At 43.1% G+C, this 288,358-nt stretch overlaps 1 protein-coding gene across 4 annotated transcripts; it reads left to right on the top strand.

The window, feature by feature from the left end:
* Positions 1 to 93,877: 93,877 nt before the first annotated feature.
* Positions 93,878 to 239,012, top strand: LOC129864059 (leucine-rich repeat transmembrane neuronal protein 4-like). 4 transcript variants are annotated; one of them, XM_055936614.1, is made up of 4 exons: positions 93,883 to 94,785; positions 99,077 to 99,200; positions 106,442 to 108,003; positions 238,595 to 239,012. In XM_055936614.1, the coding sequence occupies exons 3-4, from the start codon at positions 106,450 to 106,452 to the stop codon at positions 238,895 to 238,897; spliced, it is 1,857 nt and encodes a 618-aa protein (XP_055792589.1). In that variant the 5' UTR covers positions 93,883 to 94,785; positions 99,077 to 99,200; positions 106,442 to 106,449; the 3' UTR covers positions 238,898 to 239,012. The 4 variants fall into 4 exon arrangements, 3 of the variants coding, with proteins under 3 accessions (XP_055792590.1, XP_055792589.1, XP_055792588.1); XM_055936615.1 differs by lacking the exons at positions 99,077 to 99,200; positions 238,595 to 239,012 and adding an exon at positions 186,650 to 193,904 and having other exon boundaries at positions 93,878 to 94,785; XR_008761046.1 differs by lacking the exon at positions 99,077 to 99,200 and having other exon boundaries at positions 93,879 to 94,785; positions 106,442 to 108,066; positions 238,595 to 238,680.
* Positions 239,013 to 288,358: the final 49,346 nt, after the last annotated feature.

Here is a 288,358-nt window from a genome sequence, read left to right as displayed (position 1 = left end):
GGCTAGATTGGGCATTGAGCCAGGTGTCATGAGGCCGGCTCAACGCGTCTGGTCTCCAGTGCGTCTCCTCGGGCCGGCATACATGGCACCTGCCTTACGCATGGTTTCCCCGGTTCGCCTACATAGCCCGGTGCGGGTTATTCCACCTCCCCGCACTGGTCAGGCGACCGGGAGCATTCAACCAGGTAAGGTTGGGCAGGCTCAATGCTCAAGAGAGCCAGTACGCCTGCACGGTCCGGTATTTCCGGCGCCACCTCCCCGCCCCAGCCTAGTACCTACAGTGCCTACACTACGCACTAGGCTACCAGTGCGTTTCCAGAGCCCTGTTTCTCCTCCACGTACTCTCCCTGTAGTGCGTGTATCCAGTTTGGTGCCTCCAGTTCCGGCACCACGCACTAAGCCTCCTGTGCGTCTCCAGAGCCCTGTACACACTGTTTCTTCTCCCCCTACTAATCCTGATGTGCTTGCCCTCAGCCCGGTGCCACCAGTGCCGGTACCACGCACCAGGTATAGAGTAGGCTTTGAGAGTCCAGTGTGCCCTGTCCCTGCTCCCCGCACTAGCATGAAGGTGCGTGTCCTTAGCCCGGTGCCTCCAGTTCCGGCACCACGCACCAGGTCTACAGTGCGCCTTATCCGGCCAGAGCCATCCGTCTCCCCAGCGCCATCTGAGCCATCCGTCTCCCCAGCGCCATCTGAGCCATCCGTCTCCCCAGCGCCATCTGAGCCATCCGTCTCCCCAGCGCCGTCTGAGCCATCCGTCTGCAATGAGCCTGCAAAGCCGCCCGTCTGCCATGAGCCTGCAAAGCCGCCCGTCTGCCATGAGCCTACAGAGCCGTCCGCCAGACAGGAGCCGCTAGAGCCGCCCGCCAGACAGGAGCCGCTAGAGCCGCCCGCCAGACAGGAGCCGCTAGAGCCGCACGCCAGACAGGATCTGCCAGAGCCGCCAACCAGACAGGATCTGCCAGAGCCGCCAACCAGACAGGATCTGCCAGAGCCGCCAGCCAGACAGGATCTGCCAGAGCCGCCAGCCAGACAGGATCTGCCAGAGCCGCCAGCGAGCCATGAGCAGCCAGAGCCGTCAGAGAGCCATGAGCGTCGAGAGGCGTCAGCCTGCCATGAGCGTCGAGAGGCGTCAGCCTGCCATGAGCGTCGAGAGCCGTCAGCCTGCCATGAGCGTCGAGAGCCGTCAGCCAGCCATGAGCGTCGAGAGCCGTCAGCCTGCCATGAGCGTCGAGAGCCGCCAGCCTGCCATGAGCGTCGAGAGCCGTCAGCCAGCCATGAGCGTCGAGAGCCGTCAGCCAGCCATGAGCTTCGAGAGCCGTCAGTGAGCCATGAGCGTCCAGAGCCTTCAGCCAGCCATGAGCGTCGAGAGCCTTCAGCCAGCCATGAGCGTCGAGAGCCGTCAGCCAGCCATGAGCGTCGAGAGCCGTCAGCCTGCCATGAGCGTCCAGATTCGTCAGTCAGCCATGAGCTGCCCTTCAGCCAGAAACGGCTATATACCCAGAACTGCCCCTCAGTCCAGAGCTGTCTCTCTGTCCGGAGCTGCCTTTCAGTCCGGAGTTGCCCCTCTATCCTGATCTCCCTCTCTATCCTGATCTACCTCTATATTCTGTCTTGTGCTATCCCTCTGTCGTGATCTATCTCTCTGTCCCGGTGCTGTCCCTGTCATTGATGTTACTAAGAGGATTTTGTGGGGGTAAAATGAGGGTGGACATTCTTAGGGGGAGATGGAGGCTAGGATTGATTATGGTGGGGTGGGGACCTCGCCCGGAGCCTGAGCCACCACCGTGGTCAGATGCCCACCCAGACCCTCCCCTAGACTTTGTGCTGGTGCGCCCGGAGTTCGCACCTTATGGGGGGGGTTATGTCACGTTCCTGACCTATTTCTGTTAGTTTGTTATATGTGTTAGTTGGTCAGGACGTGAGTTTGGGTGGGCATTCTATGTTTTCTGTTTCTATGTTGGTTTTTGGGTTGCCTGGTATGGCTCTTAATTAGAGGCAGGTGTTTGGCGTTCCTCTAATTAAGAGTCATATTTAGGTAGGCGTTGTCACAGTGTTCGTTGTGGGTGATTGTCTTCCGTGTCTGTGTCTGTACACCACACGGGACTGTTTACGGTTTGTTCGGTTTGTGTAGCCTATGTTTCCTATTCGTGCGTTCTTCTTGTTTTATGTAAGTTCGTCGTCTAGTTCTGTCTACACCGTTTGTTGTTTTTTGTTAGTTTAGTCAAGTTCGTGTTTTCGTTAATAAAATTATGTCATTTCACTACGCTGCGCCTTGGTTCTCTCAATACTCCTCCTCTTCAGATGAAGAGGAGGAGGACTGCCGTTACAATATGAGATTGAGCAAGTTGAAAGTTTTCAGTGTTTCAAGCCTCCAACAGTTTAGGGCTGGCACAATTGCTGAATAACCATGTAACTGACAATTATGGATGAGGAACGAACAGCTGATTGAAGACGCGACGGCCGGGCCATAGAAATAGAATGAATAAAACGGGTGTGCCCTTTCAAGTCAATGACGGTATCATTTTAGTGTGCCCAAAAGTCAAAGCAGGAAGTGTGCTCTACAATCTGTGTTGTGATTTGTTGAGTCAACACAACTGACATACAACAAAACATGCATTCCTTTGCGTGTCCCACATTCTACATCACCATGGCAATCCAGCATACTCCAAGTCGATATTCACTTCATAAGAAGGAATTGCCCTCGACCAGGCCCACAAATTGGTGAAAACAAACATTCTTTCCCATTGACCCCCATTTGCTATACAGAAATAACAAAACATTCCAAAATGCTGCTGTGTTGTTCAATGTACATATAACCAGTTTAAAAATCCCAATTTACAGTTCGCAATGCTCCCACATAAGGAAATAGAGCCCGCGAGAAAAGCCCTGTGGCTTCAGGCTATTCTGCGTGGGAGAGTGGGAAATGTGGGGACCCGTGTCTAAGCAGACTACATGTAGCTATGTGTGTGGAAAAAATGTAATCACAACTAAGACATGTAACTGGTTTAGTATAGTCCGTTTGTAACTCCACACACTACTTGCAGCTGTATAGTGTGTTTGTTTGTGTTGTTGGTCTTGGCTTTAATGCTCTGGTCGGTAGCTAGCTAGCACTCACTCACGTGGCTGCTTGCCCCGTCATGAAAAGGGGCTTGAGGGAAGCCCTACAATATTACAATATTACAAGTAGTTAGAACTCTCTGGAGCAGGCAATGTTGAAAAGTAATCTTTAGACATGTTATACTTTTCTTAAATCTAGTTTTGCTGTTGACTTAAACAAGCAGACAACAACTAAATTGCTTTTGAAACAGCTGAATTTATTTCTGTGAGCCAATGGGGTAACCTAGGTTGATTACAGGTTATTGTCATCACAGGCGGGGCTGCAAAGACCTGATACCAACTGGGACTATCAGTTGATAGAACATTCCAAATTACCATGGATATTTTTGCATCACCATACCAGGCAGCCATTGTCAAGGCTAGAATTTCCAAGCTTGTTCTATTCATTCTATTTCTATAGGCCAGGCATTCGTGCGGTTGAGTCCGTTTCTGCGGTAACATGGATGTGAAGGTGATGAAACTTTGTTGCTCCTTGCTGAAACAAGCAAGGTGTTGTAGCAAACAAGCTTTCAGTTGCCTAGACAACACCGCTCTCCCCGCAGCGACAGCACACATTTAAGTGATAGTGCGCGAGAAATTGGTGTTTGGAGGATATTTCTGCATGGGTGTTGTTCGCTGAGGGCCGGCTAACAGTGCCAATATATCCTCCAAACACCGTCTTCGAGGGTGTTATTACTTTTATACAACGGGTTATGGGTTACTAACATATTCAATGATAGACATATTTCCATTAACTTTATTTGTATTAATTTATTCATACTATTTCACCCTTCCACGAGATATAGTCCTGACACAAATCTATGGTTGCTACCCAAGCCTCCTGGTTGTTCGTTCTATCGGTTCGGTTGCCAGAGGTGCGACCCAGTCATAAAGTATTTTTGTTCTGTACTGTTCTAAATGTTCTATTGCCATAGTGGCTGGCAACGTCCTTATGGCTTGCTAGCCAACTACGGCTAACTTACAGTGACATCAAACAGTGCAGCCAGAATAACAGTAAAGTAGCTGCATTTAGATTTGTTTAAGCTATTATCTGGTGACATTTATTTAGATACATTCATAAGAATGAGCTAATGATGTGCGATTTCACCTGGCATAGAACATGTGCTGTCTCGTCAGGACACTGTTGTTCAGAGGAGCTAGCCAACAACACAGCTAATATAATCACTTCAAACTGAAGCTGGAAAGACTGTCAATTAGCCGCATTTTGTTTAGTTTTACCGGTTTTCTATTGACATTTCTTTGTATATGTCCATACAATTATGCTGATTCATGATTTCTACCGGCTGAGAAAATCTGCCTGTCTTCTGTCTCGTCCTGACTCCCTACCCATACACGTTCATTACTATGGGACAGCTGGAGATCAAATTTCAATATTGAAACTTTTTTGCAAATATCAGAGAGAGACCTGTCAGGGTTGTGTGCAGCGAAGGAACAGAGTCAAATGCAGGACACAGGTGTTTGAGCGAAACATAAAACGTTTACTCAAAAGACAGCAAAAAATCCACAAAGGGAAAAAACATAACTAACAACAACCACTAACGTAATAAACAATCACCGACAAAACAGAAATGAAAGCAAGAGGGTTAAATAGGGAACATGATGGGGGAATTGAAAACAGGTGTGGATAATACAGACAAAACAAAACGAAACTGAAAAGTGGATCGATGGCGACTAGAAAGCCGGCGACGTCGACCGCCGAACACCACCGGAACAAGGAGAAGGGCCGACTTCGGCGGAAGTCGTGACAGTACCCCTCCCCTGACGCGCGGCTCCAGCAGCGCGACGACACCGGCCTCGGGGACGACCCGGAGGGCGAGGCGCAGGGCGATCCGGGTGGAGACGGTGAAACTCTTGTAACATTGATGGATCTAGGATGTCCTCCACCGGTACCCAGCATCTCTCCTCCGGACCGTACCCCTCCCACTCCACGAGGTACTGAAGGCCCCTCGCCCGACGTCTAGAATCCATGATGGCCCTTACGGTATACGCCGGGACCCCCTCGATGTCAAGAGGGGGCGGAGGGACCTCCCGCACCTCAGACTGCTGGAGCGGACCAGCCACCACCGGCCTGAGGAGAGACACATGGAACGAGGGATTAATACGATAATCAGGGGGGAGTTGTAACCTATAACAAACCTCGTTCAGTCTCCTCAGGACTTTAAATGGCCCCACAAACCGCGGACCCAGCTTCCGGCAGGGCAGGTGAAGGGGTAGGTTTCGGGTCGAGAGCCAGACCCGATCCCCCGGTGCATACACGGGGGCCTCACTGCGGTGGCGGTCGGCACTCGCCTTTTGTCTCCTGATGGCCCGTTGTAGCCGTACGTGGGCAGCGTTCCAAGTCTCTTCTGAGTGCCGAAACCATTCATCCACCGCAGGAGCGTCAATCTGGCTCTGATGCCATGGTGCCAGGACCGGCTGGTAACCTAGCACACACTGAAAAGCTGATAGGTTGGTAGAGGAGTGGCGGAGGGAATTTTGGGCCATCTCGGCCCAGGGGATGTAAGCTGCCCACTCCCCCGGCCGGTCCTGGCAATAGGACCTCAGAAACCTACCCACATCCTGGTTTACTCTTTCCACCTGCCCGTTGCTCTCGGGGTGGAAACCTGAGGTAAGGCTGACCGAGATCCCCAGGCGTTCCATAAACGCCCTCCAGACTCTAGACGTAAATTGGGGACCCCGATCAGAAACTATATCCTCAGGCACCCCGTAGTGCCGGAATACATGGGTGAACAGAGCCTCCGCAGTTTGTAGAGCCGTAGGGAGACCGGGCAAAGGAAGGAGACGGCAGGACTTAGAAAACCGATCCACAACAACCAGGATCGTGGAATTACCCCGCGACGGGGGAAGATCCGTCACAAAATCCACCGATAGGTGTGACCATGGTCGCTGTGGAACGGGAAGGGGTTGTAATTTCCCTCTGGGCAGATGTCTAGGTGCCTTACACTGTGCACATACCGAACAGGAGGAAACATAAACCCGCACGTCCTTAGCTAAAGTGGGCCACCAGTACTTCTCAGAAAGGCAGCGCACCGTCCGACCGATCCCAGGATGACCAGAGGAGGGTGACGTATGAGCCCAACAGATCAAACGATCGCGGACATCAAACGGAACGTACACACGCCCAGCTGGACAGTCAGGTGGAATGGGCTCTGAACGTGACGCCCGTTCGATGTCCGCGTCCACCTCCCATACCACCGGTGCCACCAGGCGAGAGGCTGGAATGATGGGAGTGGGATCTGAGGACCTCTCCTCTGTATCATACAGCCGGGACAGTGCGTCTGCCTTAACGTTCTGGGAACCTGGTTTGTAGGAAAGGGTGAAATCAAAACGGGTGAAAAACATGGCCCACCTTGCCTGGCGAGGGTTCATTCTCCTCGCTGCCCGTATGTACTCCAGATTGCGGTGGTCAGTCCAAATGAGAAAAGGGTGTCTAGCCCCCTCAAGCCAGTGTCTCCACGCTTTCAGAGCCATGACAACAGCCAGCAACTCCCGGTCCCCCACATCATAGTTTCGCTCCGCCGGGCTGAGCTTCTTCGAAAAGAATGCACAGGGGCGAAGCTTTAGTGGCGTACCCGAACGCTGAGACAGCACAGCCCCTATCCCCGCCTCGGACGCGTCCACCTCAACTATGAATGCTAAGGAAGGATCAGGATGAGCCAGCACGGGAGCTGAAGTAAACAGAGCCTTCAGGTGACCAAACGCCCTGTCCGCTCCAGCTGTCCACTGCAGTCTCACAGGTCCTCCCCTCAGCAGTGAGGTAATGGGAGCCGCTACCTGACCAAAACCCCGGATAAATCTCCGGGAGTAGTTGGCAAACCTTAAAAACCGCTGCACTTCCTTTACCGTGGTTGGAGTCGGCCAATTACGCACGGCTGAAATGCGGTCATTCTCCATCTCTACCCCTGACGCTGAAAAGCGGTACCCTAGGAAGGAGATGGACTGTTGGAAGAACAGACATTTCTCAGTCTTGACGTACAGGTCATGCTCCAACAGTCGACCAAGCACCTTACGCACCAGGGACACATGCTCGGCGCGTGCAGCGGAGTATATTAGAATGTCATCTATATACACCACTACACCCTGCCCGTGCAGGTCCCTGAAGATCTCATCCACAAATGATTGGAAGACTGATGGAGCATTCATTAACCCGTACGGCATGACGAGGTACTCATAATGCCCAGAAGTGGTGCTAAATGCTGTCTTCCACTCATCTCCCCCCTTAATACGCACCAGGCTGTAAGCGCTCCTGAGGTCCAATTTTGTGAAGAAGCGCGCCCCGTGTAATGACTCGGTCATACTGGCTATGAGTGGTAGCGGGTAACTGTATTCTTTCGTGATCTTATTTAATCCTCGATAATCAATACACGGGCGCAAACCTCCATCCTTCTTCTTCACAGAAAAGAAACTCGAGGAGACCGGTGAGATGGAAGGCCGAATGTATCCCTGTCCCAGAGATTCGGTGACATATGTCTCCATAGCCACCGTCTCCTCCTGTGACAGAGGATACACATGACTCCTGGGAAGTTTAGCGTCTACCAAGAGATCTATCGCACAATCCCCCGGTCGATGGGGTGGTAATTGAGTCGCCTTCTTCTTACAGAAGGCGAGTGCCAAATCGGCATATTCGGGAGGAATGTGCATGTTGGAGACCTGGTTTGGACTCTCCACCGTAGTGGCACCTAAGGAAACACCTACACATCTACCTGAACACTGACAGGACCATCCCTTGAGAGTCCTCTGTTGCCACGAAATAATCGGATCATGAGAGGCCAACCAGGGAAGACCCAACACAACAGGAAACGCAGGAGAATCGATCAAAAAGAGACTAATTCTCTCCTCGTGATCCCCCTGCGTTCTCATAGCGATGGGCGCTGTGACCTCCCCAATCAGGCCCGACCCCAAAGGACGACTATCTAAGGCATGTACAGGGAAGGGAACATCAACAGGAATAATAGGGATCCCTAATCTATGTGCTAAAGAGCGATCAATAAAGTTCCCAGCTGCGCCTGAATCTACTAGCGCCTTATGCTGAGGATGCGAGGAAAACTCAGGAAATTCTATATGTAACCACATGTGCGCAACAGAAGACTCTGGGTGAATTATGTGCCTACTCACCGGAGATGACCCATCAGTGCTCCGCCTGCTACCTCGACTTCCAGGAGAAACACCCCAGCACCGGACAGCAGTGTGTCCTCTGCGTCCACAGTTGGTGCATGGAGTGGTCCTCCCTCCTGTCCCCCTACTAGCAGCCCCTCCTGACTCCATCGGTGTAGGATCCAAGGGGCTGGGTAATGGAACGGGCGGACCCCGATCTAGACGTCCGCGGGAGGCCAACAGGTTATCCAGCCGGATAGATAAGTCCACCAGCTGGTCCATGTTAAGAGTGGTGTCCCTGCAGGCTAACTCCCTACGAACGTCCTCTCGTAGACTACACCTGTAGTGATCGATCAGGGCCCGCTCATTCCATCCCGCACCGGCGGCCAGAGTACGAAAGTCCAAGGCAAAATCTTGAGCGCTCCTCATCCCCTGTCTGAGATGGAACAAACGCTCTCCCGCCGCTCTCCCTTCAGGTGGATGATCAAAGACCGCCCGGAAGCGGCGAGAGAAGTCATCATAGTTATCCAGTGTTTGTCCCTCTCTTCCCCAGATGGCGTTGGCCCACTCCAGGGCCTTACCAGTCAGACAGGAGATGAGAGCGCCCACTTTCTCTCGTTCTGAAGGGGTCGGATGAACAGTTCCCAGGTATAATTCCAACTGTAGGAGGAACCCCTGAACCCCGGCTGCTGTACCGTCATACGCTCCTGGGAGCGAGAGCCGAATCCCACTGGGTCCTGAAGATGGAGGGATGACCGGTGGAATAAGGATAGGCGCGGGTGGTGTTGATGGGGTCTGATTTACCGGGAGACCTCCTCTCTCCCATCGGTCCATTGTCTGCAGCACGCGATCCATGGCAGTCCCTAAACTGTGTAACATGGTCGCGTGCTGTTGAACTTGCTCCTCGACTTGGAGAGAGGGGCTGGCTGTGCCTGCTGACTCCATTTGAAGTCCGGTCGGTGATTCTGTCAGGGTTGCGTGCAGCGAAGGAACAGAGTCAAATGCAGGACACAGGTGTTTGAGCGAAACATAAAACGTTTACTCAAAAGACAGCAAAAAATCCACAAAGGGAAAAAACAGAACTAACAACAACCACTAACGTAATAAACAATCACCGACAAAACAGAAATGAAAGCAAGAGGGTTAAATAGGGAACATGATGGGGGAATTGAAAACAGGTGTGGATAATACAGACAAAACAAAACGAAACTGAAAAGTGGATCGATGGCGACTAGAAAGCCGGCGACGTCGACCGCCGAACACCACCGGAACAAGGAGAAGGGCCGACTTCGGCGGAAGTCGTGACAAGACCTCAAGTTTTATACAAGTCTCTGCTATTGAAAACCAATTGGGAGATTATGTCTAGATGCTTTTTATAGTGGAGATCAAGTTTATAAATAGCCTGGTTGGGCTGATGAGACAGTGGATTGCGCAGTCAGATGGAACAGAGTAAATAGGCATTTTAACGTCATAGATTTAGCCAGTGGTAACTTGTGGAATTGACAGTGGCTGGAATACGGTTTTAACCAATCGGCATCCAGGACTAGACCCATCCAATGTATAAAGAAATATAATGAATAGAACAAGCTTGGCAATTTGACTGGTAAACTCATGGGTACACTCGCAAGCCCAAAGCCATAAGACTCCCGAACATCTAATCAGATTGCTTCCTAGACTATTTGCTTTCCCCCCCCCTCCTCTTTTACACTGCTGCTACTCTCTGTTATTATCTATGCGTTGTCACTTTAATAACTCTACCTACATGTACATATTACCTAAATTACCTCGACTAACCGGTGCCCCCGCACATTGACTCGGTACCGGTACCCCCTGTATATAGCTTCGCTATTGTTATTTTACCGCTGCTCTTTAATTATAAGTTACTTTTATTTCTTATTCTTATTTTTTTTGTATTTTTGGGGGGGGGGGGGGGGGGTTTATTTTGTAAGTAAGCATTTCACTGTTGTATTCGGCGCATGTGACAAATAACATTTGATTTGATTTGAATTGCTTCCTGGTATTGTGACACAATCATTTGCATGGTGTTGTAGAATGTTCCTTCAAATTATGTTAACTGATCGGGCTCATGCAATGGAATGTATTTTTTGTACTGTCAGTTGAGTTGAATCAACAAATCACAGCACATTTTGATGGGTACACTTTTACTTAGTGCTTTGCTCCTCTAAATGGCTGCCAGTCCACCCATTATGGGCTCCCGAGTGACACGATGGTCTAAGACACCGCATCTCTGCATCTCAATGCAAGAGGCTTTGGTTCAAATCCAGGCTGCATCACATCTGGCTGTGATTGGGAGTCCCATAGGGCGGTGCACAATTCGCCCAGTGTCGTCTGGGTTTGGCTGGGGTAGGCCGTCATTGTAATTAGGAATTTGTTCTTAACTGACTTAATAAAAAATTATGCCATCATTGACTTGAATGGGGACTCCGATTCCATACATTCTATTTCTATGGCAGCACATGCATCCAGGAGCATGTGTCTTAAAAAAGATACACTGTCCAATTTGAGTTGTTGTGGAGACAGTGACAGGATAAAGACATATACTGTAAGTACTAATATGTGGCCAATGTTGTATTGACTGGGTATTTTTTGCTATAGAGCGGGTATTATGGTGACCACGGTCATTTGGCTGGTCAATTACCGTCATCCAAAATTCTATGACATGTCTTTGGACCTCATAGAACATTCTGAATAAGACCATTAGGCTCATTTCAGTGTAGAATACATATATACATTTTATTAATTCTATTTTGATGTCAGAAGAAACAGTCTTTTCCATTTGATCCATTAGCATCTACATAATTGACATATGCATTTTGTTGTGTCAGTAAGGCAGGTTAATTTGATTTACCCCGCTGAGTGCAAATCAAGTTCACTTACAGTGCCATTTTACGGTTAGATGGCAACAATGTGGATAATGAGTACAGCACACATCCATTAGGGGGTTTCCGTAGTGGCTAAAGTTAAAAGCATGAGTTACTAGTGAGAGTTCTTTCATTTGAATTGCTTTCAACATTATTTATTAATATATTAATAACCTTTCAAATTCTTCAAGTGAAAGACATTTCACCCTGAGAACCATTATCAACTTCAGAGGACTTGTCCATGAAATGGGACATACCATTGAGGATTCTTCTAAAAGCTAAATATATGCAAAAGTTGGACATGAAGTACGTTTGCTGCTGCAGTTTTTAAACACATATATTGTATAGGCACAGTGAATTATGAGCAGAGGCATTCTCTTCACCGATTGAAGTGAGAGAGGGTTGCTGTGGCAATTCATTGTGTGGCATTTTCTCTAGCTTTCTAATTTTGCTAAATTACTTATTTCATTTTGTAATGACTATGCCCGACTTGCTTTTGTCTGCATACATTTTGCGGTAATAGACCGCTGTAAAAGTAATCCAATCTCTAAATTCCAGTCGAGTTTGTCATTAAGTCATTTGTAAAGTCTGGGGTTTCTTTTGGTGGGGAGAGCCTCTCTCTCTCAAACACACACACACGCACACAAACACATACACACATTTAATCTGCCTCCTTTAGTTGGCTATTTGTCTAGGTGTACTTAGATGACAGATAGTATGGATTGTCTTCCTTTCCTGACAGAATAAGTTTACCACAGATGCATCTCTGTAGTGATAGACTGCCCTCTAAGAACAAATGCACAATGTGACCATTTTCCTTTGTATATCATATTATATCAGAGGAAAAAGAGGATGCAGTGCATTCCAGTCTTTGCGTGTGTGTGTGTGTGTGTGTGTGTGTGTGTGTGTGTGTGTGTGTGTGTGTGTGTGTGTGTGTGTGTGTGTGTGTGTGTGTGTGTGTGTGTGTGTGTGTGTGTGTGTGTGTGTGTGTGTGTGTGTGTGTGTGTTCCTTCACAGAAATACAATTGATTTTATGAAAGAGAATAAGGTTTGATGCTACGGAGGAGAAAACCTTGCATAACTGTCTGTGTAACCACTGTCTGCTGAACAAGATGTTAATAATGTAACACAGAGTTTGAGCACATACAGAAAAGTCGAGGGCATTGAACTCTCTCTGCCTCAGACAGCACTGAAAACCACTACTGCAACTTCCACTCTGCTTTACCAAGTTGCACACATATGAAATACAAAATGTGTGAACTACAAATTGACCTAGAAAAAATCCCATAGTCTCACTGAATATCCCCTCACCCTCTCACTGTACATGATATTCTCAGTCAGAATCTATCAGGAGTCTACAGTTAAAGAACAAGCATCCCATTTTAAGCTCCTTGTGTCTTCTGTGGATTGAAATATGATAATGAGAAGAGGTTTGATTTATCATATTACTCTGTCTTGACCGAGGATACATTACCATACTCCAGCAGGCTATAGGATTTATGATCTTATTCTCAGTCTCTTCAATACAGTTCCCTGTGGTGAAACACATTGGGCCATTGAACAAGATGAGGTGAAGCACTGGATGTATTTTCCCCCTTAAGACTTGAGGATAAGCCTTACTCTGTTCATGATTCATATGGCTCTTTGTGGCTACAACATTGCAGCTCCTTCAATTCTAAACCTATTTTACTATTGATTTTGAAAGCTATTTTTCTCTCGTGGGGCAGACTTTACTAGAGCTCAACGCATAACTGTTGTTTTTCTCAAATCTCCTTTATGCACAAGATGTATGTAGAATATTTGTGACTGTGGATGGAATCTCCATAAAGAAAACATTATTTCACATTTTCCATCCTCTTATCTCATTTTGTAAAAAACAACACAGCGATAAACAGACACTAAACCGGTTTCATTTGCGAGCAATCACACATCTAAGGCTACGTTTAGACAGGCATTCCAATTCGGATCTTTTTTTTTGCACAATCAGATCTTTTCACATCAGATATTTTCAGAGCTGTTGTGATTGGTCAAAATACTAAATAGTGGAAATATCAGAATTGGGCTCCCCATCTAAACCAAATTAGGTATCTACTATAACTGTTGATTGTTGTGGAATAGTGGTTGTTTTATTTAATCATCTTCCTGAGGGGATCCTACGACATAGCTGCAGGAAGTAGGGGCGCTGAGTGAGGGTGCTACAGCACCACCTAAAATATATATATATAATAATAATAATAATACAAATAAAATAAAAAGTAGTGCACTTGGCCTTTACTATCCCTGTATTAGTAGACCGATACAGCTGTCTGTAGCATGGGCAGCAAAAGATAATCCAAGCCACGAGTTGATGACCAATGAAAACAGATTCCCTCCCTTTTGAAAAGATTGCATCAACATCCACCTTCATTTGAGAAAGACGACTGGTTAAATATTTGATTATTAATCAAATGTTTTTTTGTGTAATTTATTATTATTATTTTATATATTGCATTACACATTTAGTAATGACAGAATGCATTTTAAACTCCACACACAATAACACTTGTGTGACATAATAAAATAATTGTATTGCTAGGAGTGCGAAAAAAGATGCTTGTGGTTGTGCAATGATAAGCACACCAAAGCACACCAATGTCGGCATTAACGATAAGTAATGAAATAAAGATGGCACTTCCAAAAAGGCAATTTCACACCTTACACTGCTGAATTTGCAAGATAACTTTGCTTTCTTTTTGATTTCAGTAGAAATGAAAATGTGGCATGACTCGCCCATGGATTGATGCTTCACATTCAGCTGGAATGTGAAGCTAACTGAAGCTGGTTAGCTTTAGAAAACCCTAAGTAGATCTAGCTTCCTTTGTAGGCTACCCCTCAGATCTACCCTGCAGTATTGTCTGCTATCTATTGTTAGATTTGATTGTATTTCATTTGTTCTACTTTAGTCTATATAGTATTTAAAATAAGTTATACTTGCCCGATAAAAGTTCAAATTCTATCTGGTCAGATGCAAGGCCCTCACAAACATACTTTGTTATTTACTTCTATTGTACTATTAAATGTTTTAACTATTGTGCCTTCTCTCACAATCACTGTAGTTGTCAAAGTTTAAGGGATCTTCGAGGGAGTGTAAAGTAATTTTTAACAGTGCTGCTGGCACCTCGTGGGCTTAATGAAGATGTCCTTCCCCTTTTAAATCCCTCTTCCAGGGGTTCATTCTCCCCTCTGTCTCATAATTAAGTCAGTATATGAGCCGTAAAGACTGAAATCTCCAGAAATAAACCCTGAGAATTCAACACCATCTGCTCCAGTCTTCTTCCCCACTGCATCCTCCCACAAACACAACTATCTTTCTTTCCTGTTTACACACACACGCACGCACGCACGCACGCACGCACGCACGCACGCACGCACGCACGCACGCACGCACACACACACACACACACACACACACACACACACACACACACACACACACACACACACACACACACACACACACACACACACACACACACACACACACACACACACACACACACACACACACACACACGTGTGCACATACTGGTCCAGAATAAACTGCTGCATGTATAATGTAAAGCGTTGGTCCCATGTTTCATGAGCTGAAATAAAAGATCCTAGAAATGTTCGATCACTCTCCCTTCTTCCTACTGGCTGGCTCTTTCTCTTCAGTTTAGTCTCTTACCACCTCTCTCTGCAGACAGCCTGGCAGCTGAAATGGACCAGAAAGGAAAAGCAAGGTGTGAATGAATGAGCTGTCTCATGCGTAATTGGGAGCATTAACTGATTAATTATTTTGTGCATGCAAGTGTTAGAATTAGTGGTACTCGCTGAGGGGAAGGAGTCTGTATAATCAGTCGAATTCTCCCTCTGTCATTTTACTAAAGGGATGCTGTTGTCAGGATGCAGGGAACTCACATTGTTAAATGTGATATGATCATTTCAACCAGAACACATTCAACTATAAATGAGACCCCTTGGTCTCCATCTAAGATGAACGTGCACTTTTTTCCTTGTAGTTTGTAGCTGGACTAGCTACCCTGATCCTAGAGGTCATGGTGGATTTTTTACAAAAGAGTCTCTAGACTATGTAAAATAGGATGGCATAGCAATAGTCTGCCAGTTAGCATGTCCGCTTCAGAGGGATGACCGCTCTCTGTGTTGACCATTCCAGTCATGTGGAAACTGATGAGAGTAGCTGATTGTCACTATTGATGTTCATAGTAGGGCGGCATCAGCTGTCCTCTGGAGGGCAGTGGGTATGCTCTGCACCTAACCAACAATCCACAACTTTGCCATTAACGTTGACTGACCAGTGTCTACAGTAAAACAATTACCTTGTTAAGTGGGATCCATACTCTTACAGCTATAGTGTCCTCTGTATAAATCAGTCACACAAATAGTGGACTGATCCATAGCTTCCGTCTGATATAAACAAGAGGGGACATGTCCTGCCTAACTATTGATTGCATCGGACCTGAATGACTGGGAGGAAATGGTAAAGGAGCTGATACACTTCCCCTTTAGTTTGACTTACTGACTCAGGGGTCATTAGAAGGGACCAGTGGATGCTTCAGAAGAACCCCAGACAGTTGAGGTCAGTGTGGTGTGAGACAGTGTCCCAGAGCCACACAATGAGGATATGTCCTGCTGTGCTCCTCCCCTGACTCTGGATGGTTCCTGCTCTCAGGGAAACAGCTCACGTCGGCCATGCCCAAGTGAAATCTGTCAATATATGTAGGCTAACGGTCGTGTAAGCCTGTTCGATCGCTCAGCATCTCTAATCCAATCCCTCACCTTTATTCCTCTCCCCTGCCTTCATCTTCTCCTGGCTGAGTAGTACCATTAATTACCCTGTAGCTGGGCAAAAACAACAGTAACAACAAGCAGCTCCATCCTCAGATAAAACACTAATGGAAACGGATGACAACTGGCTGGCGTCTCTTGCTTTACTGGGAGCTACTAGCTTGGCCTGTCATGATTTCTGTGCTTTCTCATACGTCTGAGATGATGATCCCTAAGCCTAAATGTGCTGCTCGGCCTATCACTGTGTCTTGTGTCAAGATGAAAGTCCATTGTTAATTGGTGATTTAGTGAACAATGCACTGGGGTATAGGGAGATAATGGTAAGCATAAACAACAAAGCCTATATCTCTCCCTAGATGAATCTCGGTCTGAGGCCAGATCTTGATCCCTGCTGCTGCAAATACTATTATACCCACATCGTAAAGAGACTTGATTTAGTCCCCTGAGCAATGTACATCTATGGCAAATATGTAGAAAATGAGATGGGGAAAGTGTCTTAAAACCCAGACTTAGTGACTCAGTTTTCTGGGCCTGAAGCAAGTTGTGTACTTTTCCTGGGTATCTCTGCATGCCATCCATTATGTGGATAGCCCTGGGGGGTCCAGCTTTGTGTGGGAATTGCTGATTTCAGATGAAGAGTGTTTTTTTCTTTGTATGTTCCCCACTACTTTACTCAAGGGATAGTATAGGGGGGTGAATAAATAAAAGAAAATGAATAATTTCCAGTCTTATTTCCATATATTATTTTGTAGGCTTCCATTGGATGAAACATATTTAGCATATGGGCCCATACTGAAAAATGTGGGCATACGGGGTATATCCTGAAAAGTGGGTGAATCTTAACTTAAGAGTAGAAACATGTCTTACCCAGTATAGGTTCCTCAGAGGAGGGGAGGACCATCCTCCTCAGTGAATTTCATAAATACATAAAAATATTTAAAAAGTTAACATTTTTTGATAAAACTACGATACAAAATACACTACATGGCCAAACGTATGTGGACATCTTATTCCAAAATCTAGATAGATAAGGCGATGACATACACTACTCTACATGACCAAAAGTATGTGGATGGACACCTACTCATCGAACATCTCATTCCAAAATCATGGGCATTAATATGGAGTTGGTCCCCCCTTTGCTGCTATAACAGCTTCCACTCTTCTGGGGAGGCTTTCCACTAGATATTGGAACATTTCTGCAGGGATTTGCTTCCATTCAGCCACAAGAGCATTAGTGAGGTTGGGCACTGATGTTGGGCGAGTAGGCCTGGCACGCAGTCGGCGTTCCAATTCATCCCAAAGGTGTTCGATAGGGTTGAGGTCAGGGCTCTGTGCAGGCCAGTCAAGTTCTTCCACACCGATCTTGACAAACCATTTCTGTATGGACCTCACTTTCTGCACGGGGGGCATTGTCATGCTGAAACAGGTAAGGGCCTTCCCCAAACTGTTGTCACAAATTTGGAAGCAAAGAATCATCTAGAATGTCATTGTATGCTGTAGCGTTACGATTTCCTTTCACTAGAACTAAGGGGCCTATCCTGAGCCATGAATAACAGCCCTAGACCATTATTCCTCCTCCACCAAACTTAACAGCTGGAACCATGCATTCGGGCTGGTTGCGTTCTCTTGGCATCCGCCAAACCCAGATTCATCCGTCAGACTGCTAGATTGTGAAGCGCGATTCATCACTCCAGAGAATGTGTTTCCGTTGCACCACAGTCCAATGGTGGTGAGCTTTACACCACTCCAGCCGAACTTTGGCAATGCACATGGTGATCTTAGGCTTGTGTGTAGCTGCTCAGCCATGGAAACCCATTTCATGTAGCTTCTGACCAACAGTTATTGTGCTGACGTTACTTCCAGAGACAGTTTGGAACTCGGTAGTGAGTGTTGCTAATGCGGATAGACGGTCCCGTTCTGTGAACTTGTGTGGCCTACCACTTCGCAGCTAAGCTCCGGGGCAGCACTAGCAGGGCAGAAATTTGACGAACTGACTTGTTGGAAAGATGGCATCCTATGACAGTATGGGCCAATGTTTGCTCGATTGTATATACCTGTCAGCAACGAGTGTGGCTGAAATAGATGAAGCCACTAATTTGAAGGGGTGTTAACATATTTTTGGCCATGTAGTGTATATTCAAGTCACCAAATAATTTATTTAAAGACACTGTTTTGTAATGAAGGTCTACAGTAGCCTCAAAAGCACTCTGTTGGGTGGCACCATTGTGTAGCCAGAGGACATCTAGTTTATGTCCTTCTCTGGGTACATTGACTTCAATACAAAACCTAGGAGGCTCATGGTTCTCACCAGTGTTGTGTTCAAGACCACCTAAAGCAAGACCAATTCAAGACCAAGACCAGAGCAAATCGAGTACCAGTCAAGACCAAGACAGAAGTGGGGGCGAGACTGTGTCAAGACCGAGACCGGGAGGGGGACAAGGAGTTCGAGACCGAGTCAAGAACATGATCAGAAAAACGGAAGTCCAATTCAAGACCATGATTGTAATTTTGTCAAATCACCACCATAATAATTCAAAATGTCCAGTATTTCTGTGTTCATATTTCAGAACAACATATGGATCCTTTAGACATTCAGAATAGTGACAAAATGCATGCTGAGGAAAAATAGAGCCACTCTACCAATTATTACTAATCCAAACACAGTGGGGAACCATGGGCCTTCTCCACATTCAGAGAAGGGCTAAGGATTATAATAATAATTAGAGATGAAATCAGAACCTCATTGAAAACAGTAGTATATTATTATCATTATTATTATATTATTATTTTCAATGATGTTCTGATTTAATCTCTTCAGTTTTTCTTGGAAAGGAAAGGGTTAACACTGAAGTGCTTGCTGTTGTTAGCCATCTCTCTTAAAATAACTTGTGTGTGTGAAACATTGTTGCATTTAAAGTGGAACTGACAGCATTTTAGTAACATTATATCTTATTAAAATCTGTTCATATACACCCACAAGAAGAATATGACACAAAAATCTGACAAGCGACTACTTAGATTTGGTCATTTCAGGTTTTCATAAATTCTTAGAATGTTTGGGAGTTACACATACGTAAGCATTTGTGAATATTCTATAGCAATATAGAGTGGGAAAGCGGCCGTGCGTTTGGACAATTAATAGACACTGCAGTAAATGAAACCGAATATAAACATTTGTCTTGTCCAGGGCCAAAGTCTGTACAGACTGGTGTGCTTTAACCAATCAGAACTACAGTAGGCCTTTGTACAAACAAGCCATTTGCCACACGGGCCTGCCATGATTGACTTTAAACTGGACTGTGTTTTTACAGGCAGTTGCAACAGCGCAACTTTAGATCATTAGAACCCATTCGCCAAAAGCGAATCTGTGAACTTTACAGTCCTATTGACCAAACAACCATGAAAAGGTAGGCTCTCTATCCCTAAGTTATGCACATCAACAACAATAAGATACATAACTAATGCTAGCCAGAGCAAGGTAAGCTAATATCTAACGAAGGAACATTAGATAAACCTTGTCAAACTTTTTTATTTAGTAGGCCATCAAAATGTCACTGATAAACAATGGGGAATTGTAGCTTCCTCATCCTTCTGCAGCTTGCCTGCTAACGCATGCTTGTCCCAACCAAGCACCCAAGCTAACTGGATAAAGTTGGCTAGCTTGCTAGCTAGCTACTTCCAGACCCAAATGAGAGAACACCTCACTCTGATAATTTTATTTGTCGCAACAGAGCTGGTTAGGCTGTTTACATGTTATCTAGAAAGTTCTTGACTGACTATGACGTTTTTTGGCTACGTTTACTGACACCGGTCATATCCAGCTGGAGTTGCGCATTTGTAAATTCATCAGTTGTTCTGCGAGGATTCCACAAGCGAAGGGAAAAGTTGAGAGGAGGATAGCACGTAGATCGAATTATATACGAGTAAAGTGATCATGCAGTTTTTGTGTGACTGCTATGAAAGTGAACTGTTTTACGTGTGATCAGGGGTGTATTCATTCCACCGATTCTGTTGAAAAAAACATTTCTGAAACAGAAGCAAACAGAATGAAACGGGGGTAAATATACGTGAATTTGTCAAATAGAAATTCCAATTTGCAATTGTTAGACTAATGATTACACCCTAGATCAGCCAGATGCAGGCAATAATGTGCCACTGTCTGTCACCTTGATAACTCAAAATTCTCTTGATATGTGCACCTACACTACCGGTCAAAAGGTTTAGAACACCTACTCATTTAAGTGTTTTTATTTATTTATTTCTACATTATAGAATAATAATAGAATAATAGTGAAGACATCAAAACTATGAAATAAAACAAATCGAATCATGTAGTAACCAAAAAACTGTTTTGATGACAGCTTTGCACACTCTAGGCATTCTTTTTCTCTTTTCTTTTGACTTTTTAGCAAGGTAGCTAAATCAGATAATGCTTTGATATCCAGGGGGCGAACTTTGCTATTAACATGTCTATCTAATGTTATTAATATTCCTCAGTATTTTTTTATGAATTAAAATCAGTCAGTCCATGATTTAGCCTAGCTGCTATAGCCTAAGTTCACTAATTTGCCATGATGCTCGATTAGCGTACTTGCTTGGATACTGACTAATTTCCCAATAACACTATGTATTCTTGTAGGCTGACTTTATTAGCCTAGTTTACATTAGGTTTGCTATGTATTGCTAATGGATCTGGTTGGGTGATACATTCATCCTGTTGGTTTCAGATGTCTAAAAAGACGCATAAGCCCCATAAGGGAGTGGATGTCCTGCTAGCAGATATTTGCCACTGTAGATGCAGTATAGGTGGTATGACCTCTTTCAGAAGGTATGTATTATGACAAGAGATAATGGCAAAACATGCATAGGCCTATGACATTTGAGCTTTGTGTTAATATAGAAAAAATACTGTATCACTAGAAATACCTGTCATTAAATGTAGGCCTTTACTACTAATGAGCAGCATAATTATTATAATATTTGGCCATCAAATTGTCAATGCATATTGTAACAAAGAGAGTATACTCAGTGTCAAAGTCGCAAGATTTGATCTCGTCTGTCACGTTCCTGACCTTATTTCCTTTGTTTTGTCTTTGTTTAGTTGGTCAGGACGTGAGCTGGGTGGGCATTCTATGTTATGTGTTTCTATGTTGGGTTCATTTTCAATTAGCCTGATATGGTTCTCAATCAGGGGCAGGTGTTTTACGTTTCCTCTGTTTGAGAACAATATTAAGGTAGACTGTTCTCACTGTTTGTTTGTGGGTGATTGTTCCTGTGTCAGTGTTTGTGCCACACGGGACTGTTATTGTTCGTTTCGTTCATTTCATTGGTGTGTTCTTTCCTGTTCGTGCGTTCATGTTATATGTTCACAAGTTCAGGCCTGTTAACGACGTTTTGTTATTTTGTCAAGTGTTCTTCGTGGTCGTCTTTCGCAAATAAATCATTATGTATTCAACCCACGCTGCATATTGGTCCGATCCTTGCTCATCCTCAGACAAGGAGGAGGACGAGCGTTACATCGTCAACCAATCACAACAGGTGACTAACTGTGGCGCTGGCAACAATTGAATTACGCTTTGTTGCCGACGTTTACTACATGTCTTAACAAAAGAATCCACACTATGCAAGTATCCATTTTAATAGAATGTCACTGCAACTGTTGATAGACATACTAGCTGGAAAATTCGCTCTGGCTATCTACTCCGATTTCAGACCAGGGGTAAAATAGTCTGTCTAGCTAGCTACATTTTCAGATATTACGTGTTTCTAATTTTGACAAAGTATTTTATTTTCAAGTTAGTGTACTGTTAGCTAGCTAGCTAACGTTAGCTGGCTGGCCCACTAGCTAACTAACATTACGGCATGCGTTGGTGTCACAGTTGTAACTTTACGTCGTCCCCTCGCCCCGACACGGGCGCGAACCAGGGAACCTCTGCACACATCAACAACGGTCGCCCACGAAGCGTCGTTACCCATCACTCCACAAAAGCCGCGGCTCTTGCAGAGCAAGGGGCAACCCTACTTAATGTCTCAGCGCAAGTGACGTAACTGATTGAAATGCTACTAGCGCGTACCCGCTAACTAGCTAGCCATTTCACATCCGTTACACTCACCCCCTTTCAACCTCCTCCTTTTCCGCAGCAGCCAGTGATCCGGGTCAACAGCATCAATGTCACAGTTGTAACTTTACGTCGTCCCCTCGCCCCGGCACGGGCGCGAACCAGGGAACCTCTGCACACATCAACAACGGTCGCCCACGAAGCGTCGTTACCCATCACTCCACAAAAGCCGCGGCTCTTGCAGAGCAAGGGGCAACCCTACTTAATGTCTCAGCGCAAGTGACGTAACTGATTGAAATGCTACTAGCGCGTACCCGCTAACTAGCTAGCCATTTCACATCCGTTACACTCACCCCCCTTTCAACCTCCTCCTTTTCCGCAGCAACCAGTGATCCGGGTCAACAGCATCAATGTCACAGTTGTAACTTTACGTCGTCCCCTCGCCCCGACACGGGCGCGAACCAGGGAACCTCTGCACACATCAACAACGGTCGCCCACGAAGCGTCGTTACCCATCACTCCACAAAAGCCGCGGCTCTTGCAGAGCAAGGGGCAACCCTACTTAATGTCTCAGCGCAAGTGACGTAACTGATTGAAATGCTACTAGCGCGTACCCGCTAACTAGCTAGCCATTTCACATCCGTTACATTGGGATTCATTGTTTAACTAGCTAGCTATCTAGCTATATTTCTTAACAAAAGACTGTCGTCTTAGTGTGCCAGAGCGTTGAATTTAACACCCATTGAATATGTCTGGCGTCAGTAAACGTCGCAACAAAGCGTAATTAAATTGTCACCAACGCTCTGGATAACATGAAAACAGCCTACCCAGCTCTGCTAGGGCAGGTAATGGTCAGTGAGCTATTCTCTCTCTCAATGTCTGGAAGTATCTGGCAAGTTAGTACAGAACTCTCGGATCAAACCTTAAAGAGTTGGGTGGGGCTGATGCTTAAGAGGGTGTGAACAATGCTGAATGGGTGTAGACAAAGAAGGGCTCTCCAATAGTAGTACCAAAACATTTGAAGACAGTTTCTCAAAAGTGAGTTTACAAGTTTATCAACTTTCAAAGCAGAATTATTTTCCCATTGTTTCCTCAAGCGCAGTGTATGATATACCATGTTTTAGCTCTGAGTCTATACTTTATCCAATGTAAAAAACAGAAATTCAAATGTTGCTGCATAAGACAGAATCCAGGTGGTGAGTCAAATATTGTTACAGAGAGAAAATTGTTCAATGCAGATCCGTGGACAACTCACTAGTTCATATAATTATTTTGACAGGTGACTTGGTTTCCTCCTCTGTTCATTGTGACTATTAGATTTTTCACTCTCTTTTGCAGTTCATTAAGCAAAGGTTTGGGGGCTCATGTGTCTGCTGCAAGACCAAACCATAACTTGGCAAGGAAGCCTGCTCAGGTAACTAAAATACAAGTTAACCTGTCAAAAGTTTGGTTCGTATTGATCTGTTTTAATAACTGTATAACCTTCAAAAATCTTAATGCAACTACCCATTTTATTTCACAGACACAAGATGTCCGTAGCCCGGCCAAGTTGTCTACAGCTTCTGTGAGTGCCCCTACCCATGCTATGGCCTCTGTGAGTGCCCCTACCCATGCTATGGCCTCTGTGAGTGCCTCAATCCTTCCTTTTTCTTTATTTCCTTTATAGTTTCAGCATTATGTGCCTATGAAGACTGTTTGAGTAAATATGATATTGTGAGTAATCAAATTAATCTATTTTTGTCTTGTTTTGCATTCTGTTGTCTTTTTCTTTTTCAGGAGAGCTAATTGGTGTGTGAACTACCTGCTCAGGCAGACTGTGAAAGCCATGCAGGACATGGACCCCGACTCGGAGGAGACTGATTCAATGAAATTATGTTGGACCAACGTGGAATAGATGTTGAATTGACGTCTGTGCCCAGTGGGCTATTATCCCTACCACGTTAGAAGTTCAAAACGGCAATAGAAAGTGTAGGCTATTGCATAATTTTCATATTATTTTGGATGGAGGGATTTAAAGCCTAACAGTCTAATCGGGAGTAACGCGGCTGCATGGGATTTGTCAGATATAAAGTCGGGTGGTTTCATTGCATCGAAGGTCAGTGTAGGAAATAAGGTAACACAAGGAGCCGCTTGTAGATTTGACAGCTCTAATGCATTTCCACCTCCGACACCTCCAAAACAACCGCTATGTGGTTGTGTTGTGCTATTCACTGAGTTGTCATACCCACTCATCCCCACTCAACCGCTGTGTGTGTGTATTGCGTTTCACATAATAAACATGTTTCTATATTTCAACCACTTCTTTGAATTAGTAGATTGTAGTGTGTGGCTCTGAGTAAATTGTCATACATCCCACTGGGCACACACAGGTTAAATCAACATTGTTTCCACGTTGAATTGCCATCTGTGCTCAGTGGGATGTGATGTATTTATTATTATATCAGGTAATATGCAGTCCACAAGAAACCACAACAGATAACTGATCATTTAAGATACTAATTGCATAAACAAGGTAACGGGGGTATAGTACAGTAATAAACCAATCTCATTAGAACAACACTTCTATATGTTATGATTATACTATCATAATCATTCCATTAACTCAGGTGATCTTAAATTCACCAATATGAAAAATAAGAACACTTTTGGAGACTATAGTGTTTGTTTAGAAATTCTATTTTGGGGAATTGATCTGGGGACCTTCGGGTCCACTCTCATCCTTCCTCAAACACAGGAAAAGGCAACATTTTCATTGTCTTTCAGCTTATCATAATAAATAATGAATAATAAACACTTATGAAGAAGAACACCACATTTTCCCCCTTTCCTTCTGTTTTCTATTTTTTCAAAAATGTTCTAATGTTTTTCCTCCCTTTTTTTCTCCCTTCCCCTTCCCCCATCTTAACATACTATTGTTCCCCAGCTTTGGCACTTGAAATGACAGCATTATGGGTTCGATTCCCGGGGCCACCCATATGTAAACTTTATGCTCGCATGACTGTAAGACTCGTCGGATAAAATAATCTGCTAAATGGGATATATTATATTCTAACTATAAGACCCCCAGTTGAATAAATGAAGGGTGTCATTCCTTCTATGCCTCACCCTTCAATTTACACACATGAGCCTTTGTAGATAACAGTTGTGAGGGGGTTTATGGTTAATTAAAGGAGCCTAGATAAGAATTAATGGGTATGTCAGTGATCAACATAATTTCTAGCTCTTTTAATTGCTCTTAAACACTCCCCCAGTAGTTTATAGGAATGAATGAATACCTGTATAGATCAGACAGCCTTTGAGGAAGTGTAGTGATTATCAGGAATATGCTGTCCTTGGCATTTGTAAAGAGAGGCTTAGACTTGTTAGCTCTCTGCTAGCCTCCCGTTGCCATACCTCCAAAATCACGTCGTTGTCATGCCTCCCTTGGAGGTCTGGAGAATTTTGTATTGCAAAAACGGATTGAATGATCCGCTGTGTCCCAACTACAACATTTTGATTGAATGTTACATTTCAATATCCCTCCCCCACACACGGGTAGAAGGGGTGCTGTGTATTATGTGCATCACTGTTTTCCGTCCGGGTAGTTGTTATGCAAGTTTTAAAATCTGTCAATTTAAACTAGAGATATCGGATTATTTTGTTTGGATGCGTCTCAATCCCCCGCTTCTGCCAATGTTGCACTTCCGCATCTGCGGTGACAGACCTAGAGAGGTGTTTGTCAGACCATGAGACTTCCTTAAAATCAGTCTTCTCATAAAATCATCTGTAGCGTCCGAACACGATGATGCTCTCTGTTTTGCTCTACAATCCCCAGAATCACCTTGGGACTCGTCTGAAGCCAGCACAGCTGATCCGCCAACTTCTATTTGTACTTCCGAACAGTTGGGCTACAAACTAAGGTGAGACATTCACGAACACATACATGTCAGTTGTTTTGCTCTAGGATTCCCACAGCCCTCACACGATTCTTCGGAAGGTCCCCCGGTAACAGTTGAAAATAACTTGTTAAAACAATTCCATATAGCTTAATAAAACCAACTAACAGGGTGGAAAGTGATATCAGGGACATAGAAAATCTTAAAGAAAATAATAATAAATACAATAATCATGAAAAATCATATTTATCGTGCAATTTGATGAATAATACCAGGGGGCATGGCAAAAAATGCCTACATCCACTGAAAAAAAGTGTTCAAAAATGATAAAATTCCCATTCATGATCCATATTTTTGTGTTTTTAAGGAAAAAGACACCTGACCTTATACTAAAGCCTTTTTGAATCCACATTTCATACTAAATGAGAAGTGATACTTCCTGGGGACAGAAAAGGCATAGCATAGTAGGAATGACCCGCCTACATTATGGGCACCTGTCATCTGAAGTAGAGAATAGCTAAACTCAAATATTTTTTACACTTTGAGCTATATGTTTTCAATTTAAAATGATACCAGTAGATAAAATGAGGCAAACCATATACCATATTTTGTAAATGCCTTTTAACTGCTGACATATACAATTGTTTAGTTCAAATCCAACGCTTGTAATTTAGAATGAAAATAAGGAGATGACAATTAGGCATTACAAGTAAAAAATTTACGAGGTTAATTTTATTTTATTTCTTTCAATTTAGCAATGTTGATTGTAAAATGATAGACAGTACATGGTTGCTCTATGTATCACTGACCCTGGATAAGCTAGCGATTGGGCTAAACATTTACGTCAATAATATGTTGTTTTCATTAACATTTTGTTATTAGTAATTGTAAATGTAATTAATTTGTAATGAAGTACCTTCAGAAAGTATTCATACCCCTTGACTTATTCCACATTTTGTTGTGTTACAGCCTGAATAAAAAAATAAAAATATCTCACCCATCTACACACCTTATTTTTTTATTTAACTAGGTAAGTCAGTTAAGAACAAATTCTTATTTACAATGACGGCCTAGGAGCAGTGGGTTAACTGCCTTGTTCAGGGGCAGAATAACATATTTTTTACCTTGTCAGCTCAGGGATTCGATCTAACAACCTTTCGGTTACTGGCCCAACCACTAGACTCCCAAGTCTGGGCTCTGGCTGGGCCACTCAAGGACATTCAGAGATTTGTTGCGAAGCCACTCCTGCGTTGTCTTGGCTGTGTGCTTAGGGTCATTGTCCTGTTAGAAGGTGAACCTTCACCCATGTCTGAGGTCCTGATCGCTCTGGAGCAGGTATTCACCAAGGATCTTTCTGTACTTTGCTCTGTTCATCTTTCCCTCGATCCTGACTAGTCTCCCAGTCCCTGCTGCTGAAAAACATACCCACAGCATGGTGCTGCCACCATCAGAGACCTGGATGGTGCCAGGTCTCCTCCAGACGTGACGCTTGGCATTCAGGCCAAAGAGTTCAATCTTGGTTTCATCAGACCAGAGAATCTTGTTTCTCATGGTCTGATAGTCCATAAGGTGCTTTTTGACAAACTCCAAGTGGGCTGTCATATGTCTTTTACTGAAGAGTGGTTTCAGTTTGGCCACTCTACAATAAAGGCCTGATTGGTGGAGTGCTGCAGAGATGGTTGTCCTGTCAGAGTGACCATCGGGTTCTTGGTCACCTCCCTGACCAAGGCCCTTCTCCCCCGATTGCCCAGTTTAGTCGGGCTGCCAGCTCTAGGAAGAGTCTTGGTGGTTGCAAACTTTTTCCATTTAAGAATGTTCTTGGGGACCTTGAATGCTGCAGACATTTTTTGGTACCCTTCCCCAGATCTGTGCCTCGACCCAATTCTGTCTCAGAGCTCTACGGACAATTCCTTTAACCTCATGGCTTGGTTTTTGCTGTACTGTCAACTGTGGGACCTTATATAGACAGGTGTGTGTCTTTCCAAATCTTGTCCAATCAATTGTATTTACCACAGGTGGACTGCAATCAAGTTGTAGAAACATCTCAAGGATGATCAATGGAAACAAGACGCACCTGAGCTCAATTTTGAGTCTCATTGCAAAGGGTCTGAGTACTTATGTAAATAAGGACATTTCTCTTTTTATTTTTAATACATTTCCAAAAATGTATATAAACCTGTTTTCGCTTTGTTATTATGGGGTATTGTGTGTAGATTGATGAGGGAAAAAAATATTGAATCAATTTTGGAATATGGCTGTAATGTAACAAAATGTCGAAAAGGGGAAGAGGTCTGAATACTTTCCGAATGCACTGTAAGTGTTCACACCCTTTACTCAATATAGTACATAATAGAATAACCTTTGGCAGCGATTACAGCTGTGAGTCGTTCTGTGTAAGTCTTTAGGGCTTTGCACACCTGGATTGTAAAATATTTGCCCATAATTCTTTTAAATTCTTCAAGCTCTGTTAAGTTGGTTGTTGATCATTGCTAGACAGTATTTTCAAGCCAATTTAAGTCAAAACTGTAACTAGACCAACTCAGGAACATCCAATATTATCTTGGTAAGCAACTCCAGTGCATATTTGGCCTTGTGTTTTATGTTATTGGCCTGCTCAAAGGTGATTTTGTCTCCCAGTGTCTGTTGGAAAGCAGACCTAGGTTTTCCTCTTGGATTTTGCCTTTGCTTAGCTCTATTCCTTTTTGTATCCTAAAAAAACTCCCTAGTCCTTGCCGATGACAATCATACCCATATTATGATGTAGCCACCACCATGCTTTAAAATATGAAGAGTGTGTAACGGCTGATTTCCTCCTCTTCGTCTGAAGAGTCTGAAGAGGTACGTGGAGGTGGCACCGGATATACCGGACCATGAAGGAGTATAGGAGCTCTTGAGCACCGAGCCTGCCCAACCTTACCTGGTTGAATGCTCCCCGTAGCCCGGCCAGTGCGGCGAGGTGGAATAGCCCGCACTGGGCTCTGCTGGCGAACCGGGGACACCATGCGTAAGGCTGGTGCCGTGTACGCTGGCCCGGGGAGACGCACTGGAGACCAGATGCGTTGAGCCGGCTTCATGGCACCTGGCTCGATGCCCAACCTAGCCCGGCCGATACGAGGAGCTGGAATGTATCGCACCGGGCTAAGCACGCGTACTGGGGACACCGTGCGCTCCACCGCATAACACGGTGCCTGACCAGTACGACGTCCTCTCTCTCCACGGTAAGCACAGGGAGTTGGCTCAGGTATCCTACCTGGCTTAGCCACACTCCCCGTGTGCCACCCACCAAGACATTTTTGGGGCTGACTCTCGGGCTTCCAACCGCGTCGCCGTGCTGCCTCCTCATACCAGCGCCTCTCTGCCTTCGCTGCCTCCAACTCTGCCCTGGGACGGCGATATTCCCCTGGCTGAGTCCAGGGTCCTTTGCCGTCCAGGATCTCCTCCCAAGTCCATGAATCCTGTGTCTTCTGCCGCTGCTGCTGCTATCCTTTACCACTCTGCTTGGTCCTTGGTAGGTGGGTGTTTCTGTAACGGCTGATTTCCTCCTCTTCGTCTGAAGAGGAGGTGTAGCAGGGATCGGACCAAAACGCAGAGTGGTAAGTGTCCATGTTTTAATATAAAAAAACTGAACTCTACACAAAACAAAATAACAAAGAGAATCTAACCGAACAACAGTCCCGTGTGGCACAAACACTGACACAGAAGACAAACACCCACAAACCAACAGTGAAAACAGGCAACCTAAATATGGTTCCCAATCAGAGACAATGCAAAACACCTGCCTCTGATTGAGAACCATATTAGGCCAAAATACAAACCTAAACATAGAAACACATAACATAGACTGCCCACCCCAACTCACGCCCTGACCATACTAACTAAAGACAAAACAAAGGAAAATAAAGGTCAGAACGTGACAGAGTGGTACTTAGTGATGTGTTGTGTTGGATTTTCCCCAAACATAATGCTTTGTATTCAGGACATACATTTCTTTGTCACATTTTTTGCAGTTTTAGTTTAGTACCTTATTGCAAACAGGATGCATGTTCTGAAATATTTTTATTGTGAACAGGCTTCCTTCTTTACACTCTCTCATTTAGGTTAGTGTTGTGGAGTAGCTACAATGTTGTTGATCCATCCTCAGTTTTCTCCCATCACAGCCATTCAACTCTGTAACTGTTTTATTAAAGTCATCAATGGCCTTACGGTGAAATCCCTGAGCGGTTTCCTTCCTCTCTAGTAAGTTATTAAGAAGGACGTCTGAATCTTTGTACTGATTGGGTGTATTGATACACCATCCAAAGTGTAATTAATAACTTTACAATGCGCAAAGGACCAATAGGTGCCCTTCTTTGCGAGGCATTGGAAAACATCCCTGGTCTTTGTGGTTTAATCTTTGTTTGAAATGAACTGTTCGACTGAGGGTTCTTACAAAGAATTGTATCTGTGGCATAGAACAATTAGGTAGTTATTATAGAATCATGTTAAACATTATTATTGCACACAGAGTGAGTCCCTGCAACTTATTATGTGACTTATTAAGCAAGTCCTGCTTCCTTTACATTTACAAAAGGACAGTGTTTGTGTCTCTGTGTGTGTGTGTTTGTGAGAATTGATGTTCTTGTATTTGCAAAGACTGTAGAAGTAAGATCGAAGGAAAACTCTTGATGATACAGTGTTCTTTTCAGAGATGTGACAGATCAATAGATTCACAGTGGCAGAACACTGCAGACTGTCTGAATGTCTCTGAGAAGATTCATTCATGTGTTGCTAAGGGGAACAGGGAAACGTCTTAGATATTATATGATCATAACTGCCTTAGATATAGTGTAATTTATTTTGCACTTATGTTCGATGATGTTTCTTATCCATTACTAATTAGCATCCATGTTTTTTATCAACTATTTCAGATTGGACCATTTTTTATCCTATTAATATCAATAATGGAGTAAGATTTGTTTTGAGAAGTTTGCTTTGATTCTCAAGCAATTTGAGATTATTTTGTTTTGTTTTGAGGTATGCAAGTATGCAAGTATGCAAGTTGTTTTGTGAAATTGTATCTGTTAGACAGCATCAATAGTTAATCAAGGTAGAAAAAGCTTAATTATAAATCATGTTCCTCAATAATAATATCAGACAACACAATACACAATACACAAAGAAGTTCCAATACAAAAACTTTATTTCACTCTCCCTTAAGACCCCATCACTATATTCCACTGAACTGTCAGGTGTCTTGTGTGCTTTCATTCGTTGCATATCATTCACATTCAGTAGTATATGCAGATCTCCAGTCAACCAGTTCAATGAAATTTAGATGCTTTCACTTACTTAGCATTCTGTCAAAGAGCTCTACCATGACGGAATTCGATTTACAGCTCGACACAGAATGCGGAAGGCAAAGAATGCTGACGGACGCCCATAAATATGGATTCGGTCCACAAACTGCAATCAAAGAATATACAAATCATAGATTTTCATTTTTTTCACTTTTAGTTCACGTGTATTTATTTGAGGGGCCTTTGGGGTGGAGTTGAGGCCTTATATAGACAGGGCTGGTTTGCTGAAGCATCCAGTTTTCGTCTCCAAATCTTACTATTCTTGAGACAGTGTGACATTGTTTGCAAACAATCTGTAATTAGGGCACAGAAGCAAATCTACCTACACTTTCCCAGTAACTTCAATAGGTCTTGGAACTAATCTAAGCTTCCCAGGAGAAAATAGTCTCAGGTCTTGTGAAAGTATCTGTGTTTACTGTAAGTGAAAATAGAATAAGGTAATGAGGGTTTATCTGGAACAGTTATTTTTCACACCATTTTCCAAACCCAAAAAAAATACCTAAAAGTCACATTATCCAAATAGTAGGGCTGTGAATTTAAGTCTCACTCTAACCTCTGTCCTGTGAGAGAAACATGCAACACGTTACACAAATTCACAGAGCTATAGATATTAGTCTTTGCTCTCCGTGAGTCTCCCAACTCTACACTTCATGCATGGGCCAGTAGCCAACAACCCGTCCTATCCACCTCCTGCCCCTGCTAATGCTGAGGGCCCAGCCAGCTTGGCAGACCACAGCAGATGGAACTGGAAGCTTCCATGGGCATGTTCCTGCTGAGCTCCTGAAAGCACCATGCATCACAAACTATAGGTCAGAGCCCAATGAAGCAGTCTGAGAAAGCAGGATTAAGACCATTGACTAGATTATGTTTTTCATTGGAAATTGCCATGTTGTGTAATGAAGGATGGAGATACAGGGATGAAAGAGAACTGGTGTCAGTCTGTAGAAGACAAAGAGGTTGTCAACCTGTGTAGGACAGGTTGCACATGGGGTATGTTGTGTAGAGGCTTTGGTGAAGACAGAGAGGGTGTCAGTCTGATGCAGACAGGTCATTTCCCATCCATGCAGGGGGCCTGGGCTGCAGACTCAGCAGTCCTGTATTGAGACGATGATGACAGCTATGGATGCACACGGCCGGCTCCTCCACAAGGCCATTCCTCCTCATCAGCCTCTCATAGAGAGAGTTCAGCTGAGTCAGCACAACACTGATAAGAATGTGGCCTCCCTCCCTCCTCTCTGCTTTGCTCCTCTATTCTTCACTGTGGAGACAGAGAGAGAGGGTCTATCCTACAGAGACCACCCCAAGCCTCTCTCTCTCCTCTGTCTCTGTCATATCCCCCCTCTCTCATGAAAATGTATAAGGACATATGTGGCTTTATCTAAGAATATCTCATAGGCTATATCATAACATTTTTACGTATATACAGTATGTGTTGAAGTCATGCCCTCCACAGGTTTGAAAATATTGTGTTTCATGTGACTTATGAATTTATGGTAGAACTGGGTATAGCCATTGAAAGCTAGTATTTAAATAGCCACACCTCTGCAAATTCATAGTTAAAGAGCTGGCTACCTTTTGAAACAATGGAGTCTTTCCAACATAGCCTAGTCTGGCTAGGTCAGCCCAACAATGCCTGAAGAAAAAAGCTAAAGAAAAATAAAAACCCCTTGAGTTTGTGTATGAAATATAAACTACAGCCAAGCCAATGGCTCAGAGCCTCTATTCTGGTTTATGTTGAATGGTCTGAACACAAAGGCTCGTGCTTAATAAAGGGACTGTGTGTATCCTTGCGTATGGAGACTAAAGTATTCAACCAAAAAACTCTCCACTCTGGGGTCACTCTGCTGTTGCCAAATGGCAAATTGGGCATTACTTGAGCGCATTGTCAGGTATTGCAGCCTTTTATGAATTGTCAGAATGATATAAAGCTGGTCCATAACACAATATTAAATGGCAGAGCAGTCCAAAGAATTCTGTCTTGATGTGATATAAATGAGAAGTTGATTAGCTGTCAGCGGCTGCAGCTCCTCTGTCCTGGATCATGGATCTGATGAACGAGAGGATATTAGCAAATCAGAGAGCATGCGCAACCGTTCATTATTCAGAGCAACTAGAGCTAATTTCACTAGAACAAGACTGAGCCCTTCACTAAGTCCATTCCAAACTAGATCAGGACTGAGCCCTTCACTGAGCAAGGTGACTACAGGAGAGGGAAAGATAGCAGGATGACTCCAGATTTGATCCAGTCTGATTGGAGGTCTGAGGTCAGTGAGCAGAGTTTCACTCATTTGAGCTGAGTGATGTTGGGCCAATATCAACTGTGTCAGTCACACAGTCTGACGACTCATGTTAAAGCACTTTTGGACTAACAAGATCTTTTAAAGCCTTGTCACTCTGAGAGAGCTTTTGCTGTCCTCTAGTCCCAGCAGAGGGTCTCTTTTTGGATGAGGACAGTCAAACCCTTATCTCTCCACACTTGACTTATTGACATGGTCCTGAAATCACAGGCCATTTTCAAAGCCCTGCTAAACGGTTGTGGATGAGGGATAACCCGAGGTTAGCTATTTGAGTCAAGTGTTAAACACAGCGCCAGCATAATGACAGCCACTTGGGGAAGGCTTCATCACTATTCGGGGAACACAAGTAGATCCAGCTAATCTCAACACTGATCTTTTCAACAGCCTTTTGAAGTCAGGAGACAAGCAACGACAAGTACCTTTATAGCATGAGAGAGGGAAGTAAGGAGAGGTATGCAAGAAAGAGTGCAGAATTAGAGTTATCAAAGCAGACAGCTTATCATTGGGCACAGGTTTGTGACCTTGTATCTCCACAGGGTGTCCAAAACAGTGTGATGTTCTTTTTGGACCTGAATCATACAATGATTCTCATATGCTTCGACTCGATTTTAAACTCACAGACAGTATGTTGGAGTTCATTTGCTCACTGAATTCAGGATAATATTGGTGGCAGCCTACATTTGTAATATCTGCAAGTGCTGAATTTATCAAAAAAGATGAATGATGTACTGTGTATCCAGATAATCCCAGCCAGTCTGTATTACACACTGTGCAAAAAAAAACATTCATTAGGTACTAAATTATGCATCCCAAGGCAAATAAGAATAGATATGCTGGTCCACAGTGCATATGATATTGTTCAAGGTGCTATTGTAAAACATTTACATTATATTTTACACAGATGGTAAGTGTTGATGCTGTGTCATGATAAAATGTCACAGAGTAGACAGATGGTAGAGGACAATGCCACATCAAGCCAAACATGATACAGAGTGCCTATTAAAGATGTTCTAAACATATGTTTTGCTCCATGGTACTAGCAATGCCCTCGTCACACACATTATCATAAGTTACCAGGCACTCTGACTCCAGCTGCCATCTTGAATTAGTGACAGGCTATTGTGCAGAAGACCTTCTTGTCTCCCTGTCATCTCCAATGGAGACAGACAAAGTGGATATCGCCCACAGCTTGTGCCTACGTTTCACATCCACTCTGCCTCATCCTACACAATCCCTATAGTAGATAGACCACGTGAGAGTCAGACTCTACATGTGAAGTGAGGCAGACTTAATAAACTTGATAAACTTTCCCAGCTCTCCCCATTAAGCTTTTAAAGGGAAAGTTCCGGATCTTGACAATGAAGCCCTTTATCTACTTCCCTGTCAGATGAACCCATTTTTATGGCTCTGCGTTGTGTCTCTGCTTTTCCCAAATCTTGGACTATCCCTTTAATGTGTTTTGCTGGACAAGTGTGTTGGAGTTGGAATCATAAAGGATGGGTGGAGCCAAACATTGAAAGGAGCCAGCACATTTACAGTCTAAACATCTCTTAAGCTGCTATCTGAAGCACAGTGCATTTAGATGAGTTAAAGGAGATCATTCATATGATTTGTTTGAGCTCCCACATTGTCCATTGAACAGGACATTACTGGACGGTGCAAGCTAGGGTGACAAATAGATGCGCATAAAATCAAATCAAGCTGTATATATGAACTGAACATTATTGCTTTCAGAACAGCACGTACAGTAGATGATGACCTTCACTAAATGTATTGTTCAGGTAATTGATTGGTTTTGTTAACAAATATACATAGGCTCTGGCAAGCAGCAAATGGCAGAGTTATTGTAAAAAGTCACAATCCCATTTTTGGTTTGACAAGCCTTTTCCCATGAGGGTTTGAAGGATGTGAGCTGAGCTGCAGTTTGTTGATTGATGGGATGGGATCAAAGTGTATTTTTGCGTTCATTCTGACTTCCCAGTCATTTATGTTCAGGGTAGCTTTTTGTACACTCACTCTTAAAGGTTCTCTCTTTTCAAAAATAGTTTTAATTTGACTGACACCTTAAGTCTGGTTTTTGTATGAAACTTCAGGGTGAAATTGTGTAATAGGTTGAAAATCGTTGAAATTCATTACTATCTCTCAAAAAATTCTACACTACCTGCAGTATGCAAACTAAAAACATATTCTGCATCGGCTATGTTACGACAATGGAGCCTTCAATACCTAGGAACCTGCTGTCTATGGTGCTGACAAAAGAGTCTTTCACCGTGCACTAAACTGATAATATAATTTATATTGCCTGTGTGCTCTGTTCAAGGTCCTTGTCACGTCCTGACCAGAGTTCTTATGTGTTGTGCTTGTTTTAGTGTTGGTCAGGACGTGAGCTGGGTGGGCATTCTATGTTGCGTGTCTAGTTTGTCTGATTCTGTGTTCAGCCTAATATGGTTCTCAATCAGAGGCAGCTGTCAATCGTTGTCCCTGATTGAGAATCATATATAGGTGGCTTGTTTTGTGTTGGGGATTGTGGGTGGTTGTCTCCTGTGTCAGTGTTTGTGCCACACGGGACTGTGACAGTTAGTACGTTTGTTGTTTTGTATTCTTGTCTAGTTTTCATGTCATTAAATTATGGAAACTTACCACGCTGCACATTGGTCCTCCGATCCTTCTCGCCTCTCCTCGTCCGATGAGGAGGACGAAATAGACTGCCGTTACAGTCCTGGAATTCAGGAAACATGTTTTTTAATGTGTTTGCCATTCAACTTCTAAAATCAGTCATCTATCTCAGCGTTGTTGCTGACATTCTTTTGGGCCAAGTACATCTTTGTCAAATTCAATCAATCAAATGTATTTTAAAAAGTCCTTTTTACATCAGCAGTTGTCACAACGTGCTTTACAGATACCGAGCCTAAAACCCCAAACAGCAAGCAATGCAGAGGCCGAAGCACAGTGGCCTGGAAAATCTCCCTAGCTGGCAGGAAACTAGGAAGAACACTAGAGAGGAATCAAGCTCCTACTGGTGATCAGTCCTCTTCTGGATGTACTGCGTAGAGACTTAAGAGTACATGTGGCAATTAAAGCTAGAATCTGCATTCGGTAAAACAGCACCACTGTTCACCCCAACACCTTTGTTTCGTTGATGAAACAGAGGACAGGAGTGTCTGGCAGCGCGGTAGAACAAAATTACGGTACACAATCGGCTGTTATAAGTGCAATGATGTCATTTTTTGAAGTAACTTTTTTGTTGGATGTAACATCCCAAACGGACGTGGCAGTTTCACCAAACATGGATTCTAGCATTAAGGCTAGATGGTTGATAACCTGTCTAGAGCTCTTCTACACAGTTCAGTGTGTTGAATACTACAGATCACCATGATGATTCATCTCTCTCTGTCTGCTTATGTCATTGAGAGACATGCATTTCTTCTCATTTAGCAGACTCTCTTATCCAAAGCAAATAACAGGAGGCACTTAATCCAATTAGGATTAAGTGCCTTGCTTAAGGGCTAGTTGGCTTGAGGATTCGAACAAGCAGCCTTCTGGTTACCGGCCCAACACTCTTAACCGCTACTCACCCTACCTCTCCACTTCATACATTTGTTTTCATTTCTAATTAACGGAGCGGTTGCCTGGCGGAATCTCAAAAGAGCAAGAGAGAAAACAACTTTGTGTTTGGGTGTGAGACGCTCAAACTCAGAGTCAAAAGACAAGCATTGAAATAATATACTGTAAAATAAATATTGCACCAGATGACCCACTGGGGTATGGATGTAAAATACAGGGGAAATTATATTTGGTCTTAGAGCTTAGTATCTAATTGAATAGAACCACACTATTTTATTTAGATAGTAGGGCCATATTGTGCCTATTTTACACAGTATGTCATGGGACAATCTCAACCTGTTGGCTAAAATGTCATGACTCCCCCTCCCTCCCCCACTGCTCTCTCTCGGGGTGCTATGTAACATTGTAATTACGACAGTGAGCCATTCCTCACTAAACTAGGTCTGGTCTGTGATTAAGTGACAAACTCTAATTGTTTCCTGATTACCCTATCTTTCCTTGGGTGATTATTTTAGCTTATTTTAAGGTTTTTTGTCACAGCTCATTATACGTCTTCTGGAATTAGCACAGTGCTAAACAATGGCCTTCACTGACTGTTGGTGACTACTGATGGAGCTGCTAGTCTCTGTAGGCCTCTGTAGGCCTAGCTGTCTGTTGGTTGTCTGAACAGTCCTTGTTATATCCACAATGATACACTGCTCTTTGCCAAGACCATATAGCACTGCATACCCTCACATACATATCTGGGAACCTAATGTTTAATTAGAAGTAAATGGCAACTTAAAATTTGCTTTTACATCATATTGGATTTCTTCAAATAAATTCTTACTATTAAACACCCAAAGCAATACTTAACATTTAATTTATGTCACGCAACATGCTGTGTAATTCCTGTCTGAAAGTTAGGCATGCTAATAGGCAAGTCATTGTTATGTGTTCATGTTGTCTCAATTGATGGTAATGAGACAGGTACAAGTGTTTAGACTTTTTTATTGTCAATAAAGTTTTGAATGAGCGATACTGCCAGATATCAAGGTGTATAACTGCAAAAATAAACACTGACATGTCATTGCTTGTGTTCTTTAACCTCTCTAGGGTATGTGGGACGGTAACGTCTCACCTCGTCAACAGCCAGTGAAACTGCAGGGCGCAAAATTCAAAACAACAGAAATCCCATAATTACAATTCCTCAAATATACAAGTGTTTTACACAATTTTAAAGATACACTTGTTGTAAATCCAGCCACAGTGTCCGATTTCAAAAGGCTTCATGACGAAAGCACACCAAACGATTATGTCACGATCGTGTGGCGGATTGACGGACCAAAACGCAGCATTTGGAAAATAAGCCATCTTCCTTTTATTTTAAAGACGACGAAAAATAAACACGAAACACTTAATACAAACTAACAAAACAACAAACGATCGTGAAGCTAATAAACGTTGTGCACACACACAGGCTACAAACGTTCTGACATAGACAACTACTCACATCGAATGAAAGCCTATGGCTACCCTAAATAAGGCTCCCAATCAGAGACAACCGAAATCAGCTGTCTCTAATTGGGAACTCATTCAGGTAACCATAGACTCTCCTAGATAACTAAACATACATAGACAACGCTAGACATCTGAACTCAACACAAACCCATATACTACACCCAATAACCCCTTTACCATAGAAACACCCAAAACCAACAAAACACAAACATTCCCCATGTCACACCCTGACCTAACTAAAATAATAAAGAAAACAAAGAATACTAAGGCCAGGGCGTGACATAACCCCCCCCTTAAGGTGCGAACTCCGGGCGCACCATAAACCAGTCTAGGGGAGGGTCTGGGTGGGCTTCCATCCACGGTGGCGGCTCCGGCTCTGGTCGTGGTCCCCACGTCACCACAGTCCCTAACCGCCTCCTTAGCTTCCTCCAAAAGACCCCCCTCCACATTAACCCCATTGCATTAAGGGGCAGTTCTGGACTAAGGGGCAGTTCTGGACTAAGGGGCAGCTCCGGACTAAGGGGCAGTACCAGGGTCAGGGGCAGTACCAGGGTAAGGGGCAGTACCAGGGTAAGGGGCAGTACCAGGGTAAGGGGCAGCACCAGGGTAAGGGGCAGCACCAGGATAAGGGGCAGCACCAGGGTAAGGGGCAGCACCAGGATAAGGGGCAGCACCAGGATAAGGGGCAGCTCCGGACTGAAGAATGGCAGCTCCGGACTGAGGGACTGCAGCTCCGGACTGAGGGACTGCAGCTCCGGACTGAGGGATGGCCCATGGCTGGCTGACGGATCTGGCTGCTCATGGCTAGCTGACGGATCTGGCTGCTCATGGCTGGCTGACGGATCTGGCTGCTCATGGCTGGCTGACGGATCTGGCTGCTCATGGCTGGCTGACGGATCTGGCTGCTCATGGCTGGCTGACGGATCTGGCTGCTCATGGCTGGCTGACGGATCTGGCTGCTCATGGCTGGCTGACGGATCTGGCTGCTCATGGCTGGCTGACGGATCTGGCTGCTCATGGCTGGCTGACGGATCTGGCTGCTCATGGCTAGCTGACGGATCTGGCTGCTCATGGCTAGCTGACGGATCTGGCTGCTCATGGCTAGCTGACGGATCTGGCTGCTCATGGCTGGCTGACGGATCTGGCTGCTCATGGCTGGCTGACGGATCTGGCTGCTCATGGCTGGCTGACGGATCTGGCTGCTCATGGCTGGCTGGCGGATCTGGCTGCTCATGGCTGGCTGGCGGCTCTGGCAGATCCTGTCTGGCTGGCGGCTCTGGCAGATCCTGTCTGGCTGGCGGCTCTGGCAGATCCTGTCTGGTTGGCGGCTCTGGCAGATCCTGTCTGGTTGGCGGCTCTGGCAGATCCTGTCTGGTTGGCGGCTCTGGCAGATCCTGTCTGGTTGGCGGCTCTGGCAGATCCTGTCTGACGGACGGCTCTAGCGGCTCCTGTCTGGCTGGCGGCTCTAGCGGCTCCTGTCTGGCGGACGGCTCTGTAGGCTCATGGCAGACGGGCGGCTTTGCAGGCTCATGGCAGACGGGCGGCTTTGCAGGCTCATTGCAGACGGATGGCTCAGATGGCGCTGGGGAGACGGATGGCTCAGATGGCGCTGGGGAGACGGATGGCTCAGATGGCGCTGGGGAGACGGATGGCTCAGATGGCGCTGGGGAGACGGGCAGTTCAGTCATCGCTGTGCAGACGGCAGACTCCTGCCGGCTGAGGCGCACTGTAGGCCTGGTGCGTGGTGCCGGGACTGGTGGCACCGGGCTGGTGACACGCATCTCAGGGCTAGTGTGGAGAGCAGCAACAGGACGCACAGGACTCTGGGGACACACAGGAGGCTTGGTGCGTGGTTTAGACACTGGTGGTAAAGGGCTGGAGACACGCACCATATAGCTAGTGCGTGGAGGAGGCACTGGTGGTACTGGGTTGGGGCGGGGAGGTGGCGCCGGAAATACCGGCCCGTGCAGGCGTACTGGCTCCCTTGAACGCCGAGCCTGCCCAACCTTACCTGGTTGTATGCTCCCCGTCGCCTGACCAGTGCGGGGAGGTGGAATAACCCGCACCGGCCTATGTAGGCGAACCGGGGACACCATGCGTAAGGCTGGTGCCATGTACGCCGGCCCGAGGAGACGCACTGGTGACCAGATGCGTTGGGCCGGCTTCATGACATACGGCTCAACGCTCAGTCTAGCCCGGCCGATACGTGGAGCTGAAATGTACCGAACCGGGCTATGCATGCGTACAGGAGACACCGTGCGCTCTACTGCGTAACACGGTGTCTGCCCGTACTCTCGCTCTCCACGGTAAGTACAGGGAGTAGGCGCAGGTTTCCTACCTGACTTCGCCACACTCCCTTTAAGGCCCCCCCCAAGAAATTTTTGGGTTGTACTCACGGGCTTCCAGCCTTGTCTCCGTGCTGCCTCCTCATATCGCCTCCTCTCGGCTTTAGCTGCCTCCAGCTCTTCACGAGGAAGGCGATATTCTCCCGGTTGTGCCCACGGCCCCTTACCATCCAGTATCTCCTCCCATGTCCACGAATCCTGTGTAGGTGGGTCCTGTTGCCGCTTTCCATGCCGCTTGGTCCTGTATTGGTGAGTAGTTCTGTCACGATCGTGTGGCGGATTGACGGACCAAAACGCAGCATTTGGAAAATAAGCCATCTTCCTTTTATTTTAAAGACGACGAAAAATAAACACGAAACACTTAATACAAACTAACAAAACAACAAACGATCGTGAAGCTAATAAACGTCATGCACACACACAGGCTACAAACGTTCTGACATAGACAACTACTCACATCGAATGAAAGCCTATGGCTACCCTAAATAAGGCTCCCAATCAGAGACAACCGAAATCAGCTGTCTCTAATTGGGAACTCATTCAGGTAACCATAGACTCTCCTAGATAACTAAACATACATAGACAACGCTAGACATCTGAACTCAACACAAACCCATATACTACACCCAATAACCCCTTTACCATAGAAACACCCAAAACCAACAAAACACAAACATTCCCCATGTCACACCCTGACCTAACTAAAATAATAAAGAAAACAAAGAATACTAAGGCCAGGGCGTGACAGATTATGTTAGGTCAGAGCCAAGTCACAGAAAAACACATTTTTCCAGCCAAAGAGAGGAGTCACAAAAAGCAGAAATAGAGATAAAATGAATCACTAACCTTTGATGATCTTTATCAGATGACACTCATAGGACTTCATGTTACACAATACATGTATGTTTTGCTCGGTAAAGTTCATATATACATCCAAAAATCAGAGTTTACATTTGCGCGTTATGTTCAGTAGTTCCAAAACATCCCAAAATTTTGCAGAGAGCCACATCAATTTACAGAAATACTCATAATAAACATTGCTAAAAGATACAACCGTTATGCATGCAATTTTAGATCCACTTCTCCTAAATGCAACCGCTGTGTCAGATTTTTAAAAAACTTTACGGGTAAGCACACCATGCACTAATCTGAGTACAGCGCTCAGAGACCAACACAACCCAAAGAGATATCCGTCATGTTGTGTAGTCAACAGATGTCAGAATAGCATTATAAATATTCACTTACCTTTGATGATCTTCATCAGAATGCACTCCCAGGAATCCCAGGTCCACAATAAATGTTTGTTTTGTTCGATGAAGTACATCATTTATGTCCAAATCCATCCTTTTTGTTCGCGCGTTTAGCCCAGTAATCCAAATTCATGACGCGCGATCACTAGGTGCGGACAAAAAGTCAAAAAGTTCCGGTACAGTCCGTAGAAACATGTCAAACGATGTATAGAATCAATATTTAGGATGTTTTCAACATAAATCTTCAATAATGTTCCAACCGGAGAATTCCTTTGTCTTCAGAAATGCAATGGAACGCAAGCTAACTCTCTCACATGAACGCGCCTGGTCAGCTCGTGGCTTGGCAGACCTCTGACTCATTCCCCTCTCATTCGCCCCCACTTCACAGTAGAAGCCTCAAACAAGGTTCTAAAGACTGTTGATATCTAGTGGAAGCCTTAGGAAGTGCATTATGACCCCATTTCCACTGTATCTGGGTAAGCAAAGAGTTGAAAACCTACAAACCTCAGATTTCCCACTTCCTGGTTGGATTTTTTCTCAGGTTTTTGCCTGCCATATGAGTTATGTTATACTCACAGACATCATTGAAACAGTTTTAGAAACGTCAGAGTGTTTTCTATCCAAATCTACTAATAATATGCATATCCTAGCATCTGGGCCTGAGTAGCCGGCAGTTTACTCAGGGCACGCTTTTCATCCGGGCGTGAAAATACTGCCCCCTACCCAGGAGAGGTTAATCTGAATTTCTTTGAAAGACGATCTACAGCCAAACAATGTGCCAAACAATGTGTTTATCAGGACATTGTCAGTGCAACTCTGTCTTGGGTTTATTTCCAGATTTGTTTAGCTTTCTGTAAATTGGCCCAGAAATTCAGGCACTTTTCTTGGCTATAACGCAAACACATTTTCTACCTTGAATATATACAACAGGCCATCTGATATCCACCGGGCAAAATCTATGAATGAACTTAACAGAATCAATGGGAGAGAGTGAGATAAATATCGAAGTGGTGTCAAGAGACTGTAGCAGGCCAGTCTCCATACTGTATACTGTATATCATGTGAAATGTAAGGTTGGAAGATTATTAAATAAAACATCTGACAGGATTGAATATATGAGGCAATGGGAGGGGGAGCCACTCTGCTGCAGGGTGTTTGGTGCACCCAAATGGATATAGGGTTAGATTAATGGTAATTATCTAACATTGACATTTGTTTGTCAATGGATCTAGTCCAAAAAATGGCAATCTACCATAGTTCACTAAAAGAAGCCGGAAGATTGCCTCACTAATAGATCACTATCGTTACACTATTTTCTTTGCATGATGAACAATAAGGTTCTATTTTATGGTAGTGAAAACTCTTTGTTTATGATCAGTTATTGTCACGCTACAGACTGACAAGATTCTTATCTCTTTCCTGTCATCTTATCTTCTGCTCCCTCTGTGAACTGTTTCCTCATCCTCTCTTTCCAAGCACAGCAGGGAGGGACTGGATGTCTTGGACTGGCCCTGATAAACACCAAACACAGGCCAGGTCACAGAGAGGCTGTGTCAGCATCACACAGCCTGGTTTGGCAAACACCAACAGTAAAACATGTGTGGATTTTGGTTTTACTATCCTTGTGCAGACCAGATGTCCTCACAAGGATTGTAAAACAAAGAAAATTGGGGGGACATTTCACCGGTCCCAACAAGGAAAATGGCTGTTTTTGGCATAGAGGTTAGGTTTAGAGTTATGGTTAGAATTAGGGTTAGGGGTTATGGGTTAAGGTTAGGAGTTAGGGTTAGGTTTAGGGGTTTGGGGTTAATAGGGTTATGGTTATGGTTACGGTTAGGGTTAGCGGTTAGGCAAAATAGGATTTTGAATGAGAATCAATTGTTTGGAGCCCACAAGGATAGTGTGTGTGTGTGTGTGTGTGTGTGTGTGTGTGTGTGTGTGTGTGTGTGTGTGTGTGTGTGTGTGTGTGTGTGTGTGTGTGTGTGTGTGTGTGTGTGTGTGTGTGTGTGTGTGTGTGTGTGTGTGTGTGTGTTTAAGAGTGCATGCATGCATGTCTGAGCGTGCATGTGTGCGTGTCTAAACGCACCTGCCTACGTGTGTGCAAGCATGCCCGTGTACCTATGAACGTGTACAAGGTGTGCGTGTGTGCGTGCAGACCTGTGTGAGGGAGGGAGAGAGAGACAGGAGGGACTGTGAGACTGTGGTTGACCAGACGTGCATGTTTGTGATTGCTTCTATAGCGGTACTGTGAAGGTCATACAAAGAGAAGGATTCATCTTAGGTTTTCCTTTCACTCCCAACCACGTTCCATTCAATATACAAACGGCAAATAGGATTGTGTGTTCAGGCACTTGAATTAAATAATTTCAGAATGCTGCCAGAAAGAAATATTAAGGTTTATTTATTAATATTCATGTGATGTTATAAATATGTCTTTATACTAAGTCAAGAGATATCTTATTGAATGCAGCCCTCTTACAGTATTGGTTGATCTGTTCATTTTGTATATAATAACTCTCTGTGGTGAGGGATGAATGTCATTCTCTGCAGCGATGTTTAGATGATAGGATGTCTATCTACTGAAACCTGTGTTTGTTCTTCAACTCTGGTCTAACTTGGGTTCTGCCACAGAGCTTTTAATTTCATGCTATAGTTATTTTGTTCAAATCCAGCGTGTTCTGTGAACAGCATGCAAAAAAGGGAGAAAAAAATACAAGAAAATATTGAATCATAGGACACAGGTTAGTTACTCTGTAAGCTATACTTTTTTCCATTGCAGTTTTCTGTGCTGTATTGCAAAGTACAGTATTGCAAAGTACAATATTGAAGTTTCGCTCTATGTCAGCTTTGGTACTGCTGGTCTCAACCAGTGTTAGCAAGGGATAATTTGAGAGAATAACAAGAGAAGCCAGGCAGGCATGCATACAGTGCCTTCAGAAAGTATTCTCACCCCTTGTCTTTTCCCACATTTTGTTGTGTTACAGCCTGAATTTTAAATTGATTAAATTGATATTTTCTATCACTTGCCTACACACAATACCCCATAAGGTCAAAGGTGAATTATGTTTTTAGAAATGTTTACAAATTGCTTCATTTAAAATTAAAAGATGAAATGTCTTGTGTCAATACGTTTTCAACCCCTAAGTTCAGAAGAAAAACATGTGCTTATCAAGTCACATAACAAATTGCATGGACTCACTCACTCTGTGTGCAATAATAGTGTTTAGCATGATTTTAAAACATTTTATCTTTATTTAAGTATGCAAGTCAGTTAAGAACAAATTCTTTTTTTCTATGACGGCCTAGGAACAGTGGGTTAAACTGCCTTGTTCAGGGGCAGAAAGACAGCTCAGGGATTTGATATTGCAACCTTCTAGTTACTAGTCCAACACTCTAACCACTAGGCTACCTGCCGCCCCTAATGACTACCTCATCTCTGTATCTCACACATACAATTATCTGAAGATCCCTTAGTCGAGCAGTGAATTTCAAACACAGATTCAACCCAAAAGACCTAACTCAGTTCCTGGAGAGGACGGAAACCACTCAGGGATTTCACCATGAGGCCAATGGTGACATTAAAACAGTTACTGAGTTTAATGTCTGTGATAGGAGAAAACAGGATGGATCAACAACATTGTAGTTACTCCACAATACTAACCTAATTGACAGACTGAAAAGAAGGAAGCCTGAATATATTACAAATATTACAAAACATGCATCCTTTGTTCAATAAGCCACTAAAGTAAAACTACAAAAAATGTGGCAAAGAAATTGACTTTATGTCCTGAATACAAGGCTTTATTGTTTGGGGCAAATCCAACACAACACATCACCGAGTACCACTTTTCATATTTTCAATCATGGTGGTGGCTGCATCATGTTATGGTTTTGCTTGTCATCAACAAGGACTAGGGAGTTTTTTGGGGGGATAAAAAGAAACGTAATAGAGCTAAGGACAGGCAAAATCCTAAAAGAAAAACTGATTCAGTCACTGGGAGACAAATTCACCTTTCAGCAGGACAATCACATAAAACAAATATACACTGGAGTTGTGCACCAAGAAGAGAGTGAATGTATCTGCTGAGTGGCTTAGTTACAGTTTTAGTCTTTCTGGGTAACTCTCTAAGAGTTTAGAGAATTACCCAGAGTCTGGGAGCTTTCCCAGAGTCTGGGAGCTTTTCTAAGAGCTTCTAAGAGCTTTTAGAGCTCAAAACTTAGAGAGTTACCCAGAAAGACTCACAGTTGTAATCACTGCCAAAGATGATTGTATTATGTTTTGACTCAGGGGTGTGAATACTTATGTAAATTAGATATTTTGTATTTCATTTTCAATACATTTGCAAACATTTATAAAAACATGTTTTCACTTTGTTATTATGGGCTATTGTGTGTAGATGGGTGAGGATTTTTTAAAATATTGAATCCATTTTAAATTCAGCCTGTAACCCAACCAAATGTGGAATAAGTCAAGGGGTATGAATACTTTCCGAAGGCAAAGTATACACACGTGCACACAAACACAATCAGAGCCCTTGACTGTCTGTCAGTAAACAGGGACACTACTGCCTTTGTGGTCACTGCTCCTCCTTTAAAGGGATTCGGTACTGCTATATGTACTGTCAATTTGTCACATGGTAAGACTAAAGCATAAAAAGAGCCCCTATGGATAATAGTATATACTGTATTTGAAATGCGCAATGGAATGATGTTATTAAATGAGTCACAGGAAAAAATATACAGTGCTCTATCTTAACCATTTGATCCATCCCATATTGAAGAAGGATGTTTATCCATGTGGGATCAAAGCATCATAGATAATGGACAGATAATGAACTGAGATAGAATTCATGTAATTGAAAGAATTGTCTTGAACAAGGATATCCATTTGAACCGTCTCATTATAACCTCTCTGTCTATTTCTCTTTGAGTCCTTCTGTCAATATAAATAGGACATGTTGTGCTTTGGTTTATATTGTGGCATGGACATTGTGTTCCTTTACATGTTATTGTGATTTTTAAAGACAGCAATGTGTGGGTGGATGCTGATGATTCAGAGATTCATCTGATGATTGTATTCCTACTGTGGAAAATAACATGAACAACCTTTAGAATATCAGTTTGTTCTTTCCCTCTTTCAACAGATGTTCATATTGCAAATGAAAAGTATTGATTGACAAAGTGTACCCTTGTCTAGGGTTATGTCTATCATCAACTACTGAGGAGAACAGAGGGGAAGGGAAAAGTGTGATGAAAGGCTCAAAATGGTTTTCTGACATGGCACGTTTTTTTGTTATGTCTATCTTTTGTGTGGACACATTTTTTTTTTTGCCTAATTAAAAATGATATGTTATGTATGTTATATACATTTCTCATTATCTCTGTTTTGAAACTTGTTGGGAAGATGGCTTCATACTGTTGGGTAAGTATGACTCATTACAGTTCTGCCAGACTGCCAGTGAAACTGACTTGTTGGATCACAGCTGCAATCAGTGTACTATAGCCTGATTGAATTGGAAAATTGATGAACAATTGTGTTGGGCTGACTATCAAGAGAAGATATTGACAAAAATGCTATTCGTCTCTGCATGATGAAACAAACAGTCAACAACTTGCTATATTTTCCATAACTTTTTGTGCATAACAGCAATTTGAGTTTGTTCACAATTTCACGCGTCAGTCAAACATGATTAGTATTTAGTTTGCTCTGGCCAGTCATGCAACTGGACATATGTTCATGTCTTGGCTCTAACAGCCCTATTGTGTGTTTGGAACTCACATGCTGTCTCTCAGAGCTGCTTACAGCCTGGCTGGTGTGCCACCTGCAGTAGTTTAGTACTTAGTGTGAAGTTTAGGCAGATTTAGCAACACCTACCGGATGCTGCTGTATATGGTCTTTCAAGGATTTGTCAGATCACAGTCAACAGATGTAAAGATGGACAGATAGATGAAAGATGGATGGATAGACAGGCTAGCAAACAGACACAGTATCACTTTCCAATCACAACTGATATACGGCCCTTCATGGCCGTATATAATTGAAACGACACTTAATAATACACAAACATGGTTGCAGGACTGAGGCCAGGCATTAGGGCAATGGATTGGCTGCATAAATCCTAGACAGGAGCTGGCCATATTTTAATAGACCAGCAAGGGACGGGAGCAGTGAGCCCATATCCACTAATTTATAGAATTTGTAGTGTGTTTGTGTGCATGTGGGTCTGTGGTGGGAGGTTTAAGAGGTTGATGACAGTGATGTTTTTAGTGGGGGGGGGGGGGGGGGATTAGTCTAGTATTTCCATTCTCTGGATTCTGCTGCCAGTCATGTGACCTCTCTGTCTGAGTGGATAGACACGGCTCATGCACAACACATCTGCTCAGAAGCACAGAGAATCCTTATAGAGGGCTAAATTAATAAATCGCCACAGAATCCACAGAAATCCACCTACTCACCCATACTACTACAGCCTACCTACTTTTACTCTCTAATCCTAGATTTCTCCTTTTCTGGACATTTAGTTCAAAGGCCCCCATCCATCCCTATAATCCAGGCGTTATCTGCGTCCATAATCTGGCAGTGACCCTGGATATCAAAGGAGGGAGTTTAGTGAACTGGCATTGCCTCCTTGCTAAACATAAAGTTCCAGAATTTGAGAGGAGGAATGGGTATCATGTGGACATCATGTACAAATCAACAGGATCAAATCAGAATAGACACAGTGCCCTCCGTAATTATTGGGACAAAGAAGCATTTCTTCATATTTTGGCTCTATACTCCAAAAGTTTGGTTTGGAATCAAACAATGACTATGAGGTTAAAGTGCCACAGATCCTTACCCTGCGGTTCCCAAACTAGGGGTCCTTGATATGAAAACGGGTCATGGGAGAGTTTCCTAAATTAAAATAAGTAAATAATAAATAAATACATAGAATTCAACCAATAAGCACCCTTAGATCATAAGAAAGGTCACTCTTGACCGTTGCACTTGAATCATTCCCAAGGAATGGCTAGTCCCGCTACACTGTGAAACCACACACTATTTCAGAGACTGATTTTACTGGCTGCAATTGATATGGTGAAAACAATGTGTGGGGAGGCAGAGGCACAGAAACGCACATCATTGCATTTGTCAGATAACACTGTTAAACAAATAATTTATGCTATTGGAAGCAATCAAGATTAAACTTTGACTGAACGACCCAAACTCCCCAGCTTGTGCTCTCCAAATGGATGTTAGCTGTGAGGGCCGAGATGCCCATGCATTGAAATTTTGCTCGCCATATATGTCGGGGGATGCTATTCACAAGGACAAACTGTAACATGATTCCCGAGCATGAAACGTCACAGGGGATGTTCAGTGTGCTGCGTGGCTATAGTGACGAAAAACAGATTCCATGGGATTGAATGTTGGGCTTTTGCACAGATAGGGCACCAGATAGGCCTCTGCACTCTAGTTATGAATGTGTCTCCCTCTGCCATATGGAGGCATTGTATGATACATCAAGAGCAACTGGCAGAATAAGAGCTGAGCACAGAACGCGGAGAAACAGTATTCTGCAGCAGGTAACTTTGTTTGCAAACTACATCAAACCACATACACTGTGCACACGCCTGTTCGCAAAACAATGTGGATACATGGGATCAGAGCATGACAATGTTCTATTTCATAACAAGGCTTGGTGGTAATCGAGGGGGAGTGATGTAAAGATTTTTTGCATTGAGAGAGGAACTGGAAATATTCACAATGAATATTTAAAAAAAACTGACTTTCTATGTAATGAAAAGAAAATGTGTGTCCTTGCCTATGTAACTGACATATTTGGGAAACTGAACAAACTGAACACAAGCATGCATGGGAAATCAGGGGATTCAGAGGAAATAATTATTATTGGAGAGAGAGTCTTTCAAAGCGAACCATGATCCCTTTCCCTCGGCTGTGCATGTTTCTAACAGAAAAAAAACATTAATAAGTGTCCCACACGATGACTGATGACTGCTCACCTCCAACGCTTGGAAGAGCACTTTGGACCTGCTTCCCAATTCGTTTGTACAGTGACCCTGGCTCAGTTGACATGCCGGTAAGTGAAATTGAACAGCTGATTGAGCTGTCATGTGACCGAATGCATTCACGGGTCAGTACGGAGGAGTTTTGGTTCCTTATTCAAAAGGAATATCCTGCCGTCTCCCTCTGAGCATTAATTGAGCATTAATGCCTTGTTCAAAACAACTGGCAACTTATAACTGGGAACTCAAATCTCTGATTTTAGTGCATTCAAGAGAACTGAGAACTCTGAAAAAACGAGCTCCGACTGTGATTTATTTTTTGAACGGTCACCCAACTCGGAATTCCAACTCGGGAACTTGGGCCTCTTTCTAGATCTCTGACTTTCTGACCTGAAGATCATTGACATTATCATTTTACCTCGTGTTTTTCAGATTTCCCAGTCTTGAAAGCACCATAAAACTCATGGTACCGTTCGCCAGCTCATATCTGTGTGAAGCTGGATTCAGTGCCCTTGTCTGCATTAAAACTAAATATCAATCCATTTTGGATGTGACACCAGAGATGAGGTGCTCACTGTCGACCATGCTCCTGTCACGTTCTGACCATAGTTCTTTTGTGTTTTCTTTGTTTTAGTGTTGGTCAGGACGTGAGCTGAGTGGGCATTCTATGTTGTGTGTCTAGTTTTCCTGTTTCTATGTTTGGCCTGATATGGTTCTCAATCAGAGGCAGGTGTTAGTCATTGTCTCTGATTGGGAACCATATTTAGGTAGCCTGTTTTGTGTTGGGTTTTGTGGGTAGTTGTCTTCATGTCTTCGTGTGTCTGCACCAGACAGAACTGTTTCGGTTTTTCACATTTTGTTGTTTTGTATTTTGTAGTGTTCACGTTTATTGGCTTTATTTAAACATGATGAACACTAACCACGCTGCGCTTTGGTCCGATCCTTCGTCCACAGAAGAAAGCCGTTACAGCTCCCTGACTTCGAGAAGCTCCGACGCGACATGCAGCAAGCACACCCATCTCCCTAGTGGTGGTGAGATGACCCATTATGTCAGACTAATTTGCAAATGACTGTCATTTCCTCACATTAAAAGTATGTGATGGTGAGTTGAGAACACAATCAGAAATACTATAAGAATGATTTTCAATTGACTGCCATAGCCCCAAATAAAAAAGTTACAATTGGCTGTTAATTACATACTTTTTTTCACATGGTTGGGGTCGTGAACATTTTCAGATATCGGAATGGGGTTTTGGGCCAAAAGAAATTCGGAAGCCCTGTTCTAACATCTCACCTTTACAATAACGGGGCAGGTTAGCATACCTTGGGGGTATGATATTTTTTAAATATTCATTCAGGATTATCTGTAATCATGGTAGCATCCACATTAATACAGAAGTGTTAAAGAACATGTTCTATTCTATGACCAAAAATTACACAATAAATTAATTACCATTCAATGGGCACAAAATAATCTGAAACCCAACCAAAACAAACAGCAAATGCATCTATCAAATTTGTAGTCGCAAGCGTGATGTAATGATCGCGTGCTATGAATATGGGACCAAATACTTCATTTATATTACTTTAATACACTTATAAGTGAATTTGACCCAATACTTTTGGTACCTTAAAATGGGGGGGCCTATGTACAAAAAGTTCTATAATTTATAAATGGTTCACCCGATATGAATGAAAATATCTTCAAATGAATGCACACAGTCTGCACTTTAACCATAGTCATTGTTTGATTTCAAATCCAAACTTTTGGAGTACAGAGACAAAATAAGAAAAAAACTATTCACCGTCACAGTACTTACAGAGGGCAGTGTAGATTTGTTGTATTTTTTATCCTTTAATTAACTAGGCAAGTCAGTTAAGAACAAATTCTTAATTACAATGAAGGCCTACCCCGGCCAAGCCCGGACGATGCTGGGCCAATTGTGCGCCACCCTATTGGACTCCCAATCACGACCGGATATGATACAGCATGGGACTGTAGTGACACCTCTTGCACTGAGATGCAGTGTTCTAGACCGCTGCGCCACTTGGGAGCCCCAGATCTATGACAGTAACCACAGGGTGCCACTCCCCTGAGAGTCAACTGTTAACTTTTTGGAACTGTGTCAGGGCACAAAAAGGTGCTCTTTCTTATCTTCCTTAATTTCTATCTACCTCCATCTTTAATTCAGACAACTTTGGCTGATTGGCTTGCCAGTGCTATCTCACAAATCCCAGGTTTCAGGACACAAAGGCATTTTGCAAGGAGAAGCAGTGATGTTGATCATGATTCAAAACAATGAAAATACACTTCTGATGTGTGAGGATCAAATACAACTCAATATCAAGCAATCACATTTATTGATGGTTCTTGATTATATATTTAACCTTGTTTGCGAGATTGATTGCCATTTCATAGGTTTGATACAGATACGTTTATAGGCTTCCAAAATATGCCTGTTATGTGTATTACTGCCCTATGCTGTTTAATGCTTCTAGGGAAATAAATAAAGTCACATACAGTATAAACAGACATCAACTAGACTGAGATGAATGCATTACAGACTGTCTGCATTTCTTCCATTGTGCCAAACTTCCTTATCACAAAGTCTATCTACAAGAGCCCTGGGAACTAACCTGCAGGACCAAGATAAAGAATGTGGCTTCATTTTTATTCCCATGTGGCCATTTCCGAAGAGAATCCATCCCAATTTCCCTGGGACCTTTGATCATGGATTACTCAGGGAGCGTGGTGAGGAGAGAGCTCTGTGTTTGGCCTGGGAAAGCTCACGGAGCTGCCTGAGGTACACTGTCAGAGCCTCTGAAGTCCACTGAGAACCATTCAGGGCCAGCACTCACGTTAGCTATAGTGAATTTAAAATACATTCCCGAAACAAGTTGAGAAAGTCTGAATGTATTTTAGCAGAAAGAAAAACATGGTGGAATAGTGTTTGCTCCTTGAGGTATTGGTTAATCTTTATTCACCTCAAACTACCTCTTGGGACAGAACATACTGTCATATTGCTGTGCGTTTGATTTACTATTACTCCCCTGACTGACTGCAGTAGGCAGTGAAACTAGGTTCAGGTGATAACTCCCACACAACATCTGTTGTCTTTTGTTTCCACCCTCTATTCGCACAGAGTGAATTTGTATTGAACAATAGAGCTTTACAACTGACATAATCTAGTCTATAAATTCCTCTGCTTTAACCTACATGTCCTTGGAGGGGCTTTAGGCTGCCTGTAGACATAGTAGATGTCACGCCCTGACCTTAGAGATCCTTTATATGTCTATTTAGTTTGGTCAGGGTGTAATTTGGGATGGGTATTCTATGTTATTTAGTTCTATTATTTGTATCTGTATGTTTTGGCCGTGTAGGGTTCTCAATCAGGGACAGCTGTCTATCGTTGTCTCTGATTGAGAACCATACTTAGATAGCCCTTTTTCCCACCTGTCTTTGTGGGAGGTTGACTTTGTTAGTGGCACTTATGTCCTATAAGCGTCACGGTCGCGTTTGTTATTTATTGTTTTGTTGGCGACAAGGCTGCACCTTGGTCTTCCTTTAACGACGGTCGTGACAGTAGATGTGAGTGTTTTATATCAAAATGATGACAACTGTATTTTGCGCTACCTGTCACGTTCCTGACCTTGTTTTCCTTTTGTATAGTTGTGTTTAGTGGGTCAGGACGTGAGCTGGGTGGGCAGTCTGTGTTGTTTGTTCTATGTTAAGTGTCAGTGTTAATTGACCTTGTATGGCTCTCAATCAGAGGCAGGTGGTTGTCGTTTTTCCTCTGATTGAGAACCATATATAGGTAGGTTGTTTCACATTGTTTGTGGTGGGTGGTTGTCTTCCGTGTCTGTGTATGTTGCACCACACGGGACTGTTTCGGTTTGTCGTTCGTGTATGTAGTCTGTTCCTGTTCGTGCGTTCTTCGTATTTGTAAGTTCTCAAGTGCAGGTCTGTCTACATCGTTTATTTGTTTTGTAGGTTGTTGAAGTGTTTTCGTGTTTCGTCTATCATTTGAATAAATTAGTATGTCAAACTATCACGCTGCGCATTGGTCCTCTGATCCTTCTCGCCTCTCCTCGTCTGAGGAGGACGACGAAGTAGACGATCGTTACACTACCTAGATTGATGTAAACAGATAAATGGAAATGAATTGACACATTGTGATGTTAGTCCTTTGAGTTGAGAATGATGACCAGGAAAGTTGATCTATATGACAAGGAAGGTTGATATGTACTCTAAGACTGTCCCTGTTCTCAGACAAACATAACTGAAAATTCCTCTTTTTTAAATTGCAGTATGAATATAGTCTTTAAACCTAATTTCCCTTCTTGCCCACAATCTACGTGCACTGCTTCAATCAGTAATGTGATCAGCTACAGTACATGGAAACTCAAGAGGTACCAGGAAGTTTAATTGAATTAATGATACAACGACATGATTATAGAGGCATAATTGATCACACTAGCCTAGCTAATGTTAGCCACAACAAATTGCAATTTGTGTAATGTACACGGATGCGTTATAAAGAAAATGAATTGTGTAATACTTTTTTCTGTGCTTGTCACAATTTCTAATAAGTAATTTGTGTCTTTTTCACAGTAAGCTGTAATAGTGTGTTGCGTGGCCATGTAGAGTTGATAATCAATCTTTTTTTTTACTATTGGTCACACTAGCCTCAGGCCTGACAGCTCACAGTACTTTAATAAGATGTCACTTCTTCTCTCAGCAGAGGCCTTTTACAAACCGTTAGGCAACAATGTTATGTATGAAGTGCAGTTTGCCTCAGGTCCTGAGGAGAAACACCTGCAAGGATATCCTACCAGTCCCAGCACAATGTTCACTTACCCTGTCAGCCAGGCAAAGCCCAAACATACCCCAGAAAGTGACACATTCAAAATATGACTCAAAAGCACTGATTTCATTATCTTTCCTTTTTGTCTTTCTTTCTACTTGCCTGTTTAGTTTTACTTAATGTTTCTCTTTCCATTTTCCTCCATCAAAAAGCTTTGACTCAATTTCATGCCCTACAAATGCTGTTTACCCTCTTGGGTGTGAAACATCTGCTGCTGGGTTCCCACCAAGCTTCTAGAGCGTTTCTCTCTCTCTTCCCTGTGTGTTGGAGTCTTCACACAGGGGCTGGCAACATCTATCAAATCCCCTGTAGAAATGGACGATTGCCTATATTTTGTAGTAAAGAATGAGTTGTGTACAATTGTATACGGTGCATTACGGAGGGGGGGTAATTTCTAGCATTACAAATCTGTGTGTCCTAAGCCACTATTGCATCTATATTGGAGTTGAACAATAGCTGCATATTATCTGTTGTCAAGCATAAGGGGCTCTTACTTGCTGGCTGTTTGCCTGGCCATAAATCTTTCACATAAGCCTCTAATGCATAATCAAAATGATGTGTTAATTAAGATTCTAAGCTTTTGTCTGATGATGGAATTGATTTGAGGTGGTGTGCTGTGTGCTGTTGTTCTGAGATGGAGATTTTGTCGAACGGTTGAAAAAGCATTAGGGACAGGCATGAAAACCTCTGTTCTATGCCATTCAGCACCATAGCAACAATGAGGCAGTGCAATCACATGTCAAATGTCAGAACAACACCCAAACTTTGAACGAGAGCTAGTCTGCTCTTTCATCGACAAGATGACTGTGATTATGTTCAAGGTATGTGCAATGCAATGAATGCAGTAAACCAAACTCAAGGTCACATTTTTATATGAAACAATCTGGTTGAAGAAATTATATATTTTTTGTCGAATTTGGGGTTATTACGTAAGATATACAAAGACATTCATTTGTGAGAGAATTTCATAACAACATGTAATTTGCGTAGAGATGTTGGAACAATCATTTTGTGTTCTGGCAACTATAGAGAAATTTTTATTTTTATTTATTTTACCGTTATTTTACCAGGTAAGTTGACTGAGAACACGTTCTCATTTGCAGCAACGACCTGGGGAATAGTTACAGGGGAGAGGAGGGGGATGAATGAGCCAATTGTAAACTGGGGATTATTAGGTGACCATGATGGTTTGAGGGCCAGATTGGGAATTTAGCCAGGACACCGGGGTTAACACCCCTACTCTTACGATAAGTGCCATGGGATCTTTAATTACCTCAGAGAGTCAGGACACCCGTTTAACGTCCCATCCGAAAGACGGCACCCTACACAGGGCAGTGTCCCCTCCTACTGGCCCTCCAACACCACTTCCAGCAGCATCTGGTCTCCCATCCAGGGACTGACCAGGACCAACCCTGCTTAGCTTCAGAAGCAAGCCAGCAGTGGTATGCAGGGTGGTATACATTAAGCTTTTCTGTAACAAAACAGGGCCAATATCAAAACAATAGATAAAAGAAACCAAATACTTTCATTATGATTATAGATAAGGAGATGCCATACACTATTCTACATGACCAAAAGTATGTGGATGGACACCTGCTCATTGAACATCTCATTCCAAAATCATGGGATTTAATATGGAGTTGGTCCCCCCTTTTGCTGCTATAACAGCCTCCACTCTTCTGGGAAGGATTTCCTTTAGATGTTGGAACATTGCTGTAGGGACTTGCTTCCATTCAGTCACAAGATCCTTAGTGAGGTCGGGCACTGATGCTGGGCGAGTAGGCCTGGCTTGCAGTTGGCGTTCCAATTTATCAGGTCAGGGCTTTGTGCAGGCCAGTCAAGTTCTTCCAAACCAATCTCAGCAAACCATTTCTGTATGGACCTCGCTTTGTGCACAGCGGAATTGTCATGCTGAAACAGGAAAGGGCCTTCATCAAACTGTTGCCACAAAGTTGGAAGCACAGAATTGTTTAGAATATCATTGCATGCTGCAGCATTAAAATTTCCCTTTACTGGAACTAGGGGGCATAGCCTGAAACATGAAAAACAACCCCAGAACATTATTCCACCTACACCAAACTTTACAGTTGGCACTATGCATTGGGGCAAGTAGCGTTCTCTTGGTATCCGCCAAACCCAGATTGATCTGTCGGATTGCCAGATGGTGAAGCGTGATTCCTCACTACAGAGAACGCGTTTCCACTGCTCCAGAGTCCAATGGCGGCAAGCTTTACACCGACGCTTGGCAGTGCGCATGGTGATCTTAGGCTTGTGTGCGGCTGCTCTGCCATGGAAATCCCCTTTCATGAAGCTGCTGATGAACAGTTCTTGTGCTGACGTTGCTTCAAGAGTGTAACGGTCGTTCTCCTCCTCTTCGTCAGAAGAGGAGGAGTAGGGATTGGACCAAAGCGCAGCGTTGTTATATGACATAATGATTTTATTAAAGTAAGACGAAACACGAAAACACTATAACAGACTACAAAACAAATAAACGATGTAGACAGACCTGACTTGAGAACTTACAAACTATGAAGAACGCACGAACAGGAACAGACTACATATACGAAACGAAAAACAAAACAGTCCCATGTGGTAGACATACAGACAAGGAAGACAACCACCCACAAACAAACAGTGTGAACAACCTACCTTAATATGGTTCTCAATCAGAGGAAACGGAAAACACCTGTCTCTGATTGAGATCCATATCAGGCTAAATGACAATGAACCTAAACATAGAAACACATAACATAGAATGCCCACCCCAACTCACGCCCTGACCAACTAAACACATACAAAAACAAGAGAAAACAGGTCAGGAACGTGACAAAGAGGCCATTTGGAACTCGGTAGTGAGTGCTGCAACCAAGGACAGGCAATTTTTACGAACAATGCGCTTCAGCACTTGATGGTCCAGTTCTGTGAGCTTGTGTGACCTACCACTTCGCGGCTGAGTCGTTATTGGTCCTAGACGTTTCCACTTCACAATAAGAGTACTTACAGTTGACCGGGGAAGTTCTAGCAGGGTAGAATTTTACAAACTGACTTGTTGGAAATGTGGCATCCTATGACGGTGCCAGGTTGAAAGTCACTGAGCTCTTCAATAAGGCCATTCTACTGCCAATGTTTGTCTATGGAGATTGCATAGTCGTGTGCTTGATTTTATACACCTGTCAGCAACTGATGTGGCTGAAATAGCCAAATCCACTCATTTGAAGGGGTCCACATACTTTTGTATAGATAGTGTAAGAACATAGTTTATTGTGCATCTAAATTTGTCAGATTAGAGTTGTTGTTTATTTTCTTCATCACAGATACATTTTAATTGTGCTACTGTAAGGCTAGGGAGCACTATTTTCACGTCCAGATGAAGTGTGCCCAAAGTAAACTGCCTGCTACTCAGGCCCAGAAGCTAGGATATGCATATAATTGGTAGATTTGGATAGGAAACACTCAAAAGTTTCTAAAACTTTTAAGATTATGTCTGTGAGTATAACAGAACTTATTTGGCAGGCGAAACACCGAGGACAAACCATCCAGGATTTTCTTTTTTGCGTTCACTCTCTTTTCAATTGGTTTTCTATGGGGAACTAGATTTCTAAGGCACTTGCTTGCAGTTCCTATCGCTTCCACTGGATGTCAACAGTCATTGGAAATTGGTTGATGTTTTTCCTTTGAGAAATGAGGAAGTAGGGCAGTTCAGAACGAGGGTCGAGTGAAGTGTACTGTTTGTTATGGGCGCACGACCTGAAAGCTCGCCCCACTTTGTTTTTATCCGCTTTATTGAACGCAGTTTATCCCGTCTTAAATTGTATTGACTATTTACGTTAAAAAATACCTAAAGTTGTATTAGGAAAGTTGTTTGAAATGTTTGGATCAAGATTACAGGAAACTTATTAGATATTTTGTAGTCATGTTGCGCGAGTTGGAACCGGTGTATTTTCAGAATCAAACGCGCCAAATAAATGGACATTTTGGGGATATAACAGAAGTAATCGAACAAAACGACCATTTGTGATGTTTAATGGAGATATTGGAGTGCCAACAGAAGAAGATCGTCAAAGGTAAGAAATGAATTATACGTTATTTCTGACTTTTGTGTTGTGCCTGGCGGGATGAATTATGATTTTCATGTGTATGTTTGATGGGGTGCTGTCCTCAGATAATAGCATGGTTTGCCTTCGCCGTAAAGCCTTTTTGAAATCTGAAAATGATTTATGAGTTATTATTATGAGTATTTCTGTTTTTGAAATTGGCGCGCTGCTATTTCACTGGGTGTTGTCAAATCAATCCCGTTAACGGGATTGGCGCGTGAAGGGATCACTATGAAGTTAAAAAGGTATAGGATAATGTTGAACATCTTCTTGGTAATGCAGATGAGCTTCATGATTTACATAAATTCACTGAAAAACTCAAACTAACACACGGTTACATTAACAGTATTGCACTTTCATGTAGCCTACTTTTGGCCAGCTAATAGCCTAACCACAGGTCAAGCAACATTATGGACAAATTTTATTTTGCTGTGACAATATAGGTCAAATTATGATCCTATATCTGTATGTGTGTAACGGCGTTCCTCTCTCTCTTCATAAGAAGAGGTGGAGTAGTGATCGAGCCAAGGCGCAGCGGGTTGTGAATACATGATGAATTTTATTTACAAGACGAAACGAAACAAACTATACTTGAGTAAACTAACAAAATAACAAAATGAAAGTAGACAGACTTAGCACGACGAACTGACATAACACACGCAGAACGAACGAACAAGTACTTACTACAAAGAACGTACGAACAAACCGAAACAATCCCGTATGGTGTAACATCGACACAGACACAGGAGACAATCACCCACAAACAAACAGTGAGAACACCCTACCTAAATATGACTCTTAATTAGAGGAGAACGCAAAACACCTGCCTCTAATTAAGAGCCATACCAGGCAACCAAAACCAACATAGAAACAGATAACATAGACTGCCCACCCAAAACACATGCCCTGACCTAAACACATACAAAAACAACATAAAACAGGTCAGGACCGTTACAATGTGTCTTATGCACCCCAGTTACTCAGTTATGCTAATGGAATGAGGAGTGCTGCCTGACAGATCTGTAGCGTTTCTGTGAGTATGGTAAATGGAACTATGAACAGCCTACATTATACTTTGGACATCGTTAATCGTTAGTGACATACTATAGAGCAGCTAGCTCATCATTTTATAATAAGGTTAGCATTTTATAGTAATGTTAAAATGCTTTGTGACATTTCAGAGCTGGGTTGGTTCCTTTTTTGTTTTCACTATAATGTGTGTGTGTATGTGTGTGTGTGTGCACGTGCATGTTTGAGGGCCAGTATAGGACAAAGGCAAAGAAACTAGCTAGTTAATGCTCTGTGTCAACGGTCATGGGCAGCTTAGTTGTTTGGAGAAGAAGGTGACAAAGGAGAAGAAAGTGTCCAGGCATAGGTGTCCTTTGAAATGTCAGAATCCTTCTTGACTGTAATGTGATTTAACAAGGTTTGTGTGAGTGTGTGTTCTGTAAGACCTCTCTCCCAGGTGGAGAAGCACCATGTTGATCAGGTCTTCCTCCTGACCTGGTAGCAAAGCTAGACTTCTTCTCTCAGTGATAAGTCTGCTATCGCTTTCTCTACTCAAATGCAGATTGGGAAATGCCATCTTTCCTCACAGAACCTGACGTTTTCTGCTCTGAGCTTTTTCTGAGTGTAGTTTTTTTTTATCAACTCCTCTGGAGATTACCAGGAGTGCTGCTATCTAAAGATACATATTTTCAGAGAGACAGTCATGAAGCATCCAAACTATAAGGCAAAATGCACTCTTTGTACAGCAATGTGTTTCTGTGTGGTTTGCAAGATTTCAGACTGGTTTAAGTAAATAATAGATAGTGCAGGACCAGATAGTCAACAATCTTGCATCACCTGTGCAAAATACACAAGCTACTGTAGCTGTTCTACTATCTGTAACCACAACATTTTACCTAAATAAGAAATAATGAGTGTATTTGTTTGCGCAAGCGCCTTGTGTGTTTTTAATCCTACAAATTAAAACACAATGGTAAATTTAGACAAATAATGCAGCACAAGATGAATGCAGTGAAAAAGCAAAGCAACCATTTTAAACGCAACAATCAAAAAAATATACTGTGTAAATGTATGAATTAAAACCAAAAGACACAATACCACTGTGACAAATGTAACTGACAACAATTGAATTGTCAACCGCTGAATTGATAAGCATTGAATTGACAATGCAAAACACTTTTTTTACCTGCACGCTGTATGAATATATAATGAGATGGTTTTTTTCGAAGGACTCTGGCTTTCTTTCAGATGGTGGGAGGGAGGGAGGGAGGGAGGGAGGCAATAACTAGACACACTCTTGCTATCTAGAGGTTTTACAGTGCATTCAGGAAGTATTCAGACCCCTTCCCTTTAAAAAAAATGTGTTACGTTACAGCCTTATTCTAAAGTTGATTAAATTCATTTTTTCCCCTCATCAATCTACACACAATACCCCATAATGACGAAGCGAAAACAAATGTATGAAAAATAAAAAACAGAAAAAACGATTCTTTGCTCTGAGACTCGAAATTGATATCAGGTGCATCCTGTTTCCATTGATGATCCTTCAGATGTTTCTACAGCTTGATTGGAGTCCACCTGTGATGAATTCAATTGATTGGACATGATTTGGAAAGAAACACACCTGTCTATATAAGGTCCCACAGTTGACTGCATGTCAGAGCAAAAACCAAGCCATGAGGTCAAAGGAATTTTACATATAGAGCTCTGAGACAGGATTGTGTCGAGGCACAGATCTGAGGAAGTGCTCCAAAAAATGTTGACAGCATTGAAGGTCCCCAAGAATACAGTGGCCTCCATCATTCTTAAATGGAAGAATTTTGGAACAACCAAGCCTCTTTCTAGAGCTGGCCACCCGGATAAACTGAGCAATCGGGGAGAAGGTCCTTGGTCAGGGAGGTGACCAAAAACCCGATGGTCATTCTGACCGAGCACCAGAGTTCCTCTTTGGAGATGGGAGAACCTTCCAGAAGGACAACCATCTCTGCAGCACTGCATCAATCAGGCATTTATGGTAGAGTGACCAGACGGAAGCCACTCCTCAGTAAAAGCACATGACAGCACACTTGGAGTTTGCCAAACGACAATGAGACAATGAGAAACAAGATTCTCTGGTCTGATGAAACCAAGATTGAACTCTTGGGCCTGAATTCCAAGCATCACGTCAGGAAAACTTGGCACCATCCTTACAGTGAAACATTGTTGTGGCAGCACCATGCTTTGGGGAGGTTTTTCATCAGCAGGGGCTGGGAGACTATTCAGGATCAAGAGAAAGATGAACGAAGCAAAGTGCAGAGAGATCCTTGATGAAAACCTGCTCCAGAGCGCTCAGGACCTCAGACTGTGGTGAAGGTTCACCTTCAAACAGGACAATGACCCTAAGCACACAGCCAGGACAACGCAGGAGTGGCTTCGGGACAAGTCTCTGAATGTCCTTGAGTGGCCCAGACAGAGCCTGGTCTTAAAAATGTGATACGCAAATGCTATATTTATTTTTTACCTGTTTTCGCTTTGTGATTATGGGGTGTTGTGTGTAGATTGATGAGGAAAATGTTTTATATAATCAATTTTAGAGTAAGGCTTTAACGTTAAATAAAGTGGAAAAAGTCAAGAGGTCTGAATGCACTGTATATCCAATGCTACTGAGACTTATTTATTCACATCATAAATAGATCATGGTATCTGTCAGATGATAACAGCCCAGTTGGGTCCAGCCCTCAGGTCCATATGCATGGTGCAATCCCAAGACCTTAAGCTTTTATTTTATCCAACATGTAATAAATGATGATTGGATTATTCCTGGAGAAGACCAAATGTACTGTGTACAGTATCATATCATATCAAATGTCATCTGTCATCCTTTCCCACCACCCATTACAGAGTAACTACTGTTGGCACATAATCTGAAGAGTTTGTTTATTAATAGGATGTCCACATAAATACCATAATCCCACAGATTCCCGGCCATACAATTCTCATAAAAAATAACCACTATAACTTAATCCAATTCATCGGATGAAAAAAAACAACACTTTCTAGCATACATTGGAAGACAACACTATTGGAGCCGTGGGACTGTCTTGAGAGCCCATGGCCATAGGTGCTTGTTATCTGACAAACTGAAGTTTCTCCCTTACTTGCACTTTACCACCAGTTACACATTTATAAAACCAATAATATTTACCAATGACCAGAATATTTCAAAATTTCTAAGGCTCGATGCTGGATGTATTGTTAATACAAAACAAGCTGTTTCTAGAATGATTATTGTTTGTGTTGTGCACGCAGTCTTGCATCGGTACATCTAAGGTGGGCTGTTTTCGTTAACCCCGTCCAGTGCCATAAACGGGTCACCACTCTGGGGAGGTGATTATCCTCTAGCCTGGGTAATGGTACTCACTGACAGCACTTAATGAAAATGAATGTTGAGCTTTAAGACTCCATACACACACAAGGAAAGGAGCAACTCTCTGTTTCCAGTGGTTTTAATAATACTGTATCTTTAGACCGCTATGAATCCCAACACAAACAGGGCTAAGGAAGAATGTAATCAACCTGAAACTATGTCATTTTGAAGGGTTACTCATGGAAAATGTTTGTACAGCCTCCAGCATCTTCTTAAAAACGTCACACAAACATGTCAATCAGGAGATACAATGTGTTAGTACAGATTCAACATAAGGCAAACTTTCTACTCTACTTTCTGACAAGCAATATCATGTCTCCAACATGACACTTAATTTCAAACCAACTTCAGGCCAGTGCAGAGATGGATGGCGTCTGCTTTCTTTGAGCAGCCCATTAACTATATTACAACCAAAGCCTCTGACCAACCTTTAACTAGCTTGGCATCTGCCAGCCTTCGCCCCTCTCCAACAGGAAGCCCCACCACATTTTGGCAATGTGATGATGGTGATGATAATGGTGATCATAGGGATCATGCTCCAGCTTGGTTCATGGGCCTATAATTCCTCTAATGAGAATGAATTAAGGCCTTTAAATCCCTGATCCACACCAGAATATGGATCAGTGCCCTCTTAACCTGACCATAGCCCAAAGAGCACTGACTTAGTTCATCCCCAAATACTTTTTTTACCTACTGACTGTCTCTCAGATCTCTATCACTATGGTGTCATTTTGGGAAGGGGCCTGACAAAGGCTTACACTGTTACCTGGACATCTTAAATGGCAAAAAAGATACAGTAATTGTGTGGTTTCATGTACTGTATTTGTATGTTTACGGTGACATATTGTAACAGAAACTGATGTAACAATGCTGTTTCCATTTGATTGACAAGGGAGCAATGGGGCGGTCACAGTTTGGATGCAACTTTTATATTCCAATGTGACATCAATCTCTCTGATGGTATTCTTCATAGTGATTCGTAGTCATGACAGGCTGGCCAGGGTTTTGAAGGTACAGTATAACAGTAGGATTATACAGTACCAAAACAGGCACAAACTGTTAAGCTGATGCAGCAAACACATTTTATCAGATCAATGTCTTCCAGACTTATGATCAACATTTGATGAGACATTTCCATATCTTCTGGCAATAAAGTGCATTTTCCACTTCATATACTTTAAGTCTTACAGTGCCATAGTGCAGGACACAGTAATCAGGGGACTTGCTGAGTCTGTTGGTTTACATGCAACTAAAATAGAACTAATCATCGATATTACACATGGATGTGGAAATCCATCCAAATATCAATTTCAAGTGAGACAGAGAGAGATGTACAGTTAGCGCCGGCATAATATGTGTATGCATGTGTGTGTAGACTTGTGTGTTACTATAGTCCTATTCCAGGGAAGGCCAAGGCATTGGCAGTCAATGCTAATGTAGCATGAGATATCTGAAACTATAGCAATTTATGGGCTTTGTTTCTGCTGATACAGCCTGGCTGTCAAAATCATCAGTGTGCACACAAACATTGGTCCTGCTGGAGGCACAGAAACACATACAGAGCAAACATGCTGAGAAAAGAAGAGAATGCAAGAGGGGGTTTTCTCTTTCTTTCTTTCTCTCTGCCATTCAGAAATTATCTTGTGTTTCCTCTACTTCCAGAGCAGCAAAGCTCCATCAATAACAAATTAGGATTTGGGGTGGAAAACTGTCACTCACTACCCCCAATGCCTGCTTACTCAGATAGTGTAAAGAATTGAAGTACAATTGCTAAGAACAATTTTTGCATATTTTGCAGCCAAAATGCACAAAAAATACTAACTTCAATGAGAAAATATTTAGTTCCCCAAATACAATGTGCCATTATTTGACAAATGTCAGTTTAGACAGTTTCTTCATGGATGCAGATGCAGAATGGCTGATGGAGTCTTTTTACACTTTAAAATAACGACTGACATATTTTTGAATTTCATTGGCACTGGTTGGCTTGTTCATACATCCTTAGGGTGCATCATTATCATTATTGTCATCGTCATCATCATTTTTCCTCGTCAATGTTTTCTGAGAAAATAGGCTTACTGAATACCTCAGTGGTGAAAATAAAATGTTTTTCCATATCTGAGTTGATCAATACATCACCGAGTTGAACAATGTCATCCACCTATGTGTCAACTTTAGATTAGTCTGCTCCCCAACTCTGATATAGTGTCTCCTTATAAAGAGTAACCATATGTGGTAATCTGCTGATGTGTCAGAACCCTACTGATGAACTGAGGAGCAGGGGAATTGAGCTAGAGTGTCATAAGTGATCTGTTGCTGATGATAAGGATGACTGTTCAGACAGATACCTCACAGTGGTTTCTCCAGTGGCAGCCACTAACATAACGGTTTGTATCAGGAGTAGTTGTCAATAGCATCAGAGTGATTGGATTTGTGCCTCTGGGCCCTGTGATAATTACACTGCTGGTGCATCAATGAGGATTTATTGGGCTTCGCTCCACGGTGCACAAAAGATCCTGTCTTTAATCATGGCGGGGTAAGAGGCTTCGACTTTTTAGCAATGGCTAAGAGGCCCGTAGTTTCTTTATCCTCCACTGATGATTATGGGAGATTAGCATGAGCAGGGATGGACCGAGCATTGGATATGTCATACAGACAGTGTGAAATACAGAGCCACAGTCATTATCTTCAGTGTAGATGGAGTGTTTATAATCACTGGTCCAGAGCGGGATGCTGGCCATCCAGGCAGAGTTACAAAGAAAAAGCCATATCTCAGACTGGCCTATAAAAAGAAAAAATGAAATGGGCAAAAGAAAACAGACACTGGACAGAGGAACTAATTGATCATTGTCTGTCCAGTGTCTGTGTTATGTTGCCCATCATAATCTTTTCTTTTTATTGATCAGTTGAGATATGGCTTTTTCTTTGCAACTCTGCCTAGAACGCCAGCATCCCGGAGTCACCTCTTCACTGTTGACGTTGAGACTGGTGTTTTGTGGGTACTATTTAATGAAGCTGCCAGGTGAGAACTTGTGAGGCGTATGTTTCTCAAACTAGACATTCTAATGTACTTGTCCTCTTGCTCAATTGTGCACTGGGGCCTCCCACTCCTCTTTCTATTCTGGTTAGAGCCAGTTTGCGCTGTTCTGTGAAGGGAGTAGTACAAAGCGTTGTACGAGTTCTTTAGTTTCTAGGCAATTTCTCGCATGGAATAGCCTTCATTTCTCAGAATGAGAATAGACTCATGAGTTTCAGAAGAATGTTCTTTGTTTCTTGCCATTTTGAGCTTGTAATCGAACCCACAAATGCTTATTCTCCAGATAATCAACTAGTCGAAAGAAGGCCAGTTTTATTGCTTCTTTAATCAGAACAACAGTTTTCAGCTGTGCTAACAGAATTGCAAATGATCAGTTAGCGTTTTAAAATGATAAACTTGGATTAACTAACACAACTTGCCATTGGAACACAGGAGTGATGGTTCCTGATAATGGTCCTCTGTACGCCTATGTAGATATTCCATAAAAAAATCTGACGTTTCCAGCTACAATAGTCGTTTACAACATTAACAATGTCTACACCGTATTTAAGATCAATTTGATGTTATTTTAATGGACCAAAAATTTGCTTCTCTTTCAGAAACAAGGACATTTCTTAGTGACACCAAACTTTTGAATGGTAGTGTAGAACAATAATAATGAAGACATCAAAACTATGAAATAACACATGTAGTAAACAAAAACAAGTGTTAAACAAATCAAAATATATTTTATATTTGAGATTCTTCAAAGTAGCCACCCTTTGCCTTGATGACAGCTTTGCACACTCTTAGAATTCTCTCAACCGGCTGCATTAGGTAATCACCTAATGTGTGATTACACACATCACTACACGTGTGCCTTGTTAAAAGTTATTATGTGGAATCACTTTCCTTCTTAATGTGTTTGAGCCAATCAGCCCTATTTGGTAAAAGACCAAGTCCATATTATGGCAAGAATAGCTCAAATAAGTAAAGAGAAATGACAGTCCATCATTACTTTAAGACATGGAGGTCAGTCAAATAGAAACATGTCAAGAACTTTGAAAGTTTCTTCAAGTGCAGTCACAAAAACCATCAAGCGCTATGATGAAACTGTATCTCATGAGGACCACCACAGGAATGGAAGACCCAGAGTTACCTCTGCTGCAGAGGATACGTGCATTAGAGTTACCAGCTTCAGAAATTGCAGCCCAAATTCATGATTCACAGAGTTCAAGTAACAGACACATTTCAACATCAACTGTTCTGAGGAGACTGCGTGAATCAGGCCTTCGTGGTCGAATTGCTGAAAGAAAGAAACCACTACTAAAGGACACCAATAAGAAGAAGAGACTTGAAGAAGAGACTTTCCTGGGCCAAGAAACACGAGCAATGGTCATTGGCAGAAATTAGTATTTTGGTCGGAAGAGTGTAATTTTGAGATTTTTGGGTTCCAAGCGCTGTGTCTTTGTGAGACGCAGAGCAGGTGAATGGATGATCTCTGCATGTGTTCTCTGCATGGTTCCTACCGTGAAGCATGGAGGGGAAGGTGTGATGGTGTGGGGGTGCTTTGCTGATGACACTGTCAGGGATTTATTTAGAATTCAAGGCACACTTAACCGGCATGGCTACCACAGCATTCTGCAGGGATACACCATCCCATCTGGTTTGTGCTTAGTGGGACTATCATTTGTTTTTCAACAGGACAATGACCCAACACACCTCCAGGCTGTGTAAAGGCTATTTGACCAAGAAGGAGAGTGATGGAGTGCTGCATCAGATGACCTGGCCTCCACAATAACCCAACTTTAACCCAATTGAGATGGTTTGGCATGAGTTGGACCGCAGAGTGAAGGAAAAGCAGCCAACAAGTGCTCAGCATATGTGGGAGCTCTTTATACACTGTTGGAAAAGCATTCCAGGTCAATCTGGTTGAGAGAATGCCAAGAGTTTGCAAAGCTGTCATCAAGGCAAAGAGTGGCTACTTTGAAGAATCTAAAATATATTTTGATTTGTTTAACCCTTTTTTGGTTACTACGTGATACTATATGTGTTATTTCACAGTTTTGATGTCTTCACTGTTATTCTACAATGTAGAAAATAGTGAAAATAAAGAAAAACCCTTGAAGGAGTAGGTGTGTCCAAACTTTTGACTGGTACTGTATGTACTGCAGATTAGGCTCCTCAGAGGAGGAACGGGAGGACCATCCTCCTCAGTGAATAAATTATTTTTAAATTGTGAAACATTAAAAAAGTTATACTTTACTAAATAACTATACTACATATATTCATGGCACCAAATAATTGATTAAAACACACTGTTTTGCAATGAAGATCTTCAGTAGATTCAACAGCACTCTGTAGGGTAGCACCGTGGTATAGACCAGGTCTGGGAAAAGGCCTGGTCTACACCACTCAGGTCGCGGGTAGTATGCAACCCGCGACCGGATTTCAATGTGGCCCACGGAATCATGCTCAGATCACATAAAGAATTTGCGATAGTAAAGTTTTGAAAAACGTTTTTGTTATTCAAATTAAAAGCCCCGCGAATACTTGCCTTTGTGCAATGATTTATCTCCCACCTCTTGTGGGACATTTATTTTGAAGGCACGTATAAATAACAGCTGCACAGACGGACAGTGACTGACAGGCTGACACAGTTACAAATAGTAGCTAGCTAGAAATTGCGCAAAAATTTGTTTTTCAAAGAAAAGGAAAGTAGACAATTAATGTATGTTTTTTTGGCCTTTAGTACATCAGATGTACAGCCTTGTCAAATCCTTCAAGGGAAAATTACTCCTCCTGACCCTCTAAGTAGAAGCCAACAATCTCACCGACATTCCGACACTACTAGTCTGATCCATATCACATGACCAGTGGGAGAAGTATACATCGCTGCTGCGTGCTTTGAACGGTGAGTAGTTTTTAGGATTTCAATGTATTGGAAAATGACATGCTGTTGGTTTCCTCTCCTTTCACCTTCAATGTGGATAACACTCTCATTGACTTGCAACTTGAGCTTATTGATCTTCAGTCAACCTATGTATGTGATGAAATATAACAAGTCAAGGCAATCTTACTAACTCTCAACTCTCAGCAATCCTGCGAATAGCAATGTCAGAAACTATACCTGACTTCACTGCTCTAGTCAATGCCCATCAGAGACTTAACTCCTCACGCTGATTGAGTAGTTTAAATGTAATGTTGAGCTCTCTCTTGTTCTTGTGTTTTTATGCATACCCGTTAACAAGAGTTCTGTCCGTGGTGCTGAATGCACAGTGTACTACCAGGAGACAGAGAGGCGCTACCAGGAGACAGGCCAGTACATCAGGAGACGTGGAGGAGGCCGTAGGAGGGCAACAACCCAGCAGCAGGACCGCTACCTCCGCCTTTGTGCAAGGAGGAGCACTGCCAGAGCCCTGCAAAATGACCTCCAGCAGGCCACAAATGTGCATGTGTCTGCTCAAACGGTCAGAAACAGACTCCATGAGGGTGGTATGAGGGCCCGACGTCCACAGGTGGGGGTTGTGCTTACAGCCCAACACCGTGCAGGACGTTTGGCATTTGCCAGAGAACACCAAGATTGGCAAATTCGCCACTGGCGCCCTGTGCTCTTCACAGATGAAAGCAGGTTCACACTGAGCACATGTGACAGACGTGACACAGTCTGGAGACGCCGTGGAGAACGTTCTGCTGCCTGCAACATCCTCCAGCATGACCGGTTTGGCGATGGGTCAGTCATGGTGTGGGGTGGCATTTCTTTGTGGGGCCGCACAGCCCTCCATGTGCTCGCCAGAGGTAGCCTGACTGCCAATAGGTACCGAGATGAGTTAATCAGACCCCTTGTGAGACCATATGCTAACACATGCACATTTGTGGCCTGCTGGAGGTCATTTTGCAGGGCTCTGGCAGTGCACCTCCTTGCACAAAGGCAGAGGTAGCTGTCATGCTGCTGGATTGTTGCCCTCCTACGGCCTCCTCCACGTCTCCTGATGTACTGGCCTGTCTCCTGGTAGCGCCTCTATGCTCTGGACACTACGCTGACAGACACAGCAAACCTTTTTGCCACAGCTCGCATTGATGTGCCATCCTGGATGAACTGCACTACCTGAGCCACTTGTGTGGGTTGTAGACTCCGTCTCATGCTACCACTAGAGTGAGAGCACCGCCAGCATTCAAAAGTGACCAAAACATCAGCCAGGAAGCATAGGAACAGAGAAGTGGTCTGTGGTCACCACCTGCAGAATCACTCCTTTTTTGGGGGTGTCTTGCTAATTGCCTATAATTTCCACCTTTTGTCTATTCCATTTGCACAACAGCATGTGACATTTATTGTCAATCAGTGTTGCTTCCTAAGTGGACAGTTTGATTTCACAGAAGTGTGATTGACTTGGAGTTACATTGTGTTGTTTAAATGTTCCCTTTATTTTTTTGAGCAGTGTACAATCCTGTAATTTGATTCTTGCCTGCAATGGCAAAAATATATTATAATGTGGCCCTCCATGGAAAATAATTGCCCAGGCCTGGTGTAGACAGAGGACAGATAGTTTCCGTCCTCCTCTGGGCACATTGACTTCCCAGCTTTACTCCTGAACCTTTATAAGCACACATTAGCAACACCTGATCTGTTGCTGTGTTTGTGTGCATCCCTAACATGGGGAATGTAATCAGTCAGATATCTGGGCGAAGAACCATAAATAATCCTGTTTACCAGACCCCGTCTAATCAGGGACACCCTAGCCTCAATGTGCAGCCAGTTGAGTTCATGAAAGCAGCTCCTGCCATTGTAAGTACTTGGACTCACCTTCAATACTACCCTGATCAGCTTATTCTGGGCTATCTGGAGCTTCCCCTTCAGAAGCTTAGATAAGCCCCCAAACCATGAATTGCCACCATAGTCAAAATGGCATTGAATGAGGGCAGATGCTAGTGTAACAGTATAGCTTCCGTCCTTCTCCTCGCCGCGGACCAGGGATCCTCTGCACACATCAACAACTTACACCCAGGAAGCATCGTTACCCTTCATGCCACAAAAGCCACGGCCCTTGCAGAGCAAGGGGAACAACTACTTCAAGGTCTCAGAGCGAGTGACGTCACCAATTGAAACGCTATTAGCTAACTAGCTAGCCATTTCACATCGGTTACACTAGCATTCTTATGGAGTCCTTATCAAGCAGCATGGACTTTCTAGCCAAAAACTTGGTCCTGGCATTAACCCCACCTAGAACTTTCGGGGCCATGGTCAAGCTTCCATCAAGGATACACCTCAGGTAGCTAACAGAGATTTTGGCAGTCAGCGTCTCAGCATCTATCTCCACTCTGATTTCAGAGGACCTACACAATTTAGGCCTGGACACAGAAAGAATTGCCTCAGCAGTTACCTAAGTGTAGAGATAGCATATTATGTCCAAGCCATGTGCTAATGTTAGTAAGCTCTGTGCTAAGTATGCTCTCTAATATGGTTTTTCTTAAAAACTGTAGAGTTATCTGCATAAAGAAAAAGACGACAAGAATAAGCATCTTTCATATTGCTCATCTACAGTAAAAACAGTAGTAGCCCAAGCACACTCCCCTGCGGAACGTCACAGCTTATTCGTTTTGCCTGAGACAGTGAACCAATAACCGCCACCATTTGCTCCCTACCTGACAAGTAGGACTTCACCCTGCCTAGAGTGATACTACTTAACTCCAGTTTGGAGATTAGGAAGCAGTGGTTAACTGTATCAATGGCCTTCTGTCAGTCAAGCAGTACCATTCCACAAAGATTTCCCTCCTCAATCTCTTTACTGATGAAGTCAGTCAAGTAAAATTTACATGAATCCGTGCAGTGTTTTTCTAAACCCCTGACTGAAAATCATACATTAGGCTTTGTTTGTTGACATATTCATAAATCTGCTCATGAACAACTCTGTCTAGGATCTTTGAAGTTACACTGAGAATAGAGGCCTATAATTCCCTATAATATCCCCTTTTTTTACAAAAGTATAACTTTAGCTTGTTTCATGTCCTTGGGAAAGATGCCTTGTTCAAGAGAGAGATTAACGATATGCGTGATACAAGTGGAAATGTGCTCAGCAGAATCTCTAAGGAACATTGCAAGCATATTATCCAGGCCTGTGGCTTTGGAGCGCTTAAGCTTTGCTATCATACTGGCTACTTTGGCCGTTGCTACCTTTGCAAAACAAAGTGTTTGCTTGAACCCACAACTCGGCATAATACTTCTTGACTTAGTCATTTCCATACAAACCAGAACTGGTGGGCAGCTTGCTGGCAACAGAAGTTTAAAAAATAGTTGAATTCATTGGCAACTTCTGATATTTTTATGTACCATCTTTTCCTGATGTTCAGTCCTATACTGTTGAATTTTGTTTTGGTAGGACAAACTACAGCTTAGTTCCTTGAATGATTTCCAAGCTTTTTAGGGTAATTTTTGTTCTCAGTGATTTTATCTGAAAAGTCTCCCCTCTTAGCTTCATTCATCCTATGCTGTGCTTCATTTCTGTGGTGTTTATATAGGAGAGAATCATACTGCTCTTGAGAGTTCTAAAATGTCTTAGATGTTTTATTCCTAGCTTGGATAGATTCTAGGATAGCATGATTAAACCAAGGCCTAGACCCCTGCTTTAATATGACCTGTCTAATGGGAGCCAAGGCATCCACCACATTAAGGGCGTCTACATTTAAAGGCTTCCCATGCAATGTCTACGCTACACTCACACTATCCAGCACAGGTTACCAGTCAATTTTACCCAGTTGCTCCCAAAGAATTTCAACACAGTATTTTTTGAGTGCTCTGATTCGAACAGTTTTGTGACAGTTAAGTATATGTTTTAAAAACCTAGCGCAAAATGTAATAAAATCGTCACTGATTCCATAGACTATTATTCCACTCTGCTATATTTTGGATGATCAGTTTTAAGTCAATCGTACTTTACACTGTTCACATACCCTGGAGGGATCTTTTATCATTTGGGTCAGAGAAAATGATCTACAGAAGTGCAATAATACATTGTGGGTTGGGTTATGTTTTTTTCAAACATCAGTATTGAAATCCCCTAACAAAATGATTTCCTTCTCCAGAGAATCATTACAGTTTGACAACATCTTCGTGAGACCTTCATAGAATGTGTTCTGATTGGGCAGCCTGTAACACACCCCCAAGAGCCAGCAGCATACCACCCTGCACACCACTGCTGGCTTGCTTCTGAAGCTAAGCATGGTTGGTCCTGGTCAGTCCCTGGATGGGAGACTGCCCTGTGATTGGGGACACTGCCCTGTGTAGGGTGCCGTCTTTCGGATGGGACGTTAAATGGGTGTCCTGACTCTCTGAGGTCATTAAAGATCCCATGGCACTTGTCGTAAGAGTAGGGGTGTTGACCGGGGTGTCCTGGCTAAATTCCCAATCTGGCCCTCAAAAACCATCACGGTCACCTAATAATCCCCAGTTTACAATTGGCTCATTCATCTCTCTCCTCTCCCCTGTAACTATTCCCCAGGTCGTTGCTGTAAATGAGAATGTGTTCTCAGTCAACTTACCTGGTAAAATAACGGAAACATAAAATTAAAATCGGATTGGTTTTGGGAAGGCAAATATCCAGCCAGACAATCTCCAGTTGATTGATTAAGTCCGATCTGACGTTATAAGCAATGTCCGATCTAACAAAGGCATATATCCCCCACGGTCTCGATTCCAATCCTTCCTGACAACAAAGTAATTGCCTATCTCAATTCCTGAGTCACAAACAGATTAATACAACTCTATATCTGTAAAGCAGATGACATCCACCTCTGATTTACGAACCAGGCGTACTCAAAATGTAAACCTTTCTTCCCAAAGGCCTTGTTGAATAGGGTATCTACTAGCATGCTAGCAGAATACCCATACACTTCCAGTCATTGCGCTAACGCTAGTTAGCATGGGCTTGCGAAACTACCTCTAACTCTCTGTTTCTAGTATGAAGGAAGTTAATCTGACTCTGGGGAAGTAGATAAAGGGCCTCATTGCCAAAATCCCTTAGTATCCCTTTAACCCCATGTTCGCAGGATGTGGATGGGTGCATAGGCCGTTTGATGGTGTTCATGATAAACTGAGGACCAGTGCATTGATGGATTTCACCGTATAAGAGAAGGCATGGAGTTATAAGATCTCCAACATTAATTGGCGTTTCAGACTGGTCTTGGATGATTGTTATGGTTTGTGCCAAGGTGTAATAAAAGGTTGGTATATAACATTCCTTCCAAATCCGAAGTGCTGGATGCCATCAGAAGTGTTGACATGCCTGAGAAGTTGCTGAGAATTTACCAGTCTGTCATATAGATTGCAGATGTGACTACTTCTAGTGAGGTTTAAACTAAACACACCAAGTAAAAGGTCTGCCACCATGCCAAACTTCCCGATCGCCACCTTGCTTCTTGGGTTCTACCAGGAATCTGTTATTAATCTATTGTCTCAGACTGAATTTTTCTGAATTGAAATTCCAACGTAATTTAGAAGAGCACAAGAACAGTGATGTGTGTGTCTTTCTCTATGTGTGTGTGTGTGTGCTCCTACATGTACAGGCGGTAGAGAGTCCCAGCCCCTGCCCCTGGCCCAGGCGTGTGAACAGAGTCATTCTGAGGAAGATGACTCCCACAGTGCGTAATTAAACAACAAACTGCCTCACTAAACATGGCCGCTGCCCTACTAAGCTCATCCACAAACTGGCATCTGTGCCCAACACCACCAGACTGGCAGTCTTCACCCACTTCTCATGGTACTCATCACTCCGTCAAACAAGGTAACGAGCATCAGAGGGGGACACTGCACCAAACCATCAGCCTGACAGGCTATAATCCAGACTTTGAAGTGTTTGTTTCACCTGAAGTAACACATCTAAAAGTGCCTCATAATGGCTTTCAGAGACAGAAAGGTAGAAGCTATTAGCATAGTGTCGTGGTGGGAAAGAAAGTTTTGAACTATTTAGTCTTTCCCTGTGCTGTGATCATATTTCAACGTGTACGGTATGGTGACGTACCTGCCTGCTTAGTAATACAAACAAGTCCTTGTGCTGGTCAACTTAAGTACCTCCTAGCCTATCTCCCTCTCTTAAATATTTGAGGAGTTTTGTAAGTATGCTAAAGAACATGAATCACGGGGATTTTTATTTTTCTGTATGAAGGGAGGTCGTTTTTCAGCTTTATTTCCTGTCCCTGTTTAAATGTGTTTCCCCCACCATATTGATCTCATTATCATAATCCTTATTGCCTAAAAGCATTTCATAAGCAGTTGGTCCAGCTGCTGACATGATGAAGGAACCCACTGCTTGCCAAAGCTGCAAACAGAAGAAAAAAAGAAAGACATTAAATTGCTCCCTCTGAATTGCAAATGCTGCCACTAAGCAAAACATTCTGATGGATATGCATCATTTTTCAAATTGAACAAAGAAAAAGAAAAAGCATAAGATTTATACATTTAGCCATAAAGCTTATTATGACATAGTTTTTTTTGTTTTAGAGAGAAAAAGGGAGAAAGAGGAAGAAAGATGGAGGACGGGGAGAACAGTGTTAGGTACTGTAGTGATTCAGAGGTCATGCATTATTTAAGCAGTTGCACAAAGCCCCAGGTTTTTGTGCATTAATTAAGGGTTAATCAGCCTGTCTCAGTCCCCTTTGAAGCCCACCCAAGTACCTACCTGACGACACAAAGTCCAAACAAACCACAACATTTTAAACGAAATGGTAGAATTTAACATTTAATCAAATCGGTTGCAAACAATGCAACCTTATTTTTGTGTGAGTTTGGAAATCATTTTTTGCTTTGGTGTTTAAGCATGGTTACCTGTATGAAATAGCCCCAGACTGAGCACGTTATATGATTCGCTCCCAGCCTCCGGCAGTCAAAGCTGAATAATTTACATTGTGCTAAGGTCTTCGTGCCTGGAATGGCTAATGCCAAGAAAGGAGGGATGAAGGGAGGGAGGGAGGGAGGGACAGATAAGACAGGATGAGAAAGAGCTACCACCCCTGTTGGAATGTGACACAGAGTGGGTGTGTCTAGGGATGGGACAATGTGGCATGCTGGGATATCTGCCAGTCTTGCTGAGTCACACAAGAGTTGCTCTTCTAAGCTCTATTCAGCTGTGTCTGTCTCTATGTACCATGATCCAAACACTGTCTGTGCTATTTACATATAGTATAGCCCTGTCCACAGCCTGCTCACTAAAAGTGATGTCTTGGCTGTCTGTCATCCACCAAACAACAATGGAGTATTTTATTTAATAGAAAGGACATCTTCTTTGAAGTCTTAATGTAATTCATTCAAGATGGCAGATCAGTGTCTGGAATTGGGAACATTAGACAAATAATGAATTTACATTACCCCCTAGTAAACAAAGTCAGACACGGAGAACACAGTGACAGACACAAATACACTTTTGGCTGCTCTTGCTTCTTTTGAAGTAATTTAACCTTTTACTGCAGTGGGCTATATCAGGGTCACACACAGCGTTTGTTGGTAGTCTTAAACAAATCTACTTTGAAACAAAAGTAAACACCTCACACACATGGTAATGGGTTTAAAAGAAGAAGACACCTGTACCATGTCAGAAACAGAGTTGGAATATGTTCAATTTTGAGTCTGCATCCCAATATTACACTTTACATACATCACAGAATACTAAAGTATAACAAAACCATTTGACATAGAAACACCAGATTTTCTGCAGAATATATATTTAATGTTTATTTAATATGAAATTATGAAAAAAGTATTGACATTCCACCCATGAAGCCACTAGATAGGACTTTGGTCATTTGACTGCAGGAAAGAGCTACAACTTCAAGAATAAATGCAATCAATTGCAAATGATATATTCATTATTAAACAATGACTCAATATGAATCTTCATACTGCATGTCAATAATGATCTTTAAATTATATTTAAATTGTGTTTTACTAATAAAGCATGTTATAAAAAATCTAAAGTGCTAAGGTAACTATAATCCCTAATATAGAGTTAAAGTTAATGAGCTGTTAAATTCTAAGTTCTTGTACAAATCCAGTCAGACACCAAAATATTTATTCACCACAATGGGCGTTGCAGCTGCAAACGCACCCATACAATTCACACAAGCATACAGTGCATTGGGAAAGTATTCAGACCCCTTGACTTTTTACACATTTTGTTACGTTACAGCCTTGTTCTAAAATGTATTAAATAGCTTGCGATTACAGCCTCGAGTCTTCTTGGGTATGATGCTACAAGCGTGGCACACCTGTATTTGGGGAGTTTCTCCCATTGTTCTCTGCAGATACAGTCAAGCTCTGTCTGGTTGGATGGGGAGCGTCGCCACATAGCTATTTTCAGGTCTCTCAAGAGATATTTGATCAGTTTCAAGTCAGCGCTCTCGCTGGACCACTCAAGAACTTTCAGAGACTTGTCCCAAAGTCACTCCTACATTGTCTTGGCAGTGTGTTTAGGGTCGTTGTCCTAATGGAAGGTGAACCTTCGCCCCCAATCTGAGGTCCTGAGCGCTCTGGAGGACGTTTTCATTAAGGATCTCTCTGTACTTTGCTCAGTTCATCTTTCCCTTGATCCTGACTACTCTCACAGTCCCTTCCGCTGAAAAACATCCCCACAGCATGATGCTGCCACCACCATGCTTCACCGTAGGAATGTTGCCAGGTTTCCTCCAGACATGACCCTTGGCATTCCGGCCAAAGAGTTCATTCTTGGTTTCATCAGACCAGAGAATCTTGGCTTCCGTCTGGCTACTCTACCATAAAGGCCTGATTGTTGCAGTGCTGCAGAGATGGTTGTCCTTCTGGAAGGTTCTCCCATCTTCACAGAGGAACTTTGGAGCTCTGTCAGAGTGACCATCGGGTTCTTGGTCACCTCCCTGACCAAGGCCCTTCTCCCCCGATTGCTCAGTTTGGCCGGGTGCCAGCTCTAGGACGAGTCTTGGTGGTTACAAACATCTTCCATTTAAGAATGATGGATGCCACTGTATTCTTGGGGACCTTCTATGCTGCAGAAATGTTTTGGTACCCTTCCCCAGATCTGTGCCTCGACACAATCCTGTCTCTGAGCTCTATGGAGAGTTCCTTCGACCTCATGGGTTGGTTTTTGCTCTGACCATGCACAGTCAACTGTTGGACTTTACATAGACAGGTGTGTGCCTTTCCAAATCCTGTCCAATCAATTGAATTTACCACAGGTGGACTCCAATCAAGTTGAAGAAACATCTCAAGGGTGATCAATGGAAACAGGATGCATGTGAGCTCAATTTCGAGTCTCATAGCAAAGGGTCTGAATATTTTTATGTAAATAAGTGTATTTCTGTTTTATTTTATTTTTTAAAACCTGTTTTTGCTCTGGGATTGTGAGTGTGTGTAGATTGATGAGGAAAACATGTAATTTAATCAATTTTAGAAAAAGGCTGTGGAAAAAAGGAAGGGGTCTGAATTCTTTCCCGAATGCACTGTATATTTATACCTTCAAATTAGGTGGAATCGCCTCCTTGTATTTTGAGGATAAACAATCAGTTTCTGTTGCTAGGCAAGAACTGAGTCTCGTCCTCCTATTGCTGTTATCATGGCCCAGCCTAAGTCAGGAGGCTTTGTGCTCCTCCGTGCCTTTCACAGGACTTCTTATCAGTCAGGAGAGGCCCACATTCTACTGTCTACTGCAGTCAGCTAAATAATTACACTTCTCATACACAAAGTGCTTTAACCTAACACTACTTTAAATCCAATATATAAAAACCTCAAAATTCATACTAAGAGTACAGTGCCTTGCTAAAGTATTCACCCCCTTGGAGTTGTTCCTATATTATTGCATTACAACCTGTAATTGAAATTGATTTTTATTTTGGATTTCATGTAATGGACATACACAAAGTATTCCAAATTGGTGAAGTGAAATGAAAAAAATGACTTGTTTCAAAAAATTATAAAAAGAAAAAAACGGAAATGTGGTGCGTGCATATGTATTCACCCACTTTGCTATGAAGCCCCTAAATAAGATCTGCTGCAACCAATTGCCTTCAGAAGTCACATAACTAGTTACATAAAGTCCACCTGTGTGCAATCTAAGTGTCATATTATCTGTCACATGATGTCACGCTCGTCTTCCTCCTCATCTGAGGAGGAGAAGTTTGAAGGATCGGAGGACCAGTATGCAGCGTTGTTTTGTGTTCATCTTGAAATTATTAACACAGAGAACACTAAATGAAACTAGCTCCGGACTGAAGGGCAGCTCCGGACTGAAGGGCAGCTCCTGGCTGACGGACGGCTCTGGCCACTCCTGGCTGACGGACGGCTCTGGCCACTCCTGGCTGACGGACGGCTCTGGCCGCTCCTGACTGGCGGACGGCTCTGGCCGCTCCTGACTGACGGGTGGCTCTAGTGGCTCAGGACAGACGGGCGGCTCTAGCGGCTCAGGACAGACGGGCGGCTCTAGCGGCTCAGGACAGACGGGCGGCTCAGACGGCGCTGGACAGATGGGCGGCTCAGACGGCGCTGGACAGACGGGCGGCTCAGACGGCGCTGGACAGACGGGCGGCTCAGACGGCGCTGGACAGACGGGCGGCTCAGACGGCGCTGGACAGACGGGCGGCTCAGACGGCGCTGGACAGACGGGCGGCTCAGACGGTGCTGGACAGACAGGCGCACCTGTAGGGAGCAGATCCACTCGCATTAACATCTGCTAGCCATGTGTATGTGACAAATAAAATTTGATTTGATTTGGCTCTACAAAGTATTGACTTTGAGGGGGTGAATACTTATGCACGCTCAAGTGTTCTGTTTTTTTTTCTTATTTCTTGTTTGTTTCACAATAAAAAATATTTTGCATCATCAAAGTGATAGGCATGTTGTGTAAATCAAATGATACAAACAAAAAAACAATTTTAATTCTACATTGTAAGGAAACAAAATAGGAAAAATACCAAGGGGATTCTTTCGCAACCCACTGTATGTAATGATATGAAACAAGATAGATTGTAAATCACTGTTTTATAAAACTATCACCTCTAACCCCCAGGCTACTATTGAACCCTTTTGGAATCATTCTTGCAGTCAGAGACAGGCCCCCTTTGTACTTTCCCTCAGCCCAAATACAATGCACATACTGTAGATCATTCCATCTAACACATAACACCATAATTGCTAATGCTAGGTTAATTATACAATTATAAACCGATTTAAAATGGTCTCAAGTCAGTCATATTGTCTTTTGTGTGTTTGTGAGTTTTCTCCATTCCCTTCTGGCACTGACCTTGGATGGCTCTGCTTCTCCATCACAGGTGAATGCACTTCAACAAAGGTGCAGCCTCCTAGCTCAGCCTGCTCCCAAAGGCCCCAGGAACTGCAAGATGGGGAAAACAAAAATACAACTGTGGATTATCCTTTTTCCCCTCTGTTTCTGCCTTCTATCATTTAACAAAGGGCAGAAGTAAAGGAGGTTCATGTTGCATGAACAGTTCGTCTCAAATAGGGAACATTAGATAAGATATGAAATTAAACAACAAACTCAAACAAGTCAAACAGATTAGCTGCACCAAACCAACAATCATTCTAAGGAAACAACAAAACCCAACACATATGAATATTTATCACCAACAACATTAAAATGTGCCCTTGAGAATGTTTTGCTCATGCAATTAAATTGGAAAAAGACGAAGCCAGTAAATAGTGATTCTGTTTGATGATTATCTTTTATTTGTGCCGATGAGTGTCTCTAATCACATTGGAGATGGAATGAAAGTGGAAGACCACAGGCTGCTCAAAGTTAAACCAGAGAAGATAAGAAACTTCAGCAGCCTGTAATTGGACCTCATTGATCCGTTGGGTTTTATAGATCATTATCATGTCACATTATGTAAATGTCTCTTCCTCACAAGAGCATTAGCAAATATCCCGTTCCTTTTATTTAAATAATCGTGGAACAGCTGCCGTGGACCTTTATGACTCACAGGGTAGAGTGGCAGTGGCAGCCAAGTACACAATGCATGACCATGTTTAAGGCAGGTGCTCTTGACATGTTGAGAATGTAAACATGGCAGTGAAGCCACAGAGAGTACCGTGTGGAAAGCAGTGACTCTGTTGTCAATAACAAAATTGGAAGCGATGTTAATTTGTGAAGGACCTGTTCTCATTGTTTCAATTCCATTCACATGGTGGTGAGATGTATTGATCTAAAGCTGACCTTGATGTTAGCATATTGTAGTGTATCCACTGTGAACTGAGTATGTGCTTACACACTTGAGATTAGCGGCCTGTCCATGTTCTACCCGTGTGAGCTTGTGTCCATGGAGACCCCGCAGGCAGAGACAGATGGAAAGGCATTCTCTGCCACACACAGATGCCCACCTCTTAGCTATCTTTACCATGTCTTTATAGGACAAAACACAGAGTGGAAGAAATATAGGCTCTTTATGTAAACACAATCACAGAAGAAGAGAAACCGCTAGTAGTAAAACCAAAACACAGCAAATCGGTGAGCCTGAACAGCCACACTGACAGCTTTGAGTCTCATTCAAAAATCCCATCTAGTGTAATCTCGATTAACCCAGAACTAAAGTCTACTGTAATTGGTCAGCTGCTCGATGAAGTTCTGTGTCCAGAGAAGAGAAGAGATGAAGAAACGTTAAAACAAGGAGCGGAACAGGAACGAGGAGCTCCACCCTCTCTCTTTGCAAGAGATTACATCTAATGTGAGATTACATCTAATGTGAGATTACATCTAATGTGTGATTACATCTAATGTGAGATTACATCTAATGTGAGATTACATCTAATGTGTGGGATATATGTTTTGTGACATCTTTCAAAGGATTATGGCAGTGCAGTGCCAAAATGTGTATATCAACAACTCAACAATCCTCCTCTTTGATCTCATCTGATGGAGGTGCTTTGTTTAACCACCCGAAAGACAAAAAGCACAATCACCCATTTATCTGTTTCCATGTACAGCCACTTCCAGCAACCTCTGCTACATGGTTTGTAACACAAGCCTCCAGATTGGCCCACAGCTTGGGGTAAAGGTTAATGGAGTAGACCCACAAATAAGGATTCACCGGCTCCAGCTTGTGTTGCTGCAACCTTGGCATCAACACCTCCTAATTCCTGGAGAAAACCTGAAAAAAAAGATATGGTAACATAAAAAACAGAACTTGTTCTTTATCTTTTTATGGCTGCAGGGGCAGTATTGAGTAGCCAGATAAAAGGTGCCCATTTCAAACGGCCTCGTACTCAATTCTTGCTCGTACAATATGCATATTATTATTACTATTGGATACAAAACACTCTCTAGTTTCTAAAACCGTTTGAATAATATCTGTGAGTCAAACAGAACTCATTTGGCACAAACTTCCTGACCAGGAAGTGGAAAGTCTGAATTCGAGACTCTGTTCTACTTCCTGCCTATACATGGGCTGTAACGGTCCTGACCTGTTTTATGTTGTTTTTGTATGTGTTTAGGTCAGGGCATGTGTTTTGGGTGGGCAGTCTATGTTATCTGTTTCTATGTTGGTTTTGGTTGCCTGGTATGGCTCTTAATTAGAGGCAGGTGTTTTGCGTTCTCCTCTAATTAAGAGTCATATTTAGGTAGGGTGTTCTCACTGTTTGTTTGTGGGTGATTGTCTCCTGTGTCTGTGTCGATGTTACACCATACGGGATTGTTTCGGTTTGTTCGTGCGTCTTTGTAGTAAGTACTTGTTCGTTCGTTCTGCGTGTGTTATGTCAGTTCGTCGTACTAAGTCTGTCTACTTTCGTTTTGTTATTTTGTTAGTTTATTCAAGTATAGTTTGTTTCGTTTTGTCTTGTAAATAAAATTCATCATGTATTCACAACCCGCTGCGCCTTGGCTTGATCACTACTCCTCCTCTTCTTATGAAGAGAGAGAGGAACGCCGTTACAGAATCACCCACCATTCCAGAGCCAAGCAGCGGAGTAAATGGAGTAAGGGACAGGAAAAGAAGGAGCAATGGACATGGGACGATATATTGGACGGAAAAGGTTGCTACACATGGGAGGAGATCCTGGCTGGTAGGGATCGCCTCCCATGGGAACAGCTGGAGGCACTGAGGAGAGCAGAGGCTACCGGAGAGAGGAACCGGAGCTATGAGGGAACGCGTCTGGCACGGAAGCCCAAAAAGCCCGTAAGTAACACCCAAAAATGTCTTGGGGGGGGGGTAAGAGGTAGTGGGCCAAGGGCAGGTAGGAGACCTGCGCCCACTTCCCAGGCTTACCGTGGAGAGCGGGAGTACGGGCAGGCGCCGTGTTACGCAGTAGAGCGCACGGTGTCTCCTGTACGAGTGCATAGCCCAGTGCGGGTTATTCCACCTCCCCGCACTGGTAGGGCTAGATTGGGTATTGAGCCAGGTGTCATGAGGCCGGCTCAACGCGTCTGGTCTCCAGTGCGTCTCCTCGGGCCGGCATACATGGCACCGGCCTTACGCATGGTTTCCCCGGTTCGCCTACATAGGCCGGTGCGGGTTATTCCACCTCCCCGCACTGGTCGGGCGACCGGGAGCATTCAACCAGGTAAGGTTGGGCAGGCTCAATGCTCAAGAGTGCCAGTACGCCTCCACGGTCCGGTATTTCCGGCGCCACCTCCCCGCCCCAGCCTAGTACCTACAGTGCCTACACTACGCACTAGGCTACCAGTGCGTCTCCTGAGCCCAGTTCCTCCTCCACGCACTCTCTCTGTAGTGCGTGTATCCAGTTCGGTGCCTCCAGTTCCGGCACCACGCACAAAGCCTCCTGTGCGTCTCCAGAGCCCTGAACACACTGTATCTTCTCCCCCTACTAATCCTGATGTGCTTGTCCTCAGCCCGGTGTCACCAGTGCCGGTACCTCGCATCAGGTATAGAGTGGGCTTTGAGAATACAGTGTGCCCTGTCCCTGCTCCCCGCACTAGTAGGAAGGTGCTTATCCTTAGCCCGGTGCCTCCAGTTCCGGCACCACGCACCAGGTCTACAGTGCGCCGTATCCGGCCAGAGCCATCCGTCTCCCCAGCGCCATCTGAGCCATCCGTCTCCCCAGCGCCATCTGAGCCATCCGTCTCCCCAGCGCCATCTGAGCCATCCGTCTCCCCAGCGCCGTCTGAGCCATCCGTCTGCCATGAGCCTGCAAAGCCGCCCGTCTGCCATGAGCCTGCAAAGCCGCCCGTCTGCCATGAGCCTACAGAGCCGTCCGCCAGACAGGAGCCGCTAGAGCCGCCCGCCAGACAGGAGCCGCTAGAGCCGCCCGCCAGACAGGAGCCGCTAGAGCCGCACGCCAGACAGGATCTGCCAGAGCCGCCAACCAGACAGGATCTGCCAGAGCCGCCAACCAGACAGGATCTGCCAGAGCCGCCAACCAGACAGGATCTGCCAGAGCCGCCAACCAGACAGGATCTACCAGAGCCGCCAGCGAGCCATGAGCAGCCAGAGCCGTCAGAGAGCCATGAGCATCGAGAGCCGTCAGCCCGCCATGAGCGTCGAGAGCCGTCAGCCCGCCATGAGCGTCGAGAGCCGTCAGCCCGCCATGAGCGTCGAGAGCCGTCAGCCTGCCATGAGCGTCGAGAGCCGTCAGCCTGCCATGAGCGTCGAGAGCCGTCAGCCTGCCATGAGCGTCGAGAGCCGTCAGCCTGCCATGAGCGTCGAGAGCCGTCAGCCTGCCATGAGCGTCGAGAGCCGTCAGCCTGCCATGAGCGTCGAGAGCCGTCAGCCTGCATAGACCTGCCAGAGTCCCTCAGCCAGGATCTGCCAGAGTATATCAGCCGGGACCTGCCCCTTGTCCCGGTGTTGCCCCTTGTCCCGATGCTGCCCTTTATCCTGGTGCTGCCCTTTATCCTGGTGCTGCCCCTTATCCTGGTGCTGCCCCTTGTCCCGGTGCTGCCCCTTGTCCCGGTGCTGCCCCTTGTCCCGGTGCTGCCCTTTGTCCCGGTGCTGCCCTTTGTCCCGGTGCTGCCCTTTGTCCCGGTGCTGCCCCTTGTCCCGGTGCTGCCCCTTGTCCCGGTGCTGCCCCTTGTCCCGGTGCTGCCCCTTGTCCCGGTGCTGCCCCTTCTCCTGGTGCTGGCCGTTTATTTAGGGGATGTGAGTTTTAGGGTGGTCATTGGGAGGGGAAGACAGAAACGGGGAGAGACTATGGTGGTGTGGGGACAGCGTCCAGAGCCGGAGCCACCACCGTGGTCAACTGCCCACCCAGACCCTCCCCTGGACTTTGTGCTGGTGCGCCCGGCGTTCGCACCTTGAGGGGGGGGTTCTGTAACGGTCCTGACCTGTTTTATGTTGTTTTTGTATGTGTTTAGGTCAGGGCATGTGTTTTGGGTGGGCAGTCTATGTTATCTGTTTCTATGTTGGTTTTGGTTGCCTGGTATGGCTCTTAATTAGAGGCAGGTGTTTTGCGTTCTCCTCTAATTAAGAGTCATATTTAGGTAGGGTGTTCTCACTGTTTGTTTGTGGGTGATTGTCTCCTGTGTCTGTGTCGATGTTACACCATACGGGATTGTTTCGGTTTGTTCGTGCGTTTTTGTAGTAAGTACTTGTTCGTTCGTTCTGCGTGTGTTATGTCAGTTCGTCGTACTAAGTCTGTCTACTTTCGTTTTGTTATTTTGTTAGTTTATTCAAGTATAGTTTGTTTCGTTTTGTCTTGTAAATAAAATTCATGTATTCACAACCCGCTGCCCCTTGGCTTGATCACTACTCCTCCTCTTCTTATGAAGAGAGAGAGGAACGCCGTTACATGGGCATGATACGTATTAGTATACGTGCACTTCGTACACCTTCCCCCGGATGTCAAGAGGCGGTGAGAGAAGACATTTTGTGTTTATCTTGGTCTGAAGTGGAATACAAGCTCTTTGTATGACGTGTCCGCCCATTTCCTGTTTTCTGGAGAGCGCGAAGGGGTACTTGGATTTGCCTTCTGTTTAGCTGCCGTTATAGGCGACTAATATCTCCGGCTTTTATTTTATTTGATACATGTGACCATATCATCGTAAAGTATGTTTTTTCAATATAGTTCCATCAGATTATTGAACATTTTTCGGGAGGTTTGCCGTGTTCCATTCTCTTCCGTTTGTTGACAAGGAGAGCTTCAAACCACTTGGCTAGTGCGCTTGCTAAATCGAGAGGGAAAATGGACGTTCTAAATCCAAACAACGATTGTTCTTGACAAAGGACACCTTGTCCAACATTATGGTTGGAAGATCACCAAAAGTAAGAAACATTTTATGATGCTATTTCATATATCTGTCGTGCATGTGAACTAGTCGCCGGCGCCCAACTTTGGGGTACTCAGCTATACCGAAGCTGGATGTCGTAATGAAGTTATTTTTTAGAATTCTAACACTGCGATTTCATTAAGAACTAATGGATCTATCATTTCCTATACAACATGTATTTTTTAGTTATGTTTATGAATAGCTATTTGGTCAGAATATGTGTGTCAGAAAAAGTGTCAGAAAAATATCGTTGCTGTTTAGACGTTGTGGAAAAAGTAGCTAAGATAGCAACATGTATAACCACTGATTTCAGCTCTAAATATGCACATTTTCGAACAAAACATACGTGTATGTATAACCTGATGTTATAGGACTGTCATCTGATAAAGAATATCAAGGTTAGTCAAAAATTATATATCTTTTACTAGTTTGTTACGATCGCTAACTTTTACTGCTGGGAAATGGCTTGTCTTTCTGGCTATTGTGGTAAGCTAATATAACGCTATATTGTGTTTTCGCTGTAAAACACTTAATAAATTGGAAATATTGGCTGGAATCACAAGATGCCTGTCTTTCATTTGCTGTACACTATGTATTTTTCAGAAATGTTTTATGATGAGTAATTAGGTATTTGACGTTGGTGTCTGTAATTATTCTGTCTGCTTTCGGTGCAATTTCTGATTGTAGCTGCAATGTAAACTATGATTTATACCTGAAATATGCACATTTTTCGAACAAAACATAGATTTATTGTATAACACGTTATAAGACTGTCATCTGATGAAGTTGTTTGTTGGTTAGTTTGGTTGGTTCTTGGTTAGTTAGTTTGGCTTTGTGCATGCTACCTGTGCTGTGAAAAATGTCTGTCCTTTTTTTGTATTTGGTGGTGAGCTAACATAAATATACGTGCTGTTTTCGCTGTAAAACATTAAAAAAATCGGACATGTTGGCTGGATTCACAAGATGTGTACCTTTCATTTGCTGTATTGGACTTGTTAATGTGTGAAAGTTAAATATTAAAAAAAGATATATTTTGAATTTCGCGCCCTGCACTTGAGCTGGCTGTTGTCATAAGTGTACCGACGTCAGGCTTGCAGCCATAAGAAGTTATCTTCAGCTTACGTTATGATCTTTTTCTCTGTATAGACCGTTTCACAGATGATTCCCATTCAAGTGTCATCACCTGAATTTGGTGTCAGGAAGACAAACGCTTGAGGCAGATGGAGGTGATAGTGGCAGAGTTAAGATCAAAGGAAATGGGTTTATACATGATCCAGCAGCACTAAGAACATGGCCTGGCTTAATGTGAACATGAAGGTGATAGAACAGGGCTGTCCATCACCCTGGAGATAGTTGCCTGACGGGAGGATTCTGTCACAGCCACTTTGCATACACATGCTGCAGACACGCACACACACACACACACACACACACACACACACATATGCCGGGTCTCTACATTCGCCATCTATTCAGGTGTTAATCAACGTGGACATCCATTAAAAGGTTATTGTTTTCTAAACTCATTAGTTCTTTCATCCTTAGAGATTTCAGTTTCTGTCTTCTTTATAGATCATTATCATGTCACATTATGTAAATGTCTCTTTCTCACAAGAGCATTAGCAAATATTCCGTTACTTTTATTTAAATCATTGTGAATCCAGAAATATTAGTTAATGGCTGTGCTGATTAGGTACTGGCTGTGCTGATTAGGTAATATATGTCAATAAGGAAGAGCCTGTCAGTCGCACTTTTTTTGTGCATGAAAAATATACAATGCACCATCATATCTGAATCCAGTACCTCAGCTCCCTGCAGCACAGTTTAAAGAAGGTATCAGTGAGGGACCTTAAAAAGACAATTGAAAGATCAATCCATAAAGTGCAGAGCGATGACACAGGTGTGCCCATGGGCTGTATTTCCCGAGGAGGAGAATTCACAGCCGTGGTCCATGGGCTGTATTTCCCGAGGAGGAGAATTCACAGCCGTGGTCCATGGGCTGTATTTCCCGAGGAGGAGAATTCACAGCCGTGGTCCATGGGCTGTATTTCCCGTGGAGGAGAATTCACAGCCGTGGTCCATGGGCTGTATTTCCTGAGGAGGAGTATTCACAGCCGTGGTCCATGGGCTGTATTTCCCGAGGAGGAGTATTCACAGCCGTGGTCCATGGGCTGTATTTCCCGAGGAGGAGAATTCACAGCCGTGGTCCATGGGCTGTATTTCCAGAGGAGGAGAATTCACAGCCGTGGTCCATGGGCTGTATTTCCCGAGGAGGAGAATTCATAGCCGTGGTCCATGGGCTGGCGCTGCTGCTGGATCCAGAACTTCACAGGCTATTTATTGTTTCACCCCTGTCAGCAGAATGGTCTCGGCTGGTTGAACTCCATCCAAAAGTAAACTCATCAACCAAATTGGATGGGAGTGGATACATAAGTCCCTCTACAGGGTGGTGTGTTTTAAAAGGAGCAGAGAAAGTGTCAGAATAGGTGTCTGGCTCCATTTGAAGGAGTGCACTGAACACAGGTAAAATGTCACAGCCTTTTTGGTTAATGCCCATCAAGGGGATAGGGAGTATAAGCAGGAAGGGATTCCAGCATCGTCGACAGACTCCGTGAAAGATATTTAGATAAAAAATGTACCATAGAAGACAGCTATGATCACGGTGACCTATTCATGCCCCTATGCCATTCTGAGGGATGGAGTTACTGAAAAGGTTGTATCCAGTTCTCTCAACTCAACAGAACTAACTTTAATTGGCCTCAACTCCACTAAACCCACTCCCCTAAACTCCACTCCACTTTCTAATGCTCAAGGCCTTTCATCTAATGTAAAATGTTTTCCCAAAATGCTAGCATTGATTGTTAATGAATTTGAGAAGTGTTAGTGTTATTTCTATTGATGTCACAAAAGGCTCTGTGATAACATGTTACTCTGGCAGCAGCATGGGGTTCTAAGTCAACTCTAACTGTTCCTGTGAGTGGTACACACTGAACAACATTATAATGTTTGATGAACTACTGTGTGCTCAGTTACACATTGTTATACTGTAGGCTCTGAATGCCTCCAACATATTTCAAAGATGTTACACTCAAACCCTTTTAACACCAGAACCTCCAAGGGTTGACACCTACATAAAAGTGCCAAGTGCTTTCAAATAAAACATCTAAAAATACCACACACATGAAATTATCAAATGAGACATGAAACATGGCATACATATTTAATATGACAATATGTTATATTCCTTTCTCTTCATATCTGTAAAGTCTGTTTCACCTTGGAGTTAATAAATGTTACTACCCCAGAGTCAATGACACATTACACATTCAGCTGTGTTATTGCTTGTTTTAAAACATCCAGCACTGCAAATGTTGCTTGGGTGGTGCCGAGGGAATAGAATTGACAAAGTGCCACTGGCATTCCAATAGAGATTAGTGTCAGAACCCACATAGTAAAATGCCACAGACATCAACAACAAACAACAACAGCTAAAATATATTTTTAGATCAGAAATTTACTGGCTACATATTTTACAATATTTTTACTGGATACATTTATCCTTGATTACTTCACCAGAGATGTGTTAGAGTTCAATATCCTGAAACTTCTGCAGAAAAATAAACAGGAAATATCTCCTCTAGTCTTGAAGTTATTCTTAACATTTAGCAAGCATGCTATCCCTAACTAGATCAACTGTGAGCTTTGCTTGTTTTTCCCTATACAGTTACAGACAAACCTGAAAGACTATGATTGAGTATCATGTACATTTACAATTGAAGTTGCAGGATATACACTGAACAAAATGTAAACGCAACATGTAAAGTGTTGGTCTGGTTTCATGAGCTCAAATAAATAGTCACATAAATTTTCCATATGCACAAAAAGCTTATTTCTCTCAAATTTTGTGCACAAATTTGTTAACATTCCTGTTCGTGAGCACTTTGCCAAGATAATCCCTCCACTTTACAGGTGTGGCACATCAAGAAGCTGATTAAACAGCATGATCATTACACAGGTGCACCTTGTTCTGGGGACAATAAAAGGCCATTTTAAAATGTGCAGTTTTGTCACACAACACAATGCTACAGAGCATGCAATTGGCATGATGACTGCAGGAATGTCCAACAGAGCTGTTGCCAGAGAATTTTATTGTAATTTCTCTACCATAAACTGCCTCCAACGTCGTTTTAGAGAATTTGGCAGTATGTCCAACCGGACTCACAACCGCAGACCACATGTAACCACGCCAGCCCAGGAATTCCACATCCGGCTTCTTAACCTGCAGGATCGTCTGAGGAGGGGTGAGGAGTATTTCTCTCCATAATAAAGCCCTTTTGTGGGGAAAAACATATTCTGATTGGCTGAGCCTGGCTCCCCAGTGTGTGGGCCTGGCTTCCAAGTGGGTGGGCCTATGCCCATAGCTGCAACCATGGCTGCCCAGAGATGTGAAACCCATAGATTAGAGCCTAATGAATCTCTTTCAATTGACTGATTTCCTATGAACTATAACTCAGAAAAATCTTTGAAATTGTTGCATGTTGCATTGATATTTTTGTTCAGCATATACAGTACCAGTCAAAAGTTTGGACACACCTACTAATTCAAAGGTTTTTCTTAAAGTTCTACATTGGAGAATAATAGTGAAGACATCAAAACTATGAAATAACACATATGGAATCATTTAGTAACCAAACAAGTGATAAACAAATCAAAATTAATGTTATATTCTTCAAAGTAGCCACCCTTTGCCTTGATGACAGCTTTGCACACTCTTGGCATTTTCTCAAGCAGTGTCACCTGGAGTGCTTTTCTAACAGTCTTGAAGGAGTTCCCACATATGCTGAACACTTGTTGGCTGCTTTTCCTTCACTCTGACTCATCCTAAACCATCTCAATTTGGTTGAGGTTGGGGGATTGTGGAGGCCAGGTCATCTGATGCAGCACTCCATCACTCTCCTTCTTGGTCAAATAGCCCTTACACATCCTGGAGGAGTGTTGGGTCATTGTCCTGTTGAAAAACAAATTATAGTCCCACTAAGTCCAAACCAGATGGGGTGGCGTATCGCTGCAGAATGCTGTGGTGGCCATGCTGGTTAATTGTACCTTGAATTCTAAATAAATCACCAACAGTGTCTCCAGCAAAGCACACCCACACCATAACACCTCCTCCTCCATGCTTCACGGTGGAAAATACACATGCAGAGATCATCCGTTCACCCACACCGTGTCTTACAAAGACACAGAAAAAATCTCCAATTTGGACTACAGACCAAAGACTAATTTCCACCGGTCTAATGGTCATTGCTCGTGTTTCTTTGCTCAAGCAAGTCTCTTCTTCTTATTGGTGTCCTTTAGTAGTGGTTTCTTTGCAGCAATTCGACCATAAAGGCCTGACTCACACAGTCTCTTCTGAACAGTTGATGTTGAGATGTTTCTGTTACTTGAACTCTGTGAAGCATTAATTTGGGATGCAATTTCTGAGGCTGGTAACTCTAATGAACTTATTCTCTGCAGCAGAGGTAACTCTGGGTCTTCCTTTCCTGTTGCGGTCCTCATGAGAGCCAGTTTCATCATAGCGCTTGATGGTTTTTGTGACTGCTCTTGAAGACACTTTCAAAGTTCTTGAAATGTTCCATATTGACTGACCTTTATGTCTTAAAGTAATGATGGACTGTCGTTTCTCTTTGCTTATTTGAGCTGTTCTTGCCATAAAATGGACTTGATCTTTTACCAAATAAAGCTATCTTCTGTATAGCCCCCCTACCTTGTCACAACACAACTGATTTGCTCAAACTCATTAAGAAGGAAAGAAATTCCACAAATGAACTTTTTACAAGGCACACCTGTGAATTGAAATGCAACCTCATGAAGCTGGTTGAGAGAATGCCAAGATTGTACAAAGGTGTCATCAAGGCAAACGGTTACTATTGGAAGAATCTCAATTATAAAATATATTTTGATTTGTTTAACACTTTTTTGGTTACTACATGATTCCATGTGTGTTATTTCATAGTTTGATATCTTCACTATTATTCTACAATGTAGAAAATGATCAAAATAAAGAAAACCCCTTGAATGAGCAGGCATTCTAAAACGTTTGATCTTTAGTGTTTATATAAGCATCCAGTTTAAGTTTCCAGTGAGGCTCATGATTATTATCTTGTATGTAAATCAGTACTCAGATGATCAGGTTATGATCTTGAGTATGTGTCTAATCAGCATCACTCTGTAGTCAGTTACACATGGTTCCAGCTGTAATAAATGCAACGCAGGATCTCAGTAAATTCCCTCAACGTACATTGGAGACTGGCAACAACAGCCAGCCAGTTCAGCACCTGAACAGCGTTCAGGACCTGAACAGCGTTCAGGACGAGCTTCTCGTGCACTCCATTGCACTCCAATGCGCCCTGCTTCCATTTCAGCACTGGACAGCGACTCTGGTCACGCATGCTGTTTGAGTTATTTGCACAATAGTGAAACTTGATAAAACACAGGGACGGCAAATACGCTATATTAACTTGTTTCTTTCTTTGGGTTAATGTTGTATTCCCAAAACTAAAGTGGCATACAAACACCGATGCAAAGGTTCAGATATTATTTGATGTAACAATCCATCAAACAAACAGCCTTACACCACAGAGTTGTTTATTACTCTCATTGCATGAGAAGTCAACCAACAGCACGGGCAAAACTGTAGGTTTCTGCATTATCCGTAATTAGTTATGCGACGAGGAGCCGCGGGAGACACGTCCGATAAAAATGACAGCCACGACCGGGCATCTTGTTCCATTAAGTGTCGTTGTGCGCAACCCCTATTTATGCTTGAAACCTTCAGAGACTAAATGCGACGCAGCCAGCCAGCCAATGTGACACGCTCAAATTAACTTTATTCCCCAACCAACCCAAGTTCTGAGATGCTTTTTTAATCGCAAATAAAATTGAGGACTGGTGCATACTATTACCTGGTTTCTATTCTCCGTGGTGTCTAGGCTATTGCGTTTTCTCTCTCGTACATTAGGCTACAGTAAAAACACAATCTCAAATCGCACAATCAAACAATTGAAAACGGTGAAAGTACATGTAGCCTTCCATTAGGCATACATCTAGGCTAGTGTGCTAATTGCTACCGTGCAAGAGCGTGTCCATTGTCACCATCAGAGAATGTCCCTTTCTCTCTGACTATATTTTTTCAATATATACACAGCCGGCAGAGACGTGTACTGTATGCTGAGGGAAAGCCGAGGGAAATATATATTTATGCGGGGGTACTCTCTCACCAGAAGAGGGCATTCCGATTCTGCCTGAAAAAGTTGCCGTGATACACGCGGAAGTGTTAACTACTCAAACGCTTGCACTTATGTTCTATTTGGTTTCAGCGACGAGGAGAGATAATAGAGGTGAAAGGGGGAATGTTCATCCTGAATGATTTTGGTTTGTTTACCGAGTTAAACTACCGTTAGCAGACCCTTTGAATTTTCCTCTGATCAGGTAAAGCTTCTTTAGGTGTGAATACCCTGTCAGTCATCGCAAGATTTATATGTCGCTTTTCACTGGGGAGATCTTCTGGTGTTCACAAAGCCTCTTGGGCAAATCGTTGTTTGCGCTTTATGAGATAATGGATGGATAGAGAGTGACGAGAAAGTATCAACTGGAATCTTTCAACTGTCATGCTTATTTTTGGATTGTGACTTGGATGTGGCATTGTTTACTCTCTGTGGCGCTGTTGATATTGGACCCAACAATTTTACGCGGGAATTATGTGCACGGATATGATAGAAAACTAGATCGGGATTTTCGTCTGTCGTTGGGAATAGCGAGATATGTTCCATGGTGAATCTAAGGGATTGACACTCGGATACCCCTCTGACTCGCTTAAATTCCGGGGTCAGCGACGGGCAGGTGCGTGTTGGAATCGGCGGCTGCGCGCAGTGACTGGGGTCGTGGATTAGAACCACACCGTTTGAGGAGAGCGCGTGTCATGCGGACTCGGGTGTCGCACGCTGGAAGGCTTTAAAACCTGTGGCCAGGAGCTGACAGATAAGCGGATATGGGTAAGTAGGCTATATGTGCCTGTAAATGTATCATATCTGCTTCATGTAGGGAAAACGAGAGTAAGCTAATGCGTCTTTTCCCTAAAATTCTCTCACACAATGCCAGTAACGCGAAATGATCTGGGATGTTCAGATAAAAAAAAAAGTATTATTGCAATTTCGAGATTTCACAAAGCATTGTTAATTTGTAAGTGTTATAAAACCAATTCAGCACACTCTTATCGTTTTGAATAGCCATGATGTGCCCAAAACAGTCAACAGTCACAGAGCTGCAATATGGTTCGTTTTTTCTATCTCCTTGCGGTATTACATGCGATGAATGTCTTTGTGAGATTAACAATTGGACACATAACAAATACGCAAATATGCCGTTCTAGTTTAGCCTGTGATTGCATCTGAAATAACTGTTCCGTTTACAAAAAAGCTCTATAGTCGAATGCATCCGTTCATTAGCTTATGTCTGGAGCCTCCTATTTCTTCTTTACTGCTTTAAGAAGCAGACTGAATCCAGATCATTGATTGGGACTGGAATGCTAATCATGTTTTATGTTGGATGCAAGTCAACTTCACAAAGCGTGGTCCTGCATAATTATCGACAACCCGTACATGGTTGTGTTTTCCTTCATTTAGTGATCTAAACGTGTCAGTAGTAGCCTGTGTCCAACAATAACCGAGAACAGATCATTTGAGTTTCATGAGTATATATGCGTTTTGTATTTGTATTTATTGTGGATACTCATTAGCAGCAGCTACTCTGCCTGGGGTCCTGCAAAATTAAGGCAGTTATTTACAATTAAAAACATTGCATTACATTTCACAACTGATTTCACAACAGATTAAGTGTGTGCACTCAGGCCGCTACTCTTCCACTACATACTACAACACAAAATCCATGTACGCGTGTATAGTGCGTATGTTATCATGTGTGAGTGTGTATGCGTGTGTCTGTGTTTCTCTTCACAGTCCCCGCTGATCCATAAGGTGTATTTTTTTCTGTTATAAGCTGTAATTTTTTATCTGTAGGTCGATACATTAAGCAACATGCAGATTAATTACGCAGATAAACTTTACTCATGAGATCATCATTTTGCTTTGCTATATCAAATCATACATATAGGCTAGTCGTGTGTGCACCTGCTCTTTGATAAGCGGTGAAGACAGTCTGTTATGTCCTCTCTTGCTCTTTGGTCGTTGAGAGACGATTGGGAAGCATTTCTGTTATTTGACCTGGCATCTACAATAGGCTTAATGAATGCAATTTGGAGCGCGAACAGCCTGCAAATCGTGTGAGCATGTTCGCTCAAGTGTGTGCGTGTGTGTTCGGTGCGTGTGTCTATGCATGTGGTTGCTTGAGTTTCTGAGTATTTAAATCATCAGTATGTTTGTGTTGACAGTTCATTTAGGCCTACGTGTTTTTCTCTCTGTCTTTGCTACCTCTGTTATTGTCGCCCGAGGTATAGCCTAATCTCCACAGCCTTTATTTAACTTACACAGATGGCCAAGTGCACTGGCTATGCAGTGCCATTAATTGTAAGGTGGCACGATGTATCGACCTACAGTATGCTACTGCACTGCATCGATACATTGTTTACCTAAAGGAACATTGGAATCAAAGAGCCATTGAAATATGAATGGGCTCAGTTTTAAATTTTACAATTGCTCTGAAATAACAATAATAATAATTCTAAATGCTCACATATAAATATGACTACACATTATTTAATAGTTAGTTTTGCACTAGCCTGTTCACTCCTAGAAAAAAAAGATTCTGGATAGAACATATAAGGGTTCTATTGCTTGGTTCATATATGGCACCCCTAAAGGTTCTATATAGGACCCTTTTATAGGGTGCTTTGATCAGAACCCCAGGGGTTCTTCACTGAACCATAATTGGTTCCATATAGAAGCCTTGAGTACCATATAGGGTTTTCTATGGAACCAATTTCAGTTCTATATAGAACCTTTAGGGGTGCCATATATGAAGCAAGCATTGAACCCTTTTTGGTTATATCTAGAACCTTTTCTCTAAGAGTTTAGTCTATATAGATATAGCTTGAGCACTTGGAATTGCTAATGACAATGCAGGATGGATTGCATTGATCGTGCTTTTACTCTCTTCCTTAGGCAACAGGCAAAATACTCGTATACTTGTACTTTAATGCATTGTTTCCTGTTTTTTGTTTGTTTGTTTGTTTGTTTTCTATGAATATGCTTCTCAATCCAACCTGGTCTCAGAGCATTTCATATTATTCTGTATGTAAATCCGAGAAACTCCATTTCGTGTGATATGTCACGTTTCATATGGTATGTATTAATTTGTGGATGTCCATCACCATTTGTTACTAATTACAACTCACATTATATGTTCCGAATTTGCAAAACGTACAATATTTGAGAAATTTGCAAAACATACTATACAAATAAGCGAAACCTATGATATCTTACTAATTTTAACTAGGTGGCTAACATTAGCTAGACTACGGATTAGGGTTAGAGGTTAGGGTTAAGTTTAGGAGTTAGGTTAAGGTGTTAGGGTTAGGGGAAGGATTAGCTTAAAGGTTAAGATTAGGATTATCTAAAAGGGTTAAGGTTAGGGTTAGGGAAAGGGTTATCTAAAAGGGTTAAGGTTAGGGTTAGGGAAAGGGTTAGCTAAAAGGGTTAAGTTTAGGGTTAGGGGAAGGGTTAGCTAACATGCTAAGTAGTTGCAAAATAGCTAAGAAGTAGTAAGTAGTTGAAAAGTTGCTAATTAGCAAAAATGCAAAAGTTGTCCGTGATGAGATTCGACCTCGTAACCTTCATGTTGCTAGACATTCCCAATATATCCCTACCCATCAACCCTGAACAACCACCCTACTTTCGTTTTGCCTTAAGTAACCATCTGTCTTATGTAACCATACCAAACGTAACATTTGCTATATTATGTCTAGTCTATGAGACCAGGCTGTTTCCTCATATCCCCCATTTGCACAACATACTTGCCAGCTTGCAATACAATATTTCAACCACTAGCAGATGCATATGTATGGTCTAAAGTTTATGGGGTGGAGAGCACATTCTCACATCAAGTACATTTTTTATCAATGCCAACTTTTGTGTGAACTGGTGCACGCACAATTTGGGGTAAATTTTGTATGTATGCTCGGTTGAGGTCCATGGGGCCTCATTTATCAAAGGGGTGTGGGCACATAAAAGACTCTAAAACTTGTGTGCGCCAGTTTTCCCGCGATGGTTTTGAACTTGATGGGAAGTGTGCGTATCTCCACGCAAATCTCAAACCATGCATGCACACAACTTCTAGAAGGTTGATCTACTCTATTGCAAGAAATAGGCTTATTGTTCATTTGGGGAAATTGGAGGTGTTTGATGCACTGGAATTGTACTATTGGTAGGCTAATATATTAGATATAGACCTGATGATAAAACAAATGCATTTTCCCTGGGTAAAGAGATTGCATATCAGCATGTCATCTAATGTGTTTATTTCACTTTTATTATAGGCCTAAATCATAATCATATTGCAGGACATGTCTCTCCTTTTCTGACATAACTGGTTTAAATTATTCCCACTACAGAAATAGTAGGCTACCATTTATCAATCGCTCATTCAATAGCAAAGCATGCTCAAAAGTACTGTGCACTGAACGAGAATATAAATGCAACATGTTACAATTTCAAAGATTTAACTGAGTTACAGTTCATATAAGGAAATCAGTCACTTGAAATGTATTCATTAGGCCTAAATCTACGGCCTTCACATGCCTGGGAATACAGATATGCATCTGTCGGTCACAGACACCTTAAAAAAAAAGGTAGGGGCGTAGATCAGAAAACCAGTCAGTATCTGGTGTGACCACCATTTGCCTAATGCAGCGCGACACATCTCCTTCACATAGAGTTGATCAGGCTGTTGATTGTGGCCTGTGGAATGTTGTCCCACTCCTCTTCAATGGCTGTGTGAAGTTGCTGGATATTGACGGGAACTGGAACACGCTGTCATACATGTCGATCCAGAGCATCCCAAACATGCTCAATGGGTGGCATGTGTGGTGAGTTTGCAGTGGAAGAACTGGGACATTTTCAGCCTCCAGGAATTGTGTACAGATCCTTGTGACATGCATTATCATACTGAAACATGAGGTGATATCGGCAGATGAATGGCACGACAATGGCTCTCAGGATCTCGTCACGGTATCTCTGTCCATTCAAATTGCCATCAATAAAATGCAATTATGTTCGTTGTCCATAGCTTATGCCTACCCATACCATAACCCGTGGGGTACTCTGTTCACAGCGATGACAGCAAACCGATCGCCCACACAACGCCATACATGCTGTCTGCCATCTGCCCAGTAAAGTTGAAACCGGAAATCATTTGTGAAGAGGACACTCCTCCAGCGTGCCAGTGGCCATCGAAGGTGAGTATTTGCCGACTGTAGTCGGTTACAATAGTCAGGTCAAGACCCTGGTGAGGACAATGAGCATGCAGAGGAGATTCTCTGAGACAGTTTCTGACAGTTTGTGCAGAAATTATTAGGTTGTGCAAACCCACATTTTCATCAGCTGTCCCTATGGCTGGTCTCAGATGATCGAAGGTGAGCATTTGCCCACTGAAGTTGGTTACGACGCCAAACTGCAGTCAGGTCAAGACCCTGATGAGGACGATGAGCATGTAGATGAGCTTCCTTGAAATGGTTTCTGACAGTTTAGTGCAGAAATGATTCGGTTGTGCAAACCCACATTTTCAAATGCTGTCTGGGTGGCTGGTCTCATACGATCCCACAGGAGGTCCTGGGCTGGTTACACGTGGTCTGCGGCTGTAGGGCTGGTTGGACGTACTGCCACATTCTCTAAAACAACGTTGGAGGTGGCTTATGGTAGAGAAGTGAACATTAAATTCTCTAGCAACTGCTCTGGAGGACATTCCTGCAGTCAATATGCCAATTGAATGCTCCCTCAAAACTTGAGACCAAAATTTGGTAAAGGAGAAATGCTCACTCTCAGGGATGTATTCAAATTTGTGCGCAAAATATGAGAGAAATAAGCCATTTGTGCATATGGAACATATTTTATTTCAGCTCATGAAACATGGGACCAACACTTTACATGTTGCGTTAATATTTTTGTTCAGTGTAAATAGAACAGTAAATTGACAGTATGTGACAGTATGGGTTGGCTACTGTTTTGCTGTGCGATAGGTTTAGGAGCACGACATCAAAGTCTATTTCATTTCAGAGCCTGTAGGCTACAAAGGCAGTATAGAAAAACCCAATCATGTATTGATAAACAAAATGTTGAATAACAATTTGTCTTTCGCATAAAGTTGTGGGTTGTTGCATTTACTATTCATTTGTTCGAAAGGACAATCAATCTTGTAGAATGCACAGCTACTGTTTGGAACTCGCTAAGCAGCATGCATTTTTTATTTGGATAAGTCACAACATCGTTCTGCCCACACCTCTACAGAAATCAAATTTGCCATTGATTTTTTGGGGGGAACTTTCATGGCCCAGTTCCACATCTCCAAATCATACAGCAAATTTCTTATTTATTAACAAAAAAGGTGAATGGAGGGCGTTTTCCAGTCGAGGTTGTGGTGCTCGTTTAACGACCGCACATATATTATGGCTCTGATTTATCAATGAAAACATGCCTGTATGTTGCATGTGACAGTTTGATAAATAACAATAATTTGTTGCGCACGCAAATCCTAGAACCTCCACGTACGCCAGAATTTAGTATGAAATGTACGCATGGTTGATAAATGGGGCCCCTGGAGAGGGCAGCAGGGCAGGGGTGGCTCTGAGAGAGGATGTGACAGAGTCATCAATAGTGTTGTGAGTGCTGGGGCTTGATTGGTTATTCTCAGTCACTCCACCCTGACGGAACCCTTCCCGCCAGGGGAAATCAGAAAACAGACACAAGGACAAAACAACTCTACACTAACACACGTCTCTGTGTGCCTGCACGCGCATTTGGATACTGGTGTATTGAGGAGAATCCACCACAAACTTTCTCTTCATCCAGTTGCCCTTGTTTGTACTGTAGACCACCTACTTCAGTAACTGCAAATAGCCAATGTATCTGCTCTGCATTTCTGTGATTACTTAAAGACATCTGCGTATCTTCAGAACATTGGGGCAATACACACAGGACAGGAAGCGCTGGTTCCCAAGCACCAGGGAAATGGGACTGCTTTGGCTGGCTAGTACTCATCTCAATGTTAATTGGAGACTAATAGGATGGCTTAGGCTGGTCTGAGGGGACGTCCTTCCCTAAGCGTTAGGCTCGTGTCCAGACACAATGTGGGCATGGCTGCGCCTGATAGCAGTTTTGTTAATGGCAAAAAAACACAACAATGAGCCACTTGGGTGTTCAAAGATCATAGCGTAGTGCATATTTGCCAGGCTATGATTTATTTATCTTGACAGTAGGTCAGCTGTGTGCTCTTCCTCTCATTCTTTGTTAAAGTTTAAAAACAAAAGGATCCATAACCCTGCCATCGTAGTTGTATTGTAGTAGTCGTAGTAGTAGTGGTAGTAGTATTGGTAGTAGGAGTAGCGGAAGCAGAGAGATTCTGTTATTATAAGGGGATAAGTAGTAAATTGACTTATACAGTTAATCCTAGCATGGCAATCACAATAAAAAGCAAAGGTGTACCAAGGATATGGGGAACAAACCAATGATTGGAACATGGATGATTATGGCTATGCAGTTCAAGGGGAAAAAATAACAACTGAAGTGGTAATGGGAGAGTGTTAGGAATGAAGAGGTGATATATAGTTAATCGGCTGATATGGTAACCAAATGGTAATGATAAGGGAAGTATGGTAGAGAGGTGGTTATCGCTACACACAGCTCATGAGTGACACCTCTGAAGGCGACCTATGTTCCTCTCCGAATAAGATAAGAGGCTATGAGGAGAGGAAGATGGCTTAGTGAATCATTAGTGCACAGAGTGCTCATTAAACCACACATAGTGTCAGTCAGGGCATAAAGGTGCCGAGTGAAGAAGGCTCAAGCTAAAGTATGTATCTCACAAGCTATGTTAATAAAGCTACACATCTCTTAGGAGGATGTGTAAATGTATACTAAATCTGATGAACACACAATTCATTTAAGCTGCCCACAATATATCACATGAAAGACATGGAAAAACATGCAATGACATTGTCTTTACAGTAAATAAACAATGTTGTGTTCTATAATGTTGAATTGCCTAATTAGAGTTTAAAAAAATACAAAACTTTGTTTGTTTTTGAAACACAGGAATATACATTTTTTGTTGGTCTGTTGTACTGATATTTTAACAAATTTGACATGAGTAAAAAAACACTGCAGATAGAGAAATCATGTGTTAAGCTTTTGATCAGCATTTTCTTGTTAGTAATTTATCTACTAGACTAGAGACTAACTAAAGACTAACTAAAGACTAACTAAAGAAAACAAAATAATTGATGGAGGACCTGGTTCAATCAAAAGCTGTCATACATTATCTTTAGAATCCCAAGGTTCACACACATACACACACACAAACAAACAGAGAGAGAGAGAATCAATCAATAACATGTATTTTATAAAGCCCTTTTTACATCAGCAGTTGTCACAAAGTGCTTACAGTGCATTGGGAAAGTATTCAGATCCCTTTTCCACATTTTGTTACACTACAGCCTTATTCTAACAAACAGTTTTGTATCAATCTACACACAATACCCCATAATGCCAAAGCAACATTTGTAAAATATTTTTTATCTTTTTTTAAAATATATTTTTTAGCAAATTCATAAAAAATGTTATTTTTTAAATATCACATTTACATAAGTATTCAGACCCGTTACTCATTACTTTGGCAGCGATTACAGCCTCGCGTCTTCTTGGGTATGATGCTACTAGCTTGGCACACCTGTATTTGGGGAGTTTCTCCCATTCTTCTCTGCAGATCCTCTCAAGCTCTGTTAGGTTGGATGTGGAGCGTTGCTGCAGGTCTCTCCAGAGATGTTCGATCGGGTTCAAGTCCGGGCTCTGGCTGGGCCACTCAAGGACATTCAGAGACTTGTCCCGTTGTCTTGGCTGTGTGCTTAGGGTCATTGTCCTGTTGGAAGGTGAACCTTCGCCACAGTCTGAGCACTCTGGAGTAGATTTTCCTCAAGGAAGAAGGATGCTTGCTCTTTGGGATTTTAAGCTGGGTATCTGTATACTGTACATTAATACTATATGCCTATGGATTCTTGAAGAGTAAATAAATTATTTGTGCCTCATAAGCTTAGTTCAACTGTCTAACCTCATCAGAACCCAAAATATAAGCTTGTTTTACTCCAGTGTTTGTAATTTAAAAAAATGGAAACAAACACTGTAGGCTCAAAACATGGTTAAAACTATACATTTGATATCATGGATTTTTCCAGGCCCGTTTCTCAGATTTTTACAAAAGAGGGGTGATTGCTTTTGTTATTCTTTCAACTAAGAATTTTAGCTTTAAGCCTCAAGTACCGTCAAAGGTATTTTATTATCTCACTGATACTCTGGGTTCATAATTTGTTCAGGTTTGCAACACATCTGAAACGTTAGCATGCAGACACCATCACTGTCACATTTCCCATCATAGAGGAACATCTAGGATGATTGGAGTGTCACACTAACCACGTTTCCATCCACGCTTTTTATGTGAGTAAAGTCATACCGTGTATTAAAATAAAAATAAAAATACAACAGCTGTAATGGAAACTTTTGGTACAGTTTGATAAATGCTGATATACTCTGTAATTTGTTATTTCGACATGGTGGGATATTTTTGTGTCAATAAAAACAATTATGCAAGAAATGGCGGTGGAAATGCCTTTATGTGCAAATATTGATATAATAACCATTATATTGAAGTAAACTTGGAGTCAAGTGATGATATGGTGTGTGGTCCTCCTACTACGACTGGGGAAGCCATGCAGTTTATTAGGCTACAGATGAAATAAATTATGATGAACTTCACAGGGTGGTGAACGTGCAAGGTAATGAGCTTGATGCTCCTTTACAATAAAATATCGTAAAGATATTATTCTGGTTACATGATGATTGATGCTTACTATTCTCACTCTTATCCATAATAATTTCATCATGTAGACTATCCTATCCACACAGCCTACTTGCACTGTATCTGTGAGCTGTTGTCTAGAGCACACGTGTCAAGACCAGAGTAGGCATATTTGCTATTTTATAATTTTTTATTTAACTAGGCAACTTCTGACAAAACTATCGAGTTAAAAATGCATTGGACATGCGTTGAACTTTAGATTTTTATTAGGTACCTGAAAACTTAAGCGGAAAAGTACATTTTGTGTGCACTATGTCAGCACGCACAGATTTCTCTCCTAAAGAAGTCTGTTTGGTGGAAACACTACAGGTGGGAAAATATGCATATTTTCTTTATGCTGATGTTTTTTAAATATTCGCATGAAAATCTGTCGCCAACCTTGCTTATGACATACATGTGATAACCAATTAAACACAACTATGGGCTGTATTAAACCACACATTCATCCTACCTTTTGATTAAAGGATGTTAACCAGGTATTACAGGGGTTTAGCCCAGAGAAAAGAGCACACAACTAGTGGATGCACTCCTCAAGAGGAAATCAATGCATCTTAATGACAGATCGTTAGTGACTCCGTAAGGGGAGTGCTTTTAATGGAAACAGCTCACTCTCACCTACGGACAAAGACCGATTGCACTGGGCACACACTGGTTGAATCAACGTTGTTTCCATGTCATTTCAATGAAATTACGTCTAGGCCCAGTGGGATATCAAACCTGGCTACAGTATACTGACCGATTCTCATTATCACCATCAGTGGTTCAATAGTCTGCATCTGCAGAATTTCTTCTGTATCATTTCTAGTCCCAAGTAGCAGTAACATTATATCTAAGGACACAGCAGGCATTGATCAGATTAATGTTTTTGTCTGTCCTTATATTCAAATGGTTAGTGTTCATGTAAAGGTAACTACCAACATAAAGTGTCTTAATAGGGCATTCGGCCAACACGAGCCAGAACAGCTTCAATGCACTTTGGCATAGATTATACAAGTGTCTGGAACTATATCAGAGGGATGCGACACCATTTTTCCAGGAGAAATTCCATCATTTTGGTGTTTTGTTGATGGTGGTGGACAACGCTGTCTAAGGGCCACTCCAGAATCTCCCATAAGTGTTCAGTTGGGTTGAGATCTGATGACTGAGACGGCCATGGCATATGGTTTACATAATTTTAATGCTCAAACCATTCAGTGACCAATTGTGCCCTGTGGACGGGGGCATTATCATCCTATGGGGGCGTAGCCATGGTAGCCAGAATAATGGCCTGCCCAGCATTTTTATACATAAAATAAAACGTTATTTGTCACATGCGCCAAAAACAACAGGTATAGACTTTACTGTGTAATGCTTACTTACGAGCCCTTTTCTGGAGTGGCTCTTAGACAGCGTTATACAAGGAGTACCGGTACTGAGTACTGAGTACTGAGTCAATGTGCAGGGGTACGAGATAGTTGATGTAATATATAGAGTACATGTACTGTGGGTAGGGGTAAAAGTGACTAGTCATTCAGGATAGATAATAATATGAAGAGTGTTAAAGAGTGTGAAAGTGTGTCAGTGTGAGTGTGTGGGGCGTCAATATGCATGTGTGTGAGAGATGTAGTGTGTGTGTGTGTGTGTATTGGAGTATCGGTGTGGTGTGTGTGTGTGTGTGTGTGTGAGAGTGTATGGGTAGAGTCCAGTGAGTGTGCATAGATCCAGTGCAAGTGGGTCAGTGCAAATTAAGAGGTGTCAATGTAAATAGTCCGGGTGGCCATTTGATTAACTGTTCAGCAGTCCTATTGCTTGGTAGTATAAGCTGTTCAGGAGCCTTTTGTTCCCAGACTTGGCGTTCCGGTACCGCGGTAGCAGAGAGACCAATCTATGACTTGGGTGGCTGAAGTATTTGACTTTTATTTTTTTACATGACCCTAATCATGGTGGGATGTTAATTGCTTAATTATCTCAGGAACCACACCTGTGTGGAAGCACCTGCTTTCAATACACTTTGTATCCCTCATATCCCTCAAGTGTTTCTATTATTTTGGCACTCACAGAACATTTATATATGTTGCTTGTGCACAGCAGAATAGTTTAACTCCATAGAGTTTCTAGAGAGCTGACTCTTTATTGAACTTGGTGGAAGTGAACACCATGATTTACTCAGACACCTTAACTACTCTGTTATGGTTCAATGTGAAGTGGCTAAATTCTAAATTGATACTCCTCCAGATTTGTATACACAACCGCCAGCTCCTGAATGTTAATTTGCTGGGAGCCGGCTTACTTTTATGACTTCTTTTGTTTGCCTTAAGCACTGTGGCGGCTTGTGGGAAGACTAAATTCAGACAGAGACAGGTTGCAGTTAAAACCAAATTAAAACCACCATTTTCTTCACCTGTTGAATACACTATATCTGAACAGTAAGCAGGTAGTGGTAGTCTTGGGTGCTGAGGAATAATTGACCCACATGGTTGATAATAACATGGACCATCATTGCCACCCACATTTAACGTGACAGATGGGTTGTTGTTAGATGCGTTCAGTAAAAAGTGATATTCTCTCTCTCTCTCAATCTGTCCCTCTCTGCAGGCTCTGCTATGCGGCGCCGCTGGCTGATGGTACCGCTGCTCATGCAGGTGTGGCTGGCTGCATCTCCGTCCCTCAGCGAGCGCCCATGCCCCAAAAGCTGTCGCTGCGATGGGAAAATCGTCTACTGTGAGTCAAGCGCCTTTCGTGATGTCCCCAAGAACCTCTCAGGGGGCTGCCAAGGCCTGTCCTTACGTTACAACAGTCTGGCCAGTCTCAGAGCCGGACAGTTTGTGGGCCTCAACCAGCTCATCTGGCTCTACTTGGACCACAACTACATTGCCTCTGTGGACGTACTGGCTTTCCAAGGCGTTCGGAGGCTCAAGGAGCTGATTCTGAGTTCCAACAAGATCACAATGCTCCACAACACCACTTTCCACCCTATACCCAACCTCCGCAATCTGGATCTGTCTTACAACAAACTGGCGGCCCTGCAGCCGGGCCAGTTCCAGGGCCTCCGCAAGCTCCTCAGCCTGCACATGCGCTCCAACTCCTTGAAGAGCATCCCTGTGCGTCTGTTCCAGGACTGCAGAAACCTGGAGTTCCTGGACCTGGGCTACAACCGCCTGCGCAGCATCACCCGCAATGCCTTTTCAGGCCTGCTGAAGCTGACCGAGCTGCACCTGGAGCACAACCAGTTCTCCAAGATCAACTTCTCCCACTTCCCACGCCTCTACAACCTGCGGGCGCTGTACCTGCAGTGGAACCGCATCCGCTCCATGAGCCAGGGACTCACCTGGACCTGGACCTCCCTGCAGAAGCTGGACCTGTCTGGCAATGATCTGCAAGAGGTGGATGCTACGGTCTACCAATGCCTGCCCAACCTTCAAACACTCAATCTGGATTCCAACAAACTGACCAACGTGTCCCAGGAGACCGTGTCGGCCTGGATCTCCCTGACCACCATCAGCCTGGCGGGGAATGTGTGGGACTGTGGCCCTGTGATCTGCCCCCTGGTGGTCTGGCTGAGGAACTTCAAGGGGAACAAGGAGACCACCATGATCTGCGCCGCCCCCAAGGAGGCCCAAGGTGAGAAGGTCATGGATGCCATAGACACCCACGGTGTGTGTCGAGCTACCGCCATCACACCCCTCACAGCCAGCACCCAGCCCACCCCCTCTAAAGGCCCAGACCAGACAGAACGCCACCCAGCCTACCCCATGCCCCACACCGGAGCTGGGAAGAGGGGAGAGGAATCCAGAGGTGGCCCTACATCTTCAGCTGTCACCCCACCCATGGAACCACCACCTGAGCATGAGTTTGAGCCTGTGTCCTTTCACAAGATTGTGGCGGGGAGCGTTGCCCTGTTTTTGTCTGTGGCGATGATCCTGTTGGTGATCTACGTGTCGTGGAAGCGCTATCCCAGCAGTGTCAAGCAGCTGCAGGAGCACTCTGCCGCGGCTCGCAAACGGCGGAAAAAAGCTAGAGAGACAGAGCACACGCTGAGCTCCCCACTGCAGGAGTATTATGTGGACTACAAGCCCACCAATTCGGAGGCCATGGACGTGCTTGTCAACGGGACTGGCTCCTGCACCTGCACCATCTCAGGCTCCAGGGAATGCGAGGTATGAACCACACCATCCGCCACCCCTCCTAAACAAATCTCTTCCACAGCGAGGCTACCTGAGGTAAATTCTTACACTGCTTTTGATAGATATTAACATATGTGGCTTTTACTTTAGTATCTCCCCTCTTGGATTGACTGTATCTATTTTCTAGAGGTTAGTAATGGTGTGTTGTGACGGGTAGCAGTTATGCGTCGCTTTGGGATCGCTTTGGGAATTCCTTGAGTAGTTTTCATTGTGTTCAAAGAAGAGTTTCGGTATTCACTTACACCCTTGTCTCTGTTGAGAGGAAAACATTGTTTGATGTAAAATTGTGATGAAACGCAAATAAGTAGAACCAATTACATTTACGATCCTAAATAATATCACTAGCTCAAAGTGTGCTGCTGGCTTTTTGTGATAAGTGATAGCTTTTTTCCATGAATTCTGAGAGGTAGTTTCAATTTCTTATTTAGGTGCAGGTTTTATTTAGGTTTTATATCTCCAAAATGGCAAAGGCATTATTTTGTGTGTGTTTACCTTATCTCGGGTCTGTTTTTGATGAGCCACTTTGTTCAGATTCATCCCTGGACACATGTTCGGGATGCTAATGGTCACTGTTGTGACAGCAAAGAGGTTCAAACTCCATTGATTACTTCATCTTATTCCTGATATAGCAATGACTCACAATGTATTTCCATCTTTGCCTCTCTTTCTTCATCTTACATTCATAATTACAGGTGTAAGTTACACACACTCACACAGGCCGTGTCCGTAGTCTTGCCTACTACTTACTAAAACGACATACTGTGTGCTAATACTTTTTAAAAGGCACTGTTTAGTTTAACAAATGCAGTGAGCAACACATCTCAGCATACTGTACGAGGCTCATCTACACTGATAATGAGTCATCTAATGCACAAGTTGCGTTTATTCCAGCCATTGGTTCATTTTGGTACAGCATGTCACCTTATGTGATTATCAGCTGTTGTCAAACACGCTTGGGTCTAGAAAGACGATTCTCTTCCTCAATAGTAAGCAGCAAATTCTAGTAGATGAAAGCCGAAATGAGTATAACATCCTGGCAATTAAAGCATACAACATTTTCTAAATGTCACATACTACAAGACGTTCTATTTTCACAAACCCCACATGCCTACTATTTAGAACGCAAGTGCAGGTTTCAGACATGGCCACGGCCTCACAGCCACACACACACGGCTTCACAGCCACACACGGCCTCACAGCCACACGGCCTCACAGCCACACACACACACACGGCTTCACAGCCACACACGGCCTCACAGCCACACGGCCTCACATACACACACACACACACACACACACACACACACACACACACACACACACACACACACACACACACACACACACACACACACACACACACACACACACACACACACACACACACACACACACAGTCTTGTACAGCTAACCTTGTGGGGACATACAATTCAGTCCCATTCAAAATCCTATTTTCCCTAACCCCTAACCCTAAACCTAACCCTAATCCTAACCCGTACTCTTACCCTAACCCTAACCTTAACCCTAACCCTAACCCTAACCCAAAAACCTAAACTTTATCCTAACCCTAAACCTAACCCTAACCCCTACAACTAACCCTAGCTCCTAACCTTAATATTTAACTTAATTCTAACCCTAACACTAATTCTAACCTTAACCCTATACCCCCTAGAAATAGCATTTGACCTTGTGGGGACTAACAAAATGTCCCCAGCTGGTCAACTTTTTGTTTGTTTACTATTCTTGTAGGGACTTCTGGTCCCCACAAGAATAGTTAAACACACACACACACACACACACACACACACACACACACACACACACACACACACACACACACACACACACACACACACACACACACACACACACACACACACACACACACACACACACACACACACACCTCAAACCCCTCCCAACAAACAAACAAACACACACACACACACACACATTATAGTGAAAACAAAAAAGGGACCAACTCAGCTCTGAAACGTCAGAAAGCATTTTAACCTTACTATAAAATGCTAACCTTATTATAAAATGATTAGCTAGCTGCTCTATAGTGTGAGTCACTAACGATGTCCAAAGTATGATGTAGGACTGCAACATTTCCATTTACAGCAACTTTTCCTCTAAACAAAATAGACAAACAACACACACCACACAACACACACCACACTGTGGCACATGTACTACTGCAAAGATGCAGTGTCTGAAACTCCCATAAGGAGTGCCACTACTTGGGAATGTTTAAAATTAAAATAAACAACTGTCCAGTTATTTTTTGCCAACATGGCAGAGTCTCAACAGAGATAAACTAAGCATACATTTCATTGTAATTTAAAAGTTTCCATGAACTCCTACGGTCTGTTCTGTCCTCTAAGTTGCACCATCTGAAAAAGTTTGGTTTATTTTTAGGATTGTATTATATTTAATGTGTTGTTTCTCTCAGATAACTTGCATATGGCCTCAAATACGGATCTGAATAAACTGGTCTAAGATCAGTGTTCTCTGTGTTCAATGTGACTGTTAAGCTTTGATAATGCTAAGTGTCTTTTTGTATTCTGATGCTTGCCTTTGAAAACAGTCTGTCTGTCTGTCTGTCTGTCTGTCTGTCTGTCTGTCTGTCTGTCTGTCTGTCTGTCTGTCTGTCTGTCTGGATTTTGTGGCTTTGATGAGTTGGCCCACTCATATGCTTTTTTAAATACTTTGTTCCGCAAAATGTTAGCCTTACATGGAAGGTAATTGCTCAAAATGGTTCTTCAGAAAGTACAAAGTTATAAGATACATTAATATTCCACTGCAATTTCAGGTTATTTTCCCCTTCTCCTTTTGGCAACTCTCATATTTATTCAGGCCTGAAAATGTGACAAGCAAAACAGTGTCTGCTAAAAGGATACAAAAACTTCACATTAAAGTATAATGATACATTTTTCTAATGACATCAGGGTCTTCCCTGAGGTAAATTTATATTTATGTCTTATCAATATCAAGGTCATACAGTCAGATTGTGAATTGCTTGAAAGCAAATACACCTCAAACACTCTGAGGCTTGCCGGGGGCAAAAATATTGTAGAAAAACGTATAGATGCTAGTGTCTTCGGTCGACAATTAGGCATGTGTGGGACTTCAAACATTCACCGCTAGTGAGAGAACAACTCTCTCATCCTCCTAATCCTGTCTCTTACACACTGCGGTTCTGTGCCGTCGCCTTTCGCAGCGCTGTTTGATCCGTTCTTAATGAGGGTGTTAGATCACCAATATAGCAATCACATTACCTGGAAAGGAAGCGAAGACTGCTCTCTTACTTGGCACTCTGCACTTATACTCGCTACCTTGCTATCTCTCCTTCTTTCTTTCTCTCCTTGTCCTGCTCATGTTATTATCTCTACATCTTCCATTCTTAGTCTCTTATTCTCTGGCCTTTTCTCCTTTTTTTCCTTTTAAAATATACTTATACTTATTTAACTTAAGCCTCTACAGATATTTTATAACATGATGGGCCACTATTCTCTAGTAATGTATATCCAACCCTAGGGTATGTGTGTGTCCTGAATTAGTTTATTCCTACTGCGGCATAGATAATTGTAGCATATAGGTTTACTTGTATTTCAGTATTTATAAAATGCTATGTGTGTTTTCAGATACTTTATGTTAATGGTCGCTGTGTCAATTAATGTATGGGTTTCTTGCATGTGTTAGAATTTTTGTTGCAGTTACGTATCTGATGCTTGCGATTGTAGTGCAGACGTTTTTCTCCTCGGGACAAAAATAACCTTGTCAGGTTATTGTGGCTGACGGTGCCATTAGAGGCATCCTGTGCTGGAGGCACAGCAGCCTGGAGAGCTGGGAGGCAGGCACAACAGACAGGCAGACAGGCAAGCTGGCAGGTAGGCATATAGACAGCTGGAGATACTGGCAGAGGTAGGCTGGCAGGTAGGCAGCGAGATAGGCAGAGAGACAGGTAGAACAGTAGGCGGGCAGCAAGACAGGTGAAAGCAGGTAAGCTTGCAGGGCAGGATACATAGATGGTAAGGAACTTGACACACAGACAGGAAAGGCAGTTAGGCAGGCCGAGAAATCGGCAGCCATCCAGACTAGAAGATGGATTGGCAGGGCTGGGTCCACACAGACACGCAAGACAGCTCTCCACAGACGGCTGTCCATGCTGTGATCACTGCCGCATTTTTTTAGGGAGATCAGAGGTCTGTAGAGCAAAGTCCAGCAGATTGGCCTGTTTTCCTCTGTGGACCAAACTGCAAGGCAAAAGTGGAAACAACAGAGATGAAGTATCCTATCAAAACAATATCAAATCCTTTTACCTAATTAAGACCGGGTCAATTAGTATGGCTGTAACTTATTGAGGCAAGCTGTGCTGAATATATCATGATGTGACACACTACTACTCATAGATTCACTTTTGAGGAATGCACTATATATTCAAAAGTGTGGATTCAAATGAGTGGATTTGGCTATTTCAGCAACACCCGTCGCTGACAGGTATATAAAATCAAGCACACAGCCATGCAATCTCCATCAACAAACAGTGGCAGTAGAATTGCCTTACTGAAGAGCTCAGTGACTTTCAACGTGGCACCTTCATAGGATGCCACCTTTCCAACAAGTCAGTTTGTCAAATGTCTGCCCTGCTAGAGCAGGGGTCAACTGTAGGTGCTGTTATTGTGAAGTGAAAACGTCTAGGAGCAACAACGGCTCAGCCGTGAAGTGGTAGGCCACGCAAGCTCACAGAACAGCACCACTGAGTGCTAAAGCGCATAGCACGTAAAAATCATCTCTCTTCGGTTACAACACTCACTACCGAGTTCCAAACTGACTCTGGAAGCAACATCAGCACCAGAACTGTTCACCAGGAGCTTCATGAAATGGGAATCCATGGGCGAGCAGCCGCACACAGGCCTAAGATCACCATGCGCATTGACAAGCATCGGCTGGAGTGGTGTAAAGCTCGCTGCCATTGGACTCTGGAGCAGGACTCCATATGGCAGTCCGACAGATGAATCTGGGTTTGGCGGATATCAGGACAATGCATAGTACCAACTGTAAAGTTTGGTGGAGGAGGAATAATAGTCTGGGGCTGTTTAAAAAAAAAATAAAAAATCTTACACCCTTTTCTTCCCAATTTCCGTGGTATCCAATCGCTAGTAATTACTATCTTGTCTCATCGCTACAACTCCCGTACGGGCTCGGGAGAGACGAAGGTCGAAAGCCATGCGTCCTCCGAAGCACATTCCAACCAAGCCGCACTGCTTCTTAACACAGCGCGCCTCCAACCCGGAAGCCAGCCGCACCAATGTGTCGGAGGAAACACCGTGTACCTGGCCCCCTTGGTTAGCACGCACTGCGCCCGGCCCGCCACAGGAGTCGCTGGAGTGCGATGAGACAAGGATATCCCTACCGGTCAAACCCTCCCTAACCCGGACGACGCTATGCCAATTGTGCGTCGCCCCACGGACCTCCCGGTCGCGGCCGGCTGCGACAGAGCCTGGGCGTGAACCCAGAGACTCTGGTGGCGCAGCTAGCACTGCGATGCAGTGCCCTAGACCACTGCGCCACCCGGGAGCTGGGGCTGTTTTTCATGGTTCAGGCCCTTTAGTCCCAGTGGAGGGAACTCTTAATGCTACAGCACACACTTACATTCTAGACGATTCTGTACTTCCAACTATGTGGCTACCATTTGCGGAAGGCCCTTTCCTGTTTCAGCATGACAATGCCCCTGTGCACAAAGCGAGGTCCATACAGAAATGGTTTGTCAAGGGGCCTCCCGAGTGGTGCAGCGGTCTAAAGCACTGCATCGCAGTGCTGAAGCGTCACTACAGACCCGGGTTTAATCCCGGGCTATATCACAACCGGCCGAATCCCATAGGTCTGCGCACAATTGGCCCAGCGTCGTATGAGTTAGGGGAGGGTTTGGCCGGGGAGGGGGCTTTACTTGGTTAAACGCACTTTAGTGACTCCTTGTGGCGGACTGGGCACCTGCAGGCTGACCTCGGTCGTCAGTTGAATGGTGTTTCCTCTGACACGTTGGTGCGGGTGGCTTCTGGGTGAAGCATGTGGGTGTTAAGATGCACCGTTTGGCGGGTCATGTTTCGGAGGATGCATGCCTTGACCTTTGCCTCCCGACAACATTGAAAATGGGGGGGAAAAGTGGGGGGGGAAATCAATTAAAATACAAATAAATGGTTTGTCGAGATCGGTGTGGAAGAACTTGACTGGCCTGCACAGAGCCCTGACCTCAACCCTATCGAACACCTTTGGGATGAATTCGAACGCAGACTGCGAGCCAGGCCTAATCGCCTAACATCAGTGACCGACCTCAAGAAAGCTATTGTGGCTGAATGGAAGCAGGTCCCCGCAGCAACATCTAGTGGAAAACCTTCCCAGAAGAGTGACGGCTGATATAGCAGCAAAGGGGGGACCAAGTCCATATTAATGCCCATGATTTTGGAATGAGATGTTCTACGAACAGGTGTCCGCATACTTTTGGTCATGTAGTGTTTATAGTTTAATTCATGCTTTCCTGCTTATGGAGTACGACACAGTTTCACAGTTCATATACCTTCTTCCTGTGCTTAAATGTGTGTCTCTGCTTGACTGCTTGTGCAGGATATGGCTCATGCTAGGCTATTCTTCGAGGTCTCATATCTTATTTTCTTTTTTACTCTTTTCCCATGCTTCTTCGAGCACACATTATGTTTAGTTAATTATCTATCTATCTTTAGCCTTAGCCAGGATCCTGCTCTATGGCAGTACTGCTACTGTTGCTGCTGCTGCTGCTGCATAGACTCTAATGCCGTTTGGCTGCATTCGACTGCAGGAAAATGCATGCCACTCATGATTGATGAGCTCTATTCTCCCATGCCGTGGTTTAGTTTTCCACCCTCACATGTCCAGCGTACAGCCTTTTCACTTCAGAGGGACAGGTTAGATTCAAACACGTGTTTGAAGTCGTTTACCGTCTCAACAACCTGTGTTTTCATCAATGTCATGCATCCCAAGTGTTGACTGGCATGGATGGGTGCAATAGAGAGAGATATGGGGGAGGGAGGAAGGTAGAGAGAAGCGATGGAGGCATGACAGAGAGACAGAGCGAGAGAGAGCATGAGAGAGAGGGTTCGATGAGGGAGCGTGGGCACTCACCCACACACCTTCTCTAGAGTTATCTGGCCCATGAAGCAACCCTGAGAGAACAGCTTGCCATAAATGTAATATATTCTATGTCCGTCTTTCACTTTGAAATATAATGTTCCCTTTCATCGATTAGATTAGCAAGGTAATAAAAGGTCTTCATTGACAAAATCAGCAATGGATATGTTTGGGATTGATTGTGCCATGACGCCAGCAAGGACACTTATGGATCAGAGCCCCTACATCCAACTCATTGATCGCCTCTTGGAAGATCATAATTATTGATTATAATAAAAGAGAGGATACATAATGCAGAATTCCACTCAGCCTCTTTTCATGATTTCAATCACATACATCATTGTGGGACATAAATTACGGTAACTATACCTGGAAATCTGTCCAGAACCAGCTATTCGTAACCATAGTTGTGACTCCACTCTCTGAGGGGAGTTTCACGGGGAGTTGGGATATGCAAAAAACAGATTGTCCATTTCACACATGTATATAATATACACTTGTACATGGGTTAAACAGGACAAATACAAGCACCCACCAAATGATGATGATGATTATTATTATAACTCATGGGAATGTATGTGGAGATGTTCTTAAAATGAGCCTCCATACCCACGGACCTCTATGGGGAATATATCCCACAATGCCCCTCTCATGGTGTCATCTGGTACTTTCTGATTGTTTTTGCATCAGTGGCCAATCAATCATGCTTCATTTCCAGTGATAGAGATATAATACCAACAGCTGTTTAGCCTTTGATGGCTGCATCTGTAGAGGGTATAGATTTTTTTAGAGTCTCACTCTGAAGGGATGGGGCTTCTGCTTTCTCATTTCAGACCATTCATCAGTCCATTCAAGTTACTGTACTGTATGTCCTGTTAAGATCAGTGGACATGTTGCCTGTTGCTTTGGGTTGTTACTATCTAAAGTGGGACGCTTTCCAAAATGCAGCGTAATCAGTGCAAAGGGGGACTGCACTTTTAATCAGACTATGCCACACACTACTTTGAGTCCATTTCTCTTAGGCTTAAATCTCTCTCATTTAATGCATTTCTGAATTGCTACTGTAGCTTCTCTCCGCTGACACATTTCAGCTGGCTCCCATTTTACAAGATAGTGAGATTCATATGGTCATAATGCCTTGAGTTATGTCTTTGCACACCCAGGAGGGTAAGAGAAACGGCTATTTTCTAATGTAAGCCTGTGACTAGTGTGGATGTCCTTGTGGTTTTGACCCAAGGATGTGGCCCAGTGGCAGCTACGCTGGCATTTCCATGTCAGAGCAGAGATAAACCAACCACTTTCACATTAAAGGATTAGGCAGATAATACTATTCGTTTTTTTCTATTGTTTTAATCAAGGCCCACTACTTCCATTTGCACATAATAATGGCAATGTTAAAGGCAGTAATCAACAGTCAGTGGAATAACCAGATTTAGTTTGACCGCTATAGATGATGAAAGTGGATTAATCCGTGCGGTAGACAGTGCAGTGCTTGAGTGAGATTAAAACTGGCGACTTCAATCTGGCTATCAGTTGAAGCGTGAATTACATCAATAATAAATTAGAAAACACACCCAAAAATATATAGGTCAGCATGGATAGAATGTAGGACAGAGAAAGGAAATGTACTTTCATTGGTAAATGGTGAGTGCCTATAGTTTAATTAGTTAAAACCGCTTTCTTGCATTCGTTTTAAATCCTGTCTCAGAAATACCGGTAGAACACTTTCCAAATCAATTAACATGTTTTAGCTGTTGTATCTGCATTTCTGGTTAAAAAAAAGTTTTAAAAGTTTTAAAGTGATTATGTTTACCAGTTCATTCATTCTGCTTCAAAGAGGAGATAAAGGAGAAGTGCAGTTAGCTAGAAATAATACCAGATTGAGCAAGTGCAGTTAGGTAGAAATAATACCAACTGAGCTGAAATATACAAAGTTAAATAGAACTTATGGAAGGGAAGGGCAAAAGCCAGAGAGCAGGGAAGAGGTGAAGAGTTGTTGAAAGAGAGACAGACAGAGATGGATAGTTGTAGGGAGAGATGTGGACAGAGACAGGCTGCCTGGCTGCACATAGTTCTCACTCTGACCTGAGAGGTAGAGCCTGCTTTATTTAGTGCCAATCACAGTTTTTAATGTCTGCATGGCGCATCATAATTTATTAGGATTATCATAAATTTGTGCTGGGAGCTGGTGCAAGGACACTTGTGCTTCCCCCTCAAAATGAATTACTTGCTGCCAGGCCGGGCGTCAATCAGGCCAGAAATGGACTTCTCCAGGTTTTTCCACTTTGTTTTTCCCCAACCTTTCCCTGGAGCTTGGCAAAGCCAAGACCCTGATGAATATTAATCCTGTCATTCTCCACCATGGAGAGGGCCAAGGATGTTAGGTGGGAAAGGGCTGAAGGGGCTTGGCTGTTCTTTGTTTCTGTGTGGGGAGTAGAATGAACCCAAGGAACACTCAGCAAAGCCCTCTCCCTCTGTTTGATTATGCAGGGTGATGCAAGAGCCATTGAAAGTGTCTCTTTGAATGCAGTGGGGAGGCTATATTCTGTCTTTACAAGTAGTAAGGGCCCCATCTCCCTTGTACTTGCATAAACTGGATTTTGATCCATTGATAATAAATTAAATTACTTACAGTAGGGTTGGCAGATGAGTGTGTAGGCAGTGGAACAAAGGGCAGGATTGTTGAGGAAGCTTTGAAGTTCGTGACCCAAGAATACCTTTTGGAGAGACCTGAAGTATTCTTGGAGCACTCAAAAAATATATTTTTTAACCTAATAAAGGGATTTTAATTTGATTGCTGTATCAAAGCCCTGCCCTCTGACTCATTGCACTTCACGTGGGTGTAAGTGTCTTAGCACTGCAAACACTCACCCTCAGCCTATTCCCCTTCAGTGCTCAGTGAGTGAGCTCATGACTTTGTGTTTTCCTGCCTATATGATGGGTTCTGGCAGTGCATCTGGTGAGGAGAGAGTATTACGTTAGACATGTTTATTTCCTCTTCAAATGAAGTGCTCAATTATGTGACCTCGATTCTCCTCCTAGTCTCCCGTAGGCTCAGACAGCCATGCAGTTAGCGTTAACTTGTTTTTCTGCTGAGATTATTGGCCTTTACTTTGTGTTTACCTAGTGTAAAGCTCCCACGCCCCATTGTGCAAGCTAAGGCATGACGAGGAACATGCAGCACATTACAACGAATGAAGCAGGCAAATCCATGTAACAATATGCAGACGTAGGGGTGTGGGGGGGGGGCTGGCACTGAGCTCAGTGGGAGTATGAGAGGCAGTCAGACTGAAAGCCTAATTAATCCAGCCTCCCTTAATTAGCCTCTGTCCCCTCTCTTATGCAAGATCCAGTGCTCTCTCTCTTTCTCTCTATGTCTCTCTGTCTCTCTGTCTGTTTTGCCATCTTTCTCCCTCGGCCTGTGAGGACGGTGACAATATGCTGCAAGGTGATAAACAAGCTCTTTTTGCTGTGGAGGGCAGCTTAGGCGGAGGGTGTAGGTGTCTGAGCTGTCGCCTGTGTCGCCGCGAGAGGACGAGACAAAAGCCCAGCTGTGGGTCTGCGGGTGTTTTGGTCTTACATTGTTTTGGGGGAGATCTGCGGCGTGTCTTGTGAGGCAGGTGGTCATTGTGTTGCGTGATGGCACAGAGCCCCGAACACTGCACCTCCCTCCGTGTTCGTGTCGATTACTAATGCATCACTTTGGTGGACCACAGCCCATGCCATTGGTGAAAACAGAGAGAGTGGCCTCCAGCTAGACATGAATGTCAGGCTGTGGCTCTAGCTGCTGTGGCTGGTGCTGCTGCTGCTAAACCATGCCAGCTATGCTGGGAGGCAAGATGTCGGCATGACTGACGTTTCCCTCTCTAAGGCCCAGGCGTTCTGTCTGTTACCAGCATAATGATGGCTTAAGTCTGATATTCCATAGCAGCCCTCCCTGGCCTGACCAATCATCCTGAGTGTACTGCTGATCATGACTAACATTCTCTAGCGCCATGCTGCTATTTTGATGAACTTCATGATTAATTCGTGTTTTGATCAGGGTTTCTCCTTGTCAAATGTCTTCAGTGAAGTTTGATGCCAGATTAAGGATGACAAAAGTGATAAAAGTGTTGATATAAGAATGACTTGGCTATTTAATGCTAAAAGAAAAACATGTACAGGCTCACTTTGATTGTATAGATTTTTACCTTCATCAACATGAACTCATTTATCAGCATAGCACTTCATCGTATTAATGGTAATTACGCATTGTAGTATTAACTTTCATCTCAGTTTATTATGACACATGCTAAGTCAATAACCAGTTCTTTATGGTTATTATTGAAAGAGCAGGCCTTAAGGAAAAGTTTACCAATGTAAAACGTGGCTGTTTCTCAATGGTGTTTAAATGCTCACATGCATGTAAAAGACAGCTCCCAACCCCCATTGGATATATAATAAAGACTATGAAAAACTATGCTGAATAGATTAAGATAATTAAATGAATCTACCTCACTGCCAATGGACCCTGATATGATAAATATCTTTCTGGAAGATATTTTTTCTAAAGATGGTCTATTTGCATATCAAGGTCATAGTTCTCTCCCACTGCGTTTCAACAGGACACTCGCCAGATCGTTTTGCTCTTTCTCTTTTATCATCACCCACTCTTTTTCATCTGTGACCTCTCATTTCCATGGCAGGAGGACACACTTTGTTGGATTATGGGTAATGGAGGAGTGGAGGTAATGGTCAAGGGATGGTTAGAGGTGAAGCTCTCTCTTTGAGTCATGAAATGTAGACATCTCTTTACTTTCTGACTGCCCTTGGATAATGTGATCATGGCATCCAATGTGTTTGATCTCTCGCATGTTGAGTCAGAATCTAATTATATGCACCACTGAAATGCGTATAAGCTAGTTATTTATAATGTATACTTTAAGATGTTCATATTGGGGATATTTTATGATGAATACGTTTCAGGTACGTGACTTTGAAAACCTTGGACCACCTTTAAGGTTTGATTGAACTTCTATACTGTGTATATGCCCATTTCTATACAGGCTAGAGTTTCACTTTGTGAAATGTTGCCTCGTCAAGCAGAGATGTCCTGAAGGTAAAGCATGGTCCTGCAAAGAGCAACCTCCAATCTCACCTCGAGCAATGACAGGTCAGGGTGGACAACATTGTAACACTGCACCTGTACACTGTAGAAAGCAACATGTCATGCCAGAAAAAGAGCTGTTGCTTTCAGAGGTGGTGTCTTTCTGCCTTACATGTTCCAGTGTTTCTTGATTTGCTTGGTTCTCTCTAGGTGGTCTGTAAAAGCCTGGTGAGTTTGCATCTCTCCCTCCTGTGCCAGCAGACCTCCGCTCGGTCTATGAAGGCTCTACAGTATGTGAGGCTCTGTGGCTCTGTGGTCCAGCTGGTGTCAGCGGTGGCTACAGGCTTAACGACCGTAACCCTCAGGCTCCACCATAAGTCTTTAATTGGAAAACTATCTACTTTCTTCTTTTTTTGTGACCAACTTATTATTTCATTTTATAATGCCTCCAACCCCTTTCCATCCCACCCAGCAAACCCGAGGTTACCCATCAGTCGCCCTTCCACCTATCCATCCCCTGAGTCGAGTGAAAATCGCTAATTTCCTAGTTCTACACTGTTCGCTCAACTTCAGTTTATGTGAGAAAACAAGAACTTAATAGTATAGGGAATCATTGTACAATCTAAATCACTGTGAAATACACTATTGGTTGAAAGTTTTAGTACACATACTCATTCAAGGGTTATTCTTTATGTTTACTATTTTCTACATTGTAGAATAATAGGGAAGACATCCGCACTATGAAATAACACATATGGAATCATGTAGTAACCAAAAAAGTGTTAAACAAATCAAAATATACACTGATCAAAAAAATAAAGGGAACACTTAAACAACACAATGTAACTCCAAGTCAATCACACTTCTGTGAAATCAAACTGTCCACTTAGGAAGCAACACTGATTGACAATACATTTCACATGCTGTTGTGCAAATGGAATAGACTGCTGGTGGACTGGTGGACTGGTGGAAATTATAGGCAATTAGCAATACACCCCCAAAAAAGGAGTGGTTCTGCAGGTGGTGACCACAGACCACTTCTCAGTTCCTATGCTTCCTGGCTGATGTTTTGGTCACTTTTTAATGCTGGCGGTGCTTTCACTCTAGTGGTAGCATGAGACGGAGTCTACAACCCACACAAGTGGCTCAGGTAGTGCAGCTCATCCAGGATGGCACATCAATGCGAGCTGTGGCAAGAAGGTTTGCTGTGTCTGTCAGTGTAGTGTCCAGAGCATGGAGGCGCTACCAGGAGACAGGCCAGTACATCAGGAGACGTGGAGGAGGCCGTAGGAGGGCAACAACCCAGCAGCAGGACCGCTACCTCCACCTTTGTGCAAGGAGGAGCAGGAGGAGCACTGCCAGAGCCCTGCAAAATGACCTCCAGCAGGCCACAAATGTGCATGTGTCTGCTCAAACGGTCAGAAACAGACTCCATGAGGGTGGTATGAGGGCCCGACGTCCACAGGTGGGGGTTGTGCTTACAGCCCAACACCGTGCAGGACGTTTGGCATTTGCCAGAGAACACCAAGATTGGAAAGTTCGCCCACTGGCGCCCTGTGCTCTTCACAGATGAAAGCAGGTTCACACTGAGCACATGTGACAGACGTGACAGAGTCTGGAGACGCCGTGGAGAACGTTCTGCTGCCTGCAACATCCTCCAGCATGACCGGTTTGGCGGTGGGTCAGTCATGGTGTGGGGTGGCATTTCTTTCGAGTGCCGCACAGCCCTCCATGTGCTCGCCAGAGGTAGCCTGACTGCCATTAGGTACCGAGATGAGATCCTCAGACCCCTTGTGAGACCATATGCTGGTGCGGTTGGCCCTGGGTTCCTCCTAATGCAAGACAATGCTAGACCTCATGTGGCTGGAGTGTGTCAGCAGTTCGTGCAAGAGGAAGGCATTGATGCTATGGACTGGCCCGCCCGTTCCCCAGACCTGAATCCAATTGAGCATATATGGGACATCATGTCTCGCTCCATCCACCAACGCCACGTTGCACCACAGACTGTCCAGGAGTTGGCGGATGCTTTAGTCCAGGTCTGGGAGGAGATCCCTCAGGAGACCATCCGCCACCTCATCAGGAGCATGCCCAGGCATTGTAGGGAGGTCATACAGGCACGTGGAGGCCACACACACTACTGAGCCTCATTTTGACTTGTTTTAAGGACATTACATCAAAGTTGGATCAGCCTGTAGTGTGGACTCCAAATCCAGACCTCCATGGGTTGATAAATTTGATTTCCACTGATCATTTTTGTGTGATTTTGTTGTCAGCACATTCAACTATGTAAAGAAAAAAGTATTTAATAAGAATATTTCATTCATTCAGATCTAGGATGTGTTATTTTAGTGTTGCCTTTATTTTATTGAGCATTGTATTTTATATTTGAGATTCTTCAAATAGCCACCCTTCGCCTTGATAACAGCTTTGAACACTCTTGGCATTCTCTCAACCAGCTTCACCTGGAGTGCTTTTCTAACAGTTGAAGGAGTTCCCACATGTGGTGAGCACTTGTTGGCTGCTTTTCCTTCACTCTACGGTCCGACTCATCCCTAACCATCTCAATTTGGATGAGGTTGGGGGATTGTGGAGGCCAGGTCATCTGATGCAGCACTCCATCTCTCTCCTTCTTAGTAAAATAACCCTTACCCCGCCTGGAGGTGTGTTGGTTCATTGTCCTGTTGAAAAACAAATGATAGTCCCACTAAGCCCATACCAGATGGTATGGCTTATCAATGCAGAATGCTGTGGTAGCCGTGCTGATTAAGTGTACCTTGAATACTAAATAAATCACAAACAGTGTCACCAGCAAAGCACTCCCACACCATAACACCTCCTCTGTGTTTTACAGTGGGAAATACACATGCGGAGATCATCCCACACCGCGTCTCACAAAGACACAGCGGTTGGAACCAAAAATCTCAAATTTGGACTCCAGACCAAAGGACAAATTTCCACCGGTCTAATGTCCATTGCTCGTATTTCTTTGCCCAAGCAAGTCTCTTCTTATTATTGGAGTCCTTTAGTAGTGGTTTATTTATAGACCGGGTGGCCATTTGATGAATTTTTCCGCAGTCTTATAGAAGAGGTTGAAGCTGTTAAAGAGCCTTTTGGAACTAGACTTGAAACTCCGGTACCACTTGCCGTGCTGTAGCAGAGAGAACAGTCTATGACTTCAGTTACTGGAGTCCTTGATAATTTTTTGGGCCTTCCTCTGACACCGCCTCTTTTAAAGGTCCTGGATCAAATCAAATTTTATTTGTCACATACACATGGTTAGCAGATGTTAATGCGAGTGTAGCGAAATGCTTGTGCTTCTAGTTCCGACCATGCAGTAATATCTAACGAGTAATCTAACAATTTCACAACAACTACCTTATACACACAAGTGTAAAGGAATGAATAAGAATATGTACATAAAAATATATTGATGAGCGATGGCTGAACGGCATAGGCAAGATGCAGTAGATGGTGTAGAGTACAGTATATACAGTGGGGAGAACAAGTATTTGATACACTGCCGAATTTGCAGGGTTTCCTACTTACAAAGCATGTAGAGGTCTGTAATTTTTATCATAGGTACACTTCAACTGTGAGAGACGGAATCTAAAACAAAAATCCAGAAAATCACATTGTATGATTTTTAAGTAATTAATTTGCATTTTATTCAACAGTCTGATGACCTTGAGATAGAAGCTGTTTTTCAGTCTCTCGGTCCCTGCTTTGATGCACCTGTACTGACCTCGCCTTCTGGAAGATAGCGGGGTGAACATGCAGTGGCTCAGGTGGTTGTTGTTCTTGATGATCTTAGTGGCCTTCCTGTGACATTGGGTGGTGTAGGTGTCCTGGAGGGCAGGTAGTTTGCCCCCGGTGATGCGTTGTGCAGACCTCACTACCCTCTGGAGAGCCTTACGGTTGTGGGCGGAACAGTTGCCGTACCAGGCGGTGATACAGCCCGACAGGATGCTCTCAATTGTGCATCTGTAAAAGTTTGTGAGTGTTTTTGGTGACAAGCCAAATTTCTTCAGCCTCCTGAGGATGAAGAGGCGCTGCTGCTCCTTTTTCACCACGATGTCTGTGTGGGTGAACCATTTCAGTTTGTCCGTGATGTGTACGCCGAGGAACTTAAAAATGTCCACCTTCTCCACTACTGTCCCGTCGATGTGGATAGGGGGTGCTCCCTCTGCTGTTTCCTGAAGGCCACGATCATCTCCTTTGTTTTGTTGACATTGAGTGTGAGGTTATTTTCCTAACACCACACTCCGAGGGCCCTCACCTCCTCCATGTAGGCTGTCTCGTTGTTGATGGTAATCAAGCCTAACACTGTAGTGTCGTCTGCAAACTTGATGATTGAGTTGGAGGCGTGCATGGCCACGCAGTCATGGGTGAACAGGGAGTACAGGAGAGGGCTGAGAACGAACCCTTGTGGGGCCCTAGTGTTGAGGATCAGCGGGGTGGAGATGTTGTTTTCTACCCTCACCACCTGGGGGGCGGCCCGTCAGGAAGTCCAGGACCCAGTTGCACAGGGCGGGGTCGAGACTCAGGGTCTTAGAGCTTAATGACAAGTGTGGAGTGTACTATGGTGTTAAATGCTGAGCTGTAGTCGATGAACAGCTTTCTTACATAGGTATTCCTCTTGTCCAGATGGGTTAGGGCAGTGTGCAGTGTGATTGCAATTGCGTCGTCTGTGGACCTATTGGGGCGGTAAGCAAATTGGAGTGGGTCTAGGGTGTCAGGTAGGGTGGAGGTGATATGGTCCTTGACTAGTCTCTCAAAGCACTTCATGATGACGTAAGTGAATGCTACGGGGCGATAGTCATTTAGCTCAGTTACCTTAGCTTTCTTGGGAACAGGAACAATGGTGGCCCTCTTGAAGCATGTGGGAACAGCAGACTGGGATAAAGATTGATTGAATATGTCCGTAAACACACCAGCCAGCTGATCTGCGCATGCTCTGAGGACGCGGCTAGGGATGCCGTCTGGGCCGGCAGCCTTGCGGGGGTTAAAACGTTTAAATGTTTTACTCATGTTGGCTGCTGTGAAGGAGAGCCCGCAGGTTTTGGTAGCGGGCCGTGTCAGTGCCACTGTATTGTCCTCAAAGCGAGCAAAAAAGTTGTTTAGTTTGTCTGGGAGCAAGACATCGTGGTCCGTGACGGGGCTGGTTTTCCTTTTGTAGTCCGTGATTGACTGTAGACCCTGCCACATACATCGCGTGTCTGAGCCATTGAATTGCGACTCTACTTTGTCTCTATACTGACGCTTAGCTTCTTTGATTGCTTTGCGGATGGAATAGCTACACTGTTGGTATTCGGTCATGTTTCCGGTCGCCTTGCCCTGATTAAAAGCAGTTGTTCGCGCTTTCAGTTTTGCATGAATGCTGCCATCAATCCACGGTTTATGGTTGGGGAAGGTTTTAATAGACGCTGTGGGTACAACATCACCGATGCACTTGCTAATAAACTCGCTCACCGGATCAGCGTATTCATCAATGTTATTTTCCGACGCTATGCGGAACATATCCCAGTCCACGTGATCGAAGCAATCTTGAATCGTGGAATCCGATTGGTCAGACCAGCGTTGAACAGACCTGAGCACAGGCGTTTCCTGTTTTAGTTTCTGTCTATAGGCTGCGAGCAACAAAATGGAGTCGTGGTCAGATTTTCCGAAAGCAGGGCGGGGGGGAGGCTTTGTATGTGTCGCGGAAGTTAGAGTAACAAGGATCCAGGGTTTTGCCAGCCTGGGTCGCGCATTCGATATGCTGATAAAATTTAAGGAGCCTTATTTTCAGATTGGCTTTGTTAAATTCCCCAGCTACAATAAATGCAGCCTCAGGATATGTGGTTTCCAGCTTACATAGAATCCAATGCAGGTTTTTCAGGGCCGTCGATGTGTCTGCTTGCGGGGGGTTATACACGAATGTGATTATGATCGAAGAGAGTTCTCTTGATAGATAATGCGTTCGGCAATTGATTGTAAGGAATTCTAGGTCAGGTGAACAAAAGGACTTGAGATCCTGTATGTTGTTATGATCACACCACGTCTCGTTAATCATAAGGCATACACCCCCGCCCTTCTTCAAACCAGAGAGATGTTTGTTTCTGTCGGTGGAATGCGTGAAGAAACCAGGTGGCTGTACCGACTCCGATGACGTATCCCGAGTGAGCCATGTTTCCGTGAATCAAAGAACGTTACAATCTCTAATGTTTCTCTGGAAGGCAACCCTTGCTCGGATTTCGTCTACCTTTCGTCAAGAGACTGGACAGTGGCGAGTAGTATGCTTGGGAGCAGTGCGCGATGTGCCCGTCTACGGAGCCTGACCAGAAGACCGCTCCGTCTGCCCCTTCTGTGGCGCCGTTGTTTTGGGTCGCCGGCTGGGATCCGATCCATTGTCCTGGGTGGTGGACCAAACAGAGGATCCGCTTCGGTAAAGTCGTATTCCTCATCATAGTGTTGGTGAGTTGACGTTCCTCTTATATCCAATAGTTCCTCCCGGCTGTATGTAATAAAACTTAAGATTTCCTGGGGTAACAACGTAAGAAATAACACATAAAAAACTAAATACTGCATAGTTTCCTCGGACCGCGAAACGAGGCGGCCATCTGGCGCCGGAAGTTTAGATCAGCCGGGTGGCAGGAAGCTTGGCCTCAGTTATGTACTGGGCCGTACGTACTACCCTCTGTCGCACCTTGCAGAATGCTGACGAGCAGTTGCCATACCAGGCGGTGATGCAACCGGTCAGGATGCTCTCGATGGTGCAGCTTTTCAGGATCGGGGGACCCATGCCAAATCAAGTCTCCTGAGGGGGAAAAGGTGTTGTAGTGCCCACAACTGTCTTGGTGTGTTAGGACCATGTTAGTTTGTTGGTGATGTGGAGGAATTTGAAACTCTCGACCCACTCCACTACAGCCTCGTCTGCCCTCCTTTTCTTGTAGTCCACGTCAGCTCTTTTGTCTTGCTCACGTTGAGAGAGAGGTTGTTGTCCTGGCACCACACTGCCAGGTCTAAGACCCCCTCCCTATAGGCTGTCTCATCGTTGTCGGTGATCAGGCCTACCACTGTTGTGTCATCAGCAAACATAATGATGGTGTTGGAGTTGTGCTTGGCCACACAGTCGTGGGTGAACAGGGAGTTCAGGAGGGGACTAAGCACGCACGCATCACTAATGATCAGCATGGCAGATGTGTTGTTGACTACCTTACCACCTGTGGCGGCCCGTCAGGATGTCCAAGATCAGTTGCAGAGGGAGGTGTGTAGTCACAGGTTCCTTAGCTTAGTGATGAGCTTTGTGGGCACTATGGTGTTGAACGCTGAGCTGTAGTCAATGAACAGCATTCTCACATAGGTGTTCATTGTGTCCAGGTGGGAAAGGGAAGTGTGGAGTGCGATTGAGATTGCATCATCTGTGGATCTGTTAGGGCCGTTTGTGAATTGGAGTGGGTCTAGGTTTTCCGGGATGATGGTGTTGATGTAACCAGCCATAATCAGCCTTTCAAAGAACTTCATGGCTACTGACGTGAGTGCTACAGGGCTGAAGTCTTGTAGGTAGGTTACCTTCACTTTCTTGGGCACAGGCACAATGGTGGTCTGCTTGAAACATGTAGGTAATACAGACTCGGTCAGGGAGAGGTTGAAAATGTCATTGAAGACACTTGCCATGGTCAGCGCATGCTCTGAATACATGTCCTAGTTATCCGTCTGGCCACGCGGCCTTGTGAATGTTGACCTGTTTATAGGTCTTGCTCACATTGGCTAAGGGAGAGTGTGATCACACAGTTGTCCGGAACAGCTGGTGCTCTCATGCATGTGTCAGTGTTGCTTGCATCGAAGCGAGCATAAAAGGCATTTAGCTCGCCTGGTAGGCTCTCGTCACTGGGCAGCTCACGTCTGGGTTTCCCTTTGTAGTCCATAGTGGTTTGCAAGCCCTGCCTCATCCGTCAAAGCCGGTGTAGTAGGATTCAATCTTAGTCCTGTATTGACGCTTTGCCTGTTTGAAGTTTCGTCTGAGGGCGTAGCGTAATTTCTTTATAAGTGTCTGGATTAGTGTCCCACTCGTTGAATGCCACAGCTCTAGCCTTTAGCTCAGTGCGGATGTTGCCTGTAAAACATGGCCTCTGGTTGGGATATGTACGTACGGTCACTTTGGGGACGGCGTCGTCGATGCAGTTATTGATGAAGCCGGTGACTGATGTGGTATACTCCTCAATACCATTGGATGAATCCCGGAACATATTCCAGTCTGTGCTAGCAAAACAGTCCTGTAGTGTAGCATCCGCGTCATTTTACCACTTCTGTATTGAGCGAGTCACTGATACTTCCTGCTTTAGTTTTTGCTTGTATACAGGAATTAGGAGGTTAGAATTATGGTCAGATTTGCCAAGTGGAGGTTGAGGGAAAGCTTTGTACACGTCTCTGTGTGTGGAGTAAAGGTGGTCCAGAGTTTTTCCCCCCTCTGGTTGGACATGTGACATGCTGGTAGAAATGATTTAAAACGGATTTAAGTTTACCTGCATTAAAGTCCCCGGCCACTAGGAGCTCCGTTTCTGGATTAGCATTTTCTTGTTTGCTTATGGCCTTTTACAGCTTGTTGAGTTCGGTCTTATGCCAGCATCGGTTTGTGGTGGTAAACAGACGGCTATGAAAAATATAAATTGAAACTCTTGGAAAATATTGTGGTCTGTAGCTTATCATGTACTCTATCTCTGGTGGGCAATACCTCGAGACGTCCTTAATATTAGACATCGTGCACCAGCTGTTATTGACAAGTATACACACACCCACACCCCTTGTCTTACCAGACGTAGCTTTTCTGTCCTGCCGATGCGCGAAAAAAACGAATATTACAGTTTTTAATGCTCCGTGGGTAGGATAGTTTTGAACGGATATCATCCAGTTTATTCTCCAGTGATTACACGTTGGCCAATAGAACGGATGTTAGAAGTGGGTTACTCACTCGCTGACGAATTCGCACAAGGCACCCTGATTTCCACCCCTGTATTTCCGTCTTTTCTTCACACGAATGACAGGGATTTGGGCCTGGTCTCAGAGAAGCAGTATTTCCTTCACGTCGGACTCATTAAAGATTAAAGTTTGAGGTAAGTAATCTCTGTTCTGATATCCAGAAGCTCTTTTCGGTCATAAGAGATGGTAGCAGCAACATTTTATACAAAATAAGTTACAAACAATGCCCTTTTCAGGATGCCACGGTTATATTTTTCCTATTCTGTTCCAGGGAGCCCATTCCTACAGTCAAATGACCAACTCGCCCTCTAGGGGCCTCATGGGTGAAATTTCATTAATATGTGTATTAACTATATAATTTCATGTAAAAAAAAACGCTGGAAATAAAGTGTTTCTATGTCAAACGGTTTTGTTATATTTCAGTCTTCTGTGATGTATTTAAAGTGTAATTTTGGGATGCAAACTAAAAATTGAATACATTTCAGCTCTATATATGACATGGTACAGATGTCTTACATTTTTTTTAAGCACATAACGATGTGTGAGGTGTATACTTTTGTTTCAAAGTAGATTTCTTTAAAACTACCAATAAACACTCTGTGTAACCATGATTTAGCCCACTGCAGTAAAAGGTTATAGGGTTGTTCAGATTCAATTTGATCTATTGACCATACTTTTTTAATGGATAGCTTAGAATATGAGCTTTCCAAAAATATATATATATGTATATTATAGAGCTCAGTCCTTTCGGGAATCCAGATAATTTATAAATCTCATAATTGGATGGCTCAGTAGTTGGGTTTCCCAAGGGACTCCATAGGCCAGCATAGCTGACCTATTTGTAAAAATGCAGTTGAAGTCGGAAGTTTACATACACTTTAGCCAAATACATTTAAAACTTCTCACGGGTCACAAACCCGGATCCGGGATCCCCCCCATCAAAAAAGCTGACTAGCATAGCCTAGCCTAACGCCACAGGGATATCATATAATATAATTTTCATGAAATCACAAGTCCAATACAGCAAATGAAAGATAAACATCTTGTGAATCCAGCCACCATTTCCGATTTTTAAAATGTTTTACAGCGAAAACACAATATGTATTTCTATTAGCTAACCACAATAGCAAAAGACTCAACGCATATTTTCACAATTTTTCTACCGCATAGGTAGCTATCACAAAACCGACCAAATAGAGATATAATTAGTCACTAACCAAGAAACAACTTCATCAGATGACAGTCTTATAACATGTTATACAATAACAGTGGTGGGCCGTCAGGGCCAGCAAGGCCTTCTCTGCTGGCCTAAACATCATCAGAATATAATTTTTTTTTAAATATATTTTCCCACAAATATGTATTAAATTATTCTCCAGAGTAAGAGTTATACTCTTCATTTCATAGCTTTCCTCTTGGTTGCACTGCTTCCAGCCCCAGGTTGAGATTTGGAGGGCTGGTCTTTATGTTAGATCTTTTATCCAATCATATTCAGCCATCATATGTTGCCAGGGGTCTAAAATCTGCCCTCAGGCCTTCAGAATCAACAGTGCGGGCGCTTGTAGCTTATAGTGAATGGAAATGAAAATTTAGTGTCAACCAATCAGCTTTAGAGTTGGCTATTGTACGCCTGCTGGCTGGCTCCAGTGTTACACAGGAGCCAGCTAGCAGGCGTAGTGCGTGCACGTCTTTTGATTGGATTACCAATATTGAGAGGCAGGTCCTATGGGCAAGTCTATGCAGATCTAGGAAACTGAATTTGATAAAGGAATTAATTTGTGTTCTACTAAGCTGTTTTTTCAACCCACAATGGCGGAAGGAGGAGAAGATATCGATTTGGTCGAGGATATAATTATAACGCCATTCTCAAGACGAACCTTTCAAGAAAAGTTAGACATTGTAAGGAGAGGTCGCCGGACTCCGACGCTACAAAGCCTGTCACAGGCGGGAAAGGGGTTCCAACTACGAGCGCTATCAATGGCTCACAGGCTCCGAGAAGCACTGCAAATTGTACTGCTGGGAATGCCTATTTTTTGCAAGTGATCGATTTGGTGTTTGGAACCACACTGGCTTTGCAAACTTTAGTTGTCTAACCAAGGCAGCAACGAGACACCAAAGTACAGCTGGGCACTTACAAGCAATGGTGCTTTTGAAAACTTTTGGGGACACCGGAGTGGATCTACAGCTCAACGAACAAGCGCGCAGGGCAATGGAGCTGCACAATGAAAAGGTGAAGGGAAATATTGAAAAGACTCATTGATTGTGTCATGTTTTTGGGTAAACAGTGTTTACCCAAAAATGTAAATTTGTCAATTTCAAGGTGACGCAACGCCTGGTTATACTGCGTTTCTGTCTAAATGTATAGTGTCTAGAGCCATGGCATCATAATGATGGTAATAAGAGGTGGATTAATTCGGGTGGGACTGTGTAGTACCTCACTGAAGGCCCAGGCCCCAGGCCCACGGCACGCCACTGTACAATACATCTATGTTTTGTTGGAAAAATTTGTATATTTCAGGTATAAATGATAGTTTTACATTGCAGCTACAATCACAAATAGTACCGAAGCAGCAAGAATAATTACAGAGAGCAAATTTTACTCATCATAAAACATTTATGAAAAATACATGGTGTACAGCAAATGAAAGATAAACATCTTGTGAATCCAGACAATATTTCAGATTTTTTAAGTGTTTTACAGCGAAAACACAATATAGCATTATATTAGCTTACCACAATACCAAAACACACAACCGCATTCATTCACCGCAAAGGTAGCGATCACAAAAAAACAGCAAAAGATATACAATTATTCATTAACCTTGACAAACTTCATCAGATGACAGTCCTATAACATCAGGTTATACAATACACTTATGTTTTGTTCGAAAATGTGCATATTTAGAGCTGAAATCCGTGGTTATACATTGTGAAAACGTAGCAACTTTTTCCCAGAATCTCCGGATATATTTTTGACACTCACCTAATCTGACCAAATAACTCATCATAAACTTTACTAAAAAATACATGTTGTACAGCAAATGAAAGATACACTATTTCTTAATGCATCCGCTGTGTTAGATTTTTTAAAATATCTTTAGTACGACATACAGCTTACGTTATAGCGAGACAGCGCCCGCAATGAGGGCGGAAAATAGGAATAAACATTTTCCACAAAAATACGAAATAACATCATAAATGGTTTCTACTTTTGCTGAGCTTCCATCAGAATCTTGTACAAGGAGTCCTTTGTCCAGAATAAATCGTTGTTTGGTTTTAGAATGTCCTCTTCTCTTGTCGAATTAGCAACCAAAGCTAGCCAAGTGGTGCGAAGTTGTCCATCTTCACCAAATTCAGAGAACGGAAAACGCCAAAACTCCCAATAAACGTTCAATAATCTGATAAAACTATATTGAAAAAACATACTTTACGATGATATTATCACATGCATCAAATAAAATCAAAGCCGGAGATATTAGCCGTCTATACCGAAAGCTTTTCAGATGGCAATCCAGGGTTCCTTCCCGCGCCTTGCTGGACAAAGGAAATTTGGGGTCACGTCATTCCAAGAGCTCTTCTTCGACCTCAGATCAAGCTAGACATCCCATTCCACCTCCCACTGCCTGTTGACATCTAGTGGAAGGCGTATGAAGTGCATGTATATCCATAGATTTCAAGCAAATGAATAGGAAGGCCCTGGAACAGAGCCTCGATTTCAGATTTTTCACTTCCTAACAGGAGGTTTGCTGCAAAATGAGTTCTGTTTTACTCACAGATATAATTCAAACGGTTTTAGAAACTTGAGAGTGTTTTCTATCCAATAATAATAATAATATGCATATTGTACGAGCAAGAATAGAGCACGAGGCAGTTTAACTTGGGCACGATTTTTTACAAAGTGAAAATAGTGCCCCCCTATTGACAAAAGTTAAACTCCGTTTATTCACAATTCCTGACATTTAATCCTAGTAAATCCACCCCCCTCCAGGTGTCGCCCATCTTTCTAATTATCCCCTGTATATGCATACCTGTGCTCTCTGTCTGTTTGATGCCAGGTTGTCTTGTTCGTTCAAGCTAACCAGCGTTTTTCCTGTCAGCTCCTATCGTTTCCCAGCCTCTCTTTCCTCGTCTTCCTGGTTTTGACCTTTGCCTGTCCTGACACTGTACCCACCCACCTGACCTCTCTGCCTGATCCTGATCCTGAGCCTGTCTGCCGTCCTGTACCTTTGCTCCACCCCTGGATTACTGAACTCTGCCTGTCCCTGACCCTGAATCTGCCTGCCGTCCTGTACCGTTGCCTTACCCTGGATTTTCGACACCTGCCTGCCTTGACCTGTCTTTGCCTGCCAGGTTGCTACAATAAAAATTGTTACTTCGACAGTCTGCATCTGGGTCTTACCTTGATCCCTGATAGTACTAACTGGCCAGAACTGTCCCAGCAGACTTGGACCAGCTCTGCTACACCACCTCCTCCCAAAGAGCCACCATTGGTAGGCACGAGGAGTTGCTTCGCTGTATGATAGAGGGGTTCCAGGCCACGCCCGAAATTCACGAACAATGTTACTTCGACAGTCTGCATCTGTGTCTTACCTTGATCCCTGATAGATGTAGTCCTCCATCTGGGTCTTGCGAGGCAGTAGGGCTGATTTGAAATTAGTGCTGTATTCACATCTCTTTGTGAATGGTTGTATTAATCATTCTGAGTAATAGTGGACCTAATTGATTCCAAAATGTTCAATAAGCCTAGAGGAATACCTCCGTTCAGGTGATTTGCCTTTATTCATGCTATCCAATGCCCTTTTGAGTTCATTGAGAGAGATTTGGAAAGGACTTAGTCTGGCTTGGTGTAGATTTACAATCAGAGGTGTATAGTTCTTTATTGAAGTGGGAAAATATTTGATTGATTAATTTGGTGTCTGATAACTCCCCTGTTTCAGATTCCATAGTTGCTATATCTGCTAATTGACAATTACTGCATAGCTTGTTGGCCAGTAAACGACTGGGACGATTACCATGGAAGTAATGGTTAAGTGTTACTCGATGGATGGCAAATTCTGCTCTCTCTTATCAATAAATTAAGTTCTGTCTTTACTTTGGAAAGAGCAATAGCTACCTGGTCTGAAAAGAGTGTTTGTTGAGAACACTCTAACATAGTTAACAACAATTCTTTAATTGTGAGAACTCTCTACTTTTTATTTACTTGTTCATTCATTTTTCTTTATCTTCTACATTTGCGCACTCTCTCTCTCTCTCTCTCTCTCTCACTTTGTTCTGTCTCTTACTGTATTGTTCAATCTCCTCTCGCTCCTCTTGCTCCCTTCTCTAAAACTCATGAACTCAATGTGTTTGTCCCTGTTCTCGCATGTTCCTTGTATTGTGTTGTTAGGTTGGATAAAGCTCCCAGCCACTCTTCCTCTGCTCTGGTGAACAAATCCATTTCTTCCGTGTGATTCTGTCTGCACTCCCTTTCCCTCTTCCCAAGCCTCTCCCTCTCCCCAATCCTCTCCTCTCCCTCTCAGTCCGTGCTTGGTATGATTTGCATGGCCTACTTTCTGTTCTGTATGGGGTTCAGTTAATACCCCCATCGAGGGGCTCCTGAGCAGTAAACACTTTACTTGCCATGAGTGCCAGCGGGCCCTCCCCAATGAAATGATACACTTAAGGCCCACTTGGCCTGTGCCCTCCGCATCCTCAGGAGCCAAAATCCTCCCACCCGTTTCTCTCGGAGCCAATCACACATCTGTGTGTCCAGATAATGCTGGGCTCTAGCCCTCTAAACCAATCAATCACCAGTGTGAGCCCATAGTAAATTCACCACAGACAATCATGTGTAGTACCTTTAGGTTTGTCCTCAATATCATAGATTCATGTATTTCTCACACAAACAAACTATTGGTCAGCTATTTCACTCTTTTTTCCACATATTGCATTGAAACACTTATAGCTGAGAGTACAGTATACTATTGAATTTCTGAGAAGTTTGTTGTGTCAGTCTTCCATCATCTCGCCGTACACACTATATTTAGGTAGGAGTTGTGTGCGCATGTGTGCTCATCAAGAACAAAGAATGTCGGAAAGTTAATCTCCCTCTACGTAGCATTTTGCAAGGCATTCTGGGACAGGAGTTCCCCATGAGGGCGACTGCCCTATAAACAACTTCTCCGAGTTTTGTGTCTGATTTTATTTGAGGGAGCAGAAGAGAGACAGAACATGGCTAACCTAGATAGGGGAGGAGATTCACATAATGAAACCTCCCCCCCAAAAAATAAAATAATGGAGAAGTCGAGAGAGATGAAGTAGGGAGAGATGGGGATGTCTAGTTAACGGGAGACTGACAAAATAAGAGAAGAGACAGTTCTTGTTTCACCTGTCAATGGTGCCGGAGTGCCTGTCACAACAAGGGCAATTTCACCATGACCCGGGTGTTGCCATGGCAACACAGAGTCCTTCCCCTTTCGTTTCTTTGTTACAATAAGGATCCTCGCTGTTACTGCCCTTCGCTGAACTAACTCAAGTGAAAAGTGGAATAAGGCCTTGTTCTGCCTGTGCTGCGAGGGCCTTGTTTTATTACTCCTTTTCATCCCCCTCATTCCCCCTTCAGATCTTTCTTTTTTTGGTTTGCGTTTTATCTTTGTCTAATCAAACCGCTCCTCTTGATTGCCATGCAACTTTTTTCCACATCAAATGATGCCGGAGGGAGTCAATTTATAATCAGGCGAGCCCCGCCCATCTAATGTCACGTTTTACATCCTGACCAAAGTCAAACAATCAGGTCATCGTCTCTGAAAGCCTACACTCTTCGAAAAAAGGGTTCCAAAAGGGCTCTTTGGCTGTCCCCATAGGAGAACCCTTTTTGGTTCCATGTAGAGCTCTCTGTGCAAAGAGCTCTACATGGAACTCAAAAGAGTTCTACCTGGAACCCCAAAAAAATCTTCAAAGGGTTCTCCTATGGGGACAGCCGAAGAACCCTTATAGGACATTCTAAGAGTGTAGGCTAGCCGCCCACTAAGCCAGAAGAAGGATTGCAGATCAAAAAGAACAAAGAGTTCACAGGTTTAGATCCCAAGGTGACTGTATCCTTGAGCAGCGTGCTTATCCTGGATCTCCTTAGTGATACTCTTTATCTATAGACATTGATGGATACTGTGTGAAAATATAAAATACCTATGTATATTGTAACGTCCTATGGAGAATGTATAGGTTATTGTCCAGTGGAAGACATTATATATGCAGTGTAATAAACACACAAATGTTGCCATATCATTATAGGATACTTGAACCTACCAACAGTAAATGGTAATGATTATTTGGCAAGATAAATGTTTTGGCCATCAACACATTGACCAAATCCCTTAAATCAGAGAGGTAGTTGGGACTTCCGGGCGCCGAGCGAGATGGCTGCCTCGCTTCGCGTTCCTTGGAAAATATGCAGTATTCTGTTTTTTTATGTGTTATTTCTTACATTGGTACCCCAGGTGATCTTAGATGTCATTACATACAGTCGGGAGGAACTACTGAATATACGATTAACGTCAACTAACCACCGTTCCTACCAGGAATATGACTTTCCCGAAACGGATCCAGTGTTTTGCCTTCCACCCAATGCAATGGACCTGATCCCAGCCGGCGAAGCTACTCAACGCCGTAAAAGGGGAAAACGTAGCGGTCTCCTGGTCAGGCTTCGGAGACGGGCACATCGCGCTCCACTCCCTAGCATACTACTCGCCAATGTCCAGTCTCTTGACAATAAGGTCGATGAAATCCGAGCACGGGTAACTTTCCAGAGAGACATCAGGGATTGCAACGTGCTCTGCTTCACGGAAACATGGCTAACTCAAAAGACGCTAACGGAGTCGGTGCAGCCAGCTGGTTTCTTCACGCATCGCGCAGACAGAAACATCGCAATTCAACAGCTCAGACACAAGAGGTATGTGGCAGGGTCTACAGTCTATCACGGATTACAAAAAGAAAACCAGCCCCGTCGCGGACCAGGATGTCTTGCTCCCAGACAGGCTAAATACCTTTTTTGCCCGCTTTGAGGACAATACAGTGCCACTGACACGGCCCGCTACCAAAACCTGCGGGCTCTCCTTCACTGCAGCCGAGGTGAGTAAAACATTTAAACGTGTTAACCCTCGCAAGGCTGCAGTTCCAGACGGCATTCCCAGCCGCGTCCTCAGAGCATGCGCAGACCAGCTGGCTGGTGTTTTTACGGACATATTCAATCAATCCTTATCCCAGTCTGCTGTTCCCACATGCTTCAAGAGGGCCACCATTGTTCCTGTTCCCAAGAAAGCTAAGGTAACTGAGCTAATCGACTACCGCCCCGTAGCACTCACTTCCGTCATCATGAAGTGCTTTGAGAGACTAGTCAAGGACCATATCACCTCCACCCTACCGGACACCCTAGACCCACTCCAGTTTGCTTACCGACCCAATAGGTCCACAGACGACGCAATCGCAACCACACTGCACACTGCCCTAACCCATCTGGACAAGAGGAATACCTATGTGAGAATGCTGTTCATCGACTACAGCTCAGCATTTAACACCATAGTACCCTCCAAACTCGTCATCAAGCTCGAGACCCTGGGTCTCGACCCCGCCCTGTGCAACTGAGTCCTGGACTTCCTGACGGGCCGCCCCCAGGTGGTGAGGGTAGGTAACAACATCTCCACCCCGCTGATCCTCAACACTGGGGCCCCACAAGGGTGCGATCTGAGCCCTCTCCTGTACTCCCACCCACACAGACAGCGTTGTGAAGAAGGCGCAGCAGCGCCTCTTCAAACTCAGGAGGCTGAAGAAATTCGGCTTGTCACCAAAAGCACTCACAAACTTCTACAGATGCACAATCGAGAGCATCCTGTCGGGCTGTATCACCGCCTGGTACGGCAACTGCTCCGCACACAACCGTAAGGCTCTCCAGAGGGTAGTGAGGTCGGCAGAACGCATCACCCGGGGCAAACTACCTGCCCTCCAGGACACCTACACCACCCGATGTCACAGGAAGGCCATAAAGATCATCAAGGACAACAACCACCCAAGCCACTGCCTGTTCACCCCGCTATCATCCAGAAGGCGAGGTCAGTACAGGTGCATCCAAGCAGGGACCGAGAGACTGAAAAACAGCTTCTATCTCAAGGCCATCAGACTGTTAAACAGCCACCACTAACATTTAGCGGCCGCTGCCAACATACTGACTCAACTCCAGCCACTTTAAAAATGGGAACTGATGGAAATTATGTAAAAATGTACCACCAGCCACTTTAAACAATGCCTCCTAATATAATGTTTACATACCCTACATTACACATCTCTTATGTATATGTATATACTGTACTCTATATCATCTACTGCATCTTGCCATCTTATGTAATGCATGGACCACTAGCCACTTTAAACTATGCCACTTTAGGTTTACATACCCTACAGTACTCATCTCTTAGGTATATACCGTACTCTATACCATGTACTGCACCATTGCCTATGCCGTTCTGTACCATCACTCATTCATATATCTCTATGTACATATTCTTTATCCCTTTACACTTGCGTGTATAAGGTAGTAGTTGCGGAATTGTTAGGTTAGATTACTTGTTGTTATTACTGCATTGTCAGAACTAGAAGCACAAGCATTTCGCTACACTCGCATTAACATCTGCTAACCATGTGTATGTGACTAATAAAATTTGATTTGATTTGATTTAGTTTGAAAAGTTGCATATTATACTGAAGAAAAGTATAGAGAACTTCTAAGCAGTGAGATGGTGAGCCACTCTCTCCCACGCATGCAGAGAGGTCTCCTGCGGACTGATCTGTAGGCAGGTCATTGATGTGCTATTCGATCTGTCCAGCGTCTATGTGACCGTTTCTTCATTATTAGAGCAGCAGGTGGGCCACACTCTGACCTGACTCTGACTATCTGACTGTCCAATGTTCTCCAGACAACTGAGTCATTGTCACACACAGAAGGTGTTTGCTTCAGAGTGCACTTAGGTAACCTGACCTGCATAGAACGTGAATGATCTGCTCCTATCTGATTTTGTGTGTTGAGTTTATCTCTGTAGCATTGGCCCCTAGTGTCTTAGATGCACTATTTATTTTTTATTTTTTATTTAACCTCTATTTTACAATGACGACCTGGTCACTACCAGGGGAGTTTCTCATCATCATGAATTGAACCCCTTTAGTTATAACATGGGCCTATTAAATGCCAATATGTCCATGTTAGTTTCATGTGTTATGTTACATGGTGTGGTGAACCTTATAGAAACACAAGATGCGACATTGGCCTTCAGAATGAGTGTCAGGGGTGAAACTTGAGTCTAAATTAGTCCCTCTGGAGGGAACATTAGCACAGAGAGTCCCTCAGTTCAGTATGATGGAAGCGCATTGAAAAGTGTACATTGATTTTCCCATCATGTGAAGAGTTTCAGCACCGCCAAAGTCCTCCCCAGTCATCCCCAATTAGCTTTCAGCCCGGGGAGCTCTGTCCATCCCCATCTGCTCATCTGCCTATCAGTGGCTTCACTCCACTAAAAAAGGGGAGCGAGTGAGGGAGGGAAGAGAGGGAGGGAGTGAGGGATAAGTCTCAGTTTGACTCTATGGACGAGGGGCTTGGCAGAGCAGGGTCAGGCAAAAGCCAGTAAGGGGGTTTTGGAAGCGGATGCCCTCCCTCTGGGAGAGAGGGGAATTTGGATGATAGAGAGAGGAACCAATCCCACTCCCTCTCCCTGCAACCGTTTATCAATGAAAACACAGGACTCTGTTTCCATACCCACTCTGCCAAGTTGGGATGCAGTTTGAATTTTTCCTCTAGCAGCAAGACTTTCTGGGTGTCTGTCTGTGTGTTTGTATTTCTGTCCGTTGGGCTGTGCTGTCACCACAGTGCCTGGAGGTGCAGGATCCCAGTCCAGATAAGGGTATGCACTGAGGGGAACCATCCTAGTCCTCCAGAATCCCAGAAGGCCTTGGCGTCTCGACCATTCAGAGCCAGATGGACTGTGTGTATGATCGCTGTTTCTTCTTCCCAGTCTCTTCTCCCCCTATTCCCCCTCTATATGAGATATGATGTACTTGGTCTATGTTTTTCGATAGAGGAGATAGGCCCCTCTCAATAATAGAAAAAGTTTAATCTTACCCTGTATGAATGTAGCCTCTCTCCAATTCAAATAGCCCAGAAATGCCACTGTTGTCAACTGGGAAAAACAGAAGGAGAAATCCATAGTCAGTAGATAAAGAACACATTATATTTGACAACCAGTGTGCTCCTTCTGAGGGTCGCTTCCACTCTGTTTTCCATTCTTTACTTTGTAATTGAATTTCTATGGAATAGCTGTTATATGCCATCCCCAGCGAGTGGTGTCATCCATCCGTAGTAGTGGCCCCGTGCTTCAGAGGAGGAAGCTGAGTCCATGAATGGATGAATGAGTGTATATGCTGTCATGGCTGCTTTGTTGTTCTCCCTCCCTCCGTCTCATGTTGGTATTCGTCTGTCAGGCTCCATCCTGATGGGTGGTGTAATTACTAAGCCACAGGGAAGCCAGGGAGGTTTGCACGGGATAGAGGGCCTGCTGGGTGATGCCCACTAGTGGTGAGGCAGAGAAGTACACTAACCTAATGCTCTTGCTACTCTCAGTACAAAAAGCACATCAGACAACTGACACATACATATAAACCCAAGGCATGTGCACGGACACATGCATTGATGCATCGACACAGGTACACATGCTTTGACAGTGACATCAGCACACACACTCAACACCAATACTAGGAAACTCATATATATTCACCCTCACGCAGCGGGGACTTACACACACTCTGTCAAAATGGACCTGTTCACCCCTGCGCACAAACACATAAAGTCACCATGGGCCAAGCTCAGAGCCTATTCATTTCCCACATCCTTTCATGATTTGTGCTTTTTATTTTGCAGCACTGTTTTATATGAGGGCAGTAGGAGCTGCATCCACACAGCCCAGCCATCCCTGGGCACTGCAGGGACTTCGCCCACAGTGCTTTAGCTCTCACAAGAGAGATGAGTTCTGTGATGAAATGGCCCACCACTCACATTCCTTATGGAACACAACCCATCGAGACGGGTTTACCCACAAAGATCTAATCCACTGAAGGGAGAGGGAGAGATCTGACTTCAGAGTCTGGAAAGGCTGTTTTGATGTTGTCGGCATGATGCGTTGATAATGAAGGGGGCTGTACTTTTACTGGTTTGTTCTCCTCCGTGTCGTTCTCATTCAAACACCCACACGCAAAGCCACACACCACCCCCTTCCATTACAGATGTTGGATTTTCAAGTCCAAACAACGATAGGTCTCAACCCCCTAAGGAAAAATTACTTTTGAGAGAACCAATCACTGCATCTTCAGAATTTCTGAGCGAGTACTGGTACAGTGGCCTCCTGTCCAGACCAGTGTGTCACAGCTCTCCCTGCGATGTAAGTAGGGTCAGCCAGGCTAGATGATAGGGGGGACAGAGAGCGAAAGATACATTCAGAGACAGTGAAAGGGATCTCCATTCGTGTTGTGTGTGTGTTTTTGCAGGTCTGTGTAGGTCTGTGTATATCTAGATGACCCAGCTATAGAATCTGGCCCCAGGGAGGAGGAGTATGTGGCCTGGCAGGGCAATGGAGTGTGCTGTATATGTGTAGTGTTGTGCTGTGTGTGAGGTTTGCCTGGCAGGTAACTAACTTGTTGCATAGAGAAAAAGTGAGAACAAACACCAGTAGCAGTAGGGGTCAACTGGCTTCTGCTTAACCCCAGCAGTGGTCCCAGTGGAGATATGGAGGCTGCATTCATGTGCATGTGAGTGAGGCACTGGAGGGCCATAATGACCACCGACGACCATTAGATTAGCGAGGTGTAAGGTGAGCTGTGGTGAGCTGTGGGCTCCCAGTTTTGTGGAGGTGTACACTGCCCAGCTTTGACAGGCTCAAACCTGATTTTTGTCTATTCTTGTTGTTGTTTTGCTGCTTTCCCCCTCTTCACCTCCACGTCTGTTGGAGATAGGAGGAGTATGGATGCTGCGGAAAACACCCCAGCATATTCAACCAGGACCTGTCAATAACCTGCATGGGAAGTCTCACAAATCTAGATTTCACAAATCCTCAATCCACTTCTTCGTCTTTGGTACTTAGCTCTTTCCCCAGTACACAGGTGTGGTCCAACATGATAACCTAGACTGCCATTCAATCCTCAGGGATGTGAAGAGCTACAAAAAATTCCCTTTGGAATACAGCTAACACTGTATTTTATCAAAGAGGCATGTAAGGTAACTTGAGTCGGAAAATGCTGCAGTTTCTGGCAGTTTATTTATTTTAAACACATACTGCACTGTAATTGCAGATGAGACAGTCTTGGGTCTACCTGTGGTTTCAGACAAGCAACAATCCAGCAATTATAACCCTGGCCTCTCTTACTATTTATCTTTCCATATCGCTCTCTCACTTTCTCTCTCTCAGCATCGTTTGAAATCTATTTTATTTCAAGCAGCCTCCTCCCTCTCCCCTTCCTCCCCCTCTCCTCCACCCTTCACTTCTTCCTCCTCCTCCCCTACCTGTCGTTATGCTTGGAGAGGTTTACTGTGCCACCCTGGCACGGCGGGGCCCGCCTCGGAAGAGCTCTAATTCCCCCAGTGCTAGCTCTGTCTCTGTTTGACTGGAGGGAGATCCACTAAGCCCCTCTCCTGGGGAAAGGGTGCTCAGAAGCAGAGGGAGACCGAAGACTGTGGAAATTAGCTTCACTGGTCCTCTATCCCTCCCTCTCTCTATTTTCTACCCCCCCCTTGTTTCTCTTCCCTTTTCCTCCTCTCTAAGCTGGTTTAGATTCCATCACGGCTAAGCTGAACAAATCCGCCAATATTTCCCAGAAAATTGCCTAGTGGAAGTAGGGGCTGCGAATCAGCTTCTTATTTAAAAAAGGATGTTGTAGAAGGAGAGGAGGAGACTATTATAGAACATGAAGTTAAAATGGTGTATTAATGTGTTTGTTTACTTTTATTTACATGGAGTGTTTCTCACCCAGCCCAGATCTGTAGGACTTGTGGTCCTGTGTGCTTCGCAGTGGAGCTATAGTGTGTGTGTGTGTGTGTGTGTGTGTGTGTGTGTGTGTGTGTGTGTGTGTGTGTGTGTGTGTGTGTGTGTGTGTGTGTGTGTGTGTGTGTGTGTGTGTGTGTGTGTGTGTGTGTGTGTGTGTGTGTGTGTGTGTGTGTGGACCAAAAGCCTTAGCGTTATCTTTTTATTTACCGAAGCAGAATTTAGTTTTTTTTATCCTCTCTTAATTACAATTTGTGTTGTTTAAAGTTTAAAGTAAAATGAGTTTTCATCATTTTAAACACACTTTATCCTTTGGATTCTTCTATCGATCAGTAATCTCAGCCGAAACAAACTTCTTATCTCTGAGCCTGCTTCTTTCTGGCCAGGTCTTGTCCTTTATGGTTCTTCACGGTCCTGCATGGTGGATCAGGCAAGAGATGGGGCAGCTTTAGTTGGGCTCAGCTGGTGGTCATCTCCCAACCCTCTCTCTAAAGTGGCCGAACAGAGGACAGGCTGAGGCATGGACGTCAGCAGCACAGCCGGAGAAAATGAATGAAAAGGCGACCAAATCGAATTTAACAGAGCTGACTGTGAATCAGCCAAGCTGTGGGCTGTGGTGGGCTGTGGGCTAGGCAAAAACCACCAGGCATCAGACCCTGGCCATAGACATGCCGCCACAGTGCCACTCCATTTCAGATCGGTCACACTTGCTTGAACCCAGCGGGGCTCTAATGGCACTTTCTTTATTTTTCATTGACTCTCTATATGATTGACAGGTATCTGCATTGATTGATGCTTTGCCTCAGACCCTTTTGGCAGGGTGGAGAGAGGGGAGGGCGGGGGCTAATTGACTTTCATCCAGCTGGTAGATGTATGGCTGCATTCAGAAGAAACTGCAGACCAGGGGGCATCCAGCAAACAACGCCATGTTTCCCCGCAGCCACAAATGACAAATTCATTGTTTCACTAGAGACCAATGAATTACGGCAGTCTATTATCACTTTGTCTGTTTCAATAACATACATGTGGATATGTAGAGGTGAGTCATCGTTGTCCAGGGTTTGGGGATTTTTCCTAGCCGTTATAGATATCGTTGTCGTGCCGCTCCAGAGACAGAAATATGAATTAGACAGAGCCAGGGGGTCTACTAAATAAGGCATTTGGGCGGTTAAATTATTGAACAAACAGAGATGTATACCTGCAGCGAAATAGCAGTTCCTTATGGTCTTTCTGAGCAAAGCGGCTGAGGCAGCCATGTATTCAATTACGTGTTCCAATGCGGTGCTCCAGCCTCCCCACTGCAATGAAGTGTTAGATTTTTCTGAACAAACCTGTGATTTGTAAATAATGTATATGACTTAGCTAGCTACCTAAAACATAAGCCGGTTCCCCAAAATGAAAAGCCCGACTCTGCCAGCTCCAACAGATAGACTGTAGGCCATTTCCAAATCAACTCATGGAGGGGGAAGAACATGTACTGTAACGTATGATTTAATGGTCGTATATAAACATGGAGGCACACGCTCAGTTATTTAACTATGGGTGCAACCTAAAGTACACATACCTTTTCTATCATGCACACATACAAGCTACTTTACCATTCACAATTAATTTACCATTTTATGTACTTTTGTACAAAGTTACATTTGAAATATAATAGCTTCATTAAAAAGCTGAAAAGGGAATATGGTAATCTGATTGATCCGTATCTCGCATTGAACCTGTTAGCTAACACTTTCCTTTTTGAGTGAAGCAAATCAACACACCAAGCAAAGATAGAAAAAACAGTTTTAGGTAACGTAAGGAAAAGCTTGGTGCTCCTTTGCCACACTAACTTAACATTACAAAGACCAAAGCATACATTGTCTGATTCACATCCAAATAGAAACCACTACTTATGACAATAAACACCTATTGTTTTTATTATTCTCTTTGACATTTTTCCTACCGCTCAAACATGATTTAGCTGTTGCCAGGAAAGGTTATGTGATGAAGCAAAGGACTGATGAACAATAAAAAAGGTTCTTGCCAGCCGTTATGAGTTTCACTTGTCATTGTAATTATCAACTCAAGAGTGGCAGGGCCTTTACTGTAGGCTACAGAGAGACCTCTTTGAATACGGTAAAGTGGCCAGTGTGGAATTTGGATTGGCTATTAATACATTTTCCGCTTCAGTAGGTGCGTGTGTGTGGAGGTGCTCATGTGTGTAGAAGGTTAGGTTTGATGGGGAAGGGTAGGTTTGGGGGGTTACCCTAGACTAGAGAAATCCAGAGCTCTGAGCGAATCACGTAAATATATAAATATATATAAATATATGGAAATAAATACATAAATAATTAAATATTACTAATAAGAAAATATGAATGTATCTGCAGGTAACTGCCAAAATAAAAAATAAACAACAACACACGAGCCAGAACAGCTTCAATACACCATGGCTTTGATTCTACAAGTGTCTGGAATTTATGGAAGCCCTGAAGCCCAATGCAAAAACACACAAAAAAAACGTAGATTCTTTGAAGTATATCTTTTGAACGACTTAGTAAAATAAATGTATATATAAGATACTAAGTCGTTCAAACGAGATAATAAGACATTCAAAATAAATACTAAGTTGTTTGAATGACTTATCTCCTTTGAACAGCTTAATTGTTATTTTGTCTAATTAGAATTAATTTGTTATGCAACTTGTCAGACCATGTAATGCTCACTGCAGCCATTCATTCACTGATGCCATCCATTTATATTATTATTCATTGAGAGTTCTTTGATAGCCTAAAGCAAGGCTGCTTTTAAATGCTAGAGCATGTAAGTGGGCAAGTGTGGAGTGAGGAGCCGATTTAAAAAGCAATGTCTCTCTCCTGCTCCAATTTCGCTCTGGTACTGCTGCGCCACAAGCTCACAGCATGCTCAGCCTTTTCATTTCCTTTATCACTATTCTTTATCACTATTCCTCTAATTACTGTGACCCCACCCACATTAGTCTATATGTGACCGACCGGCTCAATTCGTTCTTATGTAGTAACATTTTGAAAGGGTGTCTTATAGACAGTATAGTCTTGTACAGTAACAGCGTCTCCCTTGTCCGCTGGGCAGATGACTATAGAGGTGTCATTCTGGAGATTTAAGGGCTTGTTTCTCAGACCGGGTGAAGTTATTCCTGTTATAGGGGATAGAGGGCTCAAGCTTGGATATGTCTTTATGCACCAGTCTGTAGTACGTATCCACAGCTCGGTCAATAGACCAAGGTGGAATGAACATACAGTAGATGGAGCCGTAGACACACTTTGATTTGCTCCACTATGTTTTTTGTCTATATTTTCTGTAAATAGTTCAAAGTTTTTTTTTTTCCTACCTTTATTTAACCAGGTAGGCAAGTTGAGAACACGTTCTCATTTACAATTGCGACCTGGCTAAGATAAAGCAAAGCAGTTCGACGCATACAACATCACAGAGTTACACATGGAGTAAAACAAACATACAGTCTATAATACAGTAGAAAAATAAGTCTATATACAATGTGAGCAAGTGAGTTGAGATAAGGGAGGTAAAGGCAAAAAAAGGCCATGGTGGCAAAGTAAATACAATATAGCAAGTAAAACACTGGAATGGTTGATTTGCAGTGGAACAATTTCTAGAGATAGAAATAAAGGGGTGCAAAGGATATAATAAATAAATAAATACAGTAGGGAAAGAGGTAGTTGTTTGGGCTAAATTATAGATGGGCTATGTACAGGTGCAGTAATCTATGAGCTGCTCTGACAGCTGGTGTTTAAAGCTAGTGAGGGAGATAAGTGTTTCCAGTTTCAGAGATTTTTGTAGTTCGTTCCAGTCATTGGCAGCAGAGAACTGGAAGGAGAGGAAGAATTGGTTTTGGGGTGACCAGAGAGATATACCTGCTGGAGCGCGTGCTACAGGTGGGTGCTGCTATGGTGACCAGCGAGCTGAGATAAGGGGGTACTTTACCTAGCAGGGTCTTGTAGATGACCTGGAGCCAGTGGGTTTGGCGACGAGTATGAAGCGAGGGCCAGCCAACGAGAGTGTACAGGTCGCAGTGGTGGGTAGTATATGGGGCTTTGGTCACAAAACGGATGGCACTGTGATAGACTGCATCCAATTTAGGGTATTGGAGGCTATTTTGTAAATGACATCATCGAAGTCGAGGATGGTCAGTTTTACAAGTTTTTATTGCGCCGTACTGACTGCTTAATTGTTTTCTTTCAACAATCAAATAAAATAAATGACTACAATAGACACTAAGAAATGTATTTAAAAAAATTGAATAGCATCCACATCCACATGTGTTATAAAATGTTTGGCTTTTCAAAAATATTCCATTCTTCTTTCTCTTGTTTTATATTATGGTTATAATATACCATTATGTAACTAAGGTTTCACATATGTATGTTTGTCTTTATATTAATAATATTTAATTTGTTGAGCACATTTCCCAAGTTCAATGCACATCTGCAAAAATTTTATGCTTGCTTCTGTGCGCAGATCATTTGACCGTGTCACGTTGACATGAAGGATCGGGAGACAGATGCAGGAATGCGTAATATGTTTTTTTTATTAAACCCAAATTACGGCGTGCCATGTAAAGGCACAGGGACGAAGACCAAACAAACACGTAACAAAAACACAGGGTTGAAACCCAGACAAAAGAGCGAGGAATACCTTGAATGATTATACACGCGCACAATGATTAATCATCTGCGCAATCCACAATGGCACGAAAGAAAAAACACACAGCACAGGTACTCACACGCACCAACGGACATAGTAACAAGAAACGACAGCCCAATGGAAACCAAGGGGCACACATATAGAAATACTAATCAGTGGGAATAGGGGACAGATGTACGTAATGAAAGTTCCGGAGGGACCCATGACAGACCACTGAAGGTTTCCTTTTCCGATTTTGCATGTGCTTAGCTATATTCCGTTACTTTTTACCCCCCCCCAAAAAAAACTCTCTAGTCCTTGCCGATGACAAGCATAACATGATGCAGCCACCACCATTCTTGAACATATGAATAGTGGTACGCATTGATGTGTTGTGTTGGATTTTCCCCAAACATAATGCTTTGTATTCAGGATTTTTTTTGCAGTATTACTTCAGTGCCTTATTACAAAAAGGATGTATGTTGTGGAGTAACTACAATGTTCTTGATCCATCCTCGGTTATCTCCTATCACAGCCATTTAAAAAAACTGTGACTATATTAAAATCACCATTGGCCTCAAGGAGAAATCCCTGAGCAGTTTCCTTCCTTTCCGGCAACATAGGAAGGAATCCCGTATCTTTGTCGTCACTGGGTGCATTGATTCACCATCCAAAGTCTAGTTAAAAGGGATATTCAATGTCTGCTTTTTTTACCCATCTACCAATAAGTGCCCTTCTTTTTGAACGATTGTAAAACCTCCCTGGTCTTTATGTTTGAATCTGTGTTTGAAATTCAATGCTTCAATGAGATACCTTACAGATAATTATATATTTGGGGTACAGATATAAGGTAGTCATTCAAAAATCATGTTAAACACTATTATTGCACACATAGTGATCCATGCGACTTATTATGTGACCTGTTAAGCAAACCTTTACTCCTGAATTAATTTAGGCTTGCCTTAACAAAAGGGTTGAATACTTATTGACTCAAGACATTTCAGCTTTTCATTTTTCCTTAATTAGTAAAAAATGCAAAAAATAATTCCACTTTGATAATATGGGAAATGTGTGTACGCCAGTGACACAAGATCTTTTAATACATTTTAAATTCAGGCTTGTTGGAGATGAATCAGAATGAGTTGGGTAACATAGATAAGATGTTTTATTTTCATCATATGCTTGTGAGATACTTGTCCTTAAAATCTTTCCCTTTGTCTATAGGGTTGGTAGTTGCAGTTATCACTTCTCAGCTAGGGCTTAGTCACATTGGGGCGCAGAGAGGGAAGAGGTCAGGCTTGTCATCATATGTCAATGTATCTGTTAAACCATGTGGTGCTACGTAGAATATCAGAAGGGGAGGAGGACAGAGTGGAACGTTGTTTTCTTATGGGAATGTGTCTGTAACTATTCCTAAACCACGTGAAGGGATGGCGTTATTAATGGGGAACCATTGTCACTATCTCATACAATGTTTGTACGCCAGTCACTCCCTACTTTTCTCATTGGGGGAAAGAGTATGGCTGTGTCTAGAACCATTGTATTTCCCCTCTGAGGTTGCCCTTATCTTGACCTAGTATTTGACCTAAGAGGCTCACTGTCTGATTTTGAGTTTGTCCAGGTTTGGGAGTATCTAGGATTGACAATTGATATATGCCATTGGATGAGGTAATGTTTTGGTAGGCAGTGAAGTATCAAGGATGAAATTAGAACCTTGTTTAGGAGACCAAACTGAATGATAATTTATAGCGAATGCTGTCTCTGTATGGGATACTCCTCTCTAAAGTAAAAGTCTTTCTTTGTGAAGCAGTTCCTATTATCTGTGGTTTGTCATGTCGACTAGGGGGTGGATCTTTGCTATAAAAGATCTCAGTTGCCATTATGTTAGGCACTCTCAACTTTTCATTAAAGATACTGAAATGTTGAAAGTCAAATGCTATTGCAAAAGCTTAATGATTATTAAAGGTGAAGTTTAAGTATAACTCTGACTGGTGTGTGGTTTATTCTCTCATCATTTGGTAATACAGGAATTTGCCACGACAGGCTGTAAGGCAAGAAGATTTGAAAAATGCTGGGTTGGGTTGTGCATTTCTGAAGGCACTGTATATTTTACTATGTCATTCAAACGAGATACTAAGCTATTGATACAAGATAATTCCAAGAGTCTTTCAGTTATAGTTTTTGCCTTGGGCTTTAGTGCTTCCGTAGGAACTCTATTGGAGATATTCCATCATTTGGTGTTTTGTTGAGGATGGTGTCTCAGGAGCTGCTCCAGTCTCTGAAAAAAATATTAATTTGGGTGGAGATTTGGTGACTAAGACGTCCATGACAAATGGTTAACATCGTTTTCATGCTCATCAAACTCTTCAGTGACCACTGGTGCCCTATGGATGGGGACATTGTCATCCTATGGTGACATAGCCATTGCAGCCAAAATAATGGCCTGCCCAGCATTTTGTTACGTTTATTAAATATTTTTTTATTTAACCTTTATTTAACTAGGTCAGTTAAGAACAAATTCTTATTTACAATGGCGGCCTACCAAAAGGCAAAAGGCCTCCTGCGAGGACCGGGGCCTGGGTTAAAAAAAATATAATAAATACAATATCAATAGAAGATAAAACACACATCACAACAAGAGAGACAACACAATACTACATAAAGAGAAACCTAAGACAACAACATAGCAAGGCAGCAACACATGACAACACAGCATGGTAGCAACACAACATTACAACAACATGGTTGCAGCACAACATGGTAGCAGCACAAAACATGGTACAAACATTACTGGGCACAGACAACAGCACAGAGGGCAAGAAGGTAGAGACAACAATAGAACACGCAAAGCATCCACAACTGTCAGTAAGAGTGTCCATGAATGAGTCTTTGAATGAATAGATTGAGATAAAACTATCCAGTTTGAGTGTTTGTTGAAGCTCGTTCCAGTTGCTAGCTGCAGCAAACTGAAAAGAGGAGCGACTCTGTGTGTGCTTTGGGGACCTTTAACAGAATGTGACTGGCAGATCGGGGGTTGTATGTGGAGGATGAGGGCTGCAGTAGATATCTCAGATAGGGGAGAGTGAGGCCAAAGAGGGTTTTATAAATAAGCATTGTGACTCTAAGCGTGATGGCATGTTAATTGCTTAATTAATTAAATCAAGAATCACACCTGTGTGGAAGCACCTGCTTTCAATATATTGTACACTGAACAAAAAATATAGACGCAACATGTAAAGTGTTTCATGAGCTGAAATAAAAGATCCCTGAAATGTTTCATACGCACAAAAAGCTTATTCCTCTAGTTCACAGCTTATTCCTCTAGTTCACAAATTTAGTTCACAAATGTGGTTACATCCCTGTTAGTGAGCATTTATCCTTTGCCAAGATAATCCATCCAACCTGACAGGTGTGGCATATCAAGAACCTTAATAAACAGCATGACAATGTGAGCTGTTGACTGAGAATTTTATATTAATTTCTCTACCATAAGTTTTAGCGAATTTGGCAGTACGTCCAACCGGCCTCACAACGGCAGACCACGTGTATGGTGTCATGTGGGTGAGCACTCTGTTCACAATGTTGACATCAGTAGAGTGCTCCATGGTGGCAGTGGGGTTATGGTATGGACAGGCATAAGCTACGGACAACAATCACAATTGCATTTTAAAAGTGAAAATGTGAAAGCACATACATATCGTGACGAGATCCTGAGGCCCATTGTCACGTCATTCCTCCGCCGTCATCACCTCATGTTTCAGCTTGATAATGCACGGCCCCATGTCACAAGGATCTGTACACAATTCCTGGAAGCTGAAAATGACCCAGTTCTTCCATGGTCTGCAGACTCGCCAGACATGTCACCCATTGAGCATGTTTGGGATGCTCTGGCTCGACGTGTACGACAACGTGTTCCAGTTCCCGCCAATATCCAGCAACGTCGCACAGCCATTAAAGAGGAGTGGGACAACATTCCACAGGGCACAATCAACAGCCTGATCAACTCTATTTGAAGTATATGTGTCGTGCTGCATGAGGCAAATGGTGGTCACACCAGATACTGACTGGTTTTCTGATCCACACCTCTACCTTTTTTTTTGACGGTATCTGTGACAGATATATTCCCAGTCATGTGAAATCTATAGATTTGGGCCTGATGAATGTATTTCAGTTGACTGGTTTCCTTATATGAACTGTAACAGTAAAAGCTTTGAAATTGTTGCATTTTGCATTTATATTTTTGTTCAGTATGTAATGTGTACAATACATTAAGAACACCTTCCTAATATTGAGGTGCACCCCCACCTTTTGCCCTCAGAACAGCCTCAATTTGTTGGAGCATGGACTCTACAAGGTGTCGAAAGCATGCCACAGGGATGCTGGACCATGTTGACTCCAATGCTTCCCACAGTTGTGTTAAGTTAGCTGGATGTGGACCATTTGGGTGGTGGACCATTCTTGATACATACGGGGAACTGTTGAGCATGAAAAACCCAGCAGCTTTGAAGTTCCTGACACAAACTGGCACCTACTACCATACCCCGTTAAAGACACTTAAATATTTTGTCTTGTCCATTCACCCTCTGAATGGAACACATACACAATCCATGTCTCAAGGCTTAAAAATCATTCTTTAACCTGTTTCCTCCCCTACATCTATACTGATTCAAGTGGCTTTAACTAGTGACATCAATAAGGGATCATAACAACACCTGGATTCCCCTGGTTGTCCATGTCATGGAAAGAGCAGGTGTCCTTAATGTTTTGTACACTCAGTGTTTCAATTATTTTGGCAGTTACCTGTATATATAGAGATAGAAATAAATACATAGTGGTCCAGAGATTTAGAGTCAGGCACTGACATGGCCGACCTAATGAAAGGAGTGTGGTGTTTTTCCAGAGCAAGGGCCCTGGCCTTGGCATTGACAAGCTGTCCACATTGCACTGTAATTTAGAGACCTTCCCCCAGAGAGCAGGCCTGAGTTATAACATTTCTTTCCCTCCTCCTCCCCCCCTACTGACTCTACCCATTACCTCTCCCTCTCCCACCATCCACTCACTCTATCACAACCTCTACCTTTTCTTACACTCCCTCTCTCAGATTTTCGGTTTACCCCATCTCCCCTAATTCCTTACAGTATTCCATTCTCTTTCTCATTCTCTCGCCCATTCTATTTTATTTTCCATCTCTTGTCTCCCTGCCCTCATTCCCCACTCCCCTGTGCATTCCCATCTCCCTCTCTTCCTCTTATTCAGACTGCTCATGACTCACCCCTGGCCTCTATTACCCCCTGCATGTGGCCATGACCCATGGCTCCCTAGCTGGCTCCAGGCCACTCTACTGGCTCTAGGACCAGCCTGCAGGGAGGCCTATTGGTAGGCCTGCCACAAACCCATAGAGCACGTAGACCAGGCCTGCCATAGACCCACAGAGCACGAATGCCTAGCCTGCCACAGACCAACAGGGCACGGACGCCTAGCTTGCCACAGGCACACAGGATATAGCCTCAAAGGGCCTGCTCTGATCGATAACAAGATGGAGCCATATAGATGTGTGTATCTATATTATTACATTCAACAGATGCTCTCTGTACTATATGTGTTGTTTGTTGCACAGGTAGAGATTTGTATAGGATTTGATTGCACAGTACTGTATTATACTGCCATTTTGCATACTGCCATTAAGCAACCAGCCATATGTTCCGAAACATTTATTTGCTTATAACAAAGAGGATGTCTCCAACCAGAGCCAGTCCTTGATCTGACATCCCAGCAGAGTGGTTACCAGTGTGTTCCTCTATACATGAGTGATAAACAATTACAGCCAATGAAATCGGCCATCCCCGTGGACATTCAAAGGATAGTTTATCTCCCATCCAATTTTGCACAGCCAAATTACACAGTGATCCTGGCCACTTGCATAACAGATGCTTCTGATTGGGCTTTAGAAAGATACCAACATCTACAAAATAGCAGAAGAGTTCTCAGCGTACCAAACAGAAGCGTTTTCTCTAGGGGAGGGTCTTTTACCTCATCGATGTTGTTATTTCCCTCCGTTTTGTGGAAATTAAGACTGCCAGCTTTCGATGCTAATTTAACAGCTTGGCTCATGATTTCCTCTTCCAACTCAAGCCGGCTTCTTCCCAAAAAACTGTGGTTATGTGTTCACTTAAACAAAATATGTTAAAATGCACTGCAGAACTCAATACTCACTCCGAGAGGCATGACCGCCTTCATTACGTTGGGTTTTAATCACATTTCCGCTCTAATATATAAGTAAACAAATCAAACACATCTAAATAAATGATTGGTTGGAGTCATTCTGTAATAGCATGTCAATCTTTCAAAGCTTTTAATCAGCTACTCTCTCCATTGGGCTTGGGAAGCAAAAATCGAGAGCCGAATGTGTCACGCCCTGATCTGTTTCACCTGTCCTTGTGATTGTCTCCACCCCCTCCAGGTGTCGCTTATTTTCCCCAGTGTATTTATCCCTGTGTTTCCTGTTTCTCTGTGCCAATTCGTCTTGTTTGTTTCCAAGTCAACCAGCGGTTTTCCCAGTCTCCTGCTTTTTGCATTCTCCTTTTTCTAGTCCTCCTGGTATTGACCCTTGCCTGTTTCTGGACTTTGTACCGGCCTGCCTGACCATTCTACCTGCCTTGATCATGAGCCTGTCTGCCACTTTGTACCCCATGGACTCTGATTTGCTTTTAACCTTTTTGCCTGTCCACGACCATTCTCTTGCCTATCCCTTTGGATCAATATACATTGTAAGACTCCAACCATCTGCTTCCTGTGTCTGCATTTGGGTCTCACCTTGTGCCTTGATAGAAGGCATAACAACGCAGTCTCTGACTTTCAACTCGAATGAGGTGCCATAGAGAAGCTAGGAGAATTGGAGGGTTTGTTTGGTAGAGTTTTGTTAATCCATCTGTACGTCATAGTCCCCTTGCTCCCGTGCAAATTAAGGAATAGCCTTTCTTTTTTTACTTTCAAATTTAAGTTGAATGTGTTATTTCTAAGTCTCTTGAAGTCCTCTTGAAGAATATATTTTCTGCCACAGTAGGTCACAAAAAGCCATGTCAAAAGAATGCATAACAACTGCAGTTAAACTTCTCAAAAGCAATCATACTCCGTTATGTCCTTGACTTCATCTTGCTGTTGACCAGAGCACCGAGTTCATCTTTTTACTGCATCTGAAATCATCCATTTGAATTCAAACAATAAGGGTTGTTTAGCTGACTGACTGTCCCTGCATGGTCTCTAGGCAACAAGAAAATCCACATTCCAATAGCCCTCCCTCTCTACCTCCCCCCTCCCACCCTTAAATACACTAATTTGAGAACAAGTTGTGAAGATGTTTTTCAATCTACATCTTTTGTGGGCTTTGCTCTTGGATATCAAACTATGAGCCCCTCATCACAGGGCTAGGGGGTTAGTGAAGGGCAGGCAGGCAGGTAGGCTGCCTCACTCCCACAGAGAAAAAGCAGGGATTGAGGGATGGAGACTGCAGAGGGGGGAAATATGGAGGTGGAGTTCAGTGTCAGCTAGTCACCACACCTTTTATATAAATCAAAGAAGAGAGCGAGGTTAGTTAGAGTGAAGTGTGTGCGTGTGTGTGTATGTGTGTAAGTGTGTAAGAGAGCGAGAGGGAAAAGGAGTGTGTGAAAAAAAGAGTGTGCAATTGGATTGCATGTTTGCATCATGATCTGTATCTGTTATAGTGCAAACCATGTCAATTACTTCTAAAGGTAAATGTTACCAGTCAGTAATCAGTCCACTCATTTCATAGCATTACAGTTACATAACCTCAGTCTTTACAGTAACAGCTTGCAGCACACAGGCTTGCTTCTGTTAATGCCGAGTTAGCACTGAAATGCTGTGGTGCCATTTTCCCTAAAGAATAGTGATGAGGAAACTTTACAACCCACTAATGCTTTATTCAGCAGAGCAATTAATAGTTCAGAACATTATGATATGTAATAGATAACCCTGGTAAGAACTAATAGCCATACATTAGCAATTTGCCTTATCAAAGTGGAATGGAAAGGGTGAGGAGAATTACTCTTGAAGTCATATATGCACTTAAATAATTTTCAATTAAATGGATGATTTATAGCCTTGCATTATTAATTGAGGACCATATCAACATTTGTCTTAATTTATACTTTTAAGAAGCAGTCTTTGCTGAACCCCAAAGCTCAATGAAGACTTCATAACTGTAACGGCTTTCTTCCTCCTCTTCATCCGAAGAGGAGGAGCAGGGATTTGACCAAAACGCAGCGTTGTGATATGACATGATGATTTATTGAACAAGACAAAGACGAAACGAAATACACTTGATAAATTAACAAAATAACAAAACGACGTAGACAGACCTGAACGACGAACTCACATGAAACACGAAGAACGCATGAACAGGGAAACTGACTACATAAAAGAACGAACATACAAACAAACCGAAAACAGTCCCGTGTGGCGTAACGACATACACAGACACAGGAGACAACCACCCACAACAAACAGTGTGAAAACACCTACCTTAATATGACTCTCAATTAGAGGAAACGCCAAACACCTGCCTCTAATTGAGAGCCATACCAGGCAACCCTTAAACAAACATAGAAACAGAAAACATAGACTGCCCACCCAAACTCACGTCCTGACCAACTAACACATACAAAACTAACAGAAAACAGGTCAGGAACGTGACATAACCCCCCCCCCTTAAGGTGCGAACTCCGGGTGCACCAGCACAAAGTTTAGGGGAGGGTCTGGGTGGGCATCTGACCACGGTGGTGGCTCAGGCTCTGGGCGAGGTCCCCACCCCACCATAGTCAATCCCAGCTTACGTTTCCCCCTACGACTGACCACCCTCCTATTCCACCCACTTAATTTTTTGGGTAGCATCGAGACAAGGGGCAGCACCGGGACAAGGGACAGCACCGGGATAGAGAGGTTGCTCAGGACAGAGGGATAGCTCAGGACAGAAAGGTAGCTCAGGATAGAGGGGTAACTCCGGACTGAAGGGCAGCCCCGGACAGAGAGACAGCTCTGGACTGAGGGGCAGTTCTGGATAAATAGCCGCTCTGGGCTGAGGGACAGCTCATGACTGGCTGACGACTCTGGACGCTCATGGCTGGCTGACGGCTCTGGACGCTCATGGCTGGCTGACGGCTCTGGACGCTCATGGCTGGCTGACGGCTCTGGACGCGCATGGCTGGCTGACGGCTCTGGACACTCATGGCTGGCTGACGGCTCTGGCAGATCCTGTCTGGTTGGCGGCTCTGGCAGATCCAGCGCCGGAAATACCGGACCGTGTAGGCGTGCTGGCTCCCTTGAGCATTGAGCCTGCCCAACCTTACCTGGTTGAATGCTCCCCGTTGCCCGACCAGTGCGGGGAGGTGGAATAACCCGCACCGGGCTATGTAGGCGAACCGGGGACACCATGCGTAAGGCTGGTGCCATGTAAGCCGGCCCGAGGAGACGCACTGGTGGCCAGATATGTAGGGCCGGCTTCATGACATCCGGCTCAATACTCAATCTAGCCCTGCCACACCGGGCTATGCACACGTACAGGAGACACCGTGCGCTCTACTGCGTAACACGGTGTCTGCCCGTACTCTCGCTCTCCACGGTAAGTACAGGGAGTAGGCGCAGGTTTCCTACCTGACTTCGCCACTCTCCCTTTAAGCCCCCCCCCCCAAGACATTTTTGGGGTTTTCTCACAGGCTTCCTACCGCTTCGTCGTGCTGCCTCCATACGCCGGTATCCCTCCTCGCACTGCGCCAGAGAATCCCAGGCGGGCTCCGGCACTCGCCCTGGGTTGATCGCCCACCTGTCGATCTCCTCCCACGTAGTGTAGCCCAGATCCTTTTCCTGCCTCCGAGCTAGCTCCTCATATCGCCGCCTCTCTGCTTTCGCTGCCTCCAGCTCAGCTTTGGGGCGGCGATATTCTCCTGGTTGAGCCCAGGGTCCCTTACCATCCAATATCTCCTCCCATGTCCACGAGTCCTGGTTCTTTTGTTGCGCTCCCCCAAGCTGCTTGGTCGACTTCATAACTGTAACGGCTTTCTTCCTCCTCTTCGGATGAAGAGGAGGAGCAGGGATTTGACCAAAACGCAGCGTTGTGATATGACATGATGATTTATTGAACAAGACAAAGACGAAACGAAATACACTTGATAAATTAACAAAATAACAAAACGACGTAGACAGACCTGAACGACGAACTCACATGAAACACAAAGAACGCATGAACAGGGAAACTGACTACATAAAAGAACGAACATACAAACAAACCGAAAACAGTCCCGTGTGGCGCAACGACATACACAGACACAGGAGACAACCACCCACAACAAACAGTGTGAAAACACCTACCTTAATATGACTCTCAATTAGAGGAAACGCCAAACACCTGCCTCTAATTGAGAGCCATACCAGGCAACCCTTAAACAAACATAGAAACAGAAAACATAGACTGCCCACCCAAACTCACGTCCTGACCAACTAAAATATACAAAACTAACAGAAAACAGGTCAGGAACGTGACAATAACAAAATAAAGCATTAGGACTCTCTCTGGCTTTTGTCTTTTAAAACGTATTCGATTTTCTGGGATCTTACAAGCTGAGGCTGATGGACAAAACTAGATAAAGGTTAGAGAACACATTTTTCAGTAATAGAGTTTAATTTCCTTCTTTTTAAAATGTTTAGAAAATGTCAACTTGCAGCCTACATCATCTAGGCTATTTCGTCTTGTGCTAATCTTCTTTCAGGAATAAAACATGCTTTTTAGCTTGCTGCAACAGTGAAGATGTGCCTTTTAAAGGTTCTGCTTTGATGTACAGACTAAATTAGGGGATTGCAGCGTAAACTGTGGTCTGTCTTGACTTGGGGATGTAGTTCAGAGCGATCACCAGGGTAGGCCCAAAATGTACTTCCAATTCCACATCCAACTGAAACAGTGCCACAGTGTTTCATCCCATTAATCTGTTCCGTTCCAGTGAGATGAGACTGGGACACACAGTGAAGCAACATAATGCTAGTCTAGGTCATATAGTATGACTCGGGTATACACTGAGTGTATAAAACATTAGGAACATCTGCGCTTTCCGTGTCATAGACTGACCGACACCTTGTAGAGTCCATTCCCCGATGAATTGAGGCGGTTCTGAGGGTAAAAGGGGGTACAACTCAATATTTGGAAGGTATACACTCAGTGTAGGTTGCTATCACAAAAGTGCCACAGTAAGCAATCGCAGTTTCAATTTCCAGGTGGTGGACATGCATATTTCCAAGCAATGGATTTGGTGGTAAACACTGGCATGACTTTCCATGAATTATCACAACACACCTAACATTATGTCAGAAGACACGCATACCCAGGCAACAAACTGAGTCAGGAGAGTAGAAGTTCAATATTGCTGTGTAACCTTATTGCTGTGTAACCTTATTGTCACTCAGCTTCTCAAATAATCAAATCAAATTGTATTTGTGACATGCTTTGTAAACAGCAGGTGTAGACGAACAGTGAAATGCTTCACAACAATGCAGAGAGAGAAAAAAATGAAAGTAGAAAAATAATAGCACTAGGAATAAATACACGAGTAATGATAACTTGGCTATATACACGTGGTACCAGTACTGAGTCGATGTGCAGAGGCATGAGGTAATTGAGGTAGATATGTACATATAGGTAAGGATAAAGTGACTAGGCAACAGGATACATAGTAAACATTAGCAGCAGCGTATGTGATGATTCAAAAGAGGTAGTGTAAAAAGGGTCAAGTCAGATAGTTAAATAGTTAACCAATAGCTAGACGGACTAACTATATAGCAGTCTTATGGCTTGGGGGTAGAAGACGTTCAGGGTCCTGTTGGTTCGAGACTAGATGCATCAGTACGGCTTCCCGTGCTGTAGCAGAAAGAACAGTCTATGACTTGGGTGGCTGGAGTCTTTTACAATTTCTACGGCCTTCCTCTGACACCACCTGGCATAGGCCCACCAGAGTGCTGTACTGGGTCGTATGCACTACTGTAGTACTTTGCAGTCGGATACCAAGAAGTTGCCATATCAAGCGGTGATGCAGCCAGTCAAAATGCTCTCAATGGTGCAGCTGTAGAACTTTTGGAGGATCTGAGGGCCCGTGCCAAATCTTTTCCGCCTCCTGAGGGGGAAGAGGCGTTGTCGTGCCCTCTTCACGACTGTGTTGGTGTGTGTGGACCATGATAATTCCGTAGTGATGTGGACACAGAGGAACTTGAAGCTCTCGATCCGCTCCGCTCTCGACCCGCTCCGCTACGGCCCCGTTGATGTAGATAGGGCGTGCTCGACCCTCCGTTTCCTGTCGTCCACGATCAGCTCCTTTGTCTTGCTGATGTTGAGGGAGAGGTTGTTGTCCTGGCAACACACTGCCAGGTCACTGACATCCTTCCTATAGGATGTCTCATCGTCACCGTCATCCCATCTGGCCATGATAAAACTGAGGGTGTAAATCCCTTGTGGATGAACCAAGGAACATGGATATAGCTGGAGGGGTGAGATACTGGAAACAGTTGATGAATGCGGGCTCACTGGTGACAATTCACAATGACCGCTCCAGTGACATAGCCCTGCTTTCTGCACAGAGCTGTCAACCTCAAGCCCTCCATTGGGGTGCTGCTGTACCATCCACCTACATCACACTACCACTTTGCGCTTTCCCACCACAACCGCCACCACATGACTCAACAGTGTTACTGCTGAATGAGTGGGAAGACGTTGAAATGCCTCTTCCCCATGTTTTTTATGTTTTATTTGTATGTAACCTTTATTTAACTAGGCAAGTCAGTTAAGAAGAAATTCTTATTTACAATGAATGCCTACCCTGGCCAAACCCGGATGATGCTGGACCAATTGTGCGCCGCCCTATGGGACTCCCAATCACAGACGGATGTGATACAGCCTGATATAGTGGGCTGGCCCATGGGTTCATTCTATTTCATTATTGCTTGGTGGAGTGGAGCTCCTGGCAGGATGTGAGAGGAGAGATGTGTTGCTGCTCTTACTGCTGCTGCTGGGCCAGCTGTTAATTAGGTGCATGGAGACTGTCTGTATGAGTCTGTATGAGCCATGCTTTTCAGAATGACTAGTGAGAGCTGCACTCTAATCCACTAGCTATATATGGGCATCTGAAGTGGAGTACTACTGTGTACAACTCATACCCTCGGTCAAACTGAAGAGAATGTCATATGCATTTTGCGCTCTGTTATTATTCTCACCCACACTCTGACTCACACACAGAAAACATATGTGCATCTAGATCATAAAAAAACAAAGCACGTCTGAGTTTTGAAGCATGAATAAAATGTCCATGCTGTAATTTACACCTGATCAATGCTTAGAAGAAGAGGATAGTGCCAGTGGGGAAAATCAACGTAGCTTTTGTTGCGGTTTGTGTTGTTTTTTCCAGAAGGACTTCTTATCTTAATCCCCCTCTCCTCAGGGGGCAAGGAACATCTGAGCCGCGAAACATCCTCTCTTCTCTTCTCTTCTCTTTAATACCTCTTTCTACTACTATTATAGCCACAAAGCTAATTGCTTTTTTTCTTTCATGGAGGATATGCAGGAAATCATGCAGTGCAGTTCCCCCTTTTCAATTTTCCCTCTTTATAAATTGTTCCTTTTTTCTCCTCGTTCCAATATAATGGCAAATTAGAATTCATTGAATTCCAATGTGTTCATTAGCTTTTGAAGTTGAGCTCTCTTCCAGAGAATGGGATGCTTTAGTCACCTTGTCGGTTCCTGCATGTGAGGAGAGAGAGAGAGAAAGAGGGGGAGAGAGAGAGCAGAGAGAGGGGGGAGATAGAGGAAGAGAGTGAGAACAATAGCAAGATAGAAGGCATATCTGGAAAGTTAAGCGCATATCCCTTAGGTTGAACATTTTCATTTTGGGAAATTTCAGTTATGCTATAGTGAAATATAGTCAGAATATTTATTTTTCATGTGAATGAATAAAGAGTGATATACATAAGACAGTGTGATTTTCAGAGTGTCTGTTAGATACAGAGAAAGGAATAAAAAGTTAGAAGATAAAGTCACCCTGCAACAATAATGAGTTGTTAGGACGTCCCCAGTATGTCACAAAATGGTTGCCCACGTACAGGGAACTAGACAAAGGTCCCCCAGAGAATGTTCCCTTGGGACCATTAAGTGAGATTCTTTGAACGTTATCAGAATGTCAGTGGGATAACATCGCACATTAAAGAGTGATTGCCTTTAAAAACCAATTAATCCCTTTGAAAACGGCCAATGTGGCATCAATATGAGTCAGAAACAGTTGACTACATACAAAGTGTAAACAGGATACATTTGGGTCATAAAGTCAGTCTCATCTAAAACGAGTTTGGAACATCCGTGCGTTACAACGGGTAAATGAAGGTTGGATTTTGATTTTGACCACTAACATGGGGTGAACAGCTGTGGTGATTACTCTCTAACCAATAGCATAGACAGTGAGACAGACCTGCCCAGCAGTGCCAACTTGGTTTACATAAGACAACATGTCATACATTTAAAAAATGTGTTAGATGTAAAATGTATCAAATAAAATAACTTCTGCAAAACATCAAAATTAATTACAGATTTCTTGAGTAATCTGAGATTCATTCATGGGATTTTGAGAAAGTGAAATAGGCTTCCGTTTCTGCAGTGTCTCATTTGGAACAAACATAATTAACCTGTCTAGGATCAGCGTGGCGCTAGCGGCACACCCCCCCCCCCCCCCACTGAAAAACCAGTGCCGCGAAATTCAAAAAAAATATTTTTTTAAAATATTTAACTTTCACACATTAAAGTCCAATACAGCTAATGAAAGACACAGATCTTATGAATCCAGTCAACATTTCCGATTTTTAAAATGTTTTACAGGGAAGACACAATATGTAAAGATGTACATCTATTACCTAAAAACACATTAGCATAATCCACCATCTTTTATTTGTCCACCAACACCAGTAGCCATCACCAATTCAGCTAAACTAAGATATTTATAGCCCCTAACCAACAAAAAAACTCATTAGATGACAGTCTGATAACATATTTATGGTATGGGATAGGTTTTGTTAGAAAAAAGTGCATATTTCAGGTATATGGCATAGTTTACAATTGCACCCACCATCACAAATGGACTAGAATAATTACAATGAGCAACGTGTTTACCTAACTACTAATCATCAAACATTTCGTAAAAATACACAGCATACACGAATCGAAAGACACAGATCCTGTGAATACAGACAATATTTCAGATTTTCTAAGTGTCTTACAGCGAAAACACAATAAATCGTTATATTAGCTTAGCACATAGCAATTAGCAGCCCAGCATTGATTCTAGCCAAAGTGAGCGATAAAAGTCAACATCGCCAAAAGATATTAATTTTTTCACTAACCTTCTCAGAATTCTTCCGATGACACTCCTGTAACATCACATTACAACATGCATATACAGTTTGATCGAAAATGTTTATATTTAGCCACCAAAATCATGGTTAGACAATGTGAAATGTAACTCGGCTGGTCAGAATTTGTCCTTGCGCCACTTAGACAGTGATCTACTCTTATACATAAATACTCATAAACGTGACTAAAAAATATAGGGTGGACAGGGATTGATAGACAATTTAATTCCTAATACAATTGCGTTATTACATTTTTTAATTTATCCTTACTTTTCAATACAGTTTGCGCCAAGCGAAGCTACGTCAAAAAACATGGCGTCCTAAGCCACTAAAATGTTTCGACAGAAACACGATTTATCATAATAAAAATGTCCTACCTTGAGCTGTTCTTCCATCAGTATCTTGGGCAAAGGATCCTTTCTTGGGAGAAATCGTCTTTTGGTGGAAAGCTGTCCTCTTGCCATGTGGAAATGTCAACTACGTTCGGGATGAACTGAAAAGCGTGCCCAACTTTTCACATCGTTGCAAAAATAAATGTCCCAAAATCGCACTAAACGGATATAAATTGCTATAAAACGCTTTAAATTAACTACTTTGTGATGTTTGTAACTCCTATAACGAGTGAAAAGATGACCGGAGAAATATAACAGGCTAAACTAACGCTTGGAACAGGAGAGGGTCGGTGTCTTCCACGCGCGTTACGCAGCAAGAAAAGACTTGCTAGCTAAAGGTTTTTTTCATTTGTAGGGCCTGTGAACGAGCAATCGAGCCCGTTGGAATCGTCATCACGTAAAGGCATCCAGGGGAAGACGTAAGAAGTGTCCGTATAGTCATAGCAACGACAGTGCCCTTTTAACTGACTTCAGAAAAGTGCCCAACATTTCTCAAATCTGACTCCATGTCAGGGAAATTGCTGTAGAATGGGCTCTGTTCCACTTAGAGACAAAATTTCAACTCCTATAGAAACTATAGACTGTTTTCTATCCAATAATAATAATAATATGCATATTGTACGATCAAGGATTTTGTGGGAAGCCGTTTAAAAAATTAGCCACATTAGCATAAATAGTCTAAACAGCGCCCCCATCCCCAACAGGTTAACCAAATGTGTAATCGGTCAGGAAACACACCTCCAAGACTGAAATCTCCTTTGTGTAATGAGCAACAGAAAAACACAAGTTCCAATTGCAGTTTTTAGTCGCTCTTTAAGGGACCTAATCGAAACATCGCTGAATGTGTCCCCTGTTTGCTGGGGAGCCTCAAAGGGATGAGTAAATAGCAGTCCCTTCTGTGTTGAGGGCTCCTTTTGAAAACACAAGTCATGAAACAGTCATGCAGTGCCATGGATACGCATGGCAACACTCCATGCCCTCCAATTAGCCTGTCACTCTGTTGTATTGTGTGGCGGTTAGAATAGCCTGTGTGCTTAGTGTTGCTCTTCCAATTGCAAGACAAAGTTAAATCCTCTGTCTAAACTGATAGATAAACAATGTTAATTATTACTGCCTCCATAGACAGTAATGGATTTATAAATACACAAAACATACAGTAGGGTAGTCTATATAGCATGCATTAAAAAAGACAGTCTACTGCCTCATTTGACTGTGGTGGCTGTGTAATTATGTAAAGTCCCTCCTTCTAGTCTTCCCATCCTGTTTTTAGGCAGCCTACAGAGAGGGAGAGGGAGGGATGAGAGACAGAGAGAGAGGGAGAGAGAGAGAGGAAGAGAGAGTTCAGCAGGTCTTGGGCAGCAGTTCAGGGTGGTAAAGCAAGGACAGCTATCTCTGCATTCCCTCCCGGACTCTGTGAAACCAGGTCATGACTGGCATTTTAATGGCCTTGTGAATAGCACTGCTTCATCCCACAGGGCTCGGCCATATACCACACACACAAACATTAACACACCACACGCAGACTGCATGTGCCCACACAGGCAGACTACACTTTTTCTGTCCTTCTATCCCTAACCCATAACCCTAATCTTAACCCATAACTCCAATCCAAACCCAAACCTAAAATTAAACTTAAACCCTAACCCCTAATTGTAACCCTAACGCCAAATGATTTCTGTAACTGTTAGCTTACCTGTGTAATATTGAACTAGTTGTGTATAGAACATGATGCTGTTTTATCAATTGCTGTGCTGATCAATGGACAGTTCATTACCTCTTTCAAAATAATATGTAGTTTAAAGTTATGTTTGTTTTTATTTTTGCAATAAAGATGGCGACGCAACAGTAATACACATTTACAATAGGCCTATGTCTAAAAATACATACAGACAAATTATTTTAAATTATGCATGCTGGTATGCATAATTTTAATAGCAAGACGCTGTAAAGTCCATTATCCCTCTGAAGAATATGAATTAGTGTCACGCCCTGACCTTAGTTATCTCTGTTTTCTTTATTATTTTGGTTAGGTCAGGGTGTGACGAGGGTGGGTATGCTAGTTTATATTGTCGAGGGTTTTTTGTATGTCTAGGGGTTTTGGTAGTAGGTATATGTATATCTATGGTGGCCTGAATTGGTTCCCAATCAGAGGCAGCTGTCATATTTAGGTTGCCATTTTTCCCTTTTGGTTTTGTGGGTTCTTGATCTATGTTTAGTTGCCTGTCTGCACTATCCATATTAGCTTCACGGTTCGTTTTGTTATTTTGTTTGTTTTGTTCAGTGTTCGTTCTTTTAATAAAGAAGAATGTACGCTTACCATGCTGCGCCTTGGTCTCCTCCTTTTGACGTCCGTGACAGAAGAACCCACCATAAAAGGACCAAGCAGCGTGAAAAGGAGGAGCAGCGTTTTATGGAAAAATGGACCTGGGAGGAGAAACTGGATGGAGCAGGACCCTGGACACAGGCTGGGGAGTATCACCTTCCGAAGGAGGAAATAGAGGCAGCAAAAGCGGAACGGCGATATTATGAGGAGAAATACAAACAAGGCAAGCACGAGAGGCAGCCCCAATACATTTTTGGGGGGGAGGCACACAAGAAGATATGCTAAGTCAGGTTGGAGACATGAGCCAACTCCTCGTGTTTACCGTGGGGAGCGTGTGACTGGTCAGGCACTGTATTTTGCAGAAATGCGCACGGTGTCTCCAGTTCCCATTCATAGCCTGGTGAACTCCATTCCAGCTCCTCGCATTTGCCGGGCTAGAATGGGCATCCAGCCAGGACTCATTGAGCCAGCTCTACGTTCCAGATCTCCAATACGTCTCCACGGCCCAGTGTATCCTGTGCCTCCTCCCCGCACTCGCCCTGAGGTACATGTCCCCAGCCCGGTACCACCAGTGCCGGCATCACGCACCAGGCCCCCAGTGTGCCTCCAGAGTCCAGTACGTCCTGTTCCTGCTTCTCACACTCGCCCTGAGGTGCGTGTCCTCAGCCCGGTACCACCAGTTCCGGCACCACACATCAGGCATCCAGTGCGCTTCCACAGTCCAGTACGGCCTGTGTCTCTTCCCCGCACTCGCCCTGAGGTGCGTGTCCTCAGCCCGGTACCACCAGTTCTGGCACCACGCATCAGGCCTCCATTGCGCTTCCACAGTCCAGTACGGCCTGTGCCTCTTCCCCGCACTCGCCCTGAGGTGCGTGTCCTCAGCCCGGTACCACCAGTTCCGGCACCACGCATCAGGCTTCCAGTGCACTTCGATAGTCCAGAGCTTCCGACGACAGTGCCCAGTCCAGAGCTTTCGGCGACAGCACCCAGTCCAGAGCTTCCGGCGACAGTACACAGTCCAGAGCTTCCGGCGACAGTACCCAGTCCAGAGCTTCCGGCGACAGTACCCAGTCTAGAGCTTCCGGCGACAGTACCCAGTCCAGAGCTTCCGGTGACAGTACCCAGTCCAGAGCTTCCGGCGACAGTACCCAGTCCGGAACCTCCAACGATGGGCCACAGTCTGGAACTTCCAACGACAGGCCAAAGTCCGGAACCTCCAGCGACGGTCCCCAGCCCGGGGTCTCCAGCGATGGTCCCCAGCCCGGGGTCTCCAGCGAGGGTCTCCGGTCCGGGGCCTCCGGCGATGATCCACAGTCCAGAGCCTCCGGTGATGATCCACGGTCCGGATTTACAAAGTCCGAGGGATCAGTGTAAAGAGGGGGGGGCGGCGTCCAGAACCAGAGCCGCCACCGAGGGTAGATGCCCACCCGGACCCTCCCCTATAAGTTCAGGGATCATATTTAGGTTGCCATTTTCCCTTTTGGTTTTGTTGGTTCTTGATCATGTTCAGTTGCCTGTCTGCACATGTCTATGTTATTTTGTTTGTTTTGTTCAGTGTTCGTTCTTTTAATAAAGAAGAATGTACGCTTACAACGCTGCGCCTTGGTCTCCTCCTTTTGACGTCCGTGACAATTAGGCTGTTTGAGAAGTTTTGAATCCTAAGCAACCTGCCTACACATAGTTTGAACTACAATACCAACATAGCGACTGTAGTAGGTCAAAGCTGTGTGCTGGAAAACCTTTGTAGAACATCGGTGGAATAGGCATTGTGGTGCTCATGTGAATCCCGCTAGCGGGACACCTGTCGACAACTTCCGGTAAAATTGGAGGGCGTGCAATAAAAATAAATAATCATAAAAATTATAGATATTAAAAGCTTAAATTATTGTTAACCTTTCATTGCTACCCATCCCGGATCCGGGAGCATCCTAATCAAAAAAGCTGACTAGCATAGCCTAGCCTAATGCGACATTATAATATAATTTTCATGAAATCACAAGTCCAATACAGCAAATGAAAGATAAACATCTTGTGAATCCAGCCATCATTTCCGATTTTTAAAATGTTTTACAGCGAAAACACAATATGTATTTCTATTAGCTAACCACAATAGCAAAAGACTCAACTGCATATTTTCACCATTTTTCTACCGCATAGGTGGCTATGACAAAACCGACCAAATAGAGAAATAATTAGTCACTAACCAAGAAACAACTTCATCAGATGACAGTCTTATAACATGTTATACAATAAATTTATGTTTTGTTCGAAAATGTGCATATTTGAGGTATAAATCATAGTTTTACATTGCAGCTACCATCAAAAATATCACCAAAGCAGCCAGAATAATTACAGAGAGCAACGTGAAATATCTAAATACTCATCATAAAACATTTATGAAAAATACATGGTGTACAGCAAATGAAAGATAAACATCTTGTGAATCCAGACAATATGTCAGATTTTTTAAAGTGTTTTACAGCGAAAACACAATATAGCATTATATTAGCTTACCACAATAGCCAAACACACAAATGCATTTATTAGCAGTAAAAGGTAGCGATCGCAAAAACCAGCAACAGATATAAAATTAATCACTAACCTTGACCAACTTCATCAGATGACAGTCTTATAACATCAGGTTATACAATACACTTATGTTTTGTTCGGAAATGTGCATATTTAGAGCTGCAAACCGTGGTTATACATTGTGAATATGTAGCATCGATTCACCAAATTGTCCGGAGCTATTTTGGACACTCACCTAATCTGACCAAAGAACTCATCATAAACTTTACTAAAAAATACATGTTGGACAGCAAATGAAAGATACACTAGTTCTTAATGCAACCGCCGTGTTAGCTTTTTAAAAATAACTTTACCATAACAAACAGCTTACGTTATAGCAGGACAGCGCCCGCCAAAACGCGGATAATAGAACTCAACATTTTCCACAGAAATACGAAATAACATCATAGAAACAAGAAACTCGGTTGAAAAAACCTACTTTATCATGTTTTTCTAATATGTATCAAATAAAAACAAAGCCGGAGATATTAGCCGTGTATACCGAACGCTTATCATAAGACAATATGGAGGTGCTTCCCGTGCCTAGGTAGAGAAAGGAAATTCTGGACAAGTCATTCCAAGAGCTCTTGTTCGACCTCAGATCAAGCTAGACACCCCATTCCACCTTCCACTGCCTGTTGACATCTAGTGGAAGGCGTATGCAGTGCATGCATATCCATAAATATAAGGCAATTCAATAGGCAGGCCCTGGAACAGAGCATCGTTTTCAGATTTTTCACTTCCTGTCTGGAAGTTTGCTGCAAAATGAGTTCTGTTTTACTCACAGATATAATTCAAACAGTTTTTGAAACTTGAGAGTGTTTTCTATCCAATAGCAATAATAATATGCATATTGTACGAGCAAGAATTGAGTACGAGGCCGTTTCAAATGGGCACTTTTTATCCAGGCTACTCAATACTGCCCCTGCAGCCCAAGTTCCTGTGTCATGTCTGTGCGTTGTTCGTGTTTCTTATTTTGTATTATGTTGTGCTTATTTATTAAAACACTCACTCCCTGAAATTGCTTCCCAAAACATCGTTACAGGACTGTTGGGGGTACGCATAATTTGGGAATACCTGTTCTATAACGATGTTGGAGTCAGCTTATGGTAGAGAAATTAACATTAAATGATTTGGCAACTGCTCTGCTGAACATTCCTGCAGTCAGCATGCCAATTGCACACTCCCTAAAAATGTGAGATATCTGTGGCATTGTGTTGTGTGACAAAACTGCACATTCTAGAGTGGCCTTTTATTGTCCCCAGCAAAAGGGGCACCTGTGTAATGATCATGTTGTTCATTCAGCTTCTTGATATGCCACACATGTAAGGTGGATGGATTATCCTGGCAAGGGGAAATGCTCACTAACAGGGATGTAAACACATTTGTGCACAGAATTTGAGAGAGATAAGCTTCTAGTGCTTCTGGAAAATTTCTGGGTGATTTTATTTCAGCTCATGAAACATGGGACTGACACTTTACATGTTGCATTTACATTTTTTTGTCAGTGTATATACACATATATTCACAGGGGACACACGAATGCAGAGGCCTGGCAGAGATGTTCCTGTGGGCAGATGATTAAATTACTGCCGTGGTTAAACTATAAACTGCAAATGAAGTGGCTGGCCGAGGCTGCCACAAGGGAAGACCCTCACCAGCAGCCAAATGCCATTCCTGTCCAGGCTCAAGCAGGAGCAGCACAGGAGGGCATAGAGGAGCATACACGAGGAGAGAGGAGAGGAGCATACAGGAAGCTTCACATTCCATCTAGCCAAGCAGCCATACATCTGGGTGACAATGACGAGTAGGAGGGAATCGTGGGATTGCATTGATTGCAATACACTGCATTGGAATAGGATTAAATATTATCTGCCTATAGAACATAGGGATGTATCATGCAGAGCTAGCTAGTGCAGCAGAGACTGGAGTGTATCTGTGAGGAGTGAACTGATTTGGATAGATGGGAGCTGTTAGCAACTAATGCAGATGGGCTTACAATGCACACAACCACACACAGTGCAGGTTTAAGTTATTAACCAAAGCTCTCAGTGTGGATATATATATAAAAAAATGTCATTAGGGTTAAGTGCCTTGCTCGAGCACATCTACAAATGTTTCACCGAGTCAGCTCTGGGATTCACTCAAACCAGCGACCTTTTGGTCACTGGTCTGACACTCTTAATCGCTAGTCTACTTGCCTAGTGTAGATTAGTGCGGATGCAGTGGAGTATATCAGTGTGGATTCAGTCAAGTGTCCTCCCTCTGTGTTGGATGGTTGAAGTCCCGATTCCTCATTCCCACATATCCATCTATGTAGGTTTGTCACATTGGTCTGTGGCTCTCCGCTTGGATGCATATGGCCACAACATAATATCATCCTCTACTCATATTCACTCAGACCACTGGGGATAAAGAGAGGAAGTACGATGTGATCCAATCGTTTATAGATTACACTGAAACGTTCTTCTCTTCGCTGTTCTTTTTCCTCTTCAGAGACATGTTCAGTTATTTTTTCTCCTTTTTGTAACAAGAGCGGAACGATTTGTGTAAGATGGGGCGAGTATAGAAACAGCAGCTGAAGAAGAGACCAAACTAATATGTTGACCTTTTAAACTGACAAGTGTATAATATGATTGCATTCACAGAGCCCCAGCGTTTTCTGGATATTCTTTCTTCACACTGCAGGATAAGGGCTTGAGAGGGGGATCATGGCGATTTGTATATCTCTCACCCTTTAAGCAGACCAGAGATTGAACCGTCCAATGTCTCATTGCAGATAAATCCATTCTGATTAGCTTTGCTGTCTACATGTGGCCGTTTTCACATATTCCCTGTTTCTGGTCTCTGTTGCCATCCTCTCTGAAGTGTATGTAATAATAGAATGCTGGTTGGTTGAGGAGGTGTGTGGAATTGATTTACAGATGTAGGATATCAATTTGATCACCCTGTTGCAGGAGAACTTTCCTGCAATGCAGGACATTTACATTTTGTAGTGTATTTTAGTTTTTAAAATGTCTCTCCACCCGGCACTGCCAGAAGAGGACTGGCCAACCCTCAGAGCCTGGTTCCTCTCTAGGTTTCTTCCTAGGTTCCTGCCTTTCTAGGGAGTTTTTCATAGCCACCCTGCTTCTACAGCTGCATTGCTTGCCGTTTCGGGTTTTAGGCTGGGTTTCTGTATAAGCACTTTGTGGCATCTGATGATATAAAAAGGGCTTCATCAATACATTTGATTTGATTTCAGAAGTTAGACATTTCCATTTAGAAATTTCAGACTTAATTTTCCTTAAGAAAAATGTATCAACCCCTACAAAAATGTCCATTAATTAAAAATACACATAATAATTCCCGTTTCCTGTTGCTGCAGGATTATTTTCCTGCTGTAGCAAACTGAAATCAAATTAAGATCCTACATCTATACATCATTTTACATCAAAAGAAATGTGATTAGACTCTTTGTGTATTCATTTAGCATGTCATGTCTCATCATATACCTCCACAAGCACTTACAGATTCACACACACATACACACACACCCACACAAACATTAAACCACACACACATAGAGAAAATCCATCTGTTTATCATCACCTCTTCTGTCGTTAATTACATTAAATTTGATAAGCATTAGGTTTTGATAACCCATTTACAATTATATAATTATACCACATATAATCATTATCCAAAAAATGTCTGATTCACAAATAATTAGATTGAGCATAATTTATTCAAAACCAAATAAATTATTTCCCCATTTATACCAGTATTGTATCTCTCAGAGTATCCCTTTTCACTGTACATGTAACCACTGATACAAAACAGTATTTATTTTCCCCCTCAGAGCACACGTATCCAGTGGGAAAAACCTGTTTGAAAATACGTGTTTTTATTCATTCAAATTCTGGTGGAAAACTGGTTGAAAACATTTTTATTTTTACTGATCAGAATATGACATATTTTTTTGACAACAAGGTTGGTACTAATTGTGACCTCTATCTGACCAACTGGTCATAATTCTGAAGACTATATTATGTGCTATATTATGTACTAGTCATAGTTAAGACCTCATCATAACCTGGTAATGACCTCCTGACTGAAGTATTGCAGAAGATAAAGTTGGATATTAAAAACATGGTTCAATACATTTCTATTTGTTTCCAAAGGCATCAATTCAAATTTGCAACACATTCTGACATTTGAAATAGATCATGCAATGGGAAAAACATATGCATGTCAGGTAAAATAACAACCCAATGTTCATTTCCCAGGACAAACTAGCTAGCAACAGTTAGCTAGCTACATGTCCATGAATGTTTCATGTGTGTTTCAACCTGCCCCCAAATTAATATAGCTGGTTCACAATTTGTTTTGATATTTTATCCTGTGTGTCATGATCACGTCTGGTGTGGATGGACAAAATCTTCTCTAAAACTGTGAACCTGCGTAACTTTGAGTAAGCAACAGAGAGAATGAGCAAGACAGATATGGGAGAAACTTTACATGACTTACAAAGACAAATTAAAGTAGGATTTGGTTTGCTTAACAAACTTATATTATTAGAAGTAGTGCTCTTTCAATTAGTTCTACTAAGATCATGCACTCATGGGCAGCTGAAAAGCATATCTCTTGGGGAATCCAGTCTCAGTGAGACCTGATGCAGTGAAAAGGTGTTCATGATCGTCAGCATACCTAGTACAAATATAGCTCTTACCAAGCTGGTTAGTAAGAATCAATACACATTAAAAATCTAAGTATCAAAGTAAAAAAATACAACATTTTGCACACAAAACGTACTGTCAATAGCCACGTTTCCATCCACAGTTTGGAAATATAAAACCATGACCCAGCCAGAAGAGGACTGGCCACCCCTCATAGCCTGGTTCCTCTCTAGGTTTCTTCCTAGGTTTTGGCCTTTCTAGGGAGTTTTTCCTAGCCACCGTGCTTCTACACCTGCATTCTAGCTGTTTGGGGTTTTAGGCTGGGTCTCTGTACAGCACTTCGAGATATTAGCTGATGTACGAAGGGCTATATAAAAGAAACTTGATTGATTGATTGACAGCTATGACGGAAACAGAACGTTTCGGTAACAAAATATAAATGCAGACAGATAATTTGTTTGTTCGACATGGTAGGATAACATTATGCAAAAATGGCAGTGGCAATGCCTTTATGGGCAAATATTGATATAATAACCATAATTTCGAAGTAAACTTGGAGTCACAAAATGATATGTTGTGTGGTCCACCCGCTACGAATCAGGATACCATGCAGTTTATTTGGCTACAGATTAAATAAATGATGTACTTCGCAGGGTGGTGAAAGTGTACGGTGATGAGCTTGAGGCGGCATTCCAATAAATAACGAGGGTCTTATTCTGATGATATTATGATCGATGCTTGACTGCCGTTTGACAAATAAAAATATTCTCGCTCTTATCCATAATAATCTCATCATGTAGACTAGCCTACCCGCACAGCCAGAGCTGTTGGCTGGAGCACACATGCCAAGACCAAAGTAGGTACATTTCCTATTTAACACAACAGTTTTTGTGACAAAACTATCTCTAGAATAGAAAATGCAATGGAAAATCATTTATTCGGTACTTAAAAACCTAAACCAAAAAATACATTTTGTGTGCAGTATGTCATCATGCACTGAAGACAGTTTGGTGGAAACACACAGCTGGTGGGATAATGCGCATATTTTCTTTGAGGATTGTTTTATATTCACATGAAAATCTGTCGCCAATTGGATAAAAACCTAGCTAATGACTATGGATTCAAGGAAGGATGGTTCTGCTCTCTCCTTTCCCTGGTATTCGGCAGAATAGGTCACTGGTAAATGAATGGGTGGCCAAGCACTGCTGTAGAGGCCATGCATCAGGTGATTGATATGTTTCAGGAACAGTAAAGACCGAGACAAGTCATGATTAACCGTTAGCTAAGGTCTTCACTAACTTAGACTTAGCCTAGCAAGTACATTGACTATGTTTCCCCTCAGCAATCTGGCAGTCAGGTATACAGAGATAAACTGCAAAATGGTTTGTGTAAAGAACTGCAATGCTGATTGGTTGGAATGCTTTCAACACCTTGTAGAATTGAGTCTGTTCTGAGGGCAAAATGAAGAAGGGTGTTCAATATTAGGAAGGTGTTCTTAATGTTTGGTACACTCAGTGTACTATACATGTATTAACCCTCTCTCTTACTCACTTTTACTGTCATTAACTGAACAAATATCAAAATGACAAAACATTAGCTAGCTAACAACAACCAATGGCTACAACAGGTGAAAATGTACCATGTTGATGGAGGATTAGCCAGAGCTAACTTTAGCTAGCTAGCAAATCTTTCCTTGACGTTCTTCTCCCCAACAAACCGCCGCTTTACTTACAAGAATTGGGGAGAACAGTCAAATCTTCTGAAATGTTTGTGTGTAAATTTAGAGAAACTGTTGTTGTTTTCCAGGTGTGTTGTTGTGTAGCCTACTGTGCGCTCTGTCCCAATGGCAGTATGGAATGTTGATGCTCGAGCAAGCAGACTACCAGAGAGATCTATTTCTGTGCGCAAGGGACATATTCCATTCCAAGTTTTAGTTGGAACTGAAATGCCTACAGTACCTTCCTATTTAGCTACTGAAATTAAAATAAAATGAATGCACACATTATGTTAATTGCATAAAAGCTTTAAGTGAAAATATAATAGTCGTATTTTCAGTGTCAAATTCAGGTTGGGACGACAGGTGGCCTAGTGGTTAGAGCGTTGGTTACCGAAAGGTTGCAAGATCAATCCCTGGAACTGACAAGGTAAAAATCTGTCATTCTGCCCCTGAACAAGGCACTGTTCCTAGGCTGTCATTGAAAATAATAATTTGACTTGCCTAGTTAAATCAAGGTAAAATTAAAAGGTGCAATAATGTTTTACTCATTATAGATGGAAATAAATGTGATAACAGTAGGGTTTTAGAAATTCCTGGTGGATTGTATTAGGATATTGAAATAACCTACATAGGCCTACATGTTATTTGTTAAATTCTGAAAACCTGACTTTGCATATTCGATGACTTAGAGGTGAAATATAGCACATTTCTTTGTTTAAAAAAAATGCCATTTAATCACCTGTGGAATAAAAACCTCAAATGGCCCTACTCCTGAAAAAGTCAAATCGGGCTGGATGAGCTGAAGTGGACTCGGCTGGAGTACCATTAACCGGAGCCCAGAGTAATATGATTCTGCCTGACTCTGGAAGAGCTCAGCAAGCATGATACTCCCCCGAGTCCAATTCCATGCCTAGTCCCCTGAGTCTCTAATGGAATAGGCCCGAGCCCAGCGGTTTTACTGGATACAGTATGCCATGAGAGCCTGAGCCACTTTGGTGCGCTCTGCCAGCTGTGCTAAGCTGAGTCATGCAAACCTTGCTGAAAAATAAAATGTATCCTATTTTAATGATTGTAATGGTTCTAGTTTCTTATATCCAAATGGGTGCATGGCCCACAAACACTATGCACGTGTTTATATAGACTAGTGACTATTAAGGACAAGGGAAAGGATTAATTGAGTAGCATTTAGATAACTGGTCAGTAGTCAACCAAAAAACAGATATCAACCAACGTCTAAAGACGTCATGAAAAATAAGTGTTCATCTGGTTGTGACTTCCCGACCAGATTTCAACCAGAAAAATAAGTCTTTATCACGTCGCATGCCCACTGGGTAAACATTAAACCCCTATGTGTGTAGGCTCTGGCTCGTCCCCTTAGATTATTGGAATTGCCCAAGGGGCATTGACAGAGGAGGTTTAATGAATTAAAGTGGACATAGCTGACTCAGTGCAATCGATACCTGGTCCGCCGTGGAGCCCTCTACTCACTGTGCCAGCAGCAGTAGCAGGAGACAGAGGAGGAGAGAGGGATGAGAAGAGAAGGATGTGGAGAGAGAGGGGTAAAAGTAGAGGGGGCTAAGAGGAGATGAATGAGAAGAGCGGGTTGAAGAAGAGCGTTGTGAAGAATGAAGAAAACAAGTGGGGAAATGAGACCAAGGAAATGAAAGGGTGGAGAGGAGGAGAGGGGAGGAGAGGAGTAGTTAACCACCTCTATGACTGATGGGGTTTATACTCCGGGGATGTTCACTAGATCCCAGGGGATCCTAACTAATAACACAGGATTCTTTTCGCCTGGAAACAATAAGGCCTTCGAGACACATGGCCCTATTCAATCTAAACTGGTTATAAATAACATATGTATTACTTTGCAAGAGAGCATATCTGAATTAAAATGATGTCTTAAACCGTAAACTCTATTTTAACTGAGTGCTTGAATCCAAACATGTATTCCCGCAGTAATCTGAAGAGCATAATGTTTTCTTATACCCCAGAAACCAAGTAAATGGTTTGTATTGAGTTGGGGCCACAGTTTATGAAAAATACTGAGAAAGAACAGCATCTCAAGGCCCCATGCCCTAAATCGGCAATTCTCAACTAGTGGGTTTTATGACAAAATACTCCAGCTTGAACTTAAATGATTTAAACCATTGAACTTAAATGAAATTATAATGAATTTACATTTTTAACTAATTGAATCTCTGAAAATTGTTTCTTAAATCACAGTATTTTCAATGAAGAGCTATTAGCAGCACCATTTTGGTTGATTTTGTGGTCTCAAGTCAGTGAGTTTATTAACATTCCTCATTAATAATAGGGGCAAAATGTATTATTGACAATGAAAGAAGTGGGAATGTTCTTTCCTTGTCATATAATTGCTATATTTACTATCAATATAGCATTAAAAACACGTTTTTTTATTGTATTTTGGCGATTCATTTTTGGGATGTGAATATTGGGTCGCGACTGAGACAACCAGGTTCCATTTGGGCCCTGAGGCAAAACCAGTGGGGAACCACTGCCCTAAATGCATCTCTCTCCTTAAATGCACTGTTATGGGGAATGGGGATCACTCCACTGATACTATACAGATCCCTTGGCTATTTGCATCATTATCACACAAATGGTGACAACAGAATGTCAATCCTATAGTCCAGATTTTCCTCAATTTTTATCTTTACTGAACATTGATCACAAAGCCGTGGTGAAGAAGTGTGAAGGCTGTATTTTGCTATGCTGAGGTCAAAGCTTCATTCTAGAGGGGGCAGGTGAGCCTGGTCAAGGTTGCAGCTCTCTGCTCCGTTTGACGCAAGACCCCAGTGAAGTGAGGATTCATTGTGGCGATGGTTGTCATGTGAGACAGAATGTCAGAATAGGGTAAACAGAATCATACAGTTCAAGATGGGGCTCTTCTCTCTGGTGTTCTCCTTCTCCCTCCTCTATCCTTCTGTCTCACTTTCTCTCTCTATTTACCCCACCCCGTACCTTGTGTCTGTCTTTTTCTGCTGAGACGAAGAGAGTGGTTTTAGCTGTCATGTCACACGTGTCTGCGTGTGTGATGGATGGTACTATATGCAGGTTTACGCTCGCATCTGTTTAAGGCGCACAGCATGGCTCCATCTCATCTCCCCCCGCCTGTCACTCGACTCACCATCACCATATTCACGTCTACCTGCATTACCTAGTCCCATTCGATCTTTTTCTCTCTGAAGCCCACCCTTTTTATGTTTCCCCACCTTTCATTTCCTTGGCCTATCTGCCCTGTCGGTTTATTTCAATATTTCCCTTTCTGTCCTCCGTTATATTTTTCTCATCCCTTAATTTATGTAATTTAACCAATGAAAACCACTTGAAATGTTGTGCTTGTGAGAAAATGAAGCATGAATTTCATTATTTAGTCATTAGTGTATTAAAAGTGTGGAAATACCACAAATGCCATGTAGAATTTTTGAAATTATGAAGTAGTGGGGTAGTTGCTTTTAACATACCATTCAGTTCCATTTATACCTTACCATATATTTGTCTTAAGATAAGGGCATTGTAATGTATTGATGCTCTCCCTCCTCCTCATTCTCTTTCTCCCTGCAGCCGCCTTTCACTTAGCAGGCTAATCACACTCCATGTCAATGACAAAGTGTTGAAATTGTGTTATGCTAACAAGGAAGAGGAAGGAAAAATCAGGCATTTTAGGAAATGTTTCCATAATGGGCCCTTGATTGATTGACAGGCTCATTCTCTGCCTCCTCTGAGTGACAAGTCCACAGTCACCGTGGCGATACAGGAAATGAGAGTGGAATTCTCCAACCCTGTCACCTCCTTAGGGGACAGGAGAAAAGGGAAATACAATCACACTCTCCAACAAAAACCCACACCCACAAACGCACAGGCTCTGTCGCAGCATTTGTACCTGCTATTCTACCGCTGCCTCCATCCAGCTTTAATCTGTTGTTTTACATGGCCTCCACAGCACCTATTATGGAAATATAAAGGGCTTGTGCAGTTGAATGCCTCATTGTAGGAAATTACTGAATGCTGCTTTTTGGCAGTGAACCTTCAACCCGTGGGTCAAGACTGGTTTTATTCACTTTGTGTAAGAAAGCCTCGGCACACTTAGTGTCCATGTAAATTCAGATTTATTGTGCAAAGCTTTCGGTCGATGTGACCTTTGTCAGAGCTTACAAAACACAGTGAGACGCTACATAACAGGCCTGAGTGTAAAGGTGCAATTAAGGCACAGAACATATGTGCGTGCGTCAGTGTGTGTATGTGTGTGTTAAGGTGGAAGCACTCTTTGTTTCCTCAGGAGATTAGTCTGCCCCAGGCCCTGACCCTGGCCTGTAGAAAGTTGACAGAATCCACAGCGTCAATCTTCCCCAAATTAACCAGTAGGCACCAACAGCACTGCTATTGTCCAAGCTCAACACCACGTCACTTCTCCTTCTCTATACCACGTGTCTTGTGTCCTCACGGTCATTACTAGGCCTGTTTAATAGGATGCTTGGATAGATTAAGGTCTAAGAGGGGACATTTTCCATTAAAACACTTCTATTATACGTGTTTTTACTTGCAGATAGCTAGTGTTCCAGCTTGTGTTTGTGCCGCGTTTACTGCCGCCATTCACCTTCTTCCAGCCTTCTTTTTAATGCTCGCGGTGCTAGTGGGGTTGTTTACGAGTTTATAAAGACTCATGACGCATCATCTCGCTTTTATAAATTCCGGTATGAAACCCCCCCACGACCACCGCCTCATACCACCACCGCCACTGCACACTCATTTAACCTTGTTAAACCCTTTAAAGTGGGCCGCTCAAGGGCTGTAACACGCCACAGTAATCCCGAACAAGAGATTAATTTCCTGTGCCATTAAAGGCAAAAGGTTTACATCAGCCCTATATAGTTCTCAAGGCCCATGGATCCATTGTAGTGGCGTTTGATGAGGCTGTGGCCTGGGGAGTCAACGACAGAGTCACATAGAGGCAGCCAAGCTGAGGCAGCTTAGAGATAGCAGGGAGAATACATGGCAGTGTTAACTGTTAGAAGTAGCCCAGGCTGTAGCAGTGTCAGGAGAGGACAGCCAGGGTACTTGGGGCTGTAGAAGGGAGAAGACAGGGCCGCATTAGTAGTAGCCCATGCTGCAGTGTCAGCAGGACGAAAGAGAAACCAGGTGTTTAGGCCTGTAGGAGAGCAGAGGACATGGCATTGAGGGCAGAGAAGACATCCAGCTCCATGTCTTTAAGGTTGAAGAGGGCAGCTGCTGGGGCACTGGCACTGGCCACTCTGATAAACTCTATTGAAGGTTTGCAGGATGGGAGGCAGGTGGCTGGTGGCTGGCCATTCACAAGTGGCTCAAAAGCAATCAGCTCTGTGGCATTGTGTGGAAGGGAATCAGTTGGAGGATGGAATTGGGTACATCATGGAGTGATCCTTTCAAGAGGGTTTGAGTGCTGCTGGTGGCTTGGATGGTATTGTACTGTAGGCTTCACAGAAGCTATTTGAAAAGCCCCCACTGTCTTCATTATAGTTAGAATAGGGCTTTGGTGTTGTTTAGTAAAAAAAAACTTCAATAATTCTATTCTGACAAATGACGGCTTTGAAACCCAGGTAATCTTTGCCAAGTTATACACCCATGGTTTGCCAAGTTATACACCCACTCCTGTACATCTTGTACACCAACAGTTGTACAAGTTCCCATCCTGACAGACACCTCATCAAGTTCGCTAATGACACTGCCTTGCTCAGCCTGTTGCATGATGATGAGGAAGACCGTCGGCCAGTCCTAAATTACTTTGTAGAGTGGTGTTATGAATCCCACTTGGTCTTCATTACCAACAAGACCAAAGAGATGTGCATAGGCCTGAGGAAGCGAACAGCCACCTCTGCAACAGAGGTCAGAACATAGAGCATAGTCAAGGATCATATAATCTGTCACACTAGACCCACTTTCATTTGCTTACCGCCCCAATAGGTCCAGAGACGATGCAATCTCCATCACACTGCACACTGCCCTATCCCATCTGGAGAAGAGGAATACCTATGTAAGAATGCTGGTCATTGACTATAGCTCAGCATTCAACACCATAGTACCCTCCAAACTCATCATTAAGCTTGAGGACATGGGTCTCAACCGCAACCTGTGCAATTGGGTCCTGGTCTTCCTGACGGGCCGCCCCAGGTGGTGAAGATAGGAAACAACATGTCCACTTCGCTGATCCTCGACACTGGGGCCAGCCTACAGGGAGACAGCCTACAGGGAGGAGGTGGGGGCACTCATAGTGTGGTGTCAGGACAGCAACCTCTCACTCAATGTCAACAAAACAAGGAAAATGATCGTGAACTTCAGGAAACAGCAGAGCGAGCACCCACCAATTCACATTGATGGGACAACAGTGGAGAATTTGGAATGTTTTAAGTTCCCCGGCATACACATCACAGATAAACTGAAATGGTCCACCCACACAGACAGTATGGTGAAGAAGGCGCAACAGTGCCTCTTCAACCTCAGGAGGCTGAAGAAATTTGGCTTGTCACCTAAAACCCTCACATACTTTAACAGATGCACAATTGAGAGCATCCTGTTGGGCTGTATCACCGCCTGGTACGGCAATTGCACCTCCCACAACCGCAAAAGGCTCTCCAGAGGGTGATGCGGTCTGCACAACGCATCCCCGGGGGCACACTACCTGTCCTCTAAGACATCTACAGCACCCGATGTCACAGGAAGGAGTACCGAGAGACTGAAAAACAGCTTCTATCTGAAGGCCATCAGACTGTTAAACAGCCATCACTAACACAGAGAGGCTGCTGCCTACATACAGACTTGAAATCATTGGCCACTTTAGTAAATGGATCACTAGTCACTTTAATAATGCCACTTTAATAATGTTTAAATATTTTGCATTACTCATCTCATGTGTAGATAATGTATTTTATGCCATCTATTGCATCTTGCCTATGCCGCTCTGTCATTACTCATCCATATATTTGAATGTACATATTCTTATTCCATTCCTTTACTTAGATTTGTGTGTATTAGGTAGTTCTTGTGGAATTGTTAGATTATATTTTAGATATTTCTGCACTGTCGGAACTAGAAGCACAAGCATTTCACTACACTCGCAATAACATCTGCTAACCATGTGACCAATAATATTGTATTTTATTTTATTTGAAGAAATTGTAGATGTATACAAATATCTGGGTGTCCTCTTGGACAATAAACTTGTGGATTAAATGGACAGATGTAATCTACAAAAAGGGTCAGCAGAGACTGTATTTTCTGAAAAAGGTGGGATCTATTCATGTTAAGTGTCACGACTTCCGCCGAAGTCGGCCCTTCTCCTTGTTCGGGTGGTGTTCGGCGGTCGACGTCACCGGCTTTCTAGTCGCCATCGATCCACTTTTCAGTTTCGTTTTGTCTGTATTATACACACCTGTTTTCAATTCCCCCATCATGTTCCCTATTTAACCCTCTGGCTTTCATTTCTGTTTTGTCCGTGATTGTTGGTTATGTTAGTGGTTTTTGTTATTCCTTGTTTTTCCCTTTGTGGATTTTTGCTGTGATTTTGAGTAAACGTTTTGTGTTTCGCTCATCACCTGTGTCCTGCATTTGACTCTGCTACTTCGCTGCACACAACCCTGACAGAATCACGGACCCAAACTTCAAATGGAGTCAGCAGGCACAGCCAGCCCCTCTCTCCCAGTCGAGGAGCAAGTTCAACAGCACGCGACCATGTTACACAGTTTAGGGACTGCCATGGATCGTGTGCTGCAGACAATGGACCGATGGGAGAGAGGAGGTCTCCCGGTAAATCAGACCCCATCATCACCACCCGCGCCTATCCCTACTCCACCGGTCATCCCTCCATCGTCAGGACCCAGTGGGATTCGGCTCTCGCTCCCAGGAGCGTATGACGGTACCGCAGCCGGGTGTCAGGGGTTCCTCCTACAGTTGGAGTTATACCTGGCAACTGTTCATCCGACCCCTTCAGGACGAGAGAAAGTGGGCGCCCTCATCTCCTGTCTGACTGGTAAGGCCCTGGAGTGGGCCAACGCCATCTGGGGAAGAGAGGGACAAACCCTGGATGACTATGATGACTTCTCTCGCCGCTTCCGGGCGGTCTTTGATCATCCACCTGAAGGGAGAGCGGCGGGAGAGCGTTTGTTCCATCTCAGACAGGGGATGAGGAGCGCTCAAGATTTCGCCTTGGACTTCCGTACTCTGGCCGCTGGTGCGGGATGGAATGAGCGGGCCCTGATCGATCACTACAGGTGTAGTCTACGAGAGGACGTTCGTAGGGAGTTAGCCTGCAGGGACACCACTCTTAACCTGGACCAGCTGGTGGACTTATCTATCCGGCTGGATAACCTGTTGGCCTCCCGCGGACGTCTAGATCGGGGTCCGCCCGTTCCATTACCCAGCCCCTTGGATCCTACACCGATGGAGTTAGGAGGGGCTGCTAGTAGGGAGACCGGAGGGAGGACCACTCCATGCACCAACTGTGGACGCAGAGGACACACTGCTGTCCGGTGCTGGGGTGTTTCTCCTGGAAGTCGAGGTAGCAGGCGGAGCACTGATGGGTCATCTCCGGTGAGTAGGCACATAACTCACCCAGAGTCTTCTGTTGCGCACATGTGGTTACATATAGAATTTCCTGAGTTTTCCTCGCATCCCCAGCATAAGGCGCTAGTAGATTCAGGCGCAGCTGGGAACTTTATTGATCGCTCTTTAGCATATAGATTAGGGATCCCTATTATTCCTGTTGATGTTCCCTTCCCTGTACATGCCTTAGATAGTCGTCCTTTGGGGTCGGGGCTGATTGGGGAGGTCACGGCGCCCATCGCTATGAGAACGCAGGGGGATCACGAGGAGAGAATTAGTCTCTTTTTGATCGACTCTCCTGCGTTTCCTGTTGTGTTGGGTCTTCCCTGGTTGGCCTCTCATGATCTGATTATTTCGTGGCAACAGAGGACTCTCAAGGGATGGTCCTGTCAGTGTTCAGGTAGATGTGTAGGTGTTTCCCTAGGTACCACGACGGTGGAGAGTCCAAACCAGGTTTCCAACATGCACATTCCTCCCGAATATGCCGACTCAATTACCACCCCATCGACCGGGGGATTGTGCGATAGATCTCTTGGTAGACGCTAAACTTCCCAGGAGTCATGTGTATCCTCTGTCACAGGAGGAGACGGTGGCTATGGAGACATATGTCACCGAATCTCTGGGACAGGGATACATTCGGCCTTCCATCTCACCTGTCTCCTCGAGTTTCTTTTTTGTGAAGAAGAAGGATGGAGGTTTGCGCCCGTGTATTGATTATCGAGGATTAAATAAGATCACGAAAAAATACAGTTACCCGCTACCACTCATAGCCAGTATGACCGAGTCATTACACGGGGCGCGCTTCTTCACAAAATTGGACCTCAGGAGCGCTTACAGCCTGGTGCGTATTAAGGGGGGAGATGAGTGGAAGACAGCATTTAGCACCACTTCTGGGCATTATGAGTACCTCGTCATGCCGTACGGGTTAATGAATGCTCCATCAGTCTTCCAATCATTTGTGGATGAGATATTCAGGGACCTGCACGGGCAGGGTGTAGTGGTGTATATAGATGACATTCTAATATACTCCGCTACACGCGCCGAGCATGTGTCCCTGGTGCGTAAGGTGCTTGGTCGACTGTTGGAGCATGACCTGTACGTCAAGGCTGAGAAATGTCTGTTCTTCCAACAGTCCATCTCCTTCCTAGGGTACCGCTTTTCAGTGTCAGGGGTAGAGATGGAGAATGACCGCATTTCAGCCGTGCGTAATTGGCCGACTCCAACCACGGTAAAGGAAGTGCAGCGGTTTTTAGGGTTTGCCAACTACTACCGGAGATTTATCCGGGGTTTTGGTCAGGTAGCGGCTCCCATTACCTCACTGCTGAGGGGAGGACCGGTGAGACTGCAATGGACAGCTGGAGCGGACAGGGCGTTTGGTCACCTGAAGGCTCTGTTTACTTCAGCTCCCGTGCTGGCTCATCCTGATCCTTCCTTAGCATTCATAGTTGAGGTGGACGCGTCCGAGGCGGGGATAGGGGCTGTGCTGTCTCAGCGTTCGGGTACGCCACTAAAGCTTCGCCCCTGTGCATTCTTTTCGAAGAAGCTCAGCCCGGCGGAGCGAAACTATGATGTGGGGGACCGGGAGTTGCTGGCTGTTGTCATGGCTCTGAAAGCGTGGAGACACTGGCTTGAGGGGGCTAGACACCCTTTTCTCATTTGGACTGACCACCGCAATCTGGAGTACATACGGGCAGCGAGGAGAATGAACCCTCGTCAGGCAAGGTGGGCCATGTTTTTCACCCGTTTTGATTTCACCCTTTCCTACAAACCAGGTTCCCAGAACGTTAAGGCACGCACTGTCCCGGCTGTATGATACAGAGGAGAGGTCCTCAGATCCCACTCCCATCATTCCAGCCTCTCGCCTGGTGGCACCGGTGGTATGGGAGGTGGACGCGGACATCGAACGGGCGTCACGTTCAGAGCCCATTCCACCTGACTGTCCAGCTGGGCATATGTACGTTCCGTTTGATGTGCGCGATCGTTTGATCTATTGGGCTCATACGTCACCCTCCTCTGGTCATCCTGGTATCGGTCGGACGGTGCGCTGCCTTTCTGAGAAGTACTGGTGGCCCACTTTAGCTAAGGACGTGCGGGTTTATGTTTCCTCCTGTTCGGTATGTGCACAGTGTAAGGCACCTAGACATCTGCCCAGAGGGAAATTACAACCCCTTCCCGTTCCACAGCGACCATGGTCACACCTATCGGTGGATTTTGTGACGGATCTTCCCCCGTCGCGGGGTAACACCACGATCCTGGTTGTTGTGGATCGGTTTTCTAAGTCCTGCCGTCTCCTTCCTTTGCCCGGTCTCCCTACGGCTCTACAAACTGCGGAGGCTCTGTTCACCCATGTATTCCGGCACTACGGGGTGCCTGAGGATATAGTTTCTGATCGGGGTCCCCAATTTACGTCTAGAGTCTGGAGGGCGTTTATGGAACGCCTGGGGATCTCGGTCAGCCTTACCTCAGGTTTCCACCCCGAGAGCAACGGGCAGGTGGAAAGAGTAAACCAGGATGTGGGTAGGTTTCTGAGGTCCTATTGCCAGGACCGGCCGGGGGAGTGGGCAGCTTACATCCCCTGGGCCGAGATGGCCCAAAACTCCCTCCGCCACTCCTCTACCAACCTATCACCTTTTCAGTGTGTGCTAGGTTACCAGCCGGTCCTGGCACCATGGCATCAGAGCCAGATTGACGCTCCTGCGGTGGATGAATGGTTTCGGCACTCAGAGGAGACTTGGAACGCTGCCCACGTACGGCTACAACGGGCCATCAGGAGACAAAAGGCGAGTGCCGACCGCCACCGCAGTGAGGCCCCCGTGTATGCACCGGGGGATCGGGTCTGGCTCTCGACCCGAAACCTACCCCTTCACCTGCCCTGCCGGAAGCTGGGTCCGCGGTTTGTGGGGCCATTTAAAGTCCTGAGGAGACTGAACGAGGTTTGTTATAGGTTACAACTCGTCCCTGATTATCGTATTAATCCCTCGTTCCATGTGTCTCTCCTCAGGCCGGTGGTGGCTGGTCCGCTCCAGCAGTCTGAGGTGCGGGAGGTCCCTCCGCCCCCTCTTGACATCGAGGGGGTCCCGGCGTATACCGTAAGGGCCATCATGGATTCTAGACGTCGGGCAAGGGGCCTTCAGTACCTCGTGGAGTGGGAGGGGTACGGTCCGGAGGAGAGATGCTGGGTACCGGTGGAGGACATTCTAGATCCATCCATGTTACAAGAGTTTCACCGTCTCCACCCGGATCGCCCTGCACCTCGCCCTCCGGGTAGTCCCCGAGGCCGGTGTCGTCGCGCTGCTGGAGCCGCGCGTCAGGGGAGGGGTACTGTCACGACTTCCGCCGAAGTCGGCCCTTCTCCTTGTTCGGGTGGTGTTCGGCGGTCGACGTCACCGGCTTTCTAGTCGCCATCGATCCACTTTTCAGTTTAGTTTTGTTTTATCTGTATTATACACACCTGTTTTCAATTCCCCCATCATGTTCCCTATTTAACCCTCTGGCTTTCATTTCTGTTTTGTCCGTGATTGTTGGTTACGTTAGTGGTTGTTGTTATTCCTTGTTTTTCCCTTTGTGGATTTTTGCTGTGATTTTGAGTAAACGTTTTGTGTTTCGCTCATCACCTGTGTCCTGCATTTGACTCTGCTACTTCGCTGCACACAACCCTGACATTAAGTACTATACCGACTCTGTTTATCATATACTGCAGTTTAGGTACAATGGGAAAGTAATTCTGCTTTGAAAGTTGATAAACTTGTTATCCCACTTTTGAGAAAATGGCCTGTTTTGGTACACCTTCTGGGGAGCTCTTTTTTGTCCACACCCATTCAGCGTCGTTCACACCCTCTTAAGCCTCAGCCCCACCCATCTTTTTAAGGATTCACAGAGTAGTAACAAAACTAAGATTTCAAGACTAAATGTGGTGAAAGTAGTAGCAAAAAGTAGTAGTAAAAATATGCTTAATCTAGTCCTTGGCCTATATTCTAATCTGATTTTGTTGCAGGTCATGCTGTTCTTCACATTCCGTTTCTAGCAAACACACCCTATATCAAATAAATCAACGTTTATTTGTCACATGCACAGGATACAGAAGGTGTAAACGGTCACATTCTTTTGTTTAGACATGTAGCTAGCAAGCTAAACAATGAACCATAATCCCAACTCTAATGCGATGTTCAAAATCTCAGACTTCCGAGCATTCAAAACAACTGGGGAAAAAACGAACTCTGACTGGGAAAAATCTATTTGAACGGTCATCCAACTTAGAATTCCAACTCAGGCATCTTTCTAGAGCTCCGACTTTCTCACATGAAGATCACTGATGTCATGATTTGACCTTCTATTTTTCCGACTTATCAGTTGTTTTGAAAGCGGCAATACAACCATGCATGAATCTGTAGGTAGCCAATGCAAACCAACTAGGTTCAATGTTAGATAGCTAGCTAATATTAGGCTATAACCAGCATTGCAAATACCTTTCTGAGATACAATAAAAGTATTACACAGATCATACACGTAATGTTAGCTAGCTAGCCAGCCAGCTAACATTAGCTACCTTGCTAAAAGTCTGCTTTAACTTGCAATGAAAACGTATTTCGGCCAAAATTAGAAATGTATAATATCTGAAAATGTAGCTACTCTTACCCGTATACATGAATTAATGTTTCTCCCGCTCTGTCATGGATGCCATGGTTGCCCTTAGTTTGAAGATGTAAACCGGCGACAGGTGCGTTAAACAACAGCCTTCTTTCTAAGTTCTATTTTTGGACTCTCTCCGCATTTGGCAATCATCTCTTTTCATCCACTGTGCATTCCAGTGATTTCAAAACCCTGTCAACTTCTTTCCGTGACAACGACACCGTTTCTTCCCCACCATTGTCATCAGAAGACTCTACAGTGTCTAGTTCAATGAATATGTTTTTACCTAAATCAGGGATGTCCTCATTGTCTGATTCATTTTCAGAGTCAGAGAGAGTCAGCATGGCACAATCATCCTCTAGAAAGCAGTCCATCACAACGTTTTCCCACTGAGCTTTGTCGATAGCGCTATAAACTTCAGGGCAGCAATACTGAGAGCAGTAGCAAACCTTTTTCAGTTCTTCATGATATATTTAAAAAAAAGCTGTGTTAGACAGGATTATCCACACATTCTGAGTAGCTCATGTTATAGACAGAAGCATGCTACAGTACATGACAGACCAATCCAAACTCATCTCTTGGCATGTCCAGCTCATCCATTACCTCAGCCACTCATGGCTAGCGGGAAGGTTCCTGTATTTTTCCATGGCGAAACCAACTAGGCTCGTAATTTAACAGTTTTATTCGTATTGACAGATGGCATACACATTTGTTATTAAGGCACATGAAAGTTCACATGTTCCAGAAGGCATTTCTGCCCCCCCAAAATATATATATACATTTAAATGCCTCTCCTGTGAGGTAGTGACGTGCAATATAAGCCTAGTTTCTTGAAACGGTTCACAAATATTCTGAGAAGGATTATCGCCACAGCAAAAAAGGTGGATGAGATCTTTAAGGTCAGGGCCCTCAGCAAGGCTCACAAAATCCTTTTAGACGCAAGCCACCCCATGTACCTGGCCTTTGATCTATTCCCCTCTGGGTGCAAGTGTGAGATCACTCCTAAACAGCTCAGGGTAATGTTTCTATCCTACCACTAATGTCAGGCTGGTGGGTGTAGCTGGTGTAGAAAGTCAGGCACAGGAGAGCAGAGATGAGTGAAACAACGCACTTTACTCGACAGCACAAAGTAAACAATTTACAAAGTGCGAAAAGAACGGTTGCCACAAAACATGGGTGATAAACAGCACCCGGTACAAACCAGCCGGAACATTCCGACCTGAACAAATAACAATCTCAAATACATGACCAGTAATTGGGAAATGAAAACCAGGTGTGTGGAAAAATGAGACAAAACAAAGGGAAAATGACAAATGGATCGGCGCTGGCTGGAAGACCGGTGACGTCGACCGCCGGACACCACCCAAACAAGGAGAGGCATCAACTTCGGCCGAAGTCGTGACAACTAAGGCCAGCAGGCTGGTCTTCTTTCATCGGTATATACAGTATGTAACTGATATCAATTTTGCGTTGTCAATTTGTTGTCTACTGTATTTAAATGTCACTTTAAACATTCACATAATACCACAGAGAAAGTCGTAATAAAGTTAAAGTTTCCAATCTACAGTAAGACTAGAGGATCCTTATATTTAATTGCATTCAGTAAGTCCAACTCTCCTGGAGAGTATAGATACTGGCTTACCTGTGCAACTATATGAACAAGGAGTGTGAGTCTCTATGTCATGCTGTTTAGGAGTATAATGTAGGCGTAAAATGGAAAAGTAATGGTTCCACTTAGATATGTACTCCTTAACACTCCCAACATGCAGTCTGTTTTCTAGATTAAACTCCAGATGTTTGAGCGTCGTAAAAAACACTGATAAATCTTCTAAACTTCAGCAACAACCGAGGAGGCTAGCATGAGAGCACAGTCAAATTGCACTTTGTAATGGCAACCCACGATTTTGCTATCTTAATGAGCCCCATTGATTATTACCCTTCCCCTCTCTCCTCCATCTAATTCCAATGCCGCTCACTTTCAGCTCCTATCGAAGGCAGCTATATTTCAAACTGCATTGCTTCCCAGTGCTAATGCATTTAGTATCAATGGCTAATTAGAACTGTGAGATGGCTTTGGCAAAACATCTGTTCCACTCTAAACAGGCAGGGTTGTCTTGAAGCGTTAAGTGTCATTAAGTACTGATCAAACGATGCTGGCCGGTGAATGGCGGTAAACGCCACTGACTGCTGAGGAGTGCGTGCCCTGAATGGTAATACATCCACAAAGAACACACACACCATCCCATTACCCACTATCCACTAGCCGAATCCAATGACCTCCTGTCTTTTCATCTTTTCCTTTTTAGACTTCATCCGGTCTCCAAGTATCAAATTCAACTGGCTGTTGCATTTATCGTTTAATCATTTATTTTATGGCGCAAAGTAAGCCAATTTAAGATAATTCATGTTGTATTTGTCCTCTTGTGCATGATGCAGGCGTATACAGACTGGTTTCATAGACTAGTAAATGTAACATAGTAAATGTAAATCTGGGACACTCAAATTAGTATAATATGATACGTTTGGTATGGTTATTTAAGGCAAAAACAAAAGTAGGATGTTTGGCCAGAGTGGATGAGTGGGCCTATAACACGAATGTCTAGCCACCCAAAGGTTGCGTGTTCAAATCTCATCATGGAGAACATTTTAGCTAATTAGAAACTTTTCAACTACTTACACATTTTTTGCAACTACTCGGCATGTTAGCTAACCCTTCCCATAACCCTAATCCTAGATGTATCCCCTTTAGCTAACCCTTCCCCTAACCCTTTTAGCTAACCCTTCCCCTAACACTAAACGTAACCCTTTAACCTACCTCCTAAACTTAAACCTTAACCCTAAGCCCTAATCTTTAGCCTAGCTAACGTTAGCCACCTAGCCACCTAGCTAGAATTTGTAACATATCATAAGCTTAGCAAATTCTTAATATATTGTATGTTTTACAAATTTGTAACATATAATATTAAGTGTAATTCATAATGTATCATACGAAATGGGTGATGGACATCCACAAATTAAAACATACGACACAAAATGTAACATATTCATATTAAATGGAGTGTCTTAGATTTATGTACCGAATAATACAAAATTCTCTGAGACCAGGTGAGCGTATAAAATTACAGGCACTACCCAGTCAACAACGAATGTTCCCCTTAAGAGTCTCATTTGGTCATTAGCTAACGTTTTCATAGGAATGTTTCAGTGAAGTGCAAGGACGGTTTCCAAGAGATAATTCCCTTAATGTCAAACAGAACTTACCTAGAACATGGTTACCATGTTCTCAGAATATTCAAGATTAATGTTCTAGACACGTTTCATGGGAATGTTGAAGAGCGTTTTTGTTCTGAGAACATGGCAACCATGTTCTGTGTAAATTTGGTGGGACATTGATGGAATATTCTCCTAACCATCAGAAAACCGGACACAAGAATGTTCATGCAACGAACATGAAAGGTTGTGACTGGTTGTTATGATGGTATGTAGCATCAGGTTATTGCATCATTATGCAGGTTATGGGCATACCTGATTGACTAAGCTAACTTAATTTTGTCGTCTTCGTTTTCATGACAAGCAGTTAAGATGATGGCTTTAATGTCTATGGTTGACTCTCTCCGGCAGGATGAAAACGACATCATCTACCATGATCCTTTACGGCCCTTTTCACCATGATGCTTAGTGATTTTTTTGTGCCATTCAGCCCCATTAAGCAATATGGTGCACATCAAATTCTATTTCTTCCAGCTTCATGCGCCATCAGGAGTTTGCATTAGGAATATGTAGATGACGTCAGCGCTATCACTATCTAACGTTACTGGTTTTAATGTCTATGCATGAAACGTGTCGAGAACATTAATATCTTATATTCTGAGAACATGGCAAGTTTAAATAATGTTCTCCTAACCTTTAGAAAACTGGACACGAACGTTCCCATGTAACATGTATAGAAAATTAATATTGTATATTCTGAGAAAAAGGTAACCACGTTCTGGGTTTGTTCAAGCATTTCGCTACGACAAGCATTTCGCTACACTCGCGTTAACATCTGATTACCATGTGTATGTGACAAATACAATTTGATTTGATTTGATTTGGGTTCTGTTTGACATAAAGGGATGTTCTCCTAACTCTTTAATGCAAAAACATGCTAAAAAGGTTCTCAGAAGGTTTTTGCTAAACGTAGATAGAATGTTCCCCTAACTGATGGAAAACTGGATACTCAAACACTAGGGGAACATTACAAGTAACATTACAAAAAAGTTCTCTCCCCCTAGAAATGTTAGCTGGGTACAGAACACTATATATCTGTTTATCTCAATTACCATGAATAGAGAAACTCAGTCAAGTTTTGTTAGCTTTGTAAGTACATACTGTATCTGCAGATGCAGCAGCACTAGCTTTCGAAACGTTTCTCCTTGTTATCTAGGGTAACCATTTACATACAGACAAAAATAAGGGAAAGAAAAGAAAGAGCGATAAATGAAAAGTATTACTTTTAAAGTCAGAAAAGGGAAGCAGGAGAGCCCTGAGAGGGAGGGTTGTTGAGAGAGACTGACAGCACGTTCCTTAACTAGCCCAGAGAGGGCAAACACAGAGATCTGACTCACCTTAATGTAGCATTCGTTAGCCTCATAGAGAACACTTCTACTTTGTAGAGCTCTTGATAATCTGCTCCAGAGGCCTGGTAATGACAGGAATCAAAGGAAATTAGGGAAGTAGTCATAGGTCTTGAGGTTGACAAATTGTCCATGCCAGCAGCCTCTACAGGGTTAAATGATATGATGGATGAAGGAGGACATTAGTCAAGGCTGTGGCCACTAAAATACAGTAGGCTAGATAGACAGTACACAGCACATTTCTGGACAGCATGACTGTGCCTTTTGACTGTGAAAGTGTCAAGTCACAAGTGTATGCCTACAGGAATTGCTCTTGTGAACATGTTGAATACATCAAAAATATTTATATCTGAAGAATCGTGAGGCTTTCTGTTGAATAATGGTCTCTGTGCGTAGGGGAGCCTTAGTTCAAAGGCCTCTGATTTCTCTCTGCTTTCAGAGAGAGCAAAAGGTGCATAGAGAAACAAAATCAATATTGATACATTCGATTATCCATTCAGATACTATAACGTTTCCTCTAAAGAGTGCCTGGAGACTAGCTTGATGCCCTTTGTTTGATAATAAAAACTAAAGAGAGAATGTTGTCAAGATATATGGAGTCCATGTCAAGTTTACTGGACTTACAATGGACCTTTATTAAAAGTTAATGGGTTGGCTTGGCCAGGCACATCTCTGAGGTTCCTGTTTCAAACCATTCTCTATTTTTCACTCTAGACATTTTGTTTTTTCCTCCTTCCCTTTACCCTCTGTCCTCTTTCTGGCTCCCCATTCCTTTCCTTTACCTATTCCTATTCTATTTTTGTTTGTCGTTCATCCCCACATCTAGTCTAAGAGGGAGTCTCGTCAGTTATATTGAGTAAAGCATTGGTGTGCATTGCTGAACTAATAGCTTTTAAGATGTCAAAAATGAAATGTAGTGAAAGAAAAAAAATCCTTGGCCTCTGTGGGTTTTCAACCGGAATTGGTTTCTGTAGAATACTGGATGACTGACATTTACGGCACTATGACTATTCTCTGTTCTCTCCGAGGGTAGTTATTAGCAGTCACCTGCAATGTCAAGTCAGGTCTGTACATACATATTCTAGCCTTTTAAGCCTACTGTATATGAACAAAGCCTTTCAGACACACCCACGGGCACATAAATACATGCACTACATACAACATGAATTTCAATCTACACATGTAACTGTCTTTGTTTAATCTCTGGTGACTTGTCAAAAGAGGACCATCACATTCTCCCAAAAGTTTGGTTTGCACACAGAGAATATTGGGCCAAGACGCTAGCCTGCTGCTGCAATTTCACAGGCAGACAGACCTGGGCAACCATGCACTAACCAAACTTTTGGGAGAATGTGATGGTCCTCTTTTGACAAGTCACCAGAGATTAAACAAAGACAGTTACATGTGTAGATTGAAATTCATGTTGTATGTAGTGCATGTATTTATGTGCCCGTGGGTGTGTCTGAAAGGCTTTGTTCATATACAGTAGGCTTAAAAGGCTAGAATATGTATGTACAGACCTGACTTGACATTGCAGGTGACTGCTAATAACTACCCTCGGAGAGAACAGAGAATGGTCATAGTGCTATGAATGTGAACCCACTCCATTCTTAGGTGTGGAAGGACATTTTTCATAATGAATAGGTGCTCCATCAGCTGTCTCATATAGATTGTTACTTTGCTCATGCAATCTTTTAATCGACAAATCAACGTCTGGACTAGAGTTGTATCATTTTATCAACGCCACCATCCCCACACTCTGTGATTAGGCAATAAGGTGGAGAGTGGTTGTGGTATGTGTCTGTGCTCTGCCGCTGTCTGCTGTTGCTACGGACAACAACATGTTCTGTTCTGGATGATTCCTCTCAGGATATGGAGCTGGACGAGAGTGTTTCTATGCGTCGGATGATGTAGTTGAACACATTGGGGTATTACCCTCTGATAGATTCGGAATAAGACATCTGCCGAACTGTTTAGAGTCACTTCTCTCTCCGGTGCTTCACAGGAGAGTGGAAGCTATTTGATGCCTAGATTGGTACGGTTAGGAAGTTACTGTTCTCATGCTTTTATCAGAGCAATGTAGTAAAATGGGTTACAGTTGTACAAGAAAGCCATTCACAGAGGAAATTGATGATTAAAAGCTATGGGAAAAGCACTACAACAGGTTTTGTTCTATATACTGTACCAGTGGAGGCTGGTGGGCAAAGCAATAGGAGGATGGGCTCATTGTAATGGCTTGAATGGAATAAATGGAACGGTATCAAACACATCATACATATAGAAACCACGTTTGACTCCGCTCCATTTATTACATTCCAGCCATTACAATGACCCTGTCCTCCCATAGCTCCTCCCAGCAGCCTCCACTGTACTGTACATAGGATAAAGTCATAAGTAAAGGATTCAAACTGTTGTTGAGGGGTATAAAGTCAAAGATGCTAGAGGTTGATGGAATATATTCCTTTATTCAGGAAAACAAACATCAACAGTAGTGTCAAGGTCAAGAGCCTAGTGGTGTATCTAAAGGGAATTTCTATGCATGCCTGTTAAAAAAGTTAATTATTTTCAGGAATGTTGCATGATTTGGGCTTGAGTCAATGAGCTACAGGCTTCTCTTCTTCAACTAAGTGTTAATGATTTAACTAGGTAGGCTACCTCTCGCGTGCATTACTTGCATGTAAATTATTCAACCATGTTCCCTTACACGCAGTACCGTACACACTAACGGGAGGCAGGTAGCCTATCAGTTAGAGCGTGGGGCCAGTAACCAAAAGGTTGCATGTTTGAATCCCTGAGCCGACAAGGTCGATGTGCCCTTGAGCAAGGCACTTAACCCTGATTGCTCCAGGATAGCCAATGATAATAGCTGACCCTGGCTGTGTGACCTCACTCTCCGAGGGTGTCTTGGGGAGTTGGGATATGCAAAAAACACATTACCAATTCACACATGTGTATAATACACAGTTGTACGTGTGTGAAATAGGACAAATTCAAGCAGCCACCATATTATTATTATTAATCACAGTGTGATGAAACTCTTCTCTTAAATGCGCTAATCATTATCATTGTTAGTAAAATCTAATCATTCTTATACCTTTGTTATTAGTGTTATTAAGGCTGTTCTCTTCTGGACCAATGACTCTGCTTTTTCAAAAGATGTCCTTCAGTCGACTATATGCTAATGAAGTTAATTTTGAAAATCAACCTGCAGGCTTTGAAGCTTTTCTTCTCGCTCCATTTCGTGTGCTTTGTTTGTTTGTTTGCTTCTTTTTTTTACAGAGACTTCAGTGAGATGTTTCCTGAAGCTTTCTCTTTTTTTCTCCCCTCCTATTTCCCCAGACATTGCCGCTGTAAATAGCTTTGCCTTTCCCGATAGCAAAGTCCTTCCTGCATCTTTTCGCCGCTCCGCAATCCACACTTTCATCCGTGACTTTAGCACTCTCTCTCTCTCTCTTCATGCCCCACTGTGAACTCTACAGATGGGACGGATAGATTCAAGGTTTCATGTTAATAACAGCCCCCCTCTGCCATTCCAACGTTAACCACAATAAGATAGCTTCATTAATTTTTACTTCCCAAATCAGCTTGCATATGGCGTAGTGTTTACTTTGTCCCTAGTCAATTGCTCACTCTTTTCCATCTTATTGAAAAGAAAGTATATAAATCAATATTAAAATGTGAAATGTGTCCTTGGGCAGAATATTTCAACTTTGGAAACTCTCTTATTGAGAATACCTGTTTGTCCTGCTGCTGAAAATACCTGTTAGTCATAAACACGCTAAAACAGCCCACCCTGCTGGGTCTACATAACATCTTGGCCTACATAACATCTTGGTCTACATAACATCTAGTTCTAAATAGCATCTTGGTCTACATAACATTGTTGTACCCATAACATTGTGCGTCCCTCCCTAGCAAGCCCATTGTTGTTTGTCTATATCCTCCTCCCCGTGACCTCTTCACATATATGCCATTAGAAGGAGGAGCGAAATGGTGAAAACAACAGTAGCTACAGTAATAAATCCTCTCAGTGATTGCTCTAACCACCACAGTGTCTTTACTTCCAGTGACAGACAACATGACTCAGTGTGACAGATGTCATACATAAGTCATCCTTGTCGGCAGTCGTGAGATGTTATGCATCTTTAATAATGTCTCCGTCAGGCTTCAGGAAACCCTGTCGTATCATGAAGGCGGCAACATGTTGCTCGCTCTACCACAATGTCTCTCCAAAACAAATACAACATCCATTTCATGCCGAGAAAAATATGCAAGTCTTAGAGCTGTTAAATGCACAGGGTGACTAAACCTAACATTTTTAATTCTTAATCTTTTCCATTGATATTCATACACAGTTTCTCATTAAAACAGCAAAGCCCTCTAGTATCTCACAGTGTCTGGTTCACCCTGGCTAAATGCCAATCTCCAACAATTCCCACCCTCTGTGTTCAGGGTGATGTCTCACGCTGTGCCACGTTGCCCATGGTTACCCCGGTCCATGTCCGACGGTGGGCAGGAAAACACGCGGCACGTTTGGCCACAGCGTTTCCTTTTCCACATGGTTTCTGCCGAGCCACTGAGACATACAGGGTCTTGCAAAAGTATTCACACCCCTTGCCAATTTTGTTACATTATAACCTGTATTTAAATAGACTTTTTATTTGGGTTTTAAGCAATGAGCATACACAAAATAGTCCAAATTGGTGAAGTGAAATTCAAAAATGAACTTGTTTCAAAAATAAAAATACAAAACGGAAATGTGGTGCATGCATATGTATTCATCCCCTTTGCTATGAAGCCCCTAAATACGATCTGGTGCAACCAATTGCCTTCAGAAGTCACATAATTACTTAAATAAAGTCCACGTTTGAGCAATCTAAGTGTCACATGATCTGTCACATGACCTCAGTATATATACACCTGTTCTGAAAGGCCCCAGAGTCTGCAACATCACTAAGCAAGGGGCCCTACCAAGCAAGCGGCACTATGAAGACCAAGGAGCTCTCCAAACAAGTCAGGGACAAAGTTGTGGAGAAGTACAGATCAGGGTTGGGTTATAAAAAAATATCCTAAACTTTAAACATCCCACAGAGCACCATTAAATCCATTATTTAAAAAAAATGAAGAATATGACACCATAATCAAACCTGCCAAGATAGGGCCGCCCACCAAAACTCATGGACCAGGCAAGGAGGGCATTAATCAGAGAGGCAAGAAAAAGACCAAAGATAACCCTGAAGGAGCTGCAAAGCTCCACAGCGGCGATTGGAGGATCTATCCATAGGACCACTTTAAGCCATTCACCCCACAGAGCTGGGCTTAACAGAAGAGTGGCCAGAAAAAAATAAGCAAACATGTTCGGTGTTCACCAAAAGGAATATGGGAGACTCCCCAAACATATGGAAGAAGGAACGCTGGTCAGATGAGACTAAAATTGAAAGCATTTTGGCCATCAAGGAAAATGCTATGTCTGGCGTAAACGCAACACCTTTCATCACCCCGAGAACACCACCCCCACAGTGAAGCATGGTGGTGGCAGCATTATGCTTTGGGGATGTTTTTCATCGGCAGGGACTGGGAAACTAGTCAGATTTGAAGGAATGATGGATGGCGCTAAAGACAGAGAAATTCTTGAGGGAAATCTGTTTCAGTCTTCCAGAGATTTGAGACTGGGACGGAGGTTCACCTTCCAGCAGGACAATGACCCTAAGCATACTGCTAAAGCAACACTTGAGTGGTTTAAGGGGAAATATTTAATTGTCTTGGAATGGCCTAGTCAAAGCCCAGGCCTCAATCCAATTGGGAATCTGTAGTATGACTTAAAGATTGCTGTACACCAGCGGAACCCATCCAACTTGAAGGGGCTGGAGCAGTTTTACCTTGAAGAATGGGCAAAAATCCCAGTGGTTAGATCTGCCAAGCTTATAGAGACATACCCCAAGAGACTTGCAGCTGTAATTGCTGCAAAAGGTGGCTCTACAAAGTATTGACTTTGGGGGGGTGAATAGTTATGCACGCTCAAACTTTCAGTTTTCTTGTCTTATTTCTTATTTGTTTCACAATAAAAAATATTTTGCATCTTCAAAGTGGTTGGCATATTGTGTAAATCAAATGATACAAACGCCCCCCAAAATCCATTTTAATTCCAGGTTGTAAGGCAACAAAATAGGAAAAATTCCAAGGGGGGTGAATACCACTGTAATCCCATGCCCTGCTCAACAGAGCCCTGCTCAACAGGGCCCTGCGAGCGCCGGAAACTCCTTCCAAACAGTCCAGAGGAAAAAAGAGGAGGGAAGGGAAGGAGGGAAAATGGAAGACAAGGGAAAGTAATTCTCTTTGAGGATGATCTGGCTTCTGAACTCGCTGAGCAAATATCGTCTGCCAAAATCCACTAAAATGAAATGCAACCTAATGAATGGGAATAGAGAGCGAGGGACTGGCATACACAAACACAGGCCGTCTGAATTATTCCATTAGAAAACAGTCAATGTTCATTTGGACTATGATAAGGGCTTCTCTCCCAAAGACATGCTGGACTGATTGATAGTCAAATTGAGGCAGATTGGATTTGCTCTTTCATCCTTTCTTTGCAGGTTTTTCTCTTGTCCTCTCATTCATTCTTCTCCTTCTATCGTCCGTTTCTTCATGAATAAACCAACAGAAGGGCCGGAAGTTTTGAAACAGGAAACAAAATTACCGTAAACTCAAGGTACAACTCTCCAAAGGAAGCGTGGAGGGTCTGTGGAAGATGTATCTTTTCATGCTGGCAGCATGCCCAAACATGTTTAGCTTAACATTGTGTTTTGTTTGTCTGTGAAAGGGATAGTGAAAGTGAGAGTAGGAAAGACTGTCGCACAAACACATTCTGTAAGCCACACACTCTCAGAGCCATTCGTTGAGAGTGGAGTGGATAGTGGCATATTAGGGCCAGGCCAGAGTTGGGAATATGCCTTGGCATCAGTCTGATCTGATGTCACCCCAGCTGCCCAGAATACGGCAGACATACAGCTGCTGCTGCTTCTCCTGCTGCAGCATGGAACAGCTCTCATGCACTGGGTCACAAGTCCTCATCCCCTGCATTTTATTAATCTCCCTTCCCACCCATCACAATACAATCCTACATGGGTAGACAATGAACTGTTGTATGGTCAACAACCTGAAGAGGGCACCTTTCCCCTGTACTGTTACAACAAAGCTGCATATACTGTACAGTTGAAGTCGGAAGTTTACATACACTTAGGTTTTTCAATCACTCCACAAATGTCTTGTTATCAAACTATAGTCTACTTTGTGCATGACACAAGTAATTTTTCCAACAATTGTTTACAGACAGATTATTTCACTTATAATTCACTGTATCACAATTTCAGTGAGTCAAAAGTTTACATACACTAAGTTGACTGTTTTCTTTAAACAGCTTGGAAAATTCCAGAAAATGATGTCATGGCTTTAGAAGCTTCTGATAGGCTAACTCACATCATTTGAGTCAATTGGAGGTGTACCTATGGATGTATTTCAAGGCCTACATTCAAACTCAGTGTCTCTTTGCTTGACATCATGGGAAAATCAAAACACACACAAGACATTTTAGACCATTACATTTAGATCATTGTAGACCTCCACAAGTCTGGTTCATCATCAATTTCCAAATGACTGAAGCTACCATGTTCACCTGTACAAACAATATTACGCAAGTATAAACACACTGGGACCACGCAGCCATCATACCGCTCAGGAAGGATACGCATTCTGTCTCCTAGAGATGAACGTACTTTTGTGCGAAAAGTGCAAATCAATCGCAGAACAACACCAAAGGACCTTGTGAAGATGCTGGAGGAAACAAAAGTGTCTATATCCACAGAAAAACTAGTCCTATATTGACATAACCTGAAAGGCCGCTCAGCAAGGATGAAGCCACTGTTCCAAAACCACCATAAAAAAGCCAGACTATGGTTTGGAACTACACATGTGGACAAAGATCATACTTTTTGGAGAAATGTCCTCGGGTCTGATGAAACAAAAATAGAACTGTTTGGGCATAATGACCATCGATATGTTTGGAGGAAAAAGGGGGATGCTTGCAAGCCGAAGATCACCATCCCAACTGTGAAGCATTGGGGTGGCAGCATCATGTTGTGGGGGTGCTTAGCTGCAGGCGGGACTGGTGCACTTCACAAAATAGATGGAATCATGAGGGGGAAAATATGTGGATATATTGAAGCAACATCTCAAGACATCAGTCAGGAAGTTAAAGCTTGGTCGCAAATGGGTCTTCCAAATGGATAATGACCCCAAGCATACTTCCAAAGTTGTGGCAAAATGGCTTAAGGACAGCAAAGTCAAGGTATTGGAGTGGCCATCACAAAGTCCTGACCTCAATCCTATAGAACATTTGTGGGAAGAACTGAAAAAGTGTGTGCGAGCAACGATGCCTACAAACCAGACTCAGTTACACCAGCTCTGTCAGGAGGAATGGGCCAAAATTCACCCAACTTATTGTGGGAAACTTGTGGAAGGTTTCCCGAAACGTTTGACCCAAGTTAAACAATTTAAAGGCAATGCTACCAAATACTAATTGAGTGTATGTAAATGTCTGACCAACTGGGAATGTGATGAAAGAAATAAAAGCTGAAATAAATCATTTTCTCTACTATTATTCTGACATTTCACATTCTAAAAATAAAGTGGTGATCCTAACTGACCAAAGAGAGGGAATCTTTACTAGGATTAAATATCAGGAATGATAAAAACTGAGTTTAAATGTATTTGGCTAAGGTGTATGTAATCTTCCGACTTCAACTGTTTTTCTGAACTATACTTTCAGTTCAGAAAATAGAATAGAAACATCACAAAGACCATGGATACATGATAGTGTACAAGAGTGCAATGTCTCTCTGTTAAACTACACTTCTATTACAGTATTATTTGCCTTGAACTCCCCCCTGACAATTGAAAATAATTTGTGAGCATTTTTAATGGGTGCTTTTCCAATAATTGGGGTTGAAATGAATAAGACATCTCATAGACATTATTAAGATGGACTAGGACTATCAACAACCCGCTGTCATCATCAGAGTCAGACCAATTGCTCCCAGTCTTTAATGAGTCCAGAAAGAGACGTCAGCCCCACAGAGCATCAGTGATGAGACACATAGTCTGTATGGCCCTGTTCTGTCTCCAATCCCTCAAACACACTATGTGTTGCTGTTTAATTGACTTGGCCCCAACTGGAATAACTCCTCTGTGTTTCTGAGGCTAAAGCTGCTTGTCAGTGTCATAAGTGTGACCTGTGAGACCTCAGGATAGAACAATGTTCTCAAACAATTCCTCCTCGGTGTCTTTATTGTCCCCGGGAGCTGACTCCCAGTGCCAGCATAGCCATAGACAGACGAAGGAACATTTGGATGATTAAAAGGATTTGGTGGTGCGCTGTGTCATTTTCCTTTAATCTCAGTCAGATAAAGGATTAGGGGTTTGCCGTGTCATACTCCCCTAATCTGCCTGGATGGGATGACATCTCCATGAGGAGTCCCGGCCCCAACCCGGCCTTGCCCAACCCCGGACTTGTTGCCCACGCCGCCCTACCAGCAGCCCCTGCTGCCCACTGAGAGGCAGTGGAAGTAAGACCCAGTCAACCATGTCACACCACAATAGAGGGCCACGAGCTGCCAACTGTCACAGAGCATCTTAATCTAGAGCATTTATCTCAGCCAGCCTTGTGCCTGTGGTAACCCGGCCATGTGCCGGTGGAAACCGGCCGTGTGTGCCGGTGGTAACCGGCCGTGTGTACCGGTGGTAACACAGTGGACTGTAATCCACAGATTGTTTTTCTAAAATTACACAAGGCCTGTGAGGGTTGAATTGATGTCTTTGCTCTTGATGTTGATCTCCTGGGAAACGCCTACTCTTTCATATGTAAATGAGCACTCATGTTAAAGACAGTGGGGTTTTATAAGGCCCCAGAAATATGCACCGGGATTTGTCACTTATACTCTTAATTTGCAGAGGATCGCACTGTCTATTTCCCCAGATAATAAGGAGTTTATTTTGCAGTGTGGGAGGGGTGTGGGGGTGCAATGAGATACCAAAGGGTTGCCTGTCTCATCATAAGTAAGGAAATGAGTATATGGATGGGCATGGAGAGAGAAGAGGTGTATATATCCGGGGGAATTACACATTCTGTATTCCAGGGGCACATACTGCAAAGCCGAAGGGATTTGTCATCCTTACTATCTGACATAATACACATTCTCACCTGTCATCCGTACCATCATGATTGTCTCACATTACTCTGTGAGATTTGGAATATATGGAAGTTAGGCTATTGCAATAATACTATTAGGAAAGGTGAAAAGAGAACAAGTGTGCTCCTTGCCACTTTATTCATGGCCTGGATAGCAGGAATAGCAAGAGGTCACTGACTCAACACCTGAGAGAAAGTAGACACCTGTCTTTATCAGGCTGTCTTCATGCATATAATGAAGAGCGAAAGGGATTAAAGGGTCCAGAGAGGTACTGGAGATGGGCACCCAACAGTCGTCCTGTCACCCCTCTCAAAAGAGTAGACGGCCCAGTGACATCTCAAGTGAAATGTCAGGGGAAAAATTATTCTCCCGTCCAATTTGTGAGGTAGGTGAACTTTAAACTTGCTCTCAATGACAAAGGGGAACAGAAAATCACAGACAGGTCTATGTGGAGATTTTCTTTCTTACCTCCTTGACATGACATTTTGTATTCACTGGTCCTGAGGATGCACTCAGCCGAATTAGGAGGAAAAGCAGAAAATAAACGAATAGGTGCAAATATCATTTGGAGAAGTGGCTGCATCACAACCGGCCGTGATTGGGAGTCCCATAGGGCGGTGCACAATTGGCCCAGTGTTGTCCAGGTTTGGCCGGTGTAGGTAGTCATTATAAATAATAATTTGTTCTTAACTGACTTGCCTAGTTAAATAAAGGTTAAATAAAAACAATTTAAAAGTGTGAAATGTATCATTTTAAAACCTAGCTCAAAGGCCTGCTGATCAGCTTCCTGTGTTTTGAAGCAGAATTCTATTAAAGGACAGCTGTAAATACTCCTGTGAGCGGCTGGAACAGAAAGCTGCATTACCTATTTGCTGAACAAACACCCGACCCAGCACACCCCTCTTCCATTACACACATCTGCAGCACACAGTGTGACATTTACCACAACCAAGCAGGAGGTATGGGGACGCTGAGGGCCCTCGGCACCGAGTGTAGCAAATTAGAAGTGGTGATGAAGGTTACTGCTCTACTGTTAGTCACTGGAATATATTCTACACAAAACCATCAAGACACTAGGTGCTGTACAAGCCATCAAGTCACCCAGTACAGCATGTTCTTACACTGTAATACCAGCCTAGCAGGCACGAGGAAGCTGTTGTTTATGAGTGCTATAGTGACTCAGGGATAAAAAACAAACATATTTTAACACATGGGGTTAAAAAACGTCATGATTCAGTCAATCAAGCACCAGAATAAGTACCTCTCCTTTTATATACCCCTAGAAGTGGAGGCTGGTGGGAAGAGCTATGGGAGGACGGGCTCATTGTAATGCCTGAAATTGAATAAATGGAACGGAGTCAAACGTGGTTTCCAAATGTTTGATGTGTTTTGTACAGTTCCATTTATTCCATTACAGCAATTACAGTGAACCTGTCTTCCTATAGCTCCTCCCACCTGCCTCCACTGGTAGGGAGGGACAAAGAATATGGGATCTAGCGCATGTGTCACCTATTGACGTTTTACTTAATGCCAAACAAAGCCATTAACACCCTTCAAAGAATCTGAAGAAAGAACCTGAACTCCAACACAAGCAATTACTGCTGAGCAGGATAAGGGAGAGAGCGAGACCACAGAAAGCCTCCACATCTAGCCTGCCTTTCACACTTATCCATGTCTCTCTTCCTGTAGCTCCTTGTTTGTTTGTTTGTTTGTTTGTTTGTTTGTTTGTATGTATGTATGTATGTATGTATGTATGTATGTATGTATGTATGTATGTATGTATGTATGTATGTATGTATGTATGTGTGTGTGTGTGTGTGTGTGTGTGTGTGTGTGTGTGTGTGTGTGTGTGTGTGTGTGTGTGTGTGTGTGTGTGTGTGTGTGTGTGTGTGTGTGTGTGTGTGTGTGTGTTGGGGGGGTGGGGGACGGCAGTTTTGCAGCATTTCAAGCCTTGTCTTTCTGTGGTTGTATTTATATCTGAGTGGTTTACACTGGAAGGAGGGATCAACTACTAGTTTGATTGCTATCTGACCCCCATTCTGATGACTTGTAGACAGTGGATGGAAGCTGTGATGCTTAGCGTGCAAACAGCTTGAAATGTTTAGATTGTAATTCTCATTTATTTGTATAAATAGGAAAGCAAATGTCAAATCAGTATACATACTGTATATACTGTATGCCATTTTGTTTCATTTTAAAAGTAAATATGGGAGTTAAAGCAGCAATATGTAACTTTTTGGGCAACCTGACCAAATTCACATAGACAAAGGCGTTATAGATCTGTCATTTTCATTGAAAACAAGTCTATGTGCGCTATTTCTATGAATCCCGTTCTTCGGTTTAGTTTTTGCGTCTTTTACTTTCGGTTTTGTACACCAGCTTCAAACAGCTGACAGTACAATATTTGTGGTTATGGAAAATAGATGGTACAATGATTCTCTACACTATACTTGCTTGTTTTGTCAGAAACTGAAACTATTCGAATTTCAAATGGTGGAGCGATCTTTAACACAGATCTTTATGACAGGGGTTCAAAGTTCACAGCGGGTCCATGTGTTGTAAACATCCCATTTGTGTTCATCGTCTCCCGTGTCCTCTCTCAAACTCAGCCTTGCTGTATGTAGTTTCCCTGCCCTGCCCCAGGGACCATGCCCAGTAGCATCATGGCAGTAGCACATTCAGTGTGTTGGATCTGCAGTTCCAGTCCAAGTCTATTTGGGTCTATGTTATTGCACTGTGTTTTTAGGCCTGTCCTCAGCTTGATGACAGCCAAAGCTGGCTAGTGTTGGAGAGCAGCTACGATGGCAGCTGCCAGGGCTTATAGCAGGCAGCCTATTCACTTCAGTCTAATGAGACTCCACAGCCACATCACCTACCTGTACCAGCTCAGCACATCACTATGCGCATAAAACATAAGGTTGCATCACTATACAAATGGTATGCTGTCCCTCCAACTGAGGTGGAATTATTATGTGCATATATTTTACTAAGAATTGATACTGATGTATTCTTTGCATACCGCGAGCACACTCAGGGGGCACACTCAGAATTTGGCCCTGGCATTTTATCTACACCAGCCTACGTCACTGCGTGCCGCCAAGTTAATGACTCACACGAACCCAAACCAGCTGTGCGCGTGCATAAATGTATTTTGTCCCCCCACACCAAACACGATCACGACAGGCAGGTTCAAATATCAAAACAAACTCTCAACCAATTATATTAATTTGGGGACAGGTCGAAAAGTATTAAACATTTATGGCAATTTAGCTCGCTTGCTGTTGCTAGCTAATTTGTCCTGGGATATAAACATTGAGTTGTTATTTTACCTGAAATGCACAAGGTCCTCTACTCCGCCAATTACTCTACACATAAAACGGTCAACCGAATTGTTTCTAGTCATCTCTCCTCCTTCCAGGCTTTTTTTTCTCTGGACTTTATATTGCGATTGGCACCTTTCATAAATTAGGTGCATTATCGCCACCGACCTCGTTCGTCTTTCAGTCACCCATGTGGGTATAACCAATGACGAGATGGCACATGGGTACCTGCTTCTATAAACCAATGAGGAGATGGGAGAGGCAGGACTTGCAGCGCGATCTGTGTCACAAATAGAACTGACTTCTATTTTAGCCCTTGTTGGCCCGCCCGAGCAGTGTGGGTGCAATAATTGAATAATATAGATAAAATATATTTTGCAACACTCGCTTCCCCTGAATCTACACCTACCCTACAGTAGGTGTTAATTACTATTACAGGGCTCCAGACTAACATTTTCCCCATGTGTCAGTAACTTTAAGAGTTGTGTTGCACAAGCTCATGATTTTGTCGGACCCAAATCATGAGTAATCATCTTATAAAGTAATTCATAGTGTTTTATTAAATGTCCATTGCAGCCGTTTTTATCAAATTATCAAATAATTTCTCGGTATCAATTAAGTACCTTACTGTGATTGTTTTCAATAAAATGAAAAAAATAAAAAAAGAACAAATTTCTCAAGCAATCATTTTTCTGGGACTGTCTGGGAGGGTTTTGAGTATGGAAGGGAAAACTGTCTGTTGTTGGCAGACGGGTTTGGAACTCTCTTTCTCATTATTTTTATTTATTTAACTAGGCAAGTCAGTTAAGAACACATTCTTATTTACAATGACAGCCTACACCGGCCAAACCCTGACGACGCTGGGCCAATTGTGCACCACCCTATGGGACTCCCAATCACGGTCAGTTGTGATACAGCCTGGATTCGAACCAGGGTCTCTGTAGTGACACCTCTAGCACTGAGATGCAGTGGCTTAGACCACTGCGCCACTCAGTTAGCCCTTTAACTGCCTACGTCAGGAAATATATGCACATATTGACTGATTTACTGCATGATGATGATGTCACCATGTAAGGCCAAAACCCACTCCCACCAAAACAAGCAGAAATTTCAGGCAGTATTTTCCAACAGCTCTTACACTAAAGGGTATTATAATCAATGTCACACTATTATTCTGACATTATAGTGTGGAAATACACTGTGTACAAAACATTAAGGATACCTGCTCTTTCCATGACGTAGACTGACCAGGTGAATCCAGGTGTTGCTATGATCCCTTATTGATGTTAAATCCACCTCAATCAGTGTAGATGCCAGGCGCACTGCCAACCGGTTTGAGTGTGTCAAGAACTGCAACGCTGCAGGGTTTTTCATGCTCAACAGTTTCCCGTGTGCATCAAGAATGGTCCACCACCCAAAGGACATCCAGCCAACTTTGACACAACTGTGGGAAGCGTTGGAGTCAACATGGGCCAGCATCCTTGTGGAATGCTTTCAACACCTTGTAGTCCATGCCCTGACAAGTTGAAGCCGTTCTAAGGGAAAAAGGGGTTGTAACTAAATATGAGGAAGGTGTTCCTAATGTTTTGTACGCTCAGTGTATATATAAAACCCAGGGGGATATTGTTTTGGGCTGCACTGGACCTTTATAATAAATAGACTGGTGTAATCAATAGACTGCTAAGGTATTACAGAAAAAGTTTTTCTATATAACATGTCCAAGCAGGAATGCATAATTCAAGATATTTTGATGGGCATCCTAATCCAGCGGTTGTCATGAATTGTCGGTTAACAATTAGACTATAGTTGTTATTTTACTGTCAAAATAGGACTCCAGAATGACCTTTTTTTGTGTTCAATAGAGATGAATTACATACATCTTTATGCGCACTAACTAATATCATAGTCTAATTCATTTGGGGTTCAACACCTGAGGAAGTGGAAACTCAAAACACATTAAATAGACCACTAACTCGAAATTTTATTCCCTAACACTTTTAGCAATGTAAAATATAGGATATAATGCTCAGGAAGTTGATTTAGAAGACACTTCGTTATTTTACTTTCTGTTATTCGTGACAAAGACACTCAAGGAACTGTCCTGTTACATAGGCTGACATAAATGTCAGTAAGCAGTGAGCACTTTTCTTTGCCAAAGTACATAATGTACATCTCCCTTAAGTTCCCCATAGGTGAACACGTATATGCTGCAGTGTTGAGTTTTGGCATTGTGGGGTTTCGTTTCAACTCTAAGAGATTTAGATTGCTTTAGATCGAGACAAACAGTCATCATGGGCACAGGCGGACGTTGCTATGGAAACAGAGGATAAGTAAGGAGAAGGTTGATGGCAGGCGGGCGGTTGGGGGTGACATCCTGGAGCAACGGGGACCGATGGATGGTGTGACGGCGTGACACTCAGATGCAGCTGGGGTTTTCATGAAGTCGCAGTGAAAGCTCAGTGGCACGTCACCGTAACTGGCTTTCAAAGAGTGGAAATGACACTGCCTGTGGGCTGCCAGACACCGAGAGAAAGACTAAGAGAGAGAGACCCACTGTTGAGCATCAGCCTATGTTAGTCTCAGAGCGGAAAGGCTGCTTAGTAATGCAGTCATTTCAGTTCTTCCCAACTAAAATCAAGCTGGGGGAAAAAAACATGAACGCTTACTTGACAGCCCGTGTCATTGGTCCTAACTGGCAAACATGCATTGTTCATGTTTCATAGCATGATACAGATATAAGTATCAAAGCAACATACAAAAAGGAAACTGTTTTTGCAGCATCTAAAATTCCGCTCACAGCATAATGATATTGTTCTGTTATTGTTCTCCCCATAGCCTGTAGCAGAGCGCTAGATTAAGCTCCCCTCTCTTACTGCTGAGTGGGTTCTGCAGCCACAGAGCTCTTGGCTTCACAGAGTCTTTGACTTCTCTGATTAGGCCTGCACCCTGAGTCACAGTTAAATTAAAATGATTATAGAGTTAGCCTTGAAAAACGTCCGCAGAAGCCATTCAATTATGCACCAATCAGCCAAAAGGAGCCCTGCTTTTAGCCCAGCTGATTTGTATCCCACTAGCAGAAAGTGGAGAGGCCAGTAGACACACACCCCCTCCATCCAACAAAGAGTTTGATAAAACTTAAATAGTTTCCCTGCTTTTATATTGTTAGTGTGGATGGTTTAGGGAATCATACAGTACACCAGTATAATGCAATTTTTGTTTTAACACAAAAACACAGCAAACTACTCCAGAGGTGTAGGATCTGAAATGATCTGTTGGCTGAAACCGGTCATTCTGATGTTTATAGGAATAACTATGTGCAGTTAATTGTGGTGACAAACCATAGCTAATATGTTAGGAAAAATCACAGCACTTTCCTAGATACAGTACATGTACCAGCAGAGGTTAGACGGAGAAAGTGCTTCCTTTAATAGGCCTAGAGTGACACACAGGAACAGTTGTGTCCTTTCAGACATCTGACTTGCTGTGAATAAACACACTGATAATGATGCCTGCCCCTGTGAGCCTTCCTTAATGACTCCAAATAGGCTCCAACAGCCACAAAGGAGATGCATCAACTTAGCATAATGGAAGTAAAAGGCAACTTTAGCTGCACATGCGAAGCAGGACAACAAGAGACTACATTTCTGAAAGCTATAATGAGAAAACATGCATGGAATATTTTTCTATTCTCCTCATACTCTCCTAATGCATGTGCTGCATGCTGATTTTTGTTTCACTGTCCTGTCACTTGAAATTCAGTCTCATTACATTTATTATGTCATGTTTATGACAATATATTATGGTACTGTTATGACGTATACTTCAAGTAAAGTGTTACCGGATTTATAACTAAGCAGCCTCCCTGTGAGAGGTTTTTAACCAGCTATTGTCAGTCGAGACCTGTTTCCATTTGTCAGTGCCAGATGTTCACAATGTATTGACATATTCAGATCACTTATATTGGGGAGCATAAAGGAGTACTGTAAATCTGGGCTTCCTTTGATATCAGCTTTTTCTTATTATACTGAACAAAAATATAAATGCAACATGCAACAATTTCAAGATTTTACTGAGTCGAATAAGGAAATCAGTTCATTTAAATAAGTTCATGTCATCCTAATCTATGGATTTCACATGACTGGCAATACAAATATGCATATGTTGGTCACAGACACCTAAAAAGAAAGGTAGCGAAAACCAGTCAGTATCTGGTGTGACCACTATTTGCCTCATGTAGCGCAGCACATCTCCTTCACATAGAGTTAATCGGGCTGTTGATTGTGGCCTGTAGAATGTTGTCCCACTCCTCTTCAATAGCAGTGTGAAGTTGCTGGATATTGGCGGGAACTGGAACACGCTGTTGTACACGTCAATCCAGAGCATCCCAAACGTGCTCAATGGGTGACATGTTTGGTGAGTATGAAGGCCATGGAAGAACTGGGACATTTTCAGATTCCAGGAATTTGTACAGATCCTTGCGACATGGGTCGTGTATTATCATGCTGAAACATGAGGTGATGGCCGCGGATGAACAGCACAAAAATGGGCCTCAGGATCTTGTCACGGTATCTCCTTGCGATCAATAAAATGCAAATGTATTCGTTGTCCATACCTTATACCTGCCAGTACCATAACTCCACCATCACCATGGGGCACTCTGTTCATAACGTTGACATCAGCAAACAGCTCACCCACATGACGCCATACATGTGGTCTGCGGTTGTGAAGCCGTTTGGACGTACTGCCAAATTCTCTAAAATGACGTTGGAGGCGGCTTATCCTGTTTGGGCTGCAAGCCCGAATTCGGTACGACAATGACAACAGCTGCAGGGCGCGAAATTCAAAATCTATTTTTTTTAAATATTTAACTTTTACACATTAACAAGTCCAATACAGCATTTGAAAGATAAACATCTTGTCAATCCAGCCAACATGTCCGATTTTTTAAATGTTTTACAGAGAAAACACCACATATATTTATGTTAGCTCACCACCAAATACAAAAGTGGACAGACACGTATGGATATGATTATGAAGTATGAATTATTGTTCAAGTAGCATGCACAAGCCAACCGAAATAAACTAAAACCAACCTAAAGAGCCCAGAAAAAACTACCTCAGATGACAGTCATATAACATGTTACACAATAAATCTATGTTTTGTTCATAAAAAGTGCATATTTTAGCTATAAATCAGTTTTACATTGATGCTACCCAAAAATGCTAACACATAGCTAGAGTCTGAATCCAGACGGGAGTAGCCAGAGAAAATACATACACCAACGTCGGCTACTAATTACACCTCATAAAACATTTAAGAAAAACATATGGTGGATAACTAATGAAAGACAGATATCGTGTGAATAAAGCCAACATTTCCGATTTTTGAAGTGTTTTACAGCGAAAACACAATATATTAGCTAACAACATAAGCTAGCATAAGTCAGCACTAGCATTGGTCAAGCGCTAGCCTAGCACAGTTAGCCCACTTAGCACAGCACAGCTCAACAGATATATGAAAAAGCATCCCAAATTGGGTCTTATCTTTGTTGATATTCCATCAGAATGTTGTAACGGGGTCCAATGTCCAGTAGAGTCTTTAGTTGGGTTCCAGAACGAATTATTTCCCTCTTTGGTTAGCATGCACAATAGCATTGCGGCGCTACACAGCGTTTCTTCAAAAAATTCTAAAGTCCAGAATAAATTGCAATAATATAATTAAAGTATATTGAAAAAACATACTTTAGGATGATTTTGTGACATGTATCAAATAATATCGTAGTCAGACATCATATTCACCGTTATTTACCTTGTTCCAGAAGCCGAGACCAAATTATGCTTCGCGTCCGGATTTTTTTTTTAACTGCGCAGGTCTCACAAGAAGGTGTGTTATTCAGTCCATGGACGAGATATTCGACTCCTTTCAATTCTCACTTCCGCATTACAGCCTGACGAAGGCCTGTGACGTGTCCCTATGGTCCCAAGTCAAAGGGCCTTTTATAGAGAAGGTCTTAAAGAGACACATCGCATTTTGGAAATCTCAATTCGGCTGGGAAAATGGCTGTAAAAATATTTCTGTTCGACTTAGAGAAACAATTCAAACCTTTTTAGAAACTATAGACTGTTATCTATCCAACAGTAGTAAATATATGCATATTGGAAAATAAAAAGTTTCTTAGGAGGCCGTTTGAAAATGTGCACACATTTTCCAGTTTTTTCAATATTCAGCTTGCAGCCCAAACAGGTTATGTCAGAGAAATTGACATTTAGACATCTGTTGCATTGTTGTGTGAAAAAATGCACATTTTCGAGTGGCCTTTTATTATCCCCAGCACAAGGTGCACCTGGGTAATGATCATGCTGGTTAATCAGCTTCTTGATATGCCTCACCTGTCAAGTGAATGGATAATCTTGGCAAAGAAGAAAGGGTCACTAACAGGGATATAAGAGAGAAATAAACTTTTTGTGCTTATGGAACATTTATAGGATATTGTATTTCAGCTCATGAAATATGGGACCAACACTTTACATGTTGCGTTTATATTTTTGTTCAAGCAGTCTCCTCTGAACAGTTGATGTTGAGATTTGTCTGTTACTTGAACTCTGTGAAGCATTTATTTGAGCTGCAATTTCTGAGGCTGGTAACTCTAATGAACTTATCCTCTGCAGCAGAGGTACTGTAACTCTGCTTCCTTTCCTGTGGCGATCCTCATGAGAGCCAGTTTCATCATAGTTATCTCCATCATGGTTTTTGCGACTGCACTTGAAGAAACTTTCAAAGTTCTTGAAATGTTCTGGATTGACTGACCATATCTTAAAGTGGACTGTTGTTTCTCTTTGCTTATTTGCACTGTTCTTAGCATAATATGGACTTGGTATTTTACCAAATAGGGCTAACTTCTGTATAAAACCACTACCTTATCACAACACAACTGATTGGCTCAAACGCATTAAGAAGGAAAGAAATTCCACAAATTAACTTTTAACAAGGCACACCTGTTAATTGAAATGCATTCCAGGTGACTTCCTCATGAAGCTGGTTGAGAGAATGCCAAGATTGTGCAAAGCTGTCATCAAGGCAAAGGGTGGCTACTTTGAAGAATCTCAAATATAAAATATATTTTGATTTGTTAAATACTTTTTTGGTTACTACATGATTCCATATGTGTTAGTTCATAGTTTTGATGTCTTCACTATTATTCTACAATGTAGAACATAGTAAAACCAAAGAAAAACCCTTGAATGATTAGGTATGTCCAAACTGTTGACTGTATATAGACGGTGCTGCTTGGGTTACCTCAAGGCTGTCATTTAGCTCCTCAGTCAGGCTGCCTGAGCTATCACAGACACCAGGAAACAGCAATTACCTCAGGAAGATGGCAACATGGGAGAACCACCGACCCTCTTTTAAGTCTTAACTGAAACTGTATGTGCTACATGATTGAAGGGGAGAAGTGAGGATAAGAGTAGCAGTGCTGTATTGCTCTCCTTCTCCTCCTCCACAGAGTATGCTCGATGTTTTGAGTATTACCTGATTGATTTAGAGCTAGTAATACTCTGAATCAAGTTCAGCCCACTGTTAATCCTGTAGCTATACATCATCACAGAGAATATCAAACAGGCCTTTATTCATAACCTATTCTGGGATGGGGTGGAATGTGTTGGTGCGTGTTGCTATACAGCCAGCAAGGTTGTTATTTGGCAACAAGGCCATTCATTATTGGTATGTGAACACATCTTTGTGAGTGTGTGCCTGTGTGTGTTTGATATGTCTGTTGTTATGTCCAGCACAAGCATGTGTCATTACTGTTGTGAGCAAGTATTGCATACAGTGCTTTCTGAAAGTGTTCATACACCATGACTTATTCCACATTTTGTTGTGTTTCAGCCTGAATTCAAAATGGATAAAATATTTTCTTCCCACCTATCTACACCTAATACCCCATAATGAAAACATGTTTTTAGATTTTTTTGCAAATTTTTGGAAAATTGCATACAGAAAGATCTAATTTATATAAGTATTCACACCCCTTTGCTATGACACTCTAAATTGAGCTCAGGTGTATCCAATTTATTTTGATCATCCTTGAGATGTCACTACTACTTGATTGGATTCAGTTATTTGGACATGATTTTGAAAGAAACACATCTGACTATATAAGGTCCCACAGTTGACAGAGCATGTCAGAGCAGAAACTAAACCATGTCCAAGGAACTGTCCGTAGATCACAGAGATCACAGATAATTGTGGGGAAAACTATTTCTAGAGTGTTAAAGTTTCCAAGAACGCAGTGGTTTCCCTCAATGGAAAATGTATGGAACTACCCAGACTCTGCCTAAAGCTGGCCGACTGACCAAACTGAGCCACCGTGCAAGAAGGACCTTGGTCAGTGAGGTGACCAAGAACCCAATGACCACTCTGACAGAACTACAGAGTTCCTTGGCAGAGATGGGAGAACCTGCAAGGATACCAGTCTATACAGTACTTCACCAATCGGAGCTTCATAGGAGAGTGGCCAGAGGGAAGCTGCTCCTGAGAAAAAAGCACATGTCAGCACGACTGGAGTTTGCAAAAAAGTATGTGAAAGACTGAGATCATAAGGCAAAAGATTCTATGGTCTGATGAGTAGGTGTCACGATCGTTGGAATGAATGGACCAAGGCACAGCGTGCGTAGAGTTCCACATGTTTTAATAAATGAAACTCATCAAAAACAATACAGAACAAACAAAACGTGAAGTAAATGCAGTGTTCACAGGCACTACACAAAAACAAGATCTCAAAAACAGGTGGGAAAAGGCTGCCTAAATATGAGACAATGATAGACAGCTGCCTCTGATTGGGAACCATACCAGGCCAACATAGAAAATGAAAAACTAGAAATGCCCACCCTAATCACACCCTGACCTACCCAAATAGAGAAATAAAAGGAAAGTAAAAAAGTACCCCCCACCCCCCCAAAAGGTGCGGACTCCGGCCGCAAAACCTGACTCTATAGGGGAGGGTCCAGGTGGGCATCCAGCCTCGGTGGCGGCTCCGGTGCGGGACGTCGACCCCGCTCCACTCGCGGATCCGCCCACTTAGGTGGCGACTCTGGTGCGGGGATCGTCACCGGAAGCTCCGGACCGTGGATCATCGCCGGGTACTCCAGACCGTGGATCGTCGCCGGAAGCTCCTGGACCGTGGATCATCACCGGGGACTCCGGACCGTGGATCGTCGCCGGAAGCTCCTGCACCGTGGATCATCGCCGGAGGAACCGGACCGTAGATCGTCGCTGGGGACTCCGGACCGTAGATCGTCGCCAGGGACTCCGGACCGTAGATCGTCGCCAGGGACTCCGGACCGTGGATCGTCGCCGGAGGCTTCGGACCGTGGATCGTCGCCGGAAGAACCGGACCGTGGATCGTCGCCGGAAGAACCGGACCATGGATCGTCACCGGAGGAACCGGACCGTAGTTCGTCGCCGGGGACTCCAGACCGTAGATCGTCACCGGAGACTCCGGACTGGGAAACCGTCGCTGGAGGCTCCGGACTGGGAACCGTCGCTGGAGGCTCCGGACTGGGAACCGTCGCTGGAGGCTCCGGACTGGGAACCGTCGCTGGAGGCTCCGGACTGGGAACCGTCGCTGGAGGCTCCGGACTGGGAACCGTCGCTGGAGGTTCCGAACCTTTGATCATCTCTGGAGGCTCCGGGCCATGGATCATCACTGGAGGCTTCGGGCCATGGAACATCACTGGAGGCTCCGGGCCATGGATCATCACTGGAGGCCTCGGGCCATGGATCATCACTGGAGGCTTCGGGCCATGGATCATCACTGGAGGCTTCGGGCCATGGATCATCACTGGAGGCTTCGGGCCATGGATCATCACTGGAGGCTTCGGGCCATGGATCATCACTGGAGGCTTCGGGCTGTGAACCGTTGCTGGAGGTTCCGGACTGTGAACCATTGCTGGAGGTTCTGGACTGGACACCGTCGTTGGAGGCCTGGTGCGTGGAGCTGGCACAGAAAACACCGGGCTGTGGAGGCGTACTGGAGACTCGGTGCGTAGAACCGCAAATCATGGCACCTGAACGATGACCAACTCCACACGGTGAGTACAGGGAGTTGGTTCTGGTTCCACCTTGGCTCCGCCAACCACCCCGTGTGCCTCCTCCCAATTTGTTTTTGAGGCTGCCTCTCAGGCTTCGTTGTGGCCGCGAACCCCGGTGTCGTCGTTGTTGCTCCTCCACTGCTTCCGCCTGCTTCCCCGGCAGGCTTTCGTGTCTTGCCAAGACTTCCTCCCAAGTCCAGGATAATCTCTCCTTGACTTCCTCCAAAGACCAGGATGGCATCTCCTCCCGGGCACGCTGCTTGGTCCAGTTGTGGTGGGATCTTCTGTCACGCTCGTTGGAATGACTGGACCAAGGCGCAGCGTGCATAGAGTTGCACATGTTTTAATAAATGAAACTCACCAAAAACAATACAGAACAAACGAAATGTGAAGCAAATGCAGTGTTCACAGGCACTACACAAAAACAAGATCCCAGAAACAACAGGTGGGAAAAGGCTGCCAAAATATGATCCCCAAACAGAGACAATGATAGACAGCTGCCATTGATTGGGAACCATGCCAGGCCAACATAGAAAACGAAAAACTAGAAATGCCCACCCTAATCACACCCTGACCTAACCAAATAGAGAGATAAATGGATCTCTAAAGTCAGGGCGTGACAGTAGGGCTGGTGATTGTCAAGAAAATAACTGCTGGTCTCACGGTAATTGACCGTTAATGAACATAAACATGTTTAGCATCTCCTGGCTCCCACACATAGCCTACAAACCACTGATGCAGACCTTTGGAACATCTACATTTTAAAAAGTCTAATGAATCCATTTAATATAGTCTACACCATTACAATAAATGCATTTATTGTAGACCGTTCTGAAGAAACATGATATGAAGAAAATGTAGTCTATTTCAAAAGAACAGAATAGCATACTCTGAGTTGTCCTTATGTTAGGCCCTGATATGGCGATGCCATATGGCTGTGGGCTACACTAGTTATTTTAGCAGACCAGTTTTGCTTAGAATTCAATGGCATTATTTTTTTATTATTATTTTATAGTATAAAGAATACAATTGAACAAAGCTTAATGAAATAGAAAGGATATTTTCTCTGAACGATTTCAAAGGAAGTGCGCACATGCGGCTATTCTGTGTTAAGCGGTTAACAAAGAATTTGTTCTTCCTATATGCTTAATTTAGAGTTATTTATGCATCTTTAGTTGTGATACAAACATTGGGCTATATGTTTATATTTTAATACATTCTAAGGCTGCATGATGGAACTCTAATGATGAAGTCTCAAGCTCCACACACTTCATCAGTCTTTCATTCACAATTTGACAAGAACTTGACAGTATTCTCACTAGGCCGCGAATTTTCCGGCATCCCCCTTGTGTGGCTGTAATACCCACTAAAAATCCATGCCTTTTGCGGCCAAAATGGCCGTTGTGCCCTTGGGCTGAATATAATGATTATAATTCCCTTCTCGCGGCTGCCGTGCTCCAAAGCACCAATCACTCACATGGCTGTCTCAGATGTAGCCAATACCCGTCATGTGATTGGGTCCTTATCACAGTCATTTCAGCAAAGACGTAGGCTACAAGTTAATGAAGACAGACAGATGTTGGAACTGTCCACATTTAACCTACTTTTTGTCTGCCAACAAGATGAGTAGGCCTTATGAACAGCAAAAGCGCTAGCCTGTTGAGAGAGAGAGATAGAGAGAGAGAGATGAGAGAGAGAAAGTAAAGCCCTTAAATTGAATTGAGAGTAAAAGTAATTGTAAGGAAAAGCTTTATATGGGAGGCAGCTGTGCAATTTCCATCTGCTGCATTGTGTTATCTAGGTCTAGGGATGTTGCATTGTGTTATTTAGGTCTAGGGATGTTGCATTGTGGTATCTAGGACTAGGAATGTTGCATTGTGGTATCTAGGTCTAGGGATGTTGCATTGTGGTATCTAGGTCTAGGAATGTTGCATTGTGTTACCTAGGTCTAGGGATGTTGCATTGTGTTATCTAGGTCTAGGGATGTTGCATTGTGGTATCTAGGTCTAGGGATATTGCATTGTGGTATCTAGGTCTAGGGATGTTGCATTGTGTTATCTAGGTCTAGGGATGTTGCATTGTGGTATCTAGGACTAGGAATGTTGCATTGTGTTATCTAGGTCTAGGGATGTTGCATTGTGGTATCTAGGTCTAGGGATGTTGCATTGTGTTATCTAGGTCTAGGGATGTTGCATTGTGTTATCTAGGTCTAGGGATGTTGCATTGTGTTATCTAGGTCTAGGGATGTTGCATTGTGTTATCTAGGTCTAGGGATGTTGCATTGTGTTATCTAGGTCTAGGGATATTGCATTGTGTTATCTAGGTCTAGGGATATTGCATTGTGTTATCTAGGTCTAGGGATGTTGCATTGTGTTATCTAGGTCTAGGGATATTGCATTGTGGTATCTAGGTCTAGGGATATTGCATTGTGTTATCTAGGTCTAGGGATATTGCATTGTGGTATCTAGGTCTAGGGATGTTGCATTGTGTTATCTAGGTCTAGGAATGTTGCATTGTGTTATCTAGGTCTAGGGATATTGCATTGTGGTATCTAGGTCTAGGGATGTTGCATTGTGGTATCTAGGACTAGGGATCTTGCATTGTGGTATCTAGGTCTAGGGATGTTGCATTGTGGTATCTAGGTCTAGGGATATTGCATTGTGTTATCTAGGTCTAGGGATCTTGCATTGTGGTATCTAGGTCTAGGGATGTTGCATTGTGGTATCTAGGACTAGGGATCTTGCATTGTGGTATCTAGGTCTAGGGATGTTGCATTGTGGTATCTAGGTCTAGGGATGTTGCATTGTGGTATCTAGGTCTAGGGATGTTGCATTGTGTTATCTAGGTCTAGGGATGTTGCATTGTGTTATCTAGGTCTAGGGATGTTGCATTGTGTTATTTAGGTCTAGGGATGTTGCATTGTGGTATCTAGGTCTAGGGATGTTGCATTGTGTTATCTAGGTCTAGGGATATTGCATTGTGGTATCTAGGTCTAGGAATGTTGCATTGTGTTATCTAGGTCTAGGGATATTGCATTGTGGTATCTAGGTCTAGGGATGTTGCATTGTGTTATCTAGGTCTAGGGATATTGCATTGTGTTATCTAGGTCTAGGGATGTTGCATTGTGTTATCTAGGTCTAGGGATGTTGCATTGTGGTATCTAGGTCTAGGGATGTTGCATTGTGTTATCTAGGTCTAGGGATGTTGCATTGTGGTATCTAGGTCTAGGGATGTTGCATTGTGGTATCTAGGTCTAGGGATGTTGCATTGTGGTATCTAGGTCTAGGGATGTTGCATTGTGGTATCTAGGTCTAGGAATGTTGCATTGTGGTATCTAGGTCTAGGAATGTTGCATTGTGGTATCTAGGTCTAGGGATGTTGCATTGTGGTATCTAGGTCTAGGGATGTTGCATTGTGGTATCTAGGTCTAGGGATGTTGCATTGTGGTATCTAGGTCTAGGGATGTTGCATTGTGTTATCTAGGTCTAGGGATGTTGCATTGTGGTATCTAGGTCTAGGGATGTTGCATTGTGTTATTTAGGTCTAGGGATGTTGCATTGTGGTATCTAGGTCTAGGGATGTTGCATTGTGGTATCTAGGTCTAGGGATGTTGCATTGTGGTATCTAGGTCTAGGGATGTTGCATTGTGTTATCTAGGTCTAGGGATGTTGCATTGTGGTATCTAGGTCTAGGGATATTGCATTGTGGTATCTAGGTCTAGGGATGTTGCATTGTGGTATCTAGGTCTAGGGATGTTTCCCAGTTTGTTCACTAATTACCTGGCCCTACACTGTCTGAATAGAGCCTAACTCTTCCTGCCTAGCAGTCCTAACCTGTATACATCACCTCTTATTGATATTCAGTGCTGTAATGCACAAGCCTCAAAGCTGCTGCCTGGTCAAGGTTTCTCAGTGAAAGGTCATGTTTGATTGTGAACCGTGATCACGATGTAAGCTGCGTGTATGCAAACAACATGTCTCTTCAGGGACTGTTTGTAACTACCTGGGTTATTGTTTCCCCCATTACTTTAGCCCCCATGGTTAATTATTTTTGCAGATGAAAACATACGCCCCCTCATTAATTCCGCACTCCACAATCTATCATAATTACAGCCAAATATGTTGTTGTTATCGCTTTCATTTAAATTAGTGGCTGTGATACTCACTCATAAGAACACCCAGTATCATGCATGCACACACTCACACAAACTCAAACACACACACACTCACATACAGTGGGGCAAAAAAGTATTTAGTCAGCCACCAATTGAGCAAGTTCTCCCACTTAAAAAGATGAGAGGCCTGTAATTTTCATCATAGGTACACTTCAACAATGACAGACAAAATGAGGAAAAAAAATCCAGAAAATCACATTGTAGGATTTTTAATTTATTTATTTGCAAATTATGGTGGAAAATAAGTATTTGGTCACCTGCAAACAAGCAAGATTTCTGGCTCTCACAGACCTGTAACTTCTTCTTTTAGAGGCTCCTCTGTCCTCCACTCGTTACCTGTATTAATGGCACCTGTTTGAACTTGTTATCAGAATAAAAGACACCTGTCCACAACCTCAAACAGTCACACTCCAAACTCCACTATGGCCAAGACAAAAGAGCTGTCAAAGGACACCAGAAACAAAATTGTAGACCTGCACCAGGCTGGGTAAACTGAATCTGCAATAGGTAAGCAGCTTGGTTTGAAGAAATCAACTGTGGGAGCAATTATTAGGAAATGGAAGACATACAAGACCACTGATAATCTCCCTCGATCTGGGGCTCCATGCAAGATCTCACCCGTGGGGTCAAAATGATCACAAGAACGGTGAGCAAAAATCCCAGAACCACACGGGGGGACCTAGTGAATGACCTGCAGAGAGCTGGGACCAAAGTAACAAAGCCTACCATGAGTAACACACTGCGCCGACAGGGACTCAAATCCTGCAGTGCGAGACGTGTCCCCCTGCTTAAGCCAGTACATTTCCAGGCCCGTCTGAAGTTTGCTAGAGAGCATTTGGATGATCCAGAAGAAGATTGGGAGAATGTCATATGGTCAGATGAAACCAAAATAGAACTTTCTGGTAAAAACTCAACTCGTCGTGTTTGGAGGACAAAGAATGCTGAGTTGCATCCAAAGAACACCATACCTACTGTGAAGCATGGGGGTGGAAACATCATGCTTTGGGGCTGTTTTTCTGCAAAGGGACTAGGACGACTAATCGGTGTAAAGGAAAGAATGAATGGGGCCATGTATCGTGAGATTTTGAGTGAAAACCTACTTCCATCAGCAAGGGCATTGAAGATGAAACGTGGCTGGGTCTTTCAGCATGACAATGATCCCAAACACACCGCCCGGGCAACGAAGGAGTGGCTTCGTAAGAAGCATTTCAAGGTCCTGGAGTGGCCTAGCCAGTCTCCAGATCTCAACCCCGTAGAAAATCTTTGGAGGGAGTTGAAAGTCCGTGTTGCCCAGCAACAGCCCCAAAACATCACTGCTCTAGAGGAGATCTGCATGGAGGAATGGGCCAAAATACCAGCAACAATGATGATGGATGATGAAAATTACAGGCCTCTCATATTTTTAAGTGGGGAAACTTGCACAATTGGTGGCTGACTAAATACTTTTTTGCCCCACTGTACATGCACACACACTCAAACACACACTCACATACACGCACACACTCATTCAAACACATACACATACACACACACACACACACACACACACACACACACACACACACACACACACACACACACATATACAGCCTAATCACATAAAGAAAACTAAGTATAACTAAACAATACCACACACACAGACATACTGTACACACACACACAATCAAATAAGCTACCCAGCGTTGCACTGAGGCTGCTTCTCACACTGAGGTACCTTCTCGCTAATGTAATCACACAGAGAGTGGTGGGTGAGGAGAGAGGAGTGGCATTACATCAAACTAATTACAGCCTGGCATTTCACAGCAAACTCCCCATCTCATCTGTGTAAGCCCTAAACAGAATTCTGTTGATCCAGGAAATCAACGTTAAGAGTAAAAACACTGTTGAATCTGCTGCACCTGCATTATACTAGAGAAAAAGGCGCCGACAGATAGAGCTGCCGTGCTTCTAGCTCTTAGGAAACTCTGCAGTATTTAGTTTTTTTTGTGTTATTTCTTGCATTATTAGCCCAGAAAATGTTTTGTGTTATTACATACAGACGGGAAGAACATTTGATATCAGAACGGCCGTAACTCACCAGCATTACCAGCATTATGACCAGAAATACGACGATCCCAAATCGGATCTTTTGTTCGTACCCCCCAGGGCAATCGATTTGATTCCGAAGGCTGACCCAAAACACAGCCGGTGGAGGAGAGGTATACGGAGTGGGCTACTAGTCCAACTCAGGAGGCGCACACACCACCCACCGCTTCCGAAGTCACATTTATTGTACCTGGGGATTTTAACGAAGCAAATTTAAGAAACATGCTACTGAAGTTCTATCAACACATTGACTGTAGTTCTCATGCTGCTAAAACACTCAACCACTGCTACTCCAACTTCCGGGATGCCTACAAGGCCCTTCCCCGCCCTCCCTTCGGCAAATCTGATCACGACTCCATTTTGCTCCTCCCTTCCTATAGACAGAAATTCAAAAATAATTACCCTTGCTGAGGATTATTCAATGCTGGTCTGACCAATCGGAATCCATGCTTGAAGATTGTTTTTGTCACGTGGACTGGGATATGTTCCCAGTAGCCTCCGAAAATAACATAGACGACTGTGTTTTTCAGGAAGTGTATAGGAGATGTTGTACCCACTGTGACTATTAAACCTACCCTAACCAGAGACCTTGGATAGATGGCAGCATTTGCACAAAACTGAAAGCCCAAAACATCGCATTTAAACATGACAACGTGACAGGGAATATGGTCGAAAACAAACAGTGTTTTTAATCTCTCCGTAAAGCAATCAACAGGCAAAACGTAAGTATACAGACAAAGTGGAGTCGCAATTCAACGGCTCAGACATAAGACGTATCTGGTAGGGTCTACAGACAATCACGGACTACAAAGGGAAAATCAGCCACATCGCGGACACCGACGTCTTGCTTCCAGACAAGCTAAACACCTTCTTCGCCTGCATTGAGGATAGCACAGTACCACTGAAGTGGCCCACTACGATGGACTGTGGGCTCTCCTTTTCCGTGGCAGTCGTGAGTAAGACATTTAAGCGTATTAACCCTTGCAAAGCTGCCGGCCCAGACGGCATCCCTAGCAGCATCCTCAGAGCATGCGCAGACCAGCTGGCTGGAGTGTTTACGGACATATTCAATCTCTCCCTATCAGTCTGCTGTCCCCCTTTGCTTTCTGTACACAAGAAAGCAAAGGTAACTGAAGTAAATGACTATCGCCCCGTAGCACTCACTCCTGTCATCATGAAGTGCTTTGAGAGACTAGTCAAGGATTATATCACCTCTACCTTACCTGACACCCTAGACCAGTGGTCACCAACCTTTTCTGAGTCAAGATCACTTTCGCAGTCAAAAAGAGGGCTGAGATCTACTGCTCAGATTTTTTTGTTTCAAATTAACCTGACACAAACAGTTATGTAGGAATGAGGTTTGGGCAGTTGACCTAATATATTATCACAGCATATTGGCTATATGATCGGCCTGCCAATATTGTTAATCAGACAATAATATATTTAAAAACTTGAGCTTTGATAACAAAATAGATCAGTTGGTTTAACACTTGTGAGGCACTGTGGAGCATGAATTGAAATTATTAGCTTTTTTATTTTACTGGACTGATGGTACCTGCATCTGATGGTCAACGAGGTCAAATCACGACGTCAGTGATCTTCAGGTCGAAAAGTCGGAGCGCTAGAAAGATGCCCGACTTGGAATTCAGAGTTGGATGACTGTTCAACACAATTTTTCCCAACCGCCTCTCACGGTCCCTGCTCTCTCCTTTCTTTCCTCTGTTGAGACTGACCAGGGAGAGGAGAAACCGTCTTCCACCTGATGGTGAAACTCGAGTTGCACCGCATCTGCCTCATGTACAAATTGATGTTGTTCCTATGACCAGATAAAGTTAAATATTCCTTAATATTAAAATCGACACGTCGAGCTGCTAATAATAGTAAAACGCAGGGCTATCAATAGTACTCATTCATTGCAGCTACAGCCCGAGCGGAAGTACGGAGAAGCGCGTTTTGTAATAGTGTTGAATAAAAACAGTGACAGTTGTGAATATAGACTTAAACATGAACTCACTCATAAAAACAGCAGCTATTTGCTGTATTCATTGACAGTCTCTCTGTGGTCATGGTTTTAAAAGTTATTACATCTTACGTAGGCCAGTAGCCTATTAAACTTGGCTGTGGCCAGGGTCATGGAAGCTATGTAGCCACGGTGATTTGAGCTATCTGACTGGACAGCTCGGTAGGTGCACTCAATTTACAATTTACAGTCACAGATTTGTCGGTCCGCCGGATAGGCGGAGTTTGTCTCATGGCAACACTTTGCTTACCCGGTGTGCAGGACTTTTGAATCAAGTGCACCTACTGGCAACAGCTCAACATGATTTTTTTTTAAAGGAGCACAAGCCTTTATCGTTTGTTGGCTTCGACCGGTTGGCGACCACTATCCTAGACCCAATTCAATTTGCTTACCACCCCAATAGATCCACAGACGATGCAATCCTCATCGCACTGCACACTGCCCTATCCCATCTGGACAAAAGGAATACCTATGTAAGAATGCTGTTCATAGCTCAGCATTCAACACCATAGTACCCTCCAAGCTCATCATTAAGCTTGAGGCCCTAGGTGTGAATCTACCCTGTGCAACTGGGTCCTGGATTTCCTGACAGCCGACCAAAGCTTCAACTTCCTTGGCGTACACATCACTGAAAAACTGAAATGGTCCACCTACACAGACAGTGTGGTGAAGAAGGCTGAAGGATGAAGAAATTTGGCTTGGCACCTAAAATCCTCACAAACTTTTACAGATGCACAATTGAGAGCTTCCTGTCAGGCTGTATTCCCCTCCCCCCTGGTTTGGCAACTACCTGCCCTCCAGAACACCTACAGCAAAAGATCATCAAGGATAACAACCACCCAAGCCACTGCCTGTTCACCTCGCTATCATTCAGAAGGCAAGGTCAGTACAGGTGCATCAAAGCTGGGCCCGAGAGACTGAAAAACAGCTTCTATCTCCAGGCCATCAGACTGTTAAATAGCCATCACTAGCACATTAGAGGCTGCTGCTCTATATACATAGACTTGAAATCACTGGCCACTTTAATAATGGAACACTAGTCACTTGAATAATGTTTACATATTTTGCATTACTCTGTATTCTGTCCTGTTCTACTGTATCTTATTCTAAGCTGCTCTGACACTGCTCGCCCAAATATTTATATATTCCTAATTTATTCAATTCTTTTGCTTTAGATTTGTGTGTACAGTTGTGGAATTATTAGATATTACTTGTTAGGTATTACTGCACTGTTCGAGCTAGAGAAAAAAGCATTTTGCTACACCAGCAATAAATCTGCTAAACACGTGTATGCGACAAATAAAATTAGATTTTTTTATACTTCCTTACTTCCTACCAGCAAAAGCACCCAATGCTTTTACTGTCTAAGAACGGCATGGCCGAGGAGTCATGGGGAAATTAAGTGAACTCAAAGTTCTGCCCGTCTTTAAATTATTTTTGTTTGTATTTCCTTTGGAGAGAAGAAGAGACAGGGACGGAGAGAGCTACGTAGCTACAGTAAAGGTATATATTGGGCTGGTCGTCACCCAGGTCGTCCTGACGTGTTATTAGTCAGGTCTTTAAAGCCTTGGCCTGGGTACACAGACAGGCACACTCCTTCCCAATATCTCTGATTAAAGTCAGACAGATGCAGCCCAGCATAGAGCCAAGACTGGCCACACAGCGCTTACTTTGGGCTGCGCTCATCACTCAGACACACAGCCAATGGTCCTCCTTGACAGAGCACCCCAGGAGAAAGCCATTTTAGGCCAAGCGAAAAGTGAAAACTGGAAAGTTTCAATTCACAAAGAACTGCAGAAAAATATGAAAAGAATGGTATCCCTTTGACACAAAAAGCACCTCACGATAATATTTTCATGTATCTTAGTACATTGCCAGACACACCTGATTCAGAGCGGAGGTTTTAGCTGTTGCTGTTAGTGTTTGCATCAGATTCAGACTATGTAGAAAACAGCGTTTTACTCCTAATTACAGTATGTGAAAGATGTGTTCACAGCCTGTAGTCAACACAGCATTAGCATGATGAACTATAGATGACTCACTCTACAAGGTATAGCCCCATGCTATAGTGATGGGAAGTTTGGGTCTTTTCTCCACTCGTTCAGTCAAAAGAACAAATCTTTCAACTCATTTTGTTCAAATGAGTCAGTAATGCATGCAGGACTCCTTACCGGCGAATGATGAACAGAGCATTTGAAAGAGTCGTCATGTTTCTACAAGCCTCTAGTTCACATGTCATTCACCATAGGGGGCTTTTTGGAGCTGTCATTTGTGACTGAGACTTGTAAAAGTGTGCTTTAAACAGTGTACATTTGTTGATTGCTAGGCATACAAATGAGATTATTTCTTGATACATTTGAAATGATGTCTAGTTGTGGCCGCAACCGGACTAGATTGTGAATGACTCTTGGGGAGTGCATTGCTTGACTACCTTGAGTGATAAGCATAATATCTTTGCGAACTGCAGACCCCTAAATTATACATTTTTGTTGAACAGAGTATGTTTTGGTTCTATGTGTCATTCATCACATTCAATAATACATTAATTGCCAATTAATTGCAAGTCATTCTTGCACCATGCAATCAATTATCAGTTCTATACATGTATTTTTCTTCTCTATGCTGCCTGCCTGCAGCATTATCTATTTTTTCTGTGCACATTTATGACAGACAGTTGTAGGTCGAAGCACGTCTCTGGGGCCGCTGATCCAGAGGAGCGTGTATCAATCCTGCTGTAGGACTAATTGCGGCCAGCAAGTCAAACAAACAACTAAAATCAAGAAGTCACAACGAATCATGAAATAATTGTTCCGGAACTACACATCACTACCATGCTGACTTCAACTAAATGAAAGCCATATGAAGTATAGTACCGACAAAGACACTCTGTTGTCTTTTTATGGTCATTCTCATCCACTTTGTTTGAGTTAACTGAATAAGCCCCATCCGCTGTCTTATTCATGAGGGATGCTTGGTGATGACCTTGAATGAGCAAATACACTAAGCTCTCCTATTGAATAAAAAAAGAAACCATAAAGGAGTTTATGGACAGATTCCCTGATGAATATATCTAAGGACTTTGACCCCTATGTCAAGTCAGTGCAGACAGAGATTTGTCCTTGAACGATGCAGGGAACTGTGGACTGAAAGAGCAGTAAATGAAATGTTACAACACAATCTCTTATTCCCACTCTGAGTACAGGAAAAGCAAAGGTTTTATATTCCTTAACAGCAGCAAGGCGTGAGACAGCTAGAGCCTGTCAGACTGCGAGAGATAGGTTAGAGTTGTTTGCCATCTTAGACGTATCTTTTCTCAATGCAGCTGCAGGAAGTCAGCAGAGAAATCATTAGCACCGGTAATTATGCACTGTGTTGAACATGTAAGAAAAATACTTATGCAGTACAGGAAAGAGACTTCGGCAGGCAGTACAGGAAAGAGACTTCGGCAGGCAGTACAGGAAAGAGACTTGGGCAGGCAGTACAGGAGAACTAGTGTTGAGCATTGAGTAACATTTCACGTCCCATTTGCTGTTTGTAGAACCTCCTCTGGTGTCTGTACAGTGTGAGAGCAGAGTGATAAGCCAACGGTGGGCAGGCGCTGGTGCGTGAAGGGGGCAGCGCTCTAATTTTTTTGAATTGGGCGTATGTGTGTGCACGCGTGCGTGCGTGCAAACGACGAGCGTGTGTGTGTACTTGTGTATGTGTCTATGTAGAGTGGAGTGAGGCAGGGTTATCCGTGGGGTGTCAGAGACCTGTAATCAACACTGCAGTGCACATAAAGGGAGGGGCGGTCATTAAGGAATTAGCAGGAGGGTAGCAGCTTGTTTAGGGAAACACTCAGCTGTAAATGCACACGTGTATAACACACTCAGAGCTCGATTTTAACAAACCTAACACAATGGTAAATCTAACGTAGCGCTATAGGTACATCATGGCGGCGTGTGTACAGTGCGAGGGTTGGCGTCTACCCAGATTTTGCGAATTAGCTGTAATTTACTTAATAGTTCTTAGTTTATTCACTCAGTACAGCCCGACATACACTTTATATAGCCAACAAGAACTAGAGGGACGCGACGTCTTCAGGGCTGATCGTACGGCAGAGGACTCTGGTAAGACCTGAGGAGGTGGTCTGTGCATTTATGTAAACAAAGCATGGTGTACAGACAGTAACATAACCGGGAGTCACTGCTCAACCAATCTGGAGTACCTGATGATTAGGTGCAGGCCTTTCTACTTGCCTCTGGAGCTTACATCCATTGTTGTTACTGCAGGCTACATACCTCCGCAAACAGCAAACTGCACATCCTGATGGTGCTTTTGTTGCAGGGGATTTTAACCACTCAAGCCTGAAAACTGTTTTTCCCAAATTCCACCAAAATGTTTCCTGCCACACTAGAGGAGACAATACACTAGACCACGTGCATACAAACATTCCGGAGGCTTCCAAAGCCATTCCCCTCCCTCACATGGGACAGTCTGATCACCTTTCACTGGTCCTACTCCCCAAGTATTTACTCCTCATTAAACGCGTGAAATCATCAGTGAGAACAGTCAAAGTGTGGCCAGAGGGGTCAGACTCATTACTACAGCACAAGTTTCAACACACAGACTGGAGATTGTTTGCCCCTCAGGCCACCCTTGACTCCCATAAGGACGTTGAAACATATGCTTCTTCCATTCTGGATTACATCAACATCTGCATCAACAATGTCACCACCCATAAACTAATAAAGACCTTCCCCAACCAGAAGCCTTGGATGAACAGAGAGGTCTGACTACTACTAAAGGCATGCAACGCTGCATTCAGATCGGGCAATGCGGAAGCCTACAGCTCATCCAGGGCCAACCTGAAAAAGGGCATCAAGATGGCTAAACATGACCAAAAACTTGGATTGAGGAGCACTTCAACAACAACTCCGACCCTCGACGCATGTGGCAGGGCATCCAAGCCATCACAGACTACGACCAAAAAAGAAAACCTGCCCCCACAGCCAACGATGTCTCCATCGCCGACGAGTTAAACAGGTTCTATGCTCGCTTTGATAGGGACAACAAAGATCCAGCCATCAAAGCTGAGCTCCCCCCAGACGACTTCCCCCTCAGACTATCCATCGCAGATGTGTTGTCTGCACTGAGCAGAGTGAATGCACGCAAGGCTGCTGGTCCTGATGACGTCCCCGGTTGTGTGCTCAGAGCATGTGCTGGGCAGAGGTCTTCACTGACATTTTCAACCTGTCATTGGCCCAGGACTGTCATTGGCCCAAACTCCGTGACCTAGGGATCAGCCCCTCTCTCTCTCTGTAACTGGATTTTGGACTTCCTAACCAACAGACTCCAGTCTGTCAGGTTAGACAACTTCATTTCCTCAACCCTGAACCTGAACACCGGTGTGCCACAGGGCTGCGTGCTGAACCCCCTCCTTAACTCCCTCTTCACCTACGACTGCATTCCTATACACGGTTCCAACACCATCGTCAAGTTCACAAACGACACCACGGTGGTAGGCCTGATCAGTGACAATGACAAGTCAGCCTACAAGGAGGAGGTCAAGCATCTGGCTGCATGGTGCACTGACAACAACCTGGCCCTCAATGCAAAGAAAACCAAGGAGCTCATTGTGGATTACAGGAAGTCTAAAAGCTGCAGCCACGCCCCAGTTCTCATTGATGGCACTGAGGTGGAGCGTGTGCCCAGATTCAAATTCCTGGGTGTCTACATCCCTGTGGACCTCTCCTGGACCCTCAACACCTCAACCTGGATCAAAAAGGCGCAGTAGCACCTTACTTTTTGAGGAGGCTGAAGAATGCCCGCCTGTCTCCCAAGATCCTGGTGAACTTTTACCGCTGCACGGTTGAGAGCATTCTGACCAACTGCGCCACAGTGTGGTTTGGTGGATGCTCCGTGGCCAACCGGAAGGCCCTGCAACGGTTGGTGAAAACCGCCCAGCACATCACTGGTGACCAGCTCTCTGCCATCGTAGACCTCCAGCGCATGCGGTGTCTGCGTAGGGCGTGCAGCCTCACCAGGGACACTAGCAGGCTCAAGAACAGTTTCTTTCCAGCTACTGTAACCCTGCTGAACTCTGTGACACGGCACTAGCCATATCCACCTGCCCTCCGCTTAGTAATGCCTCTCAGGGACCTTGTTGCATTACTCTCTTTGCACTGTTCACGGTACTACTGGACTCTGATATTGCTTCGCAAAGTCTGAATAAGGACATTATTCAGTTGTACATGTACATGTCTACCTTGGTAACTTCATTGCTGCTATTCCTGCATTTCAGTTGCGTGCCTCATTGCACTTTCAATTTGCCTTCACTGAACATTTATACTTCCCATTTAATAACCTACATTGTACTTAATTGTTTCACTTGTAAAAAATGTTGTACTCTTTTACTTGCACTTCTGGTCAGATGCTAACTGCATTTTGTTGTACTGTACTTGTACTTGTTCAATGACAAAGTTTAATCTAATCTAATCTAAGTTCAGGGGTGTGTCAGAAACATTTTTGGTATTTTCACGATCTCAATTATCGGCGCACTTGCTGGGGTTTGTACGGAAGGGTTGGGTTTTGATGAATAAACAAGTTGTGAGTGTCTCGAGGCTTGGCCCCTCACTGGCCAATCAGAACCTTCTCCTTGGCAAAATATGTGGTTGCTTCAAGGTGTGTATTTACAGTCTTTTATGTATTGCCTTGGAATTAACTCCAATTCCAATGTTAGTCCGTTATAGTTTGTTAAATAGCTTACAGAAACGAAATAACAAAATATAGACCTATATTTGCTAAATACCGTTAACTTAAACCCATTTGCAGTCCACATTGTTCTAAGTAATTGCATGGGTTCAATAGCCTTTGCACTGATATAGGGGCTAGCCAACTGTAAATTGCATTATGGCTGAGCATGGACATGCCAAACATTGTCAATAAGCAAGATTACAGTAATTATTGATAAGGCCTAAAAAGAGATGGAATAATTTAAATCAAATTCTAATCAAAATGAAACTACAAATAGACAATGTCACATTTTCAGGCACCATCATTTCTCCCAGTGGGCATATAATATTAAAACAATGCAGACTATAGAGAATTTTTTACTAATATCCATACTTTTCACAGTAGCTGGAAAAAGATCCTATACAAATAGAAAGGGCGAATGTCCACTCACTGTTATACTGCTCCCAAATAGGCCTTTGTTTTATGAACATAATCGGAACCATCTTACAGATCAGATAGCATTCATTGACACATCTCCAGAAATTGCATTGCCACAGATGTTGTCACTTAAAACCAGGAAGGTGAATCATTCTAATTAGGTTGGCTGTAATCAAATAGAACAAAATTGAAAACCGTTTTTTTTTTAAATTGTTGCAAATGTATTAAAAATAAAAAAGGTATTCAGACCCTTTGCTATCAGACTCGAAATTGAGCACGCCTGTGCCTTTCCAAAGCAAAAAAGCAAAAACAAAGCCATGAGGTTGAAGGAATTGCCGGTAGTGCTCCGAGACAGGTTTGTGTCGAGGCACAGATCTGGGGAAGGGTACCAAAAAATGTCTGCAGCGTTGAAGGTCGCCAAGAACACAGTGGCCTCCATCAATATTAAATGAAAGAAGTTTGGAACCACCAAGACTCTTCCTATAGCTGGCCGCCCCACCAAACAGGGCAATCGGGGGAGAAGGGCCTTGGTCAGGGAGGTAAATGCCAAGCGTCATGTCTGGAGGAAACCTGTTACAATTCCATACGGTGAAGCATGGTGGTGGCAGCATCATGCTGTGGGGATGTTTTTCCGCAGCAGGGAGACTGGTCAGGATCGAGGGAAAGCTGAACGGAGAAATGTACAGAGAGATCCTTGATGAAAACCTGCTCTAAGGACCTCAGACTGGGGCGAAGGTTCACCTTCAAAAGGAACAACGACCCTAAGCACACAGCCAAGACAATACAGGAGTGGCTTCGGGACAAATCTCTGAATGTCATTGAGTGGCCCAGCCAAAGCCCGGACTTGAACCCGATCGAACATCTCTGGAGAGACCTGAAAATAGCTGTTCAGCGATTCTCCCCATCCAAACTGATAGATGTTGAGAGGATCTGCAGAGAACAATGGGAGAAACTCCCCAAACAGGTGTGCCAAGCAAGTAGTGTCATACCCAAAAAGACTCAACGCTGTAAACACTGTCAAAGGTGATTCAACAAAATTTGAGTAAAGGGTCTGAAAACGTAGGTAAATGTGATATTTCAGTTTATTTTTACATTTGCAAAAACTTTAAAAAAAAAATAATTTCACTTTGTCATTATGGGATAGTGTGTGTAGATTCAAGAGAGACATTTATTTTTAAAATTAATTTTAGTATAAGGCTGTAAAAGAATGGGGAAAAATGTCAAGGGGTCTGAATACTTTCTGAATGCGGTTCAATTCCAGTCCACGCCCTTCTGGCACAAATAACTTAATGCCCCCCATTGACTTAATTTAGTTACACATTTAAAATATGGACAATCTAGCGATAGTTTACCCCCGATCTTAATTTCAGTGATACCGATCCCGGATCCGGGAGCATCCTCATCAAAAAGCTGACTAGCATAGCCTAGCCTAACGGGACAGGGATATCATATAATATAATTTCATGAAATCACAAGTCCAATACAGCAAATAAAAGATAAACATCTTGTCAATCCAGCCATCATTTCCGATTTTTTTAATGTTTTACAGCAAAAACACTATGTATTTCTATTAGCTAACCACAATAGCCAAACACAGAACGGCATGTTTTCACTATGTTTCCACTGCATAGGTAGCTTTCACAAAAGCCAGAAATAGAGATAAAATTAATCACTAACCTTGAACAACTTCATCAGATGACAGTCTTATAACATCATGCAAAAATTAAAGCAGGAAGCACCAGTGACTAGATCAATAAAAAAGTGGTCAGAGAAAGCAGAAGCTAATCTACAGGACTGTTTTGCTAGCACAGACTGGAATATGTTCCGGGATTCCTCCAATGACATTGAGGAGTACACCACATCAGTCATTGGCTTCATCAGTAAGTGCATCGATGACGTTTTCCCATCGATGCACTTACTGACGTCGTCCCCACATACCCCAACCACGTACATACCCCAACCAGAAACCATGGATTACAGGCAGCATCCGCACTGAGCTAAACGTTAGACCTGCCGCTTCCAAGGAGTGGGACTTATAAGCTTATAAGAAATGCCGCTATGCCCTCCAACGAACCCTCAAACAGGCAAAGCATCAATACAGATCAATACATCAATAAGATCATACCACCCTGCATACCACTGCTGGCTTGCTTCTGAAGCTAAGCAGGGTTGGTCCTGGTCAGTCCCTGGATGGGAGAACAGATGCTGCTGGAAGTGGTGTTGGAGGGCCAGTAGGAGGCACTCTTTCCTCTGGTCTAAAAAAAATATATCCCAATGCCCCAGGGGGTGATTGGGGACACTGCCCTGTATAGGGTGCCGTCTTTCGGATGGGACGTTAAACGGGTGTCCTGACTCTCTGAGGTCATTAAAGATCCCATGGCACTTATCGTAAGAGTAGGGGTGTTAACCCCGGTGTCCTGGCTAAATTCCCAATCTGGCCCTCAAACCATCATGGTCACCTAATAATCCCCAGTTTACAATTGGCTTATTCATCCCCCTCCTCTCCCCTGTAACTATTCCCCAGGTCGTTGCTGCAAATGAGAACGTGTTCTCAGTCAACTTACCTGGTAAAATAACGGTATAAAAAAAAAAAAAAAAGATCGAATCGCACTACACCGGCTCTGACGCTTGTCGGATGTGGCAGGGCTTACATACCATTACAGACTACAAAGGGAAGCACAGCCGAGAGCAGCCGAGTGACACAAGCCTACCAGATTAGCTAAACTACTTCTGTACTCTCTTTGAGGCAAATAACACTGAAACATGCATGAGAGCACCAGCTGTTCCGGAAGATTGTGTGATCACGCCCTCCGCACCCGATGTGAGTAAGGCCTTTAAACAGGTCAACATTCACAAGGCCGCAGGGCCAGACGGATTACCAGGACGTGTACTGCGAGCATGCGCTGATCAACTGGTATGTATCTTTACTGACATTTTCAACTTCTCCCTCTCCGAGTCTATAATACCAACATGTTTTATGCAGACCACCATAATCCCTGTGCCCAAGAACACCAAGGTAACCTGCCTAAATGACTACCGACCTGTAGCACTCACGTCTGTAGCCATGAAGTGCTTTGAAAGGCTGGTCATGGCTCACATCAACACCATCATTCCCGAAACCCTAGATGCACTCCAATTTACATACCGCCCCAACAGATCCACAGATGATGCAATCTCTATTGCATTCCACACTGCCCTTTCCCACCTGGACAAAAGGAACACCTATGTGAGAATTCTATTCATTGACTATAGCTTAGCTTTCAACACCATAGTGCCCTCAAAGCTCACCACTAAGCTAAGGACCCTGGGACTAAACACCTTCCTCTGCAATTGGATCCTGGACTTCCTGATGGGCCATCACCAGGTGGTAAGGGTAGATAACAACACATCCGCCACACTGATCCTCGACACAGCGGCCCCTCAGGGGTGCGTGCTCAGTCCCTTCCTGTACTTCCTATTCACTCATGGCTACACGGCTCCAACATCATTACACGACTCCAACATCATTAAATTTGCCGTTGACACAACAGTGGTAGGCCTGATCACCAACAACACGAGACAGCCTATAGGGAGTAAGTCCGAGACCAGGCCGTCTGTTACCAGGACAATAACCTCTCCCTTAACGTGATCAAGACAAAGGAGATGACTGTGGACTACAGGAAAAAGAGGACAGAGCTGCAGTGGAGCAGGTTGAGAGCATCAAGTTCCTTCGTGTCCACATCACCAACAAACTAACATTGTCTAAGCACACCAAGACAGTTGTGAAGCAGGATGGACAAAACCTATTCCCCCTCAGGAGACTGAAAAGATTTGTCATGGGTCCTCAGATCCTCAAAGGTTTCTACAGCTGCACCATCGAGGGTATCTTGACTGATTGCATCACTGCCTGGTATGGCAACTGCCTGGCCTCCGACCGCAAGGTACTACAGAGGGTAGTGTAAACGGCCCAGTACATTGCTGGGGCCAAGCTTCCTGTCATCCAGGACCTCTTTACCAGGCGGTGTCAGAAGAAGGCCCTAAAATTGTCAAACACTCTAATTAGACCTAGTCATAGACTGTTCTCTCTGCTACCACACAGCAATAGGTACCAGAGCACCAAGTCTAGGTCCAAGAGGCTTCTAAACAGCTTCTACCCCCAAGCAATAAGACTTCTGAACATCTAGTCAAATGGCTACCCAGACTATTTGGGCGAAGGCAAGATTTTCCAACAATTTTTTTTGTTTTTAATAGGCTAAATTACACATTCTGTTACCATATGACGCCAATGTGATGTCTGGGTATGCTCTCCTCCTCTCCCCTTTGCTACAGTATCCTAGTGCCCAGACAGACCGACGAGGCAGAGCTGAGAGGACAAAGTGAAAGTTTTTTGTCAAAGTGGTCCAAGTTTCCTAAAGCCAAGGGGAAACATTTCCCAGAAAATAAAAACCACGTCCCAGCAGCAGAGAAACTCAGTAAAACTGCATTTTATGGAGTGTGTGACTGGGGATTTATTGCGTGGGGCACTGGTGGCTCCTCATAACTATATCTCTGTGGGATTATGTACAGGGTAAGAACATAGTGTTGCTACAGTGAAAATATATTTCTGACTAATCTTGAATATCAATTAATGGGATTTTTTTTTTTACCTCCTTAGAGACAGACAAAAATAACAATGTAAGCCTATTAATCTGGTCCATCACACCAAATGTATCAGTCTGAGATTTACACCTAATTCTATTAAAGTCCACCTCTCTGAGGAGACAATTCAATCACAAAACGCTGAGGTCAGAGACTACTGTGGATATGCAGCTAGACCGTCAGGTGTGTGTTAACAAGTTCTCTCTCTCACACACTCATTCCAACACACACACACACACACACACACACACACACACACACACACACACACACACACACACACACACACACACACACACATTCCCAGCACACGGGCCAGATTAATGTCCCAGCACTAGGACAGAATCCGCTGAAACGGTTAGGAGTTAATATCCGTTAATTAATTCGTAGGACCTGGGCAAGCAGGGAGCTGTGGGTAGCAGAGGGGTCAGGGGGAAGGGTGGGGGGCTCAACAGAGAGAGAGGGGAGTAATCCGCTGAGTGCCCATAATGTAATGAATACAGGTCTAGCTTAATGGACTCCATTTGAGAGAGGGGGGGGGGGGGGGGGGGGCTATTATAAGGGAGAGGGACACATTTGTGAAAAGAGGTCTGATATTTGCAATGTGACCTCAAAGAGTATCTTTATCATACTTTTTCGGTAGTGTGTACAGTGTTTGTTTGTTAGCTGTATTTATTGACATAGTCCAATATGTTCTCAGTCAGGTCAGTGTATTGCTACTTTACAGCCTAGCCAGGAATGGGAACCCATAACACCTCACTCCTTAGCAACCATATTAACTTAGCTCAGCGGGACTATATTTTATGTACTGTATGTTCTCTTTAACCTTGCTCAAGGTTACATATGGATTGTTCTTCTAGACATAGGGGTTATTTCGCTTGTGGCAAGTCTTCTGTCTGAACGACTGATCTTACTCCACTGACTGAGTCCATGAATTCTACTCTTACATAGACTTTGAATCTCGGGTACGAGTTTCGTTTTTGCTCTGTCAGCCAACAGACTAGAGCACGTAGCCTATAGGAAGGCTGAATTTATGAGCCGTGCCCAGTTCCCATCATCCACCAGACAGCACCCTTGTCATTATTTATCTCTCCCTGTATTCTTTCTTGGTCTCCTATTTGTTGTTGTTTTTTTTTATTTTCTTATCTCGAGCGCCATTGTAAGATCTGATTGTCTGTCACTTCTGTCAAGCACCTCATTCCCGACGACTGCCATCTCCCCACTTTTTTCTGTGCCCCTTTCAACCTTCGCTAATTGGTCTTTTTTAAGGCATTGAACTCAGGCAGTGAGTTGGGGAAAACGCCTGGAAGTCGCTCATCTGTTTGTTTTGAAAAGTGGTGTGTGGGGGGGGATTTGGTCTCATCGTGGTCGTCTAGACTCTATGGAACTCTGCTTCAGTTTACACTGATCCTCCCTTTATGCTAGGATATGGACACATTTATATACGTGCACGGCTGCACGCCTATTTGAACATGTGAATGAGCATTTTGTAGTGCATTGTGCAATTTGAGTGTGCATTATGAGTCACTGGCAAGTAGAGTTCACACTGTATGACAAGACAGGCGTATGCTCACGTTGAGTAAAAATACCTCTGTTGTCTTCTGCATACATATCCATGGACCTGGCACTGAGATGACAGCCCAGTGGTAATGGTTGGATTAGTGGGTATATTTTAACATCACATTTAGGCAGTTGATACCTATTGTTATTGTTTTCTGACAAAATAATCACTGTTTGACAAAAACATTTGTCTTAATTGCAGATATTATTTTAATTATTGATGATTATTTGTTCCCATCTGCTAGTTGGTATCTAGAGGGCTTATCAGAGCAATCAACAGATTGAGATTGACATCTCTAATGTATATTTCTCTTTTTTTCTCCCCCTCCTCTCCCTCTCCCACCTACATATACATTCCCTCAATTACTCACACACATTCTCTCTCCCTCTGCCACTCTCATTCCCTGTCACCCTCCCTCCCTACCTCCTCTACACAGGTCCCGCACCAGATGGGCACGCTGGCGTATTACCGGTACGAGCAGCCTATCGTGGACTACTGCCAGGCCCATCAGCCCCTGCGGCTCAACATGGGCTATGAGGGTCCCCCGCAGGGCCTGGAGGAGCTGGGGCCACGTGAGAGAACCACCATACAGACTGTATCGCTGCCCGCTGTGCCCTCTGCTGCCACAGTGGGGACCGGGCCCCGCTCACCGCCCTCTATCCTCAGAGCCCCGTCCCAGGTCCCCGGTGGCCCCTTCCCTCCCCAAGAGCGCACCACCACGCTCACCTTTGGACGCTAACAACTGGAGCGAGAGTCTGTCGTTTGAGGTGGGGGGGATGCCACAGATCCACCATGACTCTTGAATAGAGGGCAAGGGAGCAGGGGGGTTCTGTGGGGCCTTTTTCGGCACATTGGGATGGCCACAAGGGGGCAGAGGTAAAAAGAGGAGAACAAAAAGTATCAATTTAAAAACATGGCTAGAGGCCATTGGCATCCGGAATGTGACCATTATGAAGGCTGATGCATCCTGGGAGTTCTGCTATTATCTCTTTTTCTTTTTCCAAACACTTCAAAGTGGACCTGCTACTCCCCTCCTCTTGGCTCCTGGGAAATAGAAACGTGATGCAACGTGCATGACACGTTAAAGCATCGATTTGGTTATAGCTCTGGCCAATGTGGCGACAATGCTGTATGGGGCCTGTTCCAAGGAATGGATCATGGCAGTTCTCTCATGCTGTGTTAGGAGTGAGAAAGGAATGTGCAATAAACTATGTGTCTGGAGGACAAGAAAAGAAAGAGAGCAACATCATGAAACAAAATAATGTTTACCAGAACTCAAAGGCTCGCTCTTTTTCCCATTAAAATTGCCAGTCAGGGGTCATAATGCCATGGAAATCATTATTTCATTAAAAGGAGTAAATTCTCAAAAAATAAGAATGTTGTCGTGAGAGAAAACAAGTAGATTATTGTATTGTTTCCATACTGTATTGTCAGTATGTTCAACTATGGAGGTCAAGGTCTGAGTTTTATTCATGTGCTCATGTCGTACCAAAGATGTATTATTTTATGTACAATAATAGCATTTGTTTTCTTTATACTTTTGGTTTCTGAAAACATAACTGGTACACATTAAATACATGCATTAGATGGTTTCCCTTTTTATAAATGTACGTCTGCCATCTGCATACAGTATGTACAACCAAACCACATAATAATCTACAGAGGCTGCCGAGTCCTGTGTCTGTAAATGGTTGAGAAAGCCTACTCAGTTATCATTACAAAACTACAATTTTATGGAGTCCGATAGAAAAAATGTAGGAAGCATGTGCAATGGGGTGTCAAGATTTGGCAGCTGGCTCGAGTTGGCCCACCAGATTATACTATCTATGGTCTGACTAATTCATGAGATGTATATCTATTTCATTAAATACTTTTAAATGGAATTGCTGGATGTGAAGTGTTCAGGCAGAATTAAGGTATTTTAAATGCTGATGCTTTGCAATGCTCAATTTGATCAAAATTGGCAAAGCAATGAACAAGGAGGTATGTAGGTCCTTCGAGGGGTTCAACTAAAGGTTGAATCTCTTACCACCTGTAAAGGCCTAACTAATCATTTTATATATTTGATTTCTAAAAACAATGCTTGATTTTCTTGCAACTGGCCTGTTTGTGAGGTGAGCAGCAGGTATGCTGGTGGATTGGTGATGGTGCCCTCTCTTCTCTACTCCCTTAGAAACACAGCAGACAAAGAGCCCAGTGCCTCACAGGGGGCTTGTTGGGCTGACTGACTGGCACGTTGATGCGTCTTTGACATCCAGATGAACTCATTGACTGTGGTGGACTACCACTGGGGATGGATATTGCCTGTTAATAGCACAGCCCTTTGCCAGCAAGTGTGCCTGACTGTGTTTGAACTCCAACCAGATGAATGTGGACACTGTCTCTGTCGCCCATGAGCACTATTGGACATCCTTTACCGTCAATTGATGGAGTTGATGATGGACTGGATCCTTTGTTGTGGTGGCTTTTCAACGGGCATTCCCCACCCCTCACTCCCCATGTCCAAATAAAACACACACACTGCGGTCATTTTTTTATCTGTCAAGTTCAACACCCTGATGTCCGTATAATGGAGGAGGGAGCACATCAAGCCACCTATGTACATGGCTCCCCATGAAGGAGAAAGCCTGAGAGGGCAAAGAGAAGGGAGGGCCAGGAGACCGCCGGCCGGGGGGGGGGTGCTTTTTGTATGTTTCTTGATCGGAAGCAAAAGTGTACATTTTTGAGATGATCAATGATGTCAAGCAATTCTATAAAAAGACTACATCAAAAGGACAAAATCGTTCGGGACTTATTTATCTTGTAAATAGAGAATCTTTAAAAAGGAAAAAGTTACGTATTTTGCTTCTTCTGAAACACAAACTGCTTGTGGCCAGAAGAGGAGCCTTATCCACGAGCCGGAGTGAGGGGGGGGGAGTCTGTCCAGAAGATGGCTTTGGGAGGGAGATGATGATTCCCACCATATCCTCTCCTCTCCTTGTTTTAATTATACATATTTTTCTACCTGCTCCCACCTCCCTCCAGCATGTCACTATTCCTGCAAACATTGTCCATCACTGAGGTTATTACTAATGTCTCAAAGTCACACCCCTACCAGAACCACAAATGACAAGGAATTTGGGAGCAATGTCATTAAGATTTGAAGTGTCAAATGTACAAAGGGATAGTATATTATTCAATTCTGGCCTGTAGTAGAGTATTTTAAATAAATATAATGTATTGGTCACATGCACCCCCCCAAAAAAGTATTGTTCGCATTACAGTGAAATGCTTACGAGCCTATTCCCAAAAGTGCGGAATTTTAAAGTCAGACAAATATTTGCTAAATAAAAAAGGAAATAGTAACACAATAAAAACAATAATGAAGCTACAAGGACTACCAGTACCGAGTCAATGTGCAGGGGTATGAGGTAGTTGAGGTAATAGGGTATGTAAAGCGGATAGGAGTAAAAGTGACTAGGCAATCAGGATATATAATAAACAGAGTAGCCGCTGTTCAGGCCGCTGTTACTATTAATATTTTTTTTTAATCAACCCCATGTTCTCGTGTATGACTCGTTTTCAGTATGCTTGAGATACAGTATGTTATTTCTACTAAAGTCGTTTTTTTAAAGGGTTTTTGTTGTGCCATGACAACTTTGTTTCATTTAATAATTTACCAACCCCCAAGCAAAAACACACAGATAATGCTCTGATAATTATATCAAGATTTAGAAGAGTTTTGAGATACTGTATGCCCCACATATTACATACAAACTGTTGGTTTACTCAAAATGGTTTCTGACTACATACTGGTTTTAGTTGACCTTGTAGTAAATGTTGTGCCAATGTCTTTACAAATGGGACATTCCACTCTCAGTTCTAGCAATGTCTTGTCTTGCCTTGCTCTTTAAACCTCCCCTGCCCCCTGCCATCTCCTGGCCTGGATATCATGTCTGCCTTGGGTGACTTTGGTGAACCTTTTTTATAATGTTCTATTTCTGTCCGCATGCTGACGATTGGGCGAACCACGTCAAAATATAAGGGTGTGCACTGAACGAGAAACAGATAGTATAGAGCTAGACTATTTCCTGTCTGACATGCCCTAGAACCACAAGCATGTGTTTCCACACACACGCTGGCCACTTTGGTGTCTCTCAAGCAAGCTGTTCACTGACCCCTCTGTAGCCCATCCTCTCCAGAGTAGATGTCTCCAGCCCCATGGGCCCTACAGTCTCCATGCTGTCTTTATGCACATTGCAGAAAGAGATGCTTGTGTTGGACGAGGCTATACTCCAGAGAGAGGCTTCCCATTTCTATTATGGTAACACATTTTCAGACCAATTATCATTATTTAGTTTCCTTGAGCAGTAATCACTCAACAGCAGTCCAACAACGATCAAAACCGTATGTAATGGGAAGTTAAAATGGAGTCATGGTGACCACAGTTAAATTAGCGGCTAATAAGTCATCGGTTTACCATGATCTACATCCCTGATAAGGCCATTGGAATAAAAAGACCCTGCTGTCTTCCATGAACAAGTCTTTTGTCCCATTTTTCTAATGTCGTACTGTACGGGGCTTTCAGCACAGGGGATGCATGCAACTTGTGCAAGTTTAAGCTGAACTTCAGGAACGTCTGTGCTAGCCCAGCAACGCCGACAGGCTTTGTTTTTTCCTCTGCCTTGTTTGTTTTGGGATCTGTTCCCCCCTCTAACCCAATCCTCTGAGTTTGGGCTCAAATCCCTTTTGGGAACAGATTTAGCTGAAGGGAGGGTGAATGATGGTCTGAAGTATTGCAAGGAAGCCTTTCATATTTCCGTGTCTATGCTCAGAGGAATGGCTAAATGCAAATCTCTAGGGGAAAGAGGAATGAGGCAAGAGAGTTGGGGGGGGGGGGGGGCGAAGGGAGGGAGGGGGGGGGAAAGAGAAAATGGGGGAAAAAAGAACAGAAATGAAGAAAAGCGGTAAGAACAAGAGAATTGTATTGTATTTGGTTAAAACAAAGGTTTCGCATCCCATGCACACCAGGGGATGCTATCCTAACACCTTGGTACACATGTACAGTACCTCATTAACACATTGAATAAGGCACACAGACACCTGCATCCTCCTAAATCTCCCAAATCCTACTTCCACACCCTGGCTGTATGCAGTCTTATCACACGTGATGCACATGGCTGAGGATGCAGGAGGGGGTAGTGAGCGGTCTCATCATCGTGAACTGCACCCCCCCACAGGGTTCAACATCTGCTGCTGATGTATCGTGGCTTTTGTTGTCTAGGCTCTGTCACTGCTGGTGCACACCAAGTTAATGCTGTCTCAAACCTGGCCCTTACATCTCACCACGGCTCTGGACTCTGCAGCGCCTCACCTCCCTGCCATCAACACAACACATTTCCCCTTCCAGTTCACCTGAAGCCAACCGCAGAGATTCAATGACTTCTAAGTCATTACCTGATAAATACGTTTGAAAATGTAATTCCCAGCCAGATGTGGCTTTGCGTCATCTTCTCATCTTCTCTATTCCCTCCTGAACTGAGGCATTATACATTTACAGTATAGAGCCCTTATAGGGCCTCTGTAGGGCCCAGAGCATGTGGAGACCTGAGGCATACAGGACAGTAGGAGAAGCTCTTACATCATTAGCTGAAAGTCTTTGCCCTTTGGCATAAGCAATGCTTACAAACCAGGGTCAAGACAATAGGGGTTCTATGCATAACCATTAACCTCTGTCAGAGATATAAACTATTTCGGTCTAACAAGGCATGTTTAAACCACTAATTGGATTTCTGTGAACAGAATAAGAAAAGGAACACTAATTTCATATAGAATCAATTTTGCTGCCAGAAGCAATGTAAAGATGTGAACGTACAGTAAAACAGACAGAAAGCAATATTATCATATTTAATTCCTTACGTGCTCCAAGCTTCTCCACATTCTCCCCTCCCACCAATATCACTTGTTCTTTCCCATGATATTTCCATGTGAATTTCTGCTTTTCCCTCTCATCTATCTCCTACTGACGGCATTGATTTCTGTGGGATGTAAATATGAGCTGCATTGTTTATTCTGTAGTTGGTTTGTTGTTGTTTTGGTTTCAATTCTTATTTTCTGTGCTCAGACCTAAGCGGTGTTGTGGAGACCTGGTCCAAACGCAAAATATGGCTTCTCTTTGAGTATATTATTGTCAGAAAATGTTTTGTAAAAATTTTGATGACGAAATCAAAAATAAAGAAATTTAAGGGTTAATATTTGTGATGCCATGTTCCTCTGTGTTGTTATTGTTGTGTAACTCCAAATCATATAACCACCAATTATGATGTCTCAATACCATGTTCTATACAGTACATACAGTTGAAGTCGGAAGTTTACATACACCTTAGCCAAATACATTTGAACTCAGTTTTTCACAATTCCTGACATTTAATCCGAGTAAAAGTTACCTGTCTTAGGTCAGTTAAGATCACCACTTTATTTTAAGAATGTGAAATGTCAGAATAATTGTAGAGAGAATGATTTATTTATGCTTTTATTTCTTTCATCACATTCCCAGTTGGTCAGAAGTTTACACACACTCAAATAGTATTTGGTAGAGTTGCCTTTAACTTGTTTAACTTGGGTCAAGCGTTTCGGGTAGCCTTCCGAAAGCTGCCCAAAATAAGTTGGGTGAATTTTGGGTCCATTCCTCCTGACAGAGCTGGTGTAACTGAGTCAGGTTTGTAGGCCTCCTTGCTCGCACTCGCTTTTTCAGTTCTGCCCACAAATCTTCTATCGGATTGGGGTCAGGGCTTTGTGATGGCCACTCCAATACCTTGACTTTGTTGTCCTTAAGCCATTTTCCACAACTTTGGAAGTATGCTTGGGGTCACTGTCCATTTGGAAGACCCATTTGTGACCAAGCTTTAACTTCCTGACTGATGTCTTGAGATGTTGCTTCAATATATCCACATAATTTTCTTACCTCATGATGCCATCTATTTTGTGAAGTGCACCAGTCCCTCCTGCAGCAAAGCACCTCCACAGCATGATGCTGCCACCCCCATGCTTCCCAGTTGGGATGGTGTTCTTTGGCTTGTAAGCCTCCCCCTTTTACCTCCAAACCTAACGATGGTCATTATGGCCAAACAGTTCTATTTGTGTTTCATCAGACCAGAGGACATTTCTCAAAAAAGTACAATCTTTGTCCCCATGTGCAGTTGCAAACCATAGTCTGGCTTTTATAAGGCGGTTTTGGAGCAGTGGCTTCTTCCTTGCTGAGCGGCCTTTAAGGTTATGTCAATATATAGACTCGTTTTACTGTGGATAAAGATACTTTTTTACCTGTTTCCTCCAGCATCTTCACAAGGTCATTTGCTGTTGTTCTGGGATTGATTTGCACTTTTCACACCAAAGTACATTCATCTCTAGGACACAGAACGCGTCTCCTTCCTGAGCGGTATGATGGCTGCATGGTCCTATGGTGATTATACTTGCGTACTATTGTTTGTACAGATGAACGTGGTACCTTCAGGCATTTGGAAATTGCTCCCAAGGACCAGACTTGTGGAGGTCTACAATTCTTTTTCGGTGGTTTAGGCTGATTTATTTTGATTTTCCCATGATGTCAAGCAAAGAGGCACTGAGTTTGAAGGTAGGCCTTGAAATACATCCACAGCTACACCTCCAACTCACTCAAATTATGTCAATTAGCCTATCAGAAGCTTCTAAAGCCATGTCATCATTTTCTGGAATTTTCCAAGCTGTTTAAAGGCACAGTCAACTTAGTGTATGTAAACTTCTGACTCAATGGAATTGTGATACAGTGAATTATAAGTGAAATAATCTGTCTGTAAACAATTGTTGGAAAAAGGACTTGTGTCATGCACAAAGTAGATGCCCTAACCGACATGCCAAAACTATAGTTTGTTAACAAGAAATTTCTGGAGTGGTTGAAAAACGAGTTTTAATGACTCCAACCTAAGTGTATGTAAACTTCCGACTTCAACTGTTTCTCAGTCATAGTAAGTACATTTTTCCTCAATAAAAATTCTATGAATCAAAAGCTGCACTGAAATATAACAATACCGCTCCAAGTATCGTCTTATTAACCATTTATTTTACCCATTTAACCGTTACTTTTACACTTACATTCTGACCTTGAAAACATTGTGTCCAAAAAAAAAACACTCATGCAAGACAAACCTTGTGGTCATGTGATTAGCCAAATTCCAATGATCACAAATATTCAACAGGAGTTTCACTTCTCCTTATCACATGATTGACCAGGCCACTTTGCCCTAGAGAGTGGATATGGAAGCAGGTCCATGCCAGACGCCCCAAATACATGTCCTCAAAGATGGAACGCAGGTGGGAGGAGGCAAGATCAGGTGGGACCAATCTAGCCAATGAGAGGGCAGATATGCATGTGAACAAGAAGCACAACTCCGATATAAAGATGAGCGGTGTTGAATATTCGATGAGGGGTGTTGTCGTCAACTGCCTGAATTCTATGGCGAAAGTATTTGAAATTCATCGACCTCATGAATATGCATAGCCCATCTTGAATTTGAACAGGAACAATTCCGATATAAAGTGTTTCATCTCAACGTTTCTGGGATATTACGTGCATCACACTTATATCAGTACACTCGTAATAACCTAAGCCTCACGTATCAAAATAGCAATTCATGTTAATATGGATTAAATTAAATACTCTCATTGCCCCCCATACAAAAACTGCTCACCTAATTATAAGGATCTGCTTAATGTGGACATATGTTGGGTTGCGATATGGCTCTCGATTCACCTCCCTCTCTCTGGTATGGTTCAGTTCATTTTACAACTCGGTTCCCAGCAATCAGGGAATGTCCTAAGGACATTTGGTGACATTCCCATTAGGTCCCTTTAAGGGTTTCAGCAAGAAGTTATCCCAGTCTAGGAACATTAAAACATTATGTCAACCTCAGAACCATAAGAGGACGCTCAGTACAGGTCCCGGCACGTCACAAAATGGTTGCCTAAAGTGGTCAGGACGTTGTGTCATGGTCCACTGGAGGTTTTGTCTAGTTTCCAGTTTGTCCCAGGGGCAGCCCCGAGGGTGTTTTTGGGACATTCTTGGGATGTTGTGTCATGTTCCCCTGGAGGTTTTGTCTAGTTTCCAGTTTGTCCCAGGGGCAGCCCCGAGGGTGTTTTTAGGACATTCTTGGGATGTTGTGTCATGTTCCCCTGGAGGTTTTGTCTAATATCCGGTTTGTTCCAGGCACATCCCCAATAAAAAAATGTAGGACGTTCTTGGGACGTTGTGTCATGGTCGGCGGAGGTTTTTATCACTTAATGGTCCCAGGTGTGCCAAACCATTATAAGTAAAGTAATTGAAGTTATGGGGTGTTTAAGGTAAGTGGTACGCTGTTAAGCTAAAAGTGTAAAAATCTCGAATCAATGACAATATGATTACATTTGACATGATCACTTAGCATTGAATTGGAATTTGACCTCTGGATTCTGGGTATTCTGATCATCATTGATTTAATTTGCTTTTCAGCAGTTTGATTTTTCATCATAGTTGTCTAATGTTGGTGGGAAATATTATTCTGTTTTAATGTTACTGCGGAATCACTATGATACATATAATAGTTTTTCTTGAGTATTTTTAACAGAGCTGAGATTTACTTTGAAGTGCAAAGTATAGGAATACAAGTCATTGACACCGACATTGAAGATCGGAAGAGGTTGTGAGTTTAAATCTCAGGTGAGGACCTGTAATAATTACTGTATGAATAAACATACACAATGTAATCATGTATGTCAAAGTGTGCCAAATATGTACATTTAAAAAGCACTGTGTGTGTGCATGTGTGTTTTTGTGTGTCTGTCTAACTAACATTGCCAAAAGACAAAGAGCTGTGAAAGGATCAGTGGTTCACCAATCAGGGCCTTAGCAACAGTCACAAGGGGTGATGTGTAATGAAACTAGACTGTGTGTGTCCTGGTAGATAGTAATTCTTTAGGATTAAACTATTTCATTATGACCATCAGGTGTTGACCATCAGGTGTTGTCCCTGGGACAATCCGGATACCAGACAAAAACCTTCAGGTGGACCGTGACACAACTTCCCAAGACTGTCCTAAAAACATCCTCCGGGACGTCACAAGACAAACCGGGAACTACACAAAAACCTCCAGGGGACCATGAAACAACGTCCCAAGAATGACCTAAAAATGTTCTGTGGGACATCCACGGGACAAACTGGGACAAACCAGGGATGTCCTAACAACTCAGTTTTTGCAGAGTATTATCTATAAAAACATACCATTTTAGTCGAGATTTTAGTAGTAGCTTGAAAAAAGACGATTTGAAAAAAAACACACAGACAGACACACACACATACACACTCTCCCTACAGTCTACTACCATTCTCCATAGTTTCCCATTAAGGTTGTCTACAGTACCTTCAGAAAATATTCAGACCCCTTGACTTTTCCACATTTTGTTACGTTACAGCCTTATTCTAAAATGGATTATATATATTTTTTAAAGTCCTCAGCAATCTACACACAACATACCATAATGACAAAGATATATGTCTTTTTTTGCAAATTTAGATTTTTTTTTCAATAAAATAAGTATTCAGACCCATTGCTATGGGACATAAAATTGAGCTGAGGTGCATCCTGTTTCTATTGATCATCCTTGAGATGTTTCTACAACTTGATTGGAGTTCACCTGTGGTAAATTCAATTGATTGGACATGATTTGGAAAGGTACACAACTGTCTATATAAGGTCCCACAGTTGACAGTGCATGTCAGAGCAAAATCCAAAGCCATGAGTTCGAAGGAATTGTCCCTAGAGCTCCAAGACAGGATTGTGTCGAGGCACAGATCTGGGGAAGGTTACCAAAAACTTTCTGCAGCATTGAACGTCCCCAAGAACACAGTGACCTTCATCATTCTTAAATGGAAGAAGTTTGGAACCACAAAGACTCTTCCTAGAGCTGGCAGAGCTCCAGAGGTCCTCTATGAACATAGGAGAACCTTCCAGAAGGACAACCATCTCTGCAGCACTCCACCAATCAGGCCTTTATGGTAGAGTGGCCAGACGGAAGCCACTCCTCAGTAAAGGCACATGACAGCCCGCTTGGAGTTTGCCAAAAAGGCACCTAAAGACTTTCAGACCAAGAGAAAGTCTCTGATCTGAATGCCAAGCGTCACGTCTGGAGGAATCCTGGCACCATCCTTACTGTGAAGCATGGTGGTGGCAGTTTGATGAGAGAAAAAAAACAATTTCCTTAATTTTAGAATAAAGCTGTAACTTAACTAAATGTGGAAAAAGTCAAGGGGTCTGAATACTTTCGGGAATTCACTGTATTCCTGGTGGCTTATCGTTATTGATGCATAACAATAGTTTTTCCACATCTCCCACACTAACTTGATCAAGTTCAAAACAGCAATCCTTCTCTTTCAGACATTTTATACAAAAATATGATGGTTCACTATTCAATATAATAATTTCATTTCTGAGTTTTTCCACTTTACTAGTGAAATACTAATTGAAATTATTGGCAATATCGAAAGATTTTGTCATAAATGACCCATCAACTTCAATAAATTATGGAGATGAATTGGGTTCAGACCATAATATAATTTAAGGTACTCCAAGTTTAGTCACAAAATGCCTCAATTTACAGTATGTCAACCAATCAGCTGAGCAGCCTGACTTGTTTGCCACCTCTTTTGCAGCATTTGTTTGAACCATATATATTTTTTCAATCTTGGGGGCTCTAACAGTTATCACAGTTAATTTCTCAACTGGTGCATGCTTGTCAACAATTGGCATGAATTTATACTTCCAGTGCTGCTTCTGGATTCACTTCCTCATACACATCAGACCAAAATATTGTTTTACATCTTCAACAAAAGAGTGCTGAGAAAACCTTTGTATGATCTCTTAGAAACAACCTTTGGGACTTTGGCTTTCCTTGTTATTGCCACAATGTTGTACTAGTCACTCATTTATGTAATCCCTTCTGTAATCCCTTCAGCCACATTATACTGTCAGAGAGGGACACGGTCCTGCTTGAGAGGCCTGTCAGTTCATATGCACACATCAACATATCAGCATGTTGGAGGAATACGACAGCACCGTTTACAGTGTAGCTTGCGGTGGCTGTCATGGCACGAGGCATGACATCTTTTGCCTCTCAATCCAATGATCTTACCCTGAGAGGAGATGTTAAAATGTTTTAAATATGGAGAAATTGCATGGTTAATACATCATTCATAAGAGGGCTGGTGTATTTTTTGTCACATAAAAGCTATTCAGGCATTATCAATAGAATGAGGACATAACCACCAAAATAGGTGTTAATAACATTGGCAACACTTTCAAACAACTAATGGCTCCTTATAACAACCTATGTGAATGTATATCCCAGTAAATGCATCTATAATGCATTGCCTAGAATCTGATATACACTACATTACCAAAAGTATGTGGACAGACTACATTACCAAAAGTATGTGGACACACCTTCAAATTAGTGGATTCGGGTATTTCAACCACAGCCGTAGCTGACAGGTATATATAATCGTGCACACAGCCATGTAATCTCCAAAGACAAACATTGGCAGTAGAATGGCATTGCTGAAAAGCTCAGTGACTTTTAACATGGCACCGTCATAAGATACTACCTTTCTAACAAGTCAGTTCTTCAAATGTCTGTCCTGCTAGAGCTGCCCCGGTCAACTGTAAGTGCTGTTATTGTGAAGTGGAAAGGTTTAGGAGCAACAACTGCTCAGTCGTGAAGTGGTAGGCCACACAAGCTCACAGAACGGGACCGCTGAGTGCTGAAGTGAGTAGCGCACACAAGCCTAAGATCACCATGCGCAATGCCATGCGTTGGCTGGAGTGGTGTAAAGCTTGCGGTCATTGGACTCTGAAGCAGTGGAAACACGTTCTCTGGAGTGATGAATCACACTTCACCATCTGGCAGTCCAACAGACAAATCTGGGTTGGATGCCAGGAGAATGCTACCTTCCCCAATGCATAATGCCAACTGTAAAGTTTGGAGGAGGAGGAATAATGGTCTGGGGCTGTTTTTCATGGTTAAGGCCCCTTAGTTCCAGTGAACGCTACAGCATACAATGACATTTTAGATAATTATGTGCCTCCAACATTGTGGCAACAGTTTGGGGAAGGCCTTTTCCTGTTTCATCATGACAATACCCCCATGCACAAAGCGAGGTTCATACAGAAATGGTTCATTGAGATCGGTGTGGAAGAACTTGACTGGCCTGCACAGAGCCCTGACCTTAACCCCTTCAAACACCTTTTGGATTATTTGGAATGGAGTGGCATTAAAAGTTTGGCAGGCCTATTGCCCAACATCAGTGCCCGACCTCACTAATGCTCCTGTGGCTGAATGGAAGCCAGTCCCCGCAGCAATGTTCCAACAGTATGAAATGGTCCACCCACACAGTCAGTGTGGTGAAGAAGGTGCATCTTGGCACCTAAGACCCTTACAAACCTTTACAAATGCACAATTGAGAGCATTCTGTCGGGCTGTATCAACGCCTGGTACGGCACCTGCATCGCCCGCAACCGCAGGGCTCTCCAGAGGGTGGTCCAGCCAACGCATCACCGGGGGCACACTGCCTGCCCTCCAGGACACCTACAGCACCTGATGTCACAGGAAGGTTAAAAAGATCATCAAGGACATCGACCAGCCGAGCCACGGCCTGTTCACACCGATATCCTCCAGAAGGCGAGGTCAATACAGGTGCATCAAAAGAATGGGACCAAAAGACTGAAAACAGCTTCTATCTCAAGGCCATTAGACTGTTAAATAGTCATCACTAGCCGGCGACCACACCGTTACTTAACCCTGTACATAGAGATGGAATCACTGGTCACTAATGGAACACAAGTCACTTTAATAATGTTTGCATACTGCTTTACTCATTTCATTTGTGTATGTACTGTATTTTAGTCAATGCCACTCCGACATTGCTCGTCCTAATATTTATATATTTCATAATTCCATTATTTTACTTGTAGATTTGTGGGTATTGCTGTGGAGCTAGGAACACAAGCATTTCTCTACACCCGCAATAACATCTGCTAATATGTGTATGTGAATAAATACATTTTTATTTGACTTGATCTAGTGGAAAGCCTTCCCAGAAGAGTGGAGGCTTTTATAGTAGCAAAGGCGTGACCAACTCCATATTAATGACGATGATTTTAGAATTAGAATTTCGATGAGCAGGTGTCCACAGTTTTGGTCATGTAGTGTATGTGTAGGCCTGCTTACAGTAAAATTATTTTAAAGTCACCATGAGATTTACCAGTCTGTTTGGCCTTCAATTACCCACACAAACTAATTAAAGTTCTTTTAGCAGAAAAAATATATTAATTTCACATTAATTCCAATTTTGTTTTGAGGTGTGTGTCTAATTATATTGAAACCCAGCACTGGATATGGGCTCCAAATTAATGAAGTCATTCAATTCCTAGCACTAAACAGACTGTAAACCCCAAAACATAAAAGGGTATTGTGCAGCCGCCTGCAGTTGCCTGCCAGGTCAGTCTCTCTCACCTGACACCTTCTTCATTTTAATCTGGAGCAAATGGGACACAGCTTGTGGCTGATTGGTCAGATGCCTCCTCTGTATTTGGAGAGTGATTTTCTCCTGACCTTTTCCTCTGTGTGATGCTGCTGAGAGGCAAAAAAACAAGAGGAGAAAGTGCTGGAGTGGAGAGTTGAGCGGTGTTGGGGATGCTCTCTTGCATACATGGTGATTTATTGTGTTGTCCAAGTTTTAAACAACTGGCAATGCAGTCAATTATTCTGTTGCAACATGGTAACATCAGGTCAAGTAATGGATTTAATGTGCAGGGAGAGAGGAAACTATTGTTCCTGGTTAGGGCCACCATCACACTACTGTTTGAACTTCTTCTATATCTCAGTACAGTCTGAACCTCTTATATATCTCAATACCAGTGGTGGTCAGTGCCGTTTAAGATGAGGGAGGACATTTTTTTTTTCATGAGCATGGCCTTATTTCTATTACAGCATGTTGGATGACTGTCATTCATATTCCATTCACCTAGTTCAATGTCACATCGATAGGTTTAGGCTAGTACATCATACTTCAATTTTTCCTATACCCATCATGAGGTTTCTACAACCTAGCCTATGAATGCATCTAGAGTAGCTGATATGGGGTGTAATCATGAATCCATCACTTGCAATTGTGAGTTTTTATTGGACAAATTAAGACATGTTTTGTTTTGTCTAAGAAACATTTTTCAACAGATTCAGCAGAATGAATACAACCCTGATCACGCGTAAAAACAGTTCATTCACAACAGCCACGTTGTATTCCTTCTCACATCTATGCGCTCTCCTCCTCTCACCTTTTCCCTTCATCGCTTGTGGATGTCAATGAACAACACATCAGATGTATGTGACCAGGCAAAAAAAACTTTCCAAGCTAAACCATATCATAACTGCTACTCACGTCCTCCATCGCTGTCACCATATTAGCTAAAGTAACATCATTGTCAACATAGCTAATAGAACTACTGCGTTAGTAAACCTAATACAATCATACAGTAACGTTACAGTGTACAGTCAGTGAGCAGTTTAGCACTTACACCGGCGGGCCCCCGGTGGCAATAAATTAGTAAATCCAATAGCTTACCTTGACTTACAATGTTGTGTTGGATAGTCAGCTAGCTAACATAGCATCCCTCTGTTTGAGTAGGCTGGACAATGGAACGAGTCAAAATTCACCCAAGGCTGAAAATGACAAAAACAAATTGGCTAAGCTGGAACACTTGCGCGAGCCCATAGCAAATTAATGGAAATGGAACATTCGCAGAGGATGTTTTGACTGGAGTGATGCTTAGAATTCCATTTCGCCTAAATGGAACCAAAAAATGTATCCCTTTTTATTTTACCACTACAATCTGTTCTTAGGACGAAACTGAAAAATAACAACGTGTGTAGAAAGTTAACATCCGCACCTGGATGGTGCCAGGTGTGCTCATGTCTGCATAACGAGGAAGTAGGAAAAAAAATTCAACTTCTGACTATTTCTGGTCTAGCGTTTGATGACAGCGAGATACACTGCCCAGCCTTACATAATTCGAGAGAGGAGATTCTCATGATTAAAATGGTGTCCGAAATGAAAAAATTGAAATATACACATTGCGAGATATTTGGCGAAATATGCTTCTCAATAGGAAAACAATGGGGGGAGATCAGCGTTCCAAGGGCAAAAGGTATTTTGGGGCTAGTGTTTGATGACAACGAGATACAATGCCCAGCCTTACATATTTAGAAAGAGGAGATTCTCATGATTAAAATGGTGTCCAATTGAAAAAAATCTAAATGTACACATTGTGAGATATTTGACAAAATAGACAGACACACCTATATTTCCCTATAGTAAACAATGGGATGACCTCAGAGTTCCATGAGTAATTTTTTGTTTTTTACATTATAACTATAAACAACACTGTGTCACCAACAATAGCAAAGCAGGCATTGTGACATAGTACAATAAACTGGGATTAGAATGTTCAGAAGGCGAGTTGGTGCCAGTGTGTTCAATAAAACTAATAGGAGCTGGCAGGGTGAGAAATGCCCTAAAATAAGGCCTGTTTTTGTGTGCTTACTTCAAAACTACATCAAGCAGCTGGGACATATGGTAATATTATGAAACTGGGCTCCACCGCATATGCAATGAACTAGTTTGTAGTAGAAAGCATTGTTAAAAATGTCATGTGTCCAGCTTAGTTTGAGCATGGTGTTTGAGTAGGTTAAACTAGATAGAGAGGTAGCTCAGGATAGAGAGGTAGATCAGGATAGAGAGGTAGCTCAGGATAGAGGGGCAACTCCGGACTGAAAGGCAGCTCCGGACAGTGAGACAGCTCTGGACTGAGGGGCGGTTCCGGATTACTGGCAGCTCCGGGCTGGCTGACGGCTCTGGACGCTCATGGCTGGCTGACGGCTCTGGACGCTCATGGCTGGCTGACGGCTCTGGACGCTCATGGCTGGCTGACGGCTCTGGACGCTCATGGCTGGCTGACGGCTCTGGACGCTCATGGCTGGCTGACGGCTCTGGACGCTCATGGCTGGCTGACGGCTCTGGACGCTCATGGCTGGCTGACGGCTCTGGACGCTCATGGCTGGCTGACGGCTCTGGACGCTCATGGCTGGCTGACGTCTCTGGACGCTCATGGCTGGCTGACGTCTCTGGACGCTCATGGCTGGCTGACGTCTCTGGACGCTCATGGCTGGCTGACGGCTCTGGACGCTCATGGCTGGCTGACGGCTCTGGACGCTCATGGCTGGCTGGCGGCTCTGGACGCTCATGGCTGGCTGGCGGCTCTGGCAGATCCTGTCTGGGTGGCGGCTCTGGCAGATCCTGTCTGGTTGGCGGCTCTGGCAGATCCTGTCTGGTTGGCGGCTCTGGCAGATCCTGTCTGGTTGGCGGCTCTGGCAGATCCTGTCTGGTTGGCGGCTCTGGCAGATCCTGTCTGGTTAGCGGCTCTGGCAGATCCTGTCTGGTTGGCGGCTCTGGCAGATCCTGACTGACGAATGGCTCTAGCGGCTCCTGACTGACTAACGGCTCTGACGGCTCGGGACAGACGGGCGGCTCTAATGGCTCGGGACAGACGGATGGCTCAGACGGCGCTGGGGAGACGGATGGCTCAGATGGCGCTGAGGAGACGGATGGTTCAGACTGATCCTGTCTAGCGGAAGGCTTTGGCTGCTCCTGTCTGGTGGAAGGCTCTAGTGGCTCCAGTCTGGCGGAAGGCTCTAGCGGCTCCAGTCTGGCGCAAGGCTCTGTAGGCTCATGGCAGACGGGCGGCTTTGCAGGCTCATGGCAGACGGGCGGCTTTGAAGGCTCAATACAGACGAGCAGTTCATGCGGCGCTTGGCAGACGGACAGTTCAGGCGCCGTTGGGCAGACGGCAGACTCTGGCCGGCTGAGACGCACTGTAGGCCTGGTGCGTGGTGCCGGAACTGGAGACACCGGACTGGAGACACGCACTTCAAGCCTAGTGCGGGGAGCAGGGACAGGGCACACTGGACTCTCAAAGCGTACTATTTGTCTGGTGCGTGGTACCGGCACTGGTGGCACCGGGCTGAGTGCACGCACATCAGGACGAGTACGGGGAGAAGGAACAGTGTGTACAGGGCTCTGGAGACGCACAGGTGGCTCAGTGCGTGGTGCCGGAACTGGAGGCACTGGGCTGGAGACACGCACCATAGGGAGAGTGCGTGGAGGAGAAACAGGGCTCTGGAAACGCACTGTAAGCCTGGTGCGTGGTGTAGGTACTGGTGGTACTAGGCTGGGGCGGGGAGGTAGTCCCGGAAATACCGGACCGTGCAAGCGTACTGGCTCCCTTGAGCACTGAGCCTGCCCAACCTTACCTGGTTGAATGCTCCCCGTCGCCCGCCCAGTGCGGAGAGGTGGAATAACCCGCACCGGGCTATGTAGGCGAACCGGGGACACCATGCGTAAAGCTGGTGCCATGTAAGCCGGCCCAAGGAGACGTACTGGTGGCCAGATATGTAGAGCCGGCTTCATGGCACTTAGCTCAATGCTCAATCTAGCCCTACCAGTGCGGGGAGGTGGAATAACCCGCACTGGGCTATGCACACGTACAGGAGACACCGTGCGCTCTACTGCGTAACATGGTGTCTGCCCGTACTCCCGCTCTCCACGGTTAGCCTGGTAAGTGGGCGCAGGTCTCCTACCTGCCCTTGGCCCACTACCTCTTAGCTTCCCCCCAAGACATTTTTGGGTAGTACTCACGGGCTTTTCGGGCTTCCGTGCTAGACGCGTCCCCTCATATCTGCAGTTTTGGGCTTGATTCTCCGGTCTCCAGCCTTGCTTCCTTGCTGCCTCCTGATATCGCCGCCTCTCTGCTTTCGCTGCCTCCAGCTCAGCTTTGGGGCTGCGATATTCCCCTGGTTGAGCCCAAGGACCTTTTCCATCCAGCTCGTCCTCCCAATTCCAGTAGTCCTGTGTTTTAAGCTGCTTGGTTCTGGTAATTTGGTGGGTGGTTCTGTAACGGTAGTCCTCCTCCTCTTCATCCGAAGAGGAGGAGTAGTGATTGAACCAAGGCGCAGCGTTGAGAAATGACCTGATTTAATAAAGACACGACAAAACAAAGAAGACAGAAACCGAACTATACTTGAATAAACTAACAAAATAACAAAACGAATATGTAGACAAACCTAGACATACGAACTTACAATATAACACGAAGAACGCACGAACAGGGAAAATAGACTACACAAAAAGAACGATGAACAAACAAACCGAACAGTCCCGTATGGTGCGACAAACACTGACACAGGAGACAACCACCCACAACAAACACTGTGAAACAACCTACCTAAATATGACTCTCAATTAGAGGAACGCCAAACACCTGCCTCTAATTGAGAGCCATACCAGGCAAACCTTAAACCAACATAAAAACAGACAACATAGAATGCCCACCCAAACTCACGTCCTGACCAACTAACACATACAACAAACTAACAGAAATAGGTCAGGAACGTGACAGTGTGACTTGTTAATTTGTGGAATTTCTTAATGCGTTTGAGCTAATTAGCTGTGTTGTGAAAAATAGGGGTGGAATACAGAAGATAGCCCTATTTAGTAAAAGACAACGTCCATATTATGGCAAGAACAGCTTAAATAAGCAAAGAGAAATGACAATCCATCGTTACTTTAAGACATGAAGGTCAGTCAATTCAGAAAATTTTAAGAACTTTGAAAGTTTCTTCAAGTGCAGTCGCAAAAACCATCAAGCGCTATGATGAAACTGGCTCTCATGAGGACCACCACAAAAAAGGAAGACCCTGAGTTACCTCTGCTACAGAGGATAAATTCATTAGAGTTAACTGCACCTCAGATTGCAATCCAAACAAATGCTTCACAGAGTTCAAGTAAAAGACACATCTCAATATCAATTGTTCAGAGAAGAATGCGTGAATCAGGCCTTCATAGTCGAATTGCTGCAAAGAAACCATTACTGAAGGACACCAATAAGAGATTTTTGGTTCCAACCGCCGTATGAGACGCAGAGGAGGTGAACGGATAATCTCCGCATGTGTGGTTCCCACCGTGAAGAATGGAGGAGGAGGTGTAATGGTTTGGGGGTGTATTGTTGGTGACACTGTCGGTGATTTTTTTTAATGATTTATTTTAATGCACACTTAACCAGCATGGCTACCACAGCATTCTGCAGTGGTACGCCATCCCATCTGGTTTGCGCTTAGTGGGACTATAATTTGCTTTTCAACAGGACAATGACCCAAAACACACCTCCAGTCTGTGTTCTCTCTGCTACCGCACGGCAAGTGGTACCGGAGCACCAAGTCTATGTACAAGAGGCTTCTTAACAGCTTCTACCCCCAAGCCATAAGACTCGTGAACAGCTAATCAAAAGGCTACCCAGACCCCTCTTTTACACTGTTACTCTCTGTTTATTATCTATGCATAGTCACTTTAACGCTACCTATATGTACATATTACCTCAATTACCCCGACTAACCGGTGCCCCCGCACATTGACTCTGTACCGGTACCCCCTGTATATAGCCTCGCTATTGTTGTTTTACTGCTGCTCTTTAATTATTTTTTACTTTAATTTTCTATTTTTTACTTAACACTTATTTTTCTTAAAACTTCTTAAAGCAATGTTGATTAAGGGCTTGTAAGTAAGTATTTCACAGTAAGGTTGTATTCGGCACATGTGACAAATACAATTTGATTTGACCAAGAAGGAGAATGATGGAGTGCTGCATCAGATGACCGGGCCTCAAATCCAATTGAGATGGTTTGGGATGAGTTGGACCGCAGAGTTAAGGAAAAACAGCCAACAAGCGTTCAGCATATGTGGGAACTCCTTCCAGACTGTTGGAAAAGCATTCCAGGTGAAGCTGGATGACAGAATGCCAAGACTGTGCAAAGCTGTCATCAAGGCAAAGGGTGGCTACTTTGAAGAATCTAAAATATTTGTTTAACATTTTTTTGATTACTACATGATTCCATGTGTGTTATTTCATAGTGTTGATATCTTCACTATTATTCTACAATGTATCCAAACTTTTGACTGGTACTATATGTTTGAACTTTGCCTATGAAGAAAGGGTTGAAGCTCTATGGGTATACTGTATATGGGTTTGGGTTTGCGGTAAATCATTATAGTAAGTCGCTAATGGAATAAGTCTGAGAGTCATTGATGTTTGAAACACTGAAAAAACCCTAAACTCAGTGTCCACAAGTTACAGAGAAATGTTTTGTACCCATACAGTACTTTAACCATCACATTCATTCGAAGACAAATAAGTAAACAGGTCTGCTGTTTTGATATCCTTCCTCTCAGACTCCCAACTTCCATCTCTAACTCTACTTGTGGTCATCTGTAAGGTCAGGGAGTCCAAACCTTATCGTCCCGAATCTGTCTCAGCCAGAGAGCTCAACAGTCTAAAAAAAAGAAAAATACAAAAGAACTCTGTATTTTCCAGCAACAACAACAACAAAACAGGAAAAATATTTATTCTGCATTTCGTCTTTGAAAATGTGTTGCGTGTTATTTTTAGTTGGCATCAATGCTGCTGTCTCGTAAAGAGATGCATTGCACCACAGCGATAAGAGCAACAGGCGTAAACCAGCTCCCATCACTCTGTCCTTTACAACACTTTGATAGAGCATCATCCTGAGACAGGGCTTGTCCTAGACTACACAATTTGTCCTGTTCAAAAAGACATATCGCTTTCAAAAAAACGATGTCTGCGCATAGAAAATAGGTATTACACTTTTATCTAGGTTTATTGTATTCCTGGAGAAAATATATAATGTAGTAAAGCACAGAGGAGTCATTTTGGCATCTCTGAAAACATTATGTGAATCATTTATACTAGTTATTTTAACTAAGGCAATAACTCCCTTGGAGGAGCAACAGAGGAACCCAACCATCCACAATGCCCTCTCTTGGAAATCACTCCTCCTGCCAGCTCCATGGAAGAGCACAGAATGTGTACTCAGCTAGTAGCACACTGTTCCGTTACAGCTTAAAGATAAGTCATCCTGATTCCTATTACAATACAATCACTGCTGTTCCTTATTTATTAATCTGTTTGAGGTATCTAGGCAATGTAAGCCCTTAAGCTATGTTGTGTACATGTGTATTCTGTTCATTTGCATAATCATGTATTTCCTTCGATTTAACTAGGCAGACATCAAGCTTTACTTAAAAGGTTTACCAAGGACATAAATATGATTCTCCTTATCTGAACATGTGTATGCTCAAACAAATGTACCTAACTATGGTATGGTATACAGCAGCTATAACACGTAACTCCCTGAAGGAAAAGACAGATGAAGAGAGATCCTGTGAAGGTGAGTATTAAACTTCTTTACATAGAGCTACGAAAACATTTCTCAATCAAACCGGAATGCTTCAATGGCAACCACATCAATGCCAGCGTTTAATGAAAAGCCTTTTGAGTTGTAATGGCCTTGCTCAGAAACAATACATCAATAAGCAGGCCGCTTCTATGCAGCATACAATGTCGAAAACACAATTTGTTTATTTGGTTTGTTTTAAAGATGATAAATATATCGTATTAGTAGTCTAGCTACCTCAGAAGGAGCCTGTAATGACAGATATTCTAGTGTATCCATCTTAATTTACATAATCTTTTGTCTGACTTCTGTCTCTGTGTAACAGCAAAAATACTCAGAGTATAGAGTAGATGACAGAGGAAATGAGCTATCTGACAGTTTGAATATTAGGTCTCCAAAATACATAGCTGTGCTTCAATAAGTGTTGTGGTGAGTCATCGTTGATCGTTGGCCGGAAGTTGTTTTTTGCCACTGTGCCTGAGAAGTGAGCGAATGTGAGAGATCTATAGGGAATGGAGCAAGACTAAGACCCACAGCTGTTGGCTTTGAATCCAAACACATTGCAAGGACTGGAAAAGTGCTCATTTGAACAAAGATGCGAGGTCAGCAGTATATAATGATTGTTAAACATAATGATTTTTATATATTTGAAACATTGTAACTGTAAATAATTAAAATGTAGCCCGCATACACATTGCTGTGCACTTCAAGAACGATAAATAGTGATTTAATGTTCTATCACCCACTGTTTGGCCATATTTTTTGTAACAGTCCTGACCTGTTTTATGTTGTTTTTATGTGTTTATGGTCAGGGCATGTGTTTTGGGTGGGCAGTCTATGTTATTCGTTTCTATGTTGGTTTTGGTTTGCCTGGTATGGCTCTTGATTAGAGGCAGGTGGTTTGCATTTTCCTCTAATCAAGAGTCATATTTAGGTAGGGCATTCACACTGTTTGTTTGTGGGTGGTTGTCTCCTGTGTCTGTGTCTATGTTTGCACCATACGGGACTGTATACGGTTTGTTCATTTCATGTAGTCTGTTCCTGTTCATTTCGTTCTTCACGTTGTATGTAAGTTCGTAGTTCAGGTCTGTCTACTTTCGTTTTGTTATTTTGTATCATTTTCAAGTATAGTTCGTTTTGTCTTGTTAAATAAATTCATCATGTCATTTCAACGCGCTGCACCTTGGTTCAATCCCTGCTCCTCCTCTTCGGATGAAGAGGAGGAGGACCGTCATTACATTTTTGCTGTTTCCTCCATGTGGAAATGGTTAATAATCATTCATTTAACCCTTTAGAATTCATATCGGCCGTCGACAGGCTTTCTTTACATTACTATAGCGGCCGCGATTGACCTTATTTTTCAAAAAATAATATCTTTGTCAATATTGAAAAATGAACATGCTAACAACCTAGCGTAGTTTTGTGGCTGTTGTCATCAACCAGAACCCGGAAACTGTCATTTGGCATTTCAATTCATTATTCAAAATCACAGTGCTAAAACAGACATGACTTTTCACTGTGAAAGAGGCTTTATCTATGTTGGTTTGTGATACGGATTCGCACATGTTCTTGCACTTTGAAAAGCAATGATGTCTAGTTAGTGAAATAAGTAAACAGCAGATATACATTTGGTGTTGTTGATGTTTGATGCTGTGAAACTTAGGGAATAGCTAAAAGATTAACAAATCCTGTCATGATAACTTTGTTGGGACAGGCGAGCAGATCAGCGGTGGAGCTCGATTGATTGCTCTCTGTCTCATGGAAATAGTTGCGGTGTTGTTATTTTTTTGTTGTATTTTTTTAGGAGGCATATCAGCTTTAATATTGCATATAGATTGTAGCTTCCATCAATGTAATTGTCACGGCTTCTACCAAAGTCGATGCCTCTCCTTGTTCGGGCGGTGCTAAGCGGTCGACGTCACCGGTCTTCTAGCCATCATTGATCTATGTTTCATTTTCCATTGGTTTTGTCTAGTCTTCTCACTTGCCTGGTTGCAATCGCATTCATTAATTGTTGTGTATTTAACCCTCTGTTTCCCCTCATGTCCTTGTCAGATTGTTTATTTGTTATGTTCATGTATTGGTGTGCGACGGGTTCTTGTACCCACATTTATTTTATTATGGACTTTGGTTTTGGAGTTTATGTTTTAAGTTATTAAAATACTCCATTTATACCAAGTTTAATTCTCCTGCGCTTGACTTCCCTGCCACCTACACAAACGACGTGACAGTAATTGTCTGCATCATTTCCAACATCCCATATATTTTTTGATATGTATATATATAAAAGGTTTGATGTATTCACCACTATTCTACAATGTAGAAAATAGTAAAAATAAAGAAAAACCTTTGAATGAGTAGGTGTGTCCAAACTTTTGACTGGTATAGTGTGTGTATATATATATATGTATATATAAACCTTTTAAATAACACATATGGAATCATGTAGTAAACAAAAAAGTGTTAAACTGTCACGTTCCTGACCTATTTCTGTTAGTTTGTTGTATGTGTTAGTTGGTCAGGACGTGAGTTTGGGTGGGCATTCTATGTTGTCTGTTTCTATGTTGGTTTAGGGTTGCCTGGTATGGCTCTCAATTAGAGGCAGGTGTTTGGCGTTCCTCTAATTGAGAGTCATATTTAGGTAGGTTGTTTCACAGTGTTCGTTGTGGGTGGTTGTCTCCTGTGTCAGTGTTTGTCGCACCATACGGGACTGTTCGGTTTGTTTTGTATATCGTTCTTTTGTGTAGTCTATTTTCCTGTTCGTGAGTTCTGCGTTGTATGTGAGTTCGCATGTCCAGGTTTGTCTACTCCGTTTTGTTGTTTTGTTAGGTTATAGTGAAGTTCGTGTTTTTTCGTCTTTTTCTTTAAATAAATATGTCAACTTCAGAAGCTGCGTTTTGGTTCAATCCATGCTCCTCCTCTTCGGAAGAAGAGGAGGAGGACTACCGTTACATAAACAAATAAAAACATATTTTAGATTTTAGATTCTTCAAAGTAGCCACCCTTTGCCTTGATGACAGCTTTGCACACTCTTGGCATTCTCTCAACCAGCGTCACCTGAAATGCTTTTCCAACAGTCTTGAAGGAGTTCCCACATCCTGGGCGCTTGTTGGCTGCTTTTCCTTCACTCTGCGGTCCAACTCATCCCAAACTATCTCAATTGGGTTGAGGTTGGGTCATTGTGGAGGCCATCTGATGCAGCACTCCATCACTCTCCTTCTTGGTCAAATAGCCCTTACACAGCCTGGAGGTGTGTTGGATCATTGTCCTGTTTTTTATTTATTTATTTTACCGTTATTTTACCAGGTAAGTTGACTGAGAACACGTTCTCATTTGCAGCAACGACCTGGGGAATAGTTACAGGGGAGAGGAGGGGGATGAATGAGCCAATTGTAAACTGGGGATTATTAGGTGACCATGATGGTTTGAGGGCCAGATTGGGAATTTAGCCAGGACACCGGGGTTAACACCCCTACTCTTACGATAAGTGCCATGGGATCTTTAATGACCTCAGAGAGTCAGGACACCCGTTTAACGTCCCATCCGAAAGACGGCACCCTATACAGGACAGTGTCCCCAATCACTGCCCTGGGGCATTGGGATATTTTTTAGACCAGAGGAAAGAGTGCATCCTACTGGCCCTCCAACACCACTTCCAGCAGCATCTGGTCTCCCATCCAGGGACTGACCAGGACCAACCCTGCTTAGCTTCAGAAGCAAGCCAGCAGTGGTATGTTGAAAAACAAATGATAGTCCCACTAAGCGCAAACTAGATGGGATGGCGTATCGCTGCAGAATGCTGTTGTAGCCATGCTGTTTAAGTGTGCATTACATTCTAAATAAATCATAGACAGTGTCACCAGCAAAGCCCACCCACACTATCACTCCTCCTCCTCCATGCTTCACGATGGGAACCACACAAGCGGAGATCATCTGTTCACCTACTCTGCGTCTCACAAAGACACAGCGGTTTGAACCAAATATCTCAAATTTGGACTCATCAGACCAAAGGAAAGATTTCCACTGGTCTAATGTCCATTGCTTGTGTTTCTTGGCCCAAGCAAGTCTCTTATTATTATTGGTGTCCTTTAGTAATGGTTTCATTGAAGCAATTCGACCATGAAGGCCTGATTCATGCAGTCTCCTCTGAACAGTTGATGTTGAGATGTGTCTTTTACTTGTACTCTGTGATTCATTTATTTTGGCTGCAATTTCTGAGGCTGGTAACTCTAATGAACTTATACTCCGCAGCAGAGGTAACTCTGGGTTTTCCTTTCCTGTGGTGGTCCTCATGAGAGACAGTTTCATCATGGCGCTCGATGGTTTTTGCCACTGTAACTTTCAAAGTTCTTGACATTTTCCAGATATTTTCCAAATATTATATAAACAATAAAAATAAAAAATCCCTAGCCTTTCTCGTAACTAGCCCAGAGACAACACATCCAAATTAAACATTACTTGGAGATCATTCCACATGATAAGGGCCTGGTAGGAAAAGGCAGATTTACACAACTGTGTGAATACATGTGGAGTCTCCATCATTCACCAATCCTATGGTCTAGCGTTGTAATCCCAGTTTCTATATTTCAACAATGATGTTAAGTAAATTGGTAGTTTATTGAGTAAGGCTTTATAAACAAAAACACAATAATGATGTGCCCTATGTGTTTTTATCGAGGTCCAACCAACTTTATGATAAAGGATGCAGTGGTGAGTGGAGTGTCAAAACTGTCAGATGTTATAAAACTAACAATCTGTCACAGAAATGAATGTAGACCTGATCTGTTTTCTACTATTTAATGAAAGACAAGCCCTTTTCCTATAGAAGAAGACCAATTTAATTCTTAATTTATTGACTAACTTGTCAACATGCTTTTTAAAAGATAGCTTTTCGTCAGTCCAATCCTATTTCTAGGCGGGGACACGATCAATGAGGGCACCATCTAACATACCTATGCACAAATCATTAGTTACATTATTACATAATTTGGAAAATAACATGTACTTGGTTTTACCAGCATTTAGTACCAACTTCACGTTAACCAAGGCTTTCTGCAAGGTAGTAAAAGCAGATTGAAGAAACAACAGAGACCTAGCTGCCATAGGGGCAGTAGCATATACAAAAGTGGCATCTGAGTCCAGATGAAAGTTGCAGTTTTGTACAAATAGACCAATGCTGTTAATATTAACAGTGAAAAGAACTGGACCAAGAACCGAACCCTGTGGGATATCTTTTGTTATGTCTAGAAATACTGATTTAACGCAATCAGTAAGTACACACTGTGTTCTGTCTTTTAAATCATTTTCAAACCAGCTACAAGCAGCCCGATCTAAGCCAATCGTAGAGAGTTTCTGAATAAGTAAGGTGTGATCCACAGTGTCGAATGCCATGGACATGTCAATGAATTGGGCAGGAGAGTGTTTCTTCGTATCTAAACAATTTATGGCATCATTTAAAACCATAGATGTAGCAGAGATGGTACTATGACCTGGTCTGAACCCTGACAGTTTTACATTCAGAAAAGATGTAGCAGTTAAAAGGGATCTAAGCTGAGTATTAATCAATGATTCCAGGATTTTTGCTAGGCAAGAGAGTTTGAAAATGGGACGATAATTTAGATCACTCGGGTCGACACCTTTATGTAGAGGAAGTACATGGGCAGCCTTCCAAAGTCTAGGGATAGTACTTGATATAATTGTCAAGTTAACAATATGTGTTAATGCTTCCACAGTTAATGGAGCAGAAAGCTGTAAGAAGGGATCAAGCATATCAGCCCCAGTAGATGTTTTTTTACATCAATCATAAGTAGTTGTTCCAATACATCAGAAGTAGACAGTTTCTCCAGAAAGTACAAGGATTAACTGGGGGTCGACTACCGGCTGGGAGAGGAACGAGCAGTTTACTGACTGACCCGGGTGTATTAAACCAAGATTTCTTTCAAAACAAAAACCAGTGGAAATAAAATGTTTATTAAAAGCATGACATATCTCTTTTTTTATATAATGATGTCAGAGTTCAGTATAACTTGCTTGGGTAGGGAAGGAGAGGAATTTCCACATTTTAGCAGCATTAACTGTTTTCCAAAATGTAGATGTAGATCACCAGCAGTGTCAGCGATAGAACTTTGGAAGTAACTTGATTTAGCCTTTTTAACTAAGGACATGCATTTATTTCTCAGTTGCCTGAAAATCTGCCAGTCCACAACATCATCAGTTAATCTAGCTCTTGCCCAGGCATGTTTTCTTGTTCTAAAGATATCTGAAAGTTCTATAGAAATAGAAGGGATGTCACGTTCTGACCATAGTTCTTGTGTGTTTTGCTTGTTTTAGTGTTGGTCAGGACGTGAGCTGGGTGGGCATTCTATGTTGTGTGTCTGTCACGATCGTCATAATAAGCGGACCAAGGCGCAGCGGGAAATGAAGACATCTTCTTTTATTAAAGATGACGAAACAAACACTTTTACAAAACAACCGTGAAGCTACAAACGGAAGTGCATACACAAGCTATCAACATTCAACATAGACAATTACTCAAACAGCTAAAGCCTATGGCTGCCTTAAATATGGCTCCCAATCAGATAAGCGGTCCTGCTGCTGGGTTGTTGCCTTCCTACGGCCTCCTCCACGTCTCCTGATGTACTGGCCTGTCTCCTGGTAGCGCCTCCATGCTCTGGACACTACGCTGACAGACACAGCAAACCGTCTTGCCACAGCTCGCATTGATGTGCCATCCTGGATGAGCTGCACTACCTGAGCCACTTGTGTGGGTTGTAGACTCCGTCCCATGCTACCACTAGAGTGAAAGCACCGCCAACATTTAAAAGTGACCAAAACATCAGCCAGGAAGCATAGGAACTGAGAAGTGGTCTGTGGTCACCACCTGCAGAACCACTCCTTTATTGGGGGTGTCTTGCTAATTGCCTATAATTTCCACCTGTTGTCTATTCCATTTGCACAACAGCACGTGACATTTATTGTCAATCAGTGTTGCTTCCTAAGTGGACAGTTTGATTTCACAGAAGTGTGATTGACTTGGAGTTACATTGTGTTGTTTAACCTGTCTAGGACTGGGGTGCCGCTAGCGGCACACCCCCCCCACATTCCACTGAAAAGGCAGAGCGCGAAATTCAATTTTTATTTTATTTTTTTATATTTATCTTTCACACATTAAAGTCCAATACAGCTAATGAAAGACACAGATCGTGTGAATCCAGCCAACATGTCCGATTTTTTAAATGTTTTACAGGGAAGACACAATATGTAAAGATATAAATCTATTAGCTAAACTCATTAGCACAAGACACCATCTTTTATTTGTCCACCAACACCAGTAGCTATCACCAATTCGGCTAAACTAAGATATTGATAGCCACTAACCAAGAAAAAAACTCATCAGATGACAGTCTGATAACATATTTATGGTATAGGATAGGTTTTGTTAGAAAAATGTGCATATTTCAGGTAGATGTCATAGTTTACAATTGCACCCACCGTCACAAATGGACTAGAATAAATATATAGAGCAACGTGTTTACCTAATTACTAATCATCAAACATTTCGTAAAAATACACAGCATACACTAATCGAAAGACACAGATCCTGTGAATACAGACAATATTTCAGATTTTCTAAGTGTCTTACAGCGAAAACACAATAAATCGTTATATTAGCATACCACATATGCAAACGTTACCAGAGCATTGATTCTAGCCAAAGATAGCGATAACGTAAACATCGCCAAAATATATTAATTTTTTCACTAACCTTCTCAGAATTCTTCCGATGACACTCCTGTAACATCATATTACACAATCCATATACAGTTTGTTCGAAAATGTGCATATTTAGCCACCAAAATCATGGTTAGACAATGACAAAAGTTGCCCAGCTGGTCAGACAATGTCGTGCGCCATATTAGACAGTGATCTAGCCGTATACATAAATACTCATAAACGTGACTAAAAAATATAGGGTGGACAGTGATTGATAGACAATTTAATTCTTAATACAATCGCTGATTTACATTTTTTAAATTATCCTTACTTTTCAATACAGTTTGCGCCAAGCGAAGCTACGTCAAACAAGATGGCGTCCTAAGCGATTAACATTTCTCGACAGAAACACGATTTATCATAATAAATTGTTCCTACTTTGAGCTGTTCTTCCATCAGAATCTTGGGCAAAGAATCCTTTCTTGGGTCTAATCGTCTTTTGGTCGAAAGCTGTCCTCTTGCCATGTAGAAATGCCCATTGCGTTCGGCATGAACTGGAACCGTGCCCAGAGATTCACAGTGTCTCAGAAATAAATGTCCCAAAATCGCACTAAACGGAAATACATTTCTATAAAACGGTTTAAATGAACTACCTTATGATGTTTTTAACTCCTATAACGAGTAGAAACATGACCGGAGAAATATAACTGGCTTCACTAGTGCTTGGAAAAAGAGCAGGTCGGTGTCCACCGCGCGCCCGACGCATCTGGAAAAGAGTTCCTACCTACACGTGTTTTTGTTTTATAGGGGCTGTGATTGCGCAATCGATACCATTCAAATCGTCATCACGTAAAGGCATCCAGGGGAAGACGTAAGCAGTGTCTGTATGCTCATAGCAATAACAGTGGCCTTTAAACTGACTCCAGATCAGGGGCCAAAATGTGTGAAATCTGACTCCATGTCAGGGAAATTGCTGTAGAATGAGTTCTGTTCCACTCAGAGACAAAATTTCAGCGGCTATAGAAACTAGAGACTGTTTTCTATCCAATAATAATAATAATATGCATATTGTACGATCAAGAATTTAGTAGGAAGCTGTTTCAAAAATTACACGATTTACATAAATAGTGACAACAGCACCCCCTAGCCTCAACATTAAGTGTTCCCTTTATTTTTTTGAGCAGTGTATATAGTGCAATGAATGATTTATTTGGCCACTTTTCTGTAAAGTTTTGCAGAAAGAGTGTTGAATATTGAAGCGTATGGAAACAGGTGAATAGTGTTTACGATTATGGGAAATGTGTGTGTGTTTTGGGGAATAATGTAAGGGTATGGGTTTTGTGCTACAGGAAACAGTTTTTGTGTTTAAGCAATCGAGAAAAACTGTAATACTGGGAATCAGAATTATCCTGTCTAGTATCTCTAATACAATGATCACTAAGGTCACTTGCAAACACACCAAAATGCATGTACTTATGGGGGTTATTTGTGAAAATGAAATGTAATAATGAGGATCCATCTAGATTTTTCACAGTTACCCGAGTCGGTTTTGTGATTAGCTGGGTTAGATTAAGATCAAGACAAATGTCAAAATCCTCAGCTCTGATACTAATCACATCAACTAAAGCAGCAGGAAGCCTATACACTCCAGCAACAAATACACCTTTTGGCTCATGGTCATCTCTAAAACCAGGATTTCACATTTCTGGGGTAAAGTGATATTAAGAGTGTATGACGCTATAAAAGTGGATTTCACATACTTCGCCACCTTTTCTCTGCCTATCATCTACAAATGTTGTAATTAGCCATGTCAATATCCTTATCCACGATCAAATCATTTAAACAAGTCTCTGATAAAACAAGAATGTCTGTGTTCACGTCAGGCATCCAGATATCAATAAAATCTATCTTGACATTATACTTTGCACAATTAAATGTAACAAACCCAGCACTTTGCATGCAAGACTTAAAACCCACAGGGGTGCCCATATTTACCCTAACCAGGTCATTATAAACTTGATCATTAAGTAATTCACAAGATTTCATAGGAATAGAAATTAGGTCATCAAAGCTTGACCAGATGGGCCTGTGGCTGTATCTATTTGGTGGCTGTTTAAATCCTATTGAAATGCATTCCAGGTGACTTCCTCATGAAGTTGGTTGAGAGAATGTGAAGAGTGTGCAAAGCTGTCATCAAGGCAAAGGGTGGCTAATTTGAATAATCTTAAATGTAAAATATATTTTGATTTGTTTAAAACACTTTTAGTTACTACATGACTCCATATGTGTTATTTAAAACTGTTGATGTCTTCACTATTATTCTACAATGTAGAAAATATTACAAATAAAGAAAACCCTTGAATAAGTAGGTGTGTCCAAACTTTTGACTGGTACTGTACAGTACATATGCACATACATATACAATACCGTTCAAAATGTTGGGGTCACTTAGAAATGTCCTTGTTTTTTAAAGGAAAGCAAATTTTTTGTCAATTTAAAATAACATAACATTTATCAGAAATACAGTGTAGACATTGTTAATGTTGTAAATGACTATTGTGTCTGGAAATGGAACATTTTTCATGGAATATCTACATAGGAGTACAGAGGCCCATTATCAGCAACCATCACTCCTGTGTTCCAATAGCACGTTGTGTTAGCTAAACCAAGTTGATCATTTTAAAAGACTATTAGATCATTAGAAGACAATTATTTGCAATTATGTTAGTACAGCTGAAAACTGTTGTCCTGATTAAAGAAGCAAGAAAACTGGCCTTCTTTAGACTAGTTAAGTATCTGAAGCATCATCATTTGTGGGTTTGATTACAGGCTCAAAATGGCCAGAAACAAAGAACTTTCTTCTGAAACTCATCAGTCTATTCTTGTTCTGAGAAATGAAGGCTATTCTATGCGAGAAATTGCCAAGAAACTGAAGGTCTCGTACAACGCTGTGCACTACTCCCTTCACAGGACAGAGCAAACTGGCTCTAACCAGAATAGAAAGAGGAGTGGGAAGCCATGGCGCACAACTGAGCAAGAGGACAAGTACATTAGAGTGTCTAGTTTGATAAACACACGCCTCACAAGTCCTCAACTGGCAGCTTCATTAAATAGGACCCGCAAAACACCAGTCTCAACGTCAACGGTGAAGAGGCGACTCCAGGATGCAGCCTTCTAGAAAGATTTCCTCTGTCTAGTGTCTGTGTTATTTTGCCAATCTTAATCTTTTCCTTTTATTGGACAGTCTGAGATATGCTTTTTCTTTGCAACTCCCGGAGTCGCGTCTTCACTGTTGACGTCATTATTTTCCACTAACCCTTCCACCCGTCCTCTAATTGGAGTAAACTAATGAATAACAGCACTTAGGCTTCTACTTCCAGCTTATACATACTAAAGACATTTTATGGACAGAATCTATTTTACAATAGTTACATTTTCCTTGTTGTTGGTCCTGTCCTTCCTCTGCCCTCAACCTCTCCCATCTATTTCTAATGTCCATCCAATTTGATTTCTATTTGCCATATAGTTTTAGCTGTGCTGTTTCACTAACATTCTGAACCCATGTCCATTTAACATACACAGTATATTTTACATTAGTTATCTTGCAGATATTAGTCCCACCTTTCAGCTCAATTCAACCCCTCCCATCAATCTCTTAACATCATCCATATTGGATTTCTATTTGCCATATATTTTTCCACTGTGCTGTGAGGTTTCACAAAAGTACTGAACCTTTCTACTGTCATAGTTTCAACAGGTTGTTAATTAAAGATAAACATTTTTGCTAAAAGTATTATTATATTATTGACCGATTGAGTATGACTTGTCAAATCGCCCAGTAGTGCTATCTGCAGAGTGAGCTGCAGGTAAATGTTGCAATTCTTCAGCCATTCCTGGACCTGTGAACAAAAACAAGCTACGTATTGTAAGCACTCTCAGATAATTCATTTATAGACACTGAATTGATCTGAGAGTCAAAAAAGGGCTTTGGTGAAGATCATATATATATTAAATATGGATTTTATAATATAACTCTGATTTGTGTGTGTGGTTGGCTCTCTCTCTCTCTCTCTTCATTGAGTAATACAGGAAATGACCACGACATTTGGCGCTGCGAGCAGGGTGGGAATCTTCACTCAGTGACCGTTCCTGACGATCTAGGTAAATAAATCGTGCACGAGGGATCCCTTAAACTTGGGATCTCAGGGAAACCACAATTCGGGAACGAAGCAGATGGACCAACCTTTGATCTGAGAGGCAGCGAGCCGAGTGGATACCACATCTCGAACCAAGGTTTTTTTTGAGAGAGAGGTGAGCAAACCACACACACTTGATGTCGAGTTTTTAGATAAGCCTCTGTTACGTGGGCTCTGAGTGTATTCCTTTGAAAGAGAGGGTACCTTGGAGGTGTAAACAGGGCCGAGATCAAATGAATCACTAACCTTTGATGAATTTCATCAGATGACACTCATAGGAGTTCATGTTACACAATACATGTATGTTTTGTTCGATAAAGTGCATATTTATATCAAAAATCTAATTTTACATTGGTGTGTTATGTTCAGTAGTTAAAAAACATGCTATGATTTTGCAGAGAGCCACATGATTTCACAGAAATACTCATTATAAATGTTGATGAAAATTCAATTGTTTTGCATGGAACTTTAGATACACTTCTCCTTAAAACCTGTTGAGGATGGGGGCGCTGTTGTCACTGTTTATGCTAATCGTGTAATTTTTGAAACGGCTTCCCACAAAATTCTTGATCGTACAATATGCATATTATTATTATTATTGGATAGAAAACAGTCTATAGTTTCTATAGGAGTTGAAATTTTGTCTCTAAGTGGAACAGAACCCATTCTACAGCAATTTCCCTGACATGGAGTCAGATTTCAGAAATGTTGGCCCCTGATCTGGAGTCAGTTAAAAGGCCGCAGTTATTGCTATGAGTATACGGACACTGCTTACGTCTTCCCCTGGATGCCTTTACGTGATGACGATTTGAATGGGGTCGATTGCGCGTTCACAGGCACTACAAATTAAAAAAACCTGTAGCTAGGAACTCTTTTCTTGCTGCGTAATGCGCCTGGAGGACATCGACCCGCACTTGTTCCAAGCATTAGTGGAGAGAGTAATATTACTCTGGTCATGTTTCTACTCGTTATGGGAGTTAAAAACATCATAAGGTAGTTAATTTAAAGCGTTTTATAGCAATTTATATCCGTTTAGTGCGATTTTGGGACATTTATTTCTGAAACGCTGTGAATTGCTGGGCACGCTTCCAGTTCATTGCCTTAACTCCCTTATCTAACCTCATTTGCACTCACTGTATATAGATTTTTGTTTTCTTTTTTCTACTGTATTATTGACTGTATGTTTGGTTTATGTGTAACTCTGTGTTGTTGCATGTGTCGAATTGCTATGCTTTATCTTGGCCAGGTCACAGTTGCAAATGAGAACTTGTTCTCAACTAGTCTACCTGGTTAAATAAATAAAGGTAAACTTTTTTTTTTTAAATGTCTTGAGATGTTGCTTCAATATATCCACATAATTTTCCTCCCTCATGATTCCATCTATTTTGTGAAGTGCACCAGTCCCTCCTGCAGCAAAGCACCCCCACAACATGATGCTGCCACCCCCGTGCTTCACGGTTGGGATGGTGTTCTTCGGCTTGCAAGCATCCCCCATAACGATGGTCATTATGGCCAAAGAGTCCTATTTTTGTTTCATCAATCCAGAGGACATTTATCCAAAAAGTACGATCTATGTCCCCATGTGCAGTTGCAAACCGTAGCTTTTTAATAGCAGTTTTGTAGCAGTGGCATCTTCCTTGCAGAGCGGCCTTTCAGGTCATGTTGATTTAGGACTCGTTTTACTGTGGATATAGATAAGTTTGTAACTGTTTCCTCCAGCATCTTCACATGGTCCTTAGATGTTGTTCTGGGATTGATTTGCACTTTTCGCACCAAAGTAAGTTCATCTCTAGGAGACAGAACGCGTCTCCTTCCTGAGCAGTATGACGGCTGCGTGGTCCCATGGTGATTATACTTGCATACTATTGTTTGTAAAGATGAACGCGGTACCTTCAGGTGTTTGGAAATTGCTCCCAAGAATAAACCAGACTTATGGGGACCTACAATTTGGCTGATGGTCTTGGCTGATTTCCTTTGATTTTCACATGATGTCAAGCAAAGAGGCACTGAGTTTGAAGGTAGGCCTTGAAATACATCCACAGGTACACCTCAAATTATGTCAATTAGCCTATCAGAATCTTTTAAAGCAATATCATAATTTTCTGGAATTCTCCAAGTTGTTTAAAGGCACAGTAAACTTAATATATGTAAACTTCTGACCCACTGGAATTGTGATGCTGTGAATTACAAGTAATATAATCTGTCTGTAAATAATTGCTGGAAAAATTACTTGTCATGCACAAAGTAGATGGCCTAACCGACTTCCCAAAACTATAGTTTGTTAACAAGAAAGTTGTGGAGTGGTTGAAGTGGAGTTGTGGAGTGGTTGAAAAGAGTTTTGATGACTCCAACCTAAGTGTATGTTTGATCATATCATTGTGCATATCTCTGTTTGGTGTAGGTGTCTTTTGAAGGGAGAGATATAGGGAGAGGGTTTATACCAGGCACATGATACTGGTCTCCACCAAATTGCGAGATCAGTGTCTTAATTACCATCTGTAATCAGCCAGCGGAATTACTGTTCTTTCTGCACATTACCTGAAGTGCTAGTGTCACAATAGACCTCCCATGGCTGCAATTGCTATTTGGCTATGCCAAATGAAATCTAAGTAAATTTCCCTCGCTTAGGTAAACTTCAACTGTAACTTGAAATAGCCCTGCGTGAGGGGAAGGAGTAGGAGAGAAGAGGTAGCTAGAGCGAAATAAACAAATTGGCAAATTGCTTTGAGATGAAGCTGACAAATAATTTAGATGAGCTGTCGGTGGATGTGTCCTGTCCGTTTACGTTTCAGTAGTGACTGTCGTGTTTCTCCATCAGTAGGCCTGAGGCCTGGGGCTAGGGTAGGAAAGGAAGGCACTCTGGTCCTAGATGACTGACAGCAAGCCCTTTGGCTGGAGAACATGTATAGGCTACAAACACTTACCACCTGGGGTAATGAGATGAGAGGACTGGACTGAACACATGTTGGAGTGAGCAGCTTTGGTCATGTTTCTGTTCCTCTCACATGTGGTCTCTCTGGTGCCTAGTCTCTTGATGTAAAACAGACTGCTGTCCACAGTAGAGGTCTTCACAGGTCCATCCGAATCCGATTACCCGGGTCCGCCCTGAAAATTCAGTAGATGACTCTCGGATCCAGGTCGGTTTTGATTTGATTGTCACTGGTCTCGGGTATGTGTAATTATAACTGATTTGCCAGGATGGACACATGCAGACCCAATGCAACTGCTGCAGTAGAGAGAGTGTGAGAGAGAGAGAATTGTCTCATTCATGCTGGTGTTCAGGCTTTTCACGAGTGACACGTGTAGTTTGTTGTTGTTGGCCAATCACAAAACATCAAAGCTGCACTAACTTCATGGCTCTGTGTGTGCTGTGGCAAGCAAGTTAGGAGATCAATGGAAGATGGAATTCAAATTAGGGAATGAAAAGTTAAATGAGATGGATAGCCCCCATAAAAAAAACACTATAGTATACTTAAGCAATAAGGCATGAGTGGCGTGGCATATGGCCAATATACCACAGCTAAGGGCTATTCTTATGAACGACGCAATGCGGAGTGCCTGTACAGCCCTTAGCCGTGGTATATTGGCCATATACCACAAACCCCAGAGCTGCCTTATTGCTATTATAAACTGGTTACCAACATAATTAGAACATTAAAGAAATGTTTGGTCATACCCGTGGTATGTGGTCTGATATACCATGGCCTTCATCCAGTCAGCAATCAGGACTCGAACCACCCGGTTTATAATATTGTAAAAAAACTATATTATTCACTGTAGTGTTTTGCAAATTTTACTGTAGTATTCACCATAGTGTTTACTCTAGTATACTGTAGTATTTACATTTAACTATAGTATAAATACTGTAGTAAAAGATAACTGTAAAATATATTATAGTAATTGATGTAGTTTATTTGCGGATTGTAGTACACTGTAGTATTTACTGTGGTGTTTTTGCAGACATTACTGTAGTATTTACTATAGTGTGTGTCACGATCGTCGTTACGTGAAAGAGAGGAGGACCAAGGCGCAGCGTGATAGCAATACATCTTTACTTTAATAAAGACGAAAACGAAGAACACTATACAAACAAAATAATAAACCGACGAACGTGAAGCTAAACAAACTAAATGCTAACATGCAACATAGACATAGACAATCACCCACAAACTACCTAATGACTATGGTTGCCTAAATATGGCTCCCAATCAGAGACAACGATAGACAGCTGTCTCTAATTGAGAACCAATCTAGGCAACCATAGACATACATACACCTAGACTAAACATTGTCCCAGAAACATACAAAAAACCCTAGACAATACAAAACACATACCTCCCCCATGTCACACCCTGACCTAACTAAAATAATAAAGAAAACAAAGTTAACTTCTTATGGCTGCAGCCCGGCGTCGGTACACTTACGACAACAGCCACTTCAAGTGCAGGGCGCGAAATTCAAAAGATTTTTTTTTTTTATATTTAACTTTCACACATTAAAACTTCTTGCCACTAGGGGGGTGCCATTTCGACATAGCACAAATTCGTATCCAAATTAAACTGCCTCGTACTCAATTCTTGCTCGTACAATATGCATATTATTATTACTATTGGATAGAAAACACTCTCTAGTTTCTACAACCGTTTGAATTATGTCTGTAAGTGAAACAGAACTAGACAATTCTCCTATGAGGATTTGAAAATGGTGAAATCTGCTTGCTGTTCCCAGATCTGTGGATAACCCTGACTGTCTTCTATTGGTTGAGATGCACTGCATACGCCTTCCCCTGGTTGTTAGCGAATATGGAGTCTTGAAATGGTGTCTCTACGTAGCTCAGAAAGTTGATAAATTGATTGGGAACGAAGTGGCTGATTCTTTTCACCTTCGCTCGGGCGCACTGAGGAGCTGGGGACGTTCTTTTGGAACCATGGGTTATAGATCTTAGACATTTCCGGCTGTGTTTTTATCCGATATAGGTGTTGAGGACATCGTAATGTTGTTATTTTGAACCGAATTATATCAGTTTATGTCAGTATATTGCGATTTTCGGGTATTTATTTTCTTGGCGCTGTAGAAAGTTGGGTAGCTCTCTCTCTCAAGCTAATCAATCAATCAATCAATTTTATTTTATATAGCCCTTCGTACATCAGCTAATATCTCGAAGTGCTGTACAGAAACCCAGCCTAAAACCCCAAACAGCTAGTAATGCAGGTGTAGAAGCACGGTGGCTAGGAAAAACTCCCTAGAAAGGCCAAAACCTAGGAAGAAACCTAGAGAGGAACCAGGCTATGAGGGGTGGCCAGTCCTCTTCTGGCTGTGCCGGGTGGAGATTATAACAGAACTATGCCAAGATGTTCAAAAATGTTCATAAGTGACAAGCATGGTCAAATAATAATCATGAATAATTTTCAGTTGGCTTTTCATAGCTGATCATTAAGAGTTGAAAAACAACAGGTCTGGGACAGGTGGCGGTTCCTGCCTAATGTTTACTGCTATTTGCAAAGTGGAAGACGACATAATTCAACCTAGCAACGATTCCTTTGGACAAATGACGCCTTTCCCAAGATTCTGATGGAAGCCCGGCAAATAGTAAGCAATTTTTAATGTATTAATTCGTATTTATGTTGACAAATGGCAAATAATTATTCCGCCATGTTTTTCGGTGCATCTTGCTTTAGCGCACGCTGTATCACTGAAGTAACGTTAATTTTAAAATTGTAACCCAGCGATTGCATTAAGAACTAATTTGTCTTTCAATTGCTGTCCAACCTGTATTTTTTTAGTCAAGTTTATTATTAGTCAAGGATTAGATTAGGTTCCTGTCCAAGATGGCGCCCGACAGATTGCTTGAAGTTCTGGCCACAAATCACGTTGTATAACCACGAATTGTGCTGCTAAATATGCACATTTTCGAACAAACTCTATGCATTGTGTAATATGATGTTACAGGACTGTCATCTGAAGAATTCTGAGAAGGTCAGTGAAAAAATTAATATATTTTGGAGGTTATTACGTTATCGCTATTTTTGCCTTGAATCAATGCTGCTGTGTGGTTGGCTATTGTGGTTAGCTAAAATAACGCTATATTGTGTTTTCGCTGTAAAACACAAGAAAATCTGAAATATTGAAAGATCTGTGTCTTTCATCTGCTGTACGCTGTGTATTTTTAAGAAATGTTTTATGATGAGTAATTAGCTAATACACGTTGCTCTCTGTAGTTATTCTAGTCATTTTAGTGAGAGTTGTGATGGGGGCTGCAATGGTAAACTATGATTTATACCTGAAATATGCACATTTTTCTAAAAAAAAAACTATGCTATACAATAAATATGTTATCAGACTGTCATCTGATGATGTTGTTTCTTGGTTAGTGGCTATTTATATCTTTATTTGGTCGAATTTGTGATAGCTACTGATGCAGTAAGAAAATGGTGGAGTAAAAAAAAAGTTGTCTTTTGCTAACGTGGTTAGCTAATAGATTTACATATTTTGTCTTCCCTGTAAAACATTTTAAAAATCAGAAATGATGGATTTATTCACAAGATGTGTATCTTTCATTTGGTGTCTTGGACTTGTGATTTCATGACCATTTTATTATATGATATCCCTGTAACTTTAGGCTAGGCTATGCTAGTCAGCTTTTGTGATGGGGGGGCTCCCGGATCCGGGTTTGGTAGGCGTTAGAGGTTAACAAGTCCAATACAGCAAATGAAAGGTACACATCTTGTGAATCCAGCCAACATGTCCGATTTTTAAAATGTTTTACAGCGAAAACAGCACGTATATTTATGTTAGCTCACCACCAAATACAAAAAAGGACAGACATTTTTCACAGCACAGGTAGCATGCACAAAGCCAACCTAACTAACCAAGAACCAACCAAACTAACCAACAAACAACTTCATCAGATGACAGTCTTATAACATGTTATTCAATAAATCTATGTTTTGTTCGAAAAATGTTTATTTCAGGTATAAATCATATTTTACATTGCAGCTACAATCAGAAATTGCACCGAAAGCAGCCATAATAATTACAGACACCAACGTCAAATACCTAATTACTCATCATAAAACATTTCTGAAAAATACATAGTGTACAGCAAATGAAAGACAGGCATCTTGTGATTCCAGCCAATATTTCCGATTTATTAAGTGTTTTACAGCGAAAACAGAATATAGCGTTATATTAGCTTACCACAATAGCCAGAAACACATGCCATTTCCCAGTAGCAAAAGGTTAGCGATCGTAACAAACAAGCAAAAGATATATAATTTTTGACTAACCTTGATATTCTTCATCAGATGACAGTCCTATAACATCAAGTTATACATACACTTATGTTTTGTTCGAAAATGTGCAAATTTAGAGCTGAAATCAGTGGTTATACATTCTGCTAACGTAGCTACTATTTCCCACAACGTTCGGATATTTTTCTGACACTTTTTCTGACACACATATTCTGACCAAATAGCTATTCATAAACATAACGAAAAAATACATGTTGTATAGGAAATGATAGATCCATTAGTTCTTAATGAAATCGCAGTGTTAGAATTCTAAAGAATAACTTCATTACGACATCCAGCTTCGGTATAGCTAGAGTACCCAAACGTTGGGCGCAGACGACTAGTTCACATGCACGACAGATATATGAAATAGCATCATAAAATGTTTCTTACTTTTGTGGTTTTTCATCAGAATGTTGGACAAGGGGTCCTTTGTCCAGAACAGTCGTTGTTTGGATTTAGAACGGCCACTTCCCCTCTCGATTTAGCAAGTGGCACGAATCGCTCCATCGTCAACAAAGTCAGAGAACGGAACACGGCAAAACTCCCGAAAAAATTTCACTAATCTGATTAAACTTTATGGAAAAAACATACTTTATGATGATATGGTCACATGTATCAAATAAAATCAAAACCGGAGATAGTAGACGCCTATAACGGTAGCTAAACAGAAGGCAAATCCAGGTACCTCCTCGCGCTCTCCAGAAAACCGGAAAGGGGGGGAACATCATACAAAGAGCTTGTATTCCACTTCAGACCAAGATAAACACTACATTTCTTCTCTCACCGCCTCTTGACATCCAGGGGAAGGTGTATGACGTACATGTATACTCATACGTATCATGCCCATTTATAGGCAGGAAGTAGAACAGAGCATCGATTTCAGACATTCCACTTCCTGGTCAGGAAGTTTGTGCAAAATGAGTTCTGTTTGACTCACAGATATAATTCAAACGGTTTTAGAAACTAGAGAGTGTTTTCTATCCAATAGTAATAATAATATGCATATTGTATCAGCAAGAATTGAGTACGAGGCCGTTTGAAATGGGCACCTTTTATCTGGCTACTCAATACTGCCCCTGCAGCCCAAACAGGTTAACACCCCGGCCATCCTACAATCTAAGCTAGATGCCCTCAATCTCACACAAATTATCAAGGAATCTACCAGGTACAACCCTAAATCGGTAACCATGGGAACGCTCATAGATATTATCCTGACCAACTTTCCCTCTAAATACACCTCTGCTGTCTTCAACCAGGATCTCAGCGATCACTGCCTCATTGCCTGCGTCCGTAAAAGGTCCGCGGTCAAATGACCACCCCTCGTCACTGTCAAACGCTCCCTAAAACACTTCAGCGAGCAAGCATTTCTAATAGACCTGGCCCGGGTATCCTGGAAGGATATAGACCACATCACTTTCAATACAGGATGCCTGGTTGCTCTTTAAAAGTATTTTCCTCACCATCTTAAATAAGCATGCCCAATTAAAAAATGTAGAACTAAGAACAGATATAGCCCTTGGTTCAACCCAGACTTGACTGCCCTTGACCAGCACAAAAACATCCTTTGGCGCACTGCATTAGCATCGAATAGCCCCCGCGATATGCAACTTTTCAGAGAAGTTAGGAACCAATATACACAGTCAGTTAGGAAAGCTAAGGTTAGCTTTTTCAAACAGAAATTTGCATCCTGTAGCACTAATTCCAAAAAGTTTTGGGACACTGAAGTCCATGGAGAATAAGAGCACCTAGGAAACACTTTCACCACCGATACATCTACGATAATTGATCATTTCAATAAGCATTTTTCTATGGCTGGCCATGCATTCCACCTGGCAATCCCTACCCCGGCCAACAGCTCTGCACACCCTGCAGAAACTTGCCCAAGTCCCCTCCGCTTCTCCTTCACCCAAATCCAGAAAGCTGATGTTCTGAAAGAGCTGCAAAATCTGGATCCCTACAAATCAGCTGGGCTACAATCTGGACCCTCTCTTTCTAAAATTATCCGCCGAAATCATTGCAACCCCTATTACTAGCCTGTTCAACCTCTCTTTCGTATCATCTGAGATCCCCAAAGATTGGAAAGCTGCAGCGGTCATCCCCCTCTTCAAAGGGGGATACACTCCAGACCCAAACTGTTATAGACCTATATCCATCCTGCCCTGCCTTTCTAAAATCTTCAAAAGCCAAGTTAACAAACAGATAACCGACCATTTCGAAACCCACCATAGCTTCTCTGCTATGCAATCTGGTTTCCGAGCTGGTCATGGGTACACCTCAGCCACGCTCAAGGTACTAAACGATATCACAACCGCCATCGATAAAAGACAATACTGTGCAGCCGTCTTCATCGACCTGGCCAATGCTTTCGACTCTGTCAATCCCCGCATTCTTATCGGCAGACTCAACAGCTTTGGTTTCTCAAATGACTGCTTCCGCCTGGTTCTCCAACTACTTCTCAGATAGAGTTCAATGTGTCAAATCTGAGGGCCAGTTGTCCGGACCTCTGGCAGTCTCTATGGGGGTGCCACAGGGTTCAATTCTCGGGACGACTCTTTTCTCTGTATACATCAATGATGTCGCTCGTGCTGCTGGTGATTCTCTGATCCACTTCCATGCAGACGACACCATTCTGTATACTTCTGGCCCTTCTTTGGACACTGTGTTAACAACCCTCCACATGAGCTTCAATGCCATACAACACTCCTTTTGTGGCCTCCAAATGCTTGTAAATGCAAGTAAAACTAAATGCATGCTCTTCAATCGATCGCTGCCCACACCCGCCCGCCCGTCTAGCAACCCTACTCTGGACGGCTCTGACTTAGAATATGTGGACAACTACAAATACCTAGGTGTCTGGTTAGACTGTAAACTCTCCTTCCAGACTCATATTAAGCATCTCCAATCCAAAATTAAATATAGAATTGGCTTCCTATTTCCAACACTCTACTCAGCAAAATGGATGTAGTCTATCACAGTGCCATCCGTTTTGTCACCAAAGCCCCATATAATACCCACCACTGCGAACTGTATGCTCTCGTTGGCTGGCCCTCACTTCATATTCGTCGCCAAACCCACTGGCTCCAGGTCATCTATAAGTCTTTGATAGGTAAAGCCCCGCCTTTCTCAGCTAACTGGTCACCATAGCAGCACCCATCCGTAGCACGCTCTCCAGCAGGTAAATTTCACTGGTCATCTCCAAAGCCAACTCCTCGTGTGGCCGCCTTTCCTTCCAGTTCTCTGCTGCCAATGACCGGAAGGAATTGCAAAAATCACTGAAGCTGGAGTCTTATCTCCCTCACCAACTTTAAGAATCAGCTGTCAGAGCAGCTTACCGATCATTGCACCTGTACATAGCCCATCTGTAATTAGCCCACCCAACAACCCCATCCCCATACTATTATATATTTTTTTGCTCCTTTGCACCCCAGTATCTCTACTTGCACATTCATCTTCTGCACATCTATCACTCCAGTGTTAAATTGCTAAATTGTAATTATTTTGCCACTATGTCCTATTTATTCCCTTACCTCCCTAATCATACTACATTTGCACACACTATATAGATTTTTCTATTGTATTATTAACTCTACGTTTGTTTATCCCATGTGTAACTCTATGTTGTTTGTGTTGGTTTGCTTTACTTTATCTAGGCCAGGTCGCAGTTGTAAATGAGAACTTGTTCTCAACTGGCCTACCTGGTTAACCTGTTTGGCGTGCAATCCCGACGTCGGTACACTTATGACAACAGCCAGCTCAAAGTGCAGGGCGCGAAATTCAAAATATATATTTTTTTTATCTTTAACTTTCACACATTAACAAGTCCAAGACACCAGATGAAAGGTACACATCTTGTGAATCAAGCCAACCTGTCCGATTTTTAAAATGTTTTACAGGGAAGACACAATATGTAAATCTATTAGCTAACCACGTTAGCAGAAGACACCACTATTTTTACTCCATCCGTTTTTTACTACATCAGTAGCTATCACAAATTCGACCAAATAAAGATATAAATAGCCACTAACCAAGAAACAACCTCATCAGATGACAGTCTGATAACATATTTATTGTATAGCATATGTTTTGTTAGAAAAATGTGCAAATTTCAGGTATAAATCATAGTTTACATTGCAGCTACAGTCAGAAATTGCACCGAAAGCAGACAGAAAAATTATAGGCACCAACGTCAAAAATCTAAATACTCATCATAAAACATTTCTGAAAAATACATAGTGTACAGCAATTGAAAGAAAGGCATCTTGTGATTCCAGACAATATTTCCGATTTATCAAGTGTTTTACAGCGAAAACACAATATAGCGTTATATTAGCTTAGCACAATAGCAAACATAACAACAGCATTGATTCAAGGCAAAAATAGCTATAACGTATAAACCACCAAAATATACACTGCTCAAAAAAATAAAGGGAACACTTAAACAACACAATGTAACTCCAAGTCAATCACACTTCTGTGAAATCAAACTGTCCACTTAGGAAGCAACACTGATTGACAATAAATTTCACATGCTGTTGTGCAAATGGAATAGACAAAAGGTGGAAATTATAGGCAATTAGCAAGACACCCCCAATAAAGGAGTGATTCTGCAGGTGGTGACCACAGACCACTTCTCAGTTCCTATGCTTCCTGGCTGATGTTTTGGTCACTTTTGAATGCTGGCGGTGCTCTCACTCTAGTGGTAGCATGAGACGAAGTCTACAACCCACACAAGTGGCTCAGGTAGTGCAGTTCATCCAGGATGGCACATCAATGCGAGCTGTGGCAAGAAGGTTTGCTCTGTCTGTCAGCGTAGTGTTCAGAGCATGGAGGCGCTACCAGGAGACAGGCCAGTACATCAGGAGACGTGGAGGAGGCCGTAGGAGGGCAACAACCCAGCAGCAGGACCGCTACCTCCGCCTTTGTGCAAGGAGGAGCACTACCAGAGCCCTGCAAAATGACCTCCAGCAGGCCACCAGCAGACCTGGATTTCTGAAATCTCACTCCCTGACAGGAAAAGTGCTGCAGAATGAGTTCTGTTTCACTCAGAGAAATAATTCAAACGGTTTTAGAAACTAGAGAGTGTTTTCTATCCAATAGTAATAATAATATGCATATTGTACGAGCAAGAATTGAGTACGAGGCCTTTTTGAAATGGGCACCTTTTATCTGGCTACTCAATACTGCCCCTTGAGCCCAAAGAGGTTAAATAAAGGTGAAAAAAAACAATTATAATAAAAAATTATACAGTACTTACTTAATGAATTCTATAGCAAACTGTAGTATACTGTGGAATACTATACTACACACTTTAGTATGCCTCGATCATGTGTAGTACTCACTATAGAATGTTGTAGTATACTGTAGAATACGATAGTATAGTATAGTATAGTGCTTCTTCACCTGCATTCTAGCTGTTTGGGGTTTTAGGCTGGGTCTCTGTACAGCACTTCGAGATATTAGCTGATGTACGAAGGGCTATATAAAATAAACTTGATTGATTGATATAGTAAAATCTTCAGTGTTATACGTAAAAAAAGAACTGTTTTAAACACTACAGTAATGTCCGCAAAAACACTACAGTCCGCAAATACACACCAATTATTTTAATAACGTATACCATGCCCATTCCCCTACCCATATCATAATATGTGCCACCCGTAAGTGAGAAACCCTCATGCCAAGTATAGACCATATATTGTGTTCCCTACAGGTTATCGAAAAGAGAATAAGCTCTGAACTATCTGTCAAGACCCTAGTCCATAAGCCACCACGTATATGTCAAAGATAATAAAACAAACACACTGTCACGCCCTGGCCTTAGTTAACCTGTTATGGCTGCAGCCCGGTGTCGGTACACTTATGATAACAGCCCGTCCAAGTGCAGGGCGCGAAATTCAAAAGATATTTTTTTGAAATATTTAACTTTCACACATTAATAACAAAACCAATACAGCAAATGAAAGATACACATCTTGTGAATCCAGCCAACATGTCCGATTTTTAAAATGTTTTACAGTGAAAACACCACGTATATTTATGTTAGCTCACCACCAAATACAAAAAAGCACAGACATTTTTCACAGCATAGGTAGCTTGCACAAAAAAAACAACCTAACTAACCAAGAACCATCCAAACTAACCAAGAAACAACTTCATCAGATGACAGTCTTATAACAAGTTATACAATCAATCTATGTTTTGTTCGAAAAATGTGCATATTTGAGGTATAAATCATAGTTTTACATTGCAGCTACAATCGGAAATAGCACCTTAGCAGCTAGAATAATTACAGAGACCAAATTGAAATACCTAAATACTCATCATAAAACATTTATGAAAAATACATGTTGGACAGCAAATTAAAGATAGCTTAGTTCTTAACTAAGCACCCCCAACCCCCCCCTCACTGATTAGCATCGCGTCACAATTAAATAGTAGCATCTAAATATCATTAAATCACAAGTCCAAGACACCAAATGAAAGATACAGATCTTGTGAATAAAGCCACCATTTCAGATTTTTAAAATGTTTTACAGGGAAGACACAATATGTAAATCTATTAGCTAACCACGTTAGCAAAAGACACCATTTTTCTTTGTCCACCATTTTTTCTCTCCACCAGTAGCTATCACCAATTCGGCCAAATAAAGTTATTGATAGCCACTAACCAAGAAAAAAACTCATCAGATGACAGTCTGATAACATATTTATTGTATAGGATAGGTTTTGTTAGAAAAATGTGCATACTTCAGGTAGAAATCATAGTTTACAATTGCACCCACCATCACAACTCGACTAGAATAAATACAGAGAGCAACGTGTATTACCTAATTACTAATCATAAAACATTTCTTAAATATACAGCGCACAGCAATGGAAAGACACAGATCTTGTGAATTCAGACAATATTTCAGATGTTCTAAGTGTTTTACAGCGAAAACACAATAAATCATTATATTAGCATACCACATATGCAAACGTTACCCGAGCATTGATTCAAGCCAAAGAGAGCGATATCGTTATCATCGCCAAAATATATAAATGTTTTCACTAACCTTCTTCTTCTTTTACAGAATTCTTCCGATGACACTCCTGTAACATCATATTACAACATACAAATAGAGTTTGTTTGAAAATGTGCATATTTAGCCACAAAAAAACGTGGTTATACAATGAGAATAGTAGCCAACCTGGGCTGAAAATGTCGGGCGCCATTTTGGACAGTGATCTCGCGTAATGAATAACTAATCATAAACTTTACTAAAAAATATAGGGTGGACAGCAATCGAAAGACAAATTAGTTCTTAATGCAATCGCTGTAACGACTTTCTTCCTGAGATGAAGGAGAGGACCAAAATGCAGCGCGGTTAGTGTTCAACATGTTTAATTTGAACATAAACGTTGAACACTTACAACAATACAAAAACAACAAATGTGAAAGTCGAGACAGTCCTATCTGGTGCAGAACACAAACACAGAGACAGGAAACAAACACCTACAAAATCCCAACACAAAACAAGCCTCCTATATATGAGTCTCAATCAGAGACAACGACTACCATCTCTGATTGAGAACCCACACCAGGCTGACATAGAAACAGACAAACTAGACACACAACATAGAATTCCCACCCAGCTCACGTCCTGACCAACTAAACACATACAAAACAACAGAAAACAGGTCAGGAACGTGACAGAACCCACCCCCCCCCTCAAGGTGCGAACTCCGGGCGCACCCCTAACAACTCAAGGGGAGGGTCTGGGTGGGCATCTGTCCGCGGTGGCGGCTCCGGCGGTGGACGAGGGCACCCCTCCACCATTGTCTTTGTCCACCTCCTTAGCGTCCCTTGAGTGGCGACCCTCGCCCCCGACCATGGTCCAGGAACCTTCACCAACTCCCCTCTACAATAGAGGAGACAACTCAGGACAGAGAGGTAGTTCAGGACAAAGAGGTAGCTCAGGACAGAGAGGTAGCCCAGGACAGAGAGGTAGCCCAGGACAGAGAGGTAGCTCAGGACAGAGAGGTAGCTCCGGACAGAGGGACAACTCTGTACTACTGGCAGCTCCGGACTGGGTGGCAGCTCCGGACTGGGTGGCAGCTCCGGACTGGGTGGCAGCTCCGGACTGGGTGGCAGCTCCGGACTGGGTGGCAGCTCCGGACTGAGTGGCAGCTCATGACTGGAGGGCAGCTCATGACTGGAGGGCAGCTCATGACTGGAGGGCAGCTCATGACTGGAGGGCAGCTCATGACTGGAGGGCAGCTCATGACTGGAGGGCAGCTCATGACTGTAGGGCAGCTCATGACTGTAGGGCAGCTCATGACTGTAGGGCAGCTCATGACCGTAGGGCAGCTCATGACCGTAGGGCAGCTCATGACCGTAGGGCAGCTCATGACTGTAGGGCAGCTCATGACTGTAAGGCAGCTCATGCAGCTCCTGACTGGCTGGCGGCTCTGGTAGCTCCTGACTGACGGACGGCTCTAGCGGCTCCTGACTGACGGACGGCTCTAATGGCTCGGGACAGACGGGCGGCTCTAATGGCTCGTGGCAGACGGATGGCTCAGACGGCGCTGGGCAGACGGATGGCTCAGACGGCGCT

Source organism: Salvelinus fontinalis, chromosome 10 (genome assembly GCF_029448725.1).
Source record: "Salvelinus fontinalis isolate EN_2023a chromosome 10, ASM2944872v1, whole genome shotgun sequence".
In the NCBI taxonomy this organism is placed as follows: Eukaryota; Metazoa; Chordata; class Actinopteri; order Salmoniformes; family Salmonidae; genus Salvelinus; species Salvelinus fontinalis.
The sequence above is the reverse complement of the archived record's forward strand: the minus strand, read 5'-3'. Positions and strand labels throughout refer to the sequence as shown.

Bases quoted from the DNA above. Each gene is read 5' to 3' on its own strand.
- LOC129864059 (XM_055936613.1), top strand. The intron at 108,004-238,594 runs GTATGAACCACA...TCCTCTACACAG, and splicing joins CAGGCTCCAGGGAATGCGAG to GTCCCGCACCAGATGGGCAC.